Here is a 203,176-nt window from a genome sequence, read left to right as displayed (position 1 = left end):
AGCTCCTACTGAGACATTCTGTGCCTATGAACTTACAAGGTTACCATACACGCTATCAGCTTGTTTTGCCAAAGTTACATGAGACATTTCAAACACAAGCCTTCCAACAAGTGCTGCTGTGCCGATTTAACCTGCTACATCTGGAATCATCCCTCAATAAAACATAGCTGGAAGCACGCGCACAAGTACACTAACACTCTGGTGTAAGTATTTTAAATATGTTCACAGGAAGCATGAAATAAAATACTACAGATAAGTCACTTTATCTGCCACACAGACTAAGTCACATTCCACACATTTTAATGTTGAAAGCTTTAAAAATAGTCCAGTTTGTTCCTTGATGTTACTGGTCTGAGCCTTCAAGTTTTACTGTGGGAATACACTAAGACACTGACAAATAAAATGAGCTCAAGCACGTAAGGAAGCAGTGTGCATACTTCTCCATTAATGCAGAGTGCTGGCATGGGTAAAGCATGGGATGCTGCCCAAGGGTCTCTGTGTAATCCTAGATCCTTCGTATCTAGGAACATCTGCCCCTGCCACAGCTGCTGGTGGGCCCAAGGCAGGTTGCACTACCTTTGCCTTACTGCCACTCTTGCAACACAGAGTACAGATAACACAGAGTACTGGCATTTACAGGGGTCACGCCACTCTACCGCATGCAGAGCATCATTAAAACCCATGGATGCTCATTTTGCAAAGCACGGGCACAATTATTTCAAATGAATGACAATGCATCATTTACCTGGCGTCTGTATGCAGCATATATTTGAACTACTCATCAAAACCACTGACCAGAAATACCAATGCATTTCTGAGGAGTCAGTTGTAAAATAAAGAAGTTTGTTGGTTTTGTTGTTTTTTTTTTAAGTAGCAGTGTTGCACCTATACCACTGGAAATTGTAACTCTAAACCTCTAAGTCCAATGGTTTTGAGGAAAAATGTCTCTACCCCAATTATTGTTTTGTGCAGGTTACAGTGAATATTTAAAAATTATTGTTTTAACAGGGGTGCTAAAAGCTTTATTACAAGGTCCCAAGTTCCCATGTAGTCTACATCTTCAAAGCTAATTGTAGGTGATTAAGCCATAGTCATTAGGGGTTAATGTTATGAATAAACAAGATGTTAAAACTCTTGTTTAGACTAGTTACAAGAACGATCATTTTTCAGATCTGGTCAAGTAGATTAGAAACACAATATAAACAACAGTAGAAAGTTTATGCTGATGTTTTCCTAGGTTAGGATCACAAAAGCAAGGGAAAAATGTATACCATAAGGATAATATCAGCCATCTCTTAAGAAAGGGCACTTGTTATATTTAAGTTAGAAAGATCTTATGAAAATACTGTCAGTGAAAACAATTAAAATGACAAACTTTAAACTCTTTGAAGATCCTGCCTTTCTTTTCCTGTATTGACACTTAAAATTTCATGCTCACAAACTAGAACAGCGGAGACACAAAAGATAGTCACAGAATAGACAGTAAGCTGGTTGTTTCTTGATCAGCACAAGATTTTCTATTTTCATTAGGATATTAGGACATTGGGCTGGACTGAGAGACTGAATTACTTCAGAGGAGAAATATCCTATTTACCATCACCAAAACCATGTCCAGCAGGGAGGCAGCAGGGCCAGGTAGATGAGGCTGGGCAGACAACATGAGAGGATGATAGAAAGGGAGCTCTGGCACCACTCCTGCTCAGCTGCCAGACAGCATCGACATCCCCCTCCCTCTCACAGCCATCCCTGCTCCTCATCTCAGGTCACAAGGAAATCTTAGATGATACATCTGTGTCTGTGAGGGGCACAAAAAATGCATACCCAGTAGCTGACAGAGCTATGCCAGCAAAATCCCTGGTATAGATGCAGCTATACCAACAAAACTGAGCCACATTGGCACCAGCAGTTCCTCTAATACAGCCCTCCCTTTGTACGTCCTCCCTGGGACATAATTATGGAGGTAAATACACCATGAAAAAAGAACAAATGCATGAAACCAGGAAAAAGGATACTCTTAGTCAGCAGTCATGGAAATAATGTTGGGTTTTGACACTTTGAGAATAGGGATAATCCAGATGGATGGGGCAGCAAGACAGGCTATGAACTGACACAGCAACAGGAGACTGCCTCTGGCAGTGCCAGAGGAGATGCCACCACATTTCTTGGCAGCTGGTGGCTCCCAGAAGTGAGCATGAGGCAAAGAAGGCTACCAGTCTTGGTGCCTTCCTGCTCTCTCCATCTGGGAGCAACCCTATCCCTGTATTCAGCCTGTTCCCTTACTGCCACCACTCTTGCCCCAGAGCAGAGAGAGGTGATCAGCTCAGCTGAGTAGCAGCAGTGAACTGCCCAAAGACATCAGCTGGAGACACCAGAAGTCCCTTGCAATAAGGGATCAGACAACAGTGGATAACAATATAAGACCGTCTTTTGTTTCTCCTCAGGATTTCTGTGAGAAAGAAGGTAAGTGAGGTTTTTGATGTTTGTTGTTTTGGTGTGTTTTAATCAAAAAATACTAAATTACGGCTGTGCTTAAGCAAAATGTCTTGGGGGAAGAAAAAGAAGAGCACCAATGTTAGCTTTCACAGAATACGTGCCAAAAGCTCTCTGGAGTATGTTTCAGATTGTCTTTCCAAGTCTGGATAGCTGGTTATATATCTTCTCCCCAGTATGCTTCCCTCTTGCTATTTGGGCTGCAGCAGCTACCCAAGCTGAACAGGAGTAATAAACAGTCAGCATGACTGCTGCAAGACCCCAAGGGCTCCAGGCCACGAGAATTCTTTTGGCAGAGCTCATCTGTAGACATCAGACTTCCAGATCAGTAATCAGGATTAATCCACTGAAAACACAGACATCATTGTATTGCCAATCAAAGAAATAAAACATTCTGGGCAGTACTTCATATGCATACACACATGCTTTTAGGAATCAACATAGTCCACTGTTACAATTTTTTAATGCAAGCTGGCACACAGTACTTCCTGCAGCTTATTGGGGCACTAATGTTGTCAGTCACACTGAAATCCACGGGAACCACCAATAAGTTAAAGAAAAACAATCAAAAAAAAAAAAAGGCAGTTTTGGGTTGTGAATGACAGGCTCCTTGGTTAGAGTAATGTCAATTCACCAGCAAAACAGCCATTGAGCAACAGTGAAGAACTGTGACGCTGCATACCGTCAAGGCAGGCAGAGGGTGGTAGAAAACCATGAAATTTAGGTTAAACACCAAACTGCTCCAGAGCACATTTACATGAGGAGAAAAAAAAAAATAAAAAAGAAAGCAAGCTGCTGGGATTGCCTTATATCTGTTTTCTTTTTTTGTCCATGTAAACTGGACAAAAGTTACCAGAAGAGACTAGAAAAGACATTGCTTCTGAAAGTAGAAACAGTATTTTTGGAAGAAAATGCACAGGACAATGTCTACTCTCTCTCAATCTTGACCTCCCCAAAAATGAAGAAAAACAAAGCATAAATACCCAAATAAAGATTCCAAGAGAGTTACAAAAACATCACCCATTTCTGCTGTAGAAAAATCCTCTGAGTCATACAAGAAAATACATATTGAAACATTAGCTTTGGGAAATCCATGAGTGGGAATAAAATGTTAGGAAGCAGTCCCTTCAACAAATATCTCTGAGGGCAGAACATCATTAGCCAGTAACAGGAGAGATGACAAATGCATCAGTGTTTTCACAATGCAAGCTGAGATAGAACAGAAAAGTTTACTTGAAAATGTGAAACACCAAAAGAGCACTTCTTAATAGTAACTGTTCATCACAGAGCCTGGCTCCAAAAGCCTAAGGTTGAAATCCTCAGTGTCAGCCCTGTCAACAGTATTGAAGATCAGGGGCAAAGGCACCTTCTCATATTAAAGTCAATGCAACATGGGCCATTTGCCTCCAATCACCTACCAAGTAGAATGATTTACACTTACATATGTAGGAGATGTTACCATCTGGCTTTTAACTAATCATTCTTTCATTCGGAAATGTGTTTTTCCATGCAGCTGTACTTCACTGCATGTAAGCACGCAGACACTGTTAAGAAGGAAGGCACTTCTCAGGTGCCAAGGCAAAGAACAACGTCAGTTTTTTCTAAGGTTAACTTCTGTTACTCTCCTAACATTTGCTTTAATGTATAGAAGATTGAAAATTGCAGAAGACTATGGCCAATATCAACACATACATATCTGAAAGTATGTGCTTTTAAAGAGTTGAGTATGTTTAAGTGCAAAACCATCACCAGTATGTTAGACATATCCAAAGTGTTTTAAGATGGTTACCATTTCATTCCCATATATTACCATGAGGTTACATGTAAGAGATACAGCTGTTTGGGAATCCTGAAATGATGCCATGTGGTTACTACATGCTGCTTACTTGAGTGTTATGTTTGCAAGACCAGAGTAGATTCAAGGCATCGCGTATCTTCCCCTTCCTACAGCTACAGGAAGACAGAGCTAAAGCTGCTTTGGTGCCCCAACTCTCAAACAGCCTGTAATTTTCAGAGAGAGAAAAGAGTGGTCCTGGGTTTGCAGAGTGCCTTGTACACAAGGTCCTGAAGAGAGCTGGCTTTGTTAGGGAAAACAACAATTTTAGAATGAAAGTGCTTCACAGAAACATTCTGGGTCAACATGGTTTTGCTTTGGCACAGCCTAGCCCCTGCCAGCAAGCTGGATGCCTGCTGGCCTGTGCCTCAGCACTGTCACTCCCCAGGACTACACCAGGAAGGTGTGGGGTGGCTGATCCATTGCACCAGCTGCTGTGGGCTGCCCATGGCCCCTGCATGATCCCCAAGGCTGAGCCCACCCAGCCTGACCCCCAGGCACTGTGCTCCTCGCTCACAGAGCCTGCTCTGAAAAGAGCATGGACTTGGGAATGGGAGCAGTCAGAATATTGGAAGTTTTTACTCAACTTCTGACCAGAAGAAAACCCAAATTCCATTCATCCAATGGGCTTACATAAAGCAAACAAACTGAAGACATGATGATGTATTCCATTATTGCAGTTCCTTTGGATATATAGTTCAAACGTTTGTGATACCCCCCAGCTTACAGAGATCAAGAGGAAAACCAGAGAATTGACCATCAGAAAAAGGATGGACAGAAAAATTTCTGGATGCATGCTATTCATAAAGACAATATTGTTAAGTTCTCCAGTTTACAAATATGATTTATAAAAAAGTTTTGTTATTGAGCCCGAGACCTTACGTTGATTTGGACTTATCTCTGGTTGTACATTAGCACAGATTTCTCCCTCTTTTTTGCATACGGGTAAACAGTACTTCTTTCATTTCACTGAAATATGCAACCAGATCTTTATCTATGCTCAAGTTATCAAGCTTTAGATTACTAAGAATCAAGAGTTAGCTAGTGCCCTAATACAGTGGCTGTATGACCACTGTGATTAAAAACTAATGCAATCAGTGCCCCGAGAGCTAAATGTACAAAACAACATAGGCTTTGTTGCAGCATCTTTCAGAAGTAGGACTTGACTGGGGATCACTGCAAAGGGCTTTGAGTGTTCATAAAGCCATGAAAACAGCACTGAGCTAGCATTTAGTTGTGTTGCATTTTCTTACTAAACTGCATTTGGCATCTGGCTTTGCCGTTGCTGTATTGAGCCTGACTTATGGCTGAGGCACCAGCATGGAGGTAGCTGGTGATGGATAGGTGCAGGCAGAGGATGGATCTGCATTTGGACCACATCAAATTCTGCCATTGCCTCTGTCACAGCATAGTGGTAGGTGCTGGTTTGGGATGAGCAGGTCAAGGGCCCTCAGGCAACATCACTCACTTCTCCACAGCAAAGAAAACCCAAATTGGCAGAAACACCCGTAAAGATCATGTTGTACCTTTCAGCTTTGTAAAGCATTGTGGTGAAGGAAAGAAAAGAAAAATGAACTTTGGAGTTACTGTTGGATGGGGTTTGCTCCTCAGCCTGTCTTGCCAGCTGGGACTTCTTTCTTTTCTTAAAGTTACATGAATATTTTTATTTTTTCTCCTCCCAAAAAATTGCTTAGAACTACTACCAAAGAGAATAAGCAAGTGATACACTGCATAAAGCAAGGGAGTTATATTACCTGAAGTAAAAGCCGAATTATAATGAATCTAAAATTGCAGTATTTCCCCTTTCAATTTTGAACTGAATTTAAAAACAGGTTCTCCATTGCATGCTGCACCCCCAGGCTTGTGATCACAACCAAGTTTCAGGTATTGTGCAGTTATCATACGGAGAGAAGAAAAAGAACAGATGAAAAAAAGGCATACACCCCAAGTTCTGGACAGTTGACACACCACGTCCAAGTGAATACAACAGTCATACTATGAGCTCACCCCACCAGAGAAACAGAAAATAGAAAAGGCGTGAGTCAACATACAAGCTAAACCTCAGATGAAATAATTTGGAGAGAAAGAAGTATGGAACAAGTTTAAATGATATTTAATCAGCTCTGGAAGCAAAGTTCTCAAGGAACAGCGTTTCCTTTTGCACCAAGTCACACTACAGCCAGATACTACTTAAAAGACAACTGTCAAACCAATAGCCTAAAGAAACAGAAAAAGAAACAAGAGCAACATCAAAATAATAAATCTTGAAAACTATTCAAGATATTTCCCTAATGAATTTCTAAATTGGAAATCCTGATTAGAAGGAGCCAGGCAGTGACTACAATAGTCACAGAATCGGTACATTTCTTCAAGGTGCAACATGAGCATTTTTACCCCTGCCCTCATTCCTGCCAAGCACAGGTAACTATGAAATACACTAAATTCAATTACTCCAGAGCCTCCCCTGTGTGTGGGGTAGATTACCACAGCAAAAGCTTTCAACATCAGTGTCTCTTTGGTGGCGCTTCTGGTACAGCCAGGCAGGATGAGAGGGCTGTCAGACCTCATGTGTCTAATCAAAGCTAGACTGAACACGACTTCTTCATTGATGCTATCGACTTCAGGGAATTCCTTTCAAACAATGTCCATCAGACATACCCCTGTCTGCACCCGAGAAAAACGGGCTCCTTTCTAGCCAGATTAATCTGCTACCTTTAAACACCATATTTAAAACCACACTCATGCACATACACACAAGCACATATTACAGTGATTTGGCTTGTAAGCACATATCCCATAGCTCCTGCTGCCACTGATGTGGAGCCTTTCCTGAAAAACTCTTCTGTTTTATTTAATGTGATGGTTTATCTGTGCTCCACAATCCGAAGTTCGCCTCACCCCACCACACACTGCTGGTGTTCTTAGACCTCTGCCTACTGCTGCCCAACAGTCCTGCCAGTTAAGGTGACCAGCACACTACCGCTGGAGGAGCAGCACAGCAAGAAAAACTCAAAAGCCTTAGTAACAAAGTGCTTGCTTACCAGATGACCTAATGCAGCCAGTCAGTGACATCCAGAACAGTTTATTCCCAGCTTTCTGTGATTGATGTGATAGGATTCTTCAATTACTAGCTTTTTTTTTTTCCACTGCAACAGAAGATGCCATATGTTTGCATAAAAGAAGACTAACAAAAAATGTAAAGAGATGTAAGTTACAAATGTTGACTTACATGAGTGACCACCACAATCTCTCCTGTTGTGGCCTGTAAGATGCACATGTGAGAAACCACTTTGAATATACAAATTGGGTCTGAGGGAAATTACTAGAAAAAAAGCATAGAAGGCAGCACTTCACAGGATTCCTAATATTCAACATATCAACTCATTACAAATCAACTTTCGCAGAGTCTATTTCTCCAAGGCATCTTGGCAGACAGCGTATGGCAATGCATGAACAATTCACCTGGGTATTTTCAGGTCAGACTATATCTGAAATCAGCCAGTGCAACATCAGGCAGAAAGCACTCTTCCTCTCTGAAAACAGAAGCTGACAGCTTTGTGCAGGCCCCTTATAGCTCATCTTCTTGCAGTTGGGGCAGCTGCACTTACGTGGTCACTCCTTCTACCTCATCTTTACTGGCAGGGCTGCTCCAGAGTAACCACGTCTAATAATGCTCTGGCAGAGGTCTATTAGTCATCAGTGGGTTAAAAGGTCAGACTAGTAAATCTACTTAAGGCATACGCCCAACAGGCAGGGGCAAAGATCTCAACCAAAGACGCTCAGCACAGCCACTGCTAATGGGGCTCCACGTTCCTGGATCTACAACATGCCTGATCAGGCAGAGGAAGTGCAGAGCGCTCACAGGCGCTACCTCACAGAGTCAAGTCTATCCAGGCTCTGACAGACTGCCATGACCTTATAGGCACAGATACTTCATGTGTTAAGCAGTACAATAAATTCAACATGCTCATATTTCCCAGACAGGAAAACTAGTTGCCAACACAATTACCACAGCAGTTCTCAAATGGATTTAGCCACATTCTTGCCTACCTCTATATGAGGTTGAACATCAGCATATCTAACAGCTTTAAAGCTGAAAGTTTACTGCCAGAATTTTAATCAAAAGCATTAGGAACATCATCTAGAATATAGGCTTCGAGAAGAGAAAAATCAGGTAAAGGCAAAAAAACTGACTGAGCAACTAAAATACAATTTTGGTAGAATTAAAAAGAACCTTTGGCCTGAACCTCACTGCCACTTTCCTACAGAAGTTCAAGGCACTTTTGTGACACTGACCAAAACCTTCACGTTACAGTTCCTTGAGTAGAATTTTTATACATGCTATACAAGCAAAAAGTTCAGCTGTTTCTACCTCCTCACAGCATTGGCAAGGTTATCATTACACTGTGTCACTGCTGTAAAACAAATCCAGTCATCTACAATTGCACCACAGAGAAGATGGCTCTGCTGAAAACAGGGGAGGGACTGCATCTGCTGGGGTGTGCCAAGCGAAACTCATCCGCATCACAGCACAATACATGACTAAGCATGTATTCGGGTATGTCAATACTCAACCACCCATTTGAAAATAAAGTAATTCCTTCTTATGTCCCCTTTCTCACCAATCTGTAAACATGGGAAAAGACAGAACACTATGAATGAAGTTTAAGAAGTCTTAACAAGAAACAGTGACACCACCAGATACAAAACAACCATTTGCACTGTTAATACTTTTAAGATTCAAATGTATCAATTAAGAGATAGTAGAAATATGGATAATAGAAATTAGGCTCCTATCTCTAAAAACAGAAAGGTGACTGGAGATACACTTGACAGAGACTATTCATGTTAATACAGGTCTGTAGGGTAAATAAGAAAGTAAATGTTGCCTTTTTGATTAATTCCAATTATGAAAGATAATACTTACGTTATCAATACTAGTTTCTAATGGCGAAGTCCAGAACAATCTATTAGTTTTCAGTTTAAGTTACCCAGACCTTGTAGAAAAGAGAAAAGCTTTCTCTCTTCCGGAGATTTTCCCCCAGTAAAGCAGAATAATTACATAATCACTTAAAAATTAAATAAAACAGCCAGAGATTAAAAAAAAAAAAACAACCTGCTTGGCTTCACTTCCTCCTCCAAAATTAAAAACCACATTCTTTTCCACCCTGTATGTGGTGTAATTTCTAATAAAAATATTAGACAACAGAAAAAAAACATGAGGAAAGTAGAAAATTTGGATTTAAAACACGAACTGCTTCTCAGTATGACATAGGTGTATTTTTCTCATTAGAGAAACAGTCATTAAAAATAAATGTAATGAAGGCTTCCTTGAACTCATCTGAAGCACACTGATCACAACCTTACAGTCCACTGATACCGAGCAGGAAAGTCAAAGTAATGAAGCAAGTTTGCTTTCTGCTTGGTAGAAGTACCAGTAATTCTCTCTTACACACACACTGTCAATAAATTCTGCATGTGGGTTGGTATATAGGCTGCACGACAAGGAAAGCCCTGTCATTCTTTGCTTGCCTGTATGCTACTTCAGTAGAGCAAATAAAATTGAAAACCAGTGGTTCACACTCCCTTTGTGTACTAGAATTATTAGAGTAAAATCCTATATCTGCATCAATATTTACTTCTGAATTACATCTTGTATGTAAATATAGACTTGCTATACTGCATATGCCATTCATTTATCTATCTTAGAAAGAAGTGAACTAAGAGAAACATTGCAATAATTATACAGCTATTTTCCAGAAGCCAGTGTTTGTATTTACACTGGCTTAAGATTTCTAATGAGCCAGATCACCTTATGAACATTTATCCTGTGAAGTTCTGGGTCACTTATGTCCTGCTGAATTATTGAATATTTTACTTGTCAAAGAACCCACAGAGCTTTACCTCAAAGGGCAAAAGAGTTTCATATTGGCACTGCTTTGTACAACTACTTGCTTTACCCAACCATCTGAAGGATGCATAGAAATACTCCGTTAGAAAAAGCTGAGTCAAGAAAGTCTGTCAAACACAGTGTGAAGTCATCTGTGTATTCTATTGAATGTCAGGTTGAACCTTGAACTTACCTTTGTAAGAGGAACACCACACAAAAATGTTTCACCTTGCTCTATAATTCTTTCTGTTCTCTACTAATGCATGATAAACATAAATGGGAGACAAAATTTTGACTCCATAACTGAGCTTGAAGATGCTTCTACACACGTTACTAATAATATCAATCCATTCATTAAGCCAGTTAGTAGCTGAAGAAGTAGCTATACACAGGTTCAGTGGTATATATTTAAATATTTAAAAAAGAAGTCCTTGAGATATTATCACATTTCAGCATTTACCATAAAATAGCATTAGAAATATTGCTGAAGCCTTCTACATGCATGCATTCAGAAACCAATCACAGCTTCTGCCTCAGTAAAAAAGAAAATTGAGAGAGAGAAAATAATTCTGCCCTTCGCATTTTTGCATAGGCAAGTGTAAGATAAAGACTTTGTGGATCTCCTTTCTCACATAAATATACAGAGGGGAACTCCCTATTGTGGGGTTTCATTCCCAGGTCAGAGGGAGACCCAGACAGAAACCCTCTCCTCTGAGCAAGGGGCCAGCATCCACCTGTGCCACCCACACCCAGGCCTTTGCCAAGCTCCAGGAGCACGATACAGCTCCTCCTTCCCTTGTCAGCACCTCCCAAAGCTATCTCCCTCTCAGGACTCCCCTCAGCTCCAGGGTACCTCAACCCTGTGTTGAAACACAAAACGTGCCACACTGCCTGAGGCTGGCATCTGGCTAAGCCCACCTCCAGGGAAGAAGCAGTGCTCCCAAAGGAATAAAACCATTCCCCTCTGCATGCTATTCTATAGTGATCCTGAAAACTGATATGCGAACTAATCATTAAAATTACTCCAGAGAGGATACTAAAAGCAACTTTTTTTCCCCCCACAACATGCACAGAGAAGGTTAGCCAAGTGCATATTAACTTATTCTGCTGTCTGCATATTAAGCCTCAAAGTTACAAATAAGATGCTGCTGACCTGCAGCGCTGGTTGTGTCTTACTGTACTGTGCAGAGTAGCTCTGCAGTATGTGCTGGGGAGTATTGCGTTACTTATCACCTCTCTGACGCAGTTTCAGCTCAAGATACCTACTCCCAAATATATACCAGGCACTCAGGAGAAGATTCTGCACTTCATTAAATATTTGGCACATCGTCTCGAATTACCTTTGACACACAGGGTTCATTTATACATCATGGCACATTGCATGCCTTTGTGACAAGATGGCATCACACAATACTGTACGTCAGGAATGCAGAAAACAGATTTAAACCAATCCCTGTTTCAAGACACTTTTACAAGGAAGCAGGTCACAAACCGAGTAATATCCGTTTTATGCTCTGCAAAATGTATGCTAGTCATTTCCAGGAAATAAAGTCAATCACCATAATCCTCTTTTCTCTCACATCAGAACAACAGAAAGACAGTTTTGTCTTAACAGGTTCACTGCTGGGTTGCATTTAGTTCTTTATGCAAACCTTATTCTTCCTAATGCATTTGCTAGGACATTTATGCTGACCTGGTGCAAGGGCAATGTTTCAGAGAGTTATTACAGCAAGAGGTATTTGGTTACTTCCACTAAATTTAGTTTTGAATACGCACCAAGAGTTCATTTTTATGGAGCTTGTTTCCAAGCCTTAAACATGTACACCTCTCTGATATTCTTTCAACCACATTACCGTTTTGAACTCAAATAACATACAGAGTGTCAGCTGCTACTTTCAAAAACCCGTAGATAGAAATAGGAGTAACCTACATTCTGCATTCATCTTGGGAACCAAAACTATGAGATACAAACAGTGGCTCCAGACTTCAATATTCTTCTGTCCTTACAGCTGTGTAACTATTTAAACAATTTTCTGAACCAACAGATGCAGTTGGCATGTACATAGGTGGCAACACAGGAATTCACAGCACTCAGTGAAAAGGGAAAAATCGAATACTAAGCAGAAGGCTAGGAGTTTGGATCTGAAAGAGGACTCGCTCACATTTATTATCCAAGCCCAAATATCACATTCCATCAGCAGTTCCTTCAGTCCAGCTAGGATCAAATGAGCCCTGAGGAAGCAAGTTCTCTTCTTGGGATACTCACTCATTTACAGGAGAAAAGCCAAAGTGATTCAAGTGTACAAGTATACACTGTGACAGATCCACAGCCGGGGTAAAATGATTACAAGAACATTTTTTTAATAAATAAATAAATATCAGTACCTACTACACACTTACTATGATGGCATCAAGCCCAAGTACTTCGTGCAACACAAGCCCTGAATCTTCTCCTAATCAGCTCAGATGATTGCTACTTAAAATTATTCCCCAGCTCAGCACAAGGTGACACAGCATAAAGAAAATTCATAGTAAACAGCCTGGTAACAATCTGTACAAAAAGAAGCTGACCTCATGAGTAAGGAGAAACAAAAAACTACCCAGCATCTTGTAAAGTTCATTAAGAACCAGAGGGCTTAATGAGAGGGGTTCTTTTCATCATGCAGTATTACACTGCATGACTTTCTCCCTTGCTTTTAGCAAATGCCTTTAGAGACTGCATTTGTTGCTCTAAATCCTCCTGTGATGCAGAAGTTCAGAGAGCAAGGGTATTGCACATCCCTAACACCACTAACAGATGGGACTCACCTCAGCCAGTAACACAGACTGTAGGCATTCCAATACACTCTTATCTGATTACACGCAAAAAAATAATTCCGCTACCTGCCAAACCCAAGTCTTCTCAAAGAGAGAGGAAAACCTGCCTTTCTGATCCTGCTCTGCTTTCTGCTTTGTTTCATTCAAAACTGTTAATAGTTTTTTGCTGGACTCCATCGCATCTGATGTGCACACAACAGACTAGGGAAAAAAACATCCTGGAAGATTTAAAAACCTTCCAATTGACTACTGGAGTTGCCTATTCAGGTAAGAAAATGGCAAAATAAGTTATCTCAACCAAGTAGTCTTTAAAAAGCAACACTGCATAAAAAAATCCTGCCATAAAACATGCAAAAGAGTTAAGAGAAGCAACTGAATTACCACACAACTATTTAAGGTTGATTATAAAACATATTCCCTGCATATTCCAAACAAAATTTTGGAAATTCTATTTTGAAGCTTGGTTATGGTAGTTACACAGAAGAATGAACTGTAACACCCCCTTGAGCATTACTGCAGTCTACACAGGCAATAAGCTGCAAGCTTAAAAGGTCTGAGAAGGATTTATCATGTACTAACAGATCCAGAGAACCTGCTTTTTTAGGAAGCCAAAACTCCACAACACAGAATACTAGGCAGAGACATTTTAAAAAAGCATATTGGTAATCTCCACTTGGCTGAATGCAGGAGTGGGGAAACTGCTGGCACTGTTTGTCCAGACCAACACAGACAGGATGCCAGTGACAAGAACAAAAGTTTAAATCTAATCCTCACACTCCCATCATGCAATTCACCTGCCTAAAGGAGTCAGGCCCCAAATAGGAAGCTTTTGGAGACCAGTTAACAAAATGTAGCAAAGCATACAGGGACAGACATGCAGGTGATCTCTGAATCCAGGGGTTGTCTTCACAACTATTCCCTCATTAACAGGTCTTATCTTACCATCTCAGCTCTAGGAGGAAAAAAAAACAAGAAGAAATGAACCCAAGTTTTCTCCTGGTTACACCAGTGTTAGTGGGACATCACAATAAAAATAATCAGAACTTGGACTACATATAAGCTAGGGCGGTCATGTCTATTATAATTTGTGTTGTGGTAGGGTCTACCTTTCCAAACACAGAATGGGGCTTCTCTTGCCCCCTCCCCGCACAGTAAGTCATAGAATCATAGAATGGTTTGGGTTGGAAAGGACCTTAAAATCATTTAGTTCCAAACCCCCTGCTGTGGGCAGGGACACCTCACACTAAACCATGTCACCAAAGGCTCTGTCCAACCTGGCCTTGCACACTGCCAGGGATGGAGCATTTACCACTTTTTTGGGCAACCCATTCCAGTACCTCACCACCCTCACAGTAAAGAGCTTCTCCCTTATATCCAGTCTAAACTTCCCCTTATTAAGTTTAAACCCATTACCCCTTGTCCTATCGCTACAGGCCCTGATGAAGAGCCCCTCTCTTGCATCCTTATAGGCCCCCTTCAGACACTGGAAGGCTGCTGTGAGATATCCATGCAGCTTCTCTTCTCCAGGCTGAACAGCCCCAACTTTCTCAGCCTGTCTTCATACAGGAGGTGCTCCAGTCCCCTGATCATCCTTGTGGCCCTCCTATGGACTTGCTCCATGTGTATGTCCTTCTTATGCTGGAGACAACAGAACTGTACACAGTACTCCAAGTGAGGTCTCAGGAGAGCAATTGCCCATTAACAGTTTAGAGCAGAAAATAAAACAAAAACCCACAGACATAACCCCTTACTGAATGGGGCATTACGAGCTCAGAGCTGGAAGAGAGCATGATAGTACATGCAGCTCAGATTAAAGCCCAAGTCTGAATATTTTTCCTTTCATGGAACTAGGAGTCCAAATATGACTAAAGATCACTTTGGGGAAGTTTTTACTTGCTTGTAAATGTAGCTATGCACAGATGAAAGAGTTAGTCATCTTCTCTGTGTCAAAAACAAACCCATCAATTTCTAGAATGTGTCACAATACAATATTAACTATGTATCTACACGGTCACTGAATCAGTGGACACTTAATAGCCATAATTTAGAACTTCTGTATTTTCTGGAAACAGCCTAACATACAATGCTGGAATACCATTACCACTTCTGAAGAAGCCAATTTGCAGCATAAACACCTCTAAAACTGGTCCTAGCAATGAGCAAAGCAGTGTGCCTTCCTTTAGCAGGGAGGCTGACAGGCACACAGCAGAGGCTGCCTTTTTCAAATTCATGGCCTTCTCACACAAAAGAGCTTGAGAAGAAAAGGTGTATCAAAGAAACAACTTGCTCACTTGCAAAATGCACACACTAAATCTGCATTATGCAGGTACATGTACATTATACAGACGCATGCATGCGGGCTACCTGTACAGACGCACAAAGCAACCCTCAGCCTCCTTGTAGCTCATTGGCTCCAGCTACAATAGAGAGCAAGCTGAGAAAACAGGACTGTACAAGGAGGCAGACCTCAATTTCATTCATCTGAATTTGCCTTTGTTTTAAAGGAATGAAAACACACTCTGCCCCTAAGAAGCAAAGCCTCTTCTACTAGAAAACAGTTCTGCTGACACCAGGGAAATCAAACGAAGGACTCCTGAGGAACAGATACACGTTACCAAGGACTCACAACAAATGTTACAGCCACGTGGAAGAGTCGTAGTGGGAAATACATGGCATTTGAAAGTTTTCCCTTGAGTTTTCAAGATACTAATTATAAAATACCAGAGCAGTGAGACAGCTGGAGCAGATACAAGGTATGTGTTAAAAGAGGTGAAAGGCTTAAAGCATACTCATGGAAAAACGGGATAGCAATCACCTCTCTTGTTTGATGGGTTCTTATACGTAAAGAACTTCTCCAGCCAAAAAACAGGCAGTCTTATCTCCACAAAGACTGAGACATGGACACCAGACAAGAAAACTCTGCTTCAGAATACCTTAGAGAAAAATGAAGTCTTTACAGATCACACTTACTTCTAGATAAAACTGAATGAAATCTGAACTCCTCACAAACAGCAGCACAACAGCTGCACACCCACCCTGATATCAGGGATATTGTACAGTAGTACATCTTTACAGCAGCATTAAGGCAACTAAATAAAAAAATAAAAAAATCAGAGATTTGAACAGAGATGACTTCTCATTTCTGTATATTTTTCTATACACTTCTGTATACTGGTTTGATAAGAATTCACCTCGCTTTTACAGACACGGCAGGAAAAGTCACATCACTTGCTGCAGACCACAGGCATTCCTCCACCACACATTATAAGCTGCATCTCCAATATATTTTTCTAGTACTATGAAAATAACAGCACTAACTAATGTCAAGCAGCATTTTAAAACCTTTCTTTGTCAGGTATCAACTTGACAGGCCTAACATGGGCAGTAATACATGTTTTGCAGTAACAATCCTGAAAAGGAGAACTGAATAAAATGCATGGGTTGAATGAGCTGGTACCTTGCTTCCTATCCCATCAGAAAGCAGCCTCCTAGCACCCAGCCTTGTGGTATGGAGAAACCAAGGCACAGAGAAAGGACAGAGAATTTCCCAACCCAAAGCTTTAGCTAGACAAGGACCATTATGCCCCTGCTCTAAGTAGGTGTGTCCACTCACAGCAGCTGATCTATGGAATACTGATGTCTCCTGGCATACATCACTGGTGACTCCACCACCCTAGCCCTATGCTACTGCCACTGCAGGCTCTGCTATATGCCCCAGGGGAGATGGGAGGCAGCACTGATAAAGAGGAGGTGGGGCAAGATTCAAATCAGGGGAGTAAACTGGCTAATTACTGCTTTCAGCAGCAGGTAAAATGGTTACAAAGATAAATACAGTACTTGTACTTTAAAGACAGCTTGTATTTTCTAGCAAAAATCTGTAGAATTGTTGTACTTTTTTTCAGTTCCTAAGAAGTGAAACATGTCAAAAACTGAAACTGAACATAAGAGTCAGTCTGAGTAAGAATAAGATCAAGGAGGGTTGACTGTTAAGTGAGTCAAGGTAATTTTAATTCTTAAAACGTTTATTGAGTTCATAATATACGGAGAAAAGCTGTGTATTATCTACAGAGTCAGAAGCAAAAGTTAACTGATGCTTCAGTACAGTATTGTGGAAGCGCATTTTTCAGATGCGTCCTCCAGAAAGGATAAAACCCCCGGTACTTAAAGAAATCCCCAGATACTTCAAACTAAGCTTACACTTACTTGGAATGCTTGTATAAATGAAAACATATGAGTTCAAGTTTGGTCGTTGGATAACCTGTTTCCCACCTATGTAATATAATTAGCAACCAATTCAGAGTGGCAAAATGAGGGAAGCAAGATGCCCTCTTTTCTCCCAGATCAAGGCACTTCATGAACATCAATTAGATGTGAATATCCCTGGGAGGCAAGCCTGACAAACCTTATTAAGCCATTCTAAAGATTAGGACACTGAGTCACACAGAGATTAAGAACTTCCTCAAAATTAACAGTGCAGTCAGAGGGGGGGGGCAGCTACACCGAGCCGGGCCTGGCAGCACCAGACTACGCTACTCCACCTTGTTACAAGGTTTAGTCTGTAAGGAAAAAAAAAAAAAAGTAGTAGCAGGGACCATCTTTAGATACAAGAATGCAGTTTGGTTTCCACGCTCAGATCGCGTTTTGGCTGAAAGTACCAGCAAGGTTGCCAACTGTAAACGGTTTTGAAAGTCAACAAGAGACCTCCAGATCTTTCGTGATAAGCTTGAGAGAGAACTGAAAACTTTTTGATACTAGTTCAACCCTATAAGCCTTGGGGCAAATAAATCTACAATCATCGGTCTTAGAGCCAACCCACGGCTAACTATCCGAATTCAAGTCACATGCTGAATTTACACATTAAAAAATGTAGTGAACATGACAAGACAATTAATATCATAGGTTAACACAGACTTCAAAGCGCAAAGCAAAACCCATCAGATGCCATATTCCCTTAGCCCAAAAGGTCAGCAGAGAAGGATAGAGTGCTGATTATCACACGCATTAAGACGCGTCCAAGGTAATAGCCCAGTTCAGTGTTGTAACCTATTAGGAAAGCATTTTGCCATCTTAATCGCAAGGTACTCACGAAGCCAACGATTACTGTCACCTTTTTGCGGCGCGCTCCGACACACGAGGGAGCCAGCGCTGCCACCGACGCGTGGGGCAGATTCTGCCCTCAGCTGTCGAGGCGCCGCTGCCGGCAGAAACCCCCAACCGCGAAGCGAAGCCCAGCCGCCGGGCGCACCGAGCCGCCGCACGGCCACTGGGCACCACCCGCCCGCGGAGCCCTGCGAAGGGACCACACGGCCCCGAGCGCCGCCACCCGCGAAGACGGAGCCCGGCTCCGGGAGCCCTAGACCCGCGGAGGGACCCCGCGGGAAGCGCCGCACCTGCTGCGTCCTCGGCAACGCGCCCGACCCCCGCCCCGCGGACCTACCGGCGGCGGCAACGCCGCTCCACATGCTGCCCGCGGCTCGGCTCGGCACGGCACAGCACGGCTCCGGGCGGGGCGTGGCCGGCGGGTCGGGGCGGGCAGAGGCGGGCCGGCCGCCCCAGCCCCGAGCCAGCCGCCGCCGGGCGCTCTTGCGCTGCCGGGAAGGTGCATGGCCCCACCGCCCCGAGTTTGGACTTTTCCTGTGGGTTTTCGGGACCGGCCGTGCCCGCTGCAGAGGGGGACCATCACCCCGCTCCGCTGCAGCCCCGGCTAGAGACTTACCTCTGGGACCTGCCCTGAGCAGCCTCCCCGAGGGGGGCACTGAAGAAGATGCCACCTGTAAAGGGGGAAGTGGGGTTTGTGTGTCTGTGTCAGGACTTCCGGCAGAATATGAAATGAGGAACTCGGAAACAACTTGTTTCCTCTGTTTAGGTTCTATATTTGAGGAAGCCTAAACGTTGTCATATATTCAGGAGATTGAAGAGGGTTTAGGTCCACAAGCAAATGGGAAAACTACTGGAAAAGCTCAAGATAGGTAATGAACTAGCAGCACTTACACTACAACTTCTTGACTTTAACCAACAATAACAAGTTGCTAAGGGTAGAAATGAAGCTTTATGAAAAAGCACAAAAGAAACCCAATTAGCATTCACCTGAACTTCTGCAACAGGGCGGTTAATTTGCTCCACAGGCAAAGCTCATCTCTACTAACCTAAAGGTCTGATAAAAACCTCAGCAGGCCTACTTCATAGGGAGCTGAAGTGGCGTTAAGGAAGGCTGTGGCAGAACAAATAAACCACAACATGAGCTGGCCATCCTTTTCCATGCTTGACTGCTATAAGCCAAATTTAAAGCTGGATTGAGTAACATGGAGAGAAAACAAGTGTGAATGTGGCCCTATTTATCCATGCACAGGTGAGTGTAAGACACTCAAATGAGCCAAGCATTTAACAGACTCTCTAAAATGTTGACTTCAAGGTAAGCATTTTGTTGTGGAAAATACTTCTCAGATGGGTTGAAATTTGTCTTCTTGCATCATGCTTGGCCAAACCCAAGTTTTACTAAATTATTAACTTTTGAATTGCAGTATGTTTATCTGTGATTTAACTTCGGAAGATTAAATGTACTTTTTCCTCAAAGTGATATAAGTTAAGACTATAGAAGTAATGGTGCATACCATTTCCCTCTTATCTGAAAGACTATCTTCTTCAGCAGCCTTGAGGAAGGCAAGAGCAAGGAATGAGAAAATGCTCCTGGCAAACTTCCAGCACAAGTGATGTGTAGTTAGCAAAATCTGTAGTAAGTGTATAAGAAAGAAATAGTATCTATGTGATTTGTACAAAGTCTTCCTAGTTTCAGCCCAGCATTGAGAGCCACATGAGCACAAGATTCCTCCACACAGAACCCAGAAAATCCAAAGTCAAAAAGAATTTAATCCCTCCTGGGAAACAGTCCAAAACTTCCTTCTTTAGAAAAGAGGTTCCATCTGGGTTATGAAAGATGCTCACAGCACTGGCCTCCCATGTACCTCTTCACCTGTACTAACAGTCCTCTTCCCTCCACTCCTCTTCAAAAAAGTTAATAAATCCATAAAAAGATAACCCTCTCCTGCCAAAGTCTTTCCAAATACTTTATGCACTCCCTAAGGGGACATGTCAGGGGTTGCACAAATGGACGTTGCTATTCTAACAACTGTAATTAGTATGTTTACTGACCATCCACAAATATTCGAGCTTTGAAAATGGCCAGAAGATGAAAGTATAGTTCACACTCACTCAACTATTATCATAACCATCTTTTAAAATTATGTTTCCTTATATGTTATTTAACCAGAATTAAGACATTCTTTATTCCCAGTCACACCTACCTCCCTCCAAAGGAAAACATATCTAAGATACAGTCTAATCACTCTGGGCTAAGATGAACACAGTTCAGGAAAGATTAGATGAATAAACATTAATCAAGAACCACAAGTTTGGCATTATATGTGGCTCTGTTAGTTATCCCAGCCCACCCTCCCTTATGTGCAGCATGGGACAAAGGGAAAGAATGAGCTCTCTGGGTGCTGCGCAGCCTCCCCTTCCAGTGAGCCCAAGGTCCTAACCCATTATTTTTAACAGTGCAGCTGCTTTGTATATTTTTGTGTGTGCAGTCCTAGGCTGTTCTCCCCCATTGAAAGGATAGGAGAAAGGAGTAAGAATAGCTCTTATGAAAAATAATCCAGCCTTATCAGCTAGTATAAAGCCGTGCCTGCTAACTCCACTGCAGGATGTTCATCCCCTCACTGTGACTGATTATGTAAAGCACTCCCTTTCCTGACATGTGCAAGCCTATCTATTCAAATTCTTGTAAACTTAACACTATCTACATATCCAACACAATAAAAGCCCTTCTTGTGGTATTTAAACAACTCGTCTGATCTTTTCTGATTAACTGTGGATTTCTGGAAAGTTAGCTGAACTTTTTTTTCTATACAAGAGACACCCTGGTTATGTTGCAGCCTGAGTATCAGAAGAGCACGCTGAACTCCTTCCTCCTCCGCCAATTGTCTCCTTTATGACTCTGAGCATTCACACATACATGGTGTGTATCAGTTTGTGATCTACAGGGTGAAGGTAATAAAACTTCCTTACGTTATAATTGCCTATGAGGGCGAGACCTTGACATTCTTTCTACTGCATCACGTGAAAGGCTGTAATGGGTAGCATAGGTATATTCCTGCTCTTGGTTTGAAGTTTGTCATCATATTCATCTCTGGTGAGAATCAGTAGTTAAATACAGATTTTCATGTTCTCTTCCTTCAGTAATGCTTTTTGTTCTAAATGAGCATATGAAGACATTAGAGTGGTTCTTTTAAGGGAATTTTGCTGTATAGATTGAGCAAAACAACATAGATCTAAGGAAAGGAAGCTGAATTCTTTATGTGGGAGCATGTAATTTTCCTGGAGCCTGGAACAGCTGGATTTTCTTACCACATGTGCAGGAAATAGCCCTTCCTACCCCATCCTTATGTATCAGGTAATACCCTTAGCGTGTAAGGAAAATGTTCTAGTGTGAGACACCTTCTAAGTGACATTTCTGTTTGAGTTTCTATCTACTGGGCAACACTTCAAAACACTTTGGTTCATTGGTAAATAATGAATATTTAAACTGTTCCACAGGATCCTCAATTCTTAATTAAAAAAACCAAACAGAAGTACCAACAAAACACACCTACCTGATTTCTAGCCCTCTTCCCACAGACAGCTACAAGTTCATTTGTTAGGGAAGTTTGGGGATGGGTCCATCCTCACCCTGCCTTCCTCATATTAGCAATAACTCGTACACCCAGTGCTTCTGCTGCAGTAACAGTAGTAGGGCACTCCCATGTTGGTACAGAAGTGCCAGGATTTTTGCCCTGAGTAAGGGGGCAAGCTCTAACAGTCCCACAGCACACCTAGCCAGTAACACATCCCCAGGTTGGGAGCGTTAGTCCTCCTTTCTTCAAATCAAACATTCTGTTGTTTGGGTTTGGGGCATGTGTGGGGGTGGGCTTTTTGAGGTTTTTGGTTTGTTTTTCCATATGTGAATATTTTCTCTGTTATTTTGACAAAAAGGACATAGAGCTTGTCTGATACAGGTTACTGACACAAATCTAGGAAACTTCCCTCTTTAGATCATGGGTCTTTGCTGGCTAAATCTCCTTGAGCCTAAAAAGGATTTTACTGATGTGAAATTTCTAATACTACACCAAATATGAGAACAGGATGATCTCTTGCTCCCAGTATCTGACTCATTTCCTAAAGCATTTTGGTAAGTACAATCTCATGTAGAGGGTATCCAGCTAGCCAGCACTAGCTTCTTCAAAATCCAGTTCATGAATCAAAAAATTCCTTCTTTGAAGGCAAAAGAAAGGAGCTTCACACTCTCTGGGACAACATTTTGGTAAGGCATGAAATTATAATCCTGTATTTATTCCTACAACGGAGTCACATCTCAGTGTCATTTCACTTGATAATGTCAGCTTTGGTGATGTAACTAGAAATCATGGAAACATTTTCCGAGTTATAAAAAGCAACAACCAAACAACCAGAACCACAAGAAGTTCCAAACTTCTCTTGGGGCATACATCATTTTGTAAGGCATATTTACATTTTGAGAAGACTTGGCAGATAATCAAATAATGGACATGATGAAGGGTAGAATAAATCGCTATTATAAAAAGTTGCATTTTCTTCTTCTTTTTCTGTCCTTGCTGTAGCAAGTCTTTTTGTCAGCTGTTAAAATATGTAGTCTTCCATAGGGATATATTTGGATTTTCCCCCCTAAGGAATATCACTAGCAATCTTCATTTTGTTAACGCCAAGTCCTCAGCCACTAAGGCTTTATTCCACAGATATTTTATATTTTCATTTCTGACATGTGGGTTTGTGTGCTCAGATAGTTTTCATTCTCCTTTGATTTGCAAAGTCACTGCTCTAAGAAATACATGAGAGAATAGGGAATGCATAGAGCTATTTCTCCTGTTGAAAAAAATGTCAGCATCTCATTGACTTCAGAGAGAACAGGATCAAGTAATTAAACATTGTTTTGCCTGGATTCCAATAGGCTTTTTATCAGGCCTCATTTTCCTAGCTAGCACTTGCAGCTTTGCTGCTTTGGATTCTGCTGACAAACGACGCTCTGTAAATCTAACCAACCAAGCTCACAAAGCTGATAAGAGTTCCTTCCTGTGCTCCCTTGTGAGCACCTTCTCTGAAAATGTACTCTGAGTTTGGTCATCATTGATTTCAGATTAAGACATTGCAAAGTGAAACTTGAATGTCAGCTAAAGTGATAAAGAAATTAAAGTTAATGCACAGTCTTTCAAGCCAAATGATTCCAGGCTGCGTAAAATGGTAAATAGATTCTGCTTTGTTAGGGTGCTAAAACATCTGCATGAGTCGGTAACTGTCAGCTGCTTAAAGGATGTCACATTGCAAAATAGCTGGCTAGGTTGCTTCAGATTATATCAGGAGAAAAATATAGTGATCTGTGATAGAGATGTTGGGGAAATTGGGGGAAGAGGGAGAAAGAAAACAAACCCCAAACCAAACAATAAAAATACACAGAAAACTTGTGTATTTAGCACACACTTGCATGAAAACAGTCTGTAGAATGTGTCTATCAGTGAATGGAGACAGACATTTGTATTAAGTAAATACATGCCTAATACAAATGCACCATTCTGTATGTGTTGTAGGCAAGAACCTGAGATTACTTTTTTTCTGTGGGAAACCTTCTGTCAGAGACGAAGATCACTTCCCAGATGCTTTGATGTTAGCACATTAAATCTTAGCAGAGACTGTACTTAATTAAATGTTATTTATATTTTGTGGGTGTTGCTGAACAAAGTCTTCCCTGAGTGTCATTAATGGAAGAATGACAGAACCAGTGAGAATCATCATGATAACTGAGTGCAGAGATAGCCTCTGGTGATATTTTAGGGAAATCGTTTCTCAGACAGCTGAGCACTCAGATGTACTTCTAGCACAGGATGAAAAAACAAGGCTGAAACCACACCACTTCTAGTCGTGATGCTTCCAGTTTCACAGATTCTCATTCTTCATTTTGAAGTTAAACACTTATAGTAAGTCTGCACTATTGTAATTGTTTCTTTAGTGAGCATGACTCCATATGCATGAGCTAACTCATGTTAGAAGTTTAATACTACATATTTTTTTATTTTATTTTATTCTCAGGGAAGGAGTTACTTTCTTTGGCAATTCCAGTGTTTATTTTGGGAGATTCTAGTGACTGATCATTTACTGTGCTGCCTTATGCTGTATTAGAGAAGAGATGACCTTGTTTCTCATGCTTTGCTAGGAAGGAATGGCTAGGAAGAAGATGTAGTCTTTTAAAAAAATTATCTAAAACAGATGTTTCTAACTTGCTCTATGGAGATAGTAGAAAACAATCAGCAACTGCTGAGTATCAGTTTTGTCTGTTGTGCATTATTGTCTGTCTTGACAGCATAAAATAAATAAATTATACGTATTCAACCCCCTTTGTTTAAAAAATAAGGTTGCAAAGAAACAAGAGTTATGCATGTTTAATGCCACTTACAATCAACATTTATACAAAAACATGAAATGTAGCCATGATGAACTTGGACACTCTTACAGTGCAACTAGAATGCAAACCTGGGGTCTGGGCAAAGAAGAAATGTGAATTTTACTGTCTTGTCATAATCAGGACTCTGGCCCAGTGTATAATCACACCCTACAAAGTTCCTTTCCATGTTCTGGATTCTGTAAGAAATGCCAACTAATGTCACTGACATCCTTACTCTCATATTTACTCTTTCTTCAAGATAACGTTGACATGGATTTCCAAATGATACTGTCAGTAAGAGTGGAATAACTAAGGACCTATAGGTTCCACAGAAATTGTGCACATTATGGTTATATATAGTTCAGCAAGAAAAGGTTGATGCATATAAAAATTTGGTTTACCTGTAGATTTGCATTTCCATCTGATTTATGTGTGTTACAAATGTTTGCATATGTAAACTTGGTTCAAAAATACTCAGCTGTTGTCATGGTTCAGGAGGTAAGTGGTTACACTTGATGAAATATGCATAGTGCCATTTTTCACTACTATGCTTACTAGTAAGAAAGAAAATTTCATCCAGCCTCCTACCTTTCACTGGAGTCAATCCTATGCTCATTTAAACCAATAAACAACTTTTCTTCTGACCTCAGTCAGCTGCAAAAACAAACAAAAAGGACCAAGACATCTGTTAAATGCAAGTATTTCGCAGTCCTCACTGGAGGTCAAATAGCAGCACAGTAACACAACTGCTAAAGCTAAAGATATTCATGGCATTGATAGGCTACACACAGTACAGGCACAAAAAAGAATGTTTCCTAAACTGGTGTTATAAAGTTATGAGTCTCTAAGCACTACCTTAATCTGAGGAAAATTATCCTCAAAGGCTTGGACTTCTTTCTGGGTAAAAACTACAAGTGTTCTCAAACTCCTACTCAGCAATATGTTCTGGAAAGTTTGTTTTTTAACTGCCTACTGAAACTTCAGGTTTTTTATCTCATATCCAGCTACAGCAGCACTGAAGATTTTTCTCTCTTATCTGATCACAGGAAAAAAAGCAGTTTATTCCTGTTTCCTTTCATCCCTGGTTTCTTAAATGGGGCTTAAAGCCATTTAGCTCTTTCACCCTATGTGATAATTAAGTTGTTGAAGCTTAGTCAACTTCAGTTTTCCCAGTTAAATTGGCCCCCTTCCAGCACTGTCAGTTTTCCATAAATGTATAGGGAAGAGCCCTTACATAATCCCTCCACTCCCAGAGGAGCTCAGCACTGCCATACAGACGCAGGCCATGTGCAGACATCACCACTACCAAAACCCATCTGCCAAATTCAGTGTCTCAGGAGGACACAATCCTCTTCAACACTGCTTATGAGATGGAAGGCAAGTGCCGTAGCCCTGGCAGAGCAAAAGAAGTTTCACAGCAAGCATTTACCGTGTTGAGACCACGTGGGGAATAAGGCTGTGGTCATTCTCCTTGCCATAAGCTTTGAAGATGTCAAAGATGTTGTAGATAATTGTGTCCCTACTGCTGCCTCCCTCTGAGGTGGCAGGCTCTGCGGCACCACTGTTTCCTACCACCACTCTGCTATTGTCATAGGACTTGACAGCGAGGTGCCACCGCATGAATTGCCATTGGCTCAGAGGGTAATGCTAATGCTTGTTGAACAGCCTCCTTTCTGTTGTGTTTTCTTAGCTCATGCAATCCCAGTGGATCACAGCAGAAACAGTACTGTTCTTGACAACCTGTAAAGTATTTTTATGAACTCCATAATTTAGTATTTAAACATGTTAGCAAGTTTGGTTGTTTTTTTTTTTAAAAAGAATACCTTAAAGAGAGACCTTTTCTGAGTTGCACCTTCTGCCAATACCTTTCCAGTCTCAGTGCCAGCGTAAAGAAAGGTATTCTTTAATTGAAAATAAAGTCCTGTGCATCTGCTAATTTGTCAACAGGGCAGTTGGCATCCCTTCACCCTTCCTGCTCGTGTATACCCCAGAGTCTGAAATATCAGATTTCAGCTGGTGAAGGAGGAGCCTGAACACAGAATGCAAAACCACTTTGAACTTTCTGGAATGGTAACAGCAGCACTTGAGGAGAAAACAAAGCCTGGGCACAAGTACATTTTCACAACAGCTGAAATGAAGACATCTAACAACTGCCACATTCCCAGGGAAAATCCTGTTGAGCAGAAACTTAGTCCATCAGCTTGTTGTACAATTGCTCCATGGTGTTCACAGAACTGGCATTTCTTTCAAGTGCCCTTCAAAGGTTATTTAAAATTCATAGACGAGACTGACCTGTGGAACTCAGCACAACTCAAAAGCTGTCTTTTGCCATTCAATCTTTCTGATTTGAAGGCACTTCTTTCTGCATATGAAGTGTTTCTTTTAACTATGTTGCACCTTTGCAGTTTCTAAATGAGCAGCAGTTATGCTGCTCTTTCAAGATATGCATCTGTATAAGCTAATGACTACAAGATATTTTCAGTATTTAAAAAAAAAGTAAATTTGAAATAACTTCACAGGAATCAAAAAGTTTATTTACAGTAGTGCAGTACTTCCTGGTGAGCTACAGATCACTCCCTCACCTTTCACTTTCACCCACACAGACAAATATCTGTTGTCAGGCAGTAAACAGAAGTTTAAATATACATGGATAATTCATATTACATTTCAATAAAGTACAATCCCTATCTAACAGGCTGTTTCAGAGAATGGTTTATGGTTTACTGTGAAGCTTTACACATGAAACTTCCTTATTAAAAAGTTCTACATTTCAAGCAGACTTCCATCTTTAATTGAATTACATGGCTGGTTTCCTTCATGAGCCCTGCCACTTCTCCTATCATTTATTCCAGGCAGTGCTAGAGTAGGATTTTTTTTTTAATGTACAGTAGTAGAATTTTTAGCCACACATACATTTCACTGTGCACACATGGAGAGAAAGCTTAAATATACTTTTTTATTTCAGAATATATCCAGATTTTGGAAACTTGCCCGCTCTTGCCTTCTGTTTTGCTTAAAACTTTAGTCTACAAAGCATCAATAAGCATCTTAAACTAAACTAATGTCTGCATGTCATTATTTATAAATGTGTAGGCGCTTGCCTAAAGGCAAAGGAACCCATAATACTGCTATCATTTACTGTTTACATTTAGCTTTTCCTTTTCAGTGAGTGTTTTCCTACAATATTTTTTTCATTTCAGGTTTTAGTTTAGCCTGCCCTCAGTACTATATGTAGCATTATTACCACCCTAGCAGCTCTGTACGGCAGCAAAAGAAGGTCAGCCGGGAACAAGAGGTTGGAGCATCTCCCAGGGCCTGGCTGGGCTGTATTACTAGCACTTCTTTGGGCAAATATGCAAAGTTTAATGAAGCCAGTGGAAAGACTCCCACTGGCTTTGGTTAGCTTTGGATGCAGCTATAAATTAGGTAAGTTTGATTTTAATTCCATTCCTTGTCCACAGTATTTTTTTCCCTGTGTTAACAACATAGCTCCTCTTTAAACCATGACAGAACTGCTCTTTACAAAAGGTCAGTTTGCTAGTAAGTTACACTGTAATATGACCAGATATGGATCCTAAGATGGCTGCTAAGTAGAGAGGGTCAAAAAAAGATACCCTTTCTAGTTGTGTGGATAGTTATTGACTTCAAGGGAACCGTGCAGTAACTTCTTATGCTTCATAATCAGCATGTCATAAAATACCATTCTGAAGTGGAGGAGTACCTGTTATCCAACCTTTCCAGAACAAAGTGAAGACAAATCACAGTTCTAGGAAAACCTAGGGAAATGATAGAAAAACTTGTCTAAGGTGACTCACTAATTTAACAATAATTTAACAGTAGCAGAAACACTATTAACACAGGAATTCCTAGTTTGTGTCCCATTCCTTGCTCCTTGTGCACGTATGATATTATCACGATAATGTATGACATTATTCACATTATGTGAAGAAAGCACATAGGCAGTGCACAGTAAACTGATAAAAGGATTTTATCATTTTAACAAGGACAAGTTTAAAGTAATGTGTTCTTAGAATCACAGCATAGGCCATGTGAAAGAAGGACAGCTATCGAGGCACTTTGTTTTGACAGTGATTACTGTCCCTACACATTCATCTGAGTAAGATAAAGATGTAAAGAAATACTACTAAGTAATTAAAGTTTGGTTTGTTTTTTTTTTTATAAATAGATTTTTCCATTAAAAATACTTGTCTTGTACAACAGAAATCTATGCAGTCATGTATCAATGTATTGCTTTCTGAGTAACGATTTTCCCTCAGAACTTTTTCTATTTATAAAACCCCTTAAGCCTTTTGCAGTATGTTTCCTGTTCAGACATAGCACTTAATCTCCAGAAAATGACTCAGCCAACCAGTCCAAGCACTTCCCTAACAGAGGATTCAAAACAAGTGAGAAAATTATGAGCATGTTCAAAACCTGACTACTCATAATAGTGTTTAAACTGATTCTATTTTTCTAGATCAGGAATATGTTTACTTTGTCATTGGAAGTGCATAGATGCTTTCTATTTCTGTAATTACTCTACCATAACATTATATTTTAATAGCAAATAAACAGATTTACAACTGAGATTTGTAACATGGATAACCCTTCTGCTGCTCTTTTTTGGTATGGAGTGGGCATTGTTATGAAGAAATGCTCGATCTTTTTAGCTTGCATAAGAAACTATCATCTTGGAAACACAAAGACATAACTGGCTAAAATTGTAATTTTCAACTTATTTACTAATTCACTGCTATTTTTTCAGCTTTAGAATATCAGAGATCTTGTTAAATTTTCTATGCACAAAAATGAATGCTGTTTAAGTATTCATTTATAAACATAATCCAGCATATTCATCTGCAAAAAAAAATTAGAGATGGAACTGGAAGACAGAGAACAAGCAATTTCAATTCTCCTTTCAAGAGCAGAAGAATTATCAAAAAACAAGGATGGAATTTCATCCTAGAACACGTGCATAACTGCCATCTGCATAATTCATCATGGAAGCAAACACAGAATTTCTTCCACACTCCACAGTAAAAGAAGAGCAATAGAAGTATTTCCTTTTATCCAGATGTAAAAAGACCAACATTTTTGGCATTTCAACCCTTTAGCTTAAAGACAGCCCCACCTGTGTGCTTTGTCCTTATCTCTATGCACCAACAAAACCCCAAAATATTTCTGACCCTTTGGGCTCTCCTGAGGGACACAATCGACAAATAAACCTCAGATCTATAGCACCTTAGAAGTAGTACCATAGCAATAATAGAATTTGCATTACAAAGCACAGGTTTTTATTTTGAGGACTTTTGAACCTCATCCTGTTTTGCAGCCATGGATGTTGTGGCTTAAGGAAATAGCAATTGATGTATAGTCCCAGCTTTCAGCCTTACAATATATTGAACAAGCACTTGCTTATTTTCAATGGCAGGTAAGGAGAAGGAAGCTATGGAGATTACACCCAAGGAATATCATTTACTCAAAATCTATCATCTTCTATGTAACAGCTTTTTTCCTGTTATTGTTTTAGATATTTCACAAAACTGAGGGAAGACGGAATAATCAGAGTTTATGAAACCTTGGTCTGTTAAGCACAGAAGAATACCCATCATCCACAGCATGAAAATGATCCTTTTTTTTTTTTTTTCCACGATAATTACCAGTCCTTCTCTAATCCCACTGGTTTCTTTCAAGCAGACTTTTAATACAGGTTGGAAGCGATAGAGGAACATGTTAAGTACCTAAACACAAGAGAGGGTTTTGAAATTAAACCTATTTCATATTAACTAAGCTAACTACATACTTAAGAGTCTTCGTACGCCATTTATGGGTAAATGCATAGCATGGTAATATATGCCCCCATCCTGAACTGACCTGATTCCATGCCAAGAGTGGTCGGAAAAATAAGAATGCCATATCGTCTGACAGACAATGTCATTCTGATAAATGTCCGAGGTCACATTCCAGTGCTATCATTGTTGGCCTTTCATCTGCAGAAGCTGTTCTCTCTCACAGCCAGCAGTACAGCAAAGTGACTCAAAAGCACCTAAAAAAACATACAAGGATAACCACCATAGAAACATTAGGGAAAAATCAAAATACCAGAATGTTTTCAGCTACAGATGCAGCTTGGCTGTGTTAACTTCCATATCTACTTCAAGTTTTGTTTGAAGTATCCACCTTCCTACATCACTATAGGCTTACTGTGAGTTCAGTACAGAAAACTGATGGAAGGTGTGAACATGGAACGAGAGCTTACAAAAGCTTTGTATAGCTAGTATCTGCAAAATGCCATGATCTCTCCCATCTCTGAATGTTATTTCAGGTTCCACATTGCCTCTGATATGAAGTGATATTATTACAGTAATAATACAGCTGCTTGTTAATACTGTGAAATCTAGACATGCTTTGCTAAGTCTTTGCTATTAATCAGGAAAAAAAAAAAACAAACAGCTTGGGTAAGATATGCCTACCTTCCATCTTTTTTCGGAGCCAGAGTTCTTTCAACTGGTCCTATGTGGGACAAGGTAACCTTGACTTCTCTTGCAAAATAGCATTTTTATAGCACTACATTATGCATTTATTTATTGGGAGAGGAAAGAGGTGGGTCTGCAACATCACTGCAAGTTTTCCTGTTGGCCTGGAGAAAGTACATGGGACCCTTGCCCTGTAGTTGCAAGAAGTTTTGATTTAAATTTTGTTTTGAAATAGATTTGGACAACTGCCTAATTCTCAATGCCTGTGTCCTGTGTCCTGCAAGAGAGAGGACAGAGGGAAAGAAGGAAAGAAGAGGAAAAGAAGGGGGAAACAGGATTAAAAAAAAAACTTCCCAAATAAAAGTAGCTGAAATAATTAAACAGATACATTGGCAAACTCCATTGCCTTTAAAGGTATTAGGAAATAAGGATTTGAAAAAACACACAAGTCAGCCAAAGTTTAAACAGTTCAACAAAGTGCCTATTATTTAACAAAAAGTCATTATGCAAGTGCATTTTTTGGATTAGATGGAGCAAAATGAGATTTATACAGTACAGAACAAAACATAAACTAATACTGAGCACCAGTATTATTTCCAAGATCCCTGTTTGTATCATATTCTTAAACAATTTCTTCACTCTCTCCTGGGGAAGGGGGGGGTGGGGCTAAACTTGCTTAGTTTCTTCTTTCCACCTCCCTCCCTACTTTGATATGGTAAATTCAGAAGTGGATGCAAATTGCAGACCAGCTAGAATTCAGCTTGGGTACATCCCATCCATAGGTAAATTCAGTGTACCTTTCCAGGGAGGTCAAAAAAAGCAAACTTCATCAAGACAAGGCCAATAAAGAAACACAACTTTATTGCTGTAAAAATCCTGTCAGATTAAACAATAAAACCAAACACTTACCAAGGAGTTACATACCGGTTGGCCTTTGGTTAAGAAATGCTCAAGAAGCAAGAATCCACCAGTTGTATCAGAAATAGTTCCAAAAGAAGCACCAATACCACAGACTCAGAGGCTCTCACTTAGGTAGTAAATTGGGAAAGTTGTCACCATAAACTGCTGATTTACTCAGGAGGGAAAGAAGACTTTTCAAAGTGACAAATCAGATTAAAGCTTCTTCCCTAACTTGGTCCTAAAAAAGTCTCATGAGCCCCAGAGGGCACTCTATCTCCTAACGTAGAGGGATGCAGCATGAGCACATTTCTGCATGTACAAAAAGTTCTCAAGACTAACAGACATTTATTTAGCTTCATCCTACTTCCACTGACTTCAGCGGTGCAGGATCAGATCTGCATCTGGGTGATAAGAAAGTAACAGATTTTTTAACAGTAAGCTACAACTATATTCTTCAATGCTATTTCAGGAAGTGCTTATATAATAAGGCTATAGATAGTGTGGGTTAAGTGATTTCTAAACTCAGTCACGTCCTGTTGGCTAGGAGTTACTGTTCCCCCAAATGCCACATCTCATCTGAGAGTACTGCCATTGTCATGCAAAGTAAATGGATAATCTTTAATCATGCTTTTTACCACAACTGAACATTAAAGCACTCAAAGTACTGGCTTGTTTTAAAACCATTCACTACTGCTGGTTCTGAGAAACTTCCGAGTGAATTGTCATACGTGTATGTGGAAATAGAAAACAACAGGAAGGGAGCCATGTCTTCTACTGTTTCAACACATACTGAATATATGCTTGATAGAAGAGGTTATTAATAATCAGAAAGAAAACAGGATTCAAATGAAGATATATGTGTAGATTAGGACCGGAGGAAATTTATCATCATTTAACTTGACTTTCTATTTAAGAGAGGCTGTTCATTTCCAACCATATACTTTCTGCCTGCATTATAGTACTCATTTTAGAATTTTTTTGGTTTTTATTAAAAAGTGTCATGTATTAAAGAAGCTTTTGCAAACCAAAGATGATTGCACCAAGAGCTGGCTTGTCTCAGAGTAAAAATGTGGCTTGAATGTAGCTAGTTTTTGCTTCCAAATTTAGGGTGTTTCTTCTGCTTGATTATAGAACTGAAAGTCACCTTTCCTTGTAGGCTGTGATAAACACTAACTCTTAGTTTAAACATGTAAATTAGCCTCTATTAGACTCTTCCTCCTTGGACACTGGTTGTTAATATTGAAACACATATCACTCTAGTGATCATCCCTTAGCAAATTATTTATGTCAGGTTTTATAAATGACTTGGAGTCATCAGCACTTTCCACATCGACTGAAAAACATGTAATTTCACCAGAGCAAGAACAAATTGTTGGAAGGAACAGAAATAATTCAGACTAACTAATCTTCAAACTAACAACTTTTTCAGCCTATCAATTAACTAGCTATCTAATACTGCATTTCCTTTTTATTTTAATCAGAATATCCAGCGTCCTTAGGATGACCAAATCATTATTAGATCTACATAGGTATGTTTACTAGCCACACTTACAAATGCATGTCTACAGTCAAGCTCTATCACCCATAAAGCTATGTCAAATGGTATTAGTTATGTTACCATCAATTATTTGCTTTCTTATTGCACCCCATCTCCAATTTCATCTGATTTTGCTTCTAGCAGTCTTAGGGTAACTACTCTGAAGTTCATGATCCTTATCTCTTCCAAGTTTAAGTACTGGTACACCATCTATTTTTTTGTCCATCGTATCCTACAATTTGGTAAAAATACTACTTGATCAAACAATTCTTTAACCATCCCAGCTATAAATCCTGTGAATTCTTGGATTACAAGCAAAGCTGTAAACATATCTTTCTATATACAACAAATTGAAAGTACAATTTGAGAGAGACATCATCACACAGTGCAAAGAATCAATAATACAGTAATGTGACTTGAAAGTATAAAAAGCTTATAAAGTTCTTACTCAATATATCGACTCTAACAAAACCTTTTAATAGCAGTGCCTGGACAGGCAGTTTAGTAGGAATAACAATAATCCAGTCTGCAGTAAATAAAGGTGTGGGCAAATTTCAAAGCATCTTGGGTGGTGACAGGGTCAAAGCCTAGCCTCCTCTACAAAGGGCAAGATGTTCAAATGCTTGAAATACTATTCTCAAATGGGAAGATGCAAAATAACACAACAGTCTGAATCCAAACAGATACAGTAACTGAAAAGTAATTCCATATAAAGAAAAAAAGAAAATCAGTAAATTCAGTAAGTGGTTATATTTAGAAGGCCTTAATGATAACTTTTTTTCTGGTAATAAATTGTTGCCAACCCTCCTCCTTCTGAAGATAAATAATACCAAACAGACAGCTTTTTGGTCATGAGAAACAAGCACAAAGATAGCCAAGACTTAGCAGAAAAAGATAGCAAAAAGCTGCACTGGATCATACGTAATAGTTATGCAAGAGATCAAAACCTGATGCCGTGGATTTCTATGGTAGAGTTAGATCAACCAGAAGAAACAATTTCATTCACAGGCTGGACACCCTTGACTCTCAGAAAGTCCTGGTTTATATTGGCCCTAAGCCCATTCACCCTAGAACAAACACCCTAAAACAAAATCAGGGCAAAATCTGAACACAAAGCCTGACTAATAATATTTGACTTTTAAAAGTCACAGCAATATTTTGTCTTTTATGAAGAACTTAAATCATACAGTAACTTGAAGTTCATATTCGGAGAGCTTTTTCTGAATTAAGCTGTGTTCTTGTCCCATTGATAGATTTTGTTTCTCTACTTTCTCTATACAGCATGACTGAGTGGATTAGAAGTCACTATAGTTATTCACCTCAGAGGTGACTTCATCTGGTTAAGTATTCTTGTCCCAAACACTGCTGACCAATATGCCAGAATTGGTAACGCATATTGAACAAGATCCAGCTTGTGAAGAAAGCCACTTGTAAAACAAACAGAACAGCTGTGATTACATGCATGACATGACAGAATTTTTTCTCTACAAAACAACAGAACAGACCTGTGTCAGCTGGAGATCCTAAATTTAAACCAATCATCATCAGGTTTCATATATGCATCAAAACCACCAATATCTCAATATTTACTGGGAATTTTGGATCTGTAGATGCATTGGAAAGGAAGAAAGATGCTTGTGGAGAGCAGATGTACTGAGTTTTAATCCCAGTTCCCATCTGAGTAAACTTGGCTTCTTCTCCTCTCATGTGCAACAGGATGTGAACATATTTAGAAGCTTTTCTTCTTTGTGAAGAAGACCTTACTCATGTGATTACTGGGATAAGAAGTACAGATTAATGATTGTAAAGTGCTTTGAAATCCTGAGATAAAAGGTATCATGCAAAAAAGTTATTATTTTACACCATTTAATATCAGTTTGTTCATGGTGATGTCATGTTATGAAAAAGGAAGTATTCTTAAGCTAGACACTGAGATTTGGCAAGGGAACTTGTATTCTGGCTGCAGAAGAATGTCCACGTGGCATAGCTGCATCACAGACTCTCACCTTCTTCATCACAAAATAGAAGTGATAATACTTTTTTTTTATCCCCTTCTTTCCCTAATGTTCTTATGTAGAACTAATGAGTGTTTGTGATGGGTGCAAAGCTGCTTGGTTAGAATGGGCATATAGCATACGATAACAGAACTATCACCATACAAAACAAAGAATCACGATTTCTGTAGTCCCAAAATAAATTTCAAACCATGTAGGGGAAAAAGAAATACCTTTCTTTTTATGTACATAAAGCCTTCTAGTCTGGCATGTTGCTTGTTTTCACCAGCCTTTCTGGTTCACTAGCAGATTTCCAGCTCTCAAAAAAAGGACTCACCACAAAAATTACTCTTTTTTTGCCTCATCTTTGATCACCTGGTTCACATTTCAGTACTACTCCTCAGACATTCAGGCACCCCTCTCCTGTTGTAAATCATCCTGTATCTCCTGCCAGATAGTGAAAGAAAAAAGAAGATCCACATCTCTCCCTGTATCATTTCCCCAGTCGTGTCTGCCACACCTGTGAAATACATGGAAGTTTCTCCTGACTCAAGGAAGGCATGAAAGGGTAAGTGAAAATGAAAGGGTAGAAGCGGCTGAAGGAAAAAAGAAGACTCCAGAATATTTCTGTAGCAGTGCTGTGGAAATGGTTTTGGTTTTTCCTTTATTTTTTACAAAACCCTAATATATACAAGCTGCAGAAGTGCTATAAAATGTAATTTTACTTTGGCAATGCTGCCCTCTCTGCAGAAAGGCTTAGTCTGCTGGAGAGCTCTAGGCATGGTAGAGTCACTGGGACAGGGCCATGGCAGCCTGCCTAATGCCTCCCTGTCACTGCAGCAGGTAACCCACTCATTTCAGACAGTAGCAAAAACTTCATGCTTCTCCATGGCATGACCTTACACATTATATAAGTAAATATACCTCTCTGTGTATAGCCACACAGAGGAAATATTTACACTGCTAAGCATTTGAATTATGAAAGCATAAATAAAGCAATGTCTACTGGAGCCACTGTAAACCATCAGAGTTATGCTAGCCTAAGTATGGTGAGATACGCTATATAATGTGCACCATTTTATCACATGCTATGAATGTGTCAGTACTAGAATACTGAACTGTGCTTGTACTAAAACTGTATCTTCACTAAGCACTGGCAGCATCTTAATCCTTTTAGTATGGCTCTGATATACTGATCACCAAAATCTAGGGCAGGCTTCTGAAGTAGCTGGATCAGGCTCTAAGACTCCTTTAGATCATAATCCTGCAAAGATTTAACATTTACAAATAACTTTATCATGTGAGCAGTTAAATGGGATGTTGAAGGACCAGTCAGCACTGGAACATTCAACAAACCTTTGGTTATATCTTTTAAGGATACAACAGAAATAAGAAAAAAGGGTGGCTTCTGATAGAAGCCGTTCCTTTGGAATATGCAGCATTTGAGTGAGGATTTACATATCAGTTTAAATTCACCCACAGCTATTTGGTCCTATCAGCTTCAAAGGATTTTAGTCAGCATGCAAAGCTAAGTGCATCTGCAAGAGATAGGGACCTGGGCTGTAGCAGTCTTTATTCTGACACAAATATTCTGCACTCTGCTGTGACCCAATATCTATTTTGGTGTTTCCCGCCTCCCTCTGATTCTAAGCCTTCTTTTTTTCTTTTCTTTTTTTTAACCTTCACCCCCCAAGCCATCAGAACAGAATACTTACCTGAATACCTCAGAGTACAACTTCGTGAAGTTTTACCTGTAACAACCACCAAGATAAGATTAGAAATAACAGAGCTGAAACAGAGAAGCTACACTTCAATTTAAAAGCTAAGCAATGAGTGTTTATAGCCCTCAGCTGAGCTAGGCTCCTTGCCCTTGTCACCTCAAAAATTTTGGCTGTGGTTTTGGCCTCTTACTTGCTGTGTAAAACACTGGAAATTTAATTTGAGGGGGAAACAGTTGCATTTCTTGAACAACCTTTGTATGGTTTTGCAAGGAGAAGAAACTGTGAAGAAAAAGCGGTGTCCAAACAAAACGTATTCAAAACCATCACGCAGGCTATAGATGTGTCAGGTGAGAAATATTTTCTCAGTCACTGCTACGTTTGATACTGGATAATTAACAAAGATTATTTAGTTTTTCATGAACATTTCTACCTGGGGATCTGCTACATCTCTGCTGTATTTAGTTTGGCATTTGTCATTGGAAAGCCTGCCCTGTTGCTTGCACATCTTCTTCCACAGAGATAAAAATCATATCATATTTTAGGAATAAACACTCAGAAAAATGAAACGTGTTCAGGAAATAATAAGAGAGGAGGAAAACAAGTACTTGGACTTGGAGTCTGGTTTACTCAACTTAAACACTGAATAAATGCCAGTTATAGCATATAACTTTTACTTTTTAATTATGAAGCAAGTAAGACCAGAAAAAAACCAGCAGCAATTACTGCTGTCTTAGTAGATCAGTGTACAGTTAAGATACAGATACTATTGGAAGGAAAACTGGGGAAGACCAGAGTATGAATGGTAAATTCAGAAATTTATGCCTACCTGAAAATTATGTGTAAGTGTTCAAATACTGAACAGTGCAAGTGTTATATGTAATATCTTTAGCAAGAATCTAATTTTATGCTGAATCTGACCATTTATAAAATTAATCCATGTATTTTATAAACCACATGTAAAAAATACTTTCACTGGTAATAGAAGCATATGGTATGAAAGCCTCTTCTTAAGTTATCACTTCCTATTATCCTTCCTAGGCTCATTTCTAAAAGTTGCATAATGTTCAACTCTTTTTTTTTTTATAAGCTGCAGTGATACGATGCCTGTAGAAGTGAGGTTATGAAATACAAACTGGTTTACAACAGCATGTGGCTGCTATTGGAAAGCAGCTTCCACAGCAAATTCACTGCTAAATATGTCTCCTGTGCTTATATATAGATTTCACTCCTGATAAACAAATAAAAGTCCCCTACTGTCACTGGGCTGCCTGTTGCAAAATTCAAGGTTTTGAACAAACCTGCGCCTTAAATTAATTTATTAAAAGTATAAATCTTAAGGTCTTGAAAAGCTACACAAGTCAGAAATACAGTAGCAGTGACTGACGGCAGAAAATATCATCATATAAAAAAGAATTGTTATTTTTGAATGACACTGTTAAGAGTTCATCAAGATCCTATATGTACCTAAATCCTTGCAGATTGAAGGCCTATAACAGTAGTCTTTTCCCAATATTTTAAACAAATTTCTACAATTTAATTTAGAAAAAAAAAAAATTAAAAAAAAAATCAAGGTACTAATTAAAGTATCTTTCTATACTTTCTGACTGAAGGGTCAAAGCAGATGCTACCATTATTTACTACAAAAAAAAAAAATGGCTAAATAGATTAGGACAGGAAATCTGAGTGCTTATTTGCTTGTTTAAAATAAAAGTGACAAGTTACAAAAATAGATTGCTGCTTCCAAGCCACACAACAGCCTGGAAATAAAAAACCCTATCCAAACCAAACCCTGAAAGCTGGGCTTTTTTTCACAACTCTATCTAATAACCAATTTTATCTTAGAAAAGTTTTACTAATTCTATTTTTTTCTAGTTATTCCTTAAAATACACTGTTCAGTGTAGGGGTTTCCCAGGAACTAAAGGCCACACACCCATTAAGTAGCTCAGGTAATTAATCCTACCAGTCCATAAAAATAATTGAATTTTTACAGTAATTGGCTAAATTATTTGTCATATTTCTAGATGCGTTGAAAACTACCATGTGCTTAAGACAGCACAACCAGTCAGTGTGACTAAATAGTCCTTAGATTCCTAATCCAAAATTTTCCAGTATGGAAATCCTTTCCTGTTGCTTATTTGCTAATAAACAACAAACAAGTGTGCGTGAAATATTGCCAATCTCAAGCATTCGGAAACCACGCCTCAGGTCCCCCAGTCAGAAGATTTTTCACAATAAATATGCTTCAATTTTCTTTTCACATACAACTGAGCAGGTTATTAAGTGCTGTTCTGCAACCACAACAGCTTGACATGTAAGCTATTTTCATGTTTATTTTAAGGCAAAAAGTCCAGAAGCTGGAGCTCAACAAAATCTGCCAAAAATTGTAACACTCATGATACAGTGAAGTCTAGTGATGAGACATATGGAAAAATGAAGTGATACATGACATTTAAACAGCTGCTTATTTAGTTTTGTCACAGCATGTCAAATGGACCTATCCCACAATTTTAGTATGTATGATAAAAAGCCTCCATTATCAAAAGGAATTAAGGTAAGACAGGAAGGCTATGAAAGAGTCCTGAGAGATCAAAAGGGAAAAGAAAAAAAATTGCTTGCCTGAAGGAAAGGGAAAGCCTCATTTAACTAAATACACAGGAGAAAAGACAGCATCTACAGAGCTTGAGAAATTCCATCAATGGTACAATTTATTCTCTTGATTTTATCAAATGGTAAATGAATGTACACACACATAAGGACAATCAGCTACGTTCTGTTCTTAGTTGTAGCCATGCAACCCAGGCGTGAGCAACTAAAGCTTATTCAGTGGTTGCTCTTTTACCTCTCTGTGTTCAAATATGTTTATTGTTTATGTGGATATAAAAATGGCAGTATTTGTCCTGTATTTCTTTGACTGTGGCCTCTCAAGCCGTTCTTGTAAGACAAATTCAATGTACTGTGGAGACAAGAACAACTGATAGCATGGGGATTTTAAGTGTGCTCCCCACTTCCCTAAAGTAATGCTGTAAACCTAAGCTGTAACTGCTCAGCCAGCACAAACAGGCTGTAGTCCAGCCTGTCTTCACATGTAGCCTCCATTCACTAGAGCAGGATTTCACAAGAGCAACTGGGGACAGAGTGCAGCCGTCATGTTTCCAAACATTTGCAGAATGTTTTGGCTATAATTCTTTGAAGAGGATTTAATTTTCTTAATGAGTCTCAGTAAATCATTAGCCTAAACAGTTGCACTGGGAATACTTCAGGAGATTTCATGAGGTATACTTGAGTAGAGCAAAACAAGACAGACAAAGTCACACTTGTTGGACAGCAGATCTCAGAATAGAGCAATCTGTTCCTCTAATATTTCAACTGCACACTGAAGTTGAAATATTAGAGGAATTTTAATACTTGAATCTGATAAATATTAAAAATACTGAATAAACTGATCACACTGATTGATTTTACTGCACCAGGGACTAAACACATTTTTTTCTTGACAATGTCATTAATGTTCCTTCTCATATCATGATTTTACCATAACCATGGGTATAGAAGTGCCTTCATCCCTGAAACCAAATTAAGGAATTATTATGATAAGTGGAAATGTGGAAAAGCAGTAATCTTAAGCAGTTGCCTTTGGAGCCAGGTCCTTATCAGTGTTCACCCAGTCTATAACATTTAGGTGCTTTCCTTTAGGGACCAAAGATATGAATAATACGCTCTGGAGAACGACTCTCACAGTGCCTGGATGAATTGCATTAGACACAAGTCCACAAGTCCTGGAGTCCAAATGAAAGAAACATGGTTAATTGTGCTGTTTTCCACGTGCCTCTCTCTGCCTGACTCACCCTCGTAATACTTTCCCCGCCCTGACTGGTCATACTTGCACTTTGCCACCTGCCCAGCCTATCTCAGCAAAACCCATGTCTTGTGCAAGCAGCAGTCTGTTGCAATCTCTCAGTGGGAAGCAGGAAGCCGATAGGAACAGTGGGCATGCTCTAGAACAGGGCAAAACACTTCCTAAAATAGCCCTGTGCGTGACCCTGTTATAAAAAATGGCTTTCCTGGGGTTTATTCCTCATTGCCTCCTGCCTGCCAGCAAAGACCCTGACCTTCTCAGATCAGCACCAACTTATGTGGCTGGGAGCCATAGGAAAGCTAGCACTTCAGGTTAGCACTCCCTTGCCCCTGCTTTAACCTTTATAATCAAATATCAAAAAGAATGAAAACAAACTGTGGCTGCAGTCACTGGTGCATTACATTTTCTGTTCTCACCAGCACATTTTATAGGTCACTGTTTGGCCACTGAAACATAACACGGTGCTCCTTTCCATTTCTCCCTTGTGCCTCCCCCTCCCCCCCCCCCCCCCCACTTCCCCCCCTTTTAAATGTGAAAACAGGTATCTTCTTCCAAGCTAAATACTTTTAACTATTGGACTTCACAGAAAAAGGAGGTCACAAGCTGACTCGTCAACAGCCATAATATTTATGTTAGATCATGGACAGGACATCAGGTCATATAAATTATATAAATGATACTCTCCACCCAAGAGAACAGGTGTATGTGTTCTTAAGGTTTACTATGATTTATGAAGTAAACATATTACTCCTGGTCAAAATTTCCTGGGCTTGATCTTCCACTGCTTTCCATCAACGTACCTCTATATCATATGTCCTATACCCCATGCACAGAGTGAGTTTTGAAACAAATCAGGGTGGAAGGGGGTTACATCCCTTTGTGTGAGGCATAAACACACAACAGTTGACTTTCAGAAGCTGACCTGCTAAGTTCACTGAGAGAGAGAAGGACAGTGTTGTAAAAGAGTCTAAGAAACAACTGAAAAATGCCTTTATGCAAACATTCCAAACATTCCAAGTACAGACAAAATGTCCTTTGCAGTTACTATTTGGCACCACCAGCTGGATGCTCTAAGGAACTAAGATACAAACTTCTACTCCTTAAAACTAGAAATACAGGCAAAGTGGTCTTGTGGCTTCACACTGGTTTGTCTTGCTGGTAAAGTGTCAGTTGTAAATACCTGGTACTGTAAATGTCTGGTACTACACAGGGGAGAGAAAATACAACAAAAGGCTCCTGGGTTGAGGTACGGACAGAGGGATCACTCAGCAATTACCATTATGGGCAAAACGGACTTTACTTGGGTGCAAACAGTGACACTGAGAAAGTAAGGGGAAGCGTTTTAGAAATCCAGATACTACCTCACAGAACTCTCTTGCAAAGCCCATCCTAGGCCAGCTGGAGTCTATGACAAATTTGCACTTTGTTACTGTCGTAAGTACTTGGGATATATCAGTACTTATGGGGAGTACAAACATGAGCTAAGTATGAGCAAAATTATCATTCCATTTTGCCTGCTGGCAGAAAAATCCTGAAAGTTATGGGTAACAGAATATACTAGAAGTGTATAACCTAAGTGATGCAAAAATATTACTCCTTAACACAAAGCAGCGCAAACACATCAATTGCTCAGCAGGGTTCTGCTGTGCTTATCCCTTTGCCCAGGGTTATGAATAGCATGAAAGGAAATAAAAATGACCTCCTGTAGATTTGGAATAGGTGTAGTGGTGGCAGGAGATTGTATTTTGACTCCCAGTCCTGGAGACAAAACTCCTGCATAAGGATGTCCATTTTGTCTGAAACTGGATACACTTCTCTACTTAAAACACAAAGTAGCTCTGTTGCAAGCACAGGAATGGAAGGGTTAGGAATTTCCTAAGATATGAAATTTTATGTCCTGTGAGCTCAAAGGCATCTTCCCTTCCCCCAGTGACTTTTGGAATGAGCAGAGGTGGCCCTTGAAGCTTTGCAAGAATTGTTTCCCCTTCCAGACTAGATTCCTGTGCAATGCATGGTGGAGGTACATAGTCCAGCCCTGAGGAAGCAGGTCAAGTGGCACAGTGACAAGCACTGAGGACAGAAAAGGATTAGAGAGCCTGAGTCAGTCATAGTAAGCAATGATTAACTTCAGGGTTCTTTGCTTTTGACATTCAGATCATGTAGAATCATGGGATTACTTCAGTGCCAGCCACCCCTGTGTCTGGACCCTGCCCTTCATAGCAGGAAGCATGGACAAGATGGATTATACTATCAGAGTGAAAAGCAAAAGTTGAAAATGAGTAAACGCTATTCACAAGAACTGCCTCAACATAAACATTGCTATAACTATAAACAAATAAAGTATAAAGTTTGGCACAAGAGGGGCCCAGGACTGGAACAGCAGGAATGTTGCAGATCAAGATTCATATGCATTGGCAGAGCTACGCGGAGAAACACGCACAGCACCTGCCTCCATAGTGCCTGTCTTGAGCTAATGACGTTAACCTCCTGGTTTCATAACCACAGGATTCAAACCTACATTTTCAAACAGTACCCTGCAGACTGTAATGTAAACTATTGTGAGGAAAATCTTGCTGAGAAGAAAAAACAAGCCAGCTGAATAAAAAAGTAATATGTACTTATCAATGCATTCATGGTGAAAGGATCTTACCTATTCTTAGGAATACGTATACGTGTGTGTGTGTGTGTGTGTGTGTGTGTGTGTGTGTGTGTGTGTGTGTAAAATTATGTATGTTCTATATGTGTTGATAATAGGACAAGGATTAAAAAGTGTGACGAGAGATAAAGACTACAATCCCAGTCACCTGAGATGCTGCACAGTTCCTCTCAGAAACACTTCTCAAGTTCTATCTAAAACCCCAGAGTGTGCTGCAGCCTGGATTTTAAGATAGAAATTCCTATCCTGGATGGGATGCTGGAGAATCTGAAGCCTTGCTTACAAACATCAGCAACCAGCATCTGGTTAGTTAGATGCCATTACGTTATTCAACCATCCTTAAATAACTATTACGCTATTTCAGCCACTAGTCCTTTCTGAGAAAGACAAGTAAGAACACATTAATTGGGTGGCCATTACATGAGTACTATACTTGCTTTAGGACTGAATGTACTGCAGATTTTACTATGCTGTATTCCTTCCTAAAATATTCCTCACTAAGCCCTAACTCTGTTAATGTCAAAACTCCTACTAATTTTAGTGGGTCTAGGAACAAACTTTCTTTTTTTACCAGCTAAGAACAACTCCCTCAAAAAGTTTGAGGAGAGAACAGATAGAGGATCTTGTACCCATGTCTCACATCCGGATAATACTGTATTTTCATACTGCTCTTGCATGTTTTGTCTTGAAGACAATAATGAATACTTCCAAACACACTAGCTCTCAAATTGCAATGAACTTCTTATGTAAAATATATTCTGAGAAAAGCAGTATGTTAAACTCTGGAAAGGATATGTTAATCCTGAAAATTTTCAGTGCTTTCCATTTAATTTAAAACTCATTCAGAAAGTTATTGGACAAACCATCAGAGGTATTTTAGCTTATTTAGGCATACTATTATGCCCACTCAGTATACCCTTCAGTGAGAAAAGCAGTCTCTCATTGGAAAACCATATTAAATATTGTATGTGGGTTTAGAATACCCATGTAAAATCTGAGATAATTTTTCAGCTATGAGGAGGCTCCTACTTTTGCTGTTTTCTTTCAGGAAAGCAGATGTGTAACTGCTATAGAACAGCGGATAGGTAGTGTACTTGTACACCAGCGTCCTCAGCCAAGTGACACCCACTAGATGGGGGTATTTCCATAGGACGCTCCTGGACGGCTCCCGCCTTCCCAGCAGTGTTCAGTGCGCCAGGACTGTACCAACACCAGCTCATATTCACATTTCAGATTCTCGAGTTTTGGATAGTATCAGAGTTAGCTTGTTATAACCACTGATTCAGAGCAGTAACATCCAGTTTAGGACAGCCTGGTGGGATATTTCTTTAAAGAGCAGCAGGTTCAAATATTTTTTTTTACATTAGAAAGAGCAGATGAACATGTGCCTGTGTGCACACACAAACACACACATACTTGACACACATACATGCATTCAGGAGCCTAAATGGGGCACAGATCCTACTGCTTCTTAGGTGCAGTAAGTGCTTCTACAGCCTTTATCAGTTAGGCAACAGTTAGGCAACTCAAACATGCAAGACTTTGGGCACAGACTTATTTTTCAGTGGGCCTTATGTGTTTGGTATAAGTTGAACCCAGTCACAATTCTAAAAGCAACTCATGTTTGCTTGAAAACCAGACACTTTGATTTTGCTAATGTGTAATTATGTGTATGTGGTGCACAAAAGACTGCACAGTGAGTGAGAGACGTCAAATGTATTATACAGTCATCAGTTATGGCACCAGAATGCATTTATGCTGCTTGCTTTTTGCCATTTCAATGGTCTGATTTTTCCAGGACTCCTTAGTACAAGCTACAGAGATTAATTAACTGTGGTGATTAACCAGCCAGAAATATGGCTTTTCCTATCTGGTACGCCTAGCTCTTTGAAAAGCAATATTCAAGCCCAGTTTAAATCTTCCATGGCTCACTTTCTCCTGTATGTGTTCAGCCAAGGCTGATTTGACTATATTTAAGATCCTTTTCTGCAGCCCAGTATTATTTTCAGTCTGTAGGAATCTGATTAGTACTTCCTATACAATGAGGTCCACAATGAATAAGAAGTTACAGAAATGCTGAGCTTTAGGACATCCGATTTTATGTATAGGTGTTAACTTCAGAACTAGATATATCCCTTATTTTCACTCTATGTTGCACAGGTTTGGGGAACCTTAGGGATCTTCTAGGTCCACTCATCTTCTGTTTGCAAGAATTATACAACCATATTTAGGCTGGAAAAGACCTTGAAGATCATTGAGTCCAACTGTAAACCTAACACTGCCAAGTCCACCACCAGATCATGTCCCTGAGTGCATCCGTTAAATACCTCTAGGGATGGTGACTAACCAGTTCCCTGTGCAGCCTGTTCCAATGTTTGACATGCCTTTCAGTGAAGAATATCCTATCTAAATCTCCCCAGTACAACCTGAGGCCATTTCTTCTTGCATTCTACCACTTGTTACTTGGGAAAAGACACTGACACCTCATTACATTACAGTTGTAGAAAGCGACAAAGGCTCCCCTGAGCTTCCTTTTCTCCAGGCTGAACACCACATAATCATGATTTTTAAATATTTCTGTGTTTTTTTTACCAGTATTTCATCTGTGCTCTCTCCTCCTCTCAGCCTCTCTGTGTTCCTAATGTGTCATACCCAAAATAACTGAAGAGCTTGTTGTTTAAAATTACTTACAATTAAAATGTTTTTTCTATGAACCTCAGGGAAACCAGCCATATATGAACTCCACAGGTCCTGTATGAACTTCATGCACTCCACAACACAAAACAGATTCCAGAGACCTAGGAAATAATCACACATACCACCGAGCTGAATCACTGTATAAATGTTATCTTTGTTAACTATTTATTCTGTCACCCCTACATGCTGGATAAGAGCACAGGAACCCACACCTCACTATCAGCAGGGCCACTCTGCTCTTTTTCTTCCTCATCCCTTTTCCATTGCACCGATACTGTGGATTTTTGCCAGCTGCAACTAGTTCTTGGCTGGCATTTGAGAAATAACTCTGCTGGTGGCTAGGAAAAGTATGTAGGGATGAACCACCAGAACAAATTAACCCCTTTGTCTCTGCTATATTTCTTTGACACTTTTAGCGTTCCTTTAAATATTAGGTGCTATTCAAATTCTCTGAAATGACTTCCTTTGACGTCCTAATTTGTTTTGTTCGGAAGTATTTAAAATGGCAAATCAGAGGCATGCATTAAACTGGAGTGTATAACATATGGGAAAAAACAACTTAAGGTGCTGTCTCATTAATTGAATACACCATGAGTAAGAAAACAGACAATTTATCCACTGCCTGCAGTTTTCCTAAAATAAACCATCAGTTAATGCAAGCTTAATTCTGGAGAACTGTCCAGCATCAGTGATAGAACCCAGGGAAACTGCCAGAAAAAGTGTCCAAGACAAGTTAATGAGATTTTTATTATAAGGCAAGATGCTCTTTGTAAAATCATGCTTTCAGAGAAGTGTTTGCCCGGTCTCTTTGTTTATCAGCAAACTGATACTTCTTCAAACTGTAACATCCCATTAACTTAAAAAAAAAACTACTGTATTCAAAGTGTTGTGGAGAACATCTTCTGTCAGTCTGAGAACACACCACTGCAAGAAAACAATCAGCAGCTTCATTTTACAAGTTGTTCTTACTTACCTGGTGCTACATGTGCTTTAAAAAAATGCCTAAAAAATGCCTCGCTTCAGACACATGCAATGTTGAGATGCTTTCTCAAATGTTTAGAGTGAAAGCCTTCCAAAGACCAAAATACTATCAGTGAAAGCTTGCAATGAAGTAGGTAGGCAGTGTTAGATATAAACTACAAAACAGAATATTATAATCACAGTCCAGCCGCAGTCTATGGTTAGCACCATGGGAGAGGCAGGATGTACCAGGGACACAGTTCAGCAGTCTTTACTTTAAATGTAAAGTCTGATGAGTCTGTGCATGGTGCAGACTCCCAAGTGCTTTTCAGCCCTCTGAGATGTGCTCCAGCATCAGGGAGGTCAGCCTTACAGTTCAACAGAGTTTACAGAATCCCTCAGATTAAAAAACGCTTCTAGTTTTCAGTCCTATAGAGATGAAAAAAAGAATGATGCACAAGCAGTAGAGAATATAGCCCAAACTATCATATAAATTACACAGAGACAACAGTGAAGACACTGATTTCTAATGATTCAGTTTTTAAGTTTCACTGTCATATACAACAAAATATTAGTCACTAGATAATGCTTTTGTTACAGCTTTGTTGTGTTCCACACTGCAAGTATGGCCCTCTCTTATCTTTTTATTAAAAAGCTAGCAGCATCATGGTTTGTGTTGCTCAATAGCAATTCTCATTTTCACAGTTCCTTATCACACAAACAGATCTTTATGCTTCCGCATCATTCTCACCACAAGAGGTGGGAGGGAAACAGTTTAATCTAACAAGCACAGAGCCTACAACAACTGTTTTGACTGTCATTTAAAAGCCAGCCTCACCAGCTGAATAGCTGTAAAGATACCAGTCATATCAGATCAATTGGACCTAGTTCTGACCCAGGCTTAGGTCCAGGAATGAGCTCAGTGTGTTCCACAGATCAGTCTGCAGCCCACCCCTCCTACCCTAATTTCAAAGGCATCTGTCCATGCCAGCCCAAGACCTGAAAGAGCATCTCAACAAAAACAAGAGAGAGGCTGTAACTGAAATCAACACCAAGATTTTGCATGTTTCTTTGTTTTCATGTCAACTTCAGAATATCTCAGATACAGAACTGGATGCCACACCGGTGAAAACTAATTAACCAGGGGAGTAGTATAGGTGGGCTACACTAATGTTACAGCTTCTAGTTTAATGGTATGCTTTTTGCATATAACCACAGGCTCCAAATGGAGCAGCCAAAAGAGAGAAAGGAGAGCTTATCCAACACAAACATATTTAAGAATGACAGACTAGTCCACGGAAACATTTCTATGGTGGCAAAAAAGTATAGAGTGGTGATTACTAAAAAAATCCAGAATGCATTAAATCTAACATAGCTACAAAAGTAGATAACTTACAGTGAAATCCTTTTCCTTCAAAGGTTGACACAGATGCATGTGCATGCAGCAAGTCCACCCACTTGTGTGAATGATGCTTGTTAGAAACATATAGAATCATATGCATGTTAAAAAGTCATAGGAAAGCCTGTGCTTATATGACTGTATTTATAATTGTGCCAAAGTATATTAAAACCTTGAGATAGATGGCTTATTAACCTATGTTTTGCCCTAAATGACAGCAACACTGCAGCCTTCTGGGAAATGAGACAAAATGTGTCTATCCCTTGCTGTATCTGTATCACATACGTATCATAGAAGGTCTGAAGGATATAGCATGATCAGAAAATGTGCTTTGCTTTTGCAGAACTTGACAGATCAATAATGTTGCAAAGGTATTTGTCTGACTGAATGCTTCAGAGCAGTCAGTCAGAGATTAAAAAAAAAGGATGCAGTCTTGTGAAAGACGGAAGCTAAAGTATATATACGAAGTGTATATATTCATCGACATCTTCCTAGTCATGTTCTGGCCACAGGGCTGCTTGCCTTAGGCTGTGCGAGTCTAGAAAAAATCTGAAATCTCAACTTGCAAATCACAAGGCAGTTGTCTTGAAATACGTAAGGATATAAAAATCATTAGGGTTAGGGTCACTCCCTCCCACCTTTTTGCCCCCCCCCCCCCGCTCCTGGAGGGATGGGAAGGAATATCAAAAGAATGCAACTCCCACAGGTTGAGATAAGAACAGTCCAGTAACTAAGGTATCACACAAATCACTACTGCTACCACGAACAATAATAATGATAAAGGAAATAACAAGGGAAGAGAATACAACACCTCACCACCCACTGACTGATAACTCGGCACACCCTGCCTGACCAAGCACCGACTGATACCTTGTCCAACCCCTCAGTGCCCTAGCCCTTCCAGGTAACTCTCAGTTATATCCTGGGCATGACGTGCTGTGGTATGGAATACTTGTTTGATCAGTTTGGGTCAGGTGTCTTGTCTGCTTCCTCCCAGCTTCCCTCCTCCCTAGCAGATCATGAGGCTCAGAAAGTCCTTGGCCAGACCAAACATTTGAGCAGCAACTAAAAACATTGATGCTATCAGCACCGTCCCCAGGCTGAAAGTCAAAAACACAGCGCTGCACCAGCTACTAAGAAGGAGAAAAAATGACTGCTACTGCTGAACGCAGGACATGCAAGCAATTTCTAGGCAAGTCTGAAACAGAAGGCCAACTCTGCACCTGCTGACTAATATCAACAGAGATCTTCCCTAGGGGCAGTGGTAACATGCAGCTGTGTGAACAAAAGTAGACTTGCACAGGGGTATTAGGGTGGACACAACAAAGAAAGTTTTGAAAGAAGATGATGGTCTGTCCCTTACCCAACATGTTCCTAGGTGCTAGGCAGCCTGTTTGACCACGGGGCTAAGGGTGTGACCCAGAAGAATTCAGAACTCATGTGAAATATGACCTCTACCAGACTGCATGGCATTGTCCTGAAAAGGTTCTCATCACCATCAGCATACGGGTTGTCTCCTAATTCCAAAGCAGGGCACACAAGCAAAGATCCTCAGCAACTGATATTCACCGTAAGGCACAAGGGTATAACCTGTAGCCTATTTGCAGAAAGACATTCAAAGGTGCTGAAATAAAAAGTATGCTTTTGGAAGACTATGTTTCCAACATGTTTCCAAAAGCCAGAGGAGTCACATTATTCAAAAACTGAAGGGCTTCACAGGTGAAAATAACGTGATTTGAGTCATTGGCCTAGTAAATGATTCACTCATCCTGGGCAAACCCACAGTGCAGATGAGTCCTTCATTGCACTGTCTCTGTGTAGTTGTCTCACATCTGCTATGCACCTGTTATCTCATTAAAGCATGATCTGGAAAGTTATCATGACTTATTTTGCTGCAGGCTGACAACAATGCTGATTCATGAATTTATTTTAAAGTATGACTGATAGCTGTATGTCTGTTTTCAAGTCAGTCATTGACTGTCTGGCTTTGTCAGATAGATCATTCATATTCCCTCATTTCCTCCAAACTCTTTCTCTGTTACTTTGCACAAATGGTAATTTCTTCAATCCATTCATTCATTATGGGTTTTTCTGCCTTTCTTGCATAAGACCATATTAAAGAGGACATTGTTAATACTTTTGAGAAGTTCTTGGTGATTTTTTTTTTTAAATCAGTATATTAACTTCTTTCAATAACTGCTCTCTTTTCACAACTCATACTTTGAATTCCAATTGTTCCCTATGGCTAATGAACATGCTGCTTTTCTGCAGGCATTGTGATTTTATTGGTTTTTTTCCTTTGCTTAGAGCATAGTCATATCTTCTGTCTAAGATCCTTTCTGACAGCCTGTTTCAAGTGTTGCTGTGCAGCCACATGTCTACTGATAATACGTATGGCACCTGGCAAAAATGGCAAATCACTCCTTCTCCATCTGAGCTGCTTTGGTGTCACCATTCTGCCACCCCTACCAGCTCCTGTGTTGCACCATCTGCTCCTTGTAACACATCTCTTTTTAGTGTTTATTTGTAGCTTCTGCTGATCGATTTTAACAGTGTTTTGGGACAGTGACAACCTTCAGGTTCGGGGAGGCCCTGTTCCAGTTGCTCTTATGGTACCACTACCTGTCTATTTTCATGATTTTTGCAACAATGCAGCAATTCTTGTTGCCATTGCTATCCATATGCCATTCTTCTAGCACTCTTTGTATCATTTTCAGTATCTGAAGGGGGGCTATAGGGATGCTGTGGAAGGACTATTCATTAGGGACTGTAGTAACAGGACAAGGGGTAATGGGTTAAAACTTAAACAGGGGAAGTTTAGACTGGATAAAAGGAAGAAGTTCTTTACTGTGAGGGTGAGGCACTGGAATGGGTTGCCCAGGGAAGTTGTGAATGCTCCATCCCTGGCGGTGTTCAAGGCCAGGTTGGCCAGAGCCTTGGGTGATATAATTTAGTGTGAGGTGTCCCTACCCATGGCAGGGGGTTGGAACTAGACGATCTTAAGGTCCTTTCCAACCCTAACTCTTCTATGATTCTATGATTTGTGATGTTAATGTCACCTAGATTTCATTTTGTACAGGTCTGACAGCTCCTGTGATCACAAAAATGTATCTGCATTCCAGAGTACCACTCTGTCCTGCTCACATCTAAGTACTTCAAAATAATTTGCAGACCAAAGTAATTTTCATAGTTCTGTCATTGCCTCTGTTCCCAGATCCTTTCTGATTCTTAAATAACATAGTATGCAGACCCCCATCCTCCCTTGTACTTCTCTTGCAGTATTTGATTTCTGTAAAATCAAAATGCTTATGAAAACCTTCCCATGTAGATGACCCAGTGTCAATTCTGTTATTTTAGTAGTTTTATTTTTATTTTGTAAACAATAAAAATTTAGTTTCAAAATCTACAAGAGATATGACAGTCCATTATCTTAAATTTTAAAATATCTTGAACTTAAAAGAAAAATATTTTGTGTGCATAATAATTTTGTATTAAAGCTAAATAATAACAACAGCCCAGACTGCAGATAATGTGAATTTAAAGAAGGATATGTAGTATTCCCCTGCAGTATATTTGCTTTGCATGACATTCCATCTGGATTATGAACTTTGCCCTTCATATTTCAATAGGGATTTAAGTAAATGTCTCTCCAGAAGAATATTGGAAAAAAAAAAGATGGAAACCAGCAGCTGAATATACATTGAATTCAGCACACTGCTTGAGTTCTTTTATCTTAGACAGTACACCTCAGAATATACATGAGAGTGTTGCCAGCTCCTGAAATTGTTTGTTGCTGTTTTTACAAGGGGGTTGGAGTCAGTGATGTCTGAACTGATGCCTTCTCTCAAATGCCATGTTTTAGTGGAATCTCGCTCACATGGCTCCTGTGCTTGGGGATGAGCAGCAACTGAAATGCTGCAGGAGAGGCAGATCTCACCAGGGCAGCAGGCAAAGGGAGGATGTGGTAGGAGATGCAGGCAGGGTGTCTCCCAAATCTTAATGGAATGTAAAGGGGCTACAAGGGGTCTGTAAGTGAGTACTTGAATCACCAATGATCATTCCTCATCAGGAAATGAAAATTGAAAGAGGAATTGAGTGAACTGGCTCCCACAGAGGAATCCTTGTTCTGTTGGCTTCAGCAACAACCTGGAAAAGCAGATGATGTAGGGAAATAGTGTCCTAAAGTAAAAAAAAATATAACCATGAAAAAAATGGATCCTATTATGATTCAGAAACTCAAGTAAGGCAAGATGGGGGGAGGATCTATTTTTTTCTTAATGCAATACATTTGGTTCTTTCTTCTCCTATGTGCTTTATTCCATGCAAGCATATTTTCTATTTTCATTCTCCTTTAAACTAGCTTCAAATTTCACTTCCCCCAGTCATTTGCTTTTCTGAACTAGCTTTTTTGTTTCCCTGCTAAACCTTCACTGGTTTGTCCATGTGACTTTTTCAAAACACTTTTTCTCTGCAGCTCTTTCTTCACACTGCTTCTGTCTACCCACATCTCAAGCCAGTCTTCTCACTGTCACTTCAAAAAAACCCCTTACTGCTCTAAGGGTCATCTTTTCAATTCTCCCCATATGAGTTCCTGTCTACTTTACTTTAACCCATTTCATCTCTTACTATATATGGTTCCTTCTCTTGCAGACCCCTTCTTCATGAATTACTGTTGACCTGATTTCACAGCAAGTCTTTGCCAGTTTCTTGATTCTTTGTCCCAACTCTCACGTATATTTGCTATGTTTGGCTATAGTATAATTTCAAGAAGCAGAATAGGGCGAATGGAGCTAGAAGATGAGATCTGTATCAAACCTTAAGCCATACCTGACTTCATGTTACAAAATGCTGAAACTAACATGCCTGGTCACCAAGTAATGCCATGGAATAGACTAAACACTTTGATTCTAGCATAGCTTCCCTGTATGTATATCACCTCTAAGCAAAAGGGGACCTACTTTTGCTATGCTACCCAGGCAATATGATTGAACGGTGGCCTGGAAGGATCCCCTCTGATAATGAGAGAATGGTTTAATATTTCTTGATAACCAATCCTCTTGCTTTTGGAGCTGGTATCAAGAAAGCTATCAACTATCTACTGCAAACGAGGGTATTGATACATTTCATATCAATCACTAAAACCTTTCAATCATTACTTACTGATCTGAAATACACTCTAAAAAAGATTGGGAGATAGAGGTTCTGTATTTTGCCCCCAGTTTCTTAACCACCAAGTCTTAAAAGCATGAAATACTTTGAAGCTATGGACTGTGTTTGAAGCTATGGACTGTCCAAAAAACCCATATGTGCACAGTTCTGTAAAAGTCATTTAAATTTTCATTTATCAGACAATATTGCACTTCCTGGATAGTTAGAATAATTTGGCATGCAGAAGTTTTAAAGTGTAATTTGATTGTATGTAGTCACAGAATCATTTAGGTTGGAAACAACCTTTAAAATCATTGAGTCCAACTGTAAAACTAACACTGCCAAGTTCACCACTAAACCGTGTCCCCAAGTGCCAGATCTGCATGTCTGAATGGACATGGACAATACATTAGAGCACCACTCTAAACCCTGCAGCTCAGAAGATAAAACTAATACAAGTCCCTTTATTCTTTAAGAAAATAAAATTAAGCAAACCACAAATCTCTCCTTTAATCTGTTAAATAAGGCCCACAAGGTGTTCACCTCCACCTGAGTGTTACTCTAGTTTTAAATAGGCACAAAGTTAAATATAATAATGGTTCATAATCAATCTATGCGTGATACCCTTGCATTTTTTAAACAAGGTCTTACTACTTTGAGACTTAATCAACTTACAGAGCAAGTTAATTAAACTAGAATGAGGCACAGCTATTGCCAAGAGGTATTAAATTAGGAATTTTGCAGGACCTGTTATTGCAGGAAATGTCTATTGATATTCCTCTCATTGCAGTCAAGTTTCTCCCAAACATAGGTTAGTGTTTCCATGTCCTTCACACGTATTTACTTGAGCAAGACCTGACAAAACTATGATCATTAAATGATTTTGCTCTAATTGCTTTGAAATCTCTAATTCTTTCCTTAATCTTCCTCAAAGGCTCTAGATCTCAGACTGGGTTCAAAAATTGTATATATGTTTAACACGTAAAAATGGTCAGAAAGTTAAACACTGAGCTGACCCAGCAAAATAACTCTGTGGGGTTTTATACTTAAGAGTTATTTGGTCCTTACATTTACAATTTTCTATGCTGTAAAACCTCATGTGAGTAGAAAACATTTTTACTGTAACTCAGAGCTTTTTAAGTGCAAGCAATCTGATAAAACAAATAACTAGTAAAAAGACAAGACAATCAATACTGTTATCACATCTTAATTTGTCTGGATAGAGTCCCTCCCATAGAATACCCCTAACTGATACTGTACTAATAAAGCAATCAATTCCACTGGGGAATTAAACTTACTGCCGACATGCTAAGCAATATCTTTCAAGACTATATTATGGATATATAAATTTACTGAAGACCACAAGCATTCAGTTTGTCACTTGTTATTCCACCTTGTGAGATAGATTGAGTTTGATTTGCCCTTGGCTGCTGTCACAGCTGGTCTTTCAAGCTGCTGTTAGAAGGGACTCATTGGCACAACACAGTTTCTCACAGGATGTCAACCATGATCCTTCAATGACCACCCGTCACTGAACCCATCAGCTTTCCTGTGAGACCCATACCAAAATCACAGCCCAAAAGCAACAAATGGATACTTCAGTGTAGACATCCCGCATACGTGGAGAGTAGGGGAAAACAGCACTGCAGGGAGTAAGGGCAGTAATGTTAATTCCCTCTCTTAACTCTGCCCTCCCTCTCTCTCATACTCTCCTTTCCCCTTCAGCAGGGAATTTAGGCTTTCCATTCCTGGATTTTTGCCCACTGATGATAGAATTGTCTTTGTTGTACAGATATTCGATGTTGTTTATACCTACATACCTTGGGAGACTACCTTTTCTTTTCATGTTGTAGGTTGTATATTAGCCAGACATCTTGCTATTTTTTTTTCTGCAGCTAACTAACTGGTTGACTGTTGGCAGTACAATTGTTGGAAAGGGAAAAGAACTCAATTAATTAGTAAATGAACATGTAAAGTAATAGATGTCTGAAACACAGAAAACAATATAATATACTGCCTTTAAATGAAAAAAAAATGGGTGGGAAAAATAAATCAAACATGCACAACTCCCTACCCTGCTGCTTTCAGGAACATTGTCTTTTGTGTCAAAACCCATCCAACCAGAAGGTGGTTTCTATTCTCCAGAATCACTGATTCAGATGATGTCTGCACTTGACAAGAGTGCATTCACCATGACAGGGGGCTGTTTTTGCCTCAAATCCCCTTCAAGGGTCTTGTATCGGGGCTGACCTAAGTCTTACAAATTCCTTTTTACATAATCTGTCTAGGATACACTTTTCCTAACCATGTTTCCAGCTAAAGTTATTCCAGCTTACTATGTCCTAATTAAATTAATGAATTGTCTAAGAATAAATTGTATCTTGGCAAAAAGATCATACGTGGTTTTGTGTATTGTATGTTTTTTGTATATTGTATGCATTCAGGTAGAGATAATCTTTAGCTGTGTTAATTTGTTTGAGTAAAATATCAGCTCTCTGGGCTGTACTTTAGCTATGAAAATTTATTATAGTTCAAAACATATTCTGTGACATCTTTTACCAAACATAATTTGAAACAAGACTTCGCACCAGTCCCATAGCAGTATTTTCAATACAGATATGGCTTTCTTCCTTCTGTGAAAATGCAAATGACCTGATTAAAGGGTTCTGTAACATTAAGTACAGATGAATTTTTTTTTTTTTTTTTTTGGTGCTTGTCACTGTTGCTTTAATCGTACAAGATGAAAAATGCAGAATAAATGACCAGAAGAGGTGCTCAATACTACAAGCTATTTCTGGTCCTCAGTAATTCTGCTTAAAAGAGTGTAAATCCCACTGAAATTTATGGTAATTTTCCCACTAACCTCAGGGGGAGATAATCTAGGTGTAGTATTTTCAGTATAAGTAATTAAAGTATCTCAGGCTCTGATCTAGGTTGTATGTTTGTATAATTATACAAGTATAGCTATTTTCCTTACTACTGTACACATATCTATACAGCAGCTATTCTGTTGAAAGAAAAATAAACCAATAACAGCTGTCATGTTACCTGCACGCTTTGTTATGACTTAACTGTAAACCAAAACTGTACCTGGGTACTGAGTATGAGTATGCAGACTTGGGAATTTATATTAATACAACCATATTAGAATAAATGTGCACCCCAAAATTTTCCATGTAGATAAACCCATTTGGATAGGCACTCTGGACTGAGCCAAGAAGGAAGATGAAGAGTAATAATTAAAAATCCTAAGGTTTAGATGCATTGCCATCTACAATAATTTTTTCCTCTTAGTTTGCAACATCCCTACACCGGGCAGATCAAGTGATATGGGGGGAAAAGTACCGAGTTTCAAACTCAGGGAAGAACCTAATCATGCCTGGAATCACATCAGGCTGCTAGCACAGCACCATACCCTAACGTCTATACCTGCCTTTCAGTAAGGCTAATGAGCTCAGGCACGACACGGCATCACTGTGAACTAAACGTGGTTCACGTCTCACCAGCTCAACTTAAGAGCAAGGTACAGCACCCCTGTGCCTATGGCTGTCCAGGGGACTTCGGCAGCTCCAGGGCAAAGGGCAAATGTAAGCACTTGAGGGTGCTGCAGCACCCTACTCCTCCTCTAGTGTAGAAATGCTATAGCATTTCTGCTAGCAGTAAGAGCTGAATGGAGCTGCCTTTGGCTGCCAATAACACTGGATTTTATGTTGGTGATTATTGTAATAATCCACTTGCAGGAAATTTGCAAGACTTAAATAGTTTCTGCAGAAATACTTTACTCACAATTACCTTTCACCCAGGCTCCAAACCAAAATGAGACTTACAGGTCAATTCTCTCTTGGCACAACAGTGTTGCCCTGGAGCAGTGCACTGACTGCAGCAAAAACTGTCCATTAAATTCTTGGGGTGCAGCATGAAGAAGAAGAATAATGTGGGAAAACAGAAAGAAGCACACAGGTACAAAATTATGCTGTTGTCTGAAGTTTTTTTTAGAAATAAAATTGAAAGGAAACAACCAGGGAGAGTGAGGTGCTGGCCAACAAATCCAGGATGTATCACCTCTCAGAGATCCTTGATGCTGAAACACCTTTTGAAAACCATTGGTGAAGACTGGAAAGAAAATAATCATAGAGTCATGGAATGGTTTGTGTTGGAAGGGACCTTAAAGCTCACCTAGTCCCAAACTCTTGCCACAGGCAGGGACACCTTCCACTAGACCAGGTTGCTCCAAACCCCATCCAACCTGGCTTTGAACACTGCCAGGAATGGTGCATCCACAGCTTCTCTGGGCAACCTGTGCCAGAGCCTCATCACCCTCACAGGAAAAAACTTCTTCGTGTATCTAATCTAAATCTCCCCTCTGCCATTTAAAGCCATTCCCCCTCGTCTTGTCCCTGTCCTTGTCAAAAGCCCCTCTCCAGATTTCGTGCTGGCCCGTTAGGTCCTGGTACTGCTGTAAGATCTCGCTTGAGCCTTCTCGTCTCCAGGATGAAGCGCCATCCTATTCGTATTAAACCTGTTAAAAAAAAATATTATCAGAAGGGCGGGCTCGGGTCTGAACGCGAAGCTGCTACTGCTCCTTTCCCTCAGCATCTCTCCCCCACCTCCCTCAGCCCTTCCCGCTTCCCCAGGGCGCAGCTTCCCGCCCGAGGTCCTGCTCCCTTGCTCCCTGCCGTGCCTCTCACTCATGGCTGCGGGTTCCCGCGGGGGCCGGGCCGGGCTGTGGAGCCGGCAGGGGCAGGGCCAGCCCGGTGTGGGCCGGCGCTGCGGAGCCGGCGGAAGGCTGCGGAGCTAGGTCGGCGCTGCGAGGCCGCCCGCTCCCGCTCAGCCCCGCCCCACCTCCGAGAGCCAGCCCGCACTGCTGAGGGGCAGCGGCGGGAGCGGCGCCATAGGGATGCTGCGGGGAGCGGGGCTGCGATGGCTGCTGCTGGCGGCTGTGCTGGGGGAAATATGCTGCGCCGCGGCGGGGGGCAGCGGCCGGCGGCGGGCGGCCAGCCTGGGCGAGATGCTGCGGGAGGTGGAGGCGCTGATGGAGGACACGCAGCACAAGCTGCGCAACGCGGTGCAAGAGGTGAGGCGGGGGCTGGGTGTGGGGGACCCTTCCTCCCTCAGCCCCCTGGGCAGGGCCGCACCGCACGTGCGGGCAGCGCAGCGGCGCGAGTCTCTCACTCATTCGTCTTCGACGATCCCTGTGAGGAGCCGCCTCCCCGCGTCCCCTCAGCGCGGCCGGCTCCATGCGTGCCACAAAGGAAGCCTGCGTCCGGCCGTGCCCGCGCCCCCCTGTGAGGAGCCGCTGCCTGAGGAGGGCGAGAGCCGCGGTTCCCCCGCCCGGCGCAGCCGCCCTCCTCAGGCAGAGAGGCGGGAGGTGCGGGGCGCCGGAGTGGCCCCTGCTGCGGTGGAAGTTCTCCCCTCAGTTCTTGACCTTATTCTGCTCCCCTGCAGGGTTTCCCACCCCGCTCCTCGCATAGCCCGCGCACTCCTGCGACCCTCGGCTGCTGCAGTCCGGAGGTTCCACTGTAAAGCCATCAGGGCAGATGGTGAGGCGAAGGTTAAGGCAAATAGCCCGCCTGGTTCAGAAAATGAGAAAACAGCAGTATGTGGCAAGGGGAGGACTGAAGTGAAGAGCTACTTTATTGTCCTTGTACAGAACCAAGACAATAACAAGAGGTTATCCCAAACCAGGATCTGAAAGTGTAAGACAGTCCTGAAGACACATGTGTAGAAGCGGCTTAGAATCATAGGATGGTGTGGGTTGGAAAGGACCTTAAGATCATATACAGGCAGGGATGATCTTTCCATTAGACCAGGTTGCTCAGGGGCCTTCTGTATCTTGATCTCAAATTGCCTACCCAGAATTGCAGAGGACCTGTTTCAAAGCCAGGAACTCAGCCTAGACCCCGAGCTATTGTCTTATATCCCCTTTCAAAGACCTTGTTCCTGCATTCCCCTTACTTTTGCATTTTTCCCCCCTTTGTGTTAAGAATCTTCCTTCCAAACTCTTTTTTCCTCTCATTCAAAATTTACATGGTCCAAAACCATCTTTTACTAACAATCCACTGGGAAAACAGACATTTGTTTACTATAATTATATAATTTCTGAACTTTTACTGTCTTCTGGACAGTTACTGAAATCTGCCTCTGTCATTCCCTTTATTTAGACTGCAAACACATTGAGACAAACCATTCTTTTCATTCTTTTAAAAAGTACAATGCCCAAAACATGCTTGGTTAAAATAAAGATCTAGTCAAAATTTCTGCCTGTTTTATTCTTCTGTTTTCAGTTCTGGATTGAGTCATGGCCTGTACACAGCACAAAATGTGGGTTGTCTGGACTGCATCTTAGCAGATAAAAACTTTGCATACAAAAAGGTTGGCAGCTGTCATTTAAAATAAACAGACGTACCAGAAAGAGAAATTTTGTCTTGGGAAAAATCCTGTTGTTCAGCCTGGCTGAACTTGTGGCCTCCTAGCACAGCAGTTGCTAATAACAATGGGATGCAACTTACTCACAGTTTGTGTTGTTTACAATGCTTTTTTGCTGACCTTACTCTGTTTTCTGATTCAGAGAGCGCTCCCTTTCTTGTTGAGCCTTCATCTGGCAAAGACTGTGGGAACTGAAGTGGAGAATGAAATTCTGGATGCATGCACCCTGATCTATAGGACTGCTTCTATTGACTTTGGGGGCTCTGGCTATGTCTCTGCCCTGCCAGAACATTTTCTTTGTCAAATGGGAAAGTGTGTCTGAAGTGTTTAGTGGTTTTCTGGGGAAAACAGAAAGCTGGGCTCTTGACCGGCATCAACCTGTGCAGATACCAATTTGTCGCTAGTCTTTGCACACATTATCCTCACAGAGACTGACTTTGGCGTAAACAGTCCAGAGCTCAAGGATTTAGCTCATCATTGTTTTTCTAGTCCATTAAACAAGCTGCTGATGTCACTGTCTGAAACAGCTGAGGAAGCGTACCCATACAGGGGGATCTGTGCTAACAGCATCACATAATTAAACAGGGTGTTACTGAGGGCTGCACAAGAAGCACTGCTCTTTTGTGTAATAGTTGCTAATTTTCAGTTGGTTTATTTAAATTTGGCAGATGGAAGCTGAAGAGGAAGGAGCAAAAAAACTGTCAGAAGTAAACTTTGAAAACCTACCTCCCAACTACCATAATGAGTCAAACATGGAAACCAGAATTGGCAATAAAACTGTTCAGACTCATCAAGAGATTGACAAGGTATGAGAAAACATACATAGCAAAACATGTATATAGCAAGCTGCTGGTTCTTACACACCTTTTCTTCAAAAATAATTTTTTTTTTGTGTTTTGGGAAGAAATAAAATAATTTGGAGCATATAATTTCCTGATCATCATTACTTTGGGATTTTATTATCTCTTATTTGCTTGACTAATCACTGTGTAGGGGCACATGTCATGAAAGGTTAATGTGAAATAATCATTTTGAGAAAAGTTCCTTCTGAAAATAGAACACAGGTAGAGCTATTACATGGGTCATAAAAGAAAGACCATCTCCTACTCAGCTTCCTTACAGTGACATTTTGAATAGATAAGAAGGTAGCCTTGTAATCTACTTTTTCCTCCAGATTAGGATTTTATATGATTGACAGCAAAATGGAGCAAAAAAGGGAGCGGGTGAGTTAAGTATTGCACAATGTAGGACTGAGAGTAACAAAGGAGTAATAAAAATTGTAGTCTGATATTTTGTTCTTCTTTTGTCGCATCAGGTTACAGATAACAAAACTGGATCAACAATTTTTTCTGAGACAGTTATTACATCTATAAAAGATGGAGAAAATAAAAGAAATCATGTAAGTGGACACATTTTTTCCTGTTGAAAATTAAACGAAATGCTTTATGTTCATCACTCAGAAGAGCATGATGTAGTTCACCTAGTGAAGTTTCTGAATGCTTTAAAACACACAAAACCGTTATGGGTAAGCAATCAAAAATGCTTTTTGTTTTTTAATTAATTTAATTTAGGCATATTATATTATGAATTGGAACTGGTATTTCAATGTTGTGGTTAACTGCGGTGCTTGATCTGAATATTCACTTTGTCTGTCAAATGTAAATGTTGTGCTCAAATATCAAAGATAGTTACAGAGCCCTTCCCAGCATGAATAAACCTTTAGTATAACAGGTTTCCATATATGTTCTCTCTGTGCTCTTGGGTTTCCTAAAAAAATGCTTTCTGGACTTTTAACACTGGAAAATAAACTCCAAATTGTCTATCATGAGAAGTCTACGGAACAATATATGTCTGTAGTTGCTTTTCAGCCTAACCTAGTGATAGACAACTGGTTGTGAAAAGTCACTTTGGGGATGGGTGGGACAATAAATCCCCCTCCCCTCTGGAAATATGGTTGTTTAAGGATTCTCAAGGAATTTAAAAGATTAAGAATATTCTTTAGTTGAGTATATTTGCTAAACATCAGTAGTCCCATGGGAAATTCAGCATGTACCACTACTTGGAACAACTGTTAGGTTTTCTTCAGTTATAGTCTTACCAAAATGGACTTTTTTAATGCTCTTGCTAAGACAGGAATTGCCAGTGTTCCCTCTCATAGCTGGCTTCAGTTGACTAATAGTTTGTGGTTTAATTTTCGTTTAACATGCCCTGGCTTTTTCTAGAGTAACTTTATCCAGTTCTTTCACTAAAGCAGCTATTTAACTATTTCATAAAACGTTTATTAAACAAAAAGTTATGGTGGTAGTTCCTATGTTTAATGCACATAAAACCTGAAATTAGTGCATCTTTTCTGCTGTTATCCTCTAAGTAAGCTTTTCCTCTTTCAGCTTGTATTTTTATACTGCTGTTAAATTTTGAAAGTGGCAAGTAGCAAAATAAGTTGCTAGTGTTTGCTGTACTTACTTTTAACTATTTTGCCAAGCTTATAGATTAAGTGGTAAGTCAAGGTACACAGTAAATTGCAACTGTTCTAAGCTATAGCTTGGTTTTATACAAAGTGTTAAGATATGCCACAATGCTTTTTAATAATGAGGTATGTGTAATGAAGGCAATTCAGATTTTTTTTTCAAGCAAATATGGTCATCATCGTCAAATGCAGTGTACAAAGGCAAACTTTCCAACCTTCTTAGCACTGGGACGCAACACTGGTGTTGTTTCATAGTGTATTTGGCTTGCTTTTTGTGTATAATCATTCTTCATAGCTGTAAAAAAATAGTTCTAAATTTTTCCAATGATTATGCAAAGTTCTTTATAAGCTTCATATATCAAAAAACAAAACTACATTTGTTAATGTTTGTTTCCCCTCTCATGCTCATTTTGAACTTTAAGTGCACCCATGGTACAAACACCTAATTTAGAGGTTGCCAAGTTAGAGAAAAAGCTAAATGGGAAAATCAACCAAGAGACATATTTGGTTGTTATTTAAGGCAAGTGGGTAAACATATATATTAATTTGACCAAGAGGTGCCTAACAGAAGTAAATTGGAAAATACTCGAAAACCTTAAACATTAAAGGGGAATATGAATAATTTAGGGCACTACAAGGTTGAAGAACTATTTTAAGAGTAATGGCATGAAATTGAGAATTGGAAAATTTGGGTTATAGCAAGAAAAATATGCTGCCAAGGAGAGACCTGCCAAGTGGAAAGAAAATTTTGCCCAAATTAAAAAGAACTATTGTTTAGGTCTGTAAACTTAAGACAAAAATACTGGGGGAAAATGAGTTACATAAAACTTTGCACTGTCCCCTTAGGTCATTATTATATACATACATTTTCATACTTGAAGTGTCGTGTGACATTGTGGGATGTCCCAGTCACTTTCCAGGCTGCAGGCCAGTGGATGGTGAAAGAGTAATTCTGGTTCTTTGCTGCTTATTTTAAACTTTAGCAACAAAGTAATAACATATATATAGGTTTTGTATTCTCCAGGAATTTGCAAATACAAACCTTCTGAAATCTGGAGATCATCTCAGTGTGTCTCTAAATACAGTCAGTATATGCTGTTCTGTAATGCATCAGTGATTCATCCTGCTGTGCATTACAATGTAGCAACAAGTCTGTATAATAGTAGCTATAAGTATTGACAGTCATTTGAAAAGGTATACTGACATTTTGTTATGAGGATAAAGAATTTGGTAGCAGAGGCTGTAGGGAGCCAGCCATTGGGAACAGGACCTCTGTTCTGATGCTATTCCTGTAGCCTTCAGATTGGTGTCTCTTGAGGAGCATACATTTGGTTTTATTTTCAATCTGCCAATTAAAAGAAACAGGCACATGCTATCATAAAAGCTCAACTTTTAATCTTGTAAGGAAACTGAAGGCTGAAAACTAAACCTGTTTCATAGGTTCATCTTATAAGCTTAGCTTATAAAAGTTAAAGAACCACAGCTCCTTCAGTTTAGGTTCAAAACTGGGTGGTAAATACAATTCATCAAACACCGAAGCAAACCACCTGCTCTGAAATGTAAACTCTGTATAATTTATTGCTGCAGTAATTAGTAATAACTGGAACTCTACAACCCTCAGTTCACATTTATTCTCTGAGCCAAATTATAAGCCACTGAAATCACTGAAAGTTTTTCCAGTTACATTTTTGGGGTTTTGAGAAATGACACAAAAGCCTTACAAGTGAGCAAAGGTGTGTCTTGCGATAGGTCTGTGTTGCAATAGTAAATCCACATACTGGCTGGAATGAAATTTGGCACTGGAGAAGAACCTTCATGGCAAATAGGTTGTGTCTGCTTTGTAAATCACAGTGCCTGTGCCACCCTTGCAAACAGGTAGGAATACACATATCTATAGTGTATTTAGGTTTATACACATACATATAATTCAGATAGACTATTACAGAAACATAAGGCATAATCTTACACACACACTTTTCCCTCTCAGACAGTATTTCTTCTTGGCTTTGCATCACAAATGTGTTCTCTTTAGACTGTATTCTTTCTTACTGAATGGCTCAGTTGTCAGTATTTTGATGGAAAGAAGACTGTCAGTATTTAAAGTCTCCAGAAGAGGAATTGTGCTGCTTGCCATTTCTGTTAGTGCAATCCAGTTCTTCAGAGGCACTGCATGACTTGGAGATGCCTTTTACATTCTCTCACTAACATTCACTTTCTCAGATATCAGTGAGGACTGGCAGTCACCAGCATAGATGTCAGGCTTTAATCCAACAGTCTTGTGCCTTGAAAGAACCCGAATATAGGCAAGGGGTGGCTGGATATGCATGTTATGTCTCTGCAGGGTTTTACACCCACTTGCTCCTGAGTTTAATGCTCAGATACTCTATAGTTTACTTCTCTAGGGACACTGGTTAGCTTGCAAATTAACAGAGTTAATTTCCAGTAGTTCGCTCAAGTATAGAACGCAGATAAAGTAACAGCACTCTTTATTACCATATGAAAATCATTATTTTTTCTAGTTTGTTGACTAGTCCTATTTCAATTGTGATACATGAGCCTAACCAATGAAAAGCAAGCATGAAAAATAAGAAGAAACAAAATTGGTACGGATAAGATTTACTGCACAAATGTTGGTTGCATTTCTATTCAGTTGCACTCAGAGTAGTATTTTATATAAGCCCTTTCTTCTAATCCAAAGCTAGTGTACTTAAATTTTTTTTCTTGTCTGTATTAATTTGGTAAATAAAAATAACAACATGTGTTTTTTAGCAAGTTTGGGTTTTTTTTCAGACAAGTACATCTTGTTGCTTCCAATTCTTTTTCTTGAAAGACCTCTTTAAAGATGCTAATATCTAGGGAGAGTATACCAGTATCATACGTTTTTTGTCTTTGGCACTATGAAGCACATTCATTTCTTTCACTTGTCTTTGATGGTAGAGGCTCTCAGGGACATGACTGTGCCTCCTCCTTAGTTACACAGTGCAGGTCAAATTTTCTTTGTGGGAGAGGAAGCAGAGGTGCCTTCAGTGGATTCTGTGCAAGGTGCTCGCTCTTTCTCTGCAAAGGTGGGTGGGTGCCTGTGTGCACATACGCATTTGGCACCACCCTCTGCAAATACAGCAGCTGGTTAGGAGTTTCAAACGCGCTCAGGTTCTTAGGAGATAGACTCCATGATACCAGGCCTTTATTTCCATGGTTAGAGGCTGCTGTTTGGATCCCTGCAGCTCTCGGCAGGGAGGACTGTGTCACTGTGGAACTGCTTTTACAAGCTGGCTTGGAGGGCTCTTTAAGTGACAGTCAGGTCACAGGTTTATCTGTAGAGATAGAATGGATAGTACCCCCATTATAATGGCCTTATTTAAAGCACTTTTCAGCCTTTATCTTCAGTCTCACAGAAAAATAGTAAGACGAAACAAAATAGTAGAAAATTAAACATTAATCTCTGGGGCTCCATTTCACCCTTTTCTAGAGCGAAATTTCTTTTCAATGGGTAAGCTGTAGTGCTTCATAACCAAGCTTCCAGTTCTCTGCAGAGATATCCAGAACTGCTGAAGTACCTGCTTGATTCCTATTTGAGCAACTTTTATGTGATTTCACTAAGTATATTTGCAGCCACATATCCTGGAGTAGCTTTCTTTTGGGATTCATACTGCTCCAGGGAGAAGAGTTTTTACTAGTGCTGAAGAGAAAAGGAGCTTTGAAAATTGAGAAGGAAGCATTAATGGAATGGAAATAGCAATTTTTTTCATCATCATTACTGCAGGAGAACAGCTGGTGGTAGAAATTTGAATATGCAGCATCTTGGTGTTGATTTCTTCTCCCTTTGGCATGCTTGTTTCTCAAGGAGGACACTTATTTGGGCATCGCAGTCCTACATTTGGGTCCATTTCACCAAGCTGTGTGGTTCGGTTGATACCCTGGAGGAAAGGAATGCCATCCAGAGGGACGTTGACACGCTTGTGAGGTGGGCTGATGCCAACCTCATGAAGTTTAACCATGCCAAGTGCAAGGTCCTACACCTGTGTCGGAGCAATCCCAGGCACAGCTACAGGTTGGGCAAAGAAGAGATTCAGAGCAGCCCTGCAAAGAAGGACTTGCGGGTGCTGGTCAATGAGAAAATGAACATGAGTGTGGCTTGCAGCCCAGAAAGCCAACCATATCCTGGGCTGCATCAAAAGGAGCATGACCAGAAGGTCAAAAGAGGTGATCCTGCCCCTTTATTCTGCTCTTTTGAGACCTCACCTGGAGTATTGTGTACAGTTCTGGTGTCCTCAACATAAAAAGGACATGGAACTGTTGGCACAAGTCCAGAGAAGGTCCATGAGGATGATCAGGGGACTGGAGCACCTCCCGTATGAAGATAGGCTGAGAAAGTTGTGGCTGTTCAGCCTGGAGAAGAGAAGGCTGCGTGGAGACCTCATAGCAGCCTTCCAGTATCTGAAGGGGGCCTGTAGGGATGCTGGAGAGGGACTCTTCATTAGAGACTGTAGTAACAGGACAAGGGGTAATGGGTTAAAACTTCAACAGGGGAAGTTTAGACTGGATATAAGGAGGAAGTTCTTTCCTGTTAGGGTGGTGAGGCACTGGAATATGTTGCCCAGGGAGGTTGTGAATTCTCCATCGGTGGCAGTGTTCGAGACCAGGTTGGACGAGGCCTTGGGTGATACGGTTTAGTGTGAGGTGTCCCTGCCCATGGGTGTATTCCTAGGTTGAAATCGTGGTGTCTGTCTAGCAAAAAATCCCATGATATCTAAATCTGGTAGGTTTTGTAAACTTAATAATTTAATTCTTTAGCACTCTTAGTTTGCTTTTGTTAGCTGTCCAGACTGCTCTGTCGACATCGCTTGTTACATGAACCTTGTATTGACTAGTACAGTTCTTCTTGACTAGTACAGTTGTTCTTGATTAGTACATTTCTTAGTCTTTGGGTAATTCTCAGCGTAGGAGTAGATAAAGCAAACTGCACTTCCTAGTTAATGCTCCAGGAGAGAATTAAGAGATCTGAATAAGCTGTGTCACTGGCTTTCAAGTTTATAAAAAACAGAGTAACTCAAATAGATTATTACAGTTATAATATAGGCTAAAGCTTTCTGAAAAAAAAAAGCAAAAAAGCATGAGTAGCTTACAATGGCAGCCTGTTAAAAAACTAAACCAGTTTCACTAGCCTTTTGTAAGTGGAATACCTGCATTCACTCTCTTTTGTCACATACAATGGATAGTTTTAAGTAGTACATCTCAAGTGTTTGCAAGTCATAGCTTGATTTTAAACCAAAACCCTTCCTGTAGGCTGGGTCCCAATCCACCTAAATTCCTGCAGGAAAGCTAATAGGTATTTCTTTTAAATCTTACCCTGCATGAAAACCTACTGCTTTTTACCAGCAAATCCAACTCGTTTCAGTCTTTTGCACAACTTCTTCCAGGCAGTATGATGTGTGCATTGCCCTTCTGATGTTTTAAGTTTGCTAACCTCTCTGATGCTAGCAATCTGCTTTGTCGACCTCATCAGAAGTGACATACCCTTTTTGGATGAGAGGTGTGATGGAGTGTGTGCATACCTCTGAGCATAACTCCATAAGCAGCAAATACTTCTTAATGATGCAAAAGCTATTAAGAGGTTTAATTTAGCTCATGGACGATAAGATGGACTTATTGTCCGTCACAGTGTATCTCTAAACCCCACCTTTTTACCGGTGATCTGATGTTAACTGGACTATAGTTAAAAAAATGTGAATGTTAGCCTGAATGAATGCAAAGATCTGTCATAAGCAGTTTGAAAAACATGTGTCACTCTGATTCTGCATGCAGAAACTTCTCCGAGGAAGAAGGTGGGAAACCTCTGTAATTGCCAGCTGAGATGTGTCATTCAGCTCAGTGTCCACACTCTTATTTACTGAACTTAGCCCACTCTGAGTGGGCTTGTTACCTCAGAGGGAATGCTGTATAGAAAGTTATGGATCCACACAGAGAATCAGAAATGGATAGTGTGCACAAACGAAGATGTTTTGTAATACTATAGTGCTGCAATAGGCATGATGTGGAGAAAAGTGAGACTGCCATTTCCGTGGACTCGGATATCATGCTTGGTGACCCTGAACAAAAAGCAGGTGTAAACAGCTGCTAGACCTTATCAGAGTGAAGAGAAGCAGGGTGCCTTTTGCTGAGAGGTGAGGCAAACCAGGCAGGTGTTTGGGCTGAAAACACAACCACCAAAGGTCAGAGAACACACATAATTATCTCTTTTATTTATTTTTTTCTCGAATAGTGGCCTGGATTTACAGGCAAATAACTGATGCAACATTAAAGGGATTACTCCTAATTAAAGGTATCAAATTGTGCTCTTGTTTGTGTCAGTGTGGGAGTCTGGAGTCAGTCAAATAAGTTTAGTAAATTTATTTTGCTAGTGACAAAAAAAAATAAAATTTAAAGAGTGACTAGGATTTCCTTCATATTTCCCATTAGTCTAGCTTAGTGTAAGGTTTTTTTCTGTCAAGTTAGGCAAACAAAACTGTGTAGTACTAATAGATACCATGAAAGTCACACTTTTCATTAGTAATTCAGGTCTATGCCTGTGTTTAAAATGGTTTTAAAATTTGCCAGATCCTCATGTGCTGTCATATGGTATATCTATTCCAGTTAGACTCCAAAGAAAAAGAGTAATTTTACAGAAAAGCAGGCTGGCTAAAGAACTGCCTCATTAGTTTTACCTGTCTGGACTCTTACCCCTGAGTAATTAAGTATTGAAGAAAGATTTTTCTCAGAATAGAGTTCTCCTCACCAAAATAAACTATTACCATAACACAGTAACAGTGCCTATAATTGATTCAGTGTTTAGGTGATGGTTAGTAAAAACACAGCAGCAAACCAGTTAAGTTCTCCAGAAGGGTCCAAAACAGACTTTCTCTTAGAGAGTCAGTGCCCACCCATTGCTTCATCAGTGTCTACCCAAGAGCCATACACCACTTTAAAGTTTCATCATTCTTGTTAGTTGTGGAAATAAATTCTGGCTTGCCTGAAACTTTTCATCTGTGGGGAGGTATGCATCATGTTCAGTTAATCTGCTGTTTCCTTGTTTGCATACTGGTTGTAAGAACTCTTCTGCAAACAAGCCCCCATGGCAAGGGAGCAGTGTAAATCAAAGAGCAGTTGTTTTACCTTTTCCCGGGCTTTAGTTTAGTCATCTCACACATACCATGCTGAGTTTCGGGAACCAAGGCTGTCCAAATGTCTTTTGCAGATCATGTTCGAGTTGTAGAGAGATAAAAAAAACAAATTACCATGAATGATTTTACTTTCTGCCTTTATTAGATCTACCTGTTAACCCTAAGAGAAATTAAATAGTTTTTTTTATCTTAAGTTAGCAGATAGAGTCAGGAGAGTGAATCTTTCATGTGGGCTGGTGACAATTCTGTGATCTGCTGATAACTGTTAAAAGATCATTGTATGGGCTGTCTTTAGACAGCACTGAAAACTGATCAGCAATGTTTTTCTTTCCTCTGGTCAGACCTATGTAACAAAATTAATCACACAAGAGGAAAAGCTTTAAGGCAAAAGAGAAATTTTTTTCCACTGGTTTTGATTACATGGTGTAATCCATTGGCTCCAGCAGCTGCTTATTTGAGATTTTAGCTGGGACCATGTTATCTAATTAAGTAATAAACAGTAGCAAAGGCTTTAGGAAATACAGGCTATAGTACTGGATGTAAAGCAGAAATGTTTTGTCTTTCTGGTTTTTATTTACACCTGTAGCAGAGTGATTGAATTACAAAGGATACAGATGAATGGGTTAAATCTGCAGCTGGTTTACATCAGTTTGTCATGGCTGGGAGGTTGGCCTAATAACACATAGAACCATATATGATGAGCCTAAGTCTTCTGTAACCTTTTCCTGGGCTGCAGGAGGGGTAGGTGCATCAATGTTAAAATGACTCTGGTTTTACACCAGTGTGTTGGATGAGACAGAATGTATGTGATCTGTGATTGCTTGGCCTTCTGTGCAGTTGTTTATGGTCAGGAAGACGTGTGAGATGCTACTAGTCCAGCTTGATGGTGTTTTTTACTACAATTTCCAAAGGTAAACCATGGAAATCGAAGGAAAGTGGTGAATTGAAGTTGTTTCTGTTCAGTTCCGTTTCATTAAAGATTTGGCAAATGTGAGGAAAAAAGCACTGTAGAATGGTGGCTTCAAATGTATTCCCTTGAGAAGTGCATTTCTGTGTCAGCTAAGTCTCACTTTGTCCTTTCTCCCATCTTAATTCATAACCAGCATTCTGGCATCCTTTGCAGAGTGACTGTCTGCCTGGCCTTTTGAGAGGCTGAGTCACTTTGATAGTTACCACAAAGGAAAACCACACCAGTGAATGTATTAGTTTTCAAATTGTGGTTGTTCACCACTTCAGCTTACAGAAAGAAGCCCCCCTCCAACTTTTCTACCTGTCCTGATTCTTACCTTAACAAGAAGTGCACTTTTCCATTCCCGTTAGTAATATATCATAATACAGCAGAACTGGTAAAAAGATATGCAGGGTGGGGTGGGAATTTCATATTTGTTTACTTGTTACCCTGTCTGGAAATGACTCAGAGCCTGTTCTGTGGATTTATATCACATGAGGAGTTTCTCAAACGTGTTCCCTTAGAAAGCCCACTCATCCCAGAGGTAGGATGAAGCATCCTAAGGCATGTAGAGTGGCTGACATCATGGTGTCAGACACAGGGTAGTCTTTCCTTGTCCATGAATTGTCTTGGGCATCATACATGCTAAAAAGCTGTAATACATTCACATTCTTATGTCCTGTTTGGAAGGACATAAAGAGTATGCTGAAGACCTTTTTTTCATTTCTTCTTCGTTGGAGTTTGTTTATGAAATGAAATGATTATTCATGAATTGTCATCATCTGTTGTTGATATCCTCTAGACACATGATTTCAGACAGAAAATCAAATCAAAGGAAAAAAAAAATTAAAAGGCTCTATTGTAATCCCAACGAATGTCCCAAAGAGGAGGTCTGGAAGAAGCCTCAGAAAGTCAACATCTACTACACAGATGCGTACTCCATCTTCAGGCAGACATTCATCTCATGTGTACTCAAAATCCTCAAGCTGTGGAGGCAGTTTATTCCAATACTTTTCTGTGCTCACTCTAAAAACGATATTGCTCTAGTTTAAACCCCTTCTTCCATCTACAGCTCATGGAAAATATATTATTTCTTTCCTCTACAAACAGCAGTCTTTCACACTGTCAACTCTGCTATAGGCAAAATCCATTGAGGATGAATTCTTACTCATCTGTTTCTGTTCTAGTATTATCTTTGGCTGACACCTTAGACACAGTAAATAAGTCTGCTAAAACTGTAAACTACCAAAAAAGCACAACATATAAGAATGAAGCATGGAAGATTCAAGGTTTGAAATAAGTTCTGTGAGGGATTGGGCACAGGTTGGAATCTTACTAAGTGCACTGCTCTTAATTCAGTGATTAAGATTAGCAAGTAGCTATTAAGTACAGAAATCTTGTTTTAAACTGTTTTTCTTTCTGCACAGCTGTTTCACATCCTTGCTGTGTTCAGCTCCTCTGTGTTGTTTGCTTTCATAAATTTTCAAAATTTACATAGTTTGGTAGTGAATCATGGAAACTTTGTAGCTGCCAACCGTAGAGAGAAAAGACACCTGCATTAAACTCCAACCTCCAGGCACACCATTACATTAGAGCTTTATCTTGATAGGATTACTGACTACTTAGAAATAATGGTACTTCAGAGCTTCATAACACAGTTTTACAGTGCTTCCGTAACTATTACTGTATCTCAAGATATTTGGAATAAAACTCCTCTTTTAGACCACAAGGTTTTAGACTCATCTGGTTATCAAAGGTCAAAGAATTGTCCAATTAATACATCCACAGGTAGATGCGTTTCTCTAGTAAGACAACTAATTCCAAAACCATTAGGAAAACTTGGTTTATGAACATGTGTCAGTAATTTGACCTCATTTGATAACCTCATACTATGTAAAAAAGCTTTTCTTAACAGGGAGCAATTAAACATGGAACACATGGATATTGGTTTTCAGTCTCAGATTGTCCAACTTCAGCATATTCCTTCTCTGTCTAGTTTCAGATATAGAAGATTATAGAGTCTCTGTGTGTTTAAAAACCAATGGACTGAGTGTGTAGCATAGCACCAAGTTTCCAGAAGGCCTAAGAAGAGAATTTCTAGTATCCTACTCTGCCTGTGGTATACCTGACAAACAGGAGAAAAGAAGAGGAATTTCATGTTATAACCTGTCCTGCCTGCTCTAGGGCAAATGCGTGGAATGAGACAAGACTTCTGCTGTTGCAGACAGGCGCTGCAATATGTAGCCTTGTATATATTTATGTATATGGCTGTATACATCTATATATGTGTGTATGTATACATCTGCACAGACCTCTGCTCATTTCTTAGTTGAATAGGTCTTAGTTAACAGACTAAGTTAATTACCTGTCAGATTATAATTTGCGTTTTTTTTCTGCCAACTTTGAACAGTTTTTCTAGTGTGCCTCCTCTGACACCATTGCAGAACTGATTGAAATAAGCACTTTGTGTTGTTTCCCACCCAAGAGCATTTGCAGAGAATGTAGTCTTGCCAGGATCAGATTGTTAGATTCTTACTGAGAAAAGAGAGGGTGAGAGAAGAAAATTAAGTGACTGCTTCTGCAGAGTGACCTGCCATGAAATTATTACATGACACACAGAGATACTGACCATGGATGAACAGTACATGATCTGATTGACAGAGCATCTAGGCATCATTTTTCTCATTATCCTGAGGCATTTGTCAGGAATCTTTTATTTTTTGTTTTTTTTTTTTGTGTGTAGTTTCTTCTTTCATTGATGTCTTGGTTTCTAGAAGCTGTGGATAATAGAACATTTTATCTGAGCTGTTTTGACCTGGAGCATTATCTGCATAAGAGTCTGATCAGTGACAGGATCACTGTATTTGTGATTAGAATAAGCAGATGGTGTAGAAAGGGGTGGACTTCTTACACTGACTTTGGTGGGTGTGTGACTACAACATGCTTCAATTAATTCCCTAGGCTTTTGTAGAGCCTGTTAATGCTAATGTAGTTATGTTGCTTTTAGTACCTAAAGCCAAGCTCAGGTGCCTTCATGTAGACATATTTTGCATTCATTCATACTGCATCATGTGGAGAGACAGAAATAACATTCCTACAATTAAGATTTTTTCTGTTTCTTGACAGGGAAAAGGAAATGGATGAGATTAGTTCTGTGAAGTTCAAGACAAAACTGAGGGAGTCACTTGAGTTTTCTTACTTATTAGTTTTGAGCTCAGAAGTCACATTCCTGTTGAACAGCCACACAAATAGCTGACTTTCCCACATAACACTAGGTTATGACTAATACCATAGCCTGCAACTCATATGCCTGCTCTTTTTAGTATGCCTTTTTTAACAGTAGTCCTTATTTTTAGTAGTGCTATGTACTTGGCAGGACAACAGTAAGAGATTTGCTCTGCTGCAAAGTATTACAGAGGTTTTGAGGTATTTCAAGGCACCTTAATTCATATCTCATCAAAGCCAAGTGCGTTATGTGCCCAGTCTAGACAACTGAGAGATTAAAAAGTGGAATACTTGTGCAATTCAAACTGTGGTAGTAGTTTCCACAAAAAACAATATTTCATTCTGTGTAAGTCTGCCATTTTTTAAATACATGTAGTACATGCGTGATACAAACCGGGTTTTATGCCCTTTTTCTTTACTACTCAGCAGTTTTTGCCATCTGCTACATTAAATGGAGAGCAGTCCAACATGAAATGACTTGTAGAAATTAAAACAAAACCTAGAAAGGGATATGTAAACACAGAAGTAAATGTTAACTCTAAGAAGTGACGATTGCTAAGAAACGTCAGTTTAAAAGTGAGCAAGTGATTTTGCTAGAGCACTCCAGCTACAGCTGAAATTATCACTGCCTCACAGATACAGTTAGGTGAGCTCTGGAACTGTTTGGGAAGGATCTGCAGCTGCTACATATGGAGGTTAACGTGAGTTTTATTTGAGTTACAGGCTTTTGAAAAGGAAATTTTCTTAGAAGTTTTTAAGAAACATGTAAAGGGACTTCTTGTTCAGAGAAGCTTTTGAAGCGTAGTCATCCCAGTAGTCCTACCATACTTCACTATCACTAACATCAGTCACTTTTTTTATTCTCAAGCATGAAGATTAACCATTCTTTAGGAAAGCAAAGAAAAGCTTGGCATAATCGGCCAAAGACAGGAAAACTGGTGTTTCTTTCAGCAGTAATTGGTTTAGCAGTCTTATAATACAGTCGTCATGGAACCTTTTTCATGAAGTTTCAGGGTTTTGTTTGGTACTTTTTTCCCTGCTGGTTTTGGAACAGATTCAACCTCTGAATTGATTTTAAGTGTTGCACTACAGAGTACAATACTGTATAGTAAGAGCCCACAGGATGCTGAGTATGTACTTACAGGTACATAGCATGCTCTTCTCCATCCCGGTTTCTGTTGTTCACGGGTCCTAGTGTACCCATTAGTAAACAGGGAATCCTACTTTCACTTTGCATTATTCTTTAGCACTTCTCACACAGCATATTTCTTTGCTGCTACATTGACTGGTATAACATCATAATGGATTTCAGAGAGATGTATACCATTGTAAGTGTAGCTAATTCTGTCTTTAAGCTATCTGCTCAACTTGTATGCTCTGCTGCATGTCAGAAGCCAGCATCTGCTCTCCTGCATGTCAGAAAACAGCAGCCCCAGTTTACACAGTTGCTCCTGCAAAGACATAATATTCTGAGAAATAACCTAATGTGCAGAGCTCCAGAAAAAAATGGATTGTTCAGGATCTATTGCAGCTCATGAAGATGTTTAGGTTTGCTCCTGGTCTGGCAACTGTTCTGTCTCAAGGTAGCCTGATTAGAACAGGTCTGTGGCTTGATTAAATAAATAAATATAAATCTTAAAAAGAAAGAAAAGATAAACAGTCACACATCTGCATGTGTAAGCATTACCAAGTTCTGCATTGACTACAGATTATAATTCCTGGGTGAAGGAAGCTGGCGTGAAGTGTGGCACAAAATTTCACGAAGAGCACACGAAAGCAAGCTTTTTCCATGCCAGGAAAGAAAACTGTGAAAGGATTTTTCCCTCAACTGAAAAGCCTCATAAAACTGGAAGTCTGAACTGGTGGGACACAATTCAGTAAGAGGGGAAAAAGAACTTTCTTGGCAGGCAACTCATTAGTGCGGGAGAAGGCAGTGACTGGAGAATTACAACTTTGGTGTTAGGTGGTTTTATAGCTAGAGAGGGAGTTATTCCATGAGCTTAAAAACGACTGGGGCAAGATTTCTCCTTTGTGGAGAGGGACAGTTGGAAAAACTGAGTACAGTGAGAGCTGGCTGTTTGCCTGAAAGTAGATGGAACAGGGATGAAACAGTATAGTTTATTTTGAGTATGGTTTATACAGAGGGATCCATAAAAGAAGCTGACAAAGCTGCAGCAGAAAATGGGCCAGAAAGAGCATGGCTGCTGAAGAGAAGCGGCTCACTGCTAACTTGGAACTAAAAAGCCTAGAACATACTGTATAACACTGGGATATTGACCCACCTGATTATGTAGCAACACAAAAGCAAACAAGCAGAATATGCACTGTGCTGGAATAATGAAGTTTTAAAAGCATTCTGGTAATTTATAGCAGCCTAGACCTGGTGGTACTGTCTTAAAATAGCTGAAATGACTGCTTCTTCTTTATAAACATATAACCTGGATATTGTGTCACTGACTTGAAAATAATCCGGCCGCTGACTGTGTTTGGCTTCTGTTCTGTGTTCTGGGTAATCAAACTTTGAAAACATTTCAGGTAGCCAAAATGGGTAACTTAAGACACTGCTCTTCATGCAGAGCAGCCTTGTCTCACACAGGGCAAGAAGCTTCCATAAGGTTTAATGTGGAGAAGATATGAAGACAGTATAGATAACAGTAATTTAAGAGCTTTACTTAAACTTCTTACTGACCTGGTCTTCAGCGCAGCTGAAGCACAAACCCCAACTGTGGTGGTGTGGAAGAAGTCAGCACTTCGGGGAGAAGTGATCTGAGAAAGTAGAAAGGGAAGATTAAAAGCTTAGTGGAAACTTTTTATAAAGGTTGCACAAATGACAGTTGATCTGCTGCAGCAAATGCGGTTAATATCTGCCAAGGAGCAGTCAAGTGATCTCTTCAGAGAATTCACGAATTTCTGGTATAATTCCTTCTTTTTTAATTGACCAATAGCAAAAAGACAGCATCAACCTTATGGTGGTACAAACCAGTGATGGAGTACAAGTGACTCAGAACAGTGCTATGATTTATTCTTCTGTTGACTAGATTGTTTGCAGCCTGGAGAAAACACTTTTTAGAGAACAGGTTTAATCACATATTTCAAGAGGTAACCATTAGATGCGTTCACACCACCCCTTGCTGTGAGCCAGATGCATCAGGGACGTGCAAATGTATACACTTATTCTCTGTATTATCCTCACTGCCATGCCTGCGAAATCCTGACCAGTTTGTTCACCCTGTGCAGCATGAATAAAAGATGAGCCACTCTACCATGGTGCTTGTGGGACCTTTGGGTGAAGAAACTTCAGTCCGAGTTTGTGATTCTGACAGGATCTCAGGTGTCACTCTCACATGAATATTTTTGTTAGAGCCATGAAAGGATTCCAGGTTTGAAAAGCTAAATATGTGCTCAAAGACCTTGCGAAGCTGAGGCCTGCCCTGGTGTCATAGACATGGGACAAAGGCTGATACACTAAGGAGAACTATGGGCCTTCTTTTTTCCCCTAGGATGCATCTGGCTCTCCAGCACTTGTCAATCTTAGTGTTCAAACCTGTCTGGTGAACACTCATGCAGCAAACAAGGAGGGAGGAAACAGTGAGTTTGTTACATGCACCTCAAGGGCATGCAATGTAGAAATACCATGTTCTTCGACAGTCCAGACCATTACTAAGTGAACATTAACTCCATCGGCAGCAGGATGATGCCAGAGGAATGATGTCAACAGAGAATCTCCTCCTGCATATTTTGCAATATCCAAATTATATTTAAAAAGGATTTAAAATTTACATGTGTTGGTATTTAGACATTTGCAGCTGTGATCTCGCAGGTAATGGGCTATGATGATAGGTACACGAGAGACATACCATCAGCCAAGGAAAGGAAATCTAATGGTGTATGACCTCTACTGCTTTCCTGAGGTACTTGCTGTAAGGTAGTGCTGCAGTTACCATCAAGTCCCAGGGACATTTAATGTTACCAGTCCTGCGGAAAGCAGCACTGCATTTTTCAGCATAGAAGTTACTGCTCACAAAAAAATCGCACGGCAAATATTGCCCAAGAAAGACTTGTCTGCCACTTGCAAAGGGGAGCAGTTAAAAGGAAACACATTTCCCTTCTCCCTTAGGGTTGTCCTTGCTGGCTTAGGGAAGCTAACTATGCTGCAGTGTTTCTGTGGTTGGCACTGACGTTGCTGGGGAAGAAGAGGGAGGACAGCATACAGCTACCTGGCCTGGGATCTAGAAAGCTGTTTCAAAATGGTCTCCCACAGAGCATAAAGATACTCTTGGCTGCTGCAGCTGCTGTAGCACATCCTCTTTCCTTTGGTCTTGCCCCCATCTGGAAAAAACAGCCAGCAAGTAATGAATCACAACTGTACTCTAATGCAATTTGAATAAATTTAATACAAATGTCTTCAGCCGCCCTCCTCTCCCAAGAGTGTGCAGAGCAAGATTTGTTTTCTTGAGGTTTTTGATACTAATACCAGAAGTCAACCTATCCAGCAATCTGGGGCCGCAGTATTTAGGTACACCATGGACATGGCATTGTGCTATTTCAGAGCTGTAGCTGTATGAAGAAACAAAGCAAGCTTCTTGTCTTGGTTCCTAAATAAGAAATACAATTCCAGACCACCTGATATTTCAAGAGGTATGGATTTCTGTCACACAGTGGCAAATTACTTTCATCTTTTTCCTCAGGAGTGCATCATTGATGAAGACTGTGAAACAGGGAAATACTGCCAGTTCTCCACCTTTGAGTACAAATGTCAGCTCTGTAAAACCCAGCATACAGTAAGTCCTGAATGAGATGCGATTTTCTGTGGTCTTTAGAAACTCAATATAGAAGTTACTGTTAATGTCAGCAAGTCAAAATTAGTAGAAAAGAATATGCAAAGCTTTTTGCATGAGGTTAAAAATGGGTGTGTAGAGCAGATTGGGCTGGGTTGTCAGTTTTTTGGGGGGGAGGGTGTTTTGGTGTTCCTGTCTGTTAATACAACAACTAAGTTTTAAGGTTTCTGTTCTCACACGCTTCAAAACCTGCACTCTACTCCTCCTGACTCAAGCTTGACTTGTTAGGTGGCCTAAGTACAGTGTAAACTAACACACTGTAGGTTGCCGGTGAAACAGGCAAAGATGAAATGCTGTGCCAGCTCCTAAGGCTCAGCTGACAGTAGGTTTCCAGCTCGTGGTTCACATAGAGTTGCAGCAGTGAGTGCTCTTCACTTGTACAGTGCTGTAGCGCAGTTGTCACCAGAAGTGATCCTCTCACATGGGTCATTTACATTGTTTGAATCTCTGAACATCAGGAAGCAGTAAATTCCTGTCTTTTGACCTAAATGTTCTTGGTAGTAGCTATGCTTAGGTTACCTCCCGTGAGTCACAGGTACCTGAGAAGTTCAGGCTTTTTCTGTGGTGAAGATCCAGTTTAAGAGCAGTCTGTTGAAAAAGGGCTTTTATCTGACTGTCCCTTTTCATCTAAGTTCTGCTGACAGCTTCTTGTGAAACAAATTCATTCCTCAGAGCATTTACAGACAGTTAAGTCTACAAGCAAGCAAGCCTTGCTGTAGTCATGTAATCAATAGGATTATTATAATCTAAAAGCACCAGGCTGTTCCTGAAATGATTGAAATACTTCGTAACTTCAGGGAGCTCTGTTGACTTCAGTGGACAGAATGCTTGCTTAAACACAAGTCCTGAGTATATGCTGAATTGTCATTAAGAAAGCTTATTCTTCATATTTTAGAAAATGTTAAATGGATAATTTTTCATGTTAACATGGAATAGTGAAAAATCAACATTGGGGTGACCTAACACCTACCCCCCCCCTCCTTCTTTTTGCAGCCCTCAGAAGAAGATGTGTAGGATAAAGAAAGTAAAAATTGGGTCCTAGCTACACTCCTGCTGTAAAGTGAGCTCAGACTGAAGGTGCTGGGACCAATTCCCTGACCTAGAACCCCCACAATTGCAAAACATTTTTAATTTTAACTAGCAGGTCTTACTCGTGCTAGTGTAGTCCCTCTCCATGCCCTGTGTTCAGCACTTCCTGTGGGATCCACTGGGCAAGAAATTCTGATTTTGGATGGCTGCCCAGACAGGGCTTCACACAGACGGAAAACAGCTGTTAAAACGCTGACCTACTGTGAATCCAAGATGTTAATCAACCCACCTAAAAGAGAGAAACAAAGTGACACCCTGTTTGCATTAGGTTGGGTTATTAGGTGTGTATAGTTGAAGCAGGGGGACAGTTATTGAAGCAGGGGGACAGTTACCATACACAGCTGGCTCTAGCTAGATTTGCACTTCTGATTATCAAAGATAATTTTTTCGGAGATTTTTTGTCAAAGATTCTTGCTTCCAGATGAGGCCTGGTTCTTCTTATAACTGAAGATGGCTTTTAGTAAGGTTTTTTTTCTTTGCTCTTTGAAATCATCCTTCTGAGCAAACTGTAAATTCCTGACTGCATTTAACAATGAAAATCAAACAAAAAAATCAGTAATGTTTTCATTGACAGCATTTTATTTGTTAATTTCTACTTCCCTTGATTGCAAAAGGCTGCCTTAAAATCCGTATTACAATTTAGGATGTCTGGCTGCTGATCCATTTTTATATAAATGCTAAAATAAGAATTCAGGTTTTGTAAGATTGGAAGTACAATAGTATAGGAGGAATGCTGTTACTCTGCTGTGGAGTTTCCTGTCTGGCAACTAGTTCTATGTTTGCTTGAAGCTGAGAATCTAAAGCAGTTTGGTTTAAAAAGTGGGAACATGACACACATACTTGTAAACCGCATATATGCAGTTGTCTTCAGGACCAGATCTAGTTGTATGCTTAGCTCTCTGTTGATATGTGCAATTACTGCTAGAGAGACAGTTTTGTCCTGTGCTTTTTCCGTTTGCAAGCACTGCTCACGGGATGTTGAATGCTGTGGAGACCAGCTTTGCGTTTGGGGTGAGTGCAGGAAATCCATTTCAAAAGGAGAGAATGGCACCATTTGTGAGAACCAGCACGACTGCAACCCTGGAACATGCTGTGCTTTTCAGAAAGGTACAGAGGTTTGCTTTTTATCCTATTCATTTTATCATACAGGAGTTGGGAGTATTTATATTTAGTTCAAGTGGCTAAATCACTACAGAATCAGCACGTCATTCTGCCTCGGCCTGTGAAGCACACCTTGGTAACTTCATTATAAAATTTCAATTGAATTAGGAGTGAGAAAAGTCTGACAGAGGTTCACAGTAGTCAAAGAAAAGCCTGTTGCGTGCTAGAGATGACACCAGCATGAGAAGCTCAAAAATCTACTCTTTCTAAAGGAAAGTCTCACACATTTAAAAGTAGCAGAGCTCAGCATCAAATTTTCACCCCGTAGAACAGAAGTAAGAGAACGAAAAATGTACAAAAGAAATTAATGAGATTACTGAATGTGGCTTCTCCCTTCTCTCAGCAAGCAGACCATCAGAGTCGCATTGCAGATACATTTCACACTCTGAGTTTTATGACAGCCTTCCAGGGCACCATGTTATGCAGTACTGACCAGACAGCCAAGATACATAGAGGAATTACATTCCAGATTATGTTGTCAGTCCACATGGAAATGTGAAACTTGATTTACAGAAGGTAGGACAGGAGGAGAAGATATCAGGCCTGAAATCAGTCCCAAAAATCCTGTCTGGTCAGGGCCCAGCTTCTTCTACTCTTTTATACCCACTAGTTCCTTGTAGTTTTTATCATAGTTCACCTTAGTTTTGCAGTGATAGGATACAATTCCAACCATCTTTCCACACAGGTAGCTATTTCTCTAGATGCTGTTTATCTGGCTCTGCTAGAGGAGGGTTACCCCAGCCCTGCATCAAGTTTCTGCCTAAAGCACTTACAGGTTTTGAACATTATGGTAGACCTTCAATGATAAATTCAATGTTTGGTGAGAACAGTTTTATTTTCACTTTATTAGATTTCTGCCTAAAGCATTTACAGGTTTTTCCAGCCTGTATCAGAGATTTCATTGTACTGCGATTCCAAAATGAGACAGAAAGGGCACTTTTAATATAGCCTATTACTTTCACCACACAGTGCTTTGTATCTGCTTATGCTGCAGAGATGAGTAAATCACTAATATGCGTCCCACTGGTGGTAGTAGCACTAGGCTGTCTACTGTGAGGGTAGTACTGCTGCTGTAGCCTTGATTTCCTATGGGCTCCGACCAAACTGTGTCTTCATGATGATTATTTCAACTGCATAAGACAATCACAGTGAGTGTAAGTTAGTGTTTGGCTTGAAATGAAATTTAGTGCAAACTAACTCAGGAACAAACAATACAATAGATAGGCATAGTGACTAGAGTTGTGGAACACAACTGTTAAAACTTTAAATAGCAACGGATTTTTATTCTGTGCTTGTCTGATGTAGCAATGCTTTAGGGCTTTTCAGGTTAGGCCTTTATCATTAGAGTATTGCAAAAGTTTGTCATAAATATTGGAGTGTCTTTAGACGGATATTTTTTATATAAAACTGTAGTGAACTTCGGAGCATTCACTGCTGAAGATAATCTGTTTCAGCATTAGGAACTGATAAGTCATATCCATTAAAGTACATGTCTGTGTACACACACACATACGTATTTTGACCAAGGCTGTTTATAAAACATAAATTCTTAACTCTTCACATATTTTATTCTGCCATACCACAAAATATGAGGTGAATGAAGCCAAGAGGAGGAAGGGAGCTTTGATAGGAACATCTGGAAGAGCTGGATTCAAGATCGACACTGTAAGTTGCTAGCATCAGGAAACACAAAAGGCATAACATTTTGTTACACAGGCTGAAATTGACACCTGTACAGAAACAAAGTTACCAAGTCCCCAATGCCATTAGGCAGCTTTGCTTATTGCAGAGTGACTACAACAAATTAAATACGGAGTAGTAGTTCTTGTAACCTCATTTAGTCTCTTAACGAGTGCTCTGTATTTGTACCACTGCAAAGAAATAAGAAAAATAAAGAGTTCCAAAACACTGATATTTCCCTATTCAGGTTTTAAGCCATCAATCCTATGTGTTGTAAACAACTAACTGTAATGTTAGTTTTGTTAGTTTTAGCATAGTCTTGCAGATCTCCAAGGGATGGGGTTGTGCAGTACTACTGTGTTGACAGCAGTCTCTTCCTGAAGCAGCAGAAGTTGATCTTGCTCATTAAGCATAAATTTCCACTCTCTTACTCCCACCTAGTGGAAAGAACATTGTTATGGCTCCTTCATACGTAAAAGGACTTAAAAAGTGATCAAGTCTGTCTTTTTATATTGTGTATATAGACTTAAAGATCAGGTCATTTCAGTTTAGCAGAGTTAAGCATTTCTCTTAAAATTAATTTACTGTGGCATGCAGAAGTGATAAATGCCCCATTCCTGGCAGTGTTCAAGACCAGGCTAGACAGAGCCTTGGGTGCCAGTCTACTGTGAGGTGTCCCTGCCCATGGCAGGGGATTGCAACTAGATGATCTTAAGGTCCTTTCCAACCCCGGCTATTCTGTTTTTATGCAGATCTACTGTTTCCTGTGTGCACTCCATTACCTGAAGAAGGTGAGCCCTGCCACGATCCTTCAAACAGACTTCTCAATCTGATTACCTGGGAACTGGAACCCGATGGAGTACTTGAGCAGTGCCCATGTGCAAGTGGCTTGAGCTGCCAACCTCAGAGGTAAAGAGCAAAAGCGGACAAGCAAGCTGCTTGAATGTTTTGAGGGGGGCTCTTTCTGTGGTAAACAGATACAGAACTTGAAGATTCTTCCTCATTAGAAAATGTTCTGGCAGCTTTTCTCAAGAAGGAGAACGGTTTTGATAGGGATAGAGAAACACAGAAATGAATTGGGGTGTGATTATAACTATCCAGCTACAGTCACAAAAATTACTTACCTCTTTAGGACTATCACAAACACAGAAATACTGTGCATACATGCACAAGACTCACATGGTCAGAAAGATAAAGCTGCTTCTGGGAGTTTCCATGGTGAATTTGAAGATTCAGATTTTTTTAAAGAGGCAGCCCATCTCTGCTTGAAATGGCCCTTGGCTAAATATTACTAGTGAGTGCTAAACACTGAAACCATGAGATTCTATCTTAGCGAATACAGGGTTAGCCTGCCCAAAACTGGACGTACTAAAGCGCAAAGGAAGCAAAATATACAAGAATTAAATGCACACAAAATAAGCTCCAGGAACATCTTTAGCTCATTCACCCTTTGTTTCCAGTGAAGGAGGGTGCTGCTTTAAGCAGCTATAAAGGGGGCCTAGACCTAGCAGTGGTCTCCTTGCCCTATCACAGGGACCTGCTAACAGCACAGAGACACAGCGGATACCATGATCAAGTTCTGCTCCCTCACCTCCTATCAACAAATATAAAACATTCTTCAAACTTTCCTTTTACCAAACTTCCTACAACAGCGTGGGGTATTTGTTTGCGGCAACCGAAGCCACTTTTCAAAACAAAGGCAGCAGCAAATTTAGCTATTACAGTATTCTGTTCAGAACCAAATACGTAATGCTCAACTCTACAGCTTGATAGAAAGCAGTATTTTTTTCGGCATTCCTTTAAAGCTGGAGTGTCATGTTTCTTAACTTGTTATTGTGATGTGAACAGAAAGCCCTAGTCACCAGGAGCACTTGTAGGCAGAAGAGCCAGGTTGTGCTGAGGGCCACTGCCATCTTGTGTCCCAGCATCAAACATCTGTGCCTATTAGAACCTTTGTTCTAGCTCTGTGTGTGGAAATCCCATCCTTAACCCTCCAGCTGTCAAGCATATAAAAATCAGTCGTTTATCAAGTCAGCTATGGTAGACCGGACAGTATTGCACATTTAACATGCTTTCATGTGGGGAGGGAACGAAGAATTTTATTGAGGAATTAGCAAAAGAACATTAAAAGATGTAGTACGTGACCAGATGTCTCTTTCCAACAGCCAGAGCACTACATCTGTGTGTGAACACTTTGCCAATGAAACCAGGGATAATGAAAAAGAAAAGCCCTTAATCATGGATGAGATGCCATTCCTCAGCTTGATACCCAGAGAGAGTCTTTCCGATTATGAAGAAAGCAGCATCATTCAGGAAGTGCGTAAAGAATTAGAAAGTCTGGAGGACAAAGCAGGTTTGAAGCCTGAGCCTGACTCAGCTCGTGAGCTGTTCCTGGGAGATGAAATTTGAAAGTTCAAACACCAGACAGTTAGGTAGTTATTTCTAGAGATTTTTGTCTAGTGTCTTGCTTATATAAATCCTAAACACATACCACTGGATAGAAGTGTAATAAACAATGTCTTCAGTGAGCACCCTTTTCTGTGCACCAAACCTGCATGTTCAAATGCTTGTTGAATTCACTCAATCCCTGGACCAAGCCTGCTGTCAAAGACAAATAAGAACTATATCAGTGTTTCTTCTGGGTTAGTACTTTTCCCGTAAACTTATCAGCACTTGTACTCATTAAAAAACACACTTCAGCATCAATAATCGTTAAGACATTAGTGACTGTAGGAGCAACCTTTAAGTATGTATGTTTAGAATGTTAATTTGTTGGATTTTTTTTGTTTCCCCAGGGTAAGAACTGTCTACTTTGGAGACTGATTTTAAGCAAAGTTTTGTGGGTTTATTTTTTCTTTAGAAAATACAGTCAGTGAAGCTGCAAAGTGCAGATTCTCCATGTCATGTCCCCCCCACCATACACACATTGTAAGGGTAGAAGAAAGAAAGGACGCTTACCCTTTTAGATTAATATACCCAGAGCTGCTGTTCAGCTGTGTACAGTGGATGCCATCTGTCCTGCAGCAGCCTGCAGTGTAACTTCAGAACTGGTGTTCCACAGCTAGAGCATCCCTTGGGTTTTATACTTTCACACAGAATGGTTGTTGGCCTTCCCACTAGCTAAGGGGCGCACTAACAAAAAAAACCCTACATTTTTCATATAAATAACTAATAGCGTGTACATTCTTATATTCATACCATGTTTGGTTTCTATGTAGGAACTTCAGATGTGACTGTTCAGGGCTCTCTCAAGGGCAAAATATACTGTCTAAAATTAAACTTACAGAACCAACAGATTCTCTGTTGTACACTGAGTATGTGGAGTGTCAACACATGAGAATGGCACAGCTGCAGTTACCAGTCTGTGCCCAAGCTAGAGCTGAATACAGTACCACATACGGCATCATTCTGCATTACACAAACACCTTTACGTACACTGATTAAAGGATCTGCCGACTCCATCACTACTTACCGTATTTGAGAGTGTGGATATAAATTCATTAACTGTTATTGCAATTCTCCTGTTAAAAATACTTAATGAACACAGTAAGTGTCTGTAAATACTGCCCAATGTAACGATAGCATCAGTCTCCCTTCAAGATTCTTGACACCTCAATCCTTGGAAGGTAAAGTGTTAGTACTCATCAGAAGTTCAGTGAGACTTCAGCTGAACTAAGTATATTAAGAGACATGAAGCTTTTTGTTTCTTTAAAATGCCCATGGTCTAACTCAAAAATATTTAAAATAATCAGAATGTCTCCTGGAACACCTCAGAGTATATTCCAGTACACTGGAAGTGCACCACCAGACAAGAAATCCTTACAAAGATGCCCCCCTCCCCCCCTTGTCCTCTATCCAGATTTCTGACAAGCCTGGCAAGATATAAAATTAACTTCTTTGAAGACGTTCTCAATGGAAGTTTCCCAAATTGGGCTAGAGATTAAGCAAGCTTTTGGAATTCTTCTCTCACCCCTACTTTATTCCACCTCTAGATTTTTGGCTTTCCAAACATCTGGAGAAATTTCATGACCCATTTGATAGTTCAGTTTTTCCTCTTCTAAAACCTCCAAGGGTCTAGTACAGTCTGCATACACATGTAAACAGCAATTTCATGCAGTGCTCTACTTACTGGATAGTACTCTATGCTTCCTTTGCTCCTGCTTCCACCCCCATCCACGTTGGACAAGAGATGGCACAAGTTTAAAAGAAGGGGAAGAATGAGGGAATTCCTCTGTGCAGTGCCTGGTTCTTAAGCTACCAGACTTGTCAGGAGCTACAGGCTGATCTGGGTCAGTATGGATGGAAGAACTGAACTTTGTTAGTGAAAGCCCTTATTCCTCTGGAGCAGAACTTAGCTGCCAATCAAATCTGGAATTTAGAAATTTCACTTCTAAGGAAGTGAATTCAAGTGAGGAATTCAATTCCGGAAAAGGAAACTTACAGTTGAAGCAACAGTGAATCAAAGTAAAGAGGAGCAGCAGACAGGCTACAAACCACTCACCGAGTACACACATAGGGGTGTGTGCACATACACACACAGATACACAGAGTCTTGTGATTCTGACATTGCCTTGGGAAAGTTTGTGTTTCCATGAAATAATTCAGTAATTTTCCAAATAAAGCTCACAGCATTTAATGATTAAAATAACACAACAGAATGAACAAATGTTTTATTGGCATGTTCACTGTTGTAAACAGCATGTGGCATGAAAAACTTTACCAAAATCTTTTGATTGTTATAAATTAGGTGGTTTTCCAAAAACTACAGAGAATTGTTCTCTATTGATCTTTATGGACCAAAGCAAAAAATTGCTGTTCCTAGGCTTTGCAATGAAATCATGTTGACTGCATCAGTCTTTGCACCACAACCTTAACTACCAAGTTTGTATGTTGAGGTGTTAGAGGTTGCTCCAATATTTGACTACATAGCACTACAGAATCAACTGGGGAAAAGAAAATGACTTTCAGTGTGTGGAGAAGATGCAAACTTGTAATAGTCTCAAAACCAAAATGTACAAAAAGGAGCTGAACAAAACACAAACTTCATTAACAAGGGGAAATACAACCCTGAAGTACCCAGCATCAAACATAAAATGAATACAATTTTAAATAGGCAACTATACTTCCAAATGTACACAATGAATGTTGATATGTGAAAAGAAACACCATGGTAAATAGCTGAACCGCAGGTCTGGTAAATGGATAGGGCAAATGGTATTTACACATTGAATGCAATATAGCAGATCTGCTCGCTGGCCTCTGTAACCTATTAAAATGCAGTTTACCTTACGACAGCACTTCAGACCCAAGGTCTGCTGCCAGCTTTCTGCCCACACCCCTCTGACTGCCTCTTTTGTGGAAGAACATTCTGAAAGCTCACACATGCAGCACTTCCATTTCACCTTTGACCGTGTGCTACCTCTTCCCCAGAACCAATGTGTTAACATTTACTGCAGACTCTCTGATGAGGTAATGTGTGTGTCAGTGGAACAAACAGAAAAAAGGATTCTTTCATGGCCTTTGCACAGCTTTTATTAAGCTGAGTATCCTGTTTGAGGCTAGTTCAACTAGCTACTATGTGCACACTGTCCTCAAGAACTTCCACTCGTTTCCCTCCCCACCCACTTTTGAGTTCTAATCGTTTATTTGCACATCCCTTTTAGCTTTACAGTACATTTGACTATAGTGCACAACATGATTCCAAGTCAAGCAGCGACCCAACGGGGCACTGCGCTTCTGATTGGTAGCACAGCCCAATCAGTGCTGGTGTCAGCGCTTTACACCTAATGAATGTCCTGCCATAACGGCACTACACAGTAGTAGTGAACCTTTTGATTTAAAAAAAAAAATTCCCCACGGAAAATGCTATAGCGAGTATCAGTCTTGAGTCAAGTCTTTATTTGGTGCTCCATCCAGATAAATTTTTAGTGCTTTTTCCTTACGAGGAGAGTAGGTTACACGGTGTCCAGTTTTCTGGAGTCTGCTGCTTTCCTTTTTCATCAGCTCATTTCTCTGCTCATCTGTTAATTCCATTAATTCTTCAGTTTTATCCCTAAAATATAAATATGTAAAAATTCAGATGAATACCATAACCACAATTAAATTTCTGTAATTGTTGCATTTGGAGCAACTTTGTAAAAACCGCAACTATACATAAAATACTCCTTATGGATTATTTTTTTTCTCCAGAAACTAATGATCCGGCTAAACCTGCTTTTCTAACAGAGACATTCTGTATTCTGACAGCAGTCCTGGGGGGAAGCAGCAAGACTCAAGCTTACATTCTTCAATCTACCCAGTAACTCTTATTCTTCACAGACAACGACGACTCTGCTCTTTATATGGTCACAGCAGCAACAGCTGGAAGCAGCATGTCAGCCAGCCCTGAAGAGAAACTACCAGCTGCTCTCCCTAGTAGTTTCGTTTTCTTCAAGGCCAGCTGTTTCCTTCAAACTCACTGTAATGAAAAATACTGTAGCAGCAACATGTTCATGAGGCTGCCCCACTCACCAAGTCTGGCAGAAGGGACAATACTCAAGCTCTTAGTTCTTTAACACCACCTTTGCGCTACTGCCACCAGGTGATGGAACAATTCTCATGTTAACATTTCTATTGTAACATCCGTTTTCCCAAAGACGCCATACTAATTTCTCAAAAGAAATCAACTCGGAAAATAAAATCCTTGCTCTCTAAAACCTATAGCCAAGACCGTCACAGACTCCACAAGGGTATGGGTCTACCTGAAGAGATTAAATCCAGATAAACAGTCAAATATAGTGACTGGTTTTGCATTCAGCATTATTTTCAGTGGTTTGGGAATGAGGATTGAGTAAAAGAATGCAATGTTTGTTTTCTTAAACAATAAAATATTCAGGGGTTTAGGAAGCTGAGGAGCACAAACATTTCAGCTCAATGTTTTAAAATCTCTTTCCTTTAAGACAATAGAAAAGTACTTCTATGCTTCTGCTGATTACCTCACCCCTCAAATCTTATACACAGATGCTTTGCACTGTTACACATACACTGTAATAAAATACGTACCTATAAAATATTACTGCACCATCATCACAAATGTACAAAGGCCAGACATTCAATGTAGATACTTTAGGATTCCAGTCCAAGTCCTGGTGAATCTCCAGTATGGAGATGTCACATGGAAATGTTCCTCTACCCTGAGAAGCAGCAATTACTCAGTGAATAAAACTCATAATCGCACATCCATACTATTAAAAGGTAATAATAGGCAAAATCTTACATACCTTTGCAAATTCTATGTTTTCTAGGAGTATTCCACTTACTTCACTCAGCTGTAAAGTGAAGAAAAATGGCACATTTAATACTATTCCACAATGCTATTCAGTGTCTACATAAAGTCAACAGACCTGCCAAATCAATTCAGTTCAATTAAAGTATTTTAAAACCCTCTAAAGAGCCAAAGTATCACAGTATCACAGTATGCTAGAGATTGGAAGGGACCTCGAAAGATCATCTAGTCCAATCCCCCTGCCGGAGCAGGAACACCTAGATAATGTTACCCAGGAATGTGTCCAGGCGGGTTTTGAATGTCTCCAGGGAAGGAGACTCCACAACCTCCCTGGGCAGCCTGTTCCAGTGTTCCGTCACCCTCACTGAGAAGAAGTTTCTTCTCAAGTTTAAGTGGAACCTCTTGTGTTCCAGTTTGTACCCATTACCCCTTGTCCTATCATTGTTTGCCACTGAGTAGAGCCTGGCTCCATCCTCGTGACACTCCCCCTTTATATATTTATAGACACTAATAAGGTCACCCCTCAGTCTCCTCTTCTCCAAACTATAGAGACCCAGCTCCCTCAGTCTTTCCTCATAAGGGAGATGCTCCACTCCCTTAATCATCTTCATTGCCCTCTCTCCAGCAGGTCCCTGTCCTTCTTGAACTGAGGGGCCCAGAACTGGACACAATATTCCAGATGCGGTCTCACCAGGGCAGAGTAGAGGGGAAGGAGGACCTCTCTTGACCTACTAACCACACCCTTTCTAATGCACCCCAGGATGCCATTGGCCTTCTTGGCCACAAGGGCACAGTGTTGGCTCATGGTCATCCTGTCGTCCACTAGGACCCCCAGGTCCCTCTCCCCTACACTGCTCTCTAACAGGTCATTCCCCAACCTATACTGGAACCTGGGGTTGTTCCTGCCCAGATGCAGGACTCTACACTTTCCCTTCTTATTAGTACAAAATTCCAGCCACAAGGTACAAGTTTTTCACATTTCTGAAGTTACTAGTGTGTCACATGTGGCATTTGCATCATACTTCTCTACAGTGAAGGGGTGACAGAAAAAGGTTAACAGAAACGGTTAGTAAAGGCCGATTTCCAAGATACAAAGAGACCAGCTGCCCCATGTTAAAGCTTCAGGTCCATCACAGTTTACCCTCAGCAGCTTCACTACACAAAAAGCTGTTACCGAGTCAGCCTAGGAGCAGGCAAAACCAGAAAACTCACACAACTACAATCCAACTCCACACACCAGCACTTCCTACCACAACAACTCTAAAATTCCCCAACAAGCACTCATGGCTGCTCTTTTGCCCTGCAGCTGCTGCCCCTCTTGTGCACCTCCCCAGTGCACAATCCATCCCCTGGCCCTGGCCTCGGTGGAGCCCTCCCTCTGCTGAGCATCTCATGGTGTACACAAGCTCATCGCTGCCCCAGCCTTTACTCAAGTAGGGGCTGCAGTCTGGTCTCCATGACAATCCAGGCACTAACTTTGATTTATGTTTATCTCTGGCTGCTTATTTTCCCCAAACTTGGAGAGATTTCCTCTCTGAGATTCTTGCCACTTTCAAATCCACTGTTAAAACAGATGTGTTCAAATTAAGCTGATGGTAAGAAAAGACTAACAGCCAGTGCCATTTTCTAACTCATTTCCTTCGGAACCTAGGAGAAATAAACACTACTGACAAAAGCCAGACACTCTGAAATGGATCAGCCCTACACTCTGCTAATAAAATTTGCCTGAAAGAGAAGAGCTGGCTGAACAGATCTCTTACTACAGATGTGTCAAATTCAAGTTTCTCTTATTACTGGTGGCAATAAAAAGATTAAGACCTCTCAGAGAGAATGCTGCTGCAATTGCTCCATGCACAGCAAGTCTTTTGACAGGAAAACAAGAGTAGCCAACTCTTTCAGATACAAGCAAAGAGAAGAAGAAATCATGAAGACTGCATGGAAGAACCTGTAGTCACAACTTCATTTCTACTTGAAAAATATTAAGAAACCAGACCATAGCTTAATCTGTGTATGCACACAACCCCAAGGCTGTTGCATTCTATGGAAGCTGAACTAAGTTCCTCTTTCCAGCCTACCAGCTAAGCCCTAACTTACAGAAGCTGACTGGTTTATTAAAGTAAGGCTTTGGCAGACTTCACTGCTAGTGGGATCTTTGCTGGCTGCAACATCAAAGGTGGCCTTTTACGTCTCAGTACTGCCACATTCAAATAATATTTCTCTAATAACCATTTCTCCAAGAGTGGAACCCTGTGATATACTGTATTAACAAAACAGTTTCAATACGAGACACACTTCTACTGCTTGTTTCTGCAAGGATGGCACATATATGCTTACCTGTCAGAAGCTTCTGACCTTAAGAAAAACAACAAAACATAACAAAGGTGTATTTCTTTCCAACCAACATGCAGTTCAATCTACTTGGCACAGTTATACTGTCCCTGAGCAAGAGCTCTCAAATCCAAACATGAAGACACTGAAAGGTTTGGTATTTTGGGATACCAAAATAGTGGCTTGAAAAAACAAAGTGACAATGGTTTAGCTTTTCTTTCACATGTGTTTTTCCAGGATAAGGGAGACAGATAATATCATGCTGCCTAAGCGTTAAGATACCACTTTTTTTTTCTTCTGCATGTATTCAACTGAATGCTTTGACACCAGACCATTATGTGAAATTAAGAAGCTGATAATAAATACAGCTTTGGCAATAGGATGGGACAGGTTCTCAGCTCCTGCGAAAAAAAAAAATCACCATGCAACATGATTTTTGTAGCTATGACATCTCTGTGCTTCCCAACAGAGGGCATCAATAAGGCTTTTAGATACCACAAGAAATATGTTAAACATTTTACTTTCTCTTTTAATTCTTCAACACTGCTGCTTTCCAGTACTACTTCTTGGAAAGAATCTAGTTTCATTTCTGATGGCCTCCATCGTCTCGATAAAACAGCAAGTTGTGACATGGATTTCATTTTTTCTACTCCTAGGAAAGAAAGATAATTTTATATTACCATCACAAAATCTATTATTTAAAATTAGGGATTTTCACATAGCACAAGCATACTCAAATATGGAATGTTGCACTACATACACATACTAACCAACCCAGTATGTGTGCTGGAAGTAGTCCACTAAACAAAAACAAAACCAAAAAGGGGCAGGAGGACAACACAAGACGGGGGCTGCCACAGACTTAGGTGAAGGGGCTTCCATTTAGTTTGACTTTTTGTTATCAACTCCTTTCAAGGAATTTTTCATAGGCAGTATATCTTAGAAGCCATGCCACTTATTCTTCTTTAGGGTATGTTTTTTCCAGTCAGACCCAGCTTGGTTATGCATATCCACCTAACCAGACACTTGCCTACAGATCATAAGAAATTCCTCATCAATCTGGTATTTATATTCATGCACTTCACTTCCTTTGCCAAAATAAGCTTTCCGTGCTTGACTTCCAGATTTTACACACTAGTTATCAAATCCCACTTTATACCTACTACCCTGAAAAGTTTTAGTACATACTGCCTCCAGTCTTTTTATACTAGTTCCAGGTAATAGAGCTTTCTCTGGTTGACGGTACTGTTAAAGTTACAATGAGATAGGCAGAAGTGATACCAAAGGGCTGATTTTATTTTAAATCATTCTATAAACTTGTAACTTAGCATGCAGAACTTGTGGCTTTAGCATTTATGTCTACCATTAGATGCTTTTTCTTCATGAAGCCACCAGCACTGGTAAGGCTTCTCTGTGAACACCCTCTGCAGTCTTGCCTGTGACTACATTTGTGCCGCCTTTCAACTCTAACCTATTAGCCAAAATTAAGATCCAGCCACCTAATGCTTCTGGGCATTCCAAGTCTGAAGCAGTTACATAAATTCTCTTCAGAGACAGAAAATAACCAATTTAAATATGTCTGCAATAGTGTGATGCAAAGCTATGATAAGAATCTTAAATGTAAATTATTCTACGTGGCATTATTTACCTGCTTAACGTATTCAGTGTTTGGCTGACGAACAAAATGGAGTCAGTGGTAGTGGTGGAAGGCCTTACAAACCCTGACTTAAAGAAATGGCCTATAACACTCTTCCAATAACCTCTGTGGCAGCTGTGGGTATGTACAACTTCATTTTCACAGAATCTAGTGGGATCTAGATGCATGTTCTATAACTGGGTTTAAGCAGCACATCTGGGGCAGAACTAGACAGTTGTACAGAATATTCCAGAATACCTGGAAGCCCTGGGGTGCCTGTGAACTAAGTGGGCTGTATGGGTCTAAGAAGCAGCACCTCCAAACCTGCTCACTACAGAAACAGAACAGCAACTAATCTAAAACTGATATGAAAATATTTAAGACTGTGGAGTTTTAACTGAAGTCTGAGCTGATACATATGTCCACTGGAATCTGCAGGCCTCCTGCCATGTTGGTACTTGCACTGGCACAATTTTGTTAAAAATTAATAACACCAGAATTGAACACAGCTGCCAAAAAATTGGATTAACAGTTAAATGGGACTTCTTCAGCTAGATATGCTTGTGAAGAAAGTTCCTGAGTGAATGGAATTCACATTCTTCATCTATTAATTCTTCATCTGTTAATCTAGAGAAAAAACAGTGTGGCCTACTTTTTTTCCTTTAAATTATGCTTTTACATTCAGAGTCAAATTTTTTAAGTGTCTATGCAAAGGACAGCTTAAGAAATTACATATTTTTAATGGTATTTAGGCAGAATTTAACAGTCTGTTCTCTAACTTCTGATATCAAAGTTGTTTTCATGAACAAGGACTATTAAAAAATTTAGCATTTCATGACAGATGGATGTTTTTTCACTCGTGCCCGAAAACTACAACATGATTGGACAGCTGTGCTGACTCTAGAAACAAATTACATAGGTACTGTGCATATATACATATATACATATTTCAGCTAACTACAAATTACCAATACTAGACCAAAAATTAAATACAAATAAAAGCACAGTATAGGTTTTATGTACAGTGAAAACATAAACATACAAAGCTGCCTACACTACTACTGTATGTCTAAAGGCTTCCAGTAAACTTACAAACTGGTACTGCTATTACTGCTTCAGCAGATCACAGCCTCATGAAATCTGCACTTCCACAAGCCCCAACCCAGCTTCACGCAAGGCTTACATTATTCTTTTTGATTCTATTTTTTTCCTAATTAAATGCTACTAAAATGGCACTGTCTTTGGAAAAAAAAAAAAAAGTGAACTACGTTTTCCAATATCCTCTAAAGAAAAGAAATCTAACATTATCTTCTTTCTCCTGAAACTATACCATTACCATCAAGTATTTCTAAGAAGACCTCCCAATTGCTTGAAATATTGATATCTTCTTCATAGATATGATAATCCAGAAATACAGTGCCTGGGTTCTTCCAGGTTTTCTTTCTTAGACGAAACCTACAAATACATTATGAAAAAAAAGCTCAGTTTTTATGAAAAAAAAAAGCTGAGTTTTTATCTGCTCATCAACATCACTGCCTGAGATTCAAAACTGAGTATTTTCTGACAAAACTGAAATACAACTCATTTATGTAAGGTTTGATTAGGTTTATCAGGAATGAGTTTTAACATTCTGAAACAGTCCTGACAGAAGGGTATCAACTATTTGCTCTTAGCACTGAACTTTTCATAAACACAAAGAGAACAAGCCTGTGTTGTACTCGTTCAGTGCAAGAAATGTGTAGGGAATTTAGATAAAGAATATTCTATTTAATATAATAAAACAGAATATTCCCAAATACTTCGGGCAATTTTGCTGCTCCTCTTTACTTTTTTTGGAGGGTTAAAAAGGGACGAGGTGAAGGATTAGAAGAGCACTGGTGTCCAATTTATGTACTTAGGTTTACTGCAACAATCCAGTCACAACACAAAAAGCATGAGCTTTGATTTAGATACAGAGATAAATAAAAGTATAAACAACTAAAGATTAAACAGATGCAAATGTTGAAGTGTAATGGTATGTCCACACAAAAGTCTGTGATGTGCCCCATAATCATAGGGCACTGAGAATGTAACCCAACCACAGCAGTCAGAAATCCTTTTGCCCAGTCACGGTCAGGAAAGGGCCAAGGTGAAAAACCTGGTCCAGATCTAGGTTTCTACTACTTTTATCAAGACGGAAGGACCCAACACTTGTCTTCCAATGTGTTAAAGACCACAGTAACTTATTTCTGCCCCTTTCATATCTTCCTTTCTCCACAAGAGGTGGAGGGGGAGAAACACAAAGCAACCCCACACCAAAACCACCCCACATTTTAAAGTAATATTTAATCAGGTAACTTCAATGGATTGCAATCTCTTCACCTGTCAGTCGTCAAGTCTAGGCCACACTGCTCTCGAAGCTGAGGAAGCAGCTCCTCTTTTGACTGTCGGACAGTCATTCCTTTAGCAAAAACGGCATCTAGAAGAAACTTGCATGGCTGTGAACAGAAAGTGATTAAGAACCAAATTTTAGAACAGAAAAAAGTAGATTTGCTTTCTCGTCACATTTTATGACCAGTCCATCCATCTAGCAAAGCGACCATTAGACTGCTTTTCATAAACAACGTAAGCAATTAATTGATTAAAATTAGGTTTAACTGATTTGTGTAGCACCAGCCTTTGACAAGTCATTCAAACATTGTGAATGCAAGTCACTGCAGGAATAGTGCCTTGTGTCTGTATTACTAATTGCTACCATTGTATTAACATTCTAAACAACGTGAAAGGAGCTTTTACATTAAAGAAGCCATACAATACTACAAATGCCACTCTCTTGGCTTTCATTGGAACTCCATGACCCCACGACCTAAATTTACCTCATTTCCCACTGTATCAGTTCAGCTTCAGTCTCTTACACTTATCCATCCCTGGCAGTGTTCAAGGCCAGGATGGGTGGATTTTGAGCAACCTGGTCTGGTGGAATGTATCCCTGCCTGTGGCAGGTGGTTGGAATTGGATGATCTGTATGGTCCCTTCCAACCCAAACCATTCTGTGATTCTATAATTCTTAATATGTATCCTGCAGTTTGATCCAAAAAATCAAATCAGAACTTCAGGTGCATGCAAACTTTAGAAGACTGTAATCTATATACTGAAATCACTTTTATACTTTTTGTGTCCCTAAAGATGCAGCAGACAAGTGAGCTGTGCTATTGCAAGAGAGACATTTTTGTCTCAGGCTTGTCTTATGCAGAGAGGGCTATTATCCAGCTGATCATTCTGATAAGCACTGTCTGCAGTGCATGAATGTGACAAATTATATCAGTACAGCATTACTGAAAACTGTAACCATGAGCAAACCAGCTTGTATCTGGAAAGAATTCTACATGATTTCTATACATTTAAGAAAAACAAAGAAATAATTATTTTCATCTGCACTCCATCTACGCTGCAGAGAGAGACACGAGATACACTGTAGATCACACTCCAATCTTATGCTTGGAACAGCATAAACAGAAATAACCTCAAGTTCCCTTTTCAAATCCAGGAAGTCTTGCAGGAAAATGCAGAGAAAAGAAGGACTTCTCCCCCCCAAGATTTCAGAGAAAAACCTTGGCCAGTATTTAATGACTCTATCTTGAAATATTCAAGACCTTACCTCTGACTCATTTACCAAGAGCTGATAGACTTTGACTCTGTATTCACCCTTCTTAAGGGCTCTTCCCAGTCTAATAGTTATCTGGAAGGCAAAAGGAGTACCTGTCAGAACTGATATAAAACTCAGAAGTGTATCTTGTAACACACTACTAATACGAGTGTAATAATTTTATGTGGCAAGTTAAGAAAAAGTTGTAAATAAGGTTCTTAAGTTTGTCTATACAAATATATACGTATGTGTATAGACATATATTTATGGATAGACATATATACATATATTTATGGATTCAAAATAACTTCTGAACAACCTTATTATCATCAGAAAATGATGAAAGTGTCTCATTCAGCCGAACACTCTCAAACTCTTGATTGCTGGCATAGACTCTAAAGACTTTGAAGTGAGAAGATGGAACTCCAACAAAGGGCTCCAAATGTTGCTTGAAAGCAGACAGTGTAATTCTTTTATCAACATGTACCATCAGCCCTAAGCAAAAAAAAAAAAGACAAAAATGGCATGAAACACATTACCAAAAAAAACCTCTCTAGAATCTTATTTTCATACATTCACAATTATCAGCTGCAGCAAAACAATACTGAAAAATCATCATTATAGTTAATGGCCACGTTTCCGTTTTACCTAATGCTATTACCAGAACATTTGAGAGCTTTGCCGTATTTTAAGTCCTTATGGGAGATACTCCTGGAAAACACAGCAGTTCCAAACTGCACTATTTTGTTATCAGTGAAATAACGGAGCAAAGTAGCATCCTCTCCATTCAGTAAGACGACTACTGGAGAGAATCAGAGGTACTGTTTGTTTGCACAAAATCGCTCTACAGGTCTCCCCTGCCTCAAGGGAGAGACAGAAGTGCTTCTGAGGTGGGGCTGGCCAATCACATGCCACCCAAACCTTTTCTTCCCTCCTGGCTTTCATGATGAAAAAGTCTGGTTAACTCTTGTGTTCTGGAAGGCCACAGGATATCACAAGGCAAACCTGAGTCCAGATTGAGGGATTTTTTCATGGAATAATTTTGTAATTAAGGAAAAGCCACTATAGTAATGTGGAATTCTGGAAAGTGAAGTTAAGAATTTAACTTTAGAAACTCTGCTTCCTAATATATGAATTTTAGACTACACTACTAACTACATCACGATTATATTCTAATGAGTCACTAGATTTAAAAAAAACCTATTTAGAATATTTCACTGAATAAATTATTTGAATTATAAATCTGATCATGTTGTCATACTAAAAATACATAAAAGCTTTCCCCTCAGGCTGATCACTTATACAACTTTCATTAGACTTTTTAACACGGCATATTAATTAAACAGTAATAAAATCTGGATTATTTTAAGGCGCTTAAAGGAATACATACATTTTTGCCCTTCTCCCGAACCTTCATCTGCAGTGTAAGGTTCTGACTTAAAGTACATATATTGTGCTTCTCCTCTGCTCTTGCCACTTTCATCATATTCACTGTCTGTTCCAGAATCTTCTTCTGCTGTGTCCCAGGTTTCTTTCTTCCCCTGATTTGCTTTTGATCGCCTACTACTTGTGATGCTATGAGAATCAAGTCCATTAGCCAAGGGAAGTGGGGCATTGTCCACATTGCATAAAGTATCACTGCTATGACTGGAGCTGAGGATATCACTGTCCACTGAACTTGTACTCCTGTCATTATTTACATCTGAATCGGACCGTTCCTCAGACTGGATATTTTCTGGATCAGAAATCTGAATTTGGTTTTCAAGTTCTCTGTTTTCTGCTGATGCTGAAGAGTCTATTTCATTTAAAGGCGATTCAATATTTTCAAAATCACTGGCTTCTGTGCTTTTGCTGCTGTCTCCATTATCCCCCTCCTGCTGCTGCTGCTGCAGAGACAAGCTTTTAAGCTTCTCAGTGCTTTCTTCCAGAATTGCCTCTACAGATTTCATATTACCTATAGGTCCTTTTACTCTTTCACAGGCTTCATCCAAGTTGCCTGAATCTCCACTAGGCTTCTGACAAACTGCTCGTCTAAACTGAGATCCAGGTGATTGCTCTGGTAACAAAACATACAGTCTGATTGTATTTGCATGCCGATCCAAAAGTTTCCATAAGTGAGAATCTGTATATGCCACATGATGATCTAATGACTCTGAGCTTTCAATAAATACCTGGACATAAAATAACAGTGTTTTATTATGCAGTGTTATGTTAAATAAAAGTAAAAAGCAACAGTAACACACAGATAGGATTGAGCACGCATTAGAAATTACATCTCTAAGAAACAGCAACTTTTAGGAAAAAACAAACAAACCAACCACATTTTGAATCAGACAGAGTCTGCAGATGAATAATGATTTCACTTTTCATAATCATGTTAAGATTGGAGTGAACTGTAAGAATTCTAACCAGCTGCAGTAAACACTTCAGTTCAGAAGTGTAACCATGTATCACTTAATGGGCACCCTTCACCTGTACACTAATGCTAGTTAAGGCAGTAATAAGCCCCACAACTACAGGTGACAGTTTTTCTTTATTTTCTAGTATAGCACCAAGAAATCTTTAAATGTATTCATGGGTAAGCAACAGCACAAATTAGAACATAAGGGAACAATTTTCTTTCTTCCTTTTGTCAATGGCCACTGTGTTTCAGTGACAAGGAAAATGCCAGAGGGCTCACTGTAACTGAGCAACAAGTCAATGACATTGTTTCACTCAGCTATAAGCCACCAAAGCTTTCGCTAATCCTTCGTAAACTCAAGAACACACTATCCTTGATGAAATTTCAGACACCAAAATGTGCCAAAAGGTGTGCTATTACTACTGCAGCTAAAAGGGCAATGCTTCAGATGAAGTTAAGTAAGTAATAAGTCTCTCTTTTTCTGTGGCACTATACAACTATTATTGGAAACCTTTATTAGAAAACTTTCTGGAAAAACAATATAAATTTGGCTGGGGGAATCTGCAGAGTAAAACTACTGAATTTAAGACAAAAGCCCACCACAACTTCTCTTAGTTCTGACATTTGTTTTTCAAGAACTTTATTACTAAGAACAGGCACAGGTGTTCAGAAGGTTCAGAAAATAAATTATGCAGGCTTCATAGTAATATGCCAACCTTTGTTCCCTAATAAGGGTTGACTTTTAAAAGTCATAATAAAGTTGTTAACCTCATTATCATTTGAACCAGATGTCTGATGCTGAATCTGCTTTCCTTGTTACATACACCTGGTTTCACATATACTCTACAGTATTCATCAGCACCATAGTATTTGCTAGTTAAAAAAAACCCACCAGAGTGAAATGCGACAGTTATCCACTGCAAATTCAACACGGCTATCCAGACCTTTTACAACACAACCGTAAAGTTTACAAATACATGAAGTGAACAATTAAAAAAACACAGCATGTACCTTGTTGCTTCTAAAAAAGCCTTCAGCTTTCAGTGTTTTGCTGGAAACATTCAGCAGACGCAAGTCATTGTAGCAGCGCTCTAATACTACCCGCATTGTTTCAGCAGGCAGGTGTGTAGCCTAAAGTTAAGACATTGACAGGAAGGTAACATGCACATCACATGTAACTTGAAGTACTGGAGCAAGTATTTCATTTTTTAAGATTATTCACAGGGAAAGGACAAGGTTTGCTTATTGACATATAAACTGCAGAAGAGAATGTGGGGAAAAACCTCCCAAACCTGTTCAATTCCAGTTCCTTTCCTCCATTATTTGATATGTAGCAAATACTAGTTTTTCCAAAACATCAGTAGACAAAAATGGCTTGGCTTTGCAGAGGTCTCACAAATGGTTAATGACCAGCAATCAGCCTTATTTAGGGTACGTATCAAAAGAAAATAAAAAATATTCTTGAGCATCAAGTTTTGCTCATTGTTCACTTAATTACACTGAATTTGAATTACTGAAATCATGTTTCATAAAGCATATTATGAAGTTACACCAACCGCTGAACTAATTTACACAGATGTGACCAAGTAAAACAGCTGTCTTCAAATTTAACAGAAGCAGTAACATCCCATGGCTTAAGAACATCTAAAGATCAATCTGCATCTTAATAACAAGAGGCTGTTGGAATGAAACGGAGGGTTTGTAGGGAGAGTGGTCCACCTATCAATTTGATGTCTCTCCAATTTAGAGACAAGGATGTCGTGTGGGACAGTGTCGAATGCTTTGCACAAGTCCAGGTAGATGACACCAACTGCTCTACCCCTGTCCATCAGTTCTGTAGCCCCATCAGAGAAGGCCACCAAATTGGTCAGGTAGGATTTCCCCTTAGTGAAGCCATGCTGGCTGTCACCAAGCACCTTGTTGATTTTCATGTGCCTTAGCATGCCTTCCAGGAGAATCTGCTCCAAGATTTTGCCAGGCACAGAGGTGAGACTGACTGGTCTGTAGTTCCCCGGCTCATCCATTTTCCCCTTCTTGAAAATGGGGGTTATATTTCCCTTTTTCCAGTCATTGGGAACTTCACCTGATTGCCATGATTTTTCAAATATGATGGACAGCGGCTTAGCAGCTTCATTCACCAGCTCCTTCAGGACCCACGGATGGATTTCATCAGGTCCCATGGACTTGTGCACGTTCAGGTTCTTAGATGAGGTCTCAAACCATATCCTCTCCTACAGTGGGCCCAAGGTCTTCATTCTCACAGTCCCTGCGTCTGCCTTCCAAGACTTGGGTGGTGCGGTGAGAGCATTTGCCAGTGAAGACTGAGGCAAGGAAGCCATTAAGAACCTCAGCCTTCTCCAAATGCAGGATAGCCAGTTCCCTGATAGCTTCCAGAGAGAGCCCACATTGTCCCTAGCCTGTCCTTTATTTGCAGTGTGCCTACAGAATCCCCTCCTGTTATCTTTCGCATCCCTAGCCAAGTTTAATTCTAACTGGGCCTTAGCTTTCCAAACCTGGTCCCTAGCTTCCCGGACAACATCCCTGTATTCTTCCCATGCCGTCTGTCCTTGCTTCCACCTTTTATAAGCCTCTGTTTTCCCTTGAAGTTTCCTCAGCAGCTCCTTATCCATCCAAGGAGGTCTCCTGGCCCTCCTGCTGCACTTCCTTCTAGTTGGGATGCAACACTCCTGAGCTTGCAGTAGGTGATCCTTGAATATCAACCAACAGTCTTGGGCCCCCCTACCCTCTAGGGCTATATCCCACGGAACCTTACTAAGCAGGTTCCTGAAGAGGCCAAAGTCTGCTGTCTTGAAGCCCAGGGCAGTGAGCTTGCTGCACGCTCTTCCCACTGTCATGAGGATCTCAAATTTGACCATCTCATGATCGCTGCAACCAAGGCTGCCCTGGAGCGTCACATTTCCAACGAGCCCTTCCCTGTTGGTGAGCACGAGGTCAAGCATGGCACCTCTCCTTGTCGGCTCCTCTATTACTTGCAGAAGGAAGTTGTCTTCCACACAATCGAGGAACCTCCTGTATTGCTTGTGCTGGGCCGTACCATCCTTCCAACAGGTATCAGGGCGGTTGAAGTCCCCCATGAGAACAAGGGCCTGTGAGCATGAGGCTGTTTCTATCTGTCTATAGAGTGCTTCATCGAGAGAGTCCTCTTGATCAGGCGGTCTGTAACAGATCCCCACAGTAATGTCTCCCATTGCTGTTCTCCCTTTAACCCTGACCCACAAACTCTCTATTGACTGATCACCTGTTCACTAGTTCTGCCACTGACTGCATAATCACTGAGGTGGTTCAAGTTAATAATCCGAAAGAACATGAACCTGACTCTTCAGCTTCCCCAAAACACTTATTATTTGGTAAGCTAGTAAGCAATATGGCCAGACAGTGGTTCAGATTGTGCAAAAGCCAGAGTACACGTCTGGGTGGAAGCAAGAAGCAGACTGCTGCTTTTAGCACCTGTAAGCAGATAGACAAGCTCAAATAAAAAACCTAAACGAAACTTATTTGACGTGAAACACGTGAACTGCAAAAGGTGCAGGCTCTCAGATATTGAAATTATGATACATTTTCATAGTCAGAGTGAATGAAAGCTCTGTAATGCAAGTCCTTAATAACTGTAAATTACCTTAGAAATTAGCTGTTTAAATTCTGAAACTGTTTGATTCAAATAGGCTCGTACACTTATCGGAGGAGCAACAGATTCGGTCTTTAGGTCAACTACGTGAACCTTTACCATGACCTCTGTGGGGAAGAGGAAAAAGAAAATAAAACCAAATATATATGAGAGAATTTAACAGGCAAAGAAAACACACATATACTTGTCTAATGTACTGATTAGGGGGTTACATTAAATGCATACAAACAGTAATGAATTTGAAAAGCAGTCCAATTTCAGAATTTAAATTTCAATCAATTTTAACACCAGAGGCAAAATGTTTCAGTTTGCCAAATTTTAGTGTACCTTAGAACTATTTCAATTAGAAACACTTCTATTAGCACAGCACAGTAAGTACTGACTTCAGAAAATTTAGTTCAACAAAGTTTTTCTTTTTTCATACATCATAATGAATTTCTGTTTTACAAGTTTTAGTTTCATGCCATCATGCAATACATGATTTTAATCTGTCCTGGTCTATCTGTAATTACATGTCTTACCACCAGGTTTATAGCACTGGAAAGCCTGGTCAGGTCGTCTTGTTTCCAACAGTAAATCAAACATGTATGTTGATTTGACACCTCCAAGTAATAAACCCATTGGTGTATCCTCTTCTCCTTCATAAGATCGTTCCAAGTAGTCATGAAACTCATCATATTTGACAAGACGACAGCAATCCAAAGGAACCGCTTCTTCTAAATCCATTAGCTAAACCAAGCACACAGACAAAAAGTCCTAAACATTTAATAATAGTTTGAGAGTTTAGTTTCTCCCTTGTAAGCTAGAAATCTCTCACTATGCGTGCATCCAGGAATTCTCTGAAAAATTCCAATCTGATTTTAGAAAAACCACATACACGTGAATCATAGATCTTATATACACACATGCAATACATATATATACACATTTTCAAAATAAAAAAAAAAAAGCCTACTCAAAATGTAGAAGAGTAAAGTTTGACAAATATGAATATAAGCATGTGAAAGCAGAAAAAAATACATCGAACAATTACACTATTCTGTTATGCATATCATACCTTATAAGCTATTTCCACAGCTTCCTTTAGTGTCCGGTCCTTATGAACCTCCAACTTGTTCTCCATCATTATTTGTTTTGTGGGATGCATGCAGAACAATTTAATCTAGGAAATACAAAAGGAAGAATAATTACCATGAAAGTATTTTTGCAAATACTTTTCATGTTAGAGTTCATTTAAATTTACAACCCTATATTCATACAATCCAATACCAAATACATCTTTATCTCTACTTCAGCTATAGGCCTATTTCCTTTCAGCTGGTTACACACCTGCAGATACAAAATGCCAAAAGGCACAGCAAATAGCACTAGTGTGTGTACGTATGTGTATCTGCACCTTTTTCCAAGCTAGGGTACAACATCTACAACCAGAACATCTTTAAACTGTAGGCAGCATGCCAAATCTTCCAAAACAAAATCCACATAGAAACAGTGAATATGAAACTCCTTTTCACATACAGTTACATATTTTACAACCATAGAGAACCTTCTAATAAAACAATCACTTGATTCACAGGTAGACCAGCTGACTGTCATGCTTCTAAGTCAGAGAAGTCATATTACTTCCGCTACTATTGAATCTGTGGCTGGAAAAGATTTCACTCTTTCTGCTAAACAATCATTTTGAATTCATTTCAGAAACATCATTTCACAAAAATATCCTAACACAAAATTATTTAGCAGTACAAAACACCTAGCATACAGCACTACATACTGTTTGGAATGCATTTTTCTGAAATCAAGTGATGTCCGACTAACCATAGTGTTGGTCTAGATTTAATACCAAGTCAAATTCTCATGGAGGACATGAACTCAACAAAAAAAAATCTCTGGTAAATAACTCTAATAGATGCCTCCACTGCATACAGGCTTCCAATAGGTTGACAATTCATTTTAAAGAATTATAAATACACATACACTTATCACAAAAGAGTTCCTGCATTATATTAAAAAAATACTATTTACTACAGAAACATTTCTTACTAGAAATGCATTGTTAGCAGAAATTCTAACCTTGCAAGTGTTGCGCTCAATTTCACGTTGCCTCTTTTCTTGTTCTTCCAATTCTCTCTCTTTCTGTACCAACTGTTTAATATGCTCTGGATATTCATGTGCCTCAAGAAACTCTGCCAATAAAAACAAAGCAATAGTATTAAAAACAATTTCTTCCACAGTGGGCAATATCTTTTGAATTATGGGTATATGTAATAGTTATCTTTCCTGCTTTCTTTCCCTTCTCTTCTCCATCCACATTGACCACTATACCACGTCCTGTTCTCTTTTTTTTGTGGTTTAAATGACATCAAAGTCAGCCTTTTATCCTCTCTAATCATACATCAGCAGCACAAGAAAATGCTATTAGCACATGATTAATATTCCAATACAGCTAAGGGAAGCATTGCTATTACAAAAAAATACACTACCACTGATGACTGCACTTGAGCCTGTTTTAAAGGTAAATTCTGTTCTAGAAAGTGAAGCAGGTGATAACAGAAGTCCCAAGATACTGCTTACGCTGTGATAAAATAAATATTGCACTTAATGCAGATTAGTGTACTTCCTACTTAAACTGACAAATTTCCCTTTATAAGGACATACTACTGATTTTTTCCTTCAAGAAAAAAACACATACAGCTTTGACACTGCAAGCAATTTAATCTTTGGCTCAATTCAACCAGTTCGAAAATAAATAAAATACTTGATTCTTCCAGGCACACTTCTGATGGGTATGGCTAGCCACTGTTCTGCCAGTTTCTTTCTACAGCTGTGCTTCTAACAAGGGATTAACAAGAAAGGGGAAAATAGCAAACATGCTTCCTTCTGTTTTGATACTGCTTAAAAAAAGTTCTATCCAACTTTCATTTTCTACTACATTAACAATCTACAAGGGAAATCCTGGAATTTTAGTAATTTAGTTAGTAATATGTACAGTTAAAGATATATGAAATTAGATAATATTTAAATGCAACCTCTAACAAGATATTCCTGTTCTGAATCCAAATAGAATCTTTATTTTCCACTGTATCATATTTCAAAGATTAATCAACCTGGCAGCAGGGCCAGGCATTCATTCACCAATCCTCAGCCTTGGTGAATTTGATCAAAGATGAGGGGAATGAGAGACTCTGAAATCCAAGATTTGTTTCTAACTATGAAACTTACAGTATATTGTCACACCTCCTCCTAACTTAAAAACAGACACTAAGGGCTGCTTTTAAAGTAAAACTGTCATTACGGGGTTCTTACATACTCATTTTTAAGAAATATCTTTTTTATTCCACTATAAATCATGACACTATACAGCATTACAGTTTATTCAGTGTCACCAGGTGTCCTGGGTTCAGCAGTAGCAGTCATTTTTCTCCTTCTTAGTAGCTGGTGCAGTGCTGTGGTTTTGACTCTCAGCCTGAGAACAACGCTGATAACACCGATGTTTTTAGTTGTTGCTCAGTAATGTTTACTCTGACCAAAGACTTTCTGAGCCTCATGCTCTGCAAGGGAGGAGGGGAAGCCGGGAGGAAGTAGAGACAGGACACCTGACCCAAACTAGCCAAAGGGGTATTCCATACCACAGCACATCATGCCCACTATATAAACTGGGGGCAGTCACCTAGAAAGGCTAGATCACTGTACGGGTCGGGCTGGGTATCGGTCGGCAGGTGGTGAGTGATTGTATTCTCTTCCCTTGTTATTTCCCTTATCTCTATTATTATTGGTGGTAGCAGCAGTGGTTTGTGTTATACCTTAGTTACTGGACTGTTCTTATCTCAACCTGTGGGAGTTACACTCTTTCGATTCTCCTCCCCATCCCTCCAGGAATAGGGGGAGTAAGGCGGGGAGTGAGGAAACAGCTGCGTGGTTCTGGGTTGCCTGCTGGGCTTAAACCACGACACCCAGTAAACCTGGTTTTGATTTCCATGATACAAAAATATTAAAAAAAAAAAAAAATCATGACCATCTCCTAATGATCCACAAAGGTTACTATAAAAAGAGGAATGAAAAGCTATAAAAGAATGCTTCCTATACTAGAAATTACTTTAGTTTGCCCTAAAAATAGCAGTACCACAATCTTCAGAGAAATTAGTACTCAGCACATGTAAAAGACTTCCTTATTCCACAACAGAATCTTAAGAACTGCAAAACATGCTTACTTGCATTTCTTGTTGGATCCTTCAGTCTATATATCAGCATGTATGCATTTGTGGAGCTGGTGGAGAAAAGAAGAGTTATACGAATTTATCATATAGGAGGACAATACTGACTTCAAAAGTAGTTTTGGGTTTTTTTTTCAGTAATGAGCTGTGTTACATGTATCTCAGCAATACACTAACCAAAAGGGATTTTCAAAAGTAAGTATCGCATTCTTTTAATGACTGACACAGTAGTGAGCATAGTTATTACGACTATTTGAAGCTTCTACTATTAATTTCAAGCTAACACATTAAGCACATGCATCTATGCCATTCATTTGATTACACTAAAACACCACCAGAATTAAAAGTAATATTACAGTACTACTAACCTAGCAAAAGCACTGGAATAATAGCCTCTGCTTCCAGAAGATCCACCATAAGTTTTCTTAATATCTTCCTGAGTTATCTAAGAGGAGATCAATTTAACGATTGAGAAACTTCCATTAAACAAGACACATTCTCATCAAGAAAAATAGAATGCAATTAACACACAATATCATTCTATTTTTTCATATTCCTGCTTATTTGCTGACTGCAAAAAAAACCCAGCCCAACCCACTTTCACAATGATCTGCCCCTTCATTTTACAGCACAAGTAAGCTTTTTTTTTTTTTAAAGGAACTTAACAGCATCAATTTTCTTGATTGTAATAATGTTTGTTATGAGTACACATTAATATCTGAAAGGCACCAGCACGACAGGTTTAACAGCACAACGTGGGTTACAACAGATCTACTGATACACTTCTCTAAGGAAGATACTTTCTTCATGCATATGGAAGGCAAAATTCTAAATTCAGCCTGGTCTGTACATAGAATCATAGAATAGTTAGGGTTGGAAAGGACCTTAAGATCATCAAGTTCCAACCCCCCTGCCACGGGCAGGGACCCCTCACACTAAACCATCTCACCCAAGGCTATGTCCAACCTGGCCTTGAACACCGCCAGGGATGGAGCATTCAACTTCCCTGGGCAACCCATTCCAGTGCCTCACCACCCTCATAAACGGAAGGCTTCTTTATGAACCACCATCCCCCCACTTCAACATCAAGAAACATTCCCTCCACACCCCAATGCACAAAACCCCATACATAAATAAATAAACCTACTATAAATCACTTTAGCTAATGAGTGAAACCTATGTATGTGGCAGGACATTAGGATGCGAATATGAAACAAAGTACTTGCTTGAAATACCTACGCATAAACCCAGCTTCATTATATGTAAGTGAAAAATAACATGGAAAACCAGAAACTTACTGGTTCATCTGTGAGTACAGAGATAACTAAAAACAGTATTTTTACCTTGCTAACATGTTGATCATTAAAGCTGTACCACTGGTCATCAGTAAAAGATTTTATACAGGCATAATAATGGCCACCAGCAGCACTTCCAGAATGAACCATAACAGAGAACAGCTCATACAGTAAAGAACTCTGGGAAGAGAAGAGAAAGGTGTGATACATATTAAAAAAAGGTAACCAAATGATCGTTTATAAAAGCTTTTAAACAATAAAACCCCAAATATTTTTAAACCCAACTACATAAACCATTCTGTATTATAAAACAGATGAGGCTTATTTGCTATCACACGCCTTTGCATTCTCTGTTGCTTTTTGCCCCTTAATGTAAGTTGCAAATCGGCAATATGCCATTCAGTGCTTATCAGCACTCCCCCTTAATTTCACTCATATGACCCTGAGTTTGCTGTCACAACCCCTTATTTCCATATACAAAAAGGAAGGAAATAAAGGGTACAAAGAACATACCTTCAATGTTGTCTATACATTAAAAAATAAAACTGAGCAATAATGACTCTTAACGAATGTTAAAACATTTAAGTATTTCCAGTTTACACAGAGGAAGTGTTCTGCAAATTCTTAGCATACACTGCATCCATTATTAAGATATCCAAACCAAGAAAGTAACAACATGGCTTGACAGTTGGTTTACCTTGAGAACAACTTGGCCAATTGGCCAAAGCTACTGTCAATACTAGGACATGACATTTGCACTAGACACATTACAATGCACTGTTCCTGTTCGAGTCAAGTGACTGTCTATTAATTTTTCTTTTTTCCAGCTAAGATTGACAGTATTCAGAACATTTACCAAAAAACCCTTTCAAATGGTTTAAGGTAAATGTAAACAGAGACAGATGTGCAGATTAAAATGCCACTCACCCTTTAAATATTTATCAAAGTAACAGTTACAGCCAAACAGCTTCCTAACAAGTCTGAGTATAAGCTTTTGCCCATATTTCAGATGACTTTACTAAATAACACCACCTGAAGCACACACTGTAGACATTACCATAAAACTCAAGTATTTTTAATGAATTTTATATTGGCAAGAAAATTCAATTAGTTTCTCTAAGATCTCTGCCGATATTTATGTCCCACAGACGGATGACTGCTGTCCTCGAGTAACTTGCTGCTTGATTCCTTTACATTAACACAAGATGACTGAATGAACATTGAGTATCTGACCTGATATTCAGGTCAATTCAGGTCAGCCATCCTAGCTGTATCCCCCTTTCCAGACTCATGCCCACCCTTATTCCTACTCATTACAGAGGCAGAATGAAAAACAGAGAAAGCCTTCATGCAGTGTAAAACTGTTCAGAAAGGTAACACACTGGTGTGCTACCAACACTGCTGGTTTAGTCACAAACCCAAAACAGCACCATACAGGCTGTTACAAAGGAAATTAACTCCATCTCAATCAAAGCCAGTACAACATTTTTCTAAACATACCTTTTCACTGCCAGCCTTAGAAATTCTTTCTGCTGCACTACTGCTTTCAAGGCAGATTCCTTCATCAACTCCATCATCATTAGAAAAATCATTGCTCATCTGATCACTGTGACAACTGCCTTCATTCTCAGCTCCGCTATCAGTGCAACTCTCAGTCTGAGGAGACTTCTTAAAAATAAGACATACATACTAACGTTAAACGACATTTAAAGTTACACAGAACAAGAAATAACAATACCTTTGTGAAATGAAAAAAATCCAACCTGCAAGACAATGAAACTTCCAAAAAACCTAGAGACCTCTGCAATTCAGCACCAAGAACAGACTTGTTTCTATTAGCAACTGTCTTCAGTCCACCACTTAGATCAGTATTTTCTGGTCTTGTGTGCAACTGAATGATTATCACCTGGCCTCAGACTTGCCAAGACTGTATTTGTTACTAGCTCAACCCAGGACAGCTAGCCTATTCCATGTGCTTGTTAATTCAATTAAATACCTGGAAGTCTAATACCAGATAACAAACCCAATTTGGATTGGGTATGGTCCTATTAGTGAGAACTGATTTAACTGGAACTATTTTCATCCAAAGATTTTTTCTGTGTTTCAACTCACTGGACACAGAGTCGAGGTATTATAGTAAGAATGATTAGTGTTCTGTCAACAACACCATGAATGCAGTTCATTTAGTACAAGTCATTATATCCATCTCTTACCTGATGTTTTTTCCTCCAGGTAATTCTTTCCATTTTCTGAGAGTTACTGCTTATACTTCATAAAAATCAAGCTTTGTAGAGAGTCAGAAAAGCCTCTCCATATGCATATCAATGCAGTATTTCTCTTATACCACTACAAGCTAGCAAAGTGATATAATGTTTTCAGGAACAGAACTGGAGGAATAAATTTAGTCTTTAACGCAGAAAGTACATTAAGAACTTTTTGATGAATGTAACTGCACATGAATTTTAGCCAAAACCAGAAGAGTTAAAAGCCAGCAGATGAAAGTGAAAAATAAATTTTAAAAAAACTCATTTCTAGCCTACACAACACTGTGAGTCAGAAGGAATTCATCACTCATGTTATCTGGGCCAACTTCCGCATTCAGTTTCAAAGCTTTGTATTACCTCTTTCGATCAAAACAGATTCAGACACAAGTTTAAGAAATATGTTTCATTCTGGATTTGCAGTATATGCAGAAGTCCTGATAGTTTAAATCACTTATGTGAAGACTTAAGAAATTAGAAACAACTTCTTTATGGAAGCACAGAAACAATATAGTAGAACACGTCTCTTTTTCAATGTAACAAAATTCCACATGGACAGATACGAAACCTTCAAATTAAAACACTGTCAGAGCTAAAGAACTTTTCAGGTGCAAGAACAGTGTTGTTAAAATGTGTTTATTAGACATTTTTATTTCCTTAATGAGAAACTTTAAGAAAGTTGAAGACCAAACACTTTACCTCATCTTCAACATCAATGAAGACACTCATGTCTAGCTCCTCAGGAAAAGTCATTCGATCATTGAGTTTAATTCTGTGCATAGTCGTATAATCAAAGTCAAATCTCTTCAGCTGTAACGTCAGCAGGTATGGAAAATGCAAGAACCGCAGACCCTAGATGAAGCAAAGACAACATTATGCTGCCTTTGTCAGGATTGGTCATTTGCCAAAATTTTGCAGATGATTTGGAGAGTCTTTACCTTCCTCGCATCACATTTCTTCTTACATCGTTCACAAAAATACTGATTGGGGCCATCAAGAATCTCAGGCTGAATGAAAGCATGCAGTGCTTCTTCCTAATAATAAAAAGATGTTACCTGATTTTTAAATAATGTTTTACTATGAAGGTATAAATCACAATTATAATTTTACGATGAGATTGCAAACACGCAAAATTACTTCAATTAAATCTACAATCAAAATTTGATTGACATGAACTTTGATACAGACAGAGTCAGGAAAATATGAAGGGAAACCAACCCTTCAACCCAGCCCGAAGTTAAACTGTCAAACCACAATTACTGCTAACAATAATTCATTCAGTATTTGGTGAATCCAAATTGTCTGTTTTAATAAACGTACAACATAAAATGACATTTAATCCTGTTATTTTGCACATCACATTCAGTCGTGTCTGTTCAGTCAACTACTCTGAAAATACGCTCTTTTTTTAACCCTGCTTTGGCCCTCTTCTACCAGAATTTTGAGATGGCTGTTCTGCATTTCAAGAGGACTTTTTCCCAAAAGACACCATCTAGATGTATCTCCTATAAAGACAAAACTAGCTTCCTAATGTAAACCTCATGAGGGAACTGACCAAGAACTGTAGTTTTATCTTCTGACAGCTGCCTAAAAGTTCTGTCAATAATCACAGAATGGTTTAGGTTTAAAAGGACCTCAAGATCTCTAGTTCCACCCCCCTGCCATGGACACCTCCCACTAGACTATGTCACCCAAGGCCCCGTCCAGCCTGGCCTTGAACAATGCTCCAGGGATGGAGCATAATCCATGGGCTCAATGATTTCTACTTTTTTCTACAGCAAACAATATTCAAAATACCACCGAACTGATCATGAGTCTTCCCCCAACACAATTTGCAACGATATTGAACATAAGTTGTATATACTTCAGAACAAATTTGCTCAAACAAAATTCACTAAGAATATTGAGATGGGTTCAGTGAAGAATTTTACCCAGAGATTTTAAACGTTATAACCTTTAATCCAGTCAGCTTGCAAGCCAATAAGCTCTGGGTTTCTGACCAGAAACCAGGTGGAAACCAGAAGTTTTCTGTTCACTTATAGAGGTGAAAACAGATACAATTTGCACATTTAAACACTCAGTTTAATTAAAATCTACAGAAACAATGTTTTTAAAATCACTCTCTTACAATGAACTGTAGCTGCTCCCTGAAGCCTGGCTAAGTGAGAAGGGGCTTTAATTGGGCAGAGTAAACTCACCAACTGTAACATGACCGGCACAGATTTAAGATTACTATCTAAATCATGTTGTTTGGCAAGTCACAGTTTGGGAGGAAATCAAGGAAATGCCAAGTTCTTCAAAAGGCCTCCAATTCTTCCCTTCTCCCTCCTTTCTTTCTGAAAACTCAGGGAAGCAGAAAAGAACAATGATAAAATGTAAGTTTTTTAAAAGCCCTGCTGCTATTCCAGGAGAAATGACTTTTCTAAAAGGGACAGTATTCCAGGTAACAACTAAAAATGTGACAAATTCAATAGAACAACTGTACCTCGAAGGCAGTCATCTCACTGTATCTTTTGATCCAGCCAGAAAAGCCCTGAAATCCCAGCTCTTAAGCAGAGATACACTCTTTAGACATGCAAAAACATTTTAGTCTGAATTGAACTGCTGTCTATATATTCACTTCCTAAATATTACACATGCCAAGATGCTTTTGTATTAAGGGCAACAAATAACTGATGTTTAGTCTGATTATGCACTGAAATGTGAGAAATGTCATTCTAAAATATAAGAATGATTTTCTTAAGTAAAAAAGAAGACTAAGAAAGTTATAACCCTGCTTAAAAAGGTGAAAAAACATTACTGCATTTTGACTATTCTGTAAACTAGTTAAGGAATTAATATTTAGAACTACTTAAATGAAAGCAAAGAAGTTAATAATCAACAAAGAAACATCCCATAATGACCACAGAACTCTCTCTGACGAACCAAATGCCAATTAAGACAACAAAAATATATTTTAACTGTAAAAAGTTGTGATTCCTGCATCAACAGGAATACGAACGAATGGGAATATACAAATGATGGGATGCAAAGGATTACGTAAGTCTCATGTGATGTGCAATTTAACAAGGAAACATACTATACATTTTTGCATATGGGAAAAAAAGCCATCACCCTTCAGCGCCCCCAAAACTGAACGAAGTATTATTACAGTACTTTAGCGGTTCACTCCTTACCACACATAGCGAGCTGTGCTTTGAAAAACCTAATTAAAACTCCTGCGAACTCCATTATTTTTAAGCTTTATGAATAGCCATGTGCTTTTCAAACCTTTTACGGGAAACAATACTGTTCCTAAGGTTTACTCATTTGCATCTCCTCCAGTTTTCTCCTATGTAATCTTTACTCAGAAGTTAGTTCTGCTGATTAGGATGTTTCTTAATACAATTCCTGATCTAATGCAGTTCACCATTTTCTACTCTGTTTACTCAGCAAAATCAGTGACAAAGCTTCTACACTGCACAACCTATCACATGACAACTCTATTTTATAGTAACTGTTACCTTTGAAGTTATCTTCAAAGAGGTAACTATTACGCAGCCTTAAAGCTACTGATCATTTTCAACATTCCCAATATGCACACACACTTTACTATACACCATAAATGACAAAGGCTACTTAGATAAACTTTTTTTCAGCTCATGGAATCAAAAGAACAAGACCTGAAAGAGACTTCTTGAGATCATCTGATTCTAAACTCCCTATTTAAAGCAGGACCAACTTATTGCAAATTGCTCAGGGCCTTGCCCACCGAAGTTCTGAGTATATCCAATTTTTAATATTCTGATTAGGAGATTTATAACACTTAGCATAAGGAAATTCACTAACAGAGTTCAAACTAATAATTGTCTGGCTAAAGACAGGCTCTTCAGAGACATCCTTTTCCACAAAACTGCATTATGATATAGTCAGTAGTTTCACAAGTATCTTACTGCAACCATTTGTAAATGTGCAAGTTTGTAAAACCTGTGAAAAGGAACAATAGAACTTTCATGAAAACTTAGACAATAAATAACAACTGGGCAAAACTGTTCTTGGAAAACCCAGGAAACTAGCTGTCACCCTGGATTTTCAGAGCTCTGCTAGTTTTCCCATGTTCAAACAATATACTCAACTAAAAATACAAGAGCTTGTTGTGACCAATCTAGCTTAGAAGAAGTAAATATCACATCATCCATATTCTGCCTTCAAAGTTTTAGTTCAGCAATGACACCACAAAGTTCACACAGAAGTCCAAATTAATTTCTCCCCAAAAAAGGTCTATACTTGTATGCATAGTTATGCACTAAAAGGAACAGCTAACATACAAATGATGTTGGAAACTAACAACACTTAACAAAACAGAACTGTACTTGCTACATGTTCCGAGTACTTGCATTACTACTAGTCTTCTGCTATTAGAAAGCCACTTCCACTGATTTCTAGTAAGGTGGTTTCAGCGTGCCAGCGAGTTCCCCACTGCAGCCCACTCCTCTCAGCTGTTCTTCACCTTGAAAATTCTTTCATGTTTTGCAGTCAAAAAAAAAAAAAATTTAGCTTATGTCTACTGCTGGTAAATTCAAGTGTCTATACAAAAGATACTAGTGCCTAGAGATCAGTATGTGAATTGCTGCTCCTGCTTACCTCCCTTAAAATAAGCTACATATTTTTATGTATCTACTATTGACCTCAAGAAAATACTAATTCAGGTGTTTTTTTTTTTAAACCATGCCTTTGAACAATGCGGATAGTTTAAGTACTTTTTGAGAAACTAACTTGAGATACATACTAACAAGATCCCAGTAGCCCAGAGCTGCCTAATGAGTTTGTAGCTATGCGGTCTTACCACAGGAAGTTGGGGTATCGAGGGGAAAAAAAAAAAAAAAAAAAAAAAATATATCAAACCACAAACCTGAAGAACATACTGAAGAATTTCAGAATTAATTCATATTAGGAAATAAAGAAAGCGTAACATTATCCTTCCCACTTCTTCAATGTCCCCAAGTATTTTGAAGTAATACACATATATTTATAGATAAATGCAACAGATCAGGTATCTACATTTTTTTGATAGTACACAATGTCGAACAGTGGGATAATACACTTTACATTGCAATCTACAAATTAACCTTTCTTTAAGCTCGTACATCCATTCTCTCTTATTAGAAAGTAATGGAAAATCACTTACCTCTAACTAGAGTTCTTTGAAGGTAGTATCCTCCTTAGATCCCCTATCTTGGGTTGTATCGCCTGCTGCAAGTTCCCTCAGGAGCTGACTAGCAAGGTCTAAAAAGTTTTACATTCCCTTCTATAAGCCCTATTAGCGCATGTGTGAAGGTTTTGATCTCTCACTCATACCCTTTTACCTACACCTACTATATCACCATCATCTATGGATCAATGGAGGATACTACCTTCAGAGAATTCCATTTAGAAACAGGCGATTTTTCCCTTCTCCAAAAGCAAGTATCCTCCATATCTCCCCACTGTTGAAGACTACAAAACTAAAAATTACATCTGCTATAGATAGTACAAATGCAGGGAGGAGAATCAACTGAATATAATCAGAATATGAATCAAAAAAGCTCAAAAATTGAAGCATTAATACAAATGGCAACCATGTAACTGTACAAAAATCTTAAAACTCTTCCTCAATGTGGTAAACCCAGTAAATGCTGATTTACAGAAGAAATATCAAATCTGATGTTTAAGTTCTCAATTGTTCAAGCTGTGTTTTTACAAATATACAGAGTTTGTTGTTTTTTTATTTGTTTGGGTTTTATTTTTTTGCATTCCACTACACTCATCTCTACTTAAGTAAAAAAATTCTCAGTTTGAGACACACATACAATGCATTCTTAAATGCCAAATACAGCTACACACACTGAATTATTTTCATTACTTTCAGAGACTGTAAAAATCTCATTACTGAATAAAAACTACAACAAAAAAATCAATTTCAGAAGTATTTCTAGAAATTAAAAGGTAAAATGGGAAGCCATACACATAAAATATTAATCTGTATCAATACAGCTTCAATTAGCTGGATAGTTTTAAATGTTTTAATACAACCTTTAGAAGTCAAAGGACTTTAGTAACTTGAATCCCTTCTGTGAGATCAATGTCTCTCATCCTTGATACTTTTCAGTATTGTACTTTACAACTTCAAATAGCAAAGTACTTTGAATCTACACTGCAGTTTAACCTAATTCTAACAATTCTTAACAGAACTACCGTTAAGAATTACTGACTATAAGCACTTAAAAAATATTGCCAGAATACTAAATACAAAAGGAAAAATACTTATATATAATAAACCTGGTAAGCCAATTAAACAAACACTTGTGTTAAATTATTCTTATTCTCTCTCACAACTTCATCCATAGTACAGGTATTTTAAGCCACAACAGTGGAATTTCAGAGTTTGTAATTACTTCTTTTCAGGGGGCGGAAAAGATAAAAGAAGACTTCCACAGATCTACTAACCAATATATATGCTTGCCAACATCAGTAATGCTGGAGCAAAAGAGAACACTAGAGTATGAGAGTATTTATTACTACTAAATAGCTTATCAAAAGCATATGGTATTTGAGAAGTGAAATTTAAAAAGCACAGCAACAACATGGCAACTAAATATTTTAAATCAACATTCTGTTCTTTCAACTAAGACTTTCAACAGTGCTATGAGAATTTAGCAGATGTGCCAATAAAGAGAACAACCCAAATAAAACTTTGTGATATCATAAAAATCTCAAGTAAATACTGAAGATTTTATCAGTAAGAAAATAGATTACTGCAGCCTTAAGGCAATAAATTGCATTTCCCCTCCCCTTATACATGCACCAGTAGGACTCATTGAAGGGCAAAAGAAATAAAAAACAAAACAAACCAAACAAAAAAAAGAAACCAAAAAGCCAAAAAAAAAAAATCTTCTAGAACTTGCTAGCTGGTTCACTGCACAAAGACGAACACCCCAAGATGGAGTATCTAGGATGATACTTACCATGTAACAAATTATACCACTGTCGCATTATGTATTCTATGTGTGTATGGATGCACTATTAGTCAGCATAATAGTACACACCACGCTAGCAAACGCCTGGTTGGAGCCATAGGGCCGGATGACCAAAGGAATATCCAGGTAAGTGTCGATTCTCCAGCCTTCATAGCCACATTCTAGACATCTTACATAGTCCTTCAGTTTGCCTTGATACAGTTGATTTATAAGATCAGCCTGAAACAAACAGATATCCCACAGAACTTTAAACAAACAAAACAGAACATTCTTCCTGAACAGAACAATGGCTTTTTAAATTGTCTTGACTGCATAGCTACACATTTAGAATATGATTCTCCAACATCTACCTCCTGATCTCATTTTACCCTCCCCCACCACACCACAGAACACACTGAGCTTCTCAAACCACATTATATAAAGCTTCACAGTGTACTTGACAGTCATGTCTTAAAAGTGACTACTGAAGTTTGTGTTTTAAAACCAAGTCTGATATTGCAGACATTGTTAACAGACTGATTCTGCAGACCTTCCCTGTGTCTCCAAACAGGTGCAGAAAGATGAAGTATTTGTCAAGCTACAAAACTGAAAACTGGCCTCCCAAGTTGTCCATTATCAGAACATAGCACATGTTGTGAAGATATTCTTTTCTCCTTCATTAAAAGAGTGGGCTTGAGCTTCAAGAGCCCACAACATAGCCTAATAAATACTGACAGCAAGGAAGATATCATGGGAGTTACACAACCATTTTCTGCGCTTCAAATGAAGATTAAGTATCCAGAGTTCAGAATATTCCACTTTTAATTTGGAAGCAAAACATAAGCAACACTCTTGAAAGTTGTACATTACAGTAGCTTAACTACTGCGTCAAACAAGAAAACTGGCAACTACTGAAGACCCTCAATAACTTGGTATTTAAAACTCAGTTAACATTCTTGAAAATCATTCTTAAAAAACAAGCCACTGCACTAACTACTAAGAAGGAAAAAAATAACTGTTAACAGCTGAACCCAGGACACCCAACAAAACCCAAAAGCAATACCACACCACTGAATGAACGGAAGAAAGTTTTTTATACACTTACCTGTTCTGTTTGCTTCCATTTCTGCTCCAAAGCATCAAACATGACTCTACAAAGCTCCTGTACATCATGCTGCTGCCAAGCTGTCAGAATATGAAATTAATCTTAATTAAAACAAGAGACGTTAATACCCCAATACTAACCATAGTCTGAGAGTACTTCCTAAAAAGCTACCAATTTATTTAAGTCTGTTCCTATTATTCACTACATTATTCACTGTTAGGCCAGTGTTCAATTCCATGAGCAGCTGCCTGTTAAGTTGGAAAAACGACTGGCCAGCATGCTCACAAGTTTATGCATGAACAAGAATTACGTACATAAGCAAGAATATGTAAAAGATACAGAAATGCTAATATGCACTTTATGAAATAAACTGGTTCTGGCTCATTTCCCACTTTGTGTTTATTCTCTAAAACTCAATTTTCAGCTCCTTATTATCATGTGATTACTTCATGGAAAGATCAGCTGGTTATGGGGCAAAATTACACTATACAAGTGTAAAAAAAGACAAAAAGTGGTTGATTTTATGGAATTATCCATATTATCTTCTGCTTAAGGAAATGTGGATTTGACATTCATGATTCAAAACAGATGCAAGTTCCTCGAAGAGCTACTTCTTTAGGAAAAGAAAAAAAAAAAATCAACTGCAATGGTAGTTCAACGACAAAAATATAACGCTTTTTACCTGAACAGCCTAAAACTCACAGACATGATTTCTTTAAAAATCGAACACACACCAAAACAAAGTATTTTGTTTTCATTGAAAAAAGAGGATTCCCTTAATTATTGTCAATTATTCTGCTATTTTTCCCCATCAACAGTAAGTAGTTCAAGCCCGTAACAGGCAGGTGCTGAAGCAAATCACACAAGCTTAAGAGCTGCATATTACCCTCACTACTATCCCATCCAAAACTCCGTGTAACATCTGTTGTTTCAATTGCTCTTTTTTTGCTGGTTTGCAGTAAAACAAACAGTCTTTGAAGCTGGTAGGGGATACTCGTCACAGGATCCTCTTCAGATTCTTCAAATTCCCATCTATTCACAAGATATTTGATAATTAAAAATGCTTTGAAAATATTACTCAAAAAGGCATTTAAATCAGCATTTATTACATTTCAAGAGTTCGGGCAGATTAGAAGGTTAACTGCAGCTCTGTTTCTTGGGAAAAGTCAAATGAAATTGCTTTCCATTTGTACAGTAAATGACAATGCTTGTCTTTAAGTGCACTAATCTAACAAACAAATGAAAATAATTTTTAAGCTATTCACTGTACAAATCCAGACATGAACTGCACTTCAAACTTTACTTCAAGGTTTTCCAAATGGGAAAAATCCTTTAAAAAGCTTGTCTATGTCACAATCAGCAATGTTATCTTAGTCTTTTACTAAAAATATGAAAACTTTAAGCAGATATAAATTAGAAATCTACCTACTTTGTCCTCAAGGATGCTTTTCAGTATCCAAACAAAGAAATTTTGACAGGAGGAATTCAAAATATCTCCTACCAATACATACCAGCATAAATGTAAGAACAGTTTTTTTATTCTACATACTCACTTATATAATGCATTTCTAAATTCAGGAGTCATGAAAAGTGTTTGCAGAAGGCTGTTCAAGTAGCAAGTCATTGCTTGATTTACTAGCCCCACATAACCTAGAAACACAAGAAGAATGAGATGGAAATAACACAGAAAGATAGGATGTCACTTTAAGAGTTAAAACATTTGACAAGAAAACAATTCCATGAGAATTCTTATTTAAGAACTGCATCCGTTATTTATTGTTATTTACACTATAAAAATTGAGGGAAAATTACAATTGCTCATTTCTGAGAGGAATAAAGAGTAACAGTTTACACAACAAATAATTTCCTTGAATAACAGGAAGTTATTTTAGTGATGATGAATTATGTTTCACAATAATAACCACACTTCATGTTGACTACTGCACCAAAGGAAATGTAGATAACTATGTATTTTAATAGTTGATCTAAATATTTTATGGAAGAAATTAGAATTTGTTAAGAAACAGCTGTGTACTACCTTACTTACTGCCTGATGGCAACTAGAACTATCGTAGTTATAATGTAAATATAATTTGTATCTGCATTATACTATCATCTTAGAACTATAAATAAATTAAAAAAAATAAATCTCTAACATGCCCTCACACATGTACCTTCCAAAACCTCCCATAATAACGAATTAAAACAGCTAGTAAAGATCAGTACCATTTTTAGTAGCTGAAAAGGGAATTTACTTACATTCATCTTACTATAAATTTTTCTCCAAAATATGCAATATTAACAATAGTTGGTAAGTAAGCAGCATAGTGCAAGAAATTAAACATACGCATTTATATTGTGAAGCTCTCAGTATTAAAAAGAAAACAACAAAATAAGTCCTATACTAGTAATGAAAAAGCAGCTAACTACTCCATGTAAAAACACAGACACTTTCTGCGAAGAGACTGTGTATTTTATTTATTACCCTACTCCATACAGATCATCTTTTCACAGTATTAAATGAAAAAAAGGTAAGTGGCAGCTAAACTGTCTTATCTCTCAAAAAATTCTTCAATGTGCATGAACTAGTATGATACGAACATTGCCTTTGTGTCTGTTCAACAAAGCAGTATCAGGAGTTTTATTTCATCAGACTCGTTCCTGAGCTGTAAGTTGCTGTCTCCTCCTGCCCTCCACTGCACAACAAAGGCACCCAGCCAGCCTCCTGGGACCTGCCCTGGCACTTGCCCGAGAGGCAGAGCTACGCTTCCCTTCCAGAGGAAGTCTTTGCTTACTGTTGGGGAACCAGGCAGTGGAGGATGAACCTCTTTGGGAATCGTGGATCAGGCAGAGAAACTGCAACTGGGGGCTACAGTAGGAAGACTTCACTGTGTTAACACACAGACTGCAGAGATTTGGCAACGGCCCGTCTATAACTGAGTATCAAGTACTCATTAAGCTGTGAGTGAACACACAGCTTGAGGGGAGTACTTCTGGTAATACAATCCTGACTACTCAACTATGCTACAGCAGCAGATTAATACAGAAAAGGAGGGCCCCTGACAGAGAGTTTGAACTGCATGGTTCCAAATAAGAAAAGGATGGGATAGAGCACTTCGATTCCCAAAGTGACATGAGAATATCGTAGAAAACATGATTGAAAACATAGTACTGATGTGGATTTTTTTTAAGTAATTTGCAATTTATTTCAAAAATCTTGGTGCTGCTATTTCAAAATATGCTAAAATAATCACAAATCAGCATTGCCTTTATAATAGAACACTATACCTGTCTCCGATTTGCTCAGGACTGAAGAATAAGAATAGCTTTGACTGACATAGTCACTGGTACAGCCAACAGAGCCCTCTCTTGGAAGTGGGCCTATAAATCTATCTTGTGCACTGTCATCCGTTGTACCAGACTCCTCCTGAAAACATAAATACACTGGGTTTATGCAAAAATTAGACAAATTTTTACTGAAGCAACTACAAATTTTACCTTCTCTCACGGCTAAGAAATCAGTTTTGCTAAGCATATCACACAAATTTTACAAACTTGCAGATAAACAGTTGCTTGTGTAGCTTTCATTCTGCTCTTCCACATCTTAAACCTTGAGAAATCGTTCTTTGAATCAGGGGAAGCAAATGCCCTTTAGAATACTGTATAATCAAATACAGTACTATAATACATAAAACAAGCAAGTCTGCAATTCAGTATCTCCTACATCTCAAGTTTTCTGCACTGAAATACAGAATGAGATTTTTTTTTCAGATATAAAAATTACAATATTCTTTCAGAATCACATGCAAATTCTGATTTTGTGCACAATTATTTAAACATGGGTTTTTTTTCCCCTTTTATATAATTAAACCCGTAACAAAGGCTAAAGCTAAGTAGGCAGCATTTTGCTGACATGAGAGGTAATAGTAAATCTTAATATATCATTAGTCTATCAAATCCTTAAGTAAACTGCAGCTGTGTTTATCTTTCACTGCATCATGTATTTGAGAAACAGGAAATTTCAAGATTTTTTTTTAATGCCAGACAGTTGCTTGTAGCAATACTGACAACTCTTGTGTTTTTTTTCCCCTTAAGGGTAAATTTGAAAGAGGGTAACTGCTGTTGATAGAGGACTGCCGCTTCTGAGAATCCTGTCACAGTGACCTAATATTGCTTTGAAACACCCAGAGGAAAAGGATTAGGTGTATGATTAAACCTGTAATGTTAAGACATCTCTAAACATGTCAAAGATTAATTAATTATATAACCCTAGAACATTACTCACAGCAAGCATTACGTAAATATTTGACAAGCATGAATAAGAAGTTACAGAAAATCATTACTAATGGAACTGGGCCTACTCGGGAGAAACCTAGAAGCATAAAATAGTAGTCTAAAAGTCTGTTGAGAAGGCTCCTGAAGACCCTTTTTTACAGCCCAATTTTATTTCATTTTCTGAGCTCACAAGAGCAATTCACAGAACATATATCTCTCCCCACCCCCCTCGCAACAGTACAGCTTACACAACAATTTGACTTACCGGCATTATATGAGGCTGCTCACCATCTTTTTCTGTCAAATGCAGAAAGTTCTTCTTCCCTGGCTCAAAACCAGCATCAAGAACAGTTTTTTCACTGTTTTGATCTAGTGGAGCCTGCTAAAAAAAAAAAAGGAGCAAACAAAGCTTCTTTTTTAAGAGATCTAAAACACACAGATTCTGTACAAGTACAGCGCTTTAAATAGCTTTTGACACACTAAGATGAAATGAAAATAACTAACTACCCATTATAAATATAGCCATCATTAATACTGAAAGAACTTGGGAACAGTTTAACAAATGGTATAAATTAGGTATTACGATATAGTGTCATCCTCAGAAATTGGTTTACCTACTCAGGAGTTAAGACACTGGTCTGCAAGTTTCTTGTAGAACGTCAGTAACATCTAATGTCCTATACAGCTTGCATACACTTTATTTTTAAACAACAGAAATATACTTTCAGCAAGCATAAACATGACCTGAAATAAAGATCTATTTCTTAAGAATCTTACAAAGTTTTCTAGGTGTATCTATAGAAATCGTATTAACTAAAACCAACACCAATTCACAATAAAGCACAGGTGTGATACTAATCATATTTTTTGTATATAATAAATTAAAATGGGTACAAAACATTGAAAGTCACTACACAATAAAACATTTCTCAAACAAGACCACAGGAAACATCTGAATGACCATATTAGTTTCTTTTGTTTAATGATTAAACACATATCAATTAAGAGCACACTTTGAAACTAAAATGCAGATATAACACAATAAAATTCACCCAAATCAAAATACTGGCGTTTGTCTCATGCACCTACTACAAATTTTTATGGGACTTCAATGAGAACAGATTTTTACAGGAATTAAACGAGCACTAAGCAATACAGGTAGCACCTTTCTCTAATGTGAAGATTCAAATGTTTGCTTTCAAGAGAAAATAAAAAGCACTTTTGCCATACCGTATCATTTACACCGTCTCCAATCCCCCACATTAAATCAAAAGTTCCATTCACATAGCCCACTTTTAAAGCCACATCTTCAAACAGCCTTTTAAGTGGTGTGGAAGCTGGCACGTTCAATGTAACACGCTCATTCACTGTCTTGGAATTTGTGGTATCTTGTATTATACACAGTACCCTGGGTTCCTCAGCTGCACTTTCCACCTGAAATGACAGCAGGCACCAATTCATGAGTAAAGTAAACACATTTTGGACTTTAGTTGAAAAATCAAAACAAGACTTCACCTACAAAATGCAGTATACTTTTAGAACCTGAAGATCCTAAATCTGGAGTTTTATTTTTCAAAGCAAGCATAAGAAAATTAGAACCTTCCGATTTTGGAAAACACATGTAAAAACAAGCTCTGTTTTTAAAGAAGGAATTTGTATGGGTGGATCACTTTGTAGAGAGATAAACTGCTCAAGTTCTGCATAGAATTTCAGCCAGTAAGCAGACAGAAAACTGCTTCACAGGAGGAAGAGGCTTTCACATCATCACTTCAGGCTCGTATTTTGCTTTGACATGATCATAAATCCTGCTGAGGTAGAAGTTCACCTTTTGTGATTTTTAGGAAAGCAAACCAGATCTGCAAGCTTCCAAATAATCTTGGAAGCTGACCATTAAACAAATAGCAACCAAGCCACCAACTTTCTTCTACTAAATCCACTGCTGCATGAATCACAGGAGAAATTCTTCTGCCTGAACAAAGAAAATTAATGTTGCCAAATGGCTACTAGACAAAATAAAGTGATTTTAAACAGCAATTTCAATATACCTCAAATACCAAAAAAAAAAGTCACAATCTTGAATGAAGGTAGCAATGATTAGTACTAAAATTTTATGGACCCAGGTAACTCAAGAAAATTACATTTTCCCAACACCTTCCAAAACTGGAAACCCAGGAAGACAAAGATGTCAGCACAAACAATTAATTCTCGCAATTATCCAAAGCTGTAGAACAGTAAGGAATAACTAAATACAGGTCACACATGAAAGTATCAGGTCAATAAAAGGAAGTATTAGTCCCCAGGGACTTGGCCTTTTCGACTTGCAACACACAAAGCACCCAAATCTCAGTTCACAGTCAGAGAGCACATAATGTAGGCGGCCAAAAAAATACATGCAATATGCATGATTTTCAGTGGATAAAAACACTAAGAAACAGCAAGAACTGTGTTCACACTAAAACTGTAAGCCATGTCATAAGCATCTTCTGGAGAATAAAGAACTGCAAAGAATATCTAAACAACTTAAGCATCCCTTTATTTCTACACAACCAAACTCACAACAAAGATGACTACCACAGAAGTGGTATAGTACTTCATGAAAGCCTTTCCATCTCCATTGTATAAAAACATCCTAGCCAGTGCTGCATCTCTTCATTTTACAAGATTTCAAGATCAGCTGACAGTCCTCATACAACTATAAAATACAAAGCTAGGCAACTGCAGCTTCTACTCTGACCATCATCAGAAAAAAAAAAGTTGTCAGAGAAGGAAAAATAACACCCCTCCCAAGCTACATTATGTTAGTTTGCTTTAGACTGTGATTCTTCTTAAGACTTCGAAGTCCAGTTTCTGCTAGTTTATAAAATGTAACGTCCCGTGTAGAAATCTTCAGTAGCTGCATGCTCAGAAAGATTCAAGGCACCATTTCCAGCAAATCTGTAACACTGCATCTTCATACATTTAACCTCTACTAGAGAATTTTAGGCTTATGAACTACTTTCCAAGACAACAGACAAAATTATTCCTGAAACATTAACCACACATTAAGAAAACAAAACAAAAAACAAAAAAACAACAAACAACACAATTCAGAAGTCAATTTGACGTATTATTTCCTCACTTTCATCAACAGGGAGACAGAGAGCTTTACTTGAATAAACTACACTTAAATTTCACCAGTGATTATGTTTTCCTGCGTTCCTTGCTTTGTATTTCCCAGCTCAGCTTCATTTTTCAATTTTATTGAGTTTTTTTGGCTAAACAACAAGCACATAATTTTTTTCTTTCATTGTGTGGTTATAAAAGAGAAGATGAAGCTCACTCAGGGGTCTATTTTCTTGATTTTTCTGGAGAAGACAAGCAGCACCTAAACCCCTCATACGATCAACCTACACTTAGGACTCAGATCCCCCAGCAACAGTAGAGGTTTGCTTTGGTGGAAGCCCACCCTCCCACAGTGCGGAGAGATCAAAAGGCATTTGCTACTATTCATATAGCTTTGTCTAGCAAAATATGTAAGTTAACTCAGATGTCATTATTCTCACACTAATTTTGTACCGATCCTACAACTTGAGCTGCTACTGTATACAAACATGTCAGGAATAGAAGTTCTCAGAGACTCAATTCCTTGTTGTCCTACCGCCCTTACATAACCAGCACCTTAACTCCCCCCCTACCTCCTCTCTGCAGAAGGTACCTATAAGTTTAATTCCTCCTACTCACACTTTCTCCATCACCTTTGATAGTGAATCAGTGGTGATTTACATTGGAGTTGCTACAGAAATAATAAGACACACAATATCTGATGGAAGGAAGTAACATTAAGCAAACAAATTACAGAAGATTTGCTGGTTGGGTTGCTGGATGTTCTGTGTCAAACAAATCCTCTCTTCCTTGTTCACAGATGTAATTCTCACAGACTGAACTGGTTTAACTCAAGGTTAGTATAGCAAAGGGTATTAAGCCATCACTTGTGCTGCCACTGCTTCAAGCTGTTCATAGTAAAGAGATGAAGCAAAAATAACCTCATTCCAAGTCATGGCAAGTATTCACATATACCACCTGAACTATCAGACAACAATGCAAACATCTCCTTTGGGGCTACTTTACTATAAAAACAGCCTAAAAGGCAATACTGGTCAGTAATAGACCTTAAAATTATTTTGAGAGGCTGTTATCAAACTGAGCCCGCAAAGTCAACACAAAATTTAATATATCAGATTATGTAATGATTAACATTATGACAGCTACACAATTTTAATTAAAAGCCCACACACCAGCATAAAAGCGTGTAAACACATACTCAATTTGGAGCGTCTACTGTTAAGTCTGCATTTAAAACATACACAAGCTTTGTATTCAAAAACATGCTCATGCTACGAAATAACCAAAAGCTACACCATCATGCTGTTACTATGTATCTTGGTTATTTTATAAAGTTCATGTCATCTGTCTACCTGTGAAAATTTCTTCTTCATTTCAGCAAATATACTTTGTCTGCAACTCCAAAACATATCCTACAGTATATAAAAAAAAAATTAACAAGTCAATCCTTTAAAGTAGTAAACTGACTTTTTTTTCCATAGTCAGTTTTATAAGTAAAACAGTATTACCAAGTTTGAAACCACCATTTACAGAGTAACTTTTAAGGGAAAACCCTTCAAATATTCTAACAAGTGCCCATTATTTTAACATTTAAATTACCATAGGAGCAGTGTTACATACAAAGTTAAGTTGTAATACATGACAGACTACTTCATAGAGTAAAAAATGGGTAGATAAGAAAATGTAAACAACAATTCAAGATACAAATTCATACTAACAAATTCCTTCACTGTATTTGAAGAGCCCTCCAGACAGAGCTAAATATTTTACCTCAAATGGTTCAAGCACAAGATTAGCATAAAAATCATGTAGTTTATTATTGCACTTACATATTATGAAGCTATCCAGTTTTGAATGAAACTGTTTCTTCCTGCCTATTTCCTGCAGGAAGGTTTTTCTTAATATCAACTCATTATGAAGTATGCAGCTGAAGGTAAGCAAGAGACGAAGTTACTGACTTTTCTTACTCCTAATATTCCTAAAGAAAGCTTGCCTTAATACCTCTGTTGTACCTCAAAAACACAACCATAAACATTACCTGTATAAAACAGTTTTTCTGACTATGGACGAACATCAAATTAACTAGTTTCTGAATCTGAAGCATTGCACTTTTCCAGAAAGGAAAAACAGGAAGCGAGAATGAAGATGCTAATAACATCATTGCTGTTTCCCAAATTTCTTTAACTGCGCCCTCAGACAAAACTATCAGAACATAGACACTGACATAATCTTTACTGACGTGCCCTGTTTGCCCCACTAAATGACCTAAAAAAAAAGCCCAAATTAGACCACTGCATTTAACTTCTAAGCAGGATGACACATAAGGTGAGATTTCTTTCTTTGCGTTTCGGTTTTGGAAGTTTCAATGATCCCAGATTAGTAATTGTACCTATCAATTGGTTTTTTTACACACCAGTCTGCAATTTCAGATTTGACAGAGGTTTTAAGAATTAAAAGAAAAACACAAACAAACCAAGAAGACAAACCCGAAAACAACCACCACCACAACGTGAATGTTTTGCTGCTTATTAGTTTTACCTGCTCTCAACTGAAAGTTACATACATTTTGCTACAGTGACTTAAAGGTTATGAGAGTCCTGGAAGCATGATTTTGAAACTGCCGATTTATAATTTTATGATAGTCATCAAGTATATTGTCCTGTCTAAAGATTTAAGTCTTCCCATTTTCCTTGTAATCAATCAGTGCCTCCAAAGAGGCCTTACTTAATCCTGAATTCATTCTCTCCTGAGACAGACAAATTAAGTCCAGTATACACAGGGGTATGTGTAATTTTCAGATGTGTTATTTTACTCAGTGACTGCAGGAGGGTGGAAGGGAGGACAGGCTCCAGGCATCACCTTAACTGGGCAGAAACACTGACAGGTTGCTTCTTCTGTAAGAATTCTCTTGTCCTGTGTTCCCAGCTCTTGATTTCTCAATAAAAGATTGCTGGAAGATTTTCAAGAGTTATTTCACTCTAAGCAAATTCTGACTGGCAAGGCTGGTTTTCAATATTCCATGTAACACAAACAAATCAAACTTGTGCATGATACTGTTTATGTGATTCAGGAATTTTAGAAGTAACTAAGAGTCTTTAGCTGCTTTGACAAGACAAACTACACAATCACACAGACATGTCAATCTTAAATGCAGCATTCCCTACTTTTCAATTAAAGCAGTCACTCTACCACTCTATGAATACACTTTACAACAACCACCAGTTTAACTCTACAAGTTACAAAAAAAATCTCCTTTCACCACGGGTATTTATGCTTTAAAGTGCAATTAAGAGACTAAAGATCCCAATATAAATGAAATTTCACTCTGATAAAAATTACTCTGGAATTCACTAACTTAATTATTTATTACAACTCACAAAATAGTTGAGCATATTAACTATATAGTTCAAGGGTTTCAAACTGACATACACATGGTATTCACAGGTACATACAAAAATATCCTATTGCCTTTTCCTCAGAAGAGGTAAGAGCAACTAATCAGGTAGCAAGCACATCTGTTCTGTACCCGTGAGAAGTCCTCAAAGCCAGATGTTGTTACTTCACCATACCATGATATAGGTCACAGGCCACCAGCAGCTTAGTAAAGTAAGCTGCAGACCCTCAACTCCATAAGCATCTGAAAAAGCAAATGCAGACTGCTGCTTAAGGCTACAAGTTAGGAAATCATCCTATGATTATTTTACCACAGAAGTCTTCTTAAGCAATTTCAAATGTTAACCTTTTTAAAATATTGAAATATTGACACTTTCATCCCAAGTCTCTCAATCTTTTACACTCTTACCATTTCTAGAAAGGCAATGACAGACCTAAACCTGCATGTAGATTTCTGATTATGTGTTGAACCAGACTTGCAAAAGACTCTTTATAATACAAACATGCAATCAACACACAGGTCTGACCTAAGCAGACATTTGAGGGGGCCATTCTACACAGGCATTTACCAAATTTAACTTTCTAAAAAGTAATTTTCATCATTTTACATGAAAGATCTGCATGTCTATGTTCCACAGTTTAAAGCATATCATAGCATAAAGCCTATCAGGGACTGAAGGAATTCAAGCTGTAATTCGGTATACACTAACAAAGGAAGCATTGGTGTTAGTGCCGTCTGCAAGACTGAGACATTAGCTTTGACCATATACGTTCAACCATATTTGTTGAAAATAGAGGAACAAAAAAATAAGCGTTAATAGATCTGTCAAAACAACATTCAAATGCAGAACTGTAGTGCGTTTAAAACTGCATTTAAATGTGGCTTGTTATTTCTCAGTTCTAAATCAGTGAATTCACTGAAATCCTATAGCAGCATTTTACTAACCATATGAGGACAAACCACTACAAACATATTACATTCACATGATGCAAGATTCTCCCACGATTTTAACTCCTGCTTCAGTCCTTTCATAAAATTATTTTCAGAAATTTCAAGTGAAGTCTAAAGCCAAGTTCAAACTTCATGTTGATTCTACCCAATGTTTCCAAGTCACACTACTTCCAACAGCCAAAAATACGAACAGCATGAATCACAAGTAAAATCACAAGTTTCAGGTCAAGAGTCTGAATAAATGATGTGTGCGGTTTGACTGCTAAGTTAATGGCCTGTTGAGACTTAAACTGATCACCAGCAGAAAAGTTCCTACATGTCCACACCCTATAAATAATTCTCACAAAACACTGCAATAGAGAGGGAAGAAAATGGGATCAGCAGCAAATGGCAATGAGAGACATTATGCTTACATTCATAAAACTACTTGGATTACTAAGCCTATGACAGCAATTCTCAAGCTTCATGTGCCTTCAGCAATTTAAGACTACCATACAAGACGCACACAAGTGACTACTGCCTATCACATTACTGCTGGTCACACTTTGGGATGGACATTCCAAGTCTGTGTAACTGGGTGCACATTTCCAGCAACTACAAGTATAAAGCAGAATTCGGTAGCTTCAATCACAAAAAGTAGGCTGCATTTTTATCTTTTACTTCTGAAGAATCATTGAATAGAAGCATTCAGATATTAATTACAGTTCAAGTGAAGTTTGTTTCAACTCTCAGCCTATCCCTTCTAGAATTTGACATACTTTAAAAGAACAAAATTGATGCCTGAATGAGATATTTCCATTAGGACCACTGCAATTAAAAAATAATTATGATATCTTTATATCTGTCCATCATATTTGAAAAATCATGGCAGTCAGGTGAAGTTCCCGATGACTGGAAAAAGGGAAATATAACCCCCATTTTCAAGAAGGGGAAAATAGATGACCCAGGGAATAACAAACCAGTCAGTCTCACCTCTGTGCCTGGCAGGATCATGAAGCAGATTCTCCTGGAAGGCATGCTAAGGCACATGAAAAACAAGGTGTTTGGTAACAGCCAGCATGGCTTCACTAAGGGGAAATCCTGCCTGACCAATCTGGTGGCCTTCTATGAGGAGGCTACAAAACTGATGGACAGGGGTAGAGCAGTTGATGTCATCTACCTGGACTTGTGCAAAGCATTTGACACTGTCCCACAAGACATCCTTGTCTCTAAATTGGAGAGACATCTATTTGATGGACGGACCACTTGGTGGATAAAGAACTGCCTGGATGGCTGCACGCAAAGAGTTGTGATCAATGGCTCAATGTCCGGCTGGAGACCAGTAATGAGTGGTGTCCCTCAGGGATCGGTGTTGGGACTGATCTTGTTTAACATCTTTGTCACTGACATGGACAGCGGGACTGAGTGTGCCCTCAGCAAGCCTGCCAATGACACCAAGCTGTGAGGTTCGGTTGATACGCTGGAGGGAAGGAATGCCATCCAGAGGGACCCTGACACACTTGTGAGGTGGGCTGATGCCAACCTGATGAAGTTTAACCATGCCAAGTGCAAGGTCCCACACCTGGGTTGGAGCAATCCCAGGCACAGCTACAGGTTGGGCAGTGAAGAGATTCAGAGCAGCCCTCAGGAGAAGAACCTGGGGGTGTTGCTCAATGAGAAAATGAACATGAGCCAGCTTCAGTGTGCGCTCGCAGCCCAGAAAGCCAACCGTATCCTGGGCTGCATCAAAAGAAGCGTGACCAGCAGGTCTAAGGAGGTGATCCTGCCCCTCTACTCTGCTCTTGTGAGACCTCACCTGGAGTATTGTGTGCAGTTCTGGTTTCCTCAACATAAAAAGGACATGGAACTGTTGAAACAAATCCAAAGGAAGGCCACAAGGATGATCAGGGGGCTGAAGCACCTCCTGTATGAAGACAGGCTGAGAAAGTTGGGGTTGTTCAGCCTGGAAAAGAGAAGGCTGCGTGGAGACCTCACAGCAGTATCTGAAGGCAGCCTATAAGAATGCTGGGGAAAGACTCTTCATTAGGCTTTGTAGTGACAGGACAAGGGGTAATGGGTTCAAACTTAAACAGGGGAAGTTTAGATTGGATATAAGGAAGTTCTTTACTGTAAGGATGGTGAGGCACTGGAATGGGTTGCCCAGGGAAGCAGTGAATGCTCCATCCCTGGTGGTGTTCAAAGCCAGGCTGGACAGAGCCTTGGGTGACATGGGTTTAGTGTGAGGTGCCCCAGCCCATGGCAGGGGAGTTGGAACTAGATAATCTTAAGGTCCTTTCCAACCCTAACTATTCTATGATTCTATACAATTACACAAGCATACCTATGTATTCTGGCAGCTCAGCATGTAAGATTGATGAATTGACAGGTTACTAATAACACTTCACACATACACAGAGGTCTAAAAACTCTGAACATGGCAATGTTTCAGTTATACAAGCAGTTAACTCTTGAATAGCTGCAGCTGCTGCCAGAATTAGTTATCTTGCTCCACCTGGTTATTTCCACCCCAACACTGTCCCCTTTCTTGTGCTGGCACAAATGGTCATGCAACTACATGTTGAGAGGGCTCAGATACTTATCCCTTCTTAAAATTAATCATTTCTGGTTGTTTTTTCTGGGAGTTAGCTTTAACCTGAGCAGCCCTCCAGCTTCTCAACAGAATCCCCAATTCTCCTGGAAAAGGACGAAGTGATATAACAGTCCCTGCAGAGGAGGAGTATTTTAAAAGCATGTATTATATGGACTAGTACTTCAATTACTAACACCACCTTGGACATACTGCAACTTTCATTGGTTTCCTGAATGACTGAAATGACACCCTCCATCCTTATTATGAGTCTCTCTGTATGTCATTGCTGCTCAGAGGACAAGAGGATTAACCCCCTCTTCTACCTTGAATGGCCAAGAATCACACAATATATAATACCAGGCTGAAAGGGACCTTAAGGATCATCTGGTCCAATCATAAGAAGTGCAAGAAGTGTCATTACTGTGGCAATGCTATTGTTTTCACACTCATGCCATGCTCACTCCATTTTCCAGCCTGCTGTAGATGCAGGATAACTGCTCCAGACCATGAAAGAAGGCAAGGGCCATACGGGGTTCACTAATGGCCTAAGTGAACCCTAAAAATGTTGTCCTATAGTGGATGACCTAATGCAGAAAGGAGAAGAGGCACAAAATACAATTCTGGACCTCTGCGATCCTGCTCCTTTTGGAAAAAGGGGTACATGTTTTACTCTTTTCTCTGCCCCATGGAGATAACAGGTTCATCTGCTGTTTTCAAAGACCACCCCACCTCAGAAATGCTAACATTTTAATTTTAAAAAATTCACAGAAGTGTTTGACACCTCACTGAAATAGATTTGCATGCCAGCTGTTAACTGTCACTCCTGTATAATGCATACAAATCATTTTTATAAAAGGCTAATATTGCTAACTTTCTAAGTATGTCCAAAAATAACATTATGCCCAAGAAACAAAGAGTATGTTATGAGGCTAGCGTTTACCTTTCAGAGTCTGTTCCTGCTACTGTGGATTACTGGGTTATTTGTAAAAAGCATTTATAAAAGAATGACAACCAGAAAAAAAGTTCGTATAGGGCCAGAAATAAGTGCCTGTATTCAGGGTGTTCAAAAGACTACAGAAAATGACAGACACACTGGGAGAGCGTGTGTCTGGAAACAGCTGAACTAGGGATCAAAACATTTACTCTTCAGTTTTACAGAGGCTATTTTCCATCCAAGTTCTGTACTTCAAAAGACTTAAAATGTTTCTCTTTAGAAAGTTTTGAAGAGCCAGTCTTCTTACACCTATCTCCTAATGTTTTTTTAAATATGGTAAATTAAGGTGATTCAAGGTTAATGACTTCCTTTAAAAAAAAAAAAAAAAATTACTGTAGCAACTGTCAGTAATGAAGAGTACAAATATTTCCTGGTCATGCCTACAGATGACACAAGTAGTCTTAAGAGTTTCCTGTTATTAAATTAAGGGGTAACAAAGAACACAGTAGCAACAGATTGAGTTTTAAAATCTAAATAGTTTAAACGACCAGACATTTTGCGTATTTGACTCTTTCTTAAAGGTTGTAATTTCAACTGATGGTATTTTCTTTCACCCTATAACCCAGAATTGTTTAATTTCCAAGAGGTTTTGTAACCAGAGTATAATAATTGTGAGGATTAAATGAAGTTCGCTGTATTTGCAAACTATCTGCCAACCTCTAGACATTCATTACATTACAAACTTTATATTCAGATCGGAAACAGCCTCATCTTTATAGAGACTGCATCATCTCTCCCCACCTTCTTAATCGCCACGCTCCTTTTCTTAAAAAACCAAAACTAAACTTCTCACTTTTATATATAAACCTATAATCACATAATTTGTTTCCCATGGAGGGTGACAGAAGCAGCGGATGTGCTTTCACATTTGCCCACCGTTCCTTCAAGAATGGAACTACCATGAACTTTTTATAAACATTTATATATGCTGCTAATATTATAAAGGCCTTTCTGCCAGCCCAAGTTAGAAATGCAGTGTTCGCATAAACACAAATTAGAATCTGAACAAAAATTGAAAGTTTTCTCTTTTTGGACAATTTTGAAATGAAGGTTTACTTTAAACTGTCCACCTGCTGCTGGGGAAGGATAAAGAAAAGCTGAATAGCAACAACAGGACAAGAGGAGATGGCCTCAAGCTGCATCAGGGAGGTTTACACTGGATATTAAGGGGAGTCAGCAGGGATTCCTTGTGTAGTTCTCTAGCAGTGCTCCACAGAATGAATGATATAAGTTAGGAACCTAAGCACCCATGAAGCCTGGACATAAACTCTATCGCTACCACTACAGCAAAGGGCTCTAGGGAGAACACGGAACAAAAGCACAGTGCCACCACAGAAGGTATAGATACTACAAGGTATATACGAGGAAGGACACAGATAATTTTCCAATGTTAATTGATGAAAAAACTCTATTTAGTAAATACAGGTACCACTTTCAATTGTTATTTTTTTTTAATGCCTTCATTGTTACTGATCTCAACACAATACATACACAAATCAATAAACACACCTGCCTCAGTCCTTTAGCTCCTACAGTACTCCGCCAGACCTCTTCAAAAAATGGTATTTACACCTGTTTTCAGACCTGTGAAAACTTTTACAGTGTATCAAGTGTATCTTGCTCAGTATCTTTGTCAGTGACAGCGACAGTGGGATTGAGTGCGCCCTCAGCAAGTTTGTTGGTGACACCAAGCTGTGTGGTTCAGTTGATACACTGGAGGGAAGGAATGCCATCCAGAGGGACCTTGACACGCTTGTGAGGTGGGCTGATGCCAACCTGATGAAGTTTAACCATGCCAAGTGCAAGGTCCCACACCTGGGTTGGAGCAATCCCAGGCACAGCTACAGGTTGGGCAGAGAACAGATTCAGAGCAGCCCTCAGGAGAAGGACTTGGGGGTGTTGGTCCACAAGAAACTTAACATGAAGCTGGCAGTGTGCACTCACAGCCAAGAAAGCCAACCGTATCCTGGGCTGCATCAAAAAGAGCATGACCAGCAGGTCTAAGGAGGTGATCCTGCCCCTCTACTCTGCTCTCGCGAGACCTCACTTGGAGTACTGTGTGCAGTTCTGGTTTCCTCAACATAAAAAGGACATGGAACTGTTAGAACTAGTCCAGAGGAGGGCCACGAGGATGATCAGGGGACTGGAGCATCTCCTGTATGAAGACAGACTGAGAAAGTTGGGGCTGTTCAGTCTGGAGAAGAGAAGGCTGCGTGGAAACCTCATAGCAGCCTTCCAGTATCTGAAGGGGGCCTACAAGGATGCTGGGGAGGGACTCTTCATTAGGGACTGTAGTGATAGGACAAGGGGTAATGGGTTAAAACTTAAACAGGGGAAGTTTAGACTGGGTATAAGGAAGAAGTTTTTTACTGTGAGGGTGGTGAGGCACTGGAAGGGGCTACCCAGGGAAGTTGTGAATGCCCCATCCCTGGCAATGTTCAAGGCCAGGCTGGACAGAGCCTTGGGTGACATGGTTTAGTGTGAGTTGTCCAGGCCCATGGCAGGGCAGCTGGAACTTGATGATCTTAAGGTCCTTTCCAACCCTAACTATTCTATGATTCTAAGTATATTTCTCACACAGCTTCAAAACTATAGGGCATTCAACCACCCTATGCTTCCTCATTAAAAGGCTTTCATCACATGTGATTATTGAGAAGATACATGAAGCATCATAACTAGCTCTAACCTATTCATAGAACTGTCAATCTAAAAATAATCTGTTGTCATTTTTCAGACGCACTTAAAGTATCCTTGTGGTCACAATCTCAAAGATTAAAATGACTCAAGTGATTTTTACCAGTTTATCTTCATTTTTTTGATCATGGCCAACATGTTCTTTTTAGAAGTTATTTCATCTGTTAATGCTGTGATTTGCTCAGGGCAACCTGATTATATGTCAAGCACTGCAGCAAAAAAAGAAAATACTACACACTTCACAGTGGCTGAAGCCGTGACCAAGTTGGTTATACTTTTATTGGAAGTTTATAAAAAATTTCAGACTTCCTAGTATATTCAGTTATCAGTTCTTTAGTTACTACTGGCATTGGTTTTAGAGTATTTTGTTCAATAAAAATAGCAAAATGTTAAATAGGAGGCTCACCTGAAGGCATGCCATCTTAATTTGCAAAGGGACAGCACACAGAATATCAGCTTTAAGAGTTCACGAAAGAATTTAAAACTTTTTCAAACTGAATAAAAGGTTGAATGTGTACATGTAACTCAATCACTGAATTTTCTAGACACTTAACTCTCACTCAGCTTCTTCCATAAAATCCAATGTATTTTCAAATACAACAGAAAGAGTGGAGAGCTGTGACTGGATATACGAACATCTATACATATTTTAGGGTATTAAATCAACTGTAATGAAACAGAAAAAAGTTTAAAATAACACACTCCACATACACCACACCACCAAATTTAATTATGACAAGACTAAAACATGCAAGTCAAGGGTAACAGAAAGTCAAGGTATGGTCTATTTCAGTAAGTCTCTGCAAGTATCTTGTATTAATATCAAATCATTCAAACAGTAAAAGCAAGCTGGATAGTAATGATTTTCATCAGTATTTGTGCAGTGGGACAATTCATATTAAACCTATGATGCAAGGCCACATTGTCAAAATCCACAGAAAACAGGCTTTATTTAAAAATGGCAGCAAACAAAGAACTAGAAACCTGCTTAATGAAATTTTGAGTTCAAGAAAGAGTATAGAACATATCACTGACAGATCTTTAAAGTATTCTCTGCCTCCAGATAACTACTTCACAGCTTAAGAAAAAGTACAGTACTAGTCTGAAAAACAGTGTGATTTGGAAACATTAATCACCAGTGACCCACAAAACACAAGAGAAAACTGCACTTCTTGTTTGTGGTGATGTTCTAAATGTATTACTGAAGCAGAGTGTGAGTGTAAGGAGCGGCCTGGTGGAGGAGAGACATGATGTTATTTAGTTGTTTAATTATTCTACTGAATGATAACTTTAGCTAGCAGCATTTAAAGTACCAACTACTAGCATTTAAGGTAGCTGGTATCTCTTAGACAAAAACTTTACACCATATGATTTCAAGGTGCTATTAATTATTCTGATTATCTTATACAACAGATTAAATAGCCAGATGTACATACAAGTGGAACTAAACTGCAACTGAGAAGCCCGGTGGCTGAACGAAGCAGGGAAATATCTTACAGTCTACTCTCATGCCTCATTCACCAAACTAATTTACTGAATATCACTCAGAAAGAGCCTGTTTGCAAGGACCAAATAACTTGGTGGAAATCTGGGTGGATTTTCTGTTTGTTTCCTAGCTCTGATTTCCAGACTATCTTCTTGGTCAGTAAAGGAGTCAGTTTCTCTACTTGTCACAATCATTCCTTTATGTTCTACAACACAGCGCAAGAGAAGGCAAACAGGAAAAACTGATAAATAACACAAGCCGTAACCACTTGTAGAATCTTTTAATACATATGAATGAAAGAACAAGGACTCCATCAGCACTGAAGATAACAGCATCCCTTTACTAAACAGAATTGCAAAATATCTTAACCAGATTCCTGCTCTCCTAATGAAATTAGTGTGATACCCATCAAGAAATGTATTTTATTTGTTCAATGCGGAAGATTAAAATGGATTCATTAATGTAGTGATGAAAAGACTCACATTAGTTAGCTGAGAACTTGGAATATCATCTTTGATGTAATGGCAGCAAGTAGAAAGCATATATATTTATTCTGACAGGTGTAGTTTTGGATAGCTTATGCTGGAACATGCTGAGAAAGAATCTGCACAGCATTTATTTAGTTTGCGGCACAGACACTTCAAAAGCCTTCTGGCAGAACATACTTTTTGTACTCTGATCAATTCTGGGCAATATTCACTAAGTTCTGATGCATCCTGATTTTCAAGGAAAGTCTTAGTAAAGTTCACTTACGTTACCAGTAATCAAACACATTAATCTAACTTTCTCATCAACTGTGTTGATTAGACAACTCTGCTGCTTTGTATTTGGGGTAGATTTGCATAAAGTTTCATATCTACTTCTCTAAGAAACACAGCCATAGTGTTTTCTCTTCTAATAGCACCATTTTTTTCTTATTTTCATTATTATCTTACTTACACTATTCCCCTTCCCAGGGTTACTGGGTTTTACTAGACTAATGGGGAAACTGACACCTAACAACAAAACAGTTTTTAAAGAACATGCTTAGCTTTCACTAGCAGCATGCAGCAACGTCCTGTATGTTACTCAATGCCTTCTGGTTTTTTTCTGGATACAAAAGACAACTAAACGAGTAACTCATCTTTCAGATCAAGAAATTACAGGAACCGAGGACTGGAAGGGAAAGGAACATGGACCAGTTCACAATGAACGCCAGATCTAGTGAACAGGGATTCTCACTGCCCCAACCATAACAAATTACTGGGCAGACAATTACAGGAATGGCTGGGAAAACATTAGGCAGTGGTAGGGATGCAAGAACAAATTTACTCAATGCCTGTATAACCTGGGCAAAAATCTTAATATAAAAACAAAAACCAACACTGGGTATTAGAAACTGCTTTAATACATCTGTTCCAAATGAAAAAGAACTTTATGCCAAAGTTATGAACAAGAGAAAATAATGAGGCCCTGATTATCTCTACTGCACGGCTGCAGCTGAACCTATGTAACATTTGAAAGAAAAGTTTTCATGAAACTAATAAAAGATTCTCTAAGTACAGCAATGAAACTACTAGTATTTTGTATTCATTAAAACATGCTATTACTCTTTACAAAAGTTAATGAAAAAAATCCACACAATATACTTTAAAAAACTGCAATCTGAGCTCCTGTCAGCATAGATATGTATACATACAAACACAAACCGAAGACTTGTAAACAACATAATACCTATGTTTCTCTTCTTAAAACACAGAGGCTGATGATGTTACAAGCATCTCCTACTACAATATCTACCATGCATCATGTGAACTTGTCGACAAGAACCAAATTCCTTTTCCCATCTGCTCTTTTAGATGAGTAGTCATTCCCCAGATCAGCCTGAAGCAACAGTATTGCACTTCTTGCTCCTTTACACTGGAATTCAAATGAAAAACTCAGCTGCGTACTCATTTTTAACAGACATTGGTTTACACCCCGGTTTAGTCTTTGAGACAGCACAAGACTGGGAGCTATCCAAGCAACAGCACTCAGCCTGTTGGGAAGGGACAAAACCCATGAACTACACTCCTTTATCCATCCCTAAAGGGCAGAACTGAAACTCCAAATGAATGACATAATAGGAATATTTAGAAGGCTCCTGAGAATTCAGAGACCTCAAAAATTCTGTTTACCCATAACTGACAGTGTTCTCTGCAATGAGACTATTACTGAATCTCAGAAGGACTTAATGTGAATGCTGTAGCATAACATTTGTTAAAGTTCCCACCACTGAAATTGAAATTAGGATATACTGAAAAACACCGGGAAAGTTGAAGCTAAACTTCTAGTGTAACAGAAATATACCTAACCAGATGGGCTTAACATCAATAATTAATCTTTTCTTCCTCCTCAATTTGATTTTGCTTCTAGTCTGTTCAGTTTTGTTTACTTACAGAATGCACAGGGGTAAAGAACTTAAGAAAATTTGGTGAGAAAAAGCAACTCACACTAGTGCTATCTATATACAAAGTTTACAGATTTCACTCTGTGTGTTTAAGATATCCATATCTATAACAGCATGTATTCATCTTTCTTTAGCCATACTTCCCCTCCCTACAGATAAAAGTGCATTCAAAATCCTAGCCCAAGGAGTCAGTTAAAAATACACATCTGAATCATACGTATATATTGAATACAACTTTAAAGCCAACAGGGAAACTATCAATAAATATAACTAAAGAAACAGCCTCAGCTTGCTGCTTTTATTAATCACCTTGTCAGTTCCAGTTAACTACAACTAACACCACAAGGTTTCTCCTGCCAATTTCCCTCATGTTTGTTTAGTTTTAAAATTAAGTATTTCAGTACACTAGGTAGTATCTTCTACTCTTAGTCTTATGCCCTTGGAGATTGTTTTTTTAATATTTTTTTTTAACACTCCATCCCTTGTCTGAAGTTCCTGGAGATTTCCCCTTCTTGTAAAAAGTCTTATCATAGTTCTTTAAACCTTAGGATTTTAAGAAAGCAAACAAGTAAAGTTACCTTTGTCCTACACACATCCTGTACTTACCTGTACAAGACCATACACAAAAATTTGTTTCTAAAATTCTGGTTTCAACAGTCTGCTCAAAGACACCACTTAAGGATCAGCTCCCCATTTTGCTAAACTCTACAAAATTGAAGTCCTTGCCTCACAAAGCTTCGTGTATGAATACATGATGGAACAGGTAGAGATAACAAACCACTGACATTTGACAAAAAAAAAACAGGAAGGGGTTAATTTATTAGAACAGTAAAACCATCTGAAAAGTTGGCTGCACATGTAAGTGTACTTGCTTACAAAATAGTTTCTGCTACTACTACTCTACAAATAACTGTTTCCAAATAATTCACGCCATCGCTCAAAGATGTGCTGAACATCTGTCCTCTGAACAGTACAGCTCTTACTTGACACGTGTCATTTGCCTATCGCTGCAGGACAGAGCCTCAGCCTTCCTCTTTCAAGCAGGTTCTTATCTTTAGCCTATGGCAAAAAAACAAGCCTTCTCCCTTCTTCCTGCAGCAGGGAAGGGGCGCGTGGCCCACAATAAAGGAAACTCATCACCCTGATGAGCCAGCCCACATTTTCCCCAGTACTCACCGCAAGCACTACCGCCCGTTTTCTGCAGCACTTCGCACCGGCGACGGGCAGGCACGGAGCCGCCCCAGAAACTCGGCGACGGCCCCCTCGGCTGCCATTTCGCACGTCGGCCCCTCTCCCTCAACCGAGGACGCGCTCGGACACCCATAGACAAGCCTCGAAGCCGAGGCCTGCTCTCTCCCTCTGCCCCCACCGTTGAGGTCGCTCACTAGGGACCCCTGGTCCTTGCCGGCCCGAGCGCAGGCCTCCCTCCCGGAGAGCTCCGCACACCATCACTGACACGGGGAGCGGCCCGACGAGCGGCCCAGCGCAGGCGCCGCCGGCCCGGCCCCGGCGCCACGCAGGCCGGCCTCCCCGCATACCGCCACAGACAGGTGCAGCTCTCCGGCCACCGCCGGGGCCCTGCGTAGCCGAGACTCGGCCCTGGCCTCCTCCACTCCAGCCCACATGGAAAAACCTCCCTTTCTCCCCCTGCGCACCGCCGTTCGCCCCGGCCCGGCCCTCCGTGGGCCAAAGGCTACCCAGCCGCCTCACAAAGACGAGCCCTTCCCCCCTCGCGCCGGGCCTCACAGGGAGGCAGTGAAGCCGAGCCAGGCCGGGCCGCGTCGGGCCTCCTCCACCCCCTCCTCGGCCAACCTCAGCAACTTGGGCCTCCCGCAAGCCGCAGCGGGAGAGGAGGGGAGGGGAGGGAGGGGGGGGGGGCGACCGCTACCACCGCCTCCCCCTCCCCCTGCGGCGCCCAGTATAAGGTCCCCTTCTCCAACCTGCTCCACCTCACCTCTTTGGGGACGAGCTGGTTCTCTTCGCTGGGAACCATGGCCGGTGGCGCGGAGCTGAGCCCGCAGCAGGCTGAACTGAGCGTCGTCGTCAGCAGCGGGAGGCGGGGAAACGCGAGCAGCTCATCCTCCTCCTCTGCCACCGCCCCAGCCGGTGGGGGCAGCGGCACAACCCCCACCCCCCCGCGGCCACCGCCAATCAATGGGGAAAATGGCCACCGGCACTGCTCTCGCGAGAATCGATTGAACTCCGTCCTCACGTTTGCCTTGCTGTGGCGGTGGCGTATTAGGGTTTCTCAGCTGAGGTGCGCAGTTGTACACCAAGCATGAGGAGCGGTGTAGTAGATGTAATTCCTGCAGGCGGTCAGGGCAGAGCTGCAGATGGTGTTCGACTGGCGTTTCGCACCTCCCTTCGTGAGAAACGCCGCCTGTGGAGAGGCCGGGCAGTGGGGAGAGTAGCAAGTGATTAAAACTGAATTGTGGTAGGTAAGCAACGAGGAGGTAGCATGTCTGGTGAACATGGCCTGCAGGTGTGGGAAAGAGCTTTCTAGGGCTTCTGTCGGCGCGGGGGGCTCCCAGAAGCAGGGCTCCATGGCTGGTTCCTTGTCCTGAGGTAATGGGAGGCCTAGGACCCAGCCTGCCCTTGCTCTGTAACGCCTGCTTTCTTTCAGCCCGCTCTGCCCCTGCGAGGGGCTCTCCCAGAGCTACGAGGCACACGGGCTGCACTTTTCTCTGTTTAACTCAGTTGCATGCTTTTGTTTTTCCCTCACGTCTGGATATGACCAGCTTGGATGTGGGGTTAGGAGACTTGAGTGGGAGAAGTAAGCACAGCTGATGCTACTAATGAGCAGGCCCTCTTCTTGATGGCCAGTTGTGCTTTGAAGTGGTACTGTGAAGTTAGGCATGTGCTTACTTTTATGTGAATTTAGGGTTAATAGTCTTCAAATGAAAGGTTACTTCTGTGGCATCACTTGGCTGTTGATTTTTGTCTACAACAAGCTTAAATACATGTTTGTCATGCTACTTGAGGCACACTAAAAGCCAAATACCAATCACTAGAATGATTAAAATGCACATTAGTAGAAATGCAATTATACATTAATGTCTACTTCATTGCAGAATAATTCATAAGTGAAACGAATCTACGTGGTGAATGGAGTGGTACATTTTTGTAAAACTATTTTTCTTGTTATTTTGGTGTCCTCTTGTGGAAACATGCAGAATTGAGGATGCCTTTTGGTTTTAAGTCCAAGAAATTTTATGTTTAGGGTAATTTTCAAAGCCCACTGTATTGAAGGTTTTTTGAAATATTTTGTGACTAGGAAAATTAAATTGCCTCCTTTTTAATGTTCAAAATATGTAACTTCTCAGATTCCTCCTTGCTTTTTCAAAGGTGAGAGAAATAGCATGGTTTGGAGTCAGGATATGTTATTAGTATTTATGTTAGTGTACTATATTAACACTTTAAAAAGCGCCTCAAAGAAGTCTTGGAAAAAAAGTCAGTAGTTTTATTTTCATGTTTCAAGTTTCCTATGGTAGGTGCTAAGTTTTCTTTTTCTCAGTTGTTCGCCTTGAGCTAAACAAAGAAATACCCTCACTGAAAACTCAACTGGAAGCTTTTTTTAAGTGTATTTTTGGCCTGTTTTTCATGACATAATATGTAATTACATTGGGGTGTTTATTTAGTAAAGGTTGGGAGGTTCTTTGAGACAGGACCTCTCGCCCTCTAGTTTTAAAATATGTTGCACCTGAAAGCCCCTCACCTTAGACATTTGAGTTCTAATGTGGTGAAATCAAGCATCAAGGCAAGATCCTGAAGAGTCTCTTGCTTTTAATGATACTTCATGTTAAGCAGAGGGTTGTGGAGATACCTCTCCACAAGAAGGAAAAATATGCAAACAAGTTATTTAAGATGTAAGAAAGTATGGACTTAACGAACTTGTGTCTGTTAGAAAAGAAGGTTATTATTAGTGTGGTTTTGATTAAAAGGTTTGGGATTGAGCTGAAGTTTTTCTGAGGGGAACTTTTGTAAGTGAGAAAAGGTATGATTACAGGTAAATGAAAAATAGTGTCAACATGTGTAGATATTTGAAGCCCAGATGCCTGGTGATCTTCTGTTTAGCAGTGTCCAAAGATCCGTGAGATTAGTGAGCAAGTACTTGAGTTGAAGAGAACTCAAGCCATAAAAGTTACACAATCATCAAAGCACTGTCTGGGGGCCTCCTCCGCCTTTTTTTTTTTTTTTGAGGACACATACCTCAAAACCTCTGGAGCTTTGAGGATTCTTCCTCTGTTCTGTACGGAATACAGAATTCAGTAATGAGAAGCCCCGAGGGTATCACTTTTGAAAGTTCTTTTGACTTTCCAAAGTGTTATGCCCTTATGTTGGGGTTTGGTTCTTTTTTTGCTACCATTTGTACTTAACAAGGGGCAAAACTCTGGGACTGAATTACTTTAAAATATATTGTTCTATTGGGATAACGAGGTAGCTACCACAAACATGTGCCTACTAGATAAGAATCAGGAGTTTGTTTTATGAAGAAATACTGTTACATTCTCCTGCCAACCTTCAAAACTGTGCAAACATCTAGTGTATCATGAAACATCTTTAATGGAGTAATAAGCTCTAGTTAATAATTAAATTTTCAGGAGCTGTTGTAATTTGTTGATGCTACAGTATTTAATCTCCTTACATGAGACTTCTTCAAGAGGAATGCTCAGAATTATGGTTTCGTGAAGGGAAATCTAGCTTTATGTAGAGACTGATTTAACATACCACAGGTTTAACTTGTTACTATTGTGAAGAAGAAAAACTGGTCTCTAAAAATTATGCTGGATTTGCAGTTACAGGTAAACTTCTTAGGCTGTTGATAAACTATTGTTGCGGTTTAAGCCCACTCAGCCACGCAGCTCACTCACTCCCCCCACTTCTTCCTCCCCCCATTCCCAGAGGGATGGGGAGGAGAATTGAAAATGTAACTCCCACGGGCTGAGATAAGAACAGTCCGGTAACTAAGGTATAACACAAACCACTGCTGCTACCACCAATAATAATAATGATAAAGGAAATAACATGGGAAGAGAATACAACCGCTCACCACCCGCCGACTGATACCCAGCCTGACCAAGCAGTGATCTAGCTCTTCCGGATAACTACCCCCAGTTTATATGCTCGCCGTGACATGCTGTGGTATGCAATACCTCTTTGGCTAGTTTGGGTCAGGTGTCCTGTCTGCTTCCTCCTGGCTTCCCCTCCTCCCTGGCAGAGCATGAGACTCAGAAAGTCCTTGGTCAGACTAAACATTACTAAGCGGCAACTAAAAACATTGGTGTTATCAGCGCTGTTCCCAGGCTGAAAGTCAGAAACACAGCACTGCACCAGCTACTAAGAAGGAGAAAAATGACTGCTACTGCTGAACCAGGAAAACTATGGTTCAGAGATGCATTAATGAAGGTTGCAAGTGCAGGAGTGTAGCAATTTCCAGCCAATGACACTTAGCTAGTTCTGGTCAATACTTACACTACTAATGTATGCATCTTACTAGTGGAAATACAGTTATGCAACATCACTCTGTTTACTCTAACATTTACTGTTAGAGTAAATGGGAGACCTTCATTATGCAAGATAATGAACTTTTAAATTAGTCTGGGAATGGGATACCTGCCCCCTCTTCCGGCCTCTTTAATGTTTATGCTTTAAGAATTTCTCCTCAGTGTAAGAATTCTGTCACTCCTGTTCTGACATCAATATGCAAGATTTAACAAATAATGACAAAAGTTTTAAAAACTAAATGGAGGGAGTGCTGCTGTCTAGCTCTTTCAGATGCAGTTATATGATAAGAACTGTAGGGGTGCAAAATCTTAAGAAACAGGCAAATGTCAGAATACGAACCGATACTGTCTTTCCAAAGTAATTTTATCCTACCTGTTTGAAGTAGAAAGCCTCTCTGAAGAGGTTTTGGGATGTCTTTTCTGAAACTCTTCAGTTTTGATTTTTCAAATAGGCTGTTGGTAGGAGACTCATTTCCTGTTTCAGAGGTTGGTGGCCCTGTTTGTAGCATCAGCATTGAGGTGCTTGTTTTCTTCTGCATTGTTCTGTTAAAAAAAAGAACACCCAACCAACAAACACAAACCAAACCAAAAGCCCCAAACCTGAAGTTTGCAACCTGTGGCAAGTTGCTGATGAATTATCAAAATGACATAGCCGTTCTGTATTTGCCAGCAATAGAAATGTAGCCATGCTGACGCAGTGTTTTTCAAGCTCTTCTGCATTGTCAGCACTTCAAGAAAAAACAGCTGAAGGCTCTCCACTTTTTGGCCTTTAGTAAGTTCACATCTACTGATAGAAGAAAAGATGTGTGAAAGTTCAGGATACCACTATCCAGCAGTTCATTGCACTCAGGTTAGTTTGCTGGTTTGAGTCCTGAGTAACATTTCCAGAACTGCACAGGAAGTTTTGAAGCATTTGTTTGAAAATCTGTAGCCTGCTGAGTGCACCATCCGGTCCTTTCTATAAGGGGAGGGGGAGAACCAACAACCAACCACCCCCAAAAACCCAACCCCCCCAGTAAATTTGGCCCTTATATGGATGGAATGGAAGTAGGAGGAGGGGAGAAAAGGGCAGGTTTATTGCGGAGAGCAAGTGGTATTTGTGTAAAGTAAAAAAGGGAAAATTACAGAATTCTGCATCTTTAAAGGTGATTTTTGATAGATTTTTATTTCCTTGATCTTAGCTCCCAAATACCAAGCAGGTCAATTAAAGGCTAAAGAGTAAATTGAAATCTTTGAAAAGGGAAGTCTGATTATTTTTTAACTCTCGTCTACCTTTTGTTAGAAGGAAGCTTTTATATTTTAGCATTTGGGACTGTTTCTTGAACGTGTTAAGTGCTGGAATCAAGATATTAATTTAAAGGTAAGGAATCATTAAATTCTCTATTATCTGTATCTTAAAAAAAAAAGATTTTTGTAGTCTTCACTTTCTAAAGTAGTGTGTGCAGAATTTTAGGAATCAGTTTCTGAGAGCTGAGAATGCTGTGGGAAATTAAAGCTTTAAATGTGAGATTTCCCATGGGAAAAGTATTCTTTCACTTTAGGAAGACCATTGTAGTTGGTGTTGTAGGTTTAGTAGGTAGATAGGTAAGCAAGCAGCCCTCTGAAGTTCAACTTCAAGAGATGAAGAAAAAACTTGGGTTTAAGTACTGAACATAGTGTTCTGCTGTTCTTAAGCAGTGTTTTATCCTATAATCTTGATGAGCATGCAAGTGCTTTTCTGTCCTCTGATATGGTAATTCATACCCAGACCTTTTTCATCAAAACCAGTAGGGGATTATTTTAATTAGCAGCTAAGATTCATTGACATTGTTGCTAAAGATTATATTTTTGCTCTGTTTTTGAGACACCAGGTGTTCAGATGTTATCTCAGGAAGTTAGCTTTCTTTTCCATGATAGCATTAATCTTATGTATGAATTCCCAAAGAAGTAGGATACTGAAATTACAGTTGTAAAGAGAAATAGAAATCCTGCAGAGAGTTTTGAAGGCCCATGTATTTCTTTAGTCACACTAATTCTTTTATATGTTCGGTTTTCCTTTTCAAACAGTACTTAAAACTTCAGTTTCTAGCGTTAGTAGTCTGTGCAAAAAAAATTTTGTCTCCTGATGCACTTGTCGAAACCTTCTTGGTGTCAATGCACTAGCAGGCCAACTTCCACTTTGTGGCCTGAGAGTTTGTAAACATGTGAGCTGGTATCATGCTTGGAAATCTGCTTTTTAAATATGCAGACTAGAAGTGTACTGCATGTATCCTCTCTGGAATATGGGCTAGTATGTTATCTAACCCCTTCTCCAAGACTGGGAGATGGCGGGGGGAAGGCATCTCTATGCACAGCAAAGGCTTACCTGTGGGAAAGCAAGAAGAAAGGAGAGTTGCCCTGAATGCATACCATGGTGGTAATGTCAGTCACCAGAACAGTTCATTTATTTCAGAGGTTCAGCAAAAGCTCACAGTGACATAGCCAATGTATTTAAAAACATTGCGTTAACACTTACTGCACATGAGGAATTGCTGTTTGAGAGTCATGTAAGCATGCAAAGGCAGCACTAAATAAGACTATGTGATGTGCAAAAATAACAGAGTAACTTAGGTTCACATGGGCTGCTCTCGAAATGGACACCCAAAGTATTTATAGCTGCCCTTGGGTCCAGGGGATTTAAATAGCTCAGGTTTGCATTAGGGGTGTTCCCAGTAACCCTTTAGATCAAATCTAGTGATGTTTAATATTACAAGCAAGTGCTAATTATAGTGCTCTTTGGACAAGCAGGAAGTGGTTTCCCATCCTCAGCAAGTCCTAGCACATAGGGAACTTCATCCTGGGTTGAAGCTCCTAGCTGGCCTTCCCTTGGATGAAACATGTTTTCTTCACCTTTTCTTCATAAGGTGTCATGATTATCAGCATAAAGCAGTAGCTTGCAGCTGCTTGGGCTTCACCTCATCTCTCACTGAGGGGGGGGAAGGAATTGCAGCAGTTGGCATATTTTGAGTGTGCTGTGTCATGGCTTTGAGTGCAAGGGGAGTACACCTGCAGCAAGATCTGTGCTCTGGGCTGCCTTATGACATGATCAGTCTCTGCCCTCTCTGTACAGCCAGCCTTCTGTACTGAGGAGGGGGTGGAAAGCAGGAGGGGTCTGTTACCTCTCTTCCCATTTCTTCATGAATGCTGCTTACTGGCAGTGTTTAACGTGGTGTCTTTCTGCTTTGCTCTGTGCCCTCAGTAATCATTTTCTTCCACTGGTGATGGGAGGAATCTTATATTTTGAGGAGTATTTTGGCATGGCCTGGGTTATTTTGTAACTGGTTTAGGACTGCTGTGGGGAGAGGAATTGCTCTTCATGCGTTGTGATTCCTCATGACAGGGCGTTCTCCTGTCTGTCACAGGAGGGCCATGTGTTTGCAGCCCTGTAGCTTTCTCCTTGGACAGTCTACATACACCGTGGTAGGGGCTCAGAGCATCCTGCAGTGAGGTGTTTCTAAAGTAGCTTTTAGGTGGTGTGTGCATAGCTGTTGGGAGGCTCAGTCTAAAACCTGCCGCTGGCACTGTAGTTCTCCAAGCTCCGCCTTGTCCCTGTTTTGCAATAGGCTGTCCCTTGAGCATCTACAGCTTTCTTGCGCTTTAAGGATAGTCTGCTGTGGGGGTTGCTAAACTCTTGCACAAATTACTGTAGCATTACCTTTGGCAGCAGTGGAGGGAGGTGCCAGAGGTCTTGCATAGCATTTAAAATGTCAGCTGCCAGTCTAGACCAGCTGCCAGCACTGGAGCTCTGGCAGGGACAGGGCAAATGTGGAAGATGCTAGTGTGGACACAGCATGAGTCAGGCTGGGCAGGGACTTGTGTACAGAGTAGCCTGATGTTGGTAAAATGCCCTTTGAAATCTCCTAGCAAGTTGTCTCCTGTGTTGCTTGGGATATATATAAGGACATGCTACAGGCTCTTGGCTGTTGTATTTTGTATTCAGATGTGACTGTAAGTGGCCTATAAGAATGTGGGGTCTGTGCAACTGGTAGTGACTCTGCTGGGTGAAACATTAAGACAAAGCACTAGGCAGTGAGTCTTAACAAAGAATGTAGTTTCTAAAACCAATCATTTTGTTCCCATGCATATTGATTTTCAGGTTTTCTTTAATTGACATTTAAATGTTTGAAATTCATCTGTTGGTTGCACTGAATTGACATGGGAAAAATAATAAAACACAGAAATTTGTAGCTACTGTCCTTGCTTGTCATCATAGCCTTTGTGAGAAAATGGTCTGGAGAGCAGGTGTGTTTCCTCATCATTTTTGTTAGAAGCCTTGGCTTGCAGGGCTTTGACATGTGTACACATTTATGCTAATTTGACTCTCCCGTTTGCTGTTAGTGTGGGAAGTAAATTTATTTTTATGCTGTTACTTCTTTGCAATGAATTGTGCCAGCTGTTCTAAGTTAGATGCACACCCATTTGCCTATTCTGATTTAAACCGGGCTTCTTAATAGGACCTGTTAGGTATAAGCATGTCTACCAGAGATGCCCAATAGGTAGAGACAAATTCCAGATCATCTGGATTGGATCCAAATCCATTCATGAGATTTAGCTCTCTGGGAAAGGGTTCTTCTATACGGCAGTGTTAAAGGAAGAGCACTCATTGTGTTTATGGTTTGGCTGGCTAGTAATGAAGGGTGCATCCATGGAATGCAGGGGTGTGTGAATTAGAAGGGTCTCAGTGCCATAAATATAATAGTAGGCTGGATACTGTAGTATTTACCACAGTGTTTTACATATGGGATTAATCTATGCCCTTGCACTGGAAATGTGTGCCTTTCATGCCCCGTGCCTTTGCGTATGTGCTGGGTTTGTGTTCCTTATGGTAACAAAAGATTCCATTAAGCATCCCGTAAAATTTAAATACTAACTGGCATACAGAACTGTGCTTTCGATACCACTGGTAATGGAAATATTTACTGAAATGAAATTTCAGACTTCCTGATGGGAATGCTACCAGGATAAGTGTGAGCCAAAACCATTCATGAAGTTTTTGCTGTTCTAGTTTTACTTCTGTGTCCAGGAAAACTTGCATATACAATGAAAACCCAATCATGTTCTGCATCCAAGATCTTGGTTGTATTGCAGATTTATTTTTTAGTCTAGGAGGGTTTCTGAAATGGGGAAAGTGTAAGAATCAGATCATCAGAGGGTTAGTGTCAAAACTGCCCAAGAATTTACGAGTGAATAGAATAAAGTCAGTCTTAGTTGTCTTTTATGGCTTTTGTGTTTGTTCTGACCACTGAATTCTAGGAAAAAATAAAAGCCCAACTATAACATACTTTCCTAATGGCAAAATTTTTGCTAGTACATCCTTCAATCTGGTCTTCTCTATTTTAGTGCTGCACCTTCAGCCTCTTCCTTTTCTTGCTGGTCCTTTTTTTTTTTTCAAGGATGGACTGAAACTAGTGGCCTGTGTTTTGTTAATCTGCCTTCTGTTACTTATTTTCATGTCTTTAAAATTATTCAGGATGGCACTAATGTAGTATACATGTTTTAGGCATGAAGAGGTTAATAAAGCTTTACCTACCTCATAAAAACATTCATGTTCGTGGCAGCCTTGGTACAGTAGTTATTGCCTGCAGTCTCATACAAGGACTATTATCCTTTTGATTGTTATATTTCTGCACAGTGAAACTGGATTTAACATTTTTAAAGGACCTCTAGGGTCCTTTTGTACACTCCTCAGCAGTAAATAGCAGTTTTATGGTGCCTCTTTCGAAAAGTGAAAGGGCAACTTTAGTAAATAGTTAATAAAGCAAGAATTCCTATGTTAAAAGGAATAAAATAATGTTCATGAAAAGGTGTTCTGAAGATGTTTTTGTGATTTAATTTTTGGACATAAGAAATTCATGGCATAAGAAACAATTCCCAAAGCCCCACTACTACTAGTTGGATTCTGGTTCTCTGGCTGCTTAAACCATGGCTTTACCTTAGGGTGAAGTAACTAGCTTTTTTTTTTAATTTTATTTTTTTTATTTTTTTTTATTTTGTAATTTAATTTGAGGAAGGGAAAAAAGTGAAAGCAGTAAGAATGAAAGTGAACACACTATTTAAAATCTCCAGCAGAAGTGAATATTTTGGGAAATTTCATACTAATTGCTAGCTCATTGTGCTGCAGTGGCTATTTCAAATCCATCACGTGACTGAGAATGATGCCACTCATTGTACTTGGATTGCTTAATGACTTTTTACAGGCAGTGTTATGTTGTAAAACAGTTAGGTAAGATGCTTCAACCACAGAATTAGTTTGGTACTAGTATGCAGTATGAAGAAATATTTTTAAAACTTTAATATCTGCTGGGCATTCATAGGCAAAACTAAAGAACTAGGTATGAAGTAAATACCCAAGCTGGTATTTCTTATGCAGTACTCTCTTCATCCATATAAAGTCTTGAGATGTGAGAAGTATGGTTTTGAATACATGGTTATGTTGTTTGGTCCTGTTGTACCCCTGAGACCTTAGATGAAGTCAGGTCGACGGAGCGGTTTGCCTTAGTCGATGAGGAATGGGTTAGAGACCAGTTGAGCAATCTGGACATCCATAAATCCATGGGTCCAGATGGGATGCACCCGTGGGTGCTGAGGGAACTGGCGGAAGTCATTGCTAGACCACTCGCCATCATCTTTACCAAGTCTTGGGAAACGGGAGAGGTGCCTGAGGACTGGAGGAAGGCAAATGTCACTCCAGTCTTCAAAAAGGGCAAGAAGGAGGACCCGGGTAACTATAGACTGGTCAGCCTCACCTCCCTGAGAAAGTGATGGAACACCTTGTCCTTGGTGCCATCTTAAGGCATATCAAGGATAAGAGGGTTATGAGGGGCAGTCAACATGGCTTCACCAGGGGGAAATCATGTTTGACCAATCTCTTAGCCTTTTATGAGGAAATAACACGGTGGATGGATGATGGCAGAGCGGTGGATGTGGTCTACCTTGACTTCAGCAAAGCATTTGACACAGTCTCCCACAGCATCCTCACGGCTAAATTGAGGAAGTGTGGACTGGATGATCAGGTAGTGAGGTGGACTGCGAACTGGCTGAAGGAGAGAAGCCAGAGAGTTGTAGTCTATGGGGCTGAGTCTAGTTGGAGGCCTGTAACTAGTGGAGTGCCTCAAGGGTCAGTACTGGGACCGGTATTATTTAATATATTCATCAACGATTTAGATGAGAGAATCGAGTGTACTATCAGCAAGTTTGCTGATGACACTAAGCTGGGAGGAGTGGCTGACACGCCAGAAGGCTGTGCTGCCATCCAGCGAGACCTGGACAGGCTGGAGAGTTGGGCAGGGAATAACTGGATGAAATATAACAAGGGAAAGTGTAGAGTCTTGCATCTGGGCAGGAACAACCCCAGGTTCCAGTATAGGTTGGGAAACGACCTGTTAGCAGTGTAGGGGAGAGGGACCTGGGGGTCCTAGTGGACAACAGGATGACCATGAGCCAACACTGTGCCCTTGTGGCTAAGAAGGCCAATGGCATCCTGGGGTGTATTAGAAGGGGGGTGGTTAGTAGGTCGAGAGAGGTCCTCCTTCCCCTCTACTCTGCCCTGGTGAGACCCCATCTGGAATATTGTGTCCAGTTCTGGGCCCCTCAGTTCAAGAAGGACAGGGAGCTGGTGGAGAGAGTCCAGCACAGGGCAACTAAGATGATTAAGGGAGTGGAGCATCTCCCTTATGAGGAAAGACTGAGGGAGCTGGGTCTCTATAGTTTGGAGAAGAGGAGACTGAGGGGTGACCTTATTAGTGTATATAAATATATAAAGGGGGAGTGTCACGAGGATGGAGCCAGGCTCTACTCAGTGGCAAACAATGATAGGACAAGGGGTAATGGGTACAAACTGGAACACAAGAGGTTCCACTTAAACTTGAGAAGAAACTTCTTCTCAGTGAGGGTGACGGAACACTGGAACAGGCTGCCCAGGGAGGTTGTGGAGTCTCCTTCCCTGGAGACATTCAAAACCCGCCTGGACACATTCCTGTGTAACATTATCTAGGTGTTCCTGCTCCGGCAGGGGGATTGGACTAGATGATCTTTCGAGGTCCCTTCCAATCTCTAGCATACTGTGATACTGTGACTATTTGCCTGTGTACGTTTCAGGAGTCTGTAACTGTTATTGTTAAATACGTAAGAGATTTAATGTATCTGAGTGTTGCTGCAGCCTTAAATCTTGGAAGTAGTTGGGATTTGTGATTTTGAACTGCTGCTTAGATTTCATTAACTACTTTGCATTTTCTTACATTTTTAAGGGGGGGGGAGTTCTTTATTATATGCTACTTTTTATTTATTAACATTAGCTAGTACTACATAGCAAACATACTCTGTTATAGCTGAAATATCTAAACTCAGAGGTATGCCACGTATGCCAGTCCTGAGATAGAGTATGGATGAGTGCTGCTATTTTGAATCCAGAGTTAAGAGTGTAACTTGGGCAGTTTTTTCTACTGTACACTAGATGTATCTATACATTAAAAGGTACTAGATCTTAGAATCCTGTTGTGAAAGGTTAACTGCACACAATGCCCTTTTGTTTCTTTGAATTTATAACATGTCTTAAACTCATTTAAAAAAACAAAGCAAAACAAAAAACCAACAAACAACAGCTCGAGGTTTTTTTTGAGACCACAATTAGACCTTCCTCAATCACTGTCCTAAGAGGCTCTATGTGAGTATACAAAGTGTATACCCTCTCTGGGTATACAAAGTGAATACTTTTATTTTAATAGTATGCTCTAACATTATACTAACAATGTTTCCTTGTGCTAAGTGAGCATTTTATCATCAAAAAGTATGTGAAAGAATATGGAAATTTCAGGTATGGTGATATGGTTTAAGCCTATATGGGAACATCATGACATAGCTGCATGTGAACAGTAGACTTCACTATGCATGATGTAATTCATGGCACTTTACATTTTGCAAGTTACTAGATATTTTTCACATGAATTTCAAGAATTCTCTTTTCCTAAGCTCTCCCAGTTAAATGCAAAAGAAGGAACTAGACTTGTGTATTTGATGTAAATTTGAATCTTACCTTGATGATAGAGAACCCTCCAAAAAAGGATGTGGCAAAGTGAAAGGTAATTCCAAAAAGTTTTGAAAAGAACAGGAGACAAAGGGAGTAGAAAAGAAAGAAAAGTAAATCTAATCTCTATGAAATAAAAGAGAACCTGTATGCGTGGAGGGGTGTGTGCATGGTTGCAGAGGCAGCCCTGGGTGTCAGACACCTTGTAGATAGGAGGTTGGTGATTCTGCTGTGAGCTGTTTTGGTGCTGGAATGAGATCGAGGTTTGAGAAGAACAGGAAGTTACATAAGGATATCTCTGTTGGTTGTTTACTAGCCAGTGCTACTGGAATAAACAACTGTGCTGGCAGTACAGTGTCTCTTTTGTCATCTAGTCTAGCAGCATGGGAGATGGAAACTTAAAGCTCAGGCCTTGAATTCAGTGAAATGAATCAAAGGGATAAGGTAGCTTGTCATATGACTTTCAAAACTTAAGCAGTATAGAGTAATATTGATCACAGACAAGAGCTTTTTAAATTCAGAAGTTCTTTTTGCAAGTATTGCTCTGTAAAGAGAACTTTAATAGACAAACATAGAGGTTGAAACCCTCACCCTCCCCATCTTCCCCCCCAAACCACCTCCCAACTCTCTTCCCCTGGGCTGTAGGGATATTTTATGGTTTTCTTACAAGTCTTTGGATAGAGAAACCTGTGATAGAGTCAGGTTGCTCATTGCAGGATGACAGTGACATGGGGAAGATAAATTCCTCAACAAGAGTGTGTGCAATGCACACAGAGACTTTTCTCAGTTCTCCAGCCTTAGCCACCTTTTTATTAAATGTCTGCAGACTGATTCAGTGACTAGACCTCAGTTTGCCTGGCAGAATTAGAACAAATTATGATAATAGAAAAGTACTTTCCTTATTAGCAGCTACTGGTGATGGTTTCGCATTTTTTCTAGGCATATGTAGACATTTGGATCCACTAAACGTCCTCCTGCAGGTGTAATATTTTCACAGAAAAGAGAAAATCATGAATTCACTATGTCACAGATGCTTCATGAGGGAAGCTATGTTCAGATACTGCTTAATTAATCTTGTTTCTTTCCAGTGAAAGGTGATTCAGATGCTGAGTTTTCTAGAGTGCCATGCATTAATCTAGTGCCAGAACACAAAAAAAAAAAAAGGAAGTAAAAAACCACACCCCACAACAAAACCAAAAAACAACCACCAGGAATTTAATAAGACTGAAACATCCTTGTTCCACTGCTGAGCAAACTGAAAGGAATGTATTTACATGTATTCACTGGAGGCTGCAAAGGTTCACTTATTATTTCAGTATAGTAGAATGTAGTGAGTGGGTTGGGAAGAAGTATGCTTTTGTATTGAAACTATAACACTTCTAGCAGAGATAAAGAATGCTTCATTTACCTTACTGAGTTCTGTATTCTCCCCAGGCTTTCTGCACAGTAATGCCCAGAGATCTCTCAGCTCCATTCTACATCATCAGCTAGTTAGGATGCATTATAAAAATATACCCTTTTATAACTTCTGAGATGGGAATAGTTTAATTAGGTTCTTAGCTGAGTAACTGAAACTCAGTGGCAATGTTTCAATGTTAGTGTTAAATTCTGTAATTGGAAACAAAGTTCAACTAAATAGATAAGGATTTTGCCAGCACTATAGAAAAACATTTATGCTATTATTTTATGATACTGTAGGAACTGTAGTAACTTTCTGTAGGTTATATTTAGATGTCTATTTCTTTTGTTATTTTCAAGGAACACATGGCAAATTTGTATTTCTGTGTAGTTAATAGTGCTTTGACTTTGTTTTGGGGAAAAGGAGAATGAGAGGCAGAAAACTGAATGGAATGAAACTTTGGTGTAGGTCTAGCAAATTTAAAGGAGTTTAAAGTATGAGAAAGAAATGCTCCATGTTCTTGCTCTTTTAAAAAATAATATAACACTAATCCAAAAATTTTACTTGCCTTGTTCATGTTTTATTTTTATGCCAGATCTGGAATACCTAGGATAGCATTCTCACTGTGGCTAAAATACAAGCTTCTGTAATGATCTAGTATTACAGACTTGCTCTCTTCAGTAAACTAGGGTTTGTTTTGTTGTTGGTTTTTTTTTGTTGTTTGTTTTGGGTTTTTTGTGTCTGAATAGATACACAAAAACCTTTTTCTTATTTAAAATGGAGTAAGAGTACCTGTTTAACATCTTTCATTGACAACAGTGAAGGTGAGACTTATTAACAACTTGAGCCTTGTCCTGGGTTCAGCAGTAGCAGTCACCTTTCTCCTTTGTGGTAGCTGGAGAAGTGCTGTGTTTTGACTGCCAGCCTGGGAACAATGTTGGTGAAACCGATGTTTTCGGTTGTTGCTAAGTGATGCTTACCCTGACCAAGGACTTTGTGAGGCTCATGCTCTGCCAGGGAGGAGGGGAAGCTGTGAGGAAGCGGAGATGGGGCGCCTGACCCGGGCTGGCCAAGGAGGTATTCCATACCACAGCATGTCATGCCCGGGGTGGGGGGTAACTGGGAGTTACCCAGAAGGACAAGGGCTTCCGGGTGGGACTCGTTTCTTGGCCAGTGGTATCGTATTCTCTTCCCTTGTTATTTTCTCTTACCATTGTTATAGTTGGTGGTGGCAGTGGTGATTTGTGTTGTACATTGGTTGCTGGACTGTTGTTGTCTCAACCCATGGGGGTTGCACCCTTTCGATCCTCCTCCCCGTTCCTCCGGGAGTGGGGAAGGGGAGAGCCCCAGTGGGGGGGGGGGGGGCCTGGATTGTTGTCAGCCCGGCACCACTCACTGGGAGTGAGTGAACAAGTTGCCTGACTGGGTTTAAACCACGACAGTTCTTTTTGGTGCCCAACGTAGGGCACGAGGGGTTGAGATAACGACAGATCTGACTGGATTAATAGTCACTTGTCACAATGCTGATTTATTGGCTCTCAAGGTTGTTCCTCCTGATCTCGCAGTTTCAGTATATCGTACCTTACTTCCATCCGGTATTTGCTGTATTGGTGTTTTTCAAGTGTGGGGCTTGGGCTAACATTTTTGTCTCCTTGTACTTTATGGTAATGACTTGTAATACAATAGAATCATTGATCATGAAACTGATCTGGCTTATGTTCCCAGTGTGGTCACCACCTTTATACTTTGGGAGGTATATAATAGAAGTGCTTAGCAATTACACATCTTTTTTCTCCTTCTCAGGTGCTCAACCTGTGAAGAAGACATCCTTTTACCCTCCCAGTCGTCCCCCCAGACCATTTACATTTGAGAGTTTTGAAGTTTTTGAATGGCCTTTTAATGCTGTTGAGACTTGTTTGCTGATCATGATCGGAATCACCATGCTAGCAGGCATACAGAGTGTGTTTTGCTCACGACTGATTTCAAGAGTTAAGCAGAGTCAGGTTTGGGTCTTGTCTGGGGTCAAATGACGATGTAGGAGGATCCCAAGAGTTGACTATACTGGAGGCTGAAATCAGCCTGACTGGGAGGGAATGGCAAAAGCACCCTATTGTGACTAGTCCAGAGGCTCCATGCATTCTCGGCATAGACTACCTCAAGAGAGGGTACTTCAAAGACCCAAAAGGGTACCGGTGGGCTTTTTGTATTGCTGATTTGAGACTGAGGAAATTGAGCAGCTGTCCACCTTGCCTGGTCTCTCAGAAGATCCTTCTGCTGTGGGGTTGCTGAAAGTCAAAGAACAACACGTGCCAATTGCGACAACAGTGCACCGGCGGCAATATCGCACCAACCGAGACTCCCTGATTCCCATCCATCAGCTGATCCGTAGACTGGAGGCCAGCTATACCCCAACTGAGAAAGAGATACTGGCAGCCTATGAAGGGGTTCGAGCTGCTTCAGAAGTGATTGGCACTGAAGCACAGCTCCTCCTGGCACCCCGGTTGCCCGTGCTGGGCTGGATGTTCAAAGGCAGGGTCTCCTCTACACATCATGCAACTGATGCTACATGGAGTAAATGGGCTGCACTAATTACACAACGAACTCGAATAGGAAATCTCAGTCGTCTAGGCATTCTAGAAGTCATCATGGACTGGCCAGAGGGCAAAGATTTCGGAATGTCACCAAAGGAGGAGGCGGTGCATGCTGAAGAGGCTCCACCATATAATAAACTGTCAGAAAGTGAAAAGCAGTATGCCTTGTTTACTGATGGCTCTTGCCGTATTGTGGGAAAGCATCGGAGATGGAAGGCAGCTGTATGGAGTCCTGGACACAAGTTGCAGAAACTGCTGAAGGAGAGGGTGAATCAAGTCAGTTTGCCGAGGTGAAAGCCATCCAGCTGGCCCTGGACATTGCTGAACGAGAAAAGTGGCCAGTACTTTATCTCTATACTGACTCATGGATGGTGGCAAATGACCTGTGGGGGTGGGTGAAGCAATGGAAGCAGAGCAACTGGCAGCGCAGAGGTAAACCCATCTGGTGGTGAAGGTACGTCATGTAGATGCCCATGTACCCAAGAGTCGGGCCACTGAGGAACACCAGAACAACCAACAAGTGGATAAAGCGGCTAAGATTGAAGTGGCTCAGATGGACTTAGATTGGCAACATAAAGGTGAATTATTTTTGGCCCGGTGGGCCCATGACACTTCAGGCCATCAGGGCAGAGATGCAACATATAGATGGGCTCATGATCGAGGGGTGGACTTAACAATGGACACTATTGCCCAGGTTATTCATGAGTGTGAAACATGTGCTGCAATTAAACAAGCCAAGCGGTTAAAGCCTCTTTGGTATGGAGGACGATGGTTGAAGTATAAATATGGGGAGGCCTGGCAGATTGACTGTTGAAATATTCTGACTCCAGCTTTGTGAATGTAATATTTTGATATTTAATTTCCATGTTTGAAATGTGGAATGCATAAAAAGAAATTTTAAAATGTTTCATCAAAGTGAAAGCAACCAAGAAACTTACAGTATTACAATGACCACATGCCAGAGTCTGCATTCATATTCAACTTCCACCTGGGAATACTGAAAATCTCCTAAAATTAATTTAATTAGCACGCCTAAAGATTTCCTGTGTTGCTAGGAAAAAAAATAAAATTACAACATCCATGTCTTCCTGCAAATCCCTCACCTCAGAAACAGATTAATGCTATTTGGGTTTACAATTGTAGCTCTACAGACAGTAACCTCCCCATTCTCTCAGTATGTAAATTTTATAAGATATTACAAGTTATTAAAATAATATCTTGCAGGTGTTACTAAAAATGAATCAGTTACTTTCCAATTGATGCAACTGGCTAGTCGACAGAGAACTACTGGTTTCCATCATTTCTGTATAATGTTAATTTTATTCTTGCTGTGTCACAGTCAATTACAACTCTGTGTCTTCATTTATTCCTTTAAAAAATAGCATGAATCACTATCTGGGCATGCATATTTGAGTAACAGCTACTTACAGAAATGTAGAATGTTCTGCTGTCTCTGAAGGAGAGACAATTATCAGACATTTTGGCACTTACTAGTTGAGAACTAGGTGTAATATATTTATCAGAAGGACAAGCAGAGGAGGGAAAATTCTACCCTAGGCCTCCCAAAGCAGAGTTCTTTGCTGAGAAACTGTAAACCAGAAGATCTGGCTCTACATAATTAGAAAATGTTTTTGTTGTTTGAATTATCAGCAGGATCTGCTCTTAGTAATTACATGAAAGCATACCGAATCAAGAGACATATTCTACTCACTTCTCTCTAAAACACATTGCCTTCTATTCACTACAGCAATGCCCTTTAATTTTTTTAATTCAATATACTAAAAGGTGTCTGGAGCCTCTGAAGTCTGTACTCATTTATTCAGTCTGAAACCACTACCTGAAAGAAATCATGATAAAGGAGAGATTAGGATATGCTGTATTTCTCCTGCCCCTGCAAAGCCGTCTTGGATTCATGTGCAGTAGCCTCCAAATTCTTGGATTTTTAATTCCTAAAAATATGAATGCTTCTGACCTAAGAAAAGAGCAAGTATGGGGAGAGAGGAGGTATGATGTGTCAAGAATGGGTGAGCTTACCCACATTTGCAAACAAAAACCTACTTTGTTATATTTCCTGATGCTGGTTACCCAGCTGAACAGTTGAGATTTTTCACACAGAATCACACAGAACTTTTAGGGCTGGACAACCCAAACTCTGCTCCACACACTGCCAGAAGTTTGGGCACCAGAACAAGAACTGAGAGGTCTGATTTCTTACATAAATTCCCATTTTGGAACCGCCGTGTGTGTGGAAAGTGGTGAAAATTCACAACTCTATTTGAAGTTTCTTTTTTGTTTCTTTCTTCTTTTGAAGGACTGTCAGTTATGGCTTCATTGGAAAGATCTACAAAAGCATCTACAGGCAAAGTTCAGCCAAATACCCAGCACACCTCACCTGCAGTGAGAAGCAACTATTACCTGCATCATAGAATCACTCTGAATCATAGAACAGTTAGGGTTGGAAATGACCTTAAGATCATCTAGATCCAACTCCTCTGCCATGGTCAGGGACACAATCCATCATGAATATTCAGATTTTAACTGGGTGGGGTTTATCCTAGTTGGACCTCTTGATTATCAGCAAAATGAAAAATCACTTCTGAACCTGAATGAATTCTTTTACTACAAAGCTGTTTAGCAAGAGAATGTTTCTAAGCAGTTTTCAGTAACATAATTCAGCAATTTAAAATGTCCGTATAAAGCTCCTTGCTCATCCAAGATCATGACTAAATATGACACATCTCATTTCAACAGATTCAGAGAGTGCACTTTAAAAATACTGTAGTGAGAATTTTCCATACATCTATTATCTGATGCATTGTGCATGCTGAAACTATTTTTAGCCATTTAGAAGAGTATGGTAAGGAATGCAGAATTCTATGCAAAATCTCCATGAGAGTTTCTGAAAAGAAGTTATTTAATGAATCAAAAGCTAAGGATTCTGATCTAGTCAGAGTATACTGGCCATCCCTCAAAGAATTCAGTTAAAATATTAAGTATTTCGCCCTGCAGGTAGTTTAATATACTGCAAACATCAAGCAAGGAATGACTACTTACCTAAACAGAGGTTATTAAAGAAATCTTTTCTTAGAGATTCCTTGAGCATGTCCACAATTGTTAATGCTACGCGCAAGCAATATTGCTGCTAAAAATAACATTATTTGCCCAAAACGGTATTTAAGAAAAGCAACATACATTAAAGAAAAAAGTAACTACAAAAAAAAGTGAAAGTGATTTGCTTTGGGTTTTTTTTCTTGTTTGTTTTTTTCAGAAAACTAATGTATTTTCAACTACTGGGCTACTCAACAACATTGACTCCTAGAGTAAGAGACTTTCACTTGAACTATTCTTCATACTTTAGGCTTGTACTGTATATTGTACTGAACTACTTTCTCTTTATTAATTTCTTCTCTGGTTCCTGGCTGCAGGAAATATTTTGAGTACACACAGCAAAATAATCACAGAAGAGCTAAAAACTATTGAAATGTTTTACCATACAAGCAAAGGAAAAAGGAATCCTGTATTACTTTGAATTTTGGGGAATGTAGGCTATCAGCTGCAGAACTCCTCTGTAAATGTAGGGTATCTGAAGACACTGCAACCATCCAAAAGAGGGTCAGTAGATCAAGTCAGTGGTGCTGAGGACTTTGCATCCGCAGAGTATATGCATTTGAACAGATGAAGTAAGCTGAACAACAGTAATTAGTAATAACGTGGGAGTACATTCTGAAAGGACATTCCTGATCTGTACATGCATCCTACATATTTTAGAAATTTAGAAATTGGGGCATAGGAAAGAAGATCAAAGAAATTGTCTTTATAAAGCTCTTGTTCAGTCCCTGTGTCTGGTTCAGTCCCTCTAGAACTGGGTGGAAACACGTAAGTGACTTCGCATTGAAGAGACCATAATGCATAAAGTGACTTCCAAATGATCTCTTCAACATGATCCGACTGTTCACTTCAAAGTGTTACCAAATTAATGTCAAATTAATTTCAAAGTCTCTATAAGAAAATAAGGCATAAATAGGGTTTACACATCAAGCTTTTGAGGAATAGCTTAATGAATACTTAGGAAAATTATTAGAGGAATAAATCCTTGAAGTTATTAAACTTATTACAGGAATATCTAAACATCCAAATTCCAGTATGTTAAGTGCTAACTCAACAAAGGAAGAACTTCTACTCTGGAAATGCTGCTCTGTAAGAAACTTAAAATACTATCTGTACATAAGAACTCCATCAAAATAAGATAGAAACCAGCAAGCAGGTAAGTTAGCACAGCGGAAGTGAGTATAAGTCTAGAAAGGTAAGAATGCCAGAACCCTTTCTGCAATTTGATACTAACTTTCCCAAATTCTCTATTTTCTGAATGTTATCTTTACCGTACCTGTTTAATTAGGAACACTTTCGCCATTAGTATTTAACCAAATCTGTTTAGGCTTGCCGTGGCTTAAACCCAGTCAGGCAACTTGTTCACTCACTCCCAGTGAGTGGTGCCGGGCTGACAACAATCAAGGCCCCCCCCCCCCCCCCCCTCCGGGGCTCTCCCCTTCACCGCTCCCGGAGGAACGGGGAGGAGGATCGAAAGGGTGCAACCCCCACGGGTTGAGACAACAACAGTCCAGCAACCAATGTACAACACAAATCACCACTGCCACCACCAACTACAACAATGATAAGAGAAAATAACAAGGGAAGAGAATACGAGTCCCACCCAGAAGCCCGTGTCCTTCCGGGTAACTCCCAGTTACCCCCCACCCCGGGCATGACGTGCTGTGGTATGGAATACCTCCCTGGCTAGCCCAGGTCAGGCGCCCCATCTCCGCTTCCTCACAGCCTCCCCTCCTCCCTGGCAGAGCATGAGCCTCACAGAGTCCTTGGTCAGGGTAAACATCACTTAGCAACAACCGAAAACATCGGCTTCACCAACACTGTTCCCAGGCTGGAAGTCAAAACACAGCACTGCACCCGCTACCACAAAGGAGAAACATGACTGCTACTGCTGAACCCAGGACACCTGTGGTGTTTGTTTTCTGGGGTTTTTTTTTAGGTTGTGTTTTGGTTTGGGTTTTTTTAATTTATTTCTTGGGTCTTCTAGTTTGTCAGCACAAGATCCCAGCTGCATAGTGGAAGCTAAAAGAAAGGCAGGGCAATTCAGCAACTTTTAGCATGGGCTGTCCTTTGCTTTCATTTTCACCTGAAATGCAGGTTTACTTAGTTTTGGATTCACCACTGCAGTGTTGAATGTTCTGTTTGCTACTGAAGATAAAGCTTACTTTTAGGAATTCTTAGTTCTTGAACAGCATTGCTTATCACATCATTTCCAGACAAAGACCTGTTTATATGGAGTGAGAACAAATGTTCAATTCACGTCCTTGCTGATTCCCTACCTCTCTGTCTCACAAACCCCTGGTCACTTAGGGTAAATCTAGAAAATGAAAACTTTGACTTAGGTATTTCCCTCGCAAGATGGCAGCATTGCTTCAGAGAATAAGATTGCCTGCACCATTCAGGATGTCTTGAAGTTTTTAATATTTCCATTTTATCCAGTATGTGAGAGAAACTTTGACAAATGTGTTCATTTGTGTTATCTGAAGTTATATATCGATATCAGTCATGGGACTGGATGAGTTTCATTCATTTGCTGCTATGTTTTCAAGCTTTGCAATGAAAATAAGTTACCAGGAGTTTAATGAATTTTGTGAATTATATTGGAACTATGTAATTTTGATTCTTTATTATTATAATGGCTCTACTTAATACTGTAGCTGCATTTCTGAGGCTTCAGCTGCAAACCAGGAAATTTATTGCACTACTCAGAAATATCTTACAAGAATTTTAATTTCTGATTTATATCTATTTTTCTTTCCTATCCACTGAGAGCTTTTATTCTTTCAGGATTTGATCTTGCTCTCTCTGAAGTTGCTGGCTGAGTCAGAATTTTAGGGTAAGTCCTGTAAGGAGGTAAGAACAGCAAGTAAGAACAGTTTTTAATTCCCATTTATAGACAGGAATTATGAAAGAGCTGTTGTTTGAACCATTAGAAGCACTGACTTTCATTTATCTCTGGGCAATCCTTGTATTTGCTTTCAGGGCAGCACTGATAGACTTTCAAAGGGATTAGGTCAACTTTATTTCTGATTTTAAAAACAGGTCTACCACTTTGGCCTTACCCATAAAGAATAAAAAGCTTGGAAATACAGGAATACTCATGATGCTGTCTTGGATGCAGTTGAGCTTCTAAGAATATAGGTACATATGTTTTTTTCTTTTAAATATCATTTTGCCTGTGATTCTGATTTTACAGCATGAATTTTGAGCCGAAGGATAATATTTCTGAATTCATACAGTTGTTTTATAACTCTATTCAGATACTACATGTGCCAAAAATTCTAACAAGACCATTTTCATTCTTAAATCAGGAAAGTATTTTCCATGATTGCCTGGAGAAATCTCTTAAAGTACTGAAGGAAATACACTTTGCTATCCTGAGTAGCAATGATTATTGTTTCAAGGAGATACTGAGTGGTATGTTGTAACACTATAACGAAAAAAGATTTAAAGTCTTGTATTTCCATTTTCTTGAAGATTTTATGCTGAGCACACACAAACACAAGCTTGCTTTTCTTGTAATTTCTCAAAATCCAGCATGCTTAGATAAGGTTTTACTGAGAGGTGGTGACTTCTAGGTCCAAGGTGGGTTTAGTCTGTAAGTGTAACTTTCTACTAATAGCCCAAGTCATTTGACTTAATATTTAGATCAAAATTAATATCTTTATATTTTCCCAAACTGGAATGTATGAATTGAGTATTTAGTTTCTTCTTTAATGTACCTAGAGATTTTTATTGGTGCAGTTCTTCTAATCTTCAGCAATTCACAGTACAGCCTCCGAAACATTTACCATTAGCATAATTTCCTTTTGTAGCTTAGACCACATTTTCTAAAACTTCTGAAGGAAGAAAGCCATGGATATAAATCATATTAAGAGAATGAAGTCAGACCTTTGTGTGATAAAGAATGCTGAATTCTGCTCTTTCCTTCCTACCTCAGCACAGAGTCCAAGTACATAGAAGAAATTTACATGATGGTATCTTCATTTGTAGAGGCTGGTGTCTCCACTTTAACATATTTTCTAGGATGTTTTAAGAACTGAACTGGAATATGTGGATAGCAATGTATGAGAGCTTCAGGAAAGTACATTCAGACGGGAAGTTTTTTTGACTCCTGCAGGTCAGCACACCTCCATCATTCCAACTGTCTTTGGTTAAAAAAGAGAGAGAGCATCAATCTAACCTCCTGGTCTGATAAAGCCTGTAATATTCTCTATGAGCCCTATGCTGCTTGCCTCCTTACTCACTCATCCTGGCAATAGGACAAGTCCAGCCTTACCACTTTCAGAGGAAATTGAAGGACATTCTATTTTAGAGAGGAAGATAATTCAAGGGGTAGCCTGTAGCAGAATATTGAGTGTTTAAAGAAACTAAATAATAAAAGTTATTGTTGATGAAATGCAACATTGATCACATTCAGGTCTAACCCACACCATTAAAAGTCAGAAGCTATTTTTTGGTAGACTGTATAAAATTAATTTCTTCCTAGTGGATGAGAATTCTTGTTATAAATGGGTCCTGCTGGTTTAATCAGGAGTGACCATATATGTGGTCCTTTATTCTACATGTATTGATGTTCAAGTCAATTTTTTTTTTTTTTAATTGTTTGGCTTTTACTGTGTGTTTTGGGGCTATTAAGAAGCAGATTGAAAGACACTGGTGAATGAGTGTCCTGGGTTCAGCAGTAGCAGTCACGTTTCTCCTTCTTGGTAGTTGGCGCAGTGCGGTGTTTTGACTTTCGGCCTGGGAAGAGAGGTGATAGCAATGTTTTGGTTTGGCCATGGATTTTGTGAGGCTCATGCTCTGCCAGGGAGGAGGGGAAGCTGGGAGGAAGCAGAGACAGGACATCTGACCCAAACTGACCAAAGAGATATTCCATACCACAGCACATCATGCCCAGGATGTAACTGGGAGTTAGCCGGAAGGGCTGGGAGACTGCAGGGTTGGAGGAGGTATGGGTCGGTGCTTGGTCGGGCCTGGGGGGTGAGTTATCGGTTGGCTGGTGGTGAGGTGTTGTATTTTCTTCCATTGTTATTTCCTTTATCATTATTATTACTGGTGGTAGCAGTAGTGATTTGTGTTATACCTTAGTTACTAAACTGTTCTTATCTCAACCAGTGGGAGTTGCATTCTTTTTGACTCTCCTCTCCGTCCCTCTGGGAGCAGGGGGAGGGCAAGAAGGGGGGGGGAGTGAGTGAAAGAATTACCTGACTGGGTTTAAACCACGACAATGAGGTACTCTAAACCTTTATAGTGGCACTTGTAAGACAAAACCTAAACTTTTATGATGTAGGTTTTATCACGTGTTAATTCCATAACCATTTTTGATCTACAAACAAATAGAAGATTTAATTTTTAAGCACTTGAAAGTCAATACTTTTCACGCATGCTTACTACAAAGCACAAAAAAGAAAGGAGGTATTATTTCCTCTACAGGGAGCATAATAGAAAAGGACATAAGAAAGATGATATGCATCCCATGTGGTTTAATGAAATACTGAATTTTGGGTTTATTCTCATTTTTAGTATGGCCTATTTATTTATTTACAGTCCTAGAAAAATACTCATCCAAGTTTTTATTATAATCCATATGATAATAAAATTTTCATAGGATAGCTTTGTAGTTTTTTGCCACTCCTGAAAGCCATGTTGATTGACTAATAATTATCAGAAATAACATCCAAGGAGTAGAAGCATCTCCTTTTTCAATACCTCACTTCAGCCATGAAAGAATTTGCCAAGGTACTGTTGAATATGATCAGATTAACAAAATTTGCTTCTCACTCAGAAACACTGTTTCAGATGCTCAATGTTCTGCTTCACATTTCCATCCTATTTCACTTCTACATGCTTTAAGGATTTATTTTTGTGTTATAGGCAGAGATGATCATTAAAATTTCAGTTGGTTCGTATGTTGATGAAAGTGTACCATTAGAAAATGGATTCTTAAAAGCATGCATTATGCTGTAATGTTCATAAAAATGCTTTTCAGTAGATGAGTACTACTCAAAATTATTGCATGGATCTGCACTTGGCTTGTATTTTGCTGCAAATAAGTTGTAATGAAACCCCGAACAGATTGGCCCACTCCTGTGGGTCTGATGTGCCAGGCCATGTGATCCACACAGTCCAGTAAATCTGATTGTCCGTTACCTCCACCTGGCTGGAGGCAGGGCACCTCTAGTAGTGATAACAATATCGGTCACTTATGTCTTGTAGACAGGGATTAGTATTCTTTATCACAGGAGCTGGAGTAAAATTGGCTCTTCCACTCCATCTGGGAACCTGCTCACCAGAGACTGAAGCTGCAGCTTTCATGGCATCACAGTATCACAGTATCACAGTATGCTAGAGATTGGAAGGGACCTCGAAAGATCATCTAGTCCAATCCCCCTGCCGGAGCAGGAACACCTAGATAATGTTACACAGGAATGTGTCCAGGTGGGTTTTGAATGTCTCCAGGGAAGGAGACTCCACAACCTCCCTGGGCAGCCTGTTCCAGTGTTCTGTCACCCTCACTGAGAAGTTTCTTCTCAAGTTTAAGTAGAACCTCTTGTGTTCCAGTTTATACCCATTACCCCTTGTCCTATCATTGTTTGCCACTGAGTAGAGCCTGTCTCCATCCTCATGACACTCCCCCTTTATATATTTATATACACTAATAAGGTCACCCCTCAGTCTCCTCTTCTCCAAACTATAGAGACCCAGCTCCCTCAGTCTTTCCTCATAAGGGAGATGCTCCACTCCCTTAATCATCTTCGTTGCCCTGCCCTGGACTCTTTCCAGCAGCTCCCTGTCCTTCTTGAACTGAGGGGCCCAGAACTGGACACAGCATTCCAGATGCGGTCTCACCAGGGCAGAGTAGAGGGGAAGGAGGACCTCTCTCGACCTACTAACCACCCCCCTTCTAATACACCCCAGGATGCCATTGGCCTTCTTGGCCACAGGGGCACAGTGTTGGCTCATGGTCATCCTGTCATCCACTAGGACCCCCAGGTCCCTCTCCCCTACACTGGTCTCTAACAGGTCGTTCCCCAACCTATACTGGAACCTGGGGTTGTTCCTGCCCAGATGCAGGACTCTACACTTTCCCTTGTTATATTTCATCAGGTTATTCCCTGCCCACCACTCCAGCCTGTCCAGGTCTCGCTGGATGGCAGCACAGCCTTCTGGTGTGTCAGCCACTCCTCCCAGCTTAGTGTCATCAGCAAACTTGCTGACAGTACACTCAATTCCCTCATCTAAATTGTTGATGAATATCATCCTTGACCTTTACTCTCCTCTTCAATTCACGCACGCATACCTCCAGAGCTGAGGTAGGTTTTCCAGCCCGCTTTCTCATGTCTTCTCCGTGATCCTGCAGGTAAAACCATAGGGTGGCCTGTGGCCTGTACCTCCTATGTCTTCTCTCTCAAGTAGTAGGGCGCCTTTTGTTTATAGCTGAGACGGGCTGGTACATGTAGGGAGCTGGATAGATCAGATAGATCGTCTCCCAATTGTTTTAACTCCTGGGACAGTTTTTCCACAGCTGAAATGATGGAAGGGGTGAGATTGTCTTCGAACTCTCGGAGTTGATGAATCAGTTCATCCACTGTTGGTGGTGCTACGTCATACCAGGTTATTGATACCAGTGAATGTGCATATGATGGTGGTGCACTCCGTGTAAATTTCCACCGCATGGGTTGTGTACTTTCAACTTCATCTGCATTCCCAGCATCCAGCCTACAATAGATCATCGCTAGAATGGCTGATTTCCTCAGAGATTGGATGCCTTTCTTTGTTGTGGTCCAGTTGACTGAACGACTCATAACATCGTCCTTGTAGGGAAACCTTTCCCTCAGAGCTGCCAAGCGCTGCCTCCAGAAGCTGAGGGACTGTTTCTCTTTTGCAATTGCTTTGTCAGTTCCCCCTTCCCTAGCAAGTGATCCCAGCTGCTTGGCTTCCCCACCTTCTAGTTCATGACCGTCGGCCCCATTGTCCCAGCATCAGAGCGAACAGGTGATGATGTGCTCCCCTGGATGATGGGTGAAATCTTTTTGCATATTCCATATCTTGGTTGAGGTCTGGCATCAAGAAATCACCTCTTCTTCCTCTTCCTCTGATTCACACAATAATGACTCTTGTTCAGATGCTGTCCCATGTAGTAAGTGCATTGGTTCTTCATCTTTCTTCACTGTATGGGTTGCTCTTTGTGCCTCTTGTTTGCTTTTCCCCTTGTGTACAGAGGCAATTGATAGTGGCATGAACTGGTCCTTTGGTTTAGCTGCAGTGACTATCACTGTGGTTGGAGTGGCTGCAGTATCTGTTGTTTGGGTTGGTGCAGCCGCTGTGCTTGGGGGTTGAGTAGCACCAGCAGCTGCATTGTCTGTTGCTGTTGGGGTTTGAGCAGCTGCTGTACTTGTCACTGGAGTTGATGTAGCTGTTGTACCTGGAGTTGCAGTAGCTGCGTTGTCTGTTGCTTTGCCATCAGATACAGAAACATCTTTTTCCCTTTGAAGATGCTGGATGGTATTGAGCAGGGCTCTGTAAGCGTAGGCTAAGCCCCAGCACATTGCCATGATTTGTCCCTCTCTGGTATGTCCAGGATGACAACATGCCTCATTTAAGTGTTTTACCAGTTTTTCCGGATTTTGCACTTGTTCAGTGGTGAACTTCCAAAGCACTGGAGGAGCCCACTGGCCTAGATACTTGCCCATACTATCCCACACACCCTGCCACTCATGACTTTCTGGCCTCGGGGAAAATCTCTTGGTTCTCCTATATCTTCATCTAACCCTAGACAAGGCCCAAACCTGACTCTGCTTAACATTTGAGATCAGACAAAATGGTCATGGGTAAAACACACTCTGTATGTGTGCTAACATGGTGATCTTCATCACAGTCGGCAGGCAGGTCTCAAGGGTACTCAAAGGCCATTCAAAACTGTCAGAACTTTCAAAACATGCTGTAAACGATCTGGTGGGGGAGCTGGGAACCTAAGGGAATGTCTCCTTCATAGATTGACCACCCAAGGAGGGAAAAAAAGATGTGTAATTGTTAAACACTTCCATTATATACCTCCCAAAGTACAGAGGTGATGACCACACTGGGAACGCAAGCCAGATCTGTTTCATGATCAATGAGTCTATTATATTACAAATCATTATCATAAAGTGCAGTGAAACAAAAACCTCAGCCCAGGCCCCCCCAGCCAATAAACACTAACACAGCAAATACCAGCTGTAAGTAAGGTACGACATGCTGAAACTGTGAGATCAAGAGCAACAACTCCGAGAGCCAATAAATCAGCATTGTGATGTGTGACTATTAATCTGAAACAATGAATGCTTGTCACAAATATGATCAGACACACTCTGGTCAGATCTGTCGTTATCTCAACCCTTAGTGCCCCACATTGGGTGCCACAAAGAACTGTCACGGTTTAAGTCCAGCCAGTAACTCAGAACCATGCAGCCGCTCGCTCATTCCTCCCACTTCTTCCTCCAACCATTCCCGGAGGGATGGGGAGGAGAATGGAAAGAATGTAACTCGCATGGGCTGAGATAAGAACAGTCCAGTAACTAAGGTATAACACAAACCAATACTTCTACCACCAATAATAATAATGATAAGGGAAATAACAAGGGAAGAGAATACAACCGCTCACCACCCACTGACCAATACCCAGCTCGAACTGAGCAGTGATCTAGCCCTTCCGGATAACTGCCCCCAGTTTATATACTGGGCATGACGTGCTGTGGTATGGAATACCTCTTTGGCTAGTTTGGGTCAGGTGTCCTATTTCTGCTTCCTCCCAGCTTCCCCTCCTTCTAGGGAGAGCATGAGAATCAAAAAGTCCTTGGTCAGAATAAACATTACTGTGCAACAACTAAAAACATCGGTGTTATTAGCGTTGTTCTCAGGCTGAAAGTCAAAAACACAGCACTGCACCAGCTACTAAGAAGGAGAAAAATGACTGCTACTGCTGAACCCAGGACACTCTTCCAGTGTGCTAGGGGCTGTTGTTTCTTTGTTTCTTTTTCAAATTCTTGTACAACAGTAAAAGCTGAAAAGCAGAAATTGATTGGTCAGCAGAAGGTGCACACAGAAGGAACAGAAGAGAAAAGCATATTAATTTATTGTACTAAGTATGGAGCTTAAGTGGATGTTTTTGAAAGTAAAGGCAGAAGTACACGTACTCAGAGATGGCAACTACTAGAAATAGGGGCTGGAGGAATATTAGAAGAACAGTTTGGAATAGAAGTGATAGGGTAGGTAAGTGGTACATGTGTAATTGAGGAATGATGAATTACAAAATACGGGCCAGAAGCAAGAGGATGGGAATATCAATCATAAAATTGGTAGAAACAGGAAGAAAAGAAAATCAGAATGGTAATAAGAGTGGTGAATGAAAACTAACTAGGCAGCTAAGGCACTGAAGAGAGAGAGTTAGCAAAGATGTTATATAATTATTCTGTGTATGAATAAACAGTGTTATGCTCTGTGTGATTCCCTGAAGGACTGTCATAGAGCATAGTGTGTGATGTCTCATAAAAATCCTTACTGTTTGCTCAAAGGAAAGCCTACTAGGGTTTCACATCCTGAAAGACTTTCACCCACCTAAAGTAGAAGAGGCCTGGTAAATTCAGAGAGTACCTATGGATTAAGAGAAGCGCCTATAATAATGTATAGTCAAACAGTTCCAGATTGCATTCTTTCCTGTGTACATTTGTAGACACTGACACTGCTTCTGGCATTTTCCCCTCCTGTGTTTTTATTTCCAGGGAATCCATTCTTGCAGTGTAGCTGGAGGATGGCCCCTGGTTTGTCTCAGAACTTAGCTCTGGCTATTTATGGTTAACTCTTGTCTGCTGTCCCAGCTTCTGTCCTCTCAGATTCTCATGCTGGTATTTGTGTCCCAGGTACCCAAACCCATGGTTGTGTGCCCTTGGAAATGGAGGACAGGGGTTGGTTTTACTACAAAGTAGTGCAAGCATGGAGAGCAACAGTTCTGATGCAAGCTGAACACCTCTTTCTGTTTCAGTTCTTCAGCTGCTATTACCATGTTTAACTAAGCTCATATTACTAAAGCTAAAACAAGATGTAGGCTCCCAAAACTCTGCAAGATACAGAGCTGTGCTACATATGCAGGAAGAGCTTTTGTAATTCCAGTTTCAGCATGGGGAGAAACAGAGCTGTGTAGAGCTGGTGTATGTTGGTGCATGACATTGATACTTGCATTGCCAACGGCTGATGCGTGACCTTGATGCTCACACTGCCAACAACAAAAGTTTGCAGGCAGCTTGTTTTGTGGAGAGTGTTTGAAGTAAGGTTGAAAGAACAATCAACTGAGAAACAGAAGCCTTGACTGTATTGTAAAAAAACAACCAAACAAGGAAACACTAACGTCTGTCTAAAGCCTTTAACTGGTTTTCTGTAAGGTAAAAGCTCCCCAGACCATTCAGTATCTGAAATAACTTTCAGTATAATAGCATGGAGTAAGCAAATGCTGTGCTTTTCATTTACAAATGAACTTGATGTTTTTGAGACATTGTTCAGGAATATTAGGTACATAATACAAAATAGGTTTGTAGCAATGTTACATGCTAATTCCCTGCTAAGAAATAAATTGGCATAAGAAGACTGTAGCACTTTTGAAATTTCTCTTGAATGAGTAACATATAATGGTGAAAGATATGTATGGTATCAGCTCAGAGCTTGCAAGAGTAAATTTCCATTACCTTTTGTAATGGTATTTGCATATAGTAACATGAAATTCTATGTTAATCATAGAATAGTTAGGGTTGGAAAGGACCTTAAGATCATCTAGTACCAACCCCCCTGCCATGGGCAGGGACACCTCACACTAAACAATGTCACTTACCCAAGGCTCTATCCAACCTGGCCTTGAACACCGCCAGGGATGGAGCATTCACAACTTCCCTGGGCAATCCATTCCAGATTCCAGGGGCCATCCTCCAGCTACACTGCAGGAATGGATTCCCTGGAAATAAAAACACATTCCAGTTACCCTTACAGTAAAGAACTTCCTCCTTACATCCAATCTAAACTTCCCCTGTTTTAAGTTTTAACCCCTTACCCCTTGTCCTATCACTACAGTCCCTAATGAAGAGTCCCTCCCCAGCATCCTTATAGGCCCCCTTCAGATACTGGAAGGCTGCTATGAGGTCTCCACGCAGCCTTCTCTTCTCCAGGCTGAACAGCCCCAACTTTCTCAGCCTGTCTTCATATGGGAGGTGCTTCAGCCCCCTGATCATCCTTGTGGCCCTCCTCTGGACTTGGTCCAACAGTTCCATGTCCTTTATGTGTTGAGGACACCAGAACTGTACACAGTACTCCAAGTGAGGTCTTACTACATGCTGACATAGAGTTAAGATTTACTATCAGGGTCCTGACCTAAGACACCAGGTATTTATACTTAATGCAAAGTAGGGGGTTTTAACTGTTTAATGTTTCTGGAGACACAATTTCCCTGTGTTTTCCATGTTGCTTGGTTAGTCTAGCTCTGAAATATGCTTCTCAATGGCATTGAAATACATTGTTCTGATTTGTTCCATTTGCAGGTGAGGATATACTTTCTAATTGACCAGTCAGAAATTCAGTGCTGGAACCAAAAATAGGATTAGTTCTTTCTAGTTTGTGTCAAGAGGAATAAAGACTTTGCAGACTACATTCTGCCATCACGGCAAATCTTGTCTACTAACTGTAGTTGAATCGGATGTATTCATTAAGCATTTGAAATGAACACTGAACATGCTCTGAAGGAAATGCTGTATGGATTATATAAAGAGTTTAGGTTCCTAACTGTGGAAGCAGTAGCTTAGCAAAGTTTGTGTGAGTATTTTTGGTTTGGTTCAGAGCAGCTGCAGATGTGACACCATCAAACATATTGTTTAAACAGGCTACAAAAACAGAGGCTTGCTAAATCTGAGCATTGTGATGATTCCAGCGAGCTCACTGAAACAAGTTATTTTTGGCAGGAAAGAAAGAAGACAGGACTTGGGATCTGCACTATGAACCTAATTTTCTGTCTATTTAGGGAACAGGAAATGAGATGTCATAAATCGGGATAAAGCTAGCATAAAACAATGAGGATGAAGAACTAAGATAAAACTGACCTCTCTTCAGGGAAAGAAATGAGGCTGATAGATGTCTCTGGTTGGCTTGGTGGAGGAGAGATGATAGGAAAGTGGGGTTTTTTTATTTTGGATTGGATTGTTTTCTCGAAAGGGCAACTAGTAAGATCTGTGGGGAGGAGTTTTGTTTAGCTCTCCTACCCATATTTTCTATATAACATCTCGTACCTTCTGTCGTGCCTTTTTAAAGCATTGTTCCAGATAACATTTACAGCCCTGTCACCTAGTCTTTGGAAGCCATGTGTGAAACTTTGATAGTAATAAAATGAGTCTTGTTAATTTAAAATAAAATTATAATTTAAGTTTATAGATTTCTAATAATCTGTGTTACTGATTGTTCTTAAGCTTATCCATTAGTAAGGATAAATTAACAGTGGTTCTGTGATATGTGCAGTGTTTTCACAGCTATTTCAGTGCAGGTACTGAATTTGTAACCAGAACTCAAATTATGAAATTAACTTTGAAGTAGAGCAAAAGGCTAAGTAACATCAAACTTGAAAATGGATCTTGACAAATTCAAGGAAGGAATTATATGATGGGCCAGGCTGTTCTTGAATGTTTTAAATGGATTAAGAAGTGTTGTTAAACTGATTGACTTTTGGTTTTAATCAATTATCTGTTAGCTGTAGATTGCCACTAGTTACCTGAAGCATCAAAGGATTCTTTCCCCTGTGTCTACTTCATGTATTCTTATTTTTTCATAGTTACATTTGTTGTTTCTTTGTTTTATCTTTGCTGGAACTAAAGATGGGAGTCTGAGCAGGCTATACTGTCATTCCTATGGGAAATTTTCAGGATCCTGTTTATGTTTTCCACCCATGCTGGCAATGCCATCTGGCATGCAGCTGCCAGACTTGAGAGAAGTAAGGAATTCTCCCCCCACCTTCTCATCCTTGTTTACACTGGCAGAGGCTTTTGGGATTTTTATTTTTCTGTGCTATTCTGGCTTATGGAATAAAGTTCACTTCTTGGGCTTGGTTTAGCTGCTTCACTGTAACTCCCTGACAGAGCAAGGCCTATAGTGCTGCTAAACATGCTTGGTTTTTATTTGTGTATGATGTCTGATGCTTTGTTTGGTTTTTTTTTTTAATTCTTTGTACTAAAGATATACATTATAGGCTGTGAGTGTTTTTCAACTGCTGTGTTTGTATCTATGGGCAGAATGGGTGTTGATGTTAAATTTTAATTTAACATCTACTATGTATGTTTACGACTTCAGGGAAAACTCAACTGGGTGATCAAGGTAGTCCCTCCCTTTATTGACACTCCTTTTCTGCTGGGAAATATCTCTGCCATAGCCATAGGAGCAGCAAAATCAATATTGTGCTTTAATCCTGAATGTATTTAAAATTTTGCTTTGAAAAATCTGTCATTTTAGACTGTTTCTTTGCTATGCAGTGCTGTAGGCTGTACACCCTCAATCTGGTTGATATGACTGCACCAGTAACAGAATTGTTTAGATCTGTTTAAAGAATCTGTTTAAACAGAATCTGTTTGAAGTCAGATTTCTCAATAAAGGTACCAGAGTTTCAGGGAGAACATATATGAGAAACAGTGATCTTAACCCTATTGCCCAAAAGTCTTTATAAAAATCTAATAATACTATCATTTTTATTTTTCACAAAGATCTACCCTTTCAAATGCTTTTCTGTGTGATTTAGGATTTCCGCAGGATGCTTCAGAGCAGTAAATATATTTGCAAAGAGAAAACTATTACAACACATATCTATCAGGTGCATCAGATACATGGGTGAGTACCATCAGGGAAGAAAGGAACTAGGGATACTCAGGACCTGAAGAACTGATGAGCAGCTGAAAGGGAAGAGCCCATTTACATGAGAAGCAGTAGCACAAACTTAACACCTGCATTGCCAGAAATTTAGGACCAAATTCTTAGTTGACGTGTGAGTGGATTGGCATGTGGTGTGGGAGCAGAAGCAACAGTATTGAATACTTGCTGAAATGGAGGAAAGGCAAAGCGGCACTGCAGTCCTGCTGCCTGGGAGCAGGGATCCCACCTGAGAGTACAGGGAGATAGAAGTTGCTTTCTTCAGTCTCATTGGAAGAGATGGATTAGGAGCAGAAGAGAGTTAAATACTTCTCAGCCATTTCCCTGGCAAAGCAGAGAAATTGTTTAGTTTTACCTACGTACAGAAAAAACATACCTGAGCATTAATAGATACAATTACTTTAAATACACTTGAGCTAGAATCATTACAATACATTTTGAAAGTACAGCTTGCGGCAGGTATAGATTTTGTGTATAGCTGCCCATTTTATTGCTTTCATCTTTGATGATGTGACATTAGAAAGAAATGTGATGCCATAGAATTTTTTTTTTTTTTTTAAATAAATGACTGCATCAGAAGTATTTATAAGGTAAAGCTGGAAGATAAATATGGACTCAGAGCAAGAAGACTCATCAGAGAAAATGTGGAGATGTTTATACTATGACGTGGCACAGACATTTTTTCTTGTTTCCTATTTCAAAGTATATGAATAAAATAACACATGCTGAATCAGGTAAGAATAAACAGCTGTCCTTGCTGAAGGATAGCATTTATGTCATGTAATTACATTTACAGTTGTATTACATAGAGCTGTATACTAATGGGATGATTTGGTCATATTTCAAAAAAGCCATACTGAGGTTATTATAATGTTGAGGGCATCTTGTGTGAGTCTCCCTGGTGCACTTTCTGGTCAGTATCTGGGAGGAAGCCAGCTAGATGCAAATAAGCTTTTGTGGGAATAAGAGGCTAACCTGTGCAGGGGTCACACTTCAGTTTAAAATACGTATGGATTTATCAGTGAGAGTCATTACCAACATACCTTACTGCTTCTTTTTGCTTCATTGCGTGTACTGACTCAAGTGGAAAACCAAGTGACAGTTTAATGCCATGTGTTTGCGAAACCCATTGAGAGGAGAAGACACTGTCGCTCATAAATTCAGATCTTTGAAGAAGTTAAGATGGATGAAGGTGAAACAAATATTGTGTTTATCAGCATACACCTGGACTCTACAGGCTTGTTTCTCTTTCTCCTGGAAGCCAATTGCAAGGTTTTTATTAGCATTCATGAGAGGAGGCTTGGCCTATTTCTAATCTACAGAGGGGCTACGTAGAGAGCTCTTCAATATTCAGACTGAGTAAAGAGAAATTTAAAAACAAAAAACAAACCAGCAAAGCACCACAAACAACCTACATGTTATTGCCAAAGTATGGTAATGAAATCTGGTTTAGAATTAAGAGGGGGTAGGGAGAGGACTGTTGATATTCTGTTTATTCCTGCAAAATAAGTGATGTAGTGGGGAGGGGTGAGTTTTGATAGCTGGCCTTGGTGCACTGTTACCATGGTGAGTTGCAAACAATTCCCGTCTGCATTCTGGCAGTTTTGTGCACTTGCTTAAGTTAACACTGTTACTGAGTTATTTATTTAGTTCAGATTTCCTGGCTTGTAACTTGTTGGTTGCAGAATTCTGGGACTAAAGTTTCAGTCTCTGAACGGTTGGCTCCTGATAAAGCATTTTGAGGTAGTGTCCTATGGCTAAATAACCATCCTCGGGAAGGTGTGAAGTGTACCAAATACAGGAAATGGGAAAGAGCCTCTGGCATTCCGTGTGCTTTTTGAGTGTTCCTGACTGTTTGCCAAGGCTCATTCAAAATAAACTGGATGGGTTACTTTTTAATCATTCATGGGCAATGACCTGTACCGGAAAAACTTAAGAAATCATCAGTGTTTGGTTTAAAATTGAAGTACTTCACTTGCATTACTTAAAGAACTTTTGGAAAGGAACTTGCTACAAACATATTGTTAAGCACACTGTAAATGTATATTTGGGTCCTTCTTGCTGTCAGTTAGCTGTTTTGGGTGGGACAAACCAACCTGGTTAGCTTTGAGCTTCTGTTGGTGGGGAGAACTGATGGGCATTAGTCCACAAAGATGCAATTAAGCATGGAAGACAGGGGCTGTCCATACAAGAATGGGAAGCAATGATCTATAATTTTTATCTGTTCTAGGACTGAAAGCAGGCCAGCATGACAGAACAAAGATCTTATTTGGAAAATGGCTGGTCACATCTCAGGTTCTGGGTTAGTGGACAGAACTTAATCCCTAATAGAAATCTGGAAGTCAGACCTGAAGCCAGCTATCCAGGCTGGCTGGATATCCAGCTTGAAACACAGTGGAAATAACTTTGTTTCATTTGGAAATAAATTTTGGAAATAACATGGAGGTGGTTTGTGGTGTTTTGCTGGTTTGGGTTGGGTTTGTTTTTGGTTTTTTTGTTTTTTAAATTTCTCTCCCTTTACTCAATCTGAACATAAGTTGCACATAGTAGTGAGCTTCACAGAGCTGTTTAGTTTTGGTTTATTGTTGATAGATTTTTCACTGTCCTTACAGATGAAAGAACAATGTCATCTTGTTCATTATGCAGGGTGTTATTTGTCACTTGGACTTTGAGAAGTGCTGAATTTGAGACAGACCTGTGGAAGGCTATACTTTGTCTCACTGTGCTCCTTTTGGTTTCACCTTCCCCTGTGGCAGTGTGGAAAAAATGAGTTCTGACTCCCATGTTTGTACGGTTCAGGTTGGAAATGGATTAATGACAGGCTGCAATGATTTGCTCTTTAGGACTTGAGAGTGGGAAGAAAACAAACAACAGTTTGCCACTGATGTTCATGGTTACATAGGGTGAGGAAGCAGATACATAAGTGAAATAATACATCCTCATTGTATATAACATCATCTGGATGGATGGCTCTTTAATTGCATGTCCTATATTACTGTAGGCAAGGAAGTCCTGAATTCAGCTTTTCATATCTCTACATACTATAGAGCAGTGTAGGTTTTTGCTTACTTTTTTTCTAGGCAAAAGTGTGCATGCTCTCCCAGGGTAAAATATTGAGGATGTTATAAATAACTTTTCAGCAATGCATAGTTGTTTGTATTAAAATGGAACTATGCAAGTAATGAATGTTGACTTGGAATCACAACCAGTATGGTAATGAAATAAAGACCCATTAGATACAAGTAATTTGCAAATGAAGGTTGTTGTCAATGAAATAATGGTTTCCCTGGCTGTTCCGAGGAAAGGGGCATGCCAGTCAATCAGGCAGGAAGACAGACTTTTAAACAAATGTAAACTAACATAAATGTTAAATTAGAGATTCATTTCATACATACATGGCAGTAAATCGGCACTGGTAGACAGCTGTTAAGACTGCTTAGAAAACTTTCATTATAAGAAGTCTCTATAGATTCAATTATTTTTGGTAGGTTTTCTTTTCACTACAACATTTATTTTGGATGTGATCATTCTCCTGGTCTTGTTCTACTTTGAGAAAAGCAAGAATTCTTTTTATCTAAATAACAACAATACATCAGTTTATCACAATGCTGGTGTCAGTCAAATGTACTGGTAGTTAACTATAAGTTATTCAGATGCTAAAGAGGTAAATGTATTGTGCAGGTTCTTGATCAGTTTTTGTCTCTCTTAATTAGAGCCTTACAGAAGTATAGACATAAGTCATAATTGAAAGAAGATTCATCCAGTGTCTTGCTAGAGTTCTAGTAAATGAGTATTTTAACCTGAAAAATGTAGATGTAGGATAACCAAAATACATAGCAAACCTCTGTGAAGACAGTGACGAGTGTATAACCCCTTCTATATAGTCCTGGTTGTATTCTGCTGTTGAGTTTTAAACCAATGTTTTGTTGCCACTGGGTTTCCTCTGACAGAAGATTTGACCAGGGATCTGTATAACTGTGGAACATCTGGTCTGTTTTGTTACCTTCCTTAATTAAAATCAGTTCTGTTTGCTAGAAAACACTGTGGAAAACCTAGAGGCACTGCATAGGAGCCTCCAATACAACCTCCAGTGCAACCCTCTGGAAACTTCAAAGCTCAAACCAAGGAATATCTCTGTAACTATGGCAAAGCAGAGTATCAAAGGATAGCAAAGTCACACTGACAGGTCAGTAATTTCCAAGTAGATAGAACCTGAATTCTTTTACTGTGCTTACTGAGTCCAGTACAGTATTTTATGTTCTAAATAGAAATTTAGCCCAAGACATGGTTTTTCAAATATACCAGTCAAATGGCTACTCAAACCAGAAGTGCTTGGCTATTCTTTTTCAGGAACTGCAGCTTTTGCAAAATTTCTGTTCTGCCTACATTTTTCCCCAAGCATGACATCATATTAATGGTAAAAAACTTGGTTGAACGAGAGCACTACAAAACTGATTGTACCGTCTGGATTCCATTAGCCATTAGCGAATAGAACATGAGTCTGGCTTCCTGCTAAAATATACCAGTCTCTCCATAACTGAAGAAATGCTGATATGTTTGCTGGCTTTGACTTCTCGCTGCCTCACTATTTATGGAGTCACTTAAGCCTCCAAAGAGAGTGTTTAAAATGCCACTAAATTAGAACACCTGTTTAGCCACAACAGTGCTTACATGAAGGCAAGGAACTTTATAGGGGTGACAACGAAGCATGGGGCCATAATCCTTTTTTCAGTAAGGATATTACATTTTAGAATTGCCTGTGAATTACTGGAAGATGGCCTAATGTTCCTACCTCTTCTTTTTAAAATATCTAGTCAGACATCTGGCACTGGCTGGATGTCCCCTGCAAGGCTGCTCTCCATTCCAGTGGTTCTCCTATGCAACTGGACATAAAAGGGGTATGATGTTTCTTCAGTCACACACCTTCTCTCCTGGCATTGAACACTAAAGCTGAGAAGTACAGGTGGAAGAGGTATTTGCTCATTGCCAGAGGCAGATTCAAAGCAGAAAAGGTGATTCACAGGAGGTTTTGTTTTGGTTTTGTTTGTTTCTTTTCCCTAGATGGCTGCCATATCATGTGAGGGTCCAGGGTTAGATTACTGAAGCAGCTGCTCCTGCTCAAGGTGCACCTAGCCTGGAATGGGTGTTCTTGTGATAGTTTGAAGTTTCACACTTATAATTTATTTCTTTCCTCTAGAGTTCTGTTCTTCAAAAAATTATCATAAAGCAAGAACATTAACTCTGTAAAAATTAGTGTGTTTACATTATTTGCTTAAATCAGTATCTGAACAGTAAAGCTGAGGGGCTGGTATGCTGTATTCGACTGGTCACTTGAGTCTGAAGCAAGGGTGATACTGCGTATGATATAAACTGAAATTATTGCTGAACTGCGGAGTTAAGGAACACTTCAAAATGCAAACATGTTTTTCTTGCTGCATATGGACATGTATATCCTTTAAATATTAAGTAGATGTTCCATATTATAATAGTCGAGGATGACTGATGGTTAACCATTCATCTTTTGCTTCCTTTCATGTAATAAAAGAAGAAAATTGCTAAACCCACATTTTAAGTTATTAGTCTGAGTCTGGATGGCCAAACAGTTCTTTTTCCTCTCTTGTCCCTGAGCTTCTGCTCTGACAGAAGGGCAGATGGCCTAGAACTACTGTGATAAGGGAAGCATAATCAGGAGCAAGGGGGCAGTTACAGTGAAATTAGACAGACAAATAACTATGGGTTCAAGGATATGTTTAAATGAACAGCAGAGTTTGCGCTGTTGACGCTTGTTTCAGGATGCATAGAACAGAGTTCACCATGTTCTAATTTTTCAGGGATAACCTGAATAGACCACAAATCTTGTGTGCAGTATAGAAAGGGGTCAGAATCTGATTTACAGGTCTGATTCAAAGCTTGCTGAATTCAGTGGAAACATCTGTTATGTTTAGTAGGGTTTGGATCATATCTTAAAAAAAAAAGGGGGGGGGAGCTGAAAGAGTGGTAACATAAATGAGAAAAGTAAATGTTTTCCCAGGGTACATCCAATTTTATGTATCTATCATTGAACAGGAATAAAATGTTTACAAGAGTCTCAGACTATCTCCTATAGTTCCATTTTAAATTTATTTCAAAATACAGTAAGCCTAATGAGTGAAGAAGTGAGAGTATCCATTACCTGCAATTATACACTAAATGGTGGTGCGTGTTTGCCCCCGTAGATTTGGGAAGATGCAAGAGTATCCTTTACAGAGTGAACCAGAAGTACTGTCAGAATTATTTAGCTCATTGAATATACAATCCTGTAGCTAAAAAATCCTCTAGCTAAAAACCACAGGATTACTTTTCTGCTGGTGTAAATGCATGCTGCCCCATTGATACTAGTGAGCTGTATCATCAGATTGTGCAAAGAACTTGGTCTGGTTTTGTTTGCTGCTGTTGCCTAAAAGGTCAGACATGGGACTTGGGTCATACATGCTGAAGAAAACAAATGGTAAGGTGAATGCAGTGAAAGACACTGTACTAAACAAATGTTAATGCTAGTGTTCATCAGCTTGCCATACAAAAGGAAAGTGGCCCTTAAATCAAGCACTAGAAATAAGATCCTTTTAAAAGAAGTAAAATAGCCAATTTTGAGTTTGCTTTTTTTCAGCAATATAGAAATTTTAGTGCTCCTATAATCTCAGGCCAAGACAGACTTTGATAAGTATAATGGGATGTAAGTGCATTTAGTTCCGCTGTTTGTAAATTGCATAGCTGTCAAGTTGTGGCACATCTATGAAGTGCTGAGTAAAATCATTGCTGGGAGTGATGGAATTAATATGCCAAAGGAGAGGGAAGAAGAGAGATCCATCAAGTGAACCTGCTAGAATTCTGAAGCATGTCTGAAACAGTACAGATGCCTTGACCATCTGCTATGGGGCACGTGTAGACATAATTGCACAGCACAGCTGTCATCTTGTTTTCTAGAAAACCCACCTTGTTTTACAGGAAGTATGCAGCCAAGGGAACAGCTTCTCCATCCAGTCAAAGCTTGTGTCCTTGAAATGGCTGTGTGTTCTTTGTTCCAGACAACTTGATTTATTCATGGCTCTTCTGCTGTGTGTAAGGTTTTATACTGTGCCTGTCCTTTAAAGAAGTTGGAGCCTCTTGCAGTTTAGCATGCCTGAACCGTACATGGGAGTTTATCGCAAAGGTACCAAGACACTCTTAACTGTAATGGTCCCAGGGCTTTGTTCTTGTGTTTTATATTGCTAGAACCTTTGGCAGAATTATGTCTTTGTATTATGTGGCTGCTTGTCCATTATTTTTATTACAGAAAGAGAGAGAGCTCAGATCATGGGAGTACTGCTGTCCCTCTGAGTGCATGTCAGAGCTGTAGAACGTAATGAAGGCAGTGGATATTTTCTTATGCTCAAGTATACCTTAATGGATGATTTTAAGTATTAAAATTCACAAGTGGCTGCAGTAAATTTCAGCCACCATTTTAAAGGAGGGATTTTTCACTTCCGCTTCCTAAGCACAGGCACAGTTTTAGGTAGAAGCTCAGTTTTATGTGTAGGAATAAAAAGTAAATATCCCATGACTGGCCTTTGTCAAGTGATTAAATGTTTTTGATCATGGAGCATTTGCTGTGATTTGTTTGTTCCCAGTTGCTGGGTATGTCATAGTGACTTTGCTCATTTCTGATTTGTACAATGAAAAAGATCTGAGAAGATCTGTGGGTAAATAGGTAAAATAGTATTGTTTCTCTCATCTGGACATTTTTGCATCTACATTTTACATTTCTGTTAGCTGGGTGTGATGACTTTTGATCTCTTTTTCTTTGTTGGCATAGAGCATGTATTTACTGAGACTGATGTTTTTCAAAAGCAGATCCACTGTAAGCATAGGAAATAAAAAAAACAAATGTTTAGAGAAAAAAATTATACTGGAGAAAATGTCTGGGCTCACCCTGAGAGAAATGCTTAAGATTCTTTTTTTATTTTACTGTCTCCTCAGTTTTTGCTAGCGCTACTTTAGCTTTAAGCCATATGATTTGATCAATTTGACTTTTGCTTACTAAAACAGAAATATAGATAAATAAATTCTAAAATCATCAAATCTTTTTTTTTCTTTTTTTTTCCAAGATTCAATGAGCCAATGACATAAGGTTCCTTTTATTCCATAGTTTTGCTTATGTTATTTGTGTAGGCATTGTCCTTTGGCAGCTGGTTTTTAAAAAGTTATTTTACTTCCATCTGAAACAACAAAAAGTGATTTAAATATTGCATATGTAATGTTATTATTGCTTTTTTTTATTTTGCTGGATTAACATTTTCTGTAATGTGCTGAAGGAATAGAAACAGTGAACGCAGAACTTGTTTACAATACAGATATAATACGGATGCCATGGGCCCTGGTAACACGAGGATAGTTACAATATTTGAGCTTTCTGTTCAGAGGCTTATTTAATGACAGTGCTTTTTCAGGAAGGAAAGGAGTAGTGTTTGCTTCCTTTGCACCATATTTGTGTCTGCATTGTTATTATAAACTAACAAGGCTCTTGGCCCTTGTTCTCAGATCTGTGGGATGCAGCAGGTAAGCTTTTAAGGTCATAGTCAGGTTTTTATCATCTGAATGAAGCTTTATGTTTCTCCAAAACCCTTACAGCCCTGAAAACTTTACAATAGGTATCTGGGAAGCCAAAGCAAGCAATCTGAATTCCTGCAGAAGATAGTATAGAAATAAGAAAAATACAAAAGCAAAAATCACTAATTGGCTCCCCAGTAAAGCCAGTATACACTGATTCAGCCACTTGAATATGTCTGTCACTTTATGCACCTTTGAACGTGTAGATCTGCAGACTCACATTGAGCACTGCTTAACTGCAAGGATAAGTCTTCCCTGTGATTGTTCCCAAGGCATTTGAAGTGTGTCAGAAGTGCTGGCATGCGCACTCATGAGCTCTGGTCATTCCTGATGGGGATATTTAGAAGGTTATTTTTCCCAGCTTTGCACCAGAAGCCGCTGGGAGCCTATATAGCTCAGGTGGCAGAATGGCCATGTGAGGGCTTCTGGGCTGCTGCCATTCTTAGCCTGAATAATTAAGTTAGACCACCACTGATAACATTATATATTGAAATATTGGTCTGGGAGCTGCAGCAGTTGGGAGATCCAATTTTCACAGCCCCTGTGAAACTGAAGTGATGCAGAGATCACACATCCCAATTACAGCAGTTAAAATGGAAGGACTGCAGATTGGTGCCACAGATAAAATGTGTTTTGAGCATCAGAGCAAGATTCATAAAGATCTGTTCTCTTAAGGAAGCTCAATCCACAAATTTTTAAGGAGGCGGGGCTGCTTAGAGCTGGGGCTTTGCTGCTTGAAGTATTAAGCTGTACAAACAGATGCACAGACTGGTACAAGCTTGGAGATAGCTTTTGCCTGTCCCTCCTCTTCAATTTTAGAGGAACATTGGCCTTTCCTACTTTATGAATTAAATGTAGCGTAAGTAACTGAGTTGAATATTGTAAACTTTTTGTTCTCTGAATACTCTGAGTTTGCAAGTTGGATGCAGTGACACTGTTAACTGCTGACGAAATGAAAGAATGAGTAAAATGGAAAATCCTTAGTGATGTGATGCACAGAGCACTGTGGAAACAAAGGGTCCCTATGGGATGATCCTTGCAGTGCTTCCTCCGTGAACTTTCCCAAGGAAATGGAATTAGTATGAAACTGTTTTATGGGGGAGAAAAAAAAAAATTAACTGTAATGTCCTTGCAAAAGAATAAACCAGAAAAACTTGCCTGTAGGGCCTGTTGCATCATACACATAGTAATGTGTTAAATGAATATTATAAAATATTATTATAAATATATAAATTATTATAAAATAACAATTTTAAATTAATTTATTATTTTTAAATTAAAATTAATTTAAAAATTTAATTTAATTAATTAATTAAAATAAAATTTAAGCTACAAATATTATTATAAGTATATAAATTATTATAAAATAATCTACAAAGATGCCTGTGACAGATGTTTAATCTTATTTAACATTAAGGAAAATTGTATAAGGAAGTGCAAAAATCTCTTTTTCTATTAAAAATCTTGAGGCAAATCCGCCCACGTATATAAAGAGTCTCTGGGGTCTTGCGGGAGAAATTGTTTGAATCCTCCCTCTTTTCACTTTCTGCTTTGTACATCTCGATTCTTCTATTCATACATACTCATCCCTTAAAGATCATTCATATGCCACTTAAAACTGGTCAGATGAAGGTGATCCGCTTCAGTACAGGGATGTTTGGGATTTGTGTTAAGCATTGAAAGAGGCTTGATAGGGATCTTGATCTGTCAATTATGTTGTCATTATTTTTTGTGAAAATGGTAATTTTTCAAAAGATTTTTTTAAAAACAGTTTTCCCAGTTCTTAAACAGCTCCAAATACCACATTTGTAGTTAACAACATATATAGGGTTATAAGGAAACGTATTTCATGCTTGAAATACCCTGTGTCACCATGGGCAGAGACAGATGGAGCCCCAGTCTAAATGGGAAAATATGCACCCACATTGGTATGTTATGCTGTGGGCACAGACTGTGCTGCTTGATAGGAAGAAAGGGGATGGCAAGTTTGCCTATATCCTCTGGTAAGTTTCTGTCTGGTCATATCACTCAGTCATGGCCAAGTTAGAGATACACCTTCCATTCTGACTCCCAAATTGCATCTTGGTTTTAAAACAGTTAGGCAGTTAATTCATATTTTATAGCTTTTCTTCATTTGCTTTCTTTCTGGAAACCCTTTCCAATGACAAAATGAACTCATTTATGCTTTCAGTCCTCACTCTTTAGATTCCTGGAATACCATCTTTCTTAAAAGACAGAAAATATACACTGGAAAGGTCTCCTCTGATTCTTAGCAGCAAAGTTCTCTTCAGCAGACTGTGTCAAGTGCTTAGTAAGTGGTTTTATACTATCTGTGGAACATTATTTGCTGGTCACCCTTGGAGACACTGCATCAGCTGGACTGTAATTCAAATATATCTAAATTGTGTTTCTGATTGTAAGATACATCTTGTTAATTCTCCAGTGTAGAAGCTGGGAGGAAGCCTTTGAGTTCAATCCACAGAATTTAAAATAATCTTCCACTAGTCACTGTCTAGAACCATTTCAGTTTTGTTTGCACTGCTGCTGGTAACCAAAATCTGTGTCAACACTTGCCTTCCCATTTTCCCTACCCCCAGTCTGGTTAAAACTGTATTTAAAGACCATGTTTAATACATCAGTATGTTCTGTATTTATGGCTATTAACTATGGCATTATTCCAAGTTCTTTTTGAGGATAACTTTTTTCAATTTCTGTGTTGTGCTGTTTTCCTTCTCAGTGTGATGGGGGCTTTTGTGGTATTATAAGTCTAATTTTAAGCTTCCTATAAAAGCTCAAAAGATGTATCTTTATCATTATGGTGATTATCTGATGTTATTGAATAATAGCATCTTTTAATGTTTAGAAGCTAATAAAGCTGCTGGTCAGGCTTTTTGATCTAAGCCTTCCTCTTCTCATGTTGATCTTTTAAGAAATGATACATCGCTTCTTCAATTGTTCTAGTATTTTGTTTTCACTGGATGGGGGTGTTTTATTTTTTATCTCTGATTTCCAGGGGCTGAAATGGCATAGTTTTATCTAAAATATATACCAGAAACCTGTAGATGAGGTTGTGTTATGCATGTTTGTGCTTTCCCACAGGCATTGTTTTTGAGGTAGAGTTTTCCAGATCAAGTTTCAGAATAGGCTCCAGATGGTCTGGAATCCTTCTTTAACAATCAATAGCTAATTAAACATTCAGCAAAAGCTACTCTTTTTTAAACTGAGCACAGTCTCTTTGAAAAGCAGTATATTGATTTTCAGCTTTTCTTTCCATAATTTATATCTTTTATTTCATTACATCTTGATTCTTGTTTTTCAGTTCATAAAAATACCCAGAAACCTAATATCTTTGTTACTGTTTTTTGTTTTTTCTAAGTTACTATGAAAGAGAAAACAGTAAAATTGTCCTGTGGCCTACACTTGCAGCAATCTCTACTTGACAACTGATATGGAACAGTGGAAGGGGAGGTGAATCTGTGCATCATACTACAGAAGGTGAAGTGGGTTGTGAAAACAGCATTCATTTACTTTCATGGGCCTGATTTTAGGGTAAAATATAATTGAGCAATATGCTGGCTTGGACTAAGCAGTCATCTTTGCATCTGAATGCAAACAGTCTGATGCTGCTCTGGGATGTCTTTCAAGTTTGCCTGCAAGAGCATATTTATTTAATGGAGGAAAAGAGAAGCTTGAGAGTAACTGGAGGCAAATTCAGTGGATAGAAATATGCAGTGTTTCAGTGTAACTGAATGCAAGCTGGACTTCATATGAAGTTTCTAAACTGTTCAAGTTATGACATTGAAGTTGAATGACTTTTTAAATAAAAATTTAATGTACAAGACAACTTCAAACTAGTTGGGTGAAATCTGGAAATTTATAACTCTTTAGCCTACAGCAAATTTTAATCATTGTAAATAAAACATTACAGTGATACATTATAGAGGCAGAAAGAATTTTTTGCTGTGGCACTGCACTACTGAATGTTAAATACTATTTTGTTTTTAATAAAATGGGGTTTCTTCTGTTTTAAAGGGTATGTGTGAAGAATTCCCATAGGATCGCTGAATACAGTCGGTGAATGGGTCTCTGGAATGTGAAGTGCTGGAAAAGCATTTTGGGTTTCAGACAAGCAAGGCAGGCTTCTCAGTTAACCTCTGGATATTAGGAGCCAGTGCCCAGGATTTACTGCATCACATACACAGTAGACACAGCAGTACAATGTATTGGATTGATTATAATTTTCTGACTGTTTGTCTTTACGAACCAGAAGGGGCATTTCAGGCAGACGGAAGGAATGTCACTTTTGTAGTCTATCTTCTTTCCATCTTGGCCATACATGTCAAGAAAAAACATGATATTCAGGGGATTTGTGGGGAAAAAAACTGAATTTGGAGCATATCTTGGTCTACAGGCCCCAGATAAGCCAGAGATAATGCTAGGAGAGCTAGAACAAGAGCTGTTGAAATGGAGAGAAAAAAGTTCTGAAACTGCCACTGTGAAGTCTGGTTCAGCATGCTGCATTGCTTATCCAGTCCAGACCTAATTTATTGTTCATATTGATTGTAATAGTAAATCAGCATCCTGTATGTCTATGTCTGTGTAACTGCCATCTAAATAAAGGCTTGCTCTTTTCTGGACACCTGCAGGCGTACACATACCCATCAGGTGTACATAACCGTAGTAGAAGTCCCAGATTACAAAGACAATGTCGCCAGTACTTATTTTTAACCCCTATTATTAAGGGGGACTTATAATAGAGATGAGGACAGACCTTTTAGTTCAGCCTTTTGTGAAGGGGCTAATGTGAAGGAGTAATGATTTTAAGCTAAAAGGGAGTAGATTCAGACTAGATATAAGGAAGACATTTTGTATGGTGAGGATGGTGAGGTACTGGTACAGGTTGCCCAGAGAAGTTGTGGATGTCCCACCCCTGGAAACATCCAAGGTCAGGTTGATGGGGCTCTGAGCAACCTGACTCAAGTGGAAGGTGTCCCTACTCATGGCAGGGGGTTTTTACTAGATGACCTTTAAGGGTCCCTTCCAACCTAAACCATTCTATGATTCTCACAGGTAAACCCCACAACAATACTTCAAAGTGTGTAGTAGATAGAAAAGTTGTTCCTGCAATGTAAGTTAAGGATTTTAAGAACTGGGCTTTAACTACTGGGAACCTGTACCTGTTGACACAGCAGAAGTTCTGCTGTAGTGTGAGTTAGCAGAACATGTGTCTCCAAAATACAATAAATTTGTACAGAAATACCTACAGCTGTAACTCAGGTGAGTTTCAGTAAGTGTATTCAAAACCAAAGACCAAAATAGCAGGTTCTTGCATACGTGCTTAAATTAGTTTTGCTTGCCAGAAGTCATTCATTTCACTAGACTTTATTATCAGACAGTCCATATTTGCGTCATGTTTGTATTTACACATTTTGTATGTACAAATGAAAAGGCTTTAGTATTAGATTTGCAATATGCAACGCTAATGAGCCTTATGTGAAAAAGCATTATGCATTTACAGCATATTGGTTAACATGATTTTGAAGGCAGAAAAAGGATTCCAAAATTACTGTTAAAAATTGCAGATATAGATGTTTGTTAGTAAAGCAAGCTTCCCTTTCTGGGGGAGTTGAAATGTTGCTCTATGGGCCGGGGTATTCCAGTAAATCTTAGCAAGTGAGAAGCTTGTTGTTATGTGACGCGCTTGCAATGAATCTTGTCATCTGTAAATCCAAGTTCTTTCTTTTAAAGGTCAAAACTGCCAGGAAGCATTGGTGCACCTGATATTAACTTTCATTATTTCCACTGGCATTGAAAGAGGAGATAGAAATCATCAAGGGTTTCCAAAATTAGATACAGTATTACAATCTCTTCTAGGTCCTTGAGTCTCTACTATGAGTCATTTCTTTTTGTGTGCATTTCTCTTCACGTTAGTACAAATAGAGTGTGTACTTGTATCCCATTTTTTATGAGATTTAGGGATTAAATTAAGCAGAAAGGGTGTATTTCTGCATGGGCACCTTAATCACTTTAGCCCTGTTGTTAGGGATGCAGCAGTTCTGCAGAATTCCCTCTGACATTTCATCAGATAAATGCTTCTCCCCCTTAGCAGGGCTGCGCTGTTTTAACTTAACTGTGAATTCATCCCAGTGATTAAAGTTATGTCCTCCTTCCTGAACACAAATAGGCCGAATAACAGGGTGTTTTAAAACATTGTCCAGATACAGTGTACAGAAAGAACAGAAATTATAAATAAAATGAATGAGGAATATTTCCTACTTCTTTCTTTTTAGTTAAGTTTCTTTACTCATGCTGGGGAAGTGTCTGCCCAGTATCATGCTGCGTTACTGCTTGTGGAAGTAATCCCACACAGATCTGTGAAATTTGTATGCTGATGTTTTCACTGAGGAGGTTGAAGTGAGCAGTCTGTCTAAAAGGTCTTTGAACCACAGTTATCACCTGGGTCCAGACAATCACATTGTCTGTCCAGATTTTCTAAAACTGATGGGTTTACTGCTGTGAGCAGGATTGATAGGAGCAAGCTGCTTCCAGAAGGATGGAATCTAAAGGTGGAAACCAGTAAGGGTTTACAGTGGCTTTGCTCCTTTCCTGTTTTAATCATTAGTAAATTTCACTCTTATGAATGAAGTTAGATTGCCATTGAAAATACTGGGTTTTTTCCTGCTTCAGTAGATTTCAATTTTTTATACTCTTCCCATAATTCTCAAACACCCAAAGACAAAGTTAAACCTTTCAGGTAAATCCTGATGTAGTATCTGGCGTGGCATGTGCCACTTGTGAAATCACCACTGTTGTCATTCAGGTATGAATAGCAACTAATATGTAATAAATGTATCGTTTTAGTCAGCCAAATAATAACTAAAAATAGAGCAGCATCTAGCCTCTAGTCAGCTAACAATATTTATGAATATTATTGATAAAGTCAAAGCTTGATGACTACATAAAAAGTAAAAGGAGCATCACCAGTGTTTGCAGGTTAATATCACATAGATGAGGAGGAAGTTTTTCATAAGTCATTTTCACAGGATTTTGTGGTATGTTTTGGTTTGTGGGGTTTTTTGACTACACTGGGCAAAATCGGATGTACATAACAGTCTTCATAATGTTGATGTTCTAAGAAGGCATAAGCACTTTGTTATTGATCCATGGAAACATATTGCTGTTCTGTATTTTTAGTTAATACTTAGATGGTCACAGAATCATAGAATGGTTTGGGTTGGAAGGGAACTCATCCACTTCCACCCACCCTGCCATGGGCAGGGACACCTTCCACTAGACCAGGTTGCTCCAAGCCCTGTCCAACCTGGCCTTGAACACTGCCAGGGATGGGGCAGCCACAGCTTCTCTGGGCAACCTGTGCCAGAGCCTCACCACCCTCACAGGGAAGAAATTCTTCCTTGTATCTGATCTAAATATCGCCTCTGTCAGTTTAAAGCCATTCCCCCTTGTCCTGTCCTTGTCAAAAGCCCCTCTCCAGCTTTCTTGTTGGCCCTTTAGGTAGTGGTACTGCTGTAAGATCTTCCAGAAGCCTTTTGTTCTCCAGGCTAAATAACCCCAACTCATGATGATGGTGTGTGGCGGGCTGCCAGGTATTTTCGGCAGCCCACCTTATTTAGTGAACATCAGGGAAGCATTACTGCTGAGGATATGAATAGCAATTTATAAGTGGGTTGTCCTGTAACACCTACGACCATATGATTCTGAAAGATCTATAAAATACTCTCGTGAAGCTCATGGGGTGGGAAGTTGATCAGCATTTGAACTATATCTATAACCATTGGAACTAGAACTGTTTTCTCTGGGTTGTCTTAAATGTAAAAGCAACAGCTCTGATGTTCCTAGGAAGCGTAACTCTACCCTGTATGCCTAGAACAACTATGTAGTAAATGAACAGTAAGTCCAAAAAGTTTCACACTGATATCTGAACACAATATTATAACCAGAATATGTGCTGTGGATGTTCAGGTCTGAGGCATATGTTCTCCACTGAGTATACTTACCATGTAGTACCCTCCAATCAACTGTACAGCTTCAACTTGTCAGGAAACCTAGCAAAATACAGTAATTCCTTTTACTATGGATGAGGCTGGGGAAAAAGCATATATCTACTTCCCAATAATATCCCTTCTGCAGTTGTTAGAAAAAAAACATAAATCACCCTCTCTCCTCCCCCCAGAAAAACCCAACAAACCCCAACCCTGTCTTTTTACAGTAGTTTCATGTAATTTAATACTTATTTTTCCCTATAGGCATTAATACCTATTTAGCGTTTATGAGCCAAATAGTTGAACATAAAACCAAGCTCAAGTTGCTGAACTTTGCCTCCCTGAAATCTTTCCCTTATTATCATTAAGCTGAATGTGTTCTGCTTCTGAGATTGTTAAATTACTTCTGAGCTTGTGCAAGTGATGCTCATGGGAGGGTCACAGGTATTTCAGTCTGAGTTTCTTGACTTCTTCCCAGTTATGTTTAGGGTAATGTTTCTAAAAGTGGTGGCCCAACTTCCTGCATGTTCACAAAGATGGGGCTGTACACACAGTACAAGTTTGAATCTCACAAGTTTATTTTCTGATCTGGTTTCATTCTACATGAAAAGGACTTTTCTCAAAGTTGTTTCTCCCTCTCTTTCTCTCTTTATGCATTCCAGGCCTTCTTCCAGACACCTTGAAATATTACATTCTCTGTAGAAGCTTTGGGTCACCTATGTATGGAGAATGAAATCTTGACTTGCAGGAAAATCACAAGCCAGTTGTTTCAATAGTCAGTTAACTGTGCATTTTATCTGCGATCTGTGTATGTTTAGCCATGTCTCTGAGCATTACTCTTGGTACTTGGCATACCTCTTTGAACTAGATTCTAGGCTTGGCCTATTAACCCTGAGTATGTATTTGTATATTAAGATAAATAACCTCTGAAGTTTGCATTAACTGAAAGGAACAGACAGAACAACTTTAGCTGGTTATTTTCCAGGCATTAAAGAACTCCAGGTTGTCAATACATAGATATTCACTGAAGGAGCACTCCATCACAGTTCTCCCAGTAGGTAACAGTAATACATCAGTTATGTCACATCCTTTTGTACAGTCTGAAGTGCACAGTAAGTTACAGCTCTTTAAAAAAACATGTTCTATTACATTTCCTTAAAAATCTAAACCCTTGACCATGTAAAATTCATAGTTGCAGCATTCTGGGTGGTGGTGCTGGTTTCTTTTTAAAACTGGATTACCTTTCTCTTCCCTGCAGTTTAGAGTATAAATCAACTTCTGGTATTGGTCATAATCCTACACTGCAATGGGATATTTTTTAGGACATCTGTAATCTTAACTAGCTACACAAAGCAGAAAAAGGTTGTAATGAAAAAAAATTACCCTTTAGCTGCAACCTTTTTATACTGAGCTTTAGCCTGAAGCACATTTTTATAACTGAGTTATAAACCTGTAAAACAATGTTTCTTATAAAGCAGAAGCAATGATCTACAGTAGCTAAAAGCAGACTTTAAGACCTGAAACATCCTAGAATCGGTTTGAAATACTTAGCGCATATTTGAAACACATAAATTCCAGAGCTATGTGAAATTTTGCTGCCTGTTTGATTCTCTGGGCACATGTTTTGGGTGACTGATTATGTGTTAGAGTCAGCAAGAATTAATTCGGCTCTTAAGAAACTAATTTCTGGTGAGAGACTCTGGAATAATCTTTTAAGAAGCACGATTCTTTAAAATAAAAAGGGAACCTCTTATTTAAAATACATGCTAGTCACAAGTCACGACCTTAACAGCACATCATTTTGGACATGGAGAGGACCTTGTCTATCATACAGCTCATATTTTTCCTCATTCAGCTGTTTTCTAAATCTATTCGTGCTTATGTAACAGCTAATGTAACTGTATTTTTTTTATTTAAAAGCTGATATTTTAATAGTTATTAATTAAAACAAATAAAATAAATAGGATGTGTGAAACAAGGGCTCACTCAATTTAGCTTAGACAGCATTCTTGTCTTGGACAGAACTTATACAAAAATCAGTTCAGCTTAGCTGCACTCAGCTCAAAATCAGGTTAGCTTGAGTAGTGAGTACAAAGCCATGTCCTACCCTAGGAAAGCTGCTTTACTGATCTATACTAATAACATTGACTGGTAGACATTATGAAGCCAAAATTCCATTTATGTTTTAGGTGGAAAAAAGAAGGAACAGGGAACCTTTCCTCCTACTTGCCTTCCAAAGACTGGAAGGAACACTTAAGAACATCTCTTTCCACTGAACTCCTTAGCCTTTGTTCAGATCTGTAACCCAAGCCAATGAGGACAGGAGGGAAAGCCAGCTCCACACCAAAATCTGTCTGGACAACTGCCAGTGAGCCTCAACTGGATGCTGCCAGCCAGTCCCGTGGTTGCACCAGTCACACTGATCAAGATGAGCAGTAACTGTCAGAGCATGGCATGGAGCAGGAGGGTGCAAGCCTGTGCTTAACCCCCATGCTATTGCCCCTCACTGGGACTTACTCAAGCAAGGCATGAGCAGCCTTAAAATACATATTTTGGCTTAATATTGTTATGAATGGTTACTCAGAGGCAACCAGGGGAAGAAGGAGAAGGAGGGGTGCAGGCAGCACTGGTATGGGGTTTTTTCCTTGGAAAATGCTATCCCACATAGATGATTTCAGTGTATCTGGAACAGACAGAGATTCAGGCTAAGATGGTGACAGGGAAGGGAATGATATTGTCAGTTACTTTTAATAAAACTTTTATTCAGTGATAGATTAGAGATATAAAACCATAAATGAGACTGTTGACTGACAAAGCTTGGCCTGCAAATGCAATATTATGAAGGTAAGCTTTCAGTGACATTCTCTACCTCAGGCTACCGGCAGATTAAGCAAGTCATTTCTATTGCTATTGACACTGAAGCATTATTGTTTCTTTCTCATATCTTTTCTATGCCCTGTCAGTAACAAAATATGATAATTCTTTCCACAGTCACCAGGGCTGGTTGTAGAAGGCATCAGAAGATGGTGAGTCACTTTTCTTGCTCGCAGCAAAGTGGGCACTCATGCATAGATGAGCCTTTGTCCAGGGTATCACTGATGTTCTGCGTGGTTCACATGAAGGGCTGTTACAGGCTTCTGCTTGGGATGCACACAGCTAAAACAACAGAGGAGAGCAGATAAAAATTGGTCTTCCCATCTATATTTTTGGCTTTCAATATATTAGTTAAATGGTCACAAGCATGTGAATTTTGTTTTAAAAATGCTCTTTTCTGATAAGGAAGAGAAGCTTAAGTGGGGAGCATTTTTAAGTATTTTAAAAGAAGTTTTAGCAAGCAGTAGGGGAAGAATGGATCTTGGCTTAATCAATGTCAAGGAACATTCTCTAGGAATTAAATAGAAAGGACTTGCATGCAAAATCCCCAGCTCTAGAAATAGGAGAGACTTTAGAGACAGGAAACAGCTTAATAAATAACCTTGCCCATTGGCTGTTTTTCAAGATTGGAAAGGGTAATTCATGTAATGGCTCACACCAGCCCTGCTTCTAGCCCTGACATGAGGAACATAATGGCAATATAAGAAAAATAACAGCCCAAGGGTGAGATGAGTAAGTAGCTGAAGTATACCGTGTTACATCTGTTTCCCAGGGCCTGGAAAGGTGTTCTGAGAAATGAAGTATGAGCTCGGGCTAACTAAGCCTGTACCAGGGTCTACGAGGAAATACAGCCTCACTCACAGCCTGAGGAACACAAAGAGGGGGTTCAGAATCACTTTTCTGCAGCTTGGTTTGTGTCCTGAGCACTTCATTTGGGAGAGAAGCAATTTCTTCTCCAACTGTAACTGCAAAACAAATTGCTTGAGGGCTATCAAGTGTGTGTGGAAGATCTGAAAGCTTTAGCTGACAGATGAAAACTAACTTTGCACATTTCTATGGGAAATGCAATGGCAGAACAAGTTTTCAAGGTGGATAATATGCATGGCTAATACCTTATTTTTGTATCATTAAAAAAAAAAAAGATTTTAAGTTTTCTCCATGTTTTTATCTGCTGCAGTCACTGCGCTCTTCAGACAAAAGTTGTGAGAATGAATCTGTCATAACGTGACATGGTAGGCCCATGACACCTGTGTTTGAACATTATTCTCTGGAAATGAGAAACAGTGCATTAAAGAAGCCTTGTTCATGTGGTATACCAGTCACTCCCCAACAGCCTCCCTTTTAGTTCATAAAGAGACTATTAGGGATGGTGATGAACCATGCTAGTCCATTTAGGAGCACAACAGGAATTATTAACTCTAATAAATGTATTATTATGTATCCATTTAGATATCAGTTACAAAACTGCATAATGTCTGCATGATTGCCTATAAATGGATTTGGAAAGGAGCTAAATTGGTTATTTATTGACCATACCAAACAGCTTATTTATTGACTTGGCTCAAGAAGTTTGATTTTTTTGATGCCAAAATGAGATTCTAAGTTTGTAATGGTCTGCCCAGTGTGAGAGTTGATTCAGGAAAATGACATTTTTCTGAAAAACTGCTAAACTTATGGTAAATACGATTCTAGAATGAACTGAATTTTCCTTTAAATATCATTAACTAATGACTTTTAAATGTGCTCCTGAGATAAAAATCTGAGAAACTAGAGAATTTAGTACCAGCTATACAGCTACAGTGAGATACTACTTCCAAGTAGCATGTGTGCCTGTGAGTCAGCACTAGACAAGGCTATCAGGCCTATGCAGACTGTGTTGCTATAAAACTGGATCACACATCACTATTGTCTGGACTCTCTGCTTTGTAGATCATTTGCTGTATCAGTATTTTAAAATTTGCTGCTACAATACTTGAAAAGACTGAAGCAAGTAAACAAGTTTAATTTCATGGGATGTAGTCTTCTCACCGAAGTTCATCATACTTGCACTATATAAAACCTAATTTTAGTCTGATTATTTTCTAGAAAAGAAGAAAGGCTGAGGGTGCAGCCTGCTGATGTAATTCTAGCAGAGAAAGGCAAGGCAAGAAAAATAACGAGGCAAAATCATCAAGTGCCAGAGTTCACTGTCTTCTTCTTCAGTAATATTTAATGCATGTTAAACATTTAGTGCATTTAATCCAATAGCCAAACATGGCACGTGCATATGCCTCTAGACTATCGGAAGAAGAAATAAGCATTTTAGTACTCTTGAAATATTTTGAATTGCTTTTAAATACACAAGACTGCTGACTTTCATGGATATAATAGAGAATTTGGAAGCTCTTTGTATTTTGGGGATTTTGGGGTTTTGTTCAATAGTAAAAACAAGTTGTTGTTGTAAAGCAGATCAGTATTATTTGACTTTTATTTCTGGTGAGTAAAGAGCTTAGACTTCTAATTAAATATCATGTAAAAACATTATACAAGTTGTGGTAAGAAGGGATAGACAGTTGGCATCACAGTGAAAAGACCACACTTAATAAAGTTGAACATATTAAAGACTCTCAAGGTCAGAGGGTATGTGGAAGGTAATGAAGGTCAATATAATTGAAAGGCATTGCAGAAGGAGAAACTCTGGACAGAAATAGCATGATATATGCTAGAAACAGTTTTGCAAACTAAAAAATAAAAAAGCATGTAGTAGAACAGAGATGTATTTAAGATGGAGGGAGAAAAGTACTGAAGGAATCATTTGGGAATTTTGGAGGGATTCTATGCATTACAAACACTTTATATCTTGTACAAACAATTATAGACATTGGTAGCTTTCTGAATTCTGTAAATACAGAATCACCAAATGATTGCAAATAATTTTGTTTGTGCTATACGGCTGGCAGATCCTTTCTTGTTTTAGTGCCCTGTAGCACTGTTTTTAGCTCCCTTGTACTGGCTTCTTTCTGTTTTAAATGGAGCAAAATGTAAGAAAACCCATGTGGGCACTCCCTACAGATGAAAGCAAGAGCACCCAGCGTTAATGTTATAGGGCTCTGTCACCAGGATTCAAGGAGTGTGTCATGTAGCTAAGAATCACAGCGGTCAGATTTTCTGTGGGCTCCTGACAGGAAATTGCAATGTATGCTGTATTTTACAGGTACTTAAATTTTCCATTCTGCATAAGAGCTTGTTGGCTATTTTTTGCTCTTAGTTCACTGTGAAGGCTTGAGGAACATTTTTCTTGATTTACAGCTCTATTAAACTGATAAATCAATCACTTGTGTGAGTGGAGGCAGTTTGCTGGCATTTGCTCTGCCAACACGCTGCCACCCACAACAGTATTCACAGGTCCTCAAGGATATGGTAAGAGGGAGGAAGCTTTCCGTGGAGCCTAATTTTTTTTAATATAAAACCTGTTTCTGGTGCTCTGAGCAACTTTAATGAGAATATTTTTGAAGAGCTGTCATCTGCTAATCCAGTATTTAGCTGGCTTTGTTTTGACACTGCTGTTTAACAAAATTACCTGGATCCAGTAGGTAGAGTTCACTGTACTGTGCAGGAGACTTTCAAACTCTAGTTATGAGGTGCAGAATGACAGTAGGAGGGTCTGAAGCAGAGCAGAGGGTGTCTTGGAAAGCCAAGTTCTGTTGGAGCTTGTTTTCTAACAAGCACAGCCAGATGACTGCTGTTAACACATGTAATTTTGCATAGTGAAATAGAAAGAATAATATATACAGTTATCTGTTAAAAAACTACTAGTCTTTTCCTTAGACAATACAGATAATTTTGGTTTTAAGTTTTATTATTTTGATCTACTAGTTTTGTCAAAATCAGCTTACTATGACATATTGCCTCTTAGTTGAATGATTAATTTATACAAGCTTCATTGAAGTTATTCTTCTTTTGCATGAGCGTAATTGATGGGAGACCTGCCTGAGCCTCTTGGAAAGAGGAATGTAAAAACATAAAATGAAGAATCATGTACTCTGTCAGCATGGTTCCTTATATAAGTTTATGTTAATGTTATGTTTCATCATTTATCATAATATCAGGATGAATTCTTTCATGTCTACATAGGGTTTGAATAAAATTAGTAAGAACTTTTGTATAACTTCTGCAGTAACACTGAAGAGTACAAGTGAATGTAATGCGCCTAATTATTTTCCTGTGATTGCAGTGTGAGACTTAGGTCTTCTGTTTGCATTTGACACATAATTCACTTCTCTAATATTTTCCCTTGCCATTCCCCCAGTGTTCTGCATTAGACAAATTTGCATCTTCAGGCAAGTGCTATTTTCAACAATGCAATTAGGGTTTTGCACAGAGGAAGGAGGATCTCTCTCTTGGTCACTTTGGTCATCCACTGGCACACTGGGTTGTGCCAATACTGTGGGTTATAAAGCACATGAGACTGCTTGGAGCAGTGAGCTTAGCAGCTACAGTTTCCTTATGTAGGCAGCCATTCAAAACATTGGGTTGGTGTCCGTTTGTTCTTTGTATTATGAAAGAAGATTCTGAAAAAATACAGGTTGTTCAGAATGTATTTTGTATATACACTGATGAATGAGGCAAGATGGAAGAGAATTAAAACACATCAAAAAGCAAAACTCAAGTCTGGGTACAATAAAGTATTGTTTTGTACTACTATACATAACAAGCCTTGTTTGACTTTCATATTCAATTCAGTCTTGTAGTCCTTATTTAGAGAAAAACTTTCAGGAATAGCAGTAACATTCTCAGCACTTTCAAAAATCAGGAGCATAAATAAAAGTTTATTTAGCTTTCAGGAGCCAGCTACGAACAATCTGTACTGGGTGGTAAAGTATTTATTCTAAAGCTTGAGAAGAGCTACAGATGTCATCTATCTGGGCTTCTGTCCCACAGCATCCTTCTCTCTGAATTGGAGAAGTATGGATTTGATGAGTGCACTCTTCAGTGGATGAGGAATTGGATGGTCCCACCTGGAAGGTAGTGGTCAATGGCTCAATGTCCAGGTGGAGACTGGTGACAAATGGTGTTCCTCAGGGGTCCATGTTGGGACCAGTACTGTTTAATACCTTCCTCAGTGACACAGACAGTGGAATTGAGTACATCCTCAGCTAGTGTTCAGACAACACCAACCGAGTGGTATGGTTGACACGCCTGAGGGATGGGAGGCCATTCAGAAGGACCTGGGCAAGCTTGAGAAGCGGGCCCATGTGAACCTCATGAGGTTCAACAAGGCCAAGCGCAAGGTCCTGCACCTGGGTTGGGGCAACCCCTGGTATAAATACAGGCTCAGAGATGAAAAGATTGAGAGTACTCTTCAGGAGAGAGAGACTTGAGGAATACTGGTGGATGAAAAGCTGAACATGAGCCAGCAGTGTGCATTTGCAGCCTGGAAAGCCAACTGTATCCTGGGCTGCATCAAAAAAAAGCATGACCAGCGGTTGAAGGAGGTGATTTTCCCCCTCTGCTCTGGTGAGACACCCCACCCAAACCCCCCTACCTTCCACCCCCTCACCCCCCCCAGTCCTGCATCCAGTTCTGGAGTCCTCATTACAGGAAAGACA

The 203,176-nt window shown here is 39.5% G+C and overlaps 2 protein-coding genes and 1 long non-coding RNA gene across 6 annotated transcripts; 1 reads left to right on the top strand and 2 right to left on the bottom strand.

Moving 5' to 3' along the window:
* Nucleotides 1-58,653: 58,653 nt before the first annotated feature.
* Nucleotides 58,654-85,503, top strand: DKK3 (dickkopf WNT signaling pathway inhibitor 3). Its single transcript, XM_057418226.1, has 7 exons — nucleotides 58,654-58,956; nucleotides 60,977-61,114; nucleotides 61,624-61,707; nucleotides 78,798-78,890; nucleotides 80,999-81,143; nucleotides 83,630-83,786; nucleotides 85,043-85,503. Exons 1-7 carry the CDS (start codon nucleotides 58,780-58,782, stop codon nucleotides 85,284-85,286), a joined length of 1,038 nt encoding a protein of 345 aa, XP_057274209.1. The 5' UTR covers nucleotides 58,654-58,779; the 3' UTR covers nucleotides 85,287-85,503.
* Nucleotides 85,504-87,531: 2,028 nt separating this feature from the next.
* USP47 (ubiquitin specific peptidase 47) lies at nucleotides 87,532-143,604 on the bottom strand. 4 transcript variants are annotated; one of them, XM_057418308.1, is made up of 29 exons: nucleotides 143,474-143,583; nucleotides 128,356-128,415; nucleotides 125,132-125,335; nucleotides 124,167-124,283; nucleotides 122,915-123,053; nucleotides 121,180-121,276; nucleotides 120,513-120,658; nucleotides 119,627-119,706; nucleotides 118,612-118,761; nucleotides 112,486-112,581; nucleotides 112,247-112,399; nucleotides 110,787-110,951; nucleotides 109,335-109,466; nucleotides 108,360-108,436; nucleotides 107,989-108,044; nucleotides 105,851-105,963; nucleotides 104,835-104,939; nucleotides 104,299-104,506; nucleotides 103,769-103,884; nucleotides 101,143-101,262; nucleotides 99,121-99,901; nucleotides 98,050-98,225; nucleotides 97,743-97,823; nucleotides 96,467-96,582; nucleotides 95,442-95,560; nucleotides 92,991-93,121; nucleotides 90,137-90,184; nucleotides 89,919-90,049; nucleotides 87,532-88,929 (listed from the first exon to the last, which is right to left on the bottom strand). In XM_057418308.1, the coding sequence occupies exons 1-29, from the start codon at nucleotides 143,510-143,512 to the stop codon at nucleotides 88,755-88,757; spliced, it is 4,131 nt and encodes a 1,376-aa protein (XP_057274291.1). In that variant the 5' UTR covers nucleotides 143,513-143,583; the 3' UTR covers nucleotides 87,532-88,754. The 4 variants fall into 4 exon arrangements, with proteins under 4 accessions (XP_057274291.1, XP_057274289.1, XP_057274290.1 ...); XM_057418306.1 differs by having other exon boundaries at nucleotides 110,787-110,954; nucleotides 143,474-143,582; XM_057418307.1 differs by having other exon boundaries at nucleotides 110,787-110,954; nucleotides 124,167-124,280; nucleotides 143,474-143,582.
* Nucleotides 143,605-147,428: 3,824 nt separating this feature from the next.
* On the bottom strand, nucleotides 147,429-201,249 carry LOC130604026 (uncharacterized). Its single transcript, XR_008973351.1, has 4 exons — nucleotides 201,148-201,249; nucleotides 194,730-194,777; nucleotides 151,962-152,155; nucleotides 147,429-147,566 (listed from the first exon to the last, which is right to left on the bottom strand). It is a non-coding gene; the product is annotated as an uncharacterized LOC130604026 (long non-coding RNA).
* Between the last annotated feature and the right edge of the window lie 1,927 nt (nucleotides 201,250-203,176).

The sequence above is a fragment of the Pezoporus wallicus genome, unplaced genomic scaffold (genome assembly GCF_028554395.1).
Source record: "Pezoporus wallicus isolate ANWC-B61680 ecotype Strahan unplaced genomic scaffold, APGP_CSIRO_Pwel_v1 contig_2025, whole genome shotgun sequence".
In the NCBI taxonomy this organism is placed as follows: Eukaryota; Metazoa; Chordata; class Aves; order Psittaciformes; family Psittacidae; genus Pezoporus; species Pezoporus wallicus.
The sequence above is the reverse complement of the archived record's forward strand: the minus strand, read 5'-3'. Positions and strand labels throughout refer to the sequence as shown.

Bases quoted from the DNA above. Each gene is read 5' to 3' on its own strand.
- USP47 (XM_057418306.1), bottom strand. From the start codon at position 143,512: ATGGTTCCCAGCGAAGAGAACCAGCTCGTCCCCAAAGAG. The intron at 125,336-128,355 runs GTAGACAGATGA...CTGTCATTTCAG, and splicing joins TGAAGAAGAAATTTTCACAG to GTGGAAAGTGCAGCTGAGGA. The intron at 123,054-124,166 runs GTAAGTCAAATT...TTATGTTTTCAG, and splicing joins AGCAGCCTCATATAATGCCG to GAGGAGTCTGGTACAACGGA.
- DKK3 (XM_057418226.1), top strand. From the start codon at position 58,780: ATGCTGCGGGGAGCGGGGCTGCGATGGCTGCTGCTGGCGGCTGTGCTG. The intron at 58,957-60,976 runs GTGAGGCGGGGG...TAAATTTGGCAG, and splicing joins TGCGCAACGCGGTGCAAGAG to ATGGAAGCTGAAGAGGAAGG. The intron at 81,144-83,629 runs GTACAGAGGTTT...GTTTTTATGCAG, and splicing joins ATGCTGTGCTTTTCAGAAAG to ATCTACTGTTTCCTGTGTGC.